General features: G+C 36.8%; 10 protein-coding genes and 1 long non-coding RNA gene across 15 annotated transcripts; 8 read left to right on the forward strand and 3 right to left on the reverse strand.

Annotated features, from left to right (window-relative positions):
* Window positions 1–44,901: 44,901 nt before the first annotated feature.
* LOC140169422 (uncharacterized) lies at window positions 44,902–49,394 on the reverse strand. The gene is made up of 2 exons (XM_072192682.1): window positions 49,236–49,394; window positions 44,902–46,857 (listed from the first exon to the last, which is right to left on the reverse strand). The coding sequence occupies exons 1-2, from the start codon at window positions 49,392–49,394 to the stop codon at window positions 44,902–44,904; spliced, it is 2,115 nt and encodes a 704-aa protein (XP_072048783.1).
* A 14,995-nt stretch (window positions 49,395–64,389) lies between these two features.
* Window positions 64,390–80,152, forward strand: LOC140170106 (uncharacterized). 2 transcript variants are annotated; one of them, XM_072193430.1, is made up of 14 exons: window positions 64,390–64,724; window positions 65,262–65,520; window positions 66,182–66,270; window positions 67,513–67,560; window positions 68,337–68,363; window positions 70,298–70,569; window positions 70,884–71,124; window positions 71,280–71,384; window positions 71,538–71,698; window positions 72,514–72,636; window positions 74,467–74,578; window positions 75,267–75,363; window positions 77,674–77,773; window positions 78,179–80,152. In XM_072193430.1, exons 1-14 carry the CDS (start codon window positions 64,469–64,471, stop codon window positions 78,344–78,346), a joined length of 2,058 nt encoding a protein of 685 aa, XP_072049531.1. In that variant the 5' UTR covers window positions 64,390–64,468; the 3' UTR covers window positions 78,347–80,152. The 2 variants fall into 2 exon arrangements, with proteins under 2 accessions (XP_072049531.1, XP_072049532.1); XM_072193431.1 differs by lacking the exon at window positions 67,513–67,560.
* A 6,566-nt stretch (window positions 80,153–86,718) lies between these two features.
* LOC140169424 (gamma-aminobutyric acid type B receptor subunit 2-like) lies at window positions 86,719–125,944 on the reverse strand. The gene is made up of 19 exons (XM_072192683.1): window positions 125,615–125,944; window positions 114,719–114,856; window positions 113,416–113,586; window positions 112,689–112,793; window positions 112,437–112,502; window positions 110,226–110,423; window positions 108,871–109,116; window positions 107,897–107,957; window positions 106,977–107,175; window positions 105,407–105,600; window positions 104,413–104,496; window positions 103,980–104,145; window positions 102,906–103,038; window positions 101,915–102,022; window positions 91,491–91,613; window positions 90,350–90,496; window positions 89,688–89,876; window positions 88,009–88,164; window positions 86,719–86,934 (listed from the first exon to the last, which is right to left on the reverse strand). The coding sequence occupies exons 1-19, from the start codon at window positions 125,942–125,944 to the stop codon at window positions 86,719–86,721; spliced, it is 3,030 nt and encodes a 1,009-aa protein (XP_072048784.1).
* A 3,148-nt stretch (window positions 125,945–129,092) lies between these two features.
* LOC140169031 (uncharacterized) lies at window positions 129,093–133,868 on the forward strand. The gene is made up of 6 exons (XM_072192318.1): window positions 129,093–129,290; window positions 130,648–130,770; window positions 132,024–132,130; window positions 132,374–132,445; window positions 133,358–133,402; window positions 133,614–133,868. Exons 1-6 carry the CDS (start codon window positions 129,203–129,205, stop codon window positions 133,689–133,691), a joined length of 513 nt encoding a protein of 170 aa, XP_072048419.1. The 5' UTR covers window positions 129,093–129,202; the 3' UTR covers window positions 133,692–133,868.
* Window positions 133,869–139,086: 5,218 nt separating this feature from the next.
* LOC140170107 (uncharacterized) lies at window positions 139,087–173,655 on the forward strand. 2 transcript variants are annotated; one of them, XM_072193434.1, is made up of 7 exons: window positions 139,087–139,323; window positions 165,868–165,990; window positions 169,794–169,942; window positions 170,383–170,422; window positions 171,279–171,562; window positions 172,351–172,386; window positions 172,969–173,655. In XM_072193434.1, exons 1-7 carry the CDS (start codon window positions 139,239–139,241, stop codon window positions 173,230–173,232), a joined length of 981 nt encoding a protein of 326 aa, XP_072049535.1. In that variant the 5' UTR covers window positions 139,087–139,238; the 3' UTR covers window positions 173,233–173,655. The 2 variants fall into 2 exon arrangements, with proteins under 2 accessions (XP_072049535.1, XP_072049533.1); XM_072193432.1 differs by lacking the exon at window positions 139,087–139,323 and adding an exon at window positions 162,048–162,235.
* On the forward strand, window positions 140,977–148,708 carry LOC140170486 (uncharacterized). Its single transcript, XM_072193846.1, has 7 exons — window positions 140,977–141,064; window positions 142,801–142,916; window positions 143,317–143,368; window positions 143,917–144,209; window positions 146,497–146,559; window positions 146,885–146,920; window positions 148,282–148,708. The coding sequence occupies exons 1-7, from the start codon at window positions 140,977–140,979 to the stop codon at window positions 148,423–148,425; spliced, it is 792 nt and encodes a 263-aa protein (XP_072049947.1). The 3' UTR covers window positions 148,426–148,708.
* A 643-nt stretch (window positions 173,656–174,298) lies between the features above and the next one.
* LOC140169425 (tyrosine kinase receptor Cad96Ca-like) lies at window positions 174,299–182,363 on the reverse strand. Its single transcript, XM_072192684.1, has 9 exons — window positions 182,331–182,363; window positions 181,138–181,351; window positions 180,296–180,406; window positions 179,738–179,922; window positions 178,812–178,934; window positions 177,907–178,018; window positions 176,323–176,419; window positions 175,590–175,689; window positions 174,299–174,670 (listed from the first exon to the last, which is right to left on the reverse strand). The coding sequence occupies exons 1-9, from the start codon at window positions 182,361–182,363 to the stop codon at window positions 174,299–174,301; spliced, it is 1,347 nt and encodes a 448-aa protein (XP_072048785.1).
* A 20,619-nt stretch (window positions 182,364–202,982) lies between these two features.
* LOC140169426 (trehalase-like) lies at window positions 202,983–208,523 on the forward strand. Its single transcript, XM_072192685.1, has 4 exons — window positions 202,983–203,126; window positions 207,226–207,326; window positions 207,566–207,722; window positions 208,478–208,523. The coding sequence occupies exons 1-4, from the start codon at window positions 203,089–203,091 to the stop codon at window positions 208,521–208,523; spliced, it is 342 nt and encodes a 113-aa protein (XP_072048786.1). The 5' UTR covers window positions 202,983–203,088.
* Window positions 208,524–211,223: 2,700 nt separating this feature from the next.
* On the forward strand, window positions 211,224–227,375 carry LOC140169427 (trehalase-like). Its single transcript, XM_072192687.1, has 9 exons — window positions 211,224–211,274; window positions 215,370–215,470; window positions 215,710–215,866; window positions 219,520–219,612; window positions 220,106–220,345; window positions 222,197–222,246; window positions 222,864–223,049; window positions 226,699–226,940; window positions 227,177–227,375. Exons 1-9 carry the CDS (start codon window positions 211,237–211,239, stop codon window positions 227,333–227,335), a joined length of 1,266 nt encoding a protein of 421 aa, XP_072048788.1. The 5' UTR covers window positions 211,224–211,236; the 3' UTR covers window positions 227,336–227,375.
* A 21,915-nt stretch (window positions 227,376–249,290) lies between these two features.
* On the forward strand, window positions 249,291–255,667 carry LOC140169032 (uncharacterized). The gene is made up of 3 exons (XR_011861327.1): window positions 249,291–249,647; window positions 252,795–252,963; window positions 255,569–255,667. It is a non-coding gene; the product is annotated as an uncharacterized lncRNA (long non-coding RNA).
* Window positions 255,668–256,529: 862 nt separating this feature from the next.
* LOC140170108 (trehalase-like) lies at window positions 256,530–270,331 on the forward strand. 3 transcript variants are annotated; one of them, XM_072193437.1, is made up of 14 exons: window positions 256,530–256,996; window positions 257,342–257,405; window positions 259,796–259,896; window positions 261,169–261,319; window positions 261,894–261,981; window positions 262,420–262,520; window positions 263,983–264,075; window positions 264,918–265,163; window positions 265,364–265,410; window positions 266,401–266,589; window positions 267,172–267,413; window positions 268,737–268,961; window positions 269,113–269,169; window positions 269,603–270,331. In XM_072193437.1, exons 1-14 carry the CDS (start codon window positions 256,630–256,632, stop codon window positions 269,678–269,680), a joined length of 2,049 nt encoding a protein of 682 aa, XP_072049538.1. In that variant the 5' UTR covers window positions 256,530–256,629; the 3' UTR covers window positions 269,681–270,331. The 3 variants fall into 3 exon arrangements, with proteins under 3 accessions (XP_072049538.1, XP_072049536.1, XP_072049537.1); XM_072193435.1 differs by lacking the exon at window positions 262,420–262,520 and adding an exon at window positions 262,804–262,904 and having other exon boundaries at window positions 256,531–256,996; XM_072193436.1 differs by lacking the exon at window positions 262,420–262,520 and adding an exon at window positions 263,194–263,294 and having other exon boundaries at window positions 256,531–256,996.
* Window positions 270,332–288,358: the final 18,027 nt, after the last annotated feature.

The following is a 288,358-nucleotide window of genomic DNA, read 5'->3' on the forward strand; positions in this document are numbered from 1 at the left end:
TTTAAATTAAGAAAATTTGTGTTAAATTTGGCCAAACTTGGAGTATCCCCCCCCCCCCCATTAGTGCCAATCCGGCTTAAAACTTGAAAAATGGGTCATTTGGCCGAAAGGTGGGGGAGACATTCAGAGGGCAAAATGGAAGAGTTCAGTGCATAAAATCCCGGGGCCGGTAAAACGGCATTAATTTGCCGCGCGCCTAGGAAAAAAATCGGCATTAGGCCGAATGCAAAGCTATAAAGAAATGTTAAAATGAAGAAGTTGACCAACATTTTAAACGGTACTTATATAGCAGAGATGATGAAGGAAAGAAAATAATAAACAAAACAAAAAAGAAAAAGCAAAAACAAAACAAAACAAAAAACAATGATGATTCATTCAGTACGCAAAAAATTACTTTTTATCTACAGAAGATAGCAAGGAAAGCAAAAAACATTGAAAATAATAATGTTCCAAAATAACATTGCCTAACACGCGTTCTAGATGATGATAATTCAGAGGGCAAAATGGAAGGATTCAGTGCGTAAAATCCCGGGGCCGGTAAAACGGCATTAATTTACCGCGCGATTAGGAAAAAAAATCGGCATTAGGCCGAATGCAAAGCTATAAAGAAATGTTAAAATGAAGAAGTTGACCAAAATTTAAAACTGTACTTAGGCCTATATAGCAGAGATGATGAAGGAAAAAAAATAATAAATAAAAAACAAAAAAAAAAAACAAAAACAAAACAAAACAAAAAACAATGATGATTCATTCAGTACGCAAAAAATTACTTTTTGTCTCATATAAACCCAGCATGATTGCTATCTTCGGTAGACAGTCATATCATTAAAAAATCATTAAACATAAAAAAAAAATAGAGGTATGAATCAAGGCCCTAAATGCTATCTACAGAAGATAGCAAGGAAAGCAAAAAAACATTCAAAATAATAATGTTCCACAATAACAAACACAAAACAAAACAAAAAACAATGATGATTCATTCAGTACGCAAAAAAAATACTTTTTGTCTCATATAAACCCGGCATGATTGCTATCTTCGGTAGACAGTCATATCATTAAAAAAAATCATTAAACATAAAGAAAAAAACGGCATTAATTTACGGCGCGCCTAGGAAACAAATCGGCATTAGGCCGAATGCAAAGCTATAAAGAAATGTTAAAATGAAGAAGTTGACCAAAATTTAAAACTCTACTTATATAGCAAAGATGATGAAGGAAAGAAAATAATAAATAAAACAAAAAAGAAAAAACAAAAACAAAACAAAAAACAATGACGACTACTCAAGAGACTCCAGTGTGACATCCATGATCTCTTCCCTTCAATGGACGGATCTGGAGACTAGACGGATCATCGTAAGACTCGCCATGATGTACAAAATCAACTGTGGCTTAGTGGACGTCGACTGGGAACCATACCTGACCCGACCAACACGACAACTGAAACGCACTCATCCATTTTCTTTTCTACAACCACGAACCAGAACGACCATCTACTCAGACAGCTTCTTCCCCTGGACTGTTAAGCATTGGAATAATTTACCCCATCACACATTAGACGCTCCGAACTCAAAAATATTTAGATCAAGGCTCCGCGACCTTTTTGACGACACCGACACTACAAGTTAACTGCAGGTCATCCACCTCTGACGTGATGCGGGAACCCGTTTTGTTGGAGTATTGTACCAGAACCAGAACCAGAGAACCAGATGATTCATTCAGTACGCAAAAAATTACTTTTTTCTCATATAAACCCGGCATGATTGCTATCTTCCGTAGACAGTCATGTCATTAAAAAAAATCATTAAACATAAAGAAAAAAATTAGAGGTCTGAATCAAGGCCCTAAATGCTATTTACAGAAGATAGCAAGTAAAGCAAAAAACATTCAAAATAATAATGTTCCAAAATAACATTGCCTAACACGCGTTCTAGATGATGATAATTCAGAGGGCAAAATGGAAGGATTCAGTGCGTAAAATCCCGGGGCCGGTAAAACCCCAGACAATGTATGTCTATGGGTAAAACGGCATTAATTTGCCGCGCGCCTAGGAAAAAAAAAAATCGGCATTAGGCCGAATGCAACGCTATAAAGAAATGTTAAAATGAAGAAGTTGACTTATATACAGGGTGTATCAAAATGATTGGTACCGGGCTATGTGACATTTTTAAAAATTAATCATAAATATAAAATTGCTAATTAATATGGTTTTTGTACTATAAATAGAAAGGGGGCATATGTTAACTTATTGATCTAATAATCTGAAGTTGATAGGTTGATGCAACTGGGACCTATTGTCATTTAAACGAAGATCGACGTAATCATGGTTTTACTTTCACAACACAAGATAAATAGGTTCACTGCTTGAACCATTTATTGCATACATGCTCTTCAATATCTCACCTCAGTCTACATAGCATAGAATTGCTTTACACATGCTTTTAGAACGATAGTTCCTGAAATCCCTTTCTTACGACTCTGGCAGTGTGAGGTGAAGCCCTATCTTGAAAGAACTTAACACCTGGGATGGATCCATTCTGTAACTGCAAGCCCATATCAAATTTTAAAACATTGCAAGTTATAGCATGTTTGCATGGGATACTCCTTGCGCTTGGGTATTGTCTTCTAAATCTTCTCTGCACTTCTCCATATCTTCGTGTCAACCAGTCATTCTCAACTATGAATGCTCACTGAAGGGTTACTGTGGGCCATTCCAATAACCTAAACTAAAATACAGTCTATAGCCATTCTGCCACACCATCTACTTAGTACTCTCAATACTACAATTTAAATTAACGCCCTGGAAGGTGTTGATACACAAACTTCTTTCACCCTACCTAAATTATTCAAGTCAATAATATTACTCTCAACCAATAAATATTGATTATAACATTTATATATATTATGAATGAAGAAATAGGCGAGGAAAATAGGCCTATTAAACATTTCCATGATTTTCAACATATGATTCTCACAAGGTATTTGCAGTAAAATAGAGCTTTGAAATAGTGCGCTACTGATCCAGCGTTACGATGAAAAGTGTAAAAACACCTACTTTCCTTTAGAATCATGTAACTTCTGAACAGAATGCGCTATCGTTATGATATAAAATTCTTAGAGAAGATAAAACAACTATAATTACAAATATTTAAACAATTAATCCTAAACGGACACAAAAACTAGTAAAACAATTAGGCAAAAAATGAGAAGTCTTCGGTACCAATCATTTTGATACACCCTGTAGCAGAGATGATGAAGGAAATAAAACAAAAAACAAAAAACAAAAACAAAACAAAATAAAAAACAATGATGATTCATTCAGTACGCAAATAATTACTTTTTGTCTCATATAAACCCGGCATGATTGCTATCTTCGGTAGACAGTCATATCATTAAAAAAAATCATTAAACATAAAGAAACATTTAGAGGTATGAATCAAGGCCCTAAATGCTATCTACAGAAGATAGCAAGGAAAGCAAAAAACATTCAAAATAATAATGTTCCAAAATAATATTGCCTAACACGCGTTCTAGATGATGATAATTCAGAGGGCAAAATGGAAGGATTCAGTGCGTAAAATCCCGGGGCCCGTAAAACGGCATTAATTTGCCGCGCGCCTAGGAAAAAAAAGATCGGCATTAGGCCGAATGCAAAGCTATAAAGAAATGTTAAAATGAAGAAGTTGACCAAAATTTAAAACGGTACTTATATAGCAGAGATGATGAAGGAAAGAAAATAATAAACAAAACAAAAAAGAAAAAACAAAAACAAAAACAAAACAAAATAAAAAACAATGATGATTCATTCAGTACGCAAAAAATTACTTTTTGTCTCATATAAACCCGGCATGATTGCTATCTTTGGTAGACAGTCATATCATTAAAAAAAATCATTAAACATAAAGAAAAAAAATAGAGGTATGAATCAAGGCCCTAAATGCTATCTACAGAAGATAGCAAGGAAAGCAAAAAACATTCAAAATAATAATGTTCCAAAATAACATTGCCTAACACGCGTTCTAGATGATGATAATTCAGAGGGCAAAATGGAAGGATTCAGTGCGTAAAATCCCGGGGCCGGTAAAACGGCATTAATTTGTCGCGCGCCTAGAAAAAAAAATCGGCATTAGGCCGAATGCAAAGCTATAAAGAAATGTTAAAATGAAGAAGTTTACCTAAATCTAAAACGTTACTTATATAGCAGAGATGATGAAGGAAAGAAAATAATAAACAAAACAAAAAGAAAAAACAAGAACAAAAACAAAACAAAACAAAAAACAATGATGATTCATTCAGTACGCAAAAAAATACTTTTTGTCTCATATAAACCCGGCATGATTGCTATCTTCGGTAGACAGTCATATCATTAAAAAAAAAATTAAACATAAAGAAAAAAAATAGAGGTATGAATCAAGGCCCTAAATGCAACCTACAATAAATAGCAAGGAAAGAAAAAAACATTCAAAATTCTAATGTTCCAAATTAACATTGCCTAACACGCGATCTATATGATGATAATTCAGACGGCAAAATGGAAGGATTCAGTGCGTAAAATCCCGGGGCCGGTAAAACGGCATTAATTGGCATTAGGCCGAATGCAAAGCTATAAAGAAACGTTAAAATGAAGAAGTTGACCAAAATTTAAAACTGTACTTATATAGCAGAGATGATGAAGGAAAGAAAATAATAAACATTAAACAAAACAAAAAAGAAAAAACAAAACAAAAACAAAACAAAAACAATGATGATTCATTCAGTACGCAAAATATTACTTTTTGTCTCATATAAACCCGGCATGATTGCTATCTTCGGTAGACAGTCATATCATTAAAAAAAAATCATTAAACATAAAGAAAAAAATTAGAGGTATGAATCAAGGCCCTAAATGCTATCTACAGAAGATAGCAAGGAAAGTAAAAAAGCATTCAAAATAATAATGTTCCAAAATAACATTGCCTAACACGCGTTCTAGATGATGATAATTCAGAGGGCAAAATGGAAGGATTCAGTGCGTAAAATCCCGGGGCCAGTAAAACGGCATTAATTTGCCGAGAATAAAAAAAAAAATCGGCATTAGGCCGAATGCAAAGCTATAAAGAAATGTTAAAATGAAGAAGTTGACCAAAATTTAAAACGGTACTTATATAGCAGAGATGATGAAGGAAAGAAAATAATAAACAAAGCAAAAAACAAAAAACAAAAACAATAAACAAAGCAAAAAACAAAAAACAAAAAACAAAAACAAAACAAAACAAAAAACAATGATGATTCATTCAGTACGCAAAAAAAATACTTTTTGTCTCATATAAACCCGGCATGATTGCTATCTTCGGTAGACAGTCATATCATTAAAAAAAAAATCAGTAAACATAAAGAAACAAGAGCACCAATGGCGCTGTGGCTCTACGCTTTTTTGTGGGAAAGCAATTGTTCTTGGAGTCGAATGCGCAACAGGTTGGTAGGTCGGTCAATTTTTTAAACCTTCAGTTTGAAAAAATTCCCCACAAATATTCAATACGGTCCTTGAAACTCGATGCGGTGGTCAATCTTCCTCCTCCGCATTATTATTTTTTGCCGCATTACTATTAGTTGCAAAATCTGAAAATAATTCATTATTGTGCAAATTACTACTGAACCAGCAAGAATAATTTGTTCTGCAAAATTTTAAAATCCCTTTTTTTAGTATTTGAAGCTTTCAACAACTATAGAAAGCCTTGGCAACTATTAGAATTCATCTAAATTGACCTCAGACGACCCCGAAATGACCTCCCAAAAATTTTGCTCTAAATGGTGACCTCAGATGACCCCAAAATGACCTTCTAAAAATTTGACTTCAAATGTTGACTGTACCCACCAAGTTTCATGCCCATACGACAGTTTTAGTAATTTGACCTCAGGTGACCCCTGGCTGACTCCGAAATGAGCTTCCAAAAATTTGGTTCTAAATGTTGACTGTACCCACCAAGTTTCATGCCCATACGACAGTTTTTGCTAATTTGACTTCAGATGACCCCTGGATGACCTCTGGTGACCGTGACCCACTATCCAATACAAACTTGTTCTGTGCGACCCTACAAAATTAGGCTCCAAATGTTGGCCGTGCCCACCAATGCCCATACAACATTTTTAGCAATTTTACCTCAGATGACCCCTGGGTGACACCGGTTGACCCTGATATGACCTTCCAAAAATTTGACTCCAAATGTTGACTGTACCCACCAAGTTTCATGCCCATATGACAGTTTTTGCTAATTTGACCTCAGATGACCCTGGATGACCTCAGGTGACCTTGACCCACTAACCAATACAAACTTGTTCTGCCTGGGGTCAAGATGCACCCACCAAGTTCGAGGAACATGCGACCCCACAAAATTTGGCTCCAAATGTTGACTGTATCCAGTTTCATGTTCATACAACAGTTTTTTAGTAATATGACCTCAGATGACCCCTGGGTGACCCCAAAATGACCTTCCCAAAATGTTGATTCCAAATGTTGACTGTACCCACCAAGTTTCATGTCCATACGACAGTTTTAGTAATTTGACCTCAGGTGACCCCTGGATGACCTCAAAATGACCTTCCCAAAATTTGACTCCAAATGTTGACTGTACCCACCTAGTTTCATGCCCATACGACAATTTTTAGTATCTTCCCAAAATTTGACTTTAAATGTTGACTGTACCCACCAAGTTTCATGCCCATACGAGTTTTTAGTAATTTGACCTCAGATGACCCCTGGGTGACCCCGGATGACCTTCCCGAAATTTGACTCCAAATGTTGACTGTACCCACGGTTTCATGCCCCTACAACAGTTTTTGCAAATTTGACCTCAGATGACCCCTGGATGACCTCAGGTGACCTTGACCCACTAACCAATACAAACTTATGCTGGGGTCAAGATGCACCTAGTACCAGGGATCTATACGATGATTTTGTTTTTTTGGGTGGATCACCGCGCCGCATAGGCATTTTACACATAAAATACACATAACCCACACACAACGCAATTGAATAACAGACCGGTACTGCACAGTGCCGCTGGTTACCAGTTGTTCTCATTTATGTAATCAGCAATTGGAGCCTACAAAATGTGGTGCATTTATAGTGTACGGTACTATTATGTGATATCGGGAATTGACACAAATTTTACGGTAACAAAATCAGTCATACCCAGAAAGGATAAAATTCGAATTGAGAAAATATTGTATGTGTGACTTGTTGTACTAAAGATGCATCCACCCACCAAGTTTGAGGAACATGCTTCCCCTACTATGCTAGTGCTCTGACGATAACACTCCGATCGCCATGCAATCTAAGTTTTGTAGGCCAGTGGGACAACGGAATCACTACGTGAACGAGCTACTACTACACTAGTCTCTGAGAGAAGAGGCAGACACAGACAAACAAACAGATTCTAGTGAATTAAATAGTGATGATCAGTTGTAGCAGCTACAAATTTCGAACGTTTGTCAGGGGTCAAACCCCTCCATTTATATTTCCCCACACTTTTTAGACAGACACCCTTTTTATCAAAAATTGAACCCCCACCCTTATGCAGTGTTTGTGACCAAAGCTTACAGCATTTACTTTATTCGGAAGACTGAACATCGGCGCTATCGCCGTTTTATACAGTCACTTCCGGGTCCATTTTATCACTATCTGCGCCATCAATCCATTTCAGAATCCAAATTGATGCAGAATTTATCCTCATCTATCAAACACTCATGATTTTCTTATTCATCTGAAACATTTGCGACATAATATTGGCAAAACTGCAATCATCTTTCGAAAAGATACGACTTTAGATTGTTTACAGCATTACTTTATCAAATTCGGAAGACTGAACATCGGCGTTTCATACAGTCACTTCCGGGTCCATTTTATCATTATCTGCGCCATCAATCCATTTCAGAATCCGAATTGATGCAGAGTTTATCCTCATCTATCAAACACTCATGATTTTCTTATTCATCTGAAACATTTGCGACATATTAAATGTTGGCAAAACTGCATCACTGCAACCGAATCGAAAAGATACGACTTTAGATTGTGTTACGAGTCGTACTTGACTCAAGGCCAAAATCACCTTTTTCCCGAACTTCACACGAATGCACAACACAAATACACTGTTTGTTTAAGCTAACAAAATCTAAGTCTTTAATTGAAAACGGAGTATGATTGGTACATATAATAACAATATCGCATATACAATAAAATCACACACTGACAGTTTTACTATATCAGTACTTAACCAGCTGTCTTGTTGTTGGTGATCCTAGAGTTCTTGCGATGTTGTGGACGACTGATGTAATATATCCTTATTCGCTTGTCCCGAAGTCCAGTGTACACTTGCGCTTATAAATCCTTGCGTATAAAATCCTCATACGAAAATGATGATGCTTTCTCCAATCTCCTTTGCGCTGTTATCTCCACAAATATATTTCCTTGCGCTGCTTTCTCCTCAAATATATCTCCTTGCGCTGCTTTCTCCAAAAATGGTGTTTCTTTCACCAATCACTCTTTTTCCAGGGAACCGGTTTCTTTAACACAGCTCCACTGTTTCTTGACAGATGCGTGGCCTTCACAAACCCAGCAATTTGACAGAAGAACTTTTAATCCTTGATGAGGAAGAGCACTTTTGTGTGCTCGCTGTCTTCTTCGTTGCTGTATTAAAATTAGCTCAATTATTGGCTATATAAACTGGTTAAAATGCACCTCTTTTTGAAGCACGAAGACCATCACACACATGTGGAGTTTCTCAATCTCCCACAGCATTCTGTCAAGTCCCAACAAAAGCCTCCAGCTTTTTATAGCAGTACTCATGCAAAAACCCATCATCTATTAATAAACCATTACTTCAATCACATTTTCACAACATTGCTGCAATCTTGGGATTTCCCAAGATTAATTATACACATTCACATTACATCACTTCCTGGGGGGTTTTCCTGATGGTGCAACAATGAACTGGGACTTTCCAAGTTCCAAACATAGATCTGACTTTGTTTACAATAATTTGGGGGAATTCCAAAACGACTTTCCACATCATTATCTTGCACGTACAAGGGGTTTTCCCATCTCATGACATACTTTTAGCTTGTAAACAAAGTTAAATAATTAAATTAAATTAAATTACTCAGGGCACATCACACCCTCCCCCTTAAAAGAAGAAAGTTCGAATGTAATGAAAACTTTCTTAAATATTTTCTTCCTTTACATCAACTTTAACCTATTATCAACTTTGAGTGTTTAACTCATCATACACAGTGACTACTTGTCACACACAACTTCCCTTTTAAAGGAAATCTTTGTTTGTCAGTTTTTTTATGCAATTCTGGACAGGGCATCAGCCATTACATTGTCTTTTCCCTTAATATGTTTGATGTCCAGATTGTACTCTTGCAAGGTCAAACTCCACCTCACCAGTCTTTGGTTTTTGTTCTTCATCCTGTTGATGAAGGTGAGGCGATTGTGATCTGTGAAAACAAGCACAGGGTATACTGTGGTACCCAAATACACATCAAAATGTAGCAATGCTAATAGCAATGCTAGACACTCCTTCTCAATTGTGGAGTAATTTCTCTGGTGCTTGTTGAATTTCCTTGAAAAGTAACAAATGGGGTGATCTATTTGATCTTCACCCTCTTGCATCACAACACCTCCACAGCCTATGTCACTGGCATCAACAGTCAACTTGAACTGCTTCTGAAAATCAGGTGCAGTAAGCACTGGTGAACTCATGAGTATAGATTTGACTTTGTGAAAAGCATTTTCACACTGTTCTGACCAAATGAATTTTGCATCTTTCTTTAACAAATCAGTCAAAGGACTTGCTATCTCTGAAAAGATTGGACAGAACTTTCTATAATAGCCAACCATTCCTAGAAATCTCATGAGTGCCTTCTTGTTTACAGGTGTGGGTATTGCTCAATTGCTTCAACTTTGGCTTTGATAGGTTTCACCTGACCTTGACCTACAACATATCCTAAGTATGTGACTGTGGCATGGCAAAACTCACTTTTACCATTAGGTTGACTGTCAATTGTACTTCTGACAGCTTCTCAAACAATTGATGGAGTTGTTCCATGTGTTGTTCCCAAGTTTGACTGTAAACAATCAAATCATCTACATACGCTTCACATCCCTCTATGTCTGACACAATTTGGTTCACCATTCTCTGAAATGTTGCTGGGGCGTTTTTCAAACCGAATGGCATAACTTTGTACTGGTAAAGACCAAATGGTGTACAAAAAGCAGAAATCTCTTTGGCACGGTCTGTGAGTGGAACCTGCCAGTACCCTTTTCAAAAGATCAAATTTGCTAACAAATTTTGCATTCCCAATTTTGTCTATGCAATCATCAATTCTTGGAATTGGGTACGAGTCTGTCTTTGAATGAACATTTGCAGCTCTCATGTCTGCGACCAATCGGTATGAACCATCAGGCTTGGGAACAAGAATACATGGTGAACTCCATTCACTACTACTTGGTTCTATGATATCATTGTCTAGCATATAATTGATCTCATTTTTGAGATGTTCCATTTTCAATGGATTGACTCTGTAAGGATGCTGCTTGATTGGTTTTGTATCACCAACATCTACATCATGAAATGCAGCATTTGTTCTACTTGGCGTATCAGGAAATATATTGTCAAATTTGTGAATCAAATTTGCAATTTGACTTTGTTGATCTTGAGAAAGATGACCTAACTTTGAGTCCAAATTAGTGAGCACATCAGAATTGTTCAATTTTACATTATACTCTTTGTGCTCCAGCTCTTTATCCTGGTCAAATGTGACATCAGAATTGTCATCTTTACTCTTGTCTACATTGGCGATTTTGTCTACATCGGCATGTTTGTCTACATTATCAGCATGTTTTACTGTACACACAGGTTTTGGAATGCCCCTGTCACTTCTTTCAACATACTCTTTGAGCATATTTATGTGGCATAACTGCCTGCTCTTGCGTCTACCAGGAGTCTTGATAATATAATCTACTTCACCCACTTTTGACTCTACCTCACATGGGCCATGATATCTGGCTTGTAATGGGTGTCCTGGAATTGGAAACAGTACTAGAACTTTGTCACCTGGTTTGAACACTCTCTCTTTGGCATGTTTATCATACCATTGCTTCATTTTGGCCTGACCCTGTTTCAAGTTTTCCTTGGCGATATCAGTTGCTCTGTTAAGCCTATGCTTAAAATTGGAGACATAATCCAATAAATTGATATCTGATTTCTCATTGAGCCACTTTTCTTTCAACAACTTTAAGGGCCCGCGCACTGTGTGTCCAAACACTAACTCAAAAGGACTAAATCCTAAAGTTTCCTGAACAGCTTCCCTAGCAGCAAACAACAACAAGTGTACTCCCTCATCCCAGTCCCTCTGAAATTCCAAACAGTATGTCCTGATCATGTTTTTCAATGTTTGGTGGAACCTTTCTAGTGCACCTTGTGATTCTGGATGGTAAGCACTTGAGGTATACTGTTCTATACCTAATTGATACATGACCTGCTGAAATACTCCAGAAGTAAAGTTTGATCCTTGGTCTGACTGTATGGACTTGGGGAGCCCCACAAATGTGAAGAACTTGGTTAAAGCTTTCACTATAGTCACTGCTTTAATATTTCTCAAGGGTATGGCTTCAGGAAAGCGTGTTGACGCGCACATAATTGTCAGAAGGTATTGATTACCTGACTTAGTCTTTGGTAGGGGGCCTACACAATCAATAATAACCCTACTAAATGGTTCATCAAAGGCTGGAATTGGCTTCAATGGAGCAGGAGGTATTTTCTGATTTGGCTTCCCTACTACTTGGCATATGTGACATGTTTTGCAATATTCAGAAACATCTTTTCTGAGAGTGGGCCACCAGAAATGTCTCAGAATTCTTTCATGAGTTTTCTTAACACCCAAATGCCCTGCCATGGGACTATCATGTGCTATGTTAATTACTTCAGTGTGGTAGACTTTTGGTACCACAATTTGGTGCACTACCTTCCACTCTTCATCGGCAGGTACATCAGGGGGCGCCATTTTCTCATTAGCACACCATCTTGTTTGTAAAACAGACAGAATTTTGTTCTGCTTCTTCTAGGGTCAATGCCCTTTGATTGATCTCTTTGAGTTCTGGGTCATTTTGTTGCTCCAGAATCAGCTTGTCATGACTTAATGGGTCTTTCATGGTTTCCCCAATTTGTTCATGCTCAGAGGCTGTGTCATTTTTAGGGGTATTTTTATCCCCAGGAGAAGGAAGTTTATCTTCTTTCTCATTCCACTTTGACACAAATGTGTCTTCCAAATTGTAGCCTAAGTCATCAATTTGGTTGTCCTCAATTGTTTCTAATGAGGCTCTCTTACTCATTGCCCGTGTCACTGCACATGCAGGAAATATCTCCTTTTCCTCACTATTGTCATCCTGTAAACAGGGCTTATCTGTGACTATTGGGTCAGGAAAGACCTTCCCCCCTGCCAGATCATTTCCTAGCAACATGGACACTCCCTTGACTGGCAATTCATGTCTAACTCCTATGGTTACAGGACCAGAAACTAAGTCAGATTTCAAGTTAATTTTGTGGAGAGGTACACTAATTATTTCCATCCCAATACCCTGGATCAAAGCATTACCTGCTGAACTATCCTCATTAAAGGGCAAAGTTCCTTCCAGAATCATAGACCGTGCACAACACGTATCTCGCACAATCTTAATGGGCTTTGGACTACCATTATCACCAAGTGATACTACTCCCTCTAACACAAATGGTTCAAATTCTTCACACACCTTGTCTGTCTCACCTCCCTTTTGTGGGAATTCTTGTTTCTTGATTTGACTGACTTGTTTCTTTGACTCAAGTGACACTGCACATCCCACAGTATTACTAGCAGTTTGCTGCTGTTTTGTGCATCTTGTCTGCCTTTTAAGAAATAACACTGGGTCATCGTATGCCCTGGTCTCTTACAATGAGTACAAGTTACTTTGGCTTTAAATTCAGTTCCAAATTTTGCTCTGTTACCTGAACTCCTGGGGTCCCTCTACCACCAGCACTATGCTGTGAATTAGACTGAGGTTTCACTTCTTGTGTACCACCCTGATTTGCTCTAGGTTGATTATGGCTGAACCTGTTTGAATAACTTCTGTTATGACTAAATTTACTCCCATTCAATTTGTGAGTTAAGCCATAGTCGTCCGCCATTGTCGCCGCTTCGTTTAGCGTCTTAATTTTGCTAGCGCTTTCATCCAAATGGGTTTTAATGTCAACGTGGACACATTTCTTGAACTCTTCTATAAGAACTAATTGCTTAAGTTGGCCGAAATCATCTTTGACTTCTTTTGACCCAAGCCATCTGTCAAACATTTGTTCTTTTACTCTAGCAAATTCTACATGGGTTTGATCTGCTTGCTTTCTTGAATCTCTGAACTTTTGTCTGTATGCTTCAGGCACCAGCTCATAGGCCTTAAGAACTGCCTGTTTGACTTCTTCATAATTATTACACTTCTCTATTGGTAGAGCTGAGTAAGTCTCCCTGGCCTTCCCCACAAAACTACTTTGTAAAAGTAGGGTCCAATGCTCTGGAGGCCATTTCAAATTTGTAGCTACCTTTTCAAAATGTTGAAAGTACTCGTCAACTTCTTTCTCTTTGAATTTAGGCACAAGCTTTACATACTTTGTAACATCAAACCCTGACTTTGAGGAGAAACTTGATGAGTATTTGTCACCTAGCTTTGCCAACTTCTCTTGTTCAAACTTGTACTTTTCTTCAATTTCTTTTTGTTTCAAATTTTCTTCCATTTCCAACTTTTGTTTTTCAAGTTCCAATTTTGCTACCTTTTCCTTTTCTTCTGTTTCTAATTTGTGGTGCTCAAGCGCCATCTTTTCTTGGCGTGCTTTTTCTTCCATTTCTAATTCTTTATTTTGCATATCTAGCTTTTGCATATCCAACTGCAATTGCATTTTCATTTTTTCCATTTCCACCTGAACTTCTAGTTCTTTCAACTTAACTGCATCCCCAATTTCAGTTTTGACCTCTTTTCTCTTCTCCAAAATGGATTCCTCAAAATACTCTTCATCAACCAAAACTTCAATCAAGGCATTTTTGATTATTTGTTTTCTGTTGGCTTGCTTTACATCCAATTCATAGTATTTTGCAAATGCTAATAAATCAGGTTTCTTCAACTTATCAAACTTCTCCCAATCTATAGTTTCAAGAAACTCTTCTGCTTTGAACTCTGTCATACTGTACTTTCACTTTCAAGACTCAGTATAATAATGTCAACTTTTTTACAGTGTATTTCCCCGGACGCGAGCCCCCAATTTTTGTTACGAGTCGTACTTGACTCAAGGCCAAAATCACCTTTTTCCCGAACTTCACACGAATGCACAACACAAATACACTGTTTGTTTAAGCTAACAAAATCTAAGTCTTTAATTGAAAACGGAGTATGATTGGTACATATAATAACAATATCGCATATACAATAAAATCACACACTGACAGTTTTACTATATCAGTACTTAACCAGCTGTCTTGTTGTTGGTGATCCTAGAGTTCTTGCAATGTTCTGGACGACTGATGTAATATATCCTTATTCGCTTGTCCTGCGAAGTCCAGTGTACACTTGCGCTTATAAATCCTTGCGTATAAAATCCTCATACGAAAATGATGATGCTTTCTCCAATCTCCTTTGCGCTGTTATCTCCACAAATATATCTCCTTGCGCTGCTTTCTCCTCAAATATATCTCCTTGCGCTGCTTTCTCCAAAAATGGTGTTTCTTTCACCAATCACTCTTTTTCCAGGGAACCGGTTTCTTTAACACAGCTCCACTGTTTCTTGACAGATGCGTGGCCTTCACAAACCCAGCAATTTGACAGAAGAACTTTTAATCCTTGATGAGGAAGAGCACTTTTGTGTGCTCGCTGTCTTCTTCGTTGCTGTATTAAAATTAGCTCAATTATTGGCTATATAAACTGGTTAAAATGCACCTCTTTTTTGAAGCACGAAGACCATCACACACATGTGGAGTTTCTCAATCTCCCACAGCATTCTGTCAAGTCCCAACAAAAGCCTCCAGCTTTTTATAGCAGTACTCATGCAAAAAACCATCATCTATTAATAAACCATTACTTCAATCACATTTTCACAACATTGCTGCAATCTTGGGATTTCCCAAGATTAATTATACACATTCACATTACATCACTTCCTGGGGGGTTTTCCTGATGGTGCAACAATGAACTGGGGCTTTCAAGTTCCAAACATAGATCTGACTTTGTTTACAATAATTTGGGGAATTCCAAAACGACTTTCCACATCATTATCTTGCCCGTACAAGGGGATTTCCCATCTCATGACATACTTTTAGCTTGTAAACAAAGTTAAATAATTAAATTAAATTAAATTACTCAGGGCACATCACACCTCCCCTTAAAAGAAGAAAGTTCGAATGTAATGAAAACTTTCTTAAATATTTTCTTCCTTTACATCAACTTTAACCTATTATCAACTTTGAGTGTTTAACTCATCATACACAGTGACTACTTGTCACACACAACTTCCCTTTTAAAGGAAATCTTTGTTTGTCAGTTTTTTTATGCAATTCTGGACAGGGCATCAGCCATTACATTGTCTTTTCCTTAATATGTTTGATGTCCAGATTGTACTCTTGCAAGGTCAAACTCCACCTCACCAGTCTTTGGTTTTTGTTCTTCATCCTGTTGATGAAGGTGAGGGGATTGTGATCTGTGAAAACAAGCACAGGGTATACTGTGGTACCCAAATACACATCAAAATGTAGCAATGCTAATAGCAATGCTAGACACTCCTTCTCAATTGTGGAGTAATTTCTCTGGTGCTTGTTGAATTTCCTTGAAAAGTAACAAATGGGGTGATCTATTTGATCTTCACCCTCTTGCATCACAACACCTCCACAGCCTATGTCACTGGCATCAACAGTCAACTTGAACTGCTTCTGAAAATCAGGTGCAGTAAGCACTGGTGAACTCATGAGTATAGATTTGACTTTGTGAAAAGCATTTTCACACTGTTCTGACCAAATGAATTTTGCATCTTTCTTTAACAAATCAGTCAAAGGACTTGCTATCTCTGAAAAGTTTGGACAGAACTTTCTATAATAGCCAACCATTCCTAGAAATCTCATGAGTGCCTTCTTGTTTACAGGTGTGGGGTATTGCTCAATTGCTTCAACTTTGGCTTTGATAGGTTTCACCTGACCTTGACCTACAACATATCCTAAGTATGTGACTGTGGCATGGCAAAACTCACTTTTTACCAGGTTGACTGTCAATTGTACTTCTGACAGCTTCTCAAACAATTGATGGAGTTGTTCCATGTGTTGTTCCCAAGTTTGACTGTAAACAATCAAATCATCTACATACGCTTCACATCCCTCTATGTCTGACACAATTTGGTTCACCATTCTCTGAAATGTTGCTGGGGCGTTTTTCAAACCGAATGGCATAACTTTGTACTGGTAAAGACCAAATGGTGTACAAAAAGCAGAAATCTCTTTGGCACGGTCTGTGAGTGGAACCTGCCAGTACCCTTTCAAAAGATCAAATTTGCTAACAAATTTTGCATTCCCAATTTTGTCTATGCAATCATCAATTCTTGGAATTGGGTACGAGTCTGTCTTTGAATGAACATTTGCAGCTCTCATGTCTGCGACCAATCGGTATGAACCATCAGGCTTGGGAACAAGAATACATGGTGAACTCCATTCACTACTACTTGGTTCTATGATATCATTGTCTAGCATATAATTGATCTCATTTTTGAGATGTTCCATTTTCAATGGATTGACTCTGTAAGGATGCTGCTTGATTGGTTTTGTATCACCAACATCTACATCATGAAATGCAGCATTTGTTCTACTTGGCGTATCAGGAAATATATTGTCAATTTGTGAATCAAATTTGCAATTTGACTTTGTTGATCTTGAGAAAGATGACCTAACTTTGAGTCCAAATTAGTGAGCACATCAGAATTGTTCAATTTTACATTATACTCTTTGTGCTCCAGCTCTTTATCCTGGTCAAATGTGACATCAGAATTGTCATCTTTACTCTTGTCTACATTGGCGATTTTGTCTACATCGGCATGTTTGTCTACATTATCAGCATGTTTTACTGTACACACAGGTTTTGGAATGCCCCTGTCACTTCTTTTTCAACATACTCTTTGAGCATATTTATGTGGCATAACTGCCTGCTCTTGCGTCTACCAGGAGTCTTGATAATATAATCTACTTCACCCACTTTTGACTCTACCTCACATGGGCCATGATATCTGGCTTGTAATGGGTGTCCTGGAATTGGAAACAGTACTAGAACTTTGTCACCTGGTTTGAACACTCTCTCTTTGGCATGTTTATCATACCATTGCTTCATTTTGGCCTGACCCTGTTTCAAGTTTTCCTTGGCGATATCAGTTGCTCTGTTAAGCCTATGCTTAAAATTGGAGACATAATCCAATAAATTGATATCTGATTTCTCATTGAGCCACTTTTCTTTCAACAACTTTAAGGGCCCGCGCACTGTGTGTCCAAACACTAACTCAAAAGGACTAAATCCTAAAGTTTCCTGAACAGCTTCCCTAGCAGCAAACAACAACAAGTGTACTCCCTCATCCCAGTCCCTCTGAAATTCCAAACAGTATGTCCTGATCATGTTTTTCAATGTTTGGTGGAACCTTTCTAGTGCACCTTGTGATTCTGGATGGTAAGCACTTGAGGTATACTGTTCTATACCTAATTGATACATGACCTGCTGAAATACTCCAGAAGTAAAGTTTGATCCTTGGTCTGACTGTATGGACTTGGGGAGCCCCACAAATGTGAAGAACTTGGTTAAAGCTTTCACTATAGTCACTGCTTTAATATTTCTCAAGGGTATGGCTTCAGGAAAGCGTGTTGACGCGCACATAATTGTCAGAAGGTATTGATTACCTGACTTAGTCTTTGGTAGGGGGCCTACACAATCAATAATAACCCTACTAAATGGTTCATCAAAGGCTGGAATTGGCTTCAATGGAGCAGGAGGTATTTTCTGATTTGGCTTCCCTACTACTTGGCATATGTGACATGTTTTGCAATATTCAGAAACATCTTTTCTGAGAGTGGGCCACCAGAAATGTCTCAGAATTCTTTCATGAGTTTTCTTAACACCCAAATGCCCTGCCATGGGACTATCATGTGCTATGTTAATTACTTCAGTGTGGTAGACTTTTGGTACCACAATTTGGTGCACTACCTTCCACTCTTCATCGGCAGGTACATCAGGGGGCGCCATTTTCTCATTAGCACACCATCTTGTTTGTAAAAACAGACAGAATTTTGTTCTGCTTCTTCTAGGGTCAATGCCCTTTGATTGATCTCTTTGAGTTCTGGGTCATTTTGTTGCTCCAGAATCAGCTTGTCATGACTTAATGGGTCTTTCATGGTTTCCCCAATTTGTTCATGCTCAGAGGCTGTGTCATTTTTAGGGTATTTTTATCCCCAGGAGAAGGAAGTTTATCTTCTTTCTCATTCCACTTTGACACAAATGTGTCTTCCAAATTGTAGCCTAAGTCATCAATTTGGTTGTCCTCAATTGTTTCTAATGAGGCTCTCTTACTCATTGCCCGTGTCACTGCACATGCAGGAAATATCTCCTTTTCCTCACTATTGTCATCCTGTAAACAGGGCTTATCTGTGACTATTGGGTCAGGAAAGACCTTCCCCTGCCAGATCATTTCCTAGCAACATGGACACTCCCTTGACTGGCAATTCATGTCTAACTCCTATGGTTACAGGACCAGAAACTAAGTCAGATTTCAAGTTAATTTTGTGGAGAGGTACACTAATTATTTCCATCCCAATACCCTGGATCAAAGCATTACCTGCTGAACTATCCTCATTAAAGGGCAAAGTTCCTTCCAGAATCATAGACCGTGCACAACACGTATCTCGCACAATCTTAATGGGCTTTGGACTACCATTATCACCAAGTGATACTACTCCCTCTAACACAAAATGGTTCAAATTCTTCACACACCTTGTCTGTCTCACCTCCCTTTTGTGGGAATTCTTGTTTCTTGATTTGACTGACTTGTTTCTTTGACTCAAGTGACACTGCACATCCCACAGTATTACTAGCAGTTTGCTGCTGTTTTTGTGCATCTTGTCTGCCTTTTAAGAAATAACACTGGGTCATCGTATGCCCTGGTCTCTTACAATGAGTACAAGTTACTTTGGCTTTAAATTCAGTTCCAAATTTTGCTCTGTTACCTGAACTCCCTGGGGTCCCTCTACCACCAGCACTATGCTGTGAATTAGACTGAGGTTTCACTTCTTGTGTACCACCCTGATTTGCTCTAGGTTGATTATGGCTGAACCTGTTTGAATAACTTCTGTTATGACTAAATTTACTCCCATTCAATTTGTGAGTTAAGCCATAGTCGTCCGCCATTGTCGCCGCTTCGTTTAGCGTCTTAATTTTGCTAGCGCTTTCATCCAAATGGGTTTTAATGTCAACGTGGACACATTTCTTGAACTCTTCTATAAGAACTAATTGCTTAAGTTGGCCGAAATCATCTTTGACTTCTTTTGACCCAAGCCATCTGTCAAACATTTGTTCTTTTACTCTAGCAAATTCTACATGGGTTTGATCTGCTTGCTTTCTTGAATCTCTGAACTTTTGTCTGTATGCTTCAGGCACCAGCTCATAGGCCTTAAGAACTGCCTGTTTGACTTCTTCATAATTATTACACTTCTCTATTGGTAGAGCTGAGTAAGTCTCCTGGCCTTCCCCACAAAACTACTTTGTAAAAGTAGGGTCCAATGCTCTGGAGGCCATTTCAAATTTGTAGCTACCTTTTCAAAATGTTGAAAGTACTCGTCAACTTCTTTCTCTTTGAATTTAGGCACAAGCTTTACATACTTTGTAACATCAAACCCTGACTTTGAGGAGAAACTTGATGAGTATTTGTCACCTAGCTTTGCCAACTTCTCTTGTTCAAACTTGTACTTTTCTTCAATTTCTTTTTGTTTCAAATTTTCTTCCATTTCCAACTTTTGTTTTTCAAGTTCCAATTTTGCTACCTTTTCCTTTTCTTCTGTTTCTAATTTGTGGTGCTCAAGCGCCATCTTTTCTTGGCGTGCTTTTTCTTCCATTTCTAATTCTTTATTTTGCATATCTAGCTTTTGCATATCCAACTGCAATTGCATTTTCATTTTTTCCATTTCCACCTGAACTTCTAGTTCTTTCAACTTAACTGCATCCCCGATTTCAGTTTTGACCTCTTTTCTCTTCTCCAAAATGGATTCCTCAAAATACTCTTCATCAACCAAAACTTCAATCAAGGCATTTTTGATTATTTGTTTTCTGTTGGCTTGCTTTACATCCAATTCATAGTATTTTGCAAATGCTAATAAATCAGGTTTCTTCAACTTATCAAACTTCTCCCAATCTATAGTTTCAAGAAACTCTTCTGCTTTGAACTCTGTCATACTGTACTTTCACTTTCAAGACTCAGTATAATAATGTCAACTTTTTTACAGTGTATTTCCCCGGACGCGAGCCCCCAATTTTTGTTACGAGTCGTACTTGACTCAAGGCCAAAATCACCTTTTTCCCGAACTTCACACGAATGCACAACACAAATACACTGTTTGTTTAAGCTAACAAAATCTAAGTCTTTAATTGAAAACGGAGTATGATTGGTACATATAATAACAATATCGCATATACAATAAAATCACACACTGACAGTTTTACTATATCAGTACTTAACCAGCTGTCTTGTTGTTGGTGATCCTAGAGTTCTTGCAATGTTCTGGACGACTGATGTAATATATCCTTATTCGCTTGTCCTGCGAAGTCCAGTGTACACTTGCGCTTATAAATCCTTGCGTATAAAATCCTCATACGAAAATGATGATGCTTTCTCCAATCTCCTTTGCGCTGTTATCTCCACAAATATATCTCCTTGCGCTGCTTTCTCCTCAAATATATCTCCTTGCGCTGCTTTCTCCAAAAATGGTGTTTCTTTCACCAATCACTCTTTTTCCAGGGAACCGGTTTCTTTAACACAGCTCCACTGTTTCTTGACAGATGCGTGGCCTTCACAAACCCAGCAATTTGACAGAAGAACTTTTAATCCTTGATGAGGAAGAGCACTTTTGTGTGCTCGCTGTCTTCTTCGTTGCTGTATTAAAATTAGCTCAATTATTGGCTATATAAACTGGTTAAAATGCACCTCTTTTTTGAAGCACGAAGACCATCACACACATGTGGAGTTTCTCAATCTCCCACAGCATTCTGTCAAGTCCCAACAAAAGCCTCCAGCTTTTTATAGCAGTACTCATGCAAAAACCCATCATCTATTAATAAACCATTACTTCAATCACATTTTCACAACATTGCTGCAATCTTGGGATTTCCCAAGATTAATTATACACATTCACATTACATCACTTCCTGGGGGTTTTCCTGATGGTGCAACAATGAACTGGGGCTTTCCACGTTCCAAACATAGATCTGACTTTGTTTACAATAATTTCGGGGACTCCCAAAACGACTTTCCACATCATTATCTTGCACGTACAAGGGGTTTTCCCATCTCATGACATACTTTTAGCTTGTAAACAAAGTTAAATAATTAAATTAAATTAAATTACTCAGGGCACATCACAATTGTTTATCATAAAGTAACACATGGGCAAATGGGCAAAAGGCTGAGATACCTGTGAGATCCTGAATACATGAATACGTCAGTCTATACTCTCTACACGGCCGCTGTGGTTCGGATCGCTCCACTTCTAGTGTGAGCGAGCGGGCCAAAGCGGCTGATGTAGAGACTGAAAATTATATTCATTCATAAAACTCACGGCGCGTCGATTCTACTACAGGTGACGTCGTATGAATTGAAAACATCAGCAAATTAATTTTTGACATTTTCTTTCCAGATTTATGAAGAAAATATGAATGTTTTTCAACAGATCATCAAATTACTTTATTATATATTTTTTTCAATTGGTAGCGTTACCCCTCCGCTTTATAATTATATATTGCTCACACGCTTTTTAGAAACCCACCCTATATTCCGCAAAATTGTAATTTTTACAAATTTTCAGAATTCCCAACCCACGCTGTAGAAAGCGTGCCAGACAAACAATGATAATGAATAGCCAGATGTGACCTTCGCTGTCGAGACGTTGTTTTCAGGGTTGTCAAACCCGCGATTTGGTAACCCAATTAGGCGACTTTTGAAGATTTTCCCGGGACAATTTCCTGCCCCATAGAATACAAAGGGTAAAGAAAAAATTGGGCGACTTTTCGATTATTTGACCTGCGATTCGGGCTGAATTTTTTGGCAACCCTGGTTATTTAGCGTTCATTTAATTAAATTACTACGCCGCTGGTCTCTAAATATTTTGAAGTGTTGTCCCATGGTAACAAAACTCCCAAGAACTCAATAAACAATCTGGACAAAGGAATCATCCAATCACGTTTCTATCCATGTGAGATCACCGCAAAAATTCATGATAAAAGGTCACTTTCCCAAAGAAAAATAGTGCAATCCGTCAATTCCCGCCATGATCTCACAACTTAAATTACTCAGACCAAAATAATCTCTAGCGCATACAGGGAACCAAGCAAAACGATAGAAATGACTTGTTTCTCATGACGACTTTTGACTTTTCTCACTTCAAAATAAGTACTTTCCCCACCCCAAATTCACTTCTAAAGGAGTGCAATCGATTGCTAAATAACTAAGCAAACCTTGGAATGTAATTTCAAAGCCAAATATCATTAACAAAAGAAACCTTAGCATAAAAAGCAAGAACGCAAGTGGCCAAAATTTGTAGCAAAAATACAGTCCTCACTGACTACAATGACTAAGGCTCACTAGCTCCGCTAAGAGCCAAAAAATTAGAGGTCTGAATCAAGGCCCTAAATGCTATCTACAGAAGATAGCGAGGAAAGTAAAAAACATTCAAAATAATAATGTTCCAAAATAACATTGCCCAACACGCGTTCTAGATGATGATAATTCAGAGGGCAAAATGGAAGGATTCAGTGCGTAAAATCCCGGGGCCGGTAAAACGGCATTAATTTGCCGCGCGTCTAGGAAAAAAAATCGGCATTAGGCCGAATGCAAAGCTATAAATGTTAAAATGAAGAAGTTTACCTAAATCTAAAACGGTACTTATATAGCAGAGATGATGAAGGAAAGAAAATAATAAACAAAACAAAAAGAAAAAACAAGAACAAAAACAAAACAAAACAAAAAACAATGATGATTCATTCAGTACGCAAAAAAATACTTTTTGTCTCATATAAACCCGGCATGATTGCTATCTTCGGTAGACAGTCATATCATTAAAAAAAAATTAAACATAAAAAAAAAAAAATAGAGGTATGAATCAAGGCCCTAAATGCAACCTACAATAAATAGCAAGGAAAGAAAAAAACATTCAAAATTCTAATGTTCCAAATTAACATTGCCTAACACGTGATCTATATGATGATAATTCAGACGGCAAAATGGAAGGATTCAGTGCGTAAAATCCCGGGGCCGGTAAAACGGCATTAATTGGCATTAGGCCGAATGCAAAGCTATAAAGAAATGTTAAAATGAAGAAGTTGACCAAAATTTAAAACTGTACTTATATAGCAGAGATGATGAAGGAAAGAAAATAATAAACATTAAACAAAACAAAAAAGAAAAAACAAAACAAAAACAAAACAAAAAACAATGATGATTCATTCAGTACGCAAAATATTACTTTTTGTCTCATATAAACCCGGCATGATTGCTATCTTCGGTAGACAGTCATATCATTAAAAAAAAATCATTAAACATAAAGAAAAAAATTAGAGGTATGAATCAAGGACCTAAATGCTATCTACAGAAGATAGCAAGGAAAGTAAAAAGCATTCAAAATAATAATGTTCCAAAATAACATTGCCTAACACGCGTTCTAGATGATGATAATTCAGAGGGCAAAATGGAAGGATTCAGTGCGTAAAATCCGGGGCCGGTAAAACGGCATTAATTTGCCGCGCGCCTAGGAAAAAAAAAAATCGGCATTAGGCCGAATGCAAAGCTATAAAGAAATGTTAAAATGAAGAAGTTGACCAAAATTTAAAACGGTACTTATATAGCAGAGATGATGAAGGAAAGAAAATAATAAACAAAGCAAAAAAACAAAAACAAAAACAATAAACAAAGCAAAAAAACAAAAAACAAAAAACAAAAACAAAACAAAACAAAAAACAATGATGATTCATTCAGTACGCAAAAAAATACTTTTTGTCTCATATAAACCCGGCATGATTGCTATCTTCGGTAGACAGTCATATCATTAAAAAAAATCAGTAAACATAAAGAAAAAAATTAGAGGTCTGAATCAAGGCCCTAAATGCTATCTACAGAAGATAGCGAGGAAAGTAAAAAAACATTCAAAATAATAATGTTCCAAAATAACATTGCCTAACACGCGTTCTAGATGATGATAATTCAGAGGGCAAAATGGAAGGATTCAGTGCGTAAAATCCCGGGGCCGGTAAAACGGCATTAATTTGCCGCGCGTCTAGGAAAAAAAATCGGCATTAGGCCGAATGCAAAGCTATAAAGAAATGTTAAAATGAAGAAGTTGACCAAAATTTAAAACTGTACTTATATAGCAGAGATGATGAAGGAAAGAAAATAATAAATAAAACAAAAAAGAAAAAACAAAAACAAAACAAAACAAAAAAACAATGATGATTCATTCAGTACGCAAAAATTACTTTTGTCTCATATAAACCCGGCATGATTGCTATCTTCGGTAGACAGTCATATCATTAAACATATAGAAAAAAAAATTAGAGGTATGAATCATATTCTAAATGCTATCTACAGAAGATAGCAAGGAAAGCAAAAACATTCAAAATAATAATGTTCCAAAATAACATTGCCTAACACGCGTTCTAGATGATGATAATTTAGAGGGCAAAATGGAAGGATTCAGTGCGTAAAATCCCGGGGCCGGTAAAACGGCATTAATTTGCCGCGCGCCTAGAAAAAAAAATCGGCATTAGGCTGAATGCAAAGCTATAAAGAAATGTTAAATGAATATTTTTATCGTAGTGGATACCGCCTGCGCCGGCATCCACTACTCAAAATATTGGACCTGCCTGTCGTCTATCACACGGTAGAGGATAGGCAAAATGAAAATTCCTATCGTTTATTCTCTAATTAATTTGCGGCGCGCCTAGGGAAAAAAATCGGCATTAGGCCGAATGCAAAGCTATAAAGAAATGTTAAAATGAAGAAGTTGACCAAAATTTAAAACTGTACTTATATAGCAGAGATGATGAAGGAAAGAAAATAATAAATAAAACAAAAAACAAAAAACAAAACAAAAACAAAACAAAAACAAAAACAAAAACAAAAACAAAAACAAAACAAAACAAAAAACAATGATGATTCATTCAGTACACAAAAAATTACTTTTTGTCTCATATAAACCCGGCATGATTGCTATCTTCGGTAGACAGTCATATCACTAAAAAAAATCAGTAAACATAAAGAAAAAAAATTAGAGGTCTGAATCAAGGCCCTAAGTGCTATCTACAGAAGATAGCAAGGAAAGCAAAAAACATTCAAAATAATAATGTTCCAAAATAACATTGCCTAACACGCGTTCTATATGATGATAATTCAGAGGGCAAAATGGAAGGATTCAGTGCTTCCCGGGGCCGGTAAAACGGCATTAATTTGCCGCGCGCCTAGGAAAAAAATCGGCATTAGGCCGAATGCAAAGCTATAAAGAAATGGTAAAATGAAGAAGTTGACCAAAGAGATGATGAAGGAAAGAAAATAATAAATAAAACAAAAAAGAAAAAACAAAAACAAAACAAAACAAAAAAAAAACAATGATTCATTCAGTACGCAAAAAATAACTTTTTGTCTCATATAAACCCGGCATGATTGCTATCTTCGGTAGACAGTCATATCATTAAAAAAATCATTAAACATAAAGAAAAAAATTAGAGGTCTGAATCAAGGCCCTAAATGCTATCTACAGAAGATAGACAGGAAAGCAAAAAACATTCAAAATAATAATGTTCCAAAATAACATTGCCTAACACGCGTTCTAGATGATGATAATTCAGAGGGCAAAATGGAAGGATTCAGTGCATAAAATCTACTGAAGATAGCATTTAGAATCTCATCCCGATTCATTGCATCTTTCAACTCTAGAAGTAACGTTTTACATTTATATCTCTAAATTTTTACTTCATCATGTAGCGGCGAATTTTTTCTTTCTAATACATCAGTCCCGATCAAAAAGTTTAAAGCGACAGTACATTTTCATCACTTTCCGCATCTGCCTGTTTCTCTATTTTTATCTCTTTTTCCTCCCTTTTTTAAAAAGCGCGCCAGATGACGATTTTTTTTAAAAATCACGCAGAGTACCGTAGCCGTGCGCGTTTTAGGATTTTTTGCTAAATGAAGATAGCATTTAGAGTCTCACCCTGATTCATTGCATCTTTCTACTCTGGAAGCAACGTTTTACATAATTTCCTCTAAATTTAAAGCGATATAAGAAAAATGTACACTCTAAATTTCAATGGTTTAAAATAAATCCTAAAGGATTGTGTTCAGGAACCAATTAAGTATTAGATTTAAAATTAAATCATAGGGCTACAGATTTAAAATTATTCTTTTAAAGCTATTTTACCTCTTCCTCTCCCCCCTCCTCTTTTTTCTTTTTTAATAGCGTGGCATTATGCCGAATGCCGATTTCTTTTTAAATCGCGCAGAGTAGCCGTGCGTTGATTATGCCTATCTACTGAAGATAGCATTTAGAATCTCATCCCGATTCATTGCATCTTTCTACTCTAGAAGTAACGTTTTACATTTATTTCTCTAAATTTTTACTTCATCATGTAGCGGCGAATATTTTCTTTCTAATACATCAGTACCGATCAAAAAGTTTAAAGCGACAGTATATATTCATCACTTTCCGCATCTGCCTGTTTCTCTATTTTTATCTCTTTTCCTCCCTTTTTAAATAGCGCGCCAGATGACGATTTTTTTTAAATCACGCAGAGTACCGTAGCCGTGCGCGTTTTAGGATTTTTTTTCACTATAGGCCTATCTGCTGAAAATAGCATTTAGAATCTCACCCTGACTGTTAAAAAACAAAAAACAAAAACAAAACAAAACAAAAAACAATGATGATTCATTCAGTACGCAAAAAATACTTTTTGTCTCATAAAACCGGCATGATTGCTATCTTCGGTAGACAGTCATATCATTAAAAAAAATCATTAAATATAAAGAAAAATGAAAAAAAAGAGGTATGAATCAAGGCCCTAAATGCTATCTACAGAAGATAGCAAGGAAAGCAAAAAACATTCAAAATACTAATGTTCAAAAATAACATTGCCTAACACGCGTTCTAGATGATGATAATTCAGAAGGCAAAATGGAAGGATTCAGTGCGTAAAATCCCGGGGCCGGTAAAACGGCATTAATCGGCATTAGGCCGAATGCAAAGCTATAAAGAAATGTTAAAATGAAGAAGTTGACCAAAATTTAAAACGGTATTTATATAGCAGAGATGATGAAGGAAAGAAAATAATAAGCAAAACAAAAAGAAAAAACAAAAACAAAGCAAAAAAACAAAACAAAACAAAAAACAATGATGATTCATTCAGTACGCAAAAAATTACTTTTTGTCTCATATAAACCCGGCATGATTACTATCTTCGGTAGACAGTCATATCATTAAAAGAGGTCTGAATCAAGGCCCTAAATGCTATCTACAGAAGATAGCAAGGAAAGCAAAAAACATTCAAAATAATAATGTTCCAAAATAACATTGCCTAACACGCGTTCTAGATGATGATAATTCAGAGGGCAAAATGGAAGGATTCAGTGCGTAAAATCCCGGGGCCGGTAAAACGGCATTAATTTGCCGCGCGCCTAGGAAAAAAAATCGGCATTAGGCCGAATGCAAAGCTATAAAGAAATGTTAAAATGAAGAAGTTGACCAAAATTTAAAACGGTACTAATATAGCAGAGATGATGAAGGAAAGAAAATAATAAATAAAACAAAAAGAAAAAACAAAAACAAAACAAAACAAAAAACAAAACAAAAAACAATGATGATTTATTCAGTACGCAAAAAATTACATTTTGTCTCATATAAACCCGGCATGATTTCTATCTTCGGTAGACAGTCATATCATTAAACATAAAGAAAAAAAATTAGAGGTATGAATCATAGGCCCTAAATGCTATCTACAGAAGATAGCAAGGAAAGCAAAAAACATTCAAAATAATTATGTTCCAAAATAACATTGCCTAACACGCGTTCTAGATGATGATAATTCAGAGGGCAAAATGGAAGGATTCAGTGCGTAAAATCCCGGGGCCGGTAAAACCCCAGACAAACGAGAACCTAGACCAATAACTTTGACTCGCGTAGTGAAGCTGACACTTCTTAGCAACGACTTAGACAAGGACGCATACCCGGACGCAAACAAGCAGACATGTTCGCGTCTAAGGAACATGTTGCATTTGACGCGGGCGATAACAGCGCAGTAATCACGCAAACGAGCGCGTCAACCATGTATGCGACATTTCTCCGCGCCTAGTAACCCCGTCAATCTGTCAATATCACCTTGGATACGGGGCTTCACCTCCCGCTGTGGTAAGGGATGGGCAGTCATAGGTCTAGGTGGTATGTCTATGGGTAAAACGGCATTAATTTGCCGCGCGCCTAGGAAAAAAAATCGGCATTAGGCCGAATGCAAAGCTATAAAGAAATGTTAAAATGAAGAAGTTGACCAAAATTTAAAACTGTACTTATATAGCAGAGATGATGAAGGAAAGAAAATAATAAACAAAACAAAAAACAAAAACAAAACGAAAACAAAAGAAAATAAAAAAACAATGATGATTCATTCAGTACGCAAAAAATTACTTTTTGTCTCATATAAACCCGTCATGATTGCTATCTTCGATAGACAGTCATATCATTAAAAAAAATCATTAAACATAAAGAAAAAAATTAGAGGTCTGAATCAAGGCCCTAAATGCTATCTACAGAAGATAGCAAGGAAAGCAAAAAACATTCAAAATAATAATGTTCCAAAATACCATTGCCTAACACGCGTTCTAGATGATGATAATTCAGAGGGCAAAATGGAAGGATTCAGTGCGTAAAATCCCGGGGCCGGTAAAACGGCATTAATTTGCCGCGCGCCTAGGAAAAAAAATCGGCATTAGGCCGAATGCAAAGCTATAAAGAAATGTTAAAATGAAGAAGTTGACCAAAATTTAAAACGGTACTTATATAGCAGAGATGATGAAGGAAAGAAAATAATAAGCAAAACAAAAACAAAAAACAAAAACAAAGCAAAAACAAAACAAAACAAAAAACAATGATGATTCATTCAGTATACGCAAAAAATTACTTTTTGTCTCATATAAACCCGGCATGATTACTATCTTCGGTAGACAGTCATATCATTAAAAGAGGTCTGAATTAAGGCCCTAAATGCTATCTACAGAAGATAGAAAGGAAAGCAAAAAACATTCAAAATAATTATGTTCCAAAATAACATTGCCTAACACGCGTTCTAGATGATGATAATTCAGAAGGCAGAATGGAAGGATTCAGTGCGTAAATTCCGGGGCCGGTAAAACGGCATTAATTTGCCGCGCGCCTAGGAAAAAAAATCGGCATTAGGCCGAATGCAAAGCTATAAAGAAATGTTAAAATGAAGAAGTTTACCAAAAAAAACAAACAAAAAAAAAAACAAAAAAAAAAAACAAAAAAAAAAACAATGATGATTCATTCAGTACGAAAAAAAATTACTTTTTGTCTCATATAAACCCGGCATGATTGCTATCTTCGGTAGACAGTTTATTTTATTTATTTTATTTATTTATTTTTATTTATTTTATTTAATGACATCTTTAACGAGGGTAAACCCTGATCAGTGCAAGCACTGCTTTTCACAGTCATATCATTAAAAAAAATCATTAAACATAAATAAAAAAAATAGAGAGGTATGAATCAAGGCCGTAAATGCTATCTACAGAAGATAGCAAGGAAAGCAAAAAAACATTCAAAATAATAATGTTCCAAAGTAACATTGCCTAACACGCGTTCTAGTTGATGATAATTCAGAGGGCAAAATGGAAGGATTCAGTGCGTAAAAAGTGATGAGGAATTTAGAGGAAATTATGTAAAACGTTGCTTCCAGAGTAGAAAGATGCAATGAATCAGGGTGAGATTCTAAATGCTATCTTCAGCAGATAGGCCTATAGTGAAAAATAATCCTAAAACGCGCACGGCTACGGTACTCTGCGTGATTTTAAAAAAAAATCGTCATCTGGCGCGCTATTTAAAAAAGGGAGGAAAAAGAGATAAAAATAGAGAAACAGGCAGATGCGGAAAGTGATGAATATGTACTGTCGCTTTAAACTTTTTGATCGGGACTGATGTAAAAAAAAAAAAAAATTCGCCGCTACATGATGAAGTAAAAATTTAGAGAAATAAATGTAAAACGTTACTTCTAGAGTAGAAAGATGCAATGAATCGGGATGAGATTCTAAATGCTATCTTCAGTAGATAGGCATAATCAACGCACGGCTACTCTGCGCGATTTAAAAAGAAATCGGCATTCGGCATTTAATGCCACGCTATTAAAAAAAAGAAAAAGAGGAGGGGGAGAGGAAGAGGTAAAAATAGCTTTAAAAGAATAATTTTAAATCTGTAGCCCTAAGATTTAATTTTAAATCTAACACTTAATTGGTTCCTGAACACAATCCTTTAGGATTTATTTTAAACCCTTGAAATTTAGAGTGTACATTTTTCTTATATCGCTTTAAATTTAGAGGAAATTATGTAAAGCGTTGCTTCCAGAGTAGAAAGATGCAATGAATCAGGGTGAGATTCTAAATGCTATCTTCAGCAGATAGGCCTATAGTGAAAAAAAAATCCTAAAACGCGCACGGCTACGGTACTCTGCGTGATTTTTAAAAAAAATCGTCATCTGGCGCGCTATTTAAAAAGGGGAGGAAAAAGAGATAAAAATAGAGAAACAGGCAGATGCGGAAAGTGATGAATATGTACTGTCGCTTTAAACTTTTTGATCGGGACTGATGTATTAGAAAGAAAAAATTCGCCGCTACATGATGAAGTAAAAATTTAGAGAAACAAATGTAAAACGTTACTTCTAGAGTAGAAAGATGCAATGAATCGGGATGAGATTCTAAATGCTATCTTCAGTAGATAGGCATAATCAACGCACGGCTACTCTGCGCGATTTAAAAAGAAATCGGCATTCGGCATAATGCCACGCTATTAAAAAAAAAAAAGAAAAAAGAGGAGGGGGGAGAAGAAGAGGTAAAAATAGCTTTAAAAGAATAATTTTAAATCTGTAGCCCTAAGATTTAATTTTAAATCTAATACTTAATTGGTTCCTGAACACAATCCTTTAGGATTTATTTTAAACCCTTGAAATTTAGAGTGTACATTTTTCTTATATCGCTTTAAATTTAGAGGAAATTATGTAAAACGTTGCTTCCAGAGTAGAAAGATGCAATGAATCAGGGTGAGATTCTAAATGCTATCTTCAGCAGATAGGCCTATAGTGAAAAAAATCCTAAAACGCGCACGGCTACGGTACTCTGCGTGATTTTAAAAAATCGTCATCTGGCGCGCTATTTAAAAAAGGGAGGAAAAGAGATAAAAATAGAGAAACAGGCAGATGCGGAAAGTGATGAATATGTACTGTCGCTTTAAACTTTTGATCGGGACTGATGTATTAGAAAGAAAAAATTCGCCGCTACATGATGAAGTAAAAATTTAGAGAAATAAATGTAAAACGTTACTTCTAGAGTAGAAAGATGCAATGAATCGGGATGAGATTCTAAATGCTATCTTCAGTAGATAGGCATAATCAACGCACGGCTACTCTGCGCGATTTAAAAAGAAATCGGCATTCGGCATTTAATGCCACGCTATTAAAAAAGAAAAAAGAGGAGGGGGGAGAGGAAGAGGTAAAAATAGCTTTAAAAGAATAATTTTAAATCTGTAGCCCTAAGATTTAATTTTAAATCTAACACTTAATTGGTTCCTGAACACAATCCTTTAGGATTTATTTTAAACCCTTGAAATTTAGAGTGTACATTTTTCTTATATCGCTTTAAATTTAGAGGAAATTATGTAAAGCGTTGCTTCCAGAGTAGAAAGATGCAATGAATCAGGGTGAGATTCTAAATGCTATCTTCAGCAGATAGGCCTATAGTGAAAAAAAATCCTAAAACGCGCACGGCTACGGTACTCTGCGTGATTTTAAAAAAATCGTCATCTGGCGCGCTACTTAAAAAAGGGAGGAAAAAGAGATAAAAATAGAGAAACAGGCAGATGCGGAAAGTGATGAATATGTACTGTCGCTTTAAACTTTTTGATCGGGACTGATGTATTAGAGAGAAAAAATTCGCCGCTACATGATGAAGTAAAAATTTAGAGAAACAAATGTAAAACGTTACTTCTAGAGTAGAAAGATGCAATGAATCGGGATGAGATTCTAAATGCTATCTTCAGTAGATAGGCATAATCAACGCACGGCTACTCTGCGCGATTTAAAAAGAAATCGGCATTCGGCATAATGCCACGCTATTAAAAAAAGAAAAAAAAAGAGGAGGGGGAGAGGAAGAGGTAAAATAGCTTTAAAAGAATAATTTTAAATCTGTAGCCCTAAGATTTAATTTTAAATCTAATACTTAATTGGTTCCTGAACACAATCCTTTAGGATTTATTTTAAACCCTTGAAATTTAGAGTGTACATTTTTCTTATATCGCTTTAAATTTAGAGGAAATTATGTAAAACGTTGCTTCCAGAGTAGAAAGATGCAATGAATCAGGGTGAGATTCTAAATGCTATCTTCAGCAGATAGGCCTATAGTGAAAAAAATCCTAAAACGCGCACGGCTACGGTACTCTGCGTGATTTTAAAAAAATCGTCATCTGGCGCGCTATTTAAAAAAGGGAGGAAAAGAGATAAAATAGAGAAACAGGCAGATGCGGAAAGTGATGAATATGTACTGTCGCTTTAAACTTTTGATCGGGACTGATGTATTAGAAAGAAAAAATTCGCCGCTACATGATGAAGTAAAAATTTAGAGAAATAAATGTAAAACGTTACTTCTAGAGTAGAAAGATGCAATGAATCGGGATGAGATTCTAAATGCTATCTTCAGTAGATAGGCATAATCAACGCACGGCTACTCTGCGCGATTTAAAAATAAATCGGCATGCGGCATAATGCCACGCTATTAAAAGAGAAAAAAGAGGAGGGGGAGAAGAAGAGGTAAAAATAGCTTTAAAAGAATAATTTTAAATCTGTAGCCCTAAGATTTAATTTTAAATCTAATACTTAATTGGTTCCTGAACACAATCCTTTAGGATTTATTTTAAACCCTTGAAATTTTGTGTACATTTTTCTTATATCGCTTTAAATTTAGAGGAAATTATGTAAAACGTTGCTTCCAGAGTAGAAAGATGCAATGAATCAGGGTGAGATTCTAAATGCTATCTTCAGCAGATAGGCCTATAGTAAAAAAAATCCTAAAACGCGCACGGCTACGGTACTCTGCGTGATTTTTAAAAAAATCGTCATCTGGCGCGCTATTTAAAAAAGGGAGGAAAAAGAGATAAAATAGAGAAACAGGCAGATGCGGAAAGTGATGAATATGTACTGTCGCTTTAAACTTTTTGATCGGGACTGATGTATTAGAAAGAAAAAATTCGCCGCTACATGATGAAGTAAAAATTGAGAGAAATCAATGTAAAACGTTACTTCTAGAGTAGAAAGATGCAATGAATCGGGATGAGATTCTAAATGCTATCTTCAGTAGATAGGCATAATCAACGCACGGCTACTCTGCTCGATTTAAAAAGAAATCGGCATTCGGCATAATGCCACGCTATTAAAAAAGAAAACAGAGGAGGGGGGAGAGGAAGAGGTAGAAATAGCTTTAAAAGAATAATTTTAAATCTGTAGCCCTAAGATTTAATTTTAAATCTAATACTTAGATTTAATACTTAAATTTAGATGAAATTACTACTTAAATTTAGAGGAAATTATGTAAAACGTTGCTTCCAGAGTAGAAAGATGCAATGAATCAGGGTGAGATTCTAAATGCTATCTTCAGCAGATAGGCCTATAGTAAAAAAAAAAAATCCTAAAAAGCGCACGGCTACGGTACTCTGCGTGATTTTTAAAAAAAATCGTCATCTGGCGCGCTATTTAAAAAAGGGAGGAAAAAGAGATAAAAATAGAGAAACAGGCTGACGCGGAAAGTAATGAATATGTACTGTCGCTTTAAACTTTTTGATCGGGACTGATGTATTAGAAAGAAACAATTCGCCGCTACATGTTGAAGTAAAAATTTAGAGAAATAAATGTAAAACGTTACTTCTAGAGTAGAAAGATGCAATGAATCGGGATGAGATTCTAAATGCTATCTTCAGTAGATAGGCATAATCAACGCATGGCTACTCTGCGCGATTTAAAAAAGAAATCGGCATTCGGCATAATGCCACGCTATTAAAAAAAAAAAAGAGGAGGGGAGAGGAAGAGGTAAAAATAGCTTTAAAAGAATAATTTTAAATCTGTAGCCCTAAGATTTAATTTTAAATCTAATACTTAATTGGTTCCTGAACACAATCCTTTAGGATTTATTTTAAACCCTTGAAATTTAGAGTGTACATTTTTCTTATATTGCTTTAAATTTAGAGGAAATTATGTAAAACGTTGCTTCCAGAGTAGAAAGATGCAATGAATCAGGGTGAGATTCTAAATGCTATCTTCAGCAGATAGGCCTATATAGTAAAAAAATCCTAAAACGCGCACGGCTACGGTACTCTGCGTGATTTTTAAAAAAATCGTCATCTGGCGCGCTATTTAAAAAAGGGAGGAAAAAGAGATAAAAATAGAGAAACAGGCTGATGCGGAAAGTGATGAATATGTACTGTCGCTTTAAACTTTTTGATCGGGACTGATGTATTAGAAAGAAAAAATTCGCCGCTACATGATGAAGTAAAAATTTAGAGAAATAAATGTAAAACGTTACTTCTAGAGTAGAAAGATGCAATGAATCGGGATGAGATTCTAAATGCTATCTTCAGTAGATAGGCATAATCAACGCACGGCTACTCTGCGCGATTTAAAAAGAAATCGGCATTCGGCATAATGCCACGCTATTAAAAAAGAAAAAACAGGAGGGGGGAGAGGAAGAGGTAGAAATAGCTTTAAAAGAATAATTTTAAATCTGTAGCCCTAAGATTTAATTTTAAATCTAATACTTAGATTTAATACTTAAATTTAGATGAAATTACTACTTAAATTTAGAGGAAATTATGTAAAACGTTGCTTCCAGAGTAGAAAGATGCAATGAATCAGGGTGCGATTCTAAATGCTATCTTCAGCAGATAGGCCTATAGTAAAAAAAATCCTAAAACGCGAACGGCTACGGTAGGCCTACTCTGCGTGATTAAAAAAAAAATCGTCATCTGGCGCGCTATTTAAAAAAGGGAGGAAAAAGAGATAAAAATAGAGAAACAGGCTGATGCGGAAAGTGATGAATATGTACTGTCGCTTTAAACTTTTTGATCGGGACTGATGTATTAGAAAGAAAAAATTCGCCGCTGCATGTTGAAGTAAAAATTTAGAGAAATAAATGTAAAACGTTACTTCTAGAGTAGAAAGATGCAATGAATCGGGATGAGATTCTAAATGCTATCTTCAGTAGATAGGCATAATCAACGCATGGCTACTCTGCGCGATTTAAAAAGAAATCGGCATTCGGCCTAATGCCACGCTATTAAAAAAGAAAAAAGAGGAGGGGGGAGAGGAAGAGGTAAAAATAGCTTTAAAAGAATAATTTTAAATCTGTAGCCCTAAGATTTAATTTTAAATGTAATACTTAATTGGTTCCTGAACACAATCCTTCAGGATTTATTTTAAACCCTTGAAATTTAGAGTGTAAATTTTTCTTATATCGCTTTAAATTTAGAGGAAATTATGTAAAACGTTGCTTCCAGAGTAGAAAGATGCAATGAATCAGGGTGAGATTCTAAATGCCATCTTCAGCAGATAGGCCTATAGTGAAAAAAAATCCTAAAAAGCGCACGGCTACGGTACTCTGCGTGATTAAAAAAAAAATCGTCGTCTGGCGCGCTATTTAAAAAAGGGAGGAAAAGAGATAAAAATAGAGAAACAGGCAGATGCGGAAAGTGATGAATATGTACTGTCGCTTTAAACTTTTGATCGGGACTGATGTATTAGAAAGAAAAATTCGCCGCTACATGATGAAGTAAAATTTAGAGAAACAAATGTAAAACGTTACTTCTAGAGTAGAAAGATGCAATGAATCGGGATGAGATTCTAAATGCTATCTTCAGTAGATAGGCATAATCAACGCACGGCTACTCTGCGCGATTTAAAAGAAATCGGCATTCGGCATAATGCCACGCTATTAAAAAAGAAAAAGAGGAGGGGTAGAGGAAGAGGTAAAATAGCTTTAAAAGAATAATTTTAAATCTGTAGCCCTAAGATTTAATTTTAAATCTAATACTTAATTGGTTCCTGAACACAATCCTTTAGGATTTATTTTAAACCCTTGAAATTTAGAGTGTAAATTGTTCTTATATCGCTTTAAATTTAGAGGAAATTATGTAAAACGTTGCTTCCAGAGTAGAAAGATGCAATGAATCAGGGTGAGATTCTAAATGCTATCTTCAGCAGATAGGCCTATAGTGAAAAAAAATCCTAAAAGGCGCACGGCTACGGCACTCTGCGTGATTTTTAAAAAAAATCGTCATCTGGCCCGCTATTTAAAAAAGGGAGGAAAAAGAGATAAAAATAGAGAAACAGGCAGATGCGGAAAGTGATGAATATGTACTGTCGCTTTAAACTTTTTGATCGGGACAGATGTATTAGAAAGAAAAAATTCGCCGCTACATGATGAAGTAAAAATGTAGAGAAATAAATGTAAAACGTTACTTCTAGAGTAGAAAGATGCAATGAATCGGGATGAGATTCTAAATGCTATCTTCAGTAGATAGGCATAATCAACGCACGGCTACTCTGCGCGATTTAAAAAGAAATCGGCATTCGGCATAATGCCACGCTATTAAAAAAAGAAAAAGAGGAGGGGGAGAGGAAGAGGTAAAAATAGCTTTAAAAGAATAATTTTAAATCTGTAGCCCTAAGATTTAATTTTAAATCTAATACTTAATTGGTTCCTGAACACAATCCTTTAGGATTTATTTTAAACCCTTGAAATTTAGAGTGTACATTTTTCTTATATTGCTTTAAATTTAGAGGAAATTATGTAAAACGTTGCTTCCAGAGTAGAAAGATGCAATGAATCAGGGTGAGATTCTAAATGCTATCTTCAGCAGATAGGTCTATAGTGAAAAAAATCCTAAAACGCGCACGGCTACGGTACTCTGCGTGATTTTAAAAAAAATCGTCATCTGGCGCGCTATTTAAAAAAGGGAGGAAAAAGAGATAAAACAAGAGAAACAGGCAGATGCGGAAAGTGATGAATATGTACTGTCGCTTTAAACTTTTTGATCGGGACTGATGTATTAGAAAGAAAAAATTCGCCGCTACATGATGAAGTAAAAATTTAGAGAAATAAATGTAAAACGTTACTTCTAGAGTAGAAAGATGCAATGAATCGGGATGAGATTCTAAATGCTATCTTTAGTAGATAGGCATAATCAACGCACGGCTACTCTGCGCGATTTAAAAAGAAATCGGCATTCGGCATAATGCCACGCTATTAAAAAAGAAAAAAGAGGAGGGGGGAGAGGAAGAGGTAAAAATAGCTTTAAAAGAATAATTTTAAATCTAATACTTAATTGGTTCCTGAACACAATCCTTTAGGATTTATTTTAAACCCTTGAAATTTAGAGTGTACATTTTTCTTATATCGCTTTAAATTTAGAGGAAATTATGTAAAACGTTGCTTCCAGAGTAGAAAGATGCAATGAATCAGGGTGAGATTCTAAATGCTATCTTCAGCAGATAGGCCTATAGTGAAAAAAAAATCCTAAAACGCGCACGGCTACGGTACTCTGCGTGATTTTAAAAAAAATCGTCATCTGGCGCGCTATTTAAAAAAGGGAGGAAAAAGAAATAAAAATAGAGAAACAGGCAGATGCGGAAAGTGATGAATATGTACTGTCGCTTTAAACTTTTTGATCGGGACTGATGTATTAGAAAGAAAAAATTCGCCGCTACATGATGAAGTAAAAATTATTTAATAATATTTAATAATTTTAAATCTGTAGCCCTAAGATTTAATTTTAAATCTAATACTTAATTGATCCTGAACAGTGCAAAATAAACTCCTCAACAAAAGTTTGGAAAGTTTTTTCAAGCATCTGTATCTGAAATTATTTGTACCATATTCATATCGTGTTGCATATCAATGAATAGCTACAATACCATACTGCAGTTACTGTCCGTTTTCCTATACACAATACACAGTGCTCTCACCATTGACGCGTGACCCCTACAAATGATGTATGTTGGGAGAATGGACACTTGCCTAGTTAACATCACTGTGTGAAAAATAACCAGCCAATATTTTATTTATTCTCCAAAACTTCTAGCAAATATATTTCTCTAACATGACCTAAAATTACAGCTAGGTTAGATGTTCAGAAATGGTCGCACTTTTGTAAAATATGAGTGAGGGCAAGGCATAGCTAGCCAACTCCCCGTGTTATTTAAATGGAGATTCGACCGAAAATATTGGTATCGGACCGCTCACTTCTGAAGGATGCCACAAAAAAACCGGTAAAAGCTACATTTAAATTATTCTAAATAGGTTCTAGAAAATAAAGTTTTGTAACATGTCCTAAATTTTTAGCTAATTTAGGTGTTTGGAGAGGGTCGTACTTTTGTGTTTTAGGAAGGACATGTAAACGACAGATAACACCAAAAATATGAAGAAATTATTTCTAAACCGTGTTAAGTCAAAAATCATTATGTTGCTCATTTTCAAGAATGCTGGTTTACAAAAAGCACGACATTGCCTCATTTCAAATATATAGTTTTAGTTTTGGTTTTGGTTTTGGTCATGTGGTTTCCTATTGTCCTGCCTAACCACTTGAATCACTAGATATCGAACTCTTTGTTTCTACCTTTTGTTTAAAACTAAACATTTGTGACAGGTAGTTTCGGTTTTGGTTTCAGTTTCTTATAAGTGGTGTGACGAATAAAATTACAGGATTTTCGAGTTACCTGATCTAAGTATACAAAAGAAATGTTTAAATTTCGCAGTGCAATATTCACGAGCAGAGAAGTCGAACAAAACAGTCTACATTTGAAAGCATTGATTTAGTTTGAAAGCATTGGCTTGAGACTACGAAATAGCCTAAGCTGATTTCACTGTGAAAATATATAGACCATCGAAATATTTGCATTCGACATTACAAAAGGGTCCACTACTGTAATTGTATAGGTGCTATAAACAAAATCGATTCATGTCCTTAATCCCATGTACCAGAATCGATGGAAGGCCATTATATGACCTCTAATAACCTAATGACTTTTACTGAAGCAATTTTTACTGCAAAAAGTAGCAGATAGAGGGGAGAAGATTGGGGGTGTGTGTGTGTGTGGGGGGGGGGTTGGAGGGCAAGGGGATATGGGCCGGGAGAGAGAGAAACATATGAGAGAGAGCATTGGAAGTGAAAGAGAAGGGGAGGAGAGCTCGAGATGAAGATATCGAATGTAGGGGAGGAGGAGGGGAAAGGGGTAATTTAGGAAATAGGTGGTTATATAGGAGGGAGCCCCCTCTTAAAGAGGTATGGGTTGTGCTTCCTGGGATAATAAACTAATTCATAATCAAATCATCTCCATGCATCGTTTATGTTTCATACAAACAAACAAATTCCCCACCCCACCCCATCCTTCAGTATACGCGCATGTATATGATTTCTAGGCCTAGAACTCGTGAGTGTAATATGCCACCTACCTTCGACAGAGAGCATCAACTGTCGTCCGCGGGATAGATTTCCGATATCAATCATGATAATAATTATGTTAGCACAATAGGCTATTGTATACTTCTGGTTATATACCCTATACTATGTCCTCCCAGCATAATAGTGTTATGATTGCAGATCAGATCAGCTCTACTTTTTAATCCCTTGATTTTTGGTTTCTGAACAAAAGAGAAACCAAAACTATATATTTGAAATGAGGGATTGTCTGATTTCGTGAACAAAGCCACACATAACATTGTTTCCTTTCGTTTCCTTTATAATCGGTTACCCAACTGAAGCTATGAATACCAGCTTTATTGCGATATCGCACATGAAAACAGTCACTTGTGCACAACCAGAGAAGATCCAATTTAATCAGTTGAGCTGTTTCAATGAGTGTTATCTTGGTTTAATAGCTTTTAATGGGGTTAAGTCCTGCAAAGGTCGAGATGAATTCTACTGTAGACATGACTGCATCATGCTCCCCTTTACAATGACGCCCATTTGAAACAATAACATGTTTTGCGGCTGAGTACACGCCTTGTGAATGTAGTGAGGTCTCAAACAGAATTTACCAAATTGACCATTATTCTGTGTTCAAACAACGCTAGCCACTAACCTCAATAGCGGGGGAAAACCACAGGCAGCAACAATAGTCAGGCACCTTCTCCTCATGCTGCTCACCGACCTGGTTACACGTTACTGTGGCATGGCAGTCCATTCTTCAACAAGGATTCGTCACAGATCATTCAATGTGGTTGCATATGGGCTTCTCTGCCGGGCTTCTCTGGCACGCACAGCACGATCAAGCTGGTCCCACAAGTGTTTAATCGGGTCGAGGTCTGGCCCCCTGGTCTGACCTGATGGCAGGCCATTTTGGCTCTACTCCCATATTCTGTAGGTAGTCGTTGACTACAGTGGATCTGTGGGGCGAGCGGTGTCATCTTGGAGGATTGCATTAGGTCCCATATTGTGAAGATATGGGATTGCAGCTTGCTGCACAGAATAATGGTCAATTTGGCAAATTCGGTTTGTGACCACACTACATTCACAAGGCGTGTACTCAGCCGTGAAAAACGTGATTGATTCAAACGTGGTGTCATTGTAAAGGGGAGTATTGTAGCTATCCATTGATATGCAATACGATATGAAAATGTTACAAATAATTTGAGATACACATGTTTGAAAAAACTTTCCAAACTTTTGTTGAGGAGTTTATTTTGCACTGCACAGAATTAGAAATACATATTTGTGAAGCGTTTTATGGAAAACAGCTCAAATGCAAGGATTCAGCAGAACTGAAATAACTCTTAATATTTGAGAACTTTCAAAAGAATTTGTGAACTTTCAAAAGTTTTGCTGAACTTTATCTTTTCCGTCAAAAGGGGGAAGATGTGTTGATATGCGATTTCAGCTATGTTAGCCATGTTAGCGCTAGCGTCATCATAATGTATGTTAGGCCGGCAACACCATGTTTACATTGCTGTGATAATAATACGTGACGAGAGTCAATACCGATAGTTTGGTTCGGTTATTTAAAGCCTTAATGTACGATCTTTTTAAATTTTTAGATTTTTCTTTTTTTCTTCTAAAATAATAATAAGTTTTCAATACATTTGGACGCGAAACACATTGGGAATTTGCAAAGAAAAAACACCATAAACTTCACCTCTATCACTCGAAACATCTCGCACTATTTGGATTAGGACAGCGAGTGCGGCTAGACTGCTGCCCTCAGTCGTCAACCGTCTGGATTGACGACTGAGAAAACTACGTGGAAAAAAAGTGACGGATTTTGCAACAGGATTCCTGTGGCATAGAGCGTGCGCAGTTGTGTCCAAATTGACCTTTTGACCGAGTTTGTTGTTTTTAGAAGTTCAGAGCGCGATCTTGTCACAGCGGCGCGGTACAGCGACGCGGTACGCGGGCGCCGCTAGTCAGTCGCGCTACGGCGCACAACTGAAGTCGCATTGAATAGTTTTCAGAAGTCCGTCATGATATTGGCTGTAAGATACACTGCAAAATTCCTGGCGACATAGTGACTACATCGCACTGGAACTCTGAAGTCACTACCGCCGTCACTCCAGAATAACCTACCCTATGGTGGCCGACAGAGTCACCACAGGAGAGTGACTACATCAGAAACAAGGCAGTAGGGCACTATGCAGCAGTGTCATCACGTAGTGACTACAACTGCTAGCCTCCGATGTGTTACCTGCTCGATGCCGCATCGGCGACTCATGATGTACACCACCGACTAGATTCCGACAGTGGTCCACATCTTGTGGTCACATCAAAGTGACTTCCGTATCCAGTGCCCCATGCGTCGCCTGCTCGGTGCCCAGTCGGCGAACTTCAAGGTGACTACGCTGCCGAAAGGTCGTTGACCGAACCCTGTTATGAGTTCGAACACTCCGGGGACGCGCGCGTATATCTACCAAATACGCGCTGATGATGACAAATACGCGTATCATGCTTGTTTTAATGCTTGTATACGCTCATGAATGGAATGAGTTGGTTTTATAATTAATTGATTGATGCATGCTGTACAGTGCAGTGGGTCTGTGGTTCTACTGCCGTCTTTGTTTTGTTTTTATCGTGCTTTTGCATTCTTTATCATTTATATTTCAACTGTGAGACTTCCGATTCATTTTGTTTCATTTATTTATTGTTCTCTTTTATAATATTTTAATTCTTTTCGTGCTGCCTGTTTAATAATCTCATCAACTGTGTGTGTTTTATTTGCAGTTCTTGTTCTTGGTTTATTTGTTTGTTTCATTTCAAACATTTTTATTTTGTTTATTTGTTTGCTTGTTTTCCCACAAAACTTATATCATTGCTTTGTTTACTTCAGTGGTTAGATGACATGTTTTGCTTTTTTCATATTTTGCATGATAACGTTATATAGGCCTATTGAAATGCTATTTTTTTAATATTTAAAACGAATTGTGTTTTTAAATGTTTTAAAAGAGATATTAATTTTCAGCCGAAGTTCGCAAAGTATGCCTATTATAGGCCTAGCATTTTCAATTTATACATTTTGATTTGCCAAAACTTTACTTATTTTGAAGCACGAATTTTTCTGTTATATTTAAAATTGATTTATAGGCCTAGCATGCATTTTGTTTTACTTTTTGTCACTTTCCTGAAAGGTCTACTGCAAATTTATACTTTTACTGCCGTAAGTTTATGCAAAACTTTGGCTTGTGCTATTTTCTTTTTCCGTTTTTCAAAATGGTGTTTTTATAGGCCTATAGGCCTATTAGTTTGATTTGTTTTTCATGTTGGTTTTTTTACGTTATCAAATCATGCCTATAAATCGGTGTCACATCAATATAGGCCTGTTGCAATGTTTGTTTGAAATTGTCTTATTTTTTATCGCGCAAATATTAATGCTTGTTATGAATTATTATTGTTATAATTATTTATTTATTTTACACATTTAATATTTTAATTCATCAATAGGCCGACATGCTTCTTATAATATTCCTACTTTTAACTTCTTTATTTGCAATTTTTCTCAAGTTGTTTTCTTTCGAAGTGTTTCTTTGTTTCTTCCATTCTTCGTTTATTGGTTTCTTCCTGTTTATTTATTTCTTAACTTTTTATTTATTTAGTTATTCAATTAACCACCAATTAACAAAAATGTATTTTATTCATCATATTAGTTTATTGAATTATACTTTGTTTACTGATCATGTTTATTTCTTTTATTAACAAATTTATTTTATTCATCTAATATTTCCCTTATTTTTAAAGTCCAGTTTGCAATTACCCCCCCCCTAATCACCTAAAAAAAAGCAAGAAATAAAGAATATTATTTGAATAAATCAAGAGAATATAAAAAATATGGCAATAAAAGCAAAACCGGCAACCCAAAACGCCGGTACTGAGCACCCAGGCCCAGTCGCGTAGTCACACCGGTGTGACTCTCCTGCGAAGTCACCGCGCCGCGAAGTCACTCTGTAGAAACCTAGGAGGCTGGCTACCCGGCTATTTCGGACCGGCGATATGGAAAACCGAGGTGTAGTTTCCGATGGAGTGACATTCTGGTGACATCGGCGTCACACAGATGAGAATCTTGCAGTGTATGTTGATATAAAATGTTGGTGTATCTATAACCTGATATGAACTTTTAGAGGCTTCTAGTTAATTTTTACTGCTTACATAATTATATATAGATAGAAATAGTTTATCTTTCTTGGATCCAAACTACCTGTCACTACGAAGCATACACAGTACATGCGAAGTGTAGACGGCTGATTGGAATTAGTCTAGAGTGCGGCTTCAGAGTTAGTCTCCTACGCGGCCAGTTTGGTTACGCTCCCTCCACATGTGGAGGGAACGTAACCAAACTAGTTTTGTAGGAGACTACGGTTTGCGATCGTGGCCGACATAAAGTCATAATCTAAAAAATTATGACTTTATGTCGGACCAACAGAAAATCGTCCTGTTTTACTACAAATAGGACGAATTTGACAGCTTGCTCATAGATTTAAGTTAGAACATGTGTAAGTATTACAAATATGCCAAAAAATCGGTTTTGAAAAAATAAAGGTAAATTCTGAAAAATATCTTACATTATTACTTTAAGAAGCCGGTCGAGTGCAGATCCGTCGGAACAAGCCATTTTTGCCAAAGTGACATACAGACTGCATGGTGATAGCAATGAATTGCCATATTTAGAAGTCAAATCAAGCTATTGGACTCAGAATAAGATGCCTATATAGAATGACAAACGCACTCACTACACGTCCTGATAGGACCAGATTGGAGCAATTGTTGCGTAAGTGGTAAAAATGTACATACACCTTAAGGAATATCAACTGGTCTCCATTTTGCCAGGTAATCTCCATGGTGATCTTTAGACGTGCTTCTCTTATCCCTTGAAGCATCTCGTTTACTCTTGCTACCGCTTTCCTTAGATTTGCTTTTACTCTTTTTGCTTTTGCTTCCGCTCTTCTTTGATTTACTCCCTTTACTTTTACTCCCTTTACTTTTACTCTCTTTACTCTTGCTCTTACTCTCTTTACTACCACTCTCCTTACTTTTGCTACTCTTTGTATCTTTACCACTACTTCCCTTACTCTCTTTACTTTCTTCGCTACTTTTAGTGTCTTTGCTGTTATTTTCTGAAGACTTTTTCGTACTTCCTCCGCTTTCCTTGCTTGAAGACTTGCTGCCACTTTTACGGCCACTTTCGCTGCCACTTTTACTGCCACTTTTACTGCCACTTTTGCTGCCACTTTTACTGCCACCTTTACTGCCACTTTTGCTGCCACTTTTGCTGCTACTTTTACTGCCACTTTTACTGCCACTTTTACTGCCACTTTTACTGCCACTTTTGCTGCCACTTTTACTGCCACTTTTACTGCTACTTTTGCTGCCACTTTTACTGCCACTTTTGCTGCCACTTTTACTGCCACTTTTGCTGCCACTTTTACTGCCACTTTTGCTGCCACTTTTACTACCACTTTTACTGCCAATTTTGCTGCCACTTTCTTTACTGGAAGATTCGTCACTGCCACTGTCTTTTGGGGTAGTCGTTATCGCCTTCGTGGTAGTCTCAGATTGTTCAGCTGATGTTGATGGAACTCTTGGTGGAGTTGTTGCCCTGGACATCGAGGTTGATGGTAAGGTTGCAGTGGTAATCAAGGGCTTCGTTGTAGTTGCTAACTTTGTTGTTGTACCGGATGTGATAATCGGTGGATATGTTGTTCTGGATAATAAAGTGGCGACTGGTGAGGTCTTTGCAGTGGTAATCTTGGGTCTCGTGGTCGTAACAGATTGTGCAGTTGTCGGTTTTGATGTCGTCGTAGTAACGGTGGATGTCGAAACTGATGTTGTTGGTTTTACTGACGAAGTTGTGGCAGAAGTGGTGAACTTTCCAGTGGTACTCTGTGGTTTCGTGGTTGATTCAGATTTAGTAGAATACTGTGTAGTCGGTTTGGATGTTGTTGTCGTAGATGATAGAGTAGTAGTTGCGGTGGTAGTTTTAATTGATGTTGTTGGTTTCACTGTTAAAGTTATGGTAGAAGGGGTCAGCGATTGTGACGTCACTGGTGTCGTTGGCACCTTTGTTGTTGGACACTGACCAGGATAACAATCAGGTTTAGTTTTAGGAGCAAGTGTTGTTGTCGGTGCCGACGTGACTTTCGTCGTAGTTTCAAGTTGAAATGTTGGAGCGGGTGAAGTATTATCAGAGTCTTGTGTAATTTCCAGTACGTCTGTGATTGGTTTAGGGTATGTCGACATCTTTGGAGATGTCGGGCATTGTCCTGGAGCACAGTCAGAATTAGATGTCATTTTGGAGGTCAGAGGAGGATTCGTGGACGGTTCGGGTGCTTTTGGAGAACCTGATGATATGGGTGGAGTAGACTTCACTGAATTCGATTCTGATGGTTCTGCTTGTGGCAGCGTGATCACAACATGCCATGGGATAGTTGGTTTTGGAGGATGGTTGATAGGAGGACATGCTCCGGTATCACATGGTTCAGCTTCCTCAGCATACTGGTAGTCATTTGCATCGATAGTGTCCAAGATATCCATGACATCATCTGGGTTGCTGGCATGTTGTTGAAGGATTGTGTTGAGAGGATGACAGGGTTGCCCATCGTCACAAGGAAGAAGATTTTCAGCTTGCAGAAAACGTAGAATTCTGAATCGATTATAAAGATCCTCGTTGTGCTGATTTGGTGCGTGATGTGATGCAGCGTTACCATGGTTACCATTGTGCTCGTGACTTGTCTCTTCTCCAAATGGTTGAAGCTGAAAAGAGAAAAAGAGGTATTTAATATCAACGAATTACCGTTAATGGGCTATTCCAGAAATACATGCACACCCCATTTAGAAGAGTTTTGATTTTCGGACTTTTTGTCCATCAGTCATGATTGTTGGAAGACTTTTAAAGTGTCAAAGGCGAAAAAATCCAGTACAATAATAATATAGTTTAAAATCAGAAATCCTCAATTTGAGAGCTCATTTTGGACATTTACGTGATTTTTTATTCATTTAATTGCACTTCCAAGCTTTTTCAAATAACATTGGCAACTGGAATTCCTGTCGTGTTCAGAAAGTAAACTTGGAAATTCATTGAAAATTATCTCCTCTATATGGTGTATGCACTCATTTTCTGGAATAGCCCAATATACATTCTTTAATGTAAGTGATCATTTGATTATATATTTAAAAAAACCAGATTTTCTTTCGTGCAGTCAAATCACAATATTATTTAATTTTACTCCATCTACTGGAATATGACACCTAGCCTTAAAAAGCGCGCAATTTCTTCACAGAATATGCTTTTATACTCATGCTTATTTAATTTGCATGTGTTCATGCGTGTTTTCTGATTGCCTTTTCACTTATGTAATTTATCTGTTTATGGTGACTGTTCATCATGTTATTTGTCCATGCTTTTAATGATGTTGGCCTACTTTTAAGGTAGTGTAAGTTTAGCGAACTTTTGAGGGTCAATTTTTAATTTTGTTCTGTAAAGCGCCTTGATGCCTTGGATTTAGCACCATTTAAAAGGGCATTTCGTGATCCACAGCATCATGCCCCCACTTTTCTCAAAAAAGTTGAGATTTTTATATCACCGGAAACCTCTGGCTACATAATGTTTATGTACACAAACTTTCTTGCAGATTAATTCGTTTAGCAAAGATACCGTGAAATTTGAATTTCGTTCTGGTATAGGCTACCAGAAAGAAATTACAACACATTGTCTATGGAGCAGTGCAGGGTAATACACAAAATCATGCATAACTCGCAAACGCAAAATCGGAATCAACTGAAATTTTAGGAATAAGCTTTTTTCGTGGATATTTACTGGGAAATGTCATAAAAAGAGGATGCTAGGATCACGAAATACTTCTTTAAGTCTGGTCATCAATATTATTTTTGTCAAATAAGTAAAAAATTCTTATAAAACCCAGAACAAGCATTTTCATATAGCATGTAACTGCCTGTGTCATTGTGGTATGTGTGAGATAGAAACAATAGGCCTACATGAAAAATCGGACACGCCCCTTCAACAACCGCATTGTCTCATTAGCACAGAATTCCACCCATGCAATTCAAACCCTACCGATATATATCCAAACATAATACGCCAACACCAAACGAAAGTAGAGAATTTGATGAGTTGTACACTGCAAAACAAGTGTTAGTAGATTAACACTATTTGAGTAACACTTTATAAACATGTTAAACCGTTAATGTATTAACATATATGTTAAAATACAATTGAATACATGAATACAAAAGCCACCTAAGTCCATGCGAAGTTATTTTGAAAGAAAAACCTGTGTATCATTTTAATTCCTTCAGTTAGATTTACCTGGTCAATATGGTAAGTTTTACGTGCAAATGAGTGGATTAACCTGTATTAGGTATGACGATTAGCATTTCAGGGACTTCGTGGGGTTCATTTTAAATTTTGGACAAAGACAACAATGTTAGAATGAGATTACCACTATAGATAATACAAAATAAAGCACACAGGTATGTATAATGTTGATAAGCATTCTGCCATGTAATATAAACCACACACTTTCCTTTATTAAACCCATTTTTTGTTCAAAAGTCATTCTCCAGCAATGAATGGGTTACAAGTGGACTTTTATACATACTGGATTTCAATCAATGTGTTACAAGACTCAAATCATGGAATTGGGTGATTCTTTCATACATGCTATTTTTCACATGCCCAATAGACACAGAGGATGAATTTGAGTTGTTCTTTCATGCATATAACAGGCCTATATATAGCAACAATTTCCCATGCTTAACTCAATTTGGCCAAAGTATGGACTTAGGTGGCTTTTGTATTCATATATTCAATTGTGTGTTAAAATATAAACACAAATGTTAATATTTGAACACATTAATGGTTTAACCTGTTTAAAAGGTTACTTAAATAGTGTTAATCTATTAACACTTGTTTTTGGAGAGTGTTGTTAACGTGTTAAAGCGTTTTAAAATTAACATCCTCGTTTAATGTGTTAATGTTAATAAAAGTGTGAAAGTGTTAATAATGCACAATTGTTAATATTTTAACACAAATGTTAATATTTTAACACATTAACAGTTTAACGTGTTTAAAAAGTGTTACTCAAATAGTATTAATCTATTAAGCTACTTACAGGTTCTCTCATTTCACTCCCCATATCTTCTGATGATTCATCGTGCACATAAGGCGATTTTCGAGATCTTCCAGCCGTTGCTGGTGCTGCAGACACCATGGCAATATGCAAGAGCATACACGCTACCAGAATAAACGACAGGAGATGCTTGGATGCCATCTCTATGCGAGTCGGCTGGAATTAGAGAGAACTTGATATCAAGTTAGAAAACATCTTGGATGAATGATAAACTGAAGTTAACATAAGCATATGCAATATATGCCTGCTTATAACTTAAGTTGGAATGGATTTACTTATGAGTACGTAATACAATAATTAGAATAAGCATGATACGTCATTGTTGTTATGGTTCGCATTGCAACCTCCGCAAAGTTATCTTTGGTTTTAGTTTGATGACAAAACAATTAGGCCATAAATTGTCGTTTTAAAGATAAGCTCTATGTCCATTCTTAGCGATGTTTTCTTAGGCAATAGTGATAACGGCACAGACACAAATATTGTAAAATTGAAGTTTGTTCGCATTCTTGATTGATGGCGCTAAAGATTTGGAGCGTTAAATCATAAAACTGGAGCATAGCAACATTGTGGGGAGACAAGAATGTATTATGGCTACGATGTCTTATCTGGTTACCATGCAGGGTGAGGTTTTATATAAGTACAAATGTACTTACATAATTATATGTATATGCTTATAATTATTATGAGTAGCCCATGACAACTGTGCCAATTCACTTTACAGTGTGAGAACTTGCTGAATTTGAAATTGGATGTCCAAACTCCACATCTATGCAAAGAAAGTTGATAAGTTGATTTGTTTCATATAACAATAAATAATATCTGAATCTTGAAGCCATCCCAGCAAACACAAAAACGTTTTAAAAACGTTTTAAATAAGTGATATTTGGCTTTTGGTTTAGGTGAAAACGTTTTAATAACATTAAAATGTCGGGTTATATAAAGTCATGATAACGTTTTAAAACGTTTTGTATGAAAATACACTACAACAATATTTTTAAATGTTTCCAACAAATGTTATTGTAAACAATTTTTTGCAAACATTTTTGCCAAATATTGTGTCAATACTTAAATAACATTATGTTAAAATATTTGAACCCAGCAAACACAGAACTGTTCTCAAAATGTTTTTTTCAAAACCTTTTAATAACATTTAAATGTCGGGTTATATAAAGGTCATGAAAACGTTTTTAAAACGTTATTGAAAATATTTTGGCCAAACATTTTTCGCAAAATATTTTTTCAACCCCAAAATAACATTTTGTTTAGAATGTTTTGTATCAAGTTTTAAAGAATGTTTTTGGAATGTTATTAAAACGTTTTATACCCTTTATATAATATAACCCGACATTTAAACGTTTTCTGTAAAACATTTTTGTTTGCTGAGCAGTAGATTACCAAAAAATGTTTTTAAGGTGATGAAAACGTTTTATACTCTTAATACAGGGTGTCCCAGAAAAAATTACCGGGCCAACGAATTTGATCGTAAGTCGAGAAATAGACATCAGAATCCAAAAATCTAAACATCAGCATGTAGCCCATCTAATTCTGCATCTCATACGCTAATTTCGCTGGAATCGGTTGACTGATCGCGAAGAAATGAGCGATTACATAACGCATGTGTCAATTCACTTCATTCCAAGTTTGAAAGAAAGATCATTCAACATAATGCACACTAGTTGTTAACTGTCAATGGGCTTCATATTTTCTTCTGTGAAATCATCGTTCTTTTTAAACAATCTGTTTCTTGCAAAACATTTAATTAGGTTTTGTTCAAATTTGAAAACCTGCACGATATTGAAAATGAAAGCTTGCATGTAAGATGATGCTCGATTCTTGTAAATATATATTTTTCGTTAATGTTGCATAAAGAATTATTGCATACAAAATTTCTCACACACATAAATGTTTTTATTATATTTCCAAGAAATTGTAATGCAAAATTTAAATCTTTTAAAACTTTGACAGTAATGATGTTGGTTTCAAAAATCACACGTAAAGTTGTAAGCACTTGATCATTGTTATTCTTGTCTGAAATGTTCTTTGGAAAGTTAAAATATAACACATTTGCACAACATGAAGAATTGAAGTTGAAAAGCTTTCAATTGCAGAAATCAAAGTTTTACGGACAAACTGTTATTCATCTTCAGTGAAAGCATGGATGACATAACACCGTCCGATTATAAAATAGATTATATGGACTAAATTTAATGAGATACACACACTTTAGGCAGCGGTGAGCGAGTATGAAAAAACCGTCTGTTGATCAAACTTGGAATGAACGGAATTGATGCACACATTATGTAATCGTTCATTTCTTCGCAACCGGTCAACCGAATAAAATAAAATTTTCGTATGTGATGCACAACAAAATAAGCTATGCGATACATTTTTAATTTTTTTATTCTGATGTCTATTTCTCGACTTACGTTCAGTTTTATTTGCTCGGTAATTTTTTCTGGGACACCCTGTATACCTTTTATATAACCCGACATTTAAACGTTTTCTGACAACCTTTTATAACCTTTTGCGAATGATGTCGAAAACGTTTTGTGTTTGCTGGGATTATGTACGATTTCCGTCTTATTTTTGCCAAAAATTATGAAATACTATAATTAGTAAACAACAGACAGAAAGGTTTAGTGGTCATATTTTGCCCTCAACTAGTTGCTCTGACATCTTTCCTGAATTGAACTCATCTTCAAAAGAACAATTCAAAGCCATAATATAGGCCTACGATATTTGAAACTGAATACGCTCGTATGTAGATCAAAGTACTAAGTAAATAATGGTTTAATGGGCTAACTAAATAACTCCCCCCATAAAATTACAAGACATTTCTTTGCATAACTTGACATACATTTCGTTGATTTGACAAATCTAAAAACCTGTGAATAGAGGAATCATTTACCTACCCTCTCAAAGTTCTTTCTTTAAAAAATCTTTTTGTTTTGAACAAAAATAATCACATTTTCCAAAAATGCTTTCAGAAAAAGTTGCACTTTTCCACATGCTATACATTTAATGTACAAAAACATTCTCGATATCAATGTTTTGATTTATTTAATAGTGTTTTTGTTTTCATTAATTTTTATGTATATGATTACCCAGTCATCCATGCAATCATCTTGCAGTATAAAACAATGATTCATTGACATGTGTGGGTTTTTCTAAAAGATTTTATTGAGCCGGTGTTTCAAAAATGGAAAAATCAATTTAGGGGTTACAAAACATTTCTTTGCATAACTTAACATTCATTTTGTTGATTTGAAAAATTTAAAAACCTGTGAATAGAGGCATCTTTTTGCTACCCTACCAAAGTTATCCCTTCTTAAAATCTGTTTGTTTTGGTCAAAAATAATCACATTTTTCAAAATTGATGCTTTAACAAAATGTGCACTTTTCAACATCCCATACATGTAATGTACAAAACTTTCTCGATAGCAATGTTATGATTGATTTAATTGCTTTGCTTTCCTTCACCTTTTTGTCTCTGAGCTCTTAGTCACCCATGCAACCATTACGTAGTGCAAAGAAATGATTTGTTGAAGCTAATTTGGACATAAATAAGGATGTTGAAAAGTGCAACTTTTTCTGAAAGCATCATTTTTGGAAAATGTGATTATTTTTGGCCAAAACAAAAAGATTTTTAGACGAAACAACGTTGGGAAGGTAGAAAAACGATTCCTTTCTTCACAGGTTTTTATTTTTTTCAAATCAACGAAATGAATGTCAAGTTAGGCAAAAAATGTTTTGTAATTTTAGGGGGAGTTATTTTTTGTGAACCCTTTATTATAGGCCTAGTAGCAATGTAGTACTTTAAACAATAAGTCCAATACGCCATCTACGCTGCATATATAGCAAGAAATGCTTTATAGTCTAATTAGAGAATAAATGATAGGATTTTGTCTTTTGCCTATCCAATATCGTGTCATAATGGATGGGCTGGCCAATATTTTGAGTAGTGGATGCCGGCGCAGCCGGTATCCACTATCTTTTATTCTCATTCTTTTTCAGTTTTAATGTAATTTTTGCGATAAAAAATGCCTTTTTTCAGACAAAAATACAGTTACATTTGTGCAGGGGGGGCCGGCCAAGATTGGCTGAATTTTGACGTTGTCATTGGTTTTACACGTAAACACAAAAATGTCTCAAATTATTCCAAAACTGTACGTATGTTATTAAGCACTATTTTATCAGTCTAAATCCGTTGACGTTCGCCAGTGAACCTCATTGTAAGTACTCTTTTTTGAATGTTTTGTATGAATAACGCACGGTATGTTTATGATATATACCTAAAATTTCCCCCATTGTGTATCACGGTTCGCTTGGTCTAATGGTAACGGGTCACGCCTGCGGTGCATAGGGTCCCGAGATCGAGTCCCGCTCACTCCCGGCTATAATTTTTTTTTTCTTCACATTTATATTGAATCCAAAAATATTTATTTTTATGTGAAAATTTATACATTCACTGAGAAATATATTTTGTGCATTTTTTTTCTGTAACGGGGCCAATAGAGCTAAAAACACAACTCAGCACGGGGCGTCCAATGTCCAGGCAGTGTTGCCGTCATATTGTCTGTTTTGTTTACGATATTGGCTGTTGCCACAGTGAATAATGTAGTCCACCATCGTCTGCATTTGTGAGGACATCCCCGTTGTTTTAAATGAACGAAACCATTACGAACATCTAAGCCACCGAATCGCGTTCTTAGTTCTCGCACGTGTATTACGCGAACGCATTATTGCGCGATCATTGAGGAGCAACAAGCGTGCCGCCGTTGCGTGTCGGCGCGCGCCCTGACTAATATCACTATCAACTATTGTGAGATATTAATACACCAGAAAACCAATCAAATTACGTGAATTCTTTACAAGACGCCCCCATTGAATAAGAATATGCTATCTAGGCCTACAACACATTTAAAAATTAGAGAATAAATGATAGGATTTTGTCTTTTGCCTATCCAATATCGTGTCATATACGTCTAGCCCTCTTCTTTTGTTCCATTATCTATTGTATTTCTTTTGTTCAAAGTCTGGTCAACTGTCGATTATATCAAGTAATGTGGACAGGTCAAGATAATCTGGACAGGTCAAGATAATCTGGACAGGTCAAGATAATCTGGACAGGTCAAGATAATCTTGGTCAGGTCAAGATAATCTTGGTCAGGTCAATAAATTTTGAACAAGAGAAGTACATGTTCATATTTAGAAACACTGGCCACATTATTTGAGTTTTTGGACATTTCAACAAACTTAAAATGCATCAAAGTTTAATATATTTTACACGATCAGCATAAATTATTATGCAAGTTTATGCATATTAGATTTAAATGAAGATGGTAAACATTACTTGTGTGTATTGAATGACACCAAGAACACCTATATTGAATAATGCAAATTAGTTTGTATTATGTCTTAAAGCCTGTATAATTAGGACGAGGATGTCAATCTACCTTTGTCCCCCCTCTCCCAACTAACGCAGATTCCGACAAAGTAGGTAACAAAACAAGAACCATGAGGTCTTACAAATTAAGTTCAACCAAGGATATTTTGCACCTAAAATGCAGTACATTACAGGCCACAAGACTAGATGTAGAAAAACTACAACAATCTGCGGCCTAACCCCAACCAAAAAAGGTCGAGGAAGGTACCCAGGAATATGCGTTGATTTGGTTCAGGACATTTGTTCTATAAGTATATTAAAGATAAATATAAATTCTATGGTGTTAAATGAGTTACCGCCATATCTAGGTAAAACACACCCACTTTGACCTTTGAACTATTTACATATTCATTATTAATATTACGAATATGTATAATCGAGTGGGACATGACCACAAGTGAATTGAATAGAATCTCCGGTTAAAATCAATGCTGTATTGATTTGATTAAATCACTTTCAATTGACACTAGATAAGACTCGTAGACTCAAACGCAGGACACACGGGAAGAATATTACACTGTCTCGGTGTGTTTTTATTTTTGGAAAACCCTAAACTTACACAAGATAATCATATCAGCTTTTCCAGTTTGTCTTTTGGAAAATGAATAAACCATAACAACAAATTCGTTTATTTTGGCTCACCGTATATGTAAGATAAACGGTTCAAAACAGACCATTACCATAGATAATCGGTGTCTTGTTGAGGTATGGTTCGCATGTTAGTCGCTCGGAAGGCTCGACCCTTCGGGGTCTCGCCTTCCGAGCGACTAACATGCTCACCATACCTCAACAAGACACCGATTATCTATGGTAATGGTCTGTTTCACCCTTTATCTACTACATAATGGATGGGCTGGCCAATATTTTGAGTAGTGGATGCCGGCGCAGCCGGTATCCACTACGATAAAATATTGGCCAGCCTATCCATTATGACACGATATTGGATAGGCAAAAGACAAAATCCTATCTTTTATTCTCATTCTTATTCAGTTTTAATGTAATTTTGCGAGAAAAAATGCCTTTTTCAGAAAAAAATAAAGTTACTTTTGTGAGGACATCCCCGTTGTTTTAAATGAACGAAGCCATCACGAACATCTAAGCCACCGAATCGCGTTTTAGTTCTCACACGTGTATTACGCGAACGCATTATCGCGCGATCATTGAGGAGCAACAAGCGTGCCGCCGTTGCGTGGCGGCGCGAGCCCTGACTAATATCACTATCAACTATTTAGAGAATAAACGATAGAATTTTTATTTTGCCTATCCTCTACCGTGTGATAGACGACAGGCAGGTCAATATTTTGAGTAGTGGATGCCGGCGCAGCCGGTATCCACTACGATAAAAATATTGGACCTGCCTGTCGTCTATCATAGGTAGAGGATAGGCAAAAAAAATTCCTATCGTTTATTCTCATTCTTAGTCAGTTAAATATTATTTTAATAACTGTAAACAATTTTTCAAAGCAAACAATAAGTTACCGTCACAAAAACGCCCTCATTATAAAATGAACGAAACTTGTTTACAACTTTACGTATTCTGTTGCGCGTACTGCTAGCGCGTTCGCGTATTCCGCACTAGTCTACGCATCCAGCGCGATACATATGCGCACCTCTACACGCGTGTTACGGATTATCAAGACGCATGATGACGTGGGGTCGTCTACGGCCTGATAGACGGCACCCAAAATCATGCGATTGTCCAATCAGAAATGTGTCTACGAACTAGACCACTCCCACTGACTAAGAATGTGAGATATTATACACCAGAAAACCAATCAAATTACGTGAATTCTTTACAAGACGCACCCATTGAATAAGAATGTCTGATACATCTTACAGCCAATGCGTTTACTACGGTAGAATAGTCCTGATGTGCTATCTATACGGTATTATAGCACTGACACTTTATAGTCCAATGTGCTATTTACGGTAGATAGCCCTTACGATTTATAGTCATGATAGTATTTTCTACGGTAGATAACAGATACTTTTAAGTATAGGATACCGTATTGGACTATTAAAATAGTCCCATACGGTATGCTATCTACGGTAGATAGCACTTGTAACGCTTTATAGTCCAATGTGCTGACGCTTTATAGTCTAATATGATATCTACGGTAGATAGTACTGACACTTTATAGTCTAGTATGCTATCTACAGTAGATAGCACTGAGACATTATAATTAAATGTGCTATCTACGGTAGATAGCGCTTACGCTTTATATTTAGAGAATAAATGATAGGATTTTGTCTTTTGCCTATCAATATCGTGTCATAATGGATGGGCTGGCCAATATTTTGAGTAGTGGATGCCGGCGCAGCCGGTATCCACTACGATAAAATATTGGCCAGCCTATCCATTATGACACGATATTGATAGGCAAAAGACAAAATCTATCATTTATTCTCATTCTTATTCAGTTTTCAGAAAAAAAATAAGTTCCTTTTGTGAGGACACCCCCGTTGTTTTAAATGAACGAAACCATCACGAACATCTAAGCCGCCGAATCGCGTTCTTAGTTCTCGCACGCACGGTATTACGCGAACGCATTATCGCGCGATCATTGAGGAGCAACAAGCGTGCGCCCTGACTAATATCACTATCAACTATTGTGAGATATTATACACCCGAAAACCAATCAAATTACGTGAATTCTTTACAAGACGCACCCATTGAATAAGAATGTCCAATGTATTCTCTGCGGCAGATAGCACAGATACTTTATAGTCCAATATGCTATCTACGGTAGATAGCATTGACACTTTATAGTTCAATGTGCTATCTACGGTAGATAGCACTTACGTTTTATAGTCCCATGTGTATTCTGTGCGGTAGATAGCACAGATATCAGTGTGTCGTAAGTCCATTCCGCCTATATTCCGACTTCCACTGGAGCGTAGTATCAATATGGAAGTAGGCCTGCCCCCTCTGTTTATTTGTCTTTGGGCTATAATATAGCTACAATGAACCCTAAGGCTCATTGCAGCGAAAACATATGTCGGCCGTTGTTCTAGATTTTTAGAGCTAATTTTGTATGTTTTGACAGATTTAAAGGTCTGCAGACCTCGGACATGTAATGAAAAAATAATAACTGAGGTGTGCAGACCTTCGGAAGTAATTAGTCTGCGTTACAGACCGTGTGCCTATATTATCCATAGGGAGAGAAACTACTGGGAACCACACACTATCGGAAACCATTCGAGCCGCTTCGCGGCTCGTACTCGCCGCTTCGCGGCTCATCGCGGCTTCGCCGCTCACCCCCTTTGATCGCGAGTCTAAAGAATAGTTAGTTAAAACAATGTCAAGTACGACTGAGCTATACATAGTACGGCTGGACTGACTAAACTATATATTAGTACATCGGGATACACTAGCGACGCAACTATCAAATATACTAGTTCAACCTTGACCAACTAATAAATAAATAAGTTCAACTGAGACCTACTAGGGGCTCAACTAATATATTGGGGTGTTCTACTACTACTATTTTTTTTTAATAGGGCAATATGTACTAATGATGTTTGACTAGTTTAGCTGACTGAACTAGCCTGTGGAACTAGCCCAATTCTAGGCCGGTAGAAGTGGTCGAAGATATGGAAAGATACGTTTTATTGACCTTTTTCCCAACCTTGTGTTTTTTATTAACTCACAAACCGTTGGTTAGAATTTGAAAAACAGATTTGGCCCCGTTTTTCGAGCCCTGTTTTTTACTAAACTCGGCATGATGAAGGTTCCCACGAATTCGGCAGCCATGGCAGCCTCAACCATGCATGCATAAACCCACGGTCCATGATCATGACATTTGTGATCCGATTTACAATCTCATTTCAAATTCTAACGGTTTGTAAGTTATTCAAAAACAAGCTTGGGAAAAATGTCAATAAAACATACCTTTCCATTTCTTCGACCATTTCTAATAGGTTAGAATCGGGGCTAAATTGTCCATCTCAAGACGCTAGATGTGCTATCGTCTTAACTTAACTTAACTTAACTTAACTAACATAATTTATAATGCGCCTTTTCCTGTGGCTACAAAGTGCAACAAGCATATTAAAAAGAACAACAAACATGATCAAATACAGAAAACAACATTATGGAAAAAGATATGTCTTGAGCATAGTTTTGAATGATTCAAGAGTAGCAGCATTTCTGATATGAACCGGTAAGGTGTTCCACAAACGTGGAGCTGCCACTGAAAAAGCTTTATCCCCAGCACCCTTCTTAGAACGAGCATGTGTGAAATGTTGTCTATAAGCTAGTAGAGACTAGCTCTACTAGCTTTATTTGTCATAAGAGTCATGTCATGTGATCAAAAGGGCGGTAAATTCGACGTTAGTACAACCCTTGGTACGAACCACAACCATGATTCGTTCTACCAATTCGTAAAGCCAGAAAAGTTAGTTGGACCGACTTTTGCGGTGCAACTAATTTTCACTTATTAGTAAAGTACCACAATTTGGCATAGTTCGGCATGTCCGTACTAACAATTTCCCTCATTGCATGCTGTACTAGCCAAGCATACTAGATGGACGTTTAGTCCGACATTAAAAACTAGTTTACCAGGGGAAACTAGTGGTCCTACTAAACATAAAAATTCCCTTTAAAAGGGAAGGCCAGCCTCAATGCAGAAGAGGTCTTGTAAATAGTTTGGGTCACCGTGAAAGGCATTTTTAGGATCACGCTTACATCCATGTTACATGACAGTTCACCAAACCATCAATGGTGAGAACATGCACACTGAAACAGCAAAAACATTAACTCCTATAACTCCTGTCAACTCTTTAATTCATTACTCCAAATTGTTCTGTATTTTTGTCTTTACTGCTTTTTACCCATGCTTATTATTAAAATCAAGAAATACACTGCAGTTGTTAGTTAATTCGCTATGTTAACTCAACTTACATGCACATTTTATTTTAAAATAATTTTATATTATTTCGCAATGTATAGTTTACTATAAAGTAGATAGTGGTAAGCACATGATAAAGGACTGATCATTCACTACAATCTTCACTTTTAAACTGTATTTTTTGAATGTGTTGATTGTTAGTCCGAAACTCCTGCAAAGCTATGGACATGGCATCTAACCTACTCCATTCTGTAATAGTCTGCATTGTGTGTTTTCTCAGTCTTCAATCATTTTGTTGAATGTAATTTTATGAATCAAATAAAAAAGATAGAAATTGGCCTCACTTTAGTTATGTGTCATTTTACAGTATTTATAATTTATAAAGTAAGACAATAATTTATTTATTTTCTATAAGTGCATGTCAAAATATGGGATATATTGTTCAATATTATAGCTAGCCCCTAAAAACTTTATTTTCAATCGGATTTTTCCCGTTGAAAAGACCAAACTGATGTTAAAGATAGCAATAATATCATCAATAACATTTTGAGTCAATTTTATCCATAAAACGATACAGGATAGGATAGATAATTACTTTGACTTCAATGTGGTCCATATAATGAAGATTTTGATTCTACAACATTATTAGATCTGTTATCGACATATCAATTATGCACTCACAGGCAACCAAACATCATGCTATGCTCAGTAGTCCACTGATATGACCTCGTGATCATTCCCCCGCTTTGACCATGTCATTTTTTTGATATGCTGATTGCTGAACAAGTTTATGTTTATATGTGTAGGTCTAACCTATGATAACTTTTTAAGTCATAATTAATTCAAACATAACTTTGGCAATACTCAATCGTTTTCGTTCGTTGAAACGACAAAACATACTTTCTTTTCCTTGCAAATCGAATTAGCAGACACCAAAAACATTTCCACCACGAGAAGTAAAAAAAAAAATTCATACCAATAGAAAAAGGCTATAATCTTAGCTAATCTTTAGTGTACACAAACCCCATCTCAGAATTAGGTACCAGCCCTATGGGCTGGCGAAAAGCTTAGTTCAGCTTATATAATACGAGTTTTAGATAGCACTTACGCTTTATAGTCCAATGTGCTATCTACGGTAGATAACACTGACACTTTATATATAGTATAATGTGATATCTACGGTAGATAACACTGACACTGTATAATCAAATGTGCTATCTGCGGTAGCACTGACACTTTGTAGTTCAATGTGCTATCTACGGTACGAGGGCTGGTCAATAAGTTCCCGCAACTATGGTGTATCTCCGCTCATGCATGACTTGGATGGCTGTTACTTACGCTAAATTCAAGTTTGTACTTTTGTCTTTCAAAACGAATATGTATTAGCGATGCTGAATGCTTGATTATGTAATGACATTAGCATAAACACAATAGCGTATGGGCACTGCCTGATTTATGGTGAAAAGTAGTCAAGAAAATCTCGCGCCAAATTGAGGTATTGTTACATAATTCCAAATATCTCGAGAATAAAAGTATAGAATCTGGCACGGTTTTTGCAGCTTTATAAACCGATAACATAGGCATGATGCTGGACTCTTTTTAGACATATACCATTTTTATTAAAGAAAAGAAATCGTGTTGAATATCTCCAATTTTGAGTAGGCTTTATCACCCATTGTTCTTTACATAATAAGAGATAGAAAGAGTAATCGATGACAAAATTTAACCAATGGTACCTGGTTTGATTGGGTATCTACTGATTATAAAAAAGGGAGGTCCCAGTGGTAATACCATATACATTTCTTTCTTAATGAACCCTTAATTTCAAAAGGTCTTGTTTTTGTAATTAAAGTAGCACACCATAGAGAGGCTCTGGATTGAATAAGAAATTTGAATTTCGAAAGGTGTGTCTAATTTTAGCATTAGACTTGGTATAGCAATTCACTCACACAGCTACTGTTCCGCAAACCTTGTATTAGTCATATTTTTAGCGCGTTTGTGATGAATTTTTACTTTTTTCATACATTTTTGGTACTTTCAATCATGCATACAATCAACGCATGCGCATATTTCTATTTTTGTTGCAACAAATTCTATTGTCCTGACTATGATCTCTAATACCATACCAATAACCATATTTGGTTTTGTTTTATTTTGGAGATAATTTGGATTCTTTCTTCTGCCGTGTGGGCTCTTTTTCGCGATTTTCACACCATTTTTGCTTGTTGTTATAGGCCTATTTTTGGTGAAGTTCAAAGTTGGTCCCTTTCCTCATCTGTTGACGGATACATTTCTTCTTTCACAATTATCAATCGAATATACTCAGATTACCTCATACCAAAAATAAGGCTTGTAAACTGCTTTGGTCCTTACTTCTGCTTCTTTTTATTACACGTTCCTCAAAGCCAATTCAAATTTCTCGCCAATGTTGACAATTGTCAGTGTACATATAGCAATGACTTTATGCAAATGAGATTACGTAATTAAAGGTACTCTGATACTAATTGTTGTGCATTTTGAAAGACAAAAGTACAAACTTTATTGATCGTAAGTAACAGTCATCTAAGTCATGCATGAGCGGAGATAAATAATGGTTGCGGGATATTATTGACCAACCCTCGTAGCACTGACACTTTATAATCCAATGTGCTATCTGCGGTAGCACTGACACTTTATAGTTCAATGTGCTATCTACGGTAGATAGCACTTACACTTTATAGTCCAATGTATTCTCTGCTCTAGATAGCACAGATATTTTATAGTTCAATGTGCTATCTACGGTAGATAGCACTTACGCTTTATAGTCCAATTCGCATAATACACTGGAATACCCAAATGAGGGTAAAAATGGTATTGTGTGATACACGACATCCAGGAAGCCAAAGATATTCAGCGATTGCAAGATAAACCACAACCACAGACTAAGAATACTCATTTCACGACATTGCCCTGTAAAAATAACTACATATTTCCTTCGTGTAGCCTACTTTACTTTTTTATTAGTCATACAAATCAACCCAGTTGTACTTTTGCACGGTAGCCACATTTATATGAAGCAAATTCCCTCAAAAGGCACAATTTGTTTATGTGGTTGTGGTAGCCTATATCATAATGTAGTTGAGTTCATGTTCAACAAACAATGACCTGGTAGTTTCAACAAACTAAGTCAACGTGTAATTTACGTGTGATTGGGCTATTCCATTTAAAACCCACACTACCCCTGTGGAAGATTTAGCGAAAGTTTTCCACAGAGGGAGTATGAGTTTTGAATAAAATAGACAATTAGGTAACTTCCATTTGAAATACCCACTCCAGTTGTGGAAGATAATAGTAAAGACATAATACATGGGGAGTGTGGGTTTCAAAATAATTAACCCTGACCAAATACATTTGTAAAACATACTCCCTCTGTGGAAGATATTTCCAAAATCTTCCACAGGGGGAATGTGGATTTTAAATGGAATAGCCCCTTGCAAGGAAGTCGTATATTTGCAATAGCTGCCCTTTGACATTTAAAATTTGTATCACTGTTTTGGTGCAAAGTCTATAAGGGACTTGAGTTCTTTTCAGGAGCAACTTTGTGCACAACCCAATACCTCATGAGAAATATATCTCAAGTTTTTGGATTACTCTGTATACACAATTTCAATATCCGGGTTCAAAATCTAACACAGGGCCGCTATTGTATCACTACCTGTGACTGACACGGTGAAGTGTAACAAAGTTCATTGGAAGAAACAATTAAAAAATATCAGCGAAGCGTAACAATACTACAGCCCAAATCATCTGTAACAAATTAGCCAACCAAACCAAAATCTGACCAATTAGTGTTCATGAACGGGCTTGCACTATAGAATACATCCTGCAATATTTGATTATGATTATGTTTAAAGGAATATATACAGTCAGTTATTTTGCCAGCAAAACAGATTAAAAATTTTGGCATCCTTCAATATAATTGGGTAAAAAATACCCAATCCATAAGGGTTGTTCATATAATAGGCACCCAGTGAATGGGTAAAATTTACCCCAACAGGTTTCTTACCCAGTGTTCTCTAACATTATAGGCCCATACATCACCGTACCATGCAAATCAGTGATTTGCTCATCCGGATGATCGTAAAAAATCATCAAAAGTCAGATTTTGGTATCTTTGTCATTATCATACTAGTGGTTCAGCCGAAAGCCGTGTATTTAAGACAAAATAAGGCATTTACGCGAATTTTTATTTATATGCCAGTTTACAATGGGGCTCCAACTTCGTCAATACCGCGTTTTCTTCGTTTTTGACCAAATTGTTCATTTCAAAAAATACCAAATGACAATTTGAATGACTTATTCTTCATTCACTTTTAAGCAATTTATAAACAATTTTAATGTTTTTACACTTGCGCTGATGGGATCACTGAATGGGACTTAAAGGCGTGAAGTTCAGAAAAATAATAGAAAGTATTACCTCGTAAAATGTTCAGTTGAATGATTTCTTTGAACAAAAGTTCGCCAGGTCATGGTAAAAGGCTTCGTTGAGCCACAAGCAATTAACTCTGTCTGTATCAATGTAACTTTAATTTTGCGAACAATTTTATTTCGTGAGAAAGGAATAATTACCTGTCGATGGTATGGCTGCAATGAATTCCGCTTGTATTAAACATAGGCTCGAGTTTGCAACTTTTGTATTTTGAGATATTTGTTTTGCGCTGAAATAAAAACAATAGACTTCTTTTTAACATCTGTGGAAAAATAAGGTGGAATAAAAAAAAGTACCTATTTAAACAAGGAAATAAGAAATTGGTACAATTGGTAGTCTTTTCATTATGTATGACATGGCAATGACGTCCTTAATAATAACGGAAAATTAACTTAAGCGGATATCTAGCTTGGTCTAAAACTTGTACTTGCGATGACGACTTCCCACCAATATGGCGAAAGGACTGCTTTTGATCTTCTTTATTTTGCTACTTAAAGGCCATATGGTCGGTGGACAAACAGATTCCCGTATCGAGAATATTTCAAATTCAGTTTGTTACTATAATGACTGGGATGCATTAGGAGAGTACGTTCGTAGCCAGAATAGTACTGAACAACCTAAATACATTGAAGATGTGTCGACAACAAAACACGGAGTCCATTTTGAACTTACGACCTCGAAAAACGAAGACAACGATTTAATTACGGGTTTGTGTACTATTTTTATATTATTTTTTGTTTTAAAAGAACTAATTCAACAAAATTGCATGATTTGGCCTTCGAGATTGCCTGTTGAATAGTTTGCTCTATAAAAATTTTGCTCTATAAACTACAAATCAAGACAGTTAGATTAGTGTTAACTTAACTGTTAACCATGGTAACAATACTACTGCTAGTGTATACATGTATATTATAGCAGAAATGTTCTGAAACTAGATGATATCAAGTGCTCAATTCAGCATTTTTATATCGCCAGACATTTTAAATTTGTTTGTAAAGGTGTTGCTTCTATTTTACATTAAAGATGGCTCGACCCTGATGTAACGACTATCCAACTGTAGGCCTACATTACGATACAGTCTCATAAATTATTAATGGGCGAGACACTTTGGCAAAAAAATGGTCAGAAATAGTCGAGGTCTGCCATGTTTACTATGAGTTTTTGCCTAGAAATATTTCTCACAGGTACAATTTATGGTGCATATTTAACTCAACTTGTATGTTTCTTTCTTTGTCCATATCCAGTAACTCTCATACCAGTGGACATTGGTACTAATTCCATCATAGGTTTAGGGGTTCAGGCGTTTGAATTCAACAGTGGCTTGTCTTCAGGCAACCCTCTAGGAGTATGGCACCAAATGGGCGATGTTAAAGCGAAAACATGCGATAATACCCGCCCAAACAGTACCGCATATGAAAATCGCTTCGAAGAATCTGAAAAGAAGACGGAGTACAATTTTACATGGTCACCAGTCGATGGTGATGTAGGGAAAGTTGTTTTCAGGTACTCATTAGAGAATGAATTTGGAGAAAACCTTCTGATAATTACAAACACTCGCTGAGCAGCAATACCTTCCCTCTATGCTTTTCATCCGATAAGCTGATTATCTATTTGTTTTCATGAATTGGAAGACATTCTTTGATGAATTGGAAGACATTCTTTGATGTATTACTGAGCTCAATCATCTGAAATTACTGGAGCGTGAACCACCCAGGTTGGTGGCTCAGCATAGTATTTTATTAACAGAAGGTTTTCTCCAAATTCGTTTCCTAATGTGCTAAACGTATTTACACTAATGGTCTCAAATTTACATTAGTTAATTCATGAAAAACAATGTGTATATCTTAATAAAATGGCTAATTTGCAAAAAAAAAAAAAAAAAAAAAAAAAATGGCCGCTGGGCTCAAATTTCAAACCATGCTAAGGAGCCTTACCAATTCTTCTCATCATAATGATTCAGAAAAGGAATATTTCTGAGTTATAGTATATTCAAAACGCTCAAATGTCAAATTTCAGCTCTACATTGGACAAACCTCAAAAGTGCTTTTTAAATGGTCTTATTTTGTTCTGCTTAAACATTTTAAGAAAGACGATTTTGCCATATTTCAGATATTTCGTTGACTTGAAAACGAATGATAAGAGAATTGTATTTGCTTTAACACAGTGCAACAACTCTGGTTTTAATGCAACAAAACGGCGCCTTGATACCAGTTTATTTCTTCGGAATACTCAGCAAGCCTTTATCAATCACAGGTAGGACCCTTTAAGTTATACTTTTTGAACTTAGGGGATTTTATGTGATTCTGCGAGAACATGAACAAATATTGAAAGTTTTAGAAAGGTTTCCAGTTCCACTCCCGAAAATTGAGATTTCTTTACAGTGCCCCCTCCAATTGACAAGGAAAACTTTTTCTTACCTGTGGTCAGTGTAATTATTAAAAGCAGAAATGTGATTTTCGACTTTCAAAATGGACATTTAATGCAAAGACGAAGAAGAATAGGAAGAATGGGCTATTCCAGATGAAATCCACACACCCCATATGGAGGACATGATCTTAATCTTCCACACAAGGAGTGTTAATTTCAAATGGTATTACCTATATAATATGGGTGACACTTTTTGAAATCTATGCTCCTGTGTAGGAGATTAAGGTCATGTCTTCCATAGGGGGTGTATGAATTAAAATGGAATAGCCCAAAAAGGCTACGTTATATCTGCCTTAAACAAAGTTTACATTTCCAGTTACCAAGATGGGTCAATCGCAGAACTTTGAATTATGGGAAGGGCTACTGGAATTACGTCACGATTCAAGAACATGTATCTTAGGTCTAGACAATGGCGTCATATTGCAGGCAGGTTAGAGTTCATAGGACATACGTCAAAGGTTTAGTAGATACGGTCACCCAGACACTCTTAAAATGTTCCCGATTCCCAAGCTAAATATAAGTATGGTATACTTTTCAAACTATTCTGTGGTAAATCTATACAATATGACGGTGACTTTTGAGATATCTACGAAAACAATTTTAAACATCTTCCTGATTTTAACTGTCAACTATTATTTGCGCATAGTCAAAGGTGCTCTTAGACTAGCCACAGACTATCAGGTGAAAACCTTAACAAGCAAGGCGTTAATAATTTCAAAATGGCGGAATATGTAGGCCAATCTTATGTCGAACAATGGCGTGACCTAGGGTCCCGATATTTCCCTTATGAACTCTCACCCTCCTGGGCAAGGTGGACATTTCCAATAGAACATTCACACAAACCACAAGGACGTGACTTCCTTTGGATGTTCGCATGCAAATCCACAGAGAGGCATGTGTTCCTCTACGTTTTGCTGGCGCTTTCTCCAGAGTTTCCTTTGATTTCCTTGATGAAATCGATAGGCTTTATAATCTGATAATCTGTCAACGAGGCCCTTTATAAATGCATAGGAATAGTACTTGTTGATCAAAATTTGTATTTCATTTTATTACAAATAACCATTGAAGCCACAGACGCACCAGAAATTCAAATGACGACATCCGGAATTTCTGAAGGTATTTATACCATTTTTAGTAAGACCTAAATAACTCAGGGTCCGGTGACGTATTTGTCTTCCCTCGATTAAATATTTAGGAGCACTTGTACAGTGCCCCCTCCTCCCCCTTCGGGGTCTTGGGGTCGTTTATTTGTACGATGTCTGTCTACTTTTTGCTGTTTTTGCAAGAAAAAACTATGCAAAAACCATCCAAATTGGGCGCCTTTAAGGGCACATTTGCCCAAATGCACCCAATTAGGCACATTAGCCTTACTTTTAACCCATTGATTATACCGAAATAGTTGAAAACGTTCCCCAAAACCGTGGCACATCCCCGTACACATCCAACCAGAGAGAACCACCCCACCCTCACCGGGTACAATTATGCAATATTCTACACCTGTCACACTCACATACGCAATAAAGCACAACGTGTGGGTGGCATACCTTATATAGTAAAACGTAGCCATTTCGCAAGTTTATCTGGTTGTTGTGGACTAATCTATTTGTCACACAGTAATAATTACCATTTGAAATACCAAACCAAATGGAATTTCTTCATAAATCATTTTGAAGAATCGTCAGGAGAAGCATCTCTTATGGCTAGTATATAGAGTTCAGCGTCTTCCTGTTTTTAATCTTGGTCCGAAAACGCAATTTCAAGGCACTATAACCCTAATGCTTTTTATGTAATATAATTTTTTTAAATATGCTCACTGTATCTAATATTATGTATGAAACATATTTCTACTATGTAATAATATTATTTTTAATTCTTTTAATTGTTTCAAATAGCCACAGAAGCTCCAGGACCACCTGAAGGTAATATTCTTTATTAATAATGTTATTATCAATGTGTTTGACCCCCTTACTGAACTTCATTTCGTGGATAACAAAAATTGAATAGAAATCGTTGTAAGCACAATTTCGTTCTTCAAAATTGAAACAAATATATCTTTTCAGTAAGACAACATTGTTGGAACCATTACATGTAAAAAACAATAGCGCTTTAAAACAATACTGTTCAAAGTTGCCCCGCAGGGCTACCACAGCCAACACACTACGTTTTCACGATTTTCACTGACGTTGTACTTAGGTTGTCATCTACTTTGAAATTTGTGAACTTATATTCGCGTTGTGACAACGTTATTTTCGACGTTGATTTTCGGATATAGATATAACTGTTTCAAGGTCAAGTTGTGAACGTATTATTCAAACGTCCCTATTAAGTCCAGTTGTAACAACGCATGAATAATACGTTCACAACTTGAAGTTGATATATGACGTTATATCAACGTCCGAGAATCAACGGCGAAAATAACATTGTCACAACACGAGTATGAGTTCACAATGAATTTACATATTTACAACGTAGATGATAACCTAAGTAAACGTATATCACTTTTGTACGACGTTGTAACGACGTAAAATTGTTTACTGGAAGAAAGAAACAATTGCAAAAAAAATTAACAAAAACAACAAAAACAATAGCGATCAAGCTTAAACTATAAAGTAGCACCCGATCGAGGTGATGGAAATTTGGGGTAAAAAAACCAAAAACATACTTTAATGTTACGCCTTGCTTTCTTGCCATGCGGGGCCATTATATATTGGGACTCTAATAGTTGCAATTCCTCACCATGTGAGTTTCCGGCCTCAGCCCTGCCGGGTTTGCGACCTTGTTGGTTTTGTTTATACTGGGCCCCAGCCCACCAGGGCTTAAAACATCAAGGCCACGAGCCCGACAGGGCCGAGGCCGGAAACTTCCATAGTGAGGACTTGCAAGAATATATATAACTAGATTTCGCGGTTCTCGGGTTGGGTGGTTCTTGTGACTATCTCTAATTACCCAACACCCGTTACCCATTATAGGCCTACTTGCCCTGACCATTTAAACTACTATGATATACGTCTCTAGTTTTGTAGCTGTGATGCTTACTTGGCTGTAATCTGGAAACCCATCGTTCGCCTCTTCTCCTGCTACCACATATGAGGGCCCCCCAAATACCCCGAAATTAGTATCTGGATGTAGGCTGTTACAAAACATGATAAAGTAATAAAATCAATCGGGATAAATGTGAACGCAATTAGGCTGATATAACGGGTTACAGGTTAGGGTTTAACTACGGAAAAAATATTGCATCCCGGAAATAGTCATGTTCTGCTACTAATAGGCCTCTGCATGTGTGCCGCTTTGAAATATGTGTTGAAAATAGGCCTATTGATCCGATGAGATGCACCTGCATGATTAACCACACTGTAATGCTTTCCGATGCTCGCACTGCGCCCGTCGGTACTCCGCGCACTACGCGATATCGCACCGCGCGCACGCGATATCGCACCGCGCGCACGCGATATGCACCGCGAGCACGCGTTAGCGAGCCACGCACACGCGATAGCGCGCGGACAGAGGGATGGACGGACACGCCATAATTAGTATTAAGATGGCCCACAGGGTATGTTAAAACCACGCGTAACCTTAATGTAAAGTATAACTGCAGACGTGGCGTAACTGTATGTTGCATTTTTTGGCCATCTTTTGGAAATCAATTGTGGTATACGGATGGGTATTTCTACCAAATTTTATCAAATTTACTGGACAAATAGCTCACTTTTGCCTCATTGTAGCCATGTTAAATATTTTGATTTAGGTGTATGCCAATGGGCATGATAGGTCAAAATGAGTTTAAAAACAAAATTATATTTAGTACCTATTTTTGGTTTATAATGTTGTTTGTTTTTGTTTATATTGCAAGATGATGCACCACTCCGCGATGTACCTATATTTGCAATAATCATTGCTGCCTCGGTGTTTCTATTCGTGCTACTGATTGTGTCCCTGAGTTTGTATTGCGCATATGTGTTGAAAAAAGGGAAACGGAAACAAGCAGATCTTACTTTGGAAGAAACACCTAACCATAGTCCTAACCAAGAAGACCAACTCGGAGGAACGACGAATCCAGCACAAAGCAAGACGATCGTAGCTGAAGCTGAAGTTAAAATGACACCCACGGAAGAAATACCTAAGGTTGGACATATTCTCTATAACCCGCTCCACACAGGTGTCGGCTGCAGACGCTAAGTTCCAAATTTTTCTTTAAAAGTTCAAAAAGGTCAAAACTATGCATTTTCATGACCATATTTGGAATCAGCATGAACAATTAATTAAAATGAGTACATACAAGCCTAGCAACGTTGATTGTTGGCTACTTTTATCACAGTATTTCGTATTTTATGACAATTATTTATTGCATCAAAATCGTGTATATCAGTTTATATTTGTTTAAGGCGGTTATACCGTAATGTTTCGTATGTTTGCAACCAATGTATTCTTACTTACAGATCAATGAAACAATTCCGCAACAAAAGAAAAAAGCATCTACCCTTTCTACCCAAATCGAGGCGGAAATTGCAGCGGCAGGAGGAAGTTTAGGACATTTACAAGGCACTACTGAGATTGCGCGATCACATGTTCGTATGGGAGGTTTGATCGGTGAGGGCGCTTTTGCTGAGGTGTACAAAGCTGAAGCATATGGAATTACTAAAGCAGCTATCACCACTGTGGCGGTAAAAGTATTCAAAGGTATTTATTTCTGTAAAGATTTGGGGGGTTTTAATGTTGATTTTTGGTGCTGGTTGTTTTAGATATTGTGTTGGGTTGGTGGGATGCGATGCCGGTATTGGGTAAAATAAAGTTTTGCTGAATACAGAATTTCATGCGGTGTATTCTTTTTTCAGATCCAACAGTTGCAGATGCTGATTTCAAGAGGGAGCTTAAAGTTCTCATGACCTTTCAGCCTCACCCCAATATTATTCAGCTGATGGGAGCATGTACTGAAAAAGGTACAGTAATAGTATAATGTAAAAGTTAATTCAGCTGACATCTGATTGTGAATTTCCTTTGTCGTGCAATTGTCGAGAAGGGGTTCATAAAATTTAGCCTCGCTATAAATGTATAAATCTACTACTTTTAGTCCTATACTCTTGTTATTTCAGTGCCGTACTTCCTCGTCTTAGAATACGCTGAGATGGGTGATTTGAGAGCGTATCTACACAAACAGAGGAAGAGTTTAGGAAAGAAGATACTTGACCCCACGCAACTCATGACCTTTGCTGTACAAATAGCCACGGCAATGGAATACATTGAAACGAAACAAGTATGTTGTATAAAATGTTTATTTACTATTGTAATAAGGCCATTAATTTTATTCCATTTTGAGGTTTATTATTATTATTATTATTATTATTATTATTATTATTATTATTATTATTATTATTATTATTATTATTATTAATTGTTAGTCATTTTTGACGTGTGTCATTGTCATTCTTGCAAGTTATGTTGTAATTGCTGTGGCATGTTAAACTGTAATGCTTTACTAATTATCGTGTAAAATTTTCTCATTTAAAACAATGTGGCATGTTGTATACACGATCCAATTGGATGATAAAGCATGCCCTAATCAGTTCCACAGGGTTTAAAGTTTCATTATTCTCATTATAAATTTTATTATAAATTTCTACTAATGATTGTACATACTGTTGGTTCATGAATGAGCCCAAAGAGATGCAGAAAATCCAATTATTGGAGTAGAGAAACACAATAGAGGCGACTTTATTTTTGTAACTTGTCGGTACTATTAATTTGGTTTGTTGTAAAGCAACAAGCACAGAAACAGAGTTATGATATACGAAGTGGAAATAAAGATGATGTACTTCATCCACGCCGCGGGTGTCGAGTGCAGACGATATGTCAAAAATTTCAAACTTTCAAAAATTATCAAAATTCAATTTTTCATTACCATATTTGGATTCAGCATGGAAAATGTATTCAAAAGAGTACAAACAAGCCTAGTATTGGTTCAGCAGTTCTTTAGACGACCTATGTGATATTTGAACATCTCGTCAGTTTGACAACATTTAGCGTGTAAAGCATTAATATACGATAAATTACTTACATTTCGTTATATAGTGCATACACCGTGACTTAGCTTCCCGCAATGTGCTGCTCAGTAAGGATTTGGTGTGTAAGCTGGGTGATTTTGGACTTGCCAGAAATGTTGACCACAAGAGCCAGTACAAAATGTCATCAGACGTAAGTGAAAAAAATCCGAACAAATCAATGAGCCAAGCATTTAATAACATTCGAATCTTATTATCAAGAAATCATCCACATAATGCCCACGCTCTTTGAAGAATGTGAAAGGAATGCTTCAACAGGGCTATAATTGGAGTATAAGTCTGATCCAAATGTTGCATTTCAAAAATACCAAATGACAATATGAATGACTTATCCTTCACTTTTAAGCAATTTATAAACAATTTTAATTGTTTACACTGGGATCACTGAATGGGACTTTAAGTAAAGTCTGCTCACATCATATGATTGTTTACGGAGGCCAGTGTTAAATCGCGCAATAATAATCAGCATTGTTAGGCCCTATATGGTAACAAGAGATGCACTATTCCAGAGGTCTTTCAGAATACCCATCACCCATGTTTAATATCACGTGATTAATGCCAATATTCGGTGAATAAGCTTACGTCAAGCAATAACTAGACTGACCCTTGCCAACGATGGGCCTATTCAATGAGAGTTACGTATGTGCAAAGGTAAACCACCTCTATCACTAGTGGAAGTTTTGGATGAGAAAACGGACATTTTAATGAGAAACGGCCAAAATGGTGAGAATTTAATTTTCTCATTCCTTTGGAAGAAAGAATTTTCTCATCCAAAAGAATGAGAAAATTAAATTCTCACCATTTTGGCCGATTCTCATCAAAATGTCCGTTTTCTCATCCAAAACTTCCACTTAATTCCACTAATTATGGCCAAAATTCATTTCTATTAAGACCAAATTAGTAATAAAAAAGCAAATTTTTCTCGTGGAGCGCGAAATTTCTTTGAAAAAGTAATAACCGATTTTACCATTTTTTCTCTTGGGCCACTGTATTGCCAAATTTAAACTTATTTCCTTTGTTTTTTTCTTTTTCTTTGATATATTTGAAAGTACACTTTCTTTTCGATGGGGGTGCGTCGCACCTACCCCCATTTTTGTTTGGTGGATTTGGCCCCCGCCCCATACAGGCTTGCCCCCCCCTGGAAAAAATACCAGCTACGCCAACTGTATAGACCACTTGACATGTGAAGTCATTGCCCGGCAGTATGCGCGCGAATTATGGCAATTTCCATTGTTCTTTGCCCTGTAGTGTGCGTACACGTCGTAGTTTGCTCTGGGCACGTGTTTTTTAAATCGCTCACCACATTTCATATAGTACAATAACGCCATTGAACAGTGTAGAGGTTCGTTCAAGCATATTGATAGACCAGTTTCTCGCCTTTGTTGATAAACAATTCAACAACTCTTCCTATACCTTTGTACAGGAGCCAACCGTTGTTAATCCATGATGAATCCACACTTTTACTGTAGCGTATACGCGAACGCGAGCGAGACTACGCGTTACGCGAGAGCGCGTAAAATTCGTCATGCCTGGAATCTTTGTGCGTATGCAAACTTTCAATTTGAATTCAGAATTTTTCAGGTAGCGGCTAAACATTGCCGTTTTATTCTGTAGTTTTATTGCTGATATCAACAGAGATATCATGGAAGTTTTTGAAGCCTGAGTGGCAATGTTTGACTGACATTCCTCGTAAAATAATCGTGAATTATACGATCTTTAGCTTCTTTTCGTTGTTGAAAGGATTCAATCATGTTTCACCGTTGTTCATCACCGATTAACAACTCGCGTCCGGCGCGTCTGCGTGGTTTACTTCGCTCGGGCAGCTAAAGCTGCCCTCGCGAAGTAAACCACTCAGACGACGCGGACGCATCGTTGTTAATCGGTGATGAACAACGGTGAAACATGATTGAATCCCTAAAACAATGATGTCAATTGGTCTATACACATTAATAATTTCATATAGGCACCCGTTCCAGTGAGATGGATGGCCCCAGAGAACATTCGAGACAATGTCTACAGCACTAAATCAGATGTGTGGTCCTTCGGGGTGGTGTGTTGGGAGCTTGTCACTATGGGTAAGCGAGAGGACATTTATTTTTATCATGACACTTTCTTTAAATCTATGCTACAGACCACCGTCCATTCTCTTGGTCGGGGCTGTTCCACTACTGCTCTTACCCACTTCTCACGTCTGTTAAAAGGGACACCCTCGCGAAATTCCTATTGGTTTGTACAGAGCATTTCAGTTGAAGTCAATTTTCTCAGCACAGAAAATACCAATTTGTCTTAATTGTCTTTGGTAATTATCTAAAGTTGATTTCCCTAATAAGAAATCAAACTATTTGAATAGTTTCATCAAGAGGTTATTTATTTTATAGCATTTTTTGCGATTTCCCCCATTGGGTGCAACGCCAACGGTAAGTGTCCCCTTCGTGTCCGAGGGGGGTGATGGAACAGCCAAATATCGGCGAAAGCAACCAATGGCAAGGAACGATCTATCGCAAGTGACGTCATGCCGATAGACAGAATAGAAGACCACATACTTACAAAGCACTCAATTGCGCACAAGGCGCTCGATTATGTATGACAGTGGTCTTTCTCAAAATACTATGAACCGTTCACACATGCTATCCTTTGAAGTGCCCTTTATATGCGCGATTCGACGAGCGCAAGCAGCGACAATGGTAAAGACGGTTTTGCTGGGATCGTCAGTATAATGCGGAAATTATTACGATATTTACCTATAATTATTGATATCTGTAGGTTCATATCCATACGGAGGATACAAATCAAAGCAAGTTATCAAGATGGTCGTACAAGGATCGCGACTTGAAAGACCTGAACATTGCAGCACAGAGTTGTGAGTACTGTATGGATATATTAAAATGATGGTACCCAGTAGTCTTATGTTTATGTAAATAAACGCTTCTTCCAAATGAGCTATTCCAGAAATCCATATACACTACTATGCATGGAAGACACGATCTTAATAATCTTCCATACTAGGAGTGTGTGTTTCAAATGGGTCGGGTGACTCCATTTGAAAACTACATCCCCTGTGTTTCAGATGCAGGTCCTGTCTTTCATAGGAGGTGTATGGACTTAAACTGGAATAGCCCAATACATCATCGGATCCTCTTTAAATAACCACAATAATTAAATTAATCTACAAAATTAGGTTGATATGATTCTAAGCTCAATCGTCAAAGTAGCCTTGCCTCTAGCCGAGCTTTATCGAAACTGGCCCTAGGTGGCAAAAGGTGATCTTATTTCATCAGACGTAAGTAAATAAAACACGAACAACCTAGTGAGCCAAACAACTTATAACATTCGGATCTTATTATTAAGAAATCATACACATAATGCACAAGCTCTTTGAAGAATGTTAAAAGAATGGCTTCAACGGGGCCGTAATTGGAGTCTGATCCAGCCTATTTAAGTAGAACCTGCTAAGATCGTGTAAATTTTTTTTTTTATAGAGGGCCAATGTTGGTGATGTTCTCTCTGTAATAATCAGTATTGGTAATATCCATGAGATGCTTTACTACTCCCGAGGACAGTGTTACGAGTCGTACTTGACTCAAGGCCAAAATCACCTTTTACCCGAACTCACACGAATGCACAACACAAATACACTGTTCGTTTAAGCTAACAAAATCTAAGTCTTTAATTGAAAGCAAGTTTCGTTTGGTACAATATAATGACTACAAATGCACATATACATTAATCAAATATAATCACTCTTTATCTATTTTGTACTTAGCCAGCATTCTTCTTCTTGGTGATCATAAAGTTCTTGTAATGTTCTGGACGACTGATGTAATATATCCCTATTCACTTGTCCTGCGACAATCAGCGAAGTCCTTTGTACACTTGCGTTGATAACTCCTTGCGTATAAAATCCTTACACGAAAATGGTGTTCTCCAAACACGTTTACAACTCCTTGCGCAATTATCCTATACTAAACTCCTTGCGCCGTCCTCCTATGCTAAACTCCTTGCGCCGTTCTCCTATGCTAAACTCCTTGCGCAGTTCTCCAAATTTAACTCCTTGCGCTGCTTTCTCCAAATTTGGTGCTATTTCCTCCTTTCACACAATATCTTCAGGAAGCAGGACTGCGATGCAGCTGTCCCCACTTATTTTGACAGTTGCGTTGAATCAAAATACCAGACTTCAGCAAGTCGACAGAAGAATATATTTCCTTTCTTGGGAATAATAACGTTCTTTGACGTATTCTAGATCTTCTCCGACAACACTGGTAAATAGTAGTACTTTGACTACATAAAATATTTCTGGTTTGTAATTTCCTTTCTTTCAAGGAATTGGACTGTAAGCATAGCCCAGATCAACACTATCAACTGTGACAATAATAAAGGCTATTGCAGCCTGTCAGATCTGTATCCAGATGATAATAATTGTAACAAAATTTCATAAAGTCGCCTCTACAATCCGCAGTAGACCCTGATGTCTTACTTTGGTCCATTTTCGTAGCTTTGAAATAACCATATTTCAGGCAAGGCTGAACTTGTAGCACTGTAGGAATCCTCCATGGCTACACTTTGAAATACTCCCTGAGTATCCAGAATAACTGGTTAACATTAAATACTCTCTTTTTGAGAGCTGTAGCTACATCCATTCACATTACAATCAAATCGATACAGGTCTGCCTAGAATTATTATTAACATTGTGTTTTATCCCCATCTGGGATTTTCCCAATGTTCTAATCATAGACATTAACATTTCACCTTACATCACTTCCTGTGGGTTTTTCCCATGATGTCATCATCTTTCTTTACAGTCTCAGGGATTTCCCCTTTACATAAATAGTCTTGATAAATGATGTTGTTATTGCATTCATCTGGGTTTTCCCCTAGATGTAGTAATAAACAAACTATTGCATGATTATAAAGGTAACTTCCCCTATTTCATGATACACAATTATACAGGGTACATCACAACAGTCATAATACCCAGCACCCATGTTTGATATCACGTGAAAGATACCTATATTGGGTGAATGAAGTTTAGTCAAGAAATAGCTAGATTGCCCTTGTTAACTATGACCCTATTTAATGAGAGTTTTATCGAGTTTTATCGAACTGGCCCTCAGTGGCAAATATAGGTATTTTTTTCATTATACACAAAAGTTTCTTTACACATGTATACAGGTATGTGGTAATGACTGCATGCTGGCAAGCAAAACCAGCCAAGCGTCCAGGATTCACCAACCTCAGAGAGCAACTGCAAGTTATGCTGACAAATGCAGAGGTTTGTATGACAGAATAGACCAATAAGATAAAGACGACTTTATAGCGTCATCTTAAATCATCACTTAAGCAACACATTTATCTGGAAGAACGATAGCGCTTGTCATTCGGAAAAATACATTTAAGAATATTTGATAATACTTGATAACACTATACTAAACATTGGGACACTGATCTAGAGAGCCAGAAGTCCTAAATTAGGGTCAAGGATTTTTGGTTTTCATTCACTTATTAAGGGCCACCTCCAGGTTAAATAAGTTTTGGTCAAAATACTTCCCTCAAAACTTTCATCCGTCGTCCGCGAGAGTGGTGATGAGAAGGATACGTTATCATATAGCATTTGGGAAACATGTCTTATATTGTTACAAGCTTATCGATGAATTAATAATGGCATTTTCTATTACAGAGCAATATCGTTGCCAAGGCATTTAACACAAAAGGATATGTGTACCTCAAACCAGAAAATTGGGATAACACCGATGAAGATGAACCACGACCACAGAGATCCAGACAAAGGCAGGGACAAAACTTTCCTGCTAGGCTAGACTTCCAGAAGTCAGTGCAGCAACACTGAGGTCGCTGTAGCGAAATGAAAGCACGTGGAGCATCTTTCGATGTTTTTTGCTCGCCTTAAAGGAATGTTCTTCTTCACAATTGTTTTGGGTAGACGAAGAACAAATGGTTCAAATGGAACCAAGTCGAAACAATTAACCTGTTTTGTCCAATAACGCGTCAACCGTAGACAGGTCGTTTGTACAAAATGTACATTTTGACGTCCCTAAATAATTTTGTATACATGTCTTGTGACGTGAGTGTCGGGCATGTTGGCATTTAAAAAATGTAGACCCCTGTATTACTGTATGAGGTCATTTTAAGGGTCACAGTCTGGGAACTGACAAATGTGAATCGGCACACCCAACATGTAAAATGGCGTCATCATATTGGAGTGGTTTACAACACCAAACCAATACCTCAAGGACGTTTGAAATTTACACAATTTAAACTGATTGTTTACCATGTACAGTCTATTACATACCTAATCAAGAACCCATCGTTCTCACGAAAGACATGATCGTAAAAAACACATCGGGTTAATGGCACAATACTTTAACAGTAGAGTTAAAAAATATTTTGCCGCATGCAAAATTTGTTACAATTCGCCGTAGAAGTAGTTTGATCAATGCCCCAGCAATATAGGTGTAACACAAATCACAGGGCCCACGATATATGTAGCAAAGTAGCACTATTTTTTTTCTGACACTTTAAGATAATATGACATTATGTTCAACAGGACGGTGACTTATTGTCATGAGCCCTGTAATTTGTGTACACATATGGCTTGGGCACTGTTTGAGCTCTTCACCCCTGCCAATGGACTATTCCATCTGAAATCTATGCACCACCTATATAAGACACGTTCTTAATCTTCCACACAGGAGGTGTGATTTCACACGCACTCATTCAGGTGACCCTTATTTGAAATTCACACTCCATTTGTAGTATCTTAAGGGCATGTCTTCCATAAAGGGTGTATGGATTTCAAATGGAAAAGCCCAATGGAGCACTAGTTACATAATACGTTACGCCATGCAAAATGAAAGATTTGAACCGAGCCATCAATGTAATATTGTATACAGATCCCATGTACATCTACTACCATCGTGATTTTACTGCGTACTGACGAGTACCACACTATTATAAACCATCTATAAAGCTGAATTTATACTCCATCGCTGAGCGACGAACGACTGGTATTTGACTAGTGAGGTAGCGCGATTCTACCAACGCAACAAAAATGCCTTCTTCCTCAATAGCTAGAAACCAATCGCTCTTCACTCAACAATGCAGTATAAATAATTCAGCTGAACGCATGAAGTACCTTGTGCCGCAAACAATGGATATCGTTGCTCTGTATATTCATTTTAGAGGTGACATGTGACGTCATACCAAACATTTGTGAAGTGATCTTATGCTGTTCTTGAATCATAATCGATAGTCCAGTCCATTGCCTTTGTTACTAAACATTGCAGTCACATGATATATAGCAATCTGGGTTCGCCAGTATACAAAATCGCGATATTTGATACGAATACTCTCATCGATATATACGTATATATATTCAGATTTCAGGTGCATTCCTGGACACCGTCGGTATAGGCCTTATTTTCCACCTCATTTGCTTGCTAATAAGCCTATCCATTTTATTGTTATGTTAATTTTTACTTTGGTTCACATTCAGAGGGAGATCTGTTCTAGGGGCGCAGGATAACGTTTGGCGAGAAATCTTGAAACTTTGTTTTTACTACATACTGTGGAACTTTTAAAATTAACGAAGACAAATATATGAAAGATTAAAAGTATACATATTTGAAAAGGAAAAGGAATTCAACTGTATCTTCGAAATTGGAAAAATATTAAACCATTTTTTGAAAAAGGTACTCAAAACACCATTTTCCCCGCCAACATAATGTTCTTTAAAAAGTAAGTTCTCCTTTACATTTGACCTTATTTCTTCACAAAATACGCATGCGATTGGAATGGATTTTGGTACACTTTACCAGGCCCATCATACCAAGACTGAGTGAGAATTTGAACCCAAGACGTACTTTCAATTTTTAAAGCTGCCAAATAATCATGATAATGCAATACAGTATTATTTTGCTTATTAGCGTGTATTTCCCTCCAAGTTGCCGTGTGGTACATATGACTGCATTTGGAGGTGGTGGGAATGTAATGTTATACACGGACGGGAATGTTTATTCAAAACGTTTTAATAACATTTAAATGTCTGGTTATATAAAGGTCATTAGAATGTTTTTAAAACGTTATTGTAAAACATTTTGGGCAAACATTGTTGAAAAATATTTTGTCAACACTTAAATAACATTTTCTTTAGAATGTTTTGCAGAAAGTTTTCAAAAATATTTTTTGAATGTTATTATAACGTTTTTATACCCTTTATATAACCCGACACTTAAACGTTTTCTGTAAAATGTTTTGTGTTTGCTGGGGGCATGAGAAAAAAAATAAACAGATTTTGCAAAGAATTGTAGCAAAAGGGGTTTCCTACTCGGTAGGTATCGAGGGCAAGAGTTCTTACTGAGGGGCATTTGCGGCGCAGGGAAAGTGGATATCGTTCCCACCAATGGCAACGCCATTGCGAATCGCTATGTTAATAAAGTACTGCAACCCCATGTGATACGCTACACTGGGGCTGTGATTATACCTAATGGCTTTGTTTACATGGACGGAAAAGCGTACCCACGCAGGTAAAGGATTATCAATCAGTTTTTGGAGGATGTAATAATTGAGCGTATGATTTGGCTGAAATTCTCCAGATCTGAATCTTATCGAGAATCTATTGTATCTACGGGCTAAGCTTGAATATGCACCGCATCAAGCCAGAGTGTGGCTTCGCTACGGGGATAACACGTTCGTAGTTATTAAACCTCAATTTTAACAGCCAACGCCCGCTGGAGCATAAGTTGAGCGTAATCAGGCGGATTTCGCAGTTACGGACCCATTAGACAGAGAGAAAGAAATCTCTCATGTTCAGTCCGCACTCCAGAATTGTGGATAAGAGTGTTGGACATTTTACAAAGCTTGCAAACCGAAATAGCAAACAGATAACTCTTCTGCAGCGAATGCTAACACCAAGTGTAAAGCTAATATCAATTTGTCATATGTCAAGGGAACTAGTGAGAAACTTCGTCGCGTGTTTCAGCAGTATGGGGTTTTTACGACCTTTAGACCCCTCACCACGCTGCGTAAAGAATCTGTAGCACCTAAGGATCGTACTGAAAAGAAGATCAAACAGGAGTTATATATACTACATTCCATGCACGGATTGTAGCTCTGTTTACATTGGTGAAACCGGAAGGAAACTCAAGTTCAGACTTAACTGAGTAGCATAAGTCAGTTGCTCCAAGTGCCAATTCCCCTGTATCCGCTCATACCTAGTCCGGTCACAATATTGACTGGAGGTGAGATACCATTTTGGAAAAGGACAGCAGGAATGACACAAGGAAAATCCGTGAAGCGATCCACATCAGGAGGGTGAAAGTGCATAGGAACAATGCCGGAAACAACGTCACGCTATTGTTCGACCCAGGCTACATCATTTTTAACCCCTTCCGTTTCCGTTAATACAGCTCCTCCACCTTCGCAACACGGTACGTGGAATGTCTGGAATCACACTGACGGCGGAGGAGAATACTAGCTGGTCAGATAGTTTAATTTTATCAAGCATATAATACCTGAACAATCACCGTCATTTGATCGATTTACTACAGAATATAACTGATTATTCAAAATATAATTTTAATATTGTAAACCTGTTAACTTGTATATTTGTGTACTAAAGTATAAGGACACGTGAATAAAATCATGTCGAAGACAAAATGGCCGCTAATCCGCCTATTGTCTAGACCTAGGATACATATTTTAACAGAGGGCAGCAGTCTAGGATGCCTATCCCTTTGTCTATTATTCCTGTCCACATTAGGAAAGACCCGCAGCCCAAAACAAACACCTCCCATGGGTACGAACTATCTCCAGTGTGCAACAGTTGGCTGAAATCACTGAAACCAACTGGCAACTTTAGTAGAAGATCTTCTAGAAACACTGATCTCAGCAGCATCTCACACGTACCATTACCCACTGAGGAAGGAACCAGTTGGTTCTGAAATAGTTGATAAAATATAAACCTGGTGAGTGCAGTTGAATGTTTTAATCTTTCTACTTCTTGTTACTACCTGCACGTATGAACTATACAACTGGATGACTAAATAGCTGTACGACATATAAAACTATAATATACTATAATATAGCCTACAGACTAGAAGTGAAAAACAAAAACAAATCTACAGTCTTGCTTCGGTGAAATAACTCTTGATGGTTGATCATCAGTTGCAGTTGATGCATCTCGGCAACAAATTTTTAAACATTTTAATGTTTTAAAAACCAACAATGTGAGATTTCCATAAATAATAGATTTTTTAAATTTATTTATTACATCATATTTACCCAGGGTAGCCCGGTCAACAAAAATGCTGTTCTTACACGGGGCCCTGCATCATATAACAATTGCACAACAGAAATGTATAATTATGCATATAAAAGTACAATACATTTAATGACACATATCAAATCAAACCAACATAACCAATCTATAATATCGAAAGGATTAAGGGGGTACTACACCCCTGGCCAATTTTGTGCCTATTTTTGCATATTTCTCAAAAATTATAGCGCATTGGTGACAAGTAAGACATGTATATTATAGGGTGAAGGACTACAACTACTGCACTGAAAATTCAGCAACTTAAGGGAAGTAGTTGATCAAATATTGGTTTTCCCTCATTTTTGACCGTAACTCCACAGCTGTTTACTGTGTTGTAATAAAATTTCCAGTGCAGTAGTTGTAGAAAAATGCAAAAATAGGCAACAAATTGGGCAGGGGTGTAGTAACTCCTAATTCGAATTAACAATTCATCGAGTGGCCATGGGCAGCGCCATTAGACATTTTACAAGACTACCAAGTGACAGGTGATGGACCATACACACACAAAAGAATAGGTACTTCTTTTGATAATTTTCATGAAAGTTACTTAGCTATTTACCCAGCTAGTTTATTATACAGCAGGGGTCTCTGCCCTTTTAATATGTTATAAAAGACTTAATTAAAAATATTTACCGACGGCAAAAATAATCGGAAAGTCTGCTTATATAATTATGCTCTTACAAACTTGGAAAAATCAAACATTTTGGTGCAAAAATTGACGCTTACTTCTGTTCCATTCAAAAGTACAGGTTTAAAACGAATTAATAAATTCGGTATTAAAGACTGATAACAAAATATAGCACCAATCATTATATAAGTACACTGTTAAATACATATGAAACCACTAATAACATCACATTATAACTTATACATATTCTTAAAACATTGTAAATTTGAGGCGTTTCTTACATCATAATTTATTTTGTTCCATACCTCAACACCACTGTCGGAGAAAGAAAATTTAAATTATTCGGTATCATTACCATTAAAGCAAGGTGGCAGTGCTAATGCTAACAGACCAGCCACAGCTTGTCTTGTATAATATATCAGATTATCATGGCATATACAATGTATATGCCATGATAATCTGATACAAATTTACATTTGGAAGAAAGATATGATGGCGACAGGCAAGATTTAAATATCAGCAGTGCTTTAAAATAATTGCAACGATTATAAAGTGAGTTCCATCCTAATACTGGAAACATAACATTAGACGAGGTTTGGGAATTTACGCTCAAAATAATTCTAGCACATCGTTTTTGTAAACATTTTCTGAATAACACAATTTACTTGGTTATGCCACAAATATTCATCATCAATTACAATACATAAACATTTAGCCTTGTTAACTCTCTCTAGTTTACAACCGATAACAATGACTGAAAAAGAATCTTCATCAACTTGACGTAATTTTGCACTACTGCCCGATAACATCACTTTAGTCTTATTTGTGTTAAGGAAAACCAATTGAATACCTGAGCGCAAGAAGACCGTAAGTCCACTTGGCCCCTCAACATGTATACACTATACGTATAGTTTCTTAGGGTTTTATAATGTTTGACACACGTTCCAGGGTGAAAACCTCATGATCGGTTGTGAAAGATTTGTTTTGGCCCCATGTTCCGATACATAAGAATACACATGATTGTGAACGGCTCTCTCAATAATTTTACCGACAAATAAATTCTTATTTGTTTTTAGCATTTTGTTTACTTTCACTGATCGCAGTATTTGCCTTTTTAATTTCGAGCCAAACAAATGAGGTAAAACAAAAAGACACTATTTCATTCCAGCGCCTATAAGTTATCGTGAATGCGTGTATTAGCTCGCCGATCGTTATTTAGCGGAGCTTCACGCAACTGGGACGTATTAATCAGACGTATAACTAACGACGAATATCAACATACGAGACGATTCAGCCATCACTCGGTCAGTGAACACGGTGAATAAACCGGGATTCCGGGTTTATTATAAAATCTAACATTTTACTGTAATTTAAATTACAGTAGTTTTAATTTTACAGTAAAATGTAAAAAGCACTTCCGGTTTAGTCTTTAATAATAATAATACTGATTATAATAAATAGTAATATTTATTTCTTTTATAGCCCATTACATACAAAATCTCAATGCGTTTTACAATATTTTTAAAACACCAAACTATATAGATTAATTTCACGAATAAATTTTAGCAATCAATTATACAAACGATACCCAGATAAAACTCAGAACCAGCTGAGATGGGTATAGATTAAAAAGGTCAACATGGTATCTTAATAGTACTTCATTGGGTGTATTGGTATAATCATGCAAAAAGTAGTTAGGGGGTTGCTTTGGGCTTTAAATTCTTTCACAGTGACATTCCGTTAAAAATCGCAATTAAAGCCATATAACATTTCTTTAAAAATAGATTAGTATTTATTTTCCATAAAAGTTAGCTTTTACTGTCAGATATGTCCCCTTGAGCCGAACAAGTGAGGTAAAGCAAAAAAAAATGGAATTTACTACTAGCGCCAATGCATGTTACTTTGGTGGTTGTAATACGGTACGATCTTCTGGTGTGCGTGTCCCGCACATCGTGTACGTAGTTCTGTGTTATGAACATCGCATACGCGTTCGAATTATACTTCTATCGTAATAATAAACCGACGGTTCCTGCCGGTTTATTCAAAATCTCGGATTTTGACAAAACTACAGCACCTAAAGTCTTGATTTTCTCCTCAGCAAATGTTATAATATGGCTTTATTGTCATCAGTGGAGGAGTTTTGCACAATACTGAGCATTTTTGAAAAAAAAAATGCATTTTCTCGTTGGGGTTATAACAAAACACCCTGAAAATTAGGACTTCTGTGGGGCGGTGTTCTTTCGGCTCAAATACATAATTATAACATTATCATCTGACAAATTATCCTTTCTCATATAATTTTATACAGTAACGTACATGGGAACGTAGACCCCTTTTGTGGTGTGGATCTCTGTGTGGTTCCCGGATCATTCAAAAAAAAGATGTTAACACCTCCGTTACAATATTGCTAATTCCGTCTTCCTCTGGTCGATACGCGTCTTTATGATCGCCTGCACAGCAGCCACACATAACCCCTGCACACCAAAGCCAAAGTTCTTGAAGCTATTCAGCCCTACATTGATAACAGACAATATTAATTTTTTTTGAGGGGGTTCCCCTCAGCAAATGTTATAATATGGATTTAAGGTCACCAAGTATTTAATAGTCATCTGTGGAGGCGTTTTGCACAATACAGAGCATTTTGGGGAAATGCATTTTCTCGTTGGGGTTATAACAAAACACCCGGAAAATTAAGACTTCTGTGGGGCGGTGTTCTTTCGGCTCAAATACATATAACATTATACAAATATTAACTGTCTATGAGTGTGATGGTCGAAATATAATCACGGCGAGTGGAATGGAACAATACATCTTTCACCGAGTGATTATATTTCGACCATTACACGAATTTAAGACAGTTAATATTTGTTTTATATCACTCATGCATAAATTATATTACTAAAATAATATTTTAGGTAGGAAATACATTTTTTCACTACAACATAACACCATGTTTTGCCATGATATACTTCACATTTTGGGGTCCACCCCATAATTAAATCGGCGAGTCCAAGAGTCAGCGCACGGCTTGGCGCAGGCGCACTACGGCAGAGCACATGATGGTAAAGACTATCACACGGAGAAGGTGATAGTAAAAATGATAAATGGTAATCAACCAATGAACTGTCTAGAATTTATGTATGAGTGATATAATATCCTCTGACAAATCATCCTTTCTCATATAATTTTATACAGTGACGTACATGGGAATGTAGACCCCCTTCTGTGGTGTGGATCTCTGTGTGGTTCCCGGAGCTCAAACGCCAGATGTTGACGCCTCCGTTGCAATATTGCTAATTCCGTCTTCCTCTGGTCGATAGGCATCTTTATGATCGCCTGCACAGCAACCACACATAACCCCTGCACACCACAGACCACAACCACTCTTGAACCGGGCATCATTTGCTGAAACATCGATGACGCTTTCCGATAGAGGGCGTAATGCTTTCAGACGTTTGTTTTCAATTTCCACCTGTAACCACAAGATAGAAGACGTGGGTTATCTTTAACATGAAATATATTTTGACGCAATCGGCTTAATTGTACCGTCTACGTCCGAAGGTGGGGGTGCACCTATATGCCACTATGCGCTCCACTCCACCACCAATTATTTGAATATAATATCGATACATTTAAGATTCTGAAGGTGAAACTACAAAAGTAGAGTCCATACAATGTATCTCTGATACTATACTGATTCAGAATCTGTGTTGTAATGCCATTGTGGTACCATTGGGTATTTTGAAATAAATGACCTCAAAATGACCCCACAGGGTTATACAGGTATCAAAGTATAGCAATATTTTTTTCTCAATGTGACCCATGGTGCAAAAGTTACAAGCCGCAACAGGCCAAGGGTCAAATTCCAAGTTGTGAAAAAAGTTAGTTACTCTGATTTTCGTGAAAGTTGAGTCAAAAATTTTCTACCTAAAGGGTTGCAGAAAAGTATTCTGGGTTAAGACCAAATCATTATGAGGTTTCAGAACCAGACTAAGATACCCAGTACAGCAGTTAACAGTTAAATCATTCGGTATAGTGCTAGACACTGGATCTATCACGGTTTGACTGCGCATGTATAGATCGGAAAGGCGTCCCTGGATGATGATCAATTGTTTATAAGATGTGTCTTGCCTCTGGGCCATTTAATGGTCAGCAACCTCATGTAAAGTATAGGGAGAGCGTGACGCAATGGTTAGGGTACTTGCCGGCGGTGGCGATTTGCTGGGAATTTGACTTGGAAAAAAGTCTGAAATTGGCAACTTCTGTAGATTAAATTTAGACTTCCGCTCTCCCCATGGTTCATTTAGAATTGGGTAAATGAATCATAAAAGTACACCGTCCTTCGGAGGGGACGTTAAGCCGTCGGTCCCGTGTGCAGAGAGCCAGTTTCGAAAAGAGTAGGGTGTTATCCCCGGACTGTTCCCAACCCGTCCTGATGTTCAAATGGACCCCAATGGATATCCAGGGTTGTCAAAACCCGAACAAATCAAATCGAAAAGATATGTTGCTTTATTTTAGCTGCATTGAAAGAAGTGAATATACTCACTTCGGCCAATTTCTGCTTAATCGACATGTTTTCTTCCTGAAGAGTTTCCATTTGACTCTGGCTGCACACTGTACTGCGCGCTTCGGGCTTATTTTTATTAGTCCTTCCCGAGTTTATCGTCGGTGGGCCGTCTGGGTATTTGTAGACTGAAATGATCTGAAATGATTTGAAACAACCCAAATTAAAAGATGTTGTAAAGATAAACAAAGCATTCAAGTGAAAACAATTAAAAGAAATCCAGGTTTTGGCAATAATTGAAAAGGTGTGGTGTTTTTTTTCGAGCAGCTAAGGTAAGGCGTTAGACACCGCTGTCAGGGTGTGTATCGATGCGAGTTCGAACCCCAGCGCAGTCTGTATTTTGTTCTCGTTAAATGATTTGTCTGACTTGGAATTCTGTTGGGCAAGGAACTCTTCACTACTTATTTTCATGATTAATGGTACGAGAACTCGGGCGGCTGATCTTTGCTGTGGTGGTTAATTGTGATATGTAGGGCTTGTATATTAATTATTAAATTATATTAAGATCATGAATATTTATAAATGGTTTGTACGGTGTGTCTTGGCCGGGCCGGGTACGGTTGTTTGATGGCATGTAAAACCATAGTCATTTTTAAGTAAAGATGAACAATGATGGCGCTATTTATCTGAAACCTTGTTTGTATCTTTACAAGGGGTAGACACTTGTGTAAAAATCAGAAAAAGAGTAATAAAGAGCAAGGACATTTTCAAAAAACTTTTTATCATCGAATGTAAGGAATATAACTCATATTTTTAAAAATATATGTAAATAGTGTCCTCATACAATATACAGCTTATGATATAAAAGTTACCACAAAAACAGAAAAAGATGAATAATTCGATAAAGAAACGAAGTAAAAAAATAGATTAAAAAGTATTATGTGTATTTATTCAATAAATGATCACATCAAACAACCTAGGGCTACAGTGGTCAGCAAATTCTTGTAAAGATGCCGAGCCTTGTGGGTTTTATGCTTGTGAGTAGCGCACTACTTATAAATCACTGCATAGTTTTGGGGTAGTTCCAGTAACTGTAACTCGTCATACCTAGAGTTACAGTGCACTCTATTGCTATCTTTTCCACAAATAAGAAACATCACAATATGTGGGCTCATTTTGGGCTCTAAGGATGTAGCTGAGGAACTCTCTCAAGGACAGTTTGGGCATGCACTGATGATTTTAATCCCATTGTACCAGGGTTTGGGCGTGCCTGGATGATTTTAATCCGACTGTACTAGTCTATACTCACAAAGTTGAGGTAATTGATCTACATTGATCTCATCTTTTGGGTGGGTTCAAAATTCCCTGAGTTGGAAAAACCTGCAATCTTCATGGGAGTAATTTACTTAGTGCAAAAGTGGTCAAAATATTGCTCTGCAAAATGTCTTGATTTTCATGATTTGGATTTATAATATTGAGCAGCATTCTACTGGTGATGTTTCTACACAGTGTAGAAAGGGTCTACAGCATCTCTGAGGTAAAGCTGACAAATACAAGGTATATTTCTTGATGCTTGAAGTTTGGATTTCTTAAACGTACAGTGCATCTCTATGTACCGCTGCAAGACTTCAGGTCCGTAGATGTCATTATGTTTATGATAAAGACTGAAGTCTTGCTGGCAGTTTTTGGGAGTTTTTTGAGGAGGCATCATATGAACCTACCTTCGGTACAAATACAATTATCAATGTAATCGTCGTACAAAATAGCAGGACACAGCTAGTGAAGATATAGAGTATCGATGGATTGTTATTAATGACGAAACTGACTGATACCCCAATCGTGCATAGAACTATCACATTATACACACTAATGCCGATAAGCTTGCTGTCATTCAGTGCAGATATTGTCACCTGGTAGGCAAATAATAATAATAATAATAATAATAATAACACTAATAATACTAAATAATAATAATAATAATAATAATAATAATAATAATAATAATAATAATAATAATAATAATAATTTAATAACACTAATACTACTACTACTACTTCTACTAATAATAATATAGAGCTTGCGATTTCCAAACGTGCGTATTATACGCCCGTGCACAATAGATGCACGGACCTTTGATACGCACGTTTGGAAATCTCAAACTCACTAATACCTTTAAACTACAGCCACAACCGATACCCTTAAAATCCCTAACAGGTACCCTTAAAACATATGCATACCCTCAGAGACAATAATGGACATATAGTAATTGCAAGATTCGGCATTAACTTCATTTCAGCTTCATTTGGGTCCATGCCTGTGAAACTTTAAACGAGATACGTACTTCCTTGGAAATGACTGCCCGCCACGCCATTGACATACCTACCTTCCGAGTTTCCCAAGCCAGAAACGCCCCGAATATCAGCAACAAAGCTTTATAGCTGTATAATGCTGTCAACCAGTAGATTTGGTGCTTACAGGAACAGTATTCGTAGTATGGTATCAGTCGTTGATTTGGTACTTGTGGATCGTCCTGTATGAGAGGTGCATAAAAATAAAATTAAATGGGATGCATCCAAGAGGCTCGTTGTTCCCCTATATATTTCGTAATTCGCTACTGAATATTTTTATACGTCTTGGTGGAAGACATAAAGGTAAATGAGAACAGTTCAACAGCACTTATTTTCTGAGAAACCTTTCTCCGTAATCAGCGATAGTATAGTGTCTGATCCTCTACCGACTTTATCCTCGAGGTTGAAAGTTCACGGTCCCGTCCCTATGGCGTGAATTTATTTGAATTTGTGTGTCAATGTCCAGATCATGCGCAGTGTCTTTGTATGCTCAGCCTTCAGCTACGGCAGAGGTATTACTTACCATGTGGGCAGTGTGTTTGTTATAGCTTCTACTACAGTCCTTTTCCTTTTATTCACATATTAATCTTGCTGTAATAACCACATGGTATTCGGTAAACAACGTCCGATTGATCTTCAATTCTGAGCGTGTCTTTTGGCGCAACGACCGTTATGCCGAATCGTTTGATGTGGTTTGAAGCCTGGTGAGACGGGCCCTGAACTTTCAAAGATATACGATTCTCTACTAGAAACACAATCTTCCTACAAGACACCATCAACATCGAGGATTGTCAAAGAGTCAGACAATCAGTATCTCATCGGTTTTCCAAAAACTCTGAGAAAAACGTAATTCTTGTTGAACAGAAATCATCCTTACTCTACTGAGGCTGGCCCACTCTGGCACACCAAAATATGTTAGATATTTACCAGAAAAATTGTGGGTATTTTCAAAACAAATTATACAATACTTGGAATGGATACCTCTGTCCCAACACCAATTGGTACCACTCTGGCCGCAACATTTGCCAGTTTGGCTTCACTCTGAGCGGTACAAATGTATTGAAATACTGCGGCCAGAGTGTGGCGGCCGCATTATAGTGAGGCCGGGATGTGTTCTCAGTCCTAAGTCTTTGATTATTGAACCACACTTTAGAGGTAAAAAATGGTCGAACTTACAATTTCATAGAGTTCAAGTGTGTCAATTTCCATCGGGTCGATTATATGCCACGCGGCAAGAACACAGACATCGATAAGTAATAACACGAAAACCATGAGGAAAAGTTGCCGGTCTTTAATGATCTGTAATGTCAATATGAAAAGTTGTGTTTTTATCTCGTGGGATTTGTGCAAGAGAAATTTCGTATCTGCATAATTTGTCATTTGGCAGAAAAATATTTGCGTATTTCAATTTCTTTACTTATTTATTGTTTTTAAGCGTGTTGATAAATCCATTATAATTATATTATTTGCTTTTAAGACTTGTAAAATAGCTAAAATGTGAGGATTTACCTACATTGGTATTATCAATTAATAACTCAATTTTTCCCCAAAAAATGTAAGTTACGACGCTCTTGCATTTGTCATGCTTATCCGTCGATCTTTCCCCGATGAGCCATTTTTTGCAACACAGCCCAATTTGTTAGTGTACATTAAACGTCATTTTACTGTTATTATTTGGTAAGAATGTATTGCTATGATACCAAAATATATGCAAAAGTGAATTTTGGCTAAAATACCACTACAATGTCATTTTCACCAACGAAGTTTCTGCTAAATGTGAAAGGAAATAACTCTTTAACTATAACTAATAGCATTAATCCATGATCATTTTTTTTTTTTATTTCTTTTTTTCCAGTGTACATTTTACAATCATAGTTTACTCAGATAAATACAGAAATTTTGATTTCTATACACCAGGTATTTTTTATTTATTATACAATACATAAACAGTACCAACACACACACACCTTCACATTCATATTTATATAGCATTTGATTTCTATATCTTTTACTATAAGAACAAAATGTTTAGTTGAAAAGTCCTTCCAAACCTGCCATTTATTTTGATAAACTCGGTATTTTGAATCTTTTAAAAGAATGAATCTTTCCAATTTATGATAATATTCTATTTCCTTCTGAAGAGGGATAAAAGAAAGGGTTGAATTTTGGCATCTTTTTTCTGTATATATAAAACTTAGTTAGAATGAGAATTAAATTGATAGCACTATTTAGTTTTCCTAAATCTGTCCCGAAAAGAATATGATTTCGGTTGAATGTGATAGGTATACCGAGTTTTTGTAAACACCAGGTTTCGAGCTGAGACCAAATGGGTTTAACCTTTTTACAATCTGATAAAAGATGAATTATCGTTTCGGGTTAAAAAAAAAAAAAAGTACATATATTATCATTTCTTTTGCCAATTTTAAACATAAATGTATTTGTGGTAAGAATTCCATTTAAAATTCTGTACTGAAACCACCGTAATTTTGTATCCATTGTACATTTAAATGGCAACAAAGAATATACCTTCCATTCATCATCTGAAAAGCTACTATTTAATTTTACTTCCCATTTTCGTTTTGCTCTTGGTATCTTTGAGGACATAAGTTGTTTACAGATTGATCTGCAACCTTTTTTATCTTTTAAAATAAAACTGAAATGAAATGGGATAAACGGCTTAGGAATTGCAATAAATGTAGCGTTTTCCTGAAATAGATGCTTGAAATTACTCTTAATTGCGCAAATTACACTGTTGTATTCCAAAAAATTTAGCCGTAATCCATAATTTGTTTCAATTTCATGAAGAAAGAGAAAACGGTTTTGGTTAACATGGACAAGGTCAGAGACAAAATCAATACCTGCTGTCCGCCATTTTTTATAATTTATTTCTTTACCACCAATCTTAAACCATTCGTTTTCCCATAAACATGATCTTAACACATCATCAATTGTATTAGGATTGTGTTTTTCTTTACCTTAGACCAAGATAAAGAACTTCTTTCCAAAAACATTTTGGGAATTTTGTGCTACTTTTAGTGTATAATTTGCGCCCTTTTCAAGATCATTAATATGTATACCAGTTGAAATAGAAAAAAACATCAATCCTTTAGCATCAATACATCCATTTACAATTCGTCTAATCCATGTACATTTCAGTGCTTCAAAGAATAAATCTACTTTAACCAATCTTAATCCACCTTCAGAATAATCATTTGACAATTGATCTCTACTTATTTTATCTCTTGTACCTTTCCAAATAAAATTATAGATTTTCTTTTGTAAATCTTTTATAAAGTCTTTTGACGGGTTAGGAATTGAAAGAACAAGGTGGTTAAACTTTGGTATCAGTAGGGATTTGACTATAGTTATTCTTCCAAAAACTGTCAAGTTTCTTTTAGACCAATGATGCATTACCTTTGTCACCGACTCCATAACCTTATCATAGTTCAAATTAACCATTTCAACCAAATTGGTTGAAAATTGTACTCCCAATGCAGAGAATTTTCCGTCTTCAACCCACTTTAGATTTTTATTTGTAATGCCAGGGTTTGGTTTTCTACCTCTAAGTGACCCAATATACACAACATTTGTTTTATCCTCGTTTATTTTCAACCCTGACAAACGCTCAAACAAATCCAGTGTTTTTAACGTTTGTAGTAAACTTTCATTACTTCCATTTAAGATCACAGTCGAGTCATCAGCGTATTGGGTGATTTTACAATTAATATTTTCAACTGTAATACCACATATATCAGTATTTTTTCGTATGAGACAGCCCAACATTTCAGCACAAATTAGAAAGATATAAGGGGACAGAGGGTCCCCCTGTCTGCAACCTCTACCTAAATCGAATTGTTTTGAGGAATTTCCATTTACCAAAACTGAGGATTGACTTTTATTATAAAAAAGTTTGATCCATTTTGTAAAAGATGGACCGATATTTAGAAAATCTAATGTTTTAAAAATGAATTTATGAGAAACGGAATCAAACGCTTTTTCAAAATCTATAAGCAATAGCATACCTGGTTGGTCATGTAATTTTGTGTATAAAATTAAATCATAAAGTAATCTTATATTTTCTCCAATATACCTTCCTTTCATAAAACCTTTTTGATCATCATTTATTAGGCTTGGTAAAATCTGTTTCATTCTTTCAGCAATACACGATGAAGCTAGTTTATAGGTTATATTTAACAAAGTAATAGGACGCCAATTCTTTAGGAATTGTTTTGGTTTGTTTCCTTTAGGAAGGAGGGTAATAATCCCTAATCTCTGCGTAACTGATAATTCCCCTGATTCATATGAGTAGTTCAGAGAACGTAAGAGAAAACCTCCCAAGTCTTGAAAAAAACTTTCCAAAATTCAGTGGTAAACCCATCAGACCCAGGACTTTTATTGTTTGACATTTTCTTCAAGGCAGTTAAAAGTTCGTTATAAGTCAAATGCCCTTCGAGCTTTTTTTAATTGATCTTGAGTTAATTGAGGTAAATCTGATCTTGAAAGATTTTGGTCGAATTCCTCCAAATATAAATTGTTGTCTTTACATTCATACAGTTTCGAGTAAAACTTAAAAGTTTCTTCCATTATTTGGTATTGATCTTTTATATCATCCCCGTTTGCATTTTGTAAATGAACGATTGCTTTATTTACACAGTTTTTTTTCCAAGTTCACAAAATATTTAGATGGTTTTCTCCGTGTTCTATCCATCTTGCTTTGGATCGTAACATTACGCCTTCCATTTTTTCCTTCCTCATCTCCTCTAATTCGGACTTTTTAATTTCAACATTTTCTAAAACGTCTGTATTGTTTGAATCACCTAGCTCTTTTTCTAAAGTTTCTATATCTCTTTCAAGTATTTTTTCTTTATTTTTATTTTTTTTGTTTTTTTCTGATGCATATTTGATCGTTTCCCCCCTTATCTCCATGAGCAATACTTCAAGAAACAGTTGTTCATTTATCGTAAACTCGAGCTCACTTGCAGGGATTTGATTTATATTATTTAAGTTATATGGTGATACTGCATATTGTTTCTTAACTTCACTAATTTTGTTCTTAATCCTATCTATGTAATCAATATCTTTTAATAGCGTATTATTGAATTTCCAAAAACCTTTCCCACGTTTAATAGGAGACACGTCGAGCGAAAGACTAATAAGAGAGTGATCTGTTCGATATCCAGGGTTTATTTTAGATTTCACTAAATATGTTGTAAGCTCTTCCGATATCAGAAAAAAATCTAATCTGGACTGTTTTAAAGGAGTTGGTTGACGCCAGGTATATCTGCGAGAGTTTGGGTTTTGAAGTCGCCACGGGTCTATCAATCCAAGTTCTTCTTTCATTTCTAAAACAGTTTTTCTCGCTTTTGGATTATTTATGCGAATATAATTCGAGGTATCTAATTTTGGATCTTGAACCAAATTCCAGTCACCACATAACACACAATGGGCATTATCAAATGTTTCTATTACCCTTTTAATGTCGTGATAAAAGTTTGGCTTGTCATCATTTGGACCATATATTGATATAAGTGTTATACGAACATTGTTAATAGATACATCTAAAGCTACCCAATTTCCTTCTTCATCATTTTGTGTTGTATGGACTTTAAAATCTAAATTGTTATTGAGAAAAATGGCAACTCCTCTTGAATTTGAGGCAAAAGAGCTAAAAAAGCTTCACCTCCCCATTCAGCTTTTTACCATTATTTCCATATTCTTATCAAAATGAACATCTTGCAAACATAATATTGAAACACTTTTGTTACGCAAATAATGTAAAACATCTCTTCTTTTTTGTTTAGCATTTAAACCCCGGCAATTCATTGATAGAATTTTAACATCATTAGCCATACTTAATCATTTTCAATGTCTATAATGGTATCATGGAACACGTTTCATGAGGTAATTGTACATAGAAAACTCTAGACATACATATAAATTATGCTTTGATAAATATGGCCACTCACCCGCACACACAAACAGAACCATGCAAAAAAGAACATGTAAAAAAAACAAAGAAAATTGGAACAAAATCTTGGTAGATACCCAAAAAACAAACATAAAGAAACTAAAAAAGTATCTACACACCGCACTCATCTCCGAGCCGACATGGAAACAGCATTTAAGAAAGGCAAACTTTTTTTTGACTTTTTTCAGAATAGTAATTTGTAGCATGTTTTGTTTTTATCAATCAAGCTCCAAATATTACTCATTTTGTTCAAATTATTGTTTTTGTTCAAAATCATACATAATTTAAAGTTGCATTTTTGGAATTTGTAAACAGTAGTATGTACATAGGTTTCCTATTTAAACAAAATTTACCAGCAAATGTTACCTTTCTGCAGTATCCATGTAAACTATAAATGCATTTAAACCACTAACGTGGTATAAAGCTATAGTATGAAACGGCCAATACATATAATAAAGTAGATAACATTGTAAACTAATTATATTACATAAGTATTTTCCTTTCACCAAAGGCATTCAGACAAGAATGTCCTATGATTTCACAGTTTATTTTGTTTACATAACAATCATAGATTGTTATAACATAAACAATACATAATTATCATAAAGTGGATCCATTGGAAGCTATGTGACATAAGTATTTTCCTTTCACCATTGGCATTCAAACAGAAAATGATTTCACATTTTATTTTGTTTACATATATAGATTGTTATAACATAAACAATACATATCACAAATTGGATAACATTGAAAACTATGTGACATAAGTATTTTCCTTTTACCATAGGCATTCGAACACAAAAAAAGGCCTATGATTTCACATTTTGTTTTGTTTACATATTTTAGATTGTTATAACCTAAACAATACATAGAGTAGATAACATTGGAAACTATGTGACATTAGGTATTTTCCTTTCACCATAGGCTTTCGAACACAAAAAGGCCTATGATTTCACATTTTGTTTTGTTTACATATTTATATATAGATTGTTATAACATAAACAATCCATATCATAAAGTGTGTGATGATTATTTGCCTTTCACCATAGGTATTCAATCAAACACAAAAGGCCTATGATTTCACATTTTATTTTGTTTATATATTTATATATAGATTGTTATAACATAAACAATCCATATCATAAAATGTGTGATGAGTATTTGCCTTTCACCATAGGTATTCAATCAAACACAAAAAGGCCTATGATTTCACATTTTATTTTGTTTATATATTTATATAGATTGTTGTAACATAAACAATCCATATCATAAAGTATGTGATGAGTATTTTCCTTTCACCATAGGTATTCAATCAAACACAAAAGGCATATGATTTCACATTTCATTTTGTTTACATATTTATATATAGATTGTTATAACATAAACAATCCATATCATAAAGTATAAGATGAGTATTTGCCTTTCACCATAGGTATTCAATCAAACACAAAAAGGCCTATGATTTCACATTTCATTTTGTTTATATATTTATATATAGATTGTTATAACATAAACAATCCATATCATAAAGTATACGATGAGTATTTGCCTTTCACCATAGGTATTCAATCAAACACAAAAAGGCCTATGATTTCACATTTTATTTTGTTTACATATTTATATATAGATTGTTATAACATAAACAATCCATATCATAAAATGTGTGATGAGTATTTGCCTTTTACCATAGGTATTCAATCAAACACAAAAAGGCCTATGATTTCACATTTTATTTTGTTTATATATTTATATATAGATTGTTGTAACATAAACAATCCATATCATAAAGTATGTGATGAGTATTTTCCTTTCACCATAGGTATTCGATCAAACACAAAAAAGGCCTATGATTTCACATTTCATTTTGTTTACATATTTATATATAGATTGTTATAACATAAACAATCCATATCATAAAGTATAAGATGAGTATTTGCCTTTCACCATAGGTATTCAATCAAACACAAAAGGCCTATGATTTTACATTTTATTTTGTTTTGTTTATATATTTATATATAGATTGTTGTAACATAAACAATCCATATCATAAAGTGTGTGATGAGTATTTGCTTTTCACCATAGGCATCCAAACACAAAAAGGCATATGATTTCACATTTTATTTTGTTTACATATTTATATATAGATTGTTTTAACCTAAACATTACATAGAGTAGATAACATTGGAAAGTATTTTCCTTTCACCATAGGCTTTCAAAACAAAGAAAAAGCCCATGATTTCACGTTTTATTTTGTTTATATATAGATTGTTATAACATGAACACATATTTTACAATATATATCATAAAGTGGATAACATTGAAAACAAGTATTTTCCTTTCACCATAGGAATAAGCATCATAAATGGTTTTGTTTGTTTTGGGTGTTTTTTTTTTATATCGTCGTACACATTTTCTGACTTTTCTGGCTTTTATTTTTAAAGTTTATATTTTACAATTTTATGATACGATCCGAACACAGAAAGTGATTTTTTTTTCAACACCCAATGTCATTTTTTCACTAATGTCATTACCTGTACTACCATAACTTTTGAGACTTTCTTTTCCAAACCCAAAGTTGTACATAAAATTTATATGGTGTGCACATTTGATTTGAAACCGATTAAGGACTGGTTCATGATCAGCAATTTTTTTTCTTTCCAGCAAAATTAATATTGTTCGATATAAAGGATGCCGTTGATAATCTATCAATAACTTGTTTGCAGTGTCAAAGAAAAAGACTTGCTATAGCATAGCTTGTTCAATTATTTGGTGTACATCTTCCAGGCACTGCCTTTTGCTTCCTTGGCACGATATTCTAAATACACTTTCACCCCATTTACTCTGATCCTTGTTGAATTTCCTTCATTCCGTAGTCTTCTTGCTTGAGTAGCCAACTCACCCCTCGTACGTTTCATCTCTGCAGGGAGATCCGTGTAGCACATGACTGGCTTCCTGTCCTTGATATAACCGCGAATTTGGCTTGCTTCTAAAACACAATCTCTGTCGGACATGCAACCAAAACGCACAATGATGGGATCCGGTCGTTCCTCTCCTTCCTGTTGCTCGCGCCCCTGTAAGTCTCTCTTTCGACGTGGTAGTCGATGCGCGTTCACTATGATCACTGAATCAGCGTGTTCTCTTCTAAACATGAAATCCGTAATAAGGAACTCTCGCACTACATCGTAAATGTCCTCATCTTTGGTCTGTTTCACTCCATAGAAAAGCAAATTTTGTTTCCTATCATGAATTTCAGCTAGGATCTGATTAGTTCTCATTTCATTCTTCGCCTGGAAAATTTTGGCGTTAATCTCGGGGATCTGCTCCTTTAGGATTTGGTTGACAAATGTATCATTGTGGTCCACTGACTTGACCAAGTCCTTGATTTGGTTTTCATTTTCCGTTACTCTGTTCACTGTACCTTTTAACTGTGCCTCTATTGCATCCATTCTAGCATTTAATCTTTTATCCATATTCAATAACAAGTCCTTCAGTTCAGCGTTAGTCACGTCGCTCGTTGCATTGTTCGTATTTTCCGCCATTTTCTCACTGTTGTTGTTTTGTTGTCTGGTAAACATATCTTCCAGCGTAGTTTGCTCTTTTGCTGGCTGTTTTTTCCCCTTCTTTTCGGGCATAGTATGTTCAGCAGTGCTCCTCAAATTATATGAAACCAATGACATTCTCCAAAATAAATTAATCCATGCCAAAAAAACTGAAAAACTGGCTCGGAAACGAGAGCGATTTATTCAACACATCCACCCATGATGGTGTCAGGGTTGCTCCTTTAATCCATGATCATGGTTTTACTTTCACCTTTCTACCAAATGGTTAACTTTGATGATTGAACTTACCCCAGCTAACCCAGCAAACACAAAAACGTTTTTAAAACGTTTTAAATAAGTTATATTTTGGGGTTTGGTTGAGGTAAAAACGTTTTAATAACATTAAAATGTCGGGTTATATAAAGGTCATGACATCGTTTTAAACGTTTTGTATGAAAACACACTACAACAATATTTTTTAAATGTTTTGAAATGTCATTGTAAACTACATGTATTTTTGCAAACAGTTTTGGCCAAATATTTTGTCAACACTTAAATAACATTATGTTAAAATATTTGCACCCAGCAAACACAGAAATGTTCTTAAAATGTTTTTTACAAAACGTTTTAATAACATTTAAATGTCGGGTTATATAAAAAAACGTTATTGTAAATATTTTGGGCAAATATTTTTTGCAAAATATTTTTCAACCCCAAAATAACATTCTGTTTAGAATGATTTGTACCAAGTTTTCAAAAATGTTTTTGGAATGTTATTAAAACGTTTTTATACCCTTTATATAACCCGACATTTAAACGTTTTCTGACAACCTTTTATAACCTTTGCAAATGATGTCGAAAACGTTTTGTGTTTGCTGGGAAGTTGGTGGGTTCATATTTTTACAAGCAAAATAAGCACAAATTAGGGTTTCATATTTTCATGTTTAAACGGTTGTTTATAAACAACCGTTTAGTCATGAAAATATATGAATGAACCCCGTTCATACATACCAGAACATTTTGTGATTCTTATTTCATCAAAATAATAACAAAAAATTACAAGCAACATTATTTAAAAAAAAAACATGATTTCCTTCACTTTCCTTTCCCGGCGACAGTCACATTCGGGACACCGGGAATACACGCTGTTTATGCCCGGCTCTCGACCAATCACGCGCACTGTTATATAGCGTGTATGTATGAAGGATCAACGATTAGCGTAAGTCCTTTGGGTGTAATGAAACGCGTTTTAGAATGAACATTTAAATGCCGTATGGATTGATACACCCCCGCCTCCCCCTTGTAGTACGTGAGGGTAAATGCAAAAGTTGTTTCTATCGTAATCTTAAATGTAGAAAATCAGGTTTTTTCTCTTAATTTAACAAAATGGATTTTTAAAAACATCATGGTGCACGCACGCAAATCTTCGGTTGGTTGTAAACAAAATCGTACATTGATAATATCTTGAAATATGCTACTTTAAAATCAATGAAAGAGCGGTATTAGGCACTCCTGCATAATTTCGCCTTTGAATTTTGTGGCCATAAGAAAGCCTTCTATGCTTGGCCGCTAGAAATTTTCAATACCGTGGACTCATAACATCGTGTATTGCTATGGGCGCAGCACTTACGCTATTTGCGAGTTGTTTAATGCGTAACTAGCTCGTGCTGATGTGAAATTTTACGCGAACGCAAGATGGGACTTTATTGACCGAAAAACCGATTAAAAAAAAAATTGAGCTATTATCAACTGTTTGAGGTAAAAATATGGAATATCTCGAGTGCTATCAGCAACCACAATGGAAACTCCTTGGCCCAATTAGAATGCTTACTCGTGACAGACCGCTACAATATAAAATGGCCAAACCTATTGTGAGAAAAACATGCAGTGTTGCCTAACCGTGCGGTTTGATTATGTAGCCTCTTCCCGTATATAATACTCCGGTTTGACACGAAATAAAGAGCATGCGTTAGAAATTTGAAATGGATCGGTTCTATAGTGAATTCACTTGAGCAAAGATTGGAATTGTTTCTCTGTCTACTTGCTTTAGTCAGAAACATTTATTAGCAATATACCCATATCAATATACGTACCACTCTTTTTGGAGCTTTAAATGCCGCTATCTTGTGCACTCGCCATGTTTTAGAGAACATTGATCCGAAAGCTAACACAAATCCTAGTGACAAGAGCCACGCTCGGAGCTGGAAACATTACATAACAATATTACGAGTACAATAGCGATACATTAGTACTGCAGATTTTTAGTGACAATTGTCCTAAGGTGACACAAGCAACAGAAATGGCATATATCGTGGGTCAGTGGGTCACTATTAGGAAAAACTGTAAGCCAATTGACACCCATTGTGCGATTAAATAGGTCAAAGTTTATAAACGGGTAATAGTTGCTCAAAGTCTGTTAAAACCAATTCCAAGATACCCAAGGGACTCAAGAAAATATATAGTTTGGGCTATCTACGAACGATCAGTCTGTATTACAATTATTGTTGGAAAAGTTGAAGGGCAAAATTATGGTTTTTACAAGGGTAAAAATAGTCACTGACCTGAATGAAAATGTTCTGTATTTTGTCTAAGTCTAATAGCAATGAAAAAAGAATAGTTTGTACTATCTAGGGCATTTTGTCACGAAGGAACACAGTAACGTATGTCACAACCAATAATACAGAATTGATATGGACACATTTCATTGTGTCAAACTACCGAATTCTTTTTATCAGAGGAATATTTGGAATTTTTTTTTAAAAAGAGCAATTTTGAATTTTGATCCCTGTATAAACTTTGAAATTGAAATTCCGCTTTTTAGCCGCCTAAAATTTTTATTCCTATAATTTACCACACAGATGTACACGAAATTATTGCACCACCCCAAGACCTACAATGATTTAGACGACCCCTTTACTAAGGACGATAATAATTATATGGACAAATCATTATTAACGCCAGCTTACAGTCGATAGCGATATAACGGGGTTTTTATGTGCCACTGTGTTTGCTTTCAGAAATATTTTTCTATCAGACTATATATTTGACTGAGTACGACACAGTTACCAAACCGTAATATTTTACCTGGCAAAATTGAGTTTGCACTGCCACTGAAACCAGATTAGCATCAAGTCCACCGATAAATATAGTCGCATACACCAAAACACTCCCTAGTATGATCAGGTTGTTCAGATAAGGACTGGACATTTTAACAAATCTGGATAAAATGGGGAAATTAATGCAGTTAATAAATTTGTAATACTAAATGAGTGAATGTGCATAACAGTGAAAGAAGGGCGCAACTCCACCATTTTACAACAATGAATTAGACTCAGCATTTTATTAGGAGTGGGGACAAGGGACACGTGCCCTTTGCGCCACCTAGGGGCGGGGGATGCTGAATTGACTAATATTCAGTATAGATCCTGCACCCCATCCAATCGATGAATTCGTGCGCATTTCAGTACAAATAGTAATTTGAAGGATCAATTTTAGACCGAAATTCAACTTCATTATAACCAAAATTCATAATTGTTATTTGTGCATTTCAGCCCAAAGAGTCATTTGAAGGATCAGTTGTTTTTTAAACAAACACTTAAAGCCATATTATAACATTTGCTGAGGAAGACGCCCTCACTGAATTTTTAAAATTCCTTTTTTACACGATTAAATTGTACTTTATTAAACCAATATACCCTACAAAATCAAGACTCTAAGTGCTGTAGTTTTGTTAAAATCCGTGATTTTGAATTAAAGGCTGATTCAGCGCTTTATTATTACGATGGAATTGTTAGTCGAACGCATACACGATGTTCATAACACACAGTACGTCACGGCGTGCGGGACGGTGATATACACAACAAAGGGTCGTACCACAACATGACCGAAGGAGTGGTACGTATTAGCGACATGTGCGCTGGTAGTAAATTCCAATTTTCTTTGCTTTGCCGTAGTTGTTCGGCTCAAAAATAAAAGGGATATATCTGACAGTAAAAGCTAACATTTTATGGCAAAGAAATGCTAATCTATTTTGTTTGAAAATGTTATAATATGGCTTTAACAAAAAGCACGACTTTTCTTTGTCTATTTGTTACAAACTGTACCTGAAAGACTCTTATCAAGATTATGGAATATCTATAATGTCAGACGACGACCTACCTTTTTTCCCTGTATCTCAAATTGAAAGCTAAAAAGAAGAGCGCCATCAGGATTCCAATAACAGCTAAGGTACTCATGGCTGCATATAGTTCAATACTGATCCCTTTATGAACACTTAAAACCTTTATGATAATCTTAGGAGTATGATCCAATGGTATATGTCCTCCTGGTGTAATAAAATAAAACACGTTCTACCATGTTATTTACATTTCAAAGTTAATTTGATATTGGACCGCAACACCATGAAATGACTACAAAACTGGGCTACCAAATCACCATGGCACCATGGCAAAGCAATTTGCGAAATATTCACAAGGCAGATATTAGAATTTTAACATCAGTACAGGCTTTTAACAGATGGCTGCTTTGTGGTATTACTAGCTAGCGATAAGAAAATAGAATAATTATTAGCATTAACTTTACTGAAACATACCTGGCCAAATAAAGTTTCCTACCATCTCAAAAACACCACCTTCGTCGTCATCTGTAAACAATGCCACCGGCCTTTCAAGAAATTCTGAAAGTATGATTAATGTTACCATCAGAGAAGAAGGCACTTATGGGCCAAGACAATGGGGCTATGTCACGTGAATACAAGAGGCCGCCTGTGGAATATTTAGCTTAAGTCTTCCACAGAGAGAGAGAGTAAGTAACTTCTATTTGAAATACTCACTTCAGATGAAGGAGAGTAAGGGTTTCAAAATACTTTTCCTTAGCCAATTCCATTTTAAAAACATTCTCGCTCTGCGGAAGAAGTTTCTCAAATCTTCGACAGGTTTATGGTAGATTTCCAATGCAAATAGGTCTGAATCCTAACTTGGACATGGATGTACATGCATTTATAGATGTCAAACCTTTTCTTTTTATTCAAGAAAATGGAACGCATTTTACATGCTAGACTATCACCTAACTTCATGAATAACCAAATACTTGACAACTGTACTAGTCTACTATAGAGAGTGTATCATAGCATCCAAACTGCACGCAAGGCTAGTGTGATATTTTATCTTCTCGACTTCTTAGCTGCTTTTGATGCGATTGATCACCGTGTATTGTTGCAACGTCTGAAAGCAGCTGATATTTGGGGAACCACCTTGCAGTGGTTTGAATCTTATTTAACTGATCGGATGCATGCTATTTGTATTCAGAACGCCAACTCACCATCAGCATCTCTTTTATATGATTTTCCACAGGGTTCGTTTCTCAGCCCAATTTTTATTTTCAATTTACACTGGTCAGGTAGATGATATCATACGCTAGCACAAGATTAATTACAATGTTATTTTGACGGCAGCTGACATATCTGATTGGATGTCAACTAATTTCCTCACACTTAATGGTGATGGCACTGAGTAATTGTTCTTGAATCACAAAGGGACAAAATGTCAAACTAGAATTTAAAACGAAAGAAAACATTTTCACTGTACCTCCTTCCATCCTGCATATAAATGGCAAAGGAGTATCGCATGATATTGTTTTCCAACCGTTGGCGGCGTCAGCAGTAATGAAAACACATTCATCTTGACCATTCAGTTCACTTCCGGATGGTATCCACATTCTGTCACCAAATCGCGGGTCTTCCCATTCGTAGATTTGATCATTCTTTTTCATACCAATAAACCTGCAATAGATTAACAGGTTCTTTGTTCAGCCTGGTCTTAAACATGAGATTAGTTGTGGAATCCAGTAGCTTTCATAAGGGACTACAGCCGATCATATTTTCGCGGGGATGTTGAATTGCCAAAATGTGGACCCTTTCCCCAGAAAATTCGCTACACGCACAAAGTGGACTTCCCTCTAAAAGTGACTTTAAAAAAATGTTTTACCCTGAAAAGTAGACTTTGTTGTTGATAGGGGGTGATCTCATCTAAAAAATATGGATCAAATTCTGGACTCACCAACGATTTTTAGTAACAATGCTACCCGTTCACCCGGTGATGGTAATCGGTGAGAAAGTAGTTTCACAGTGGAAAATAACTACTTCCTCGCCGATTACCATCACGTGACCAATTAACCATCAGTGAAATATCTGCGCAGTTATTAATTGCTGCATTAATTGAATTTGCAATATTTTGAACTTTTTAATTAACAGAATCTCGATTGGATTTTGGATTTATTTGGGTTCATTAAGGGGTGGGGTATGAACGTTTGGACAGTATTTATTGTGGGACATTAGAGCACATTAGACATTATCGAATTGCATTCTGAATACGAAGAATGTCTTTCTGATATCAAATAATTTTTTGAAATTCGCAATGTAATACACATTTTATGGCAAATGAATACTTAAAGTGTATGTAGGTGGGATGAAAAGCCGATGATCAATTGAAAATGTTGACCTTTCGTATTGATGATATGGATTTTTTCCCAAAACACCAAAATAAATTAGGTCTTTTGGGAAAAAATCCATATCTTCAATATGAAAGGTCAAAATTTTCAATTGATCGTCGGCTTTTCCTCCCATCTACATAGACTTTAAGAATATATCATTAGATTTATAAAATTTACTTTGAGAACTGTTATATATCAAAAATGTGAAAAATATCCAATTTTAATAATTTGTCATAAAATTTATATTATATCGTTAATTTCAAAAAATGAAAATTATTTGATATCAGAAAGACATTCTTCGTATTCAGAATGCAATTCGATATTTCTGTTTTTTTCTCATGTCCCACAAAAAATACTGTCGAAACGCTCATTCCAGATCCCTTAAACAGAAAACTAAATGGAAATAATAGCTAAAAAGAACACAACTTGTTATTTATATTCCCATTCAGAAAAAATACCACAACCCAGACTTTGAAACCACAGAAAGTATACTCATAATTCTTACTTTTTGAATATATATAACTAACAATAGAAGGGGGTGTTTCTAGAATTTCTAGATAAGTCTATTGTTTAGCGTGTGTACATATTCTATTGTTTAACTGAAAATTCCATAAAGAGCAAATGACACGACGTTTGATTCATGAAATAAACACCACGGCCCCTTACCATCTGAGGTTGTCAGTGTTAACGCTGTTTCTTTGTAAATTGTCTGCTATAAAGTCATACTCCGTTTCATTTACAATAGCGGCTATGACCGACCCAGCATTATTACAATGCTCAACCGCTTGCGAATATGTGAGAGATTGGTTTACAAATAAGAAACACTCTTCTTCATGCAATATCCAGGACGAATTAGCACAACCAGCTACAGTATAAAAACACACACAAAAAGAAAAACAAAGGTTGATTTTATTTGTACGCAACCTATTCCCCAAAACAAATCGACACGTTCTATTACAGCCCGTAGGTACAATATTTAGTTTTCACTTGATTTTGTCTCTTTTGGGGAAATAATGAAAAAAAAAGCAAACAAACATGTGTCCATTTTTCCGATCGGAGTACGTGGTAAACTGCCTGGCGAATGTAATAACAAAATTCTCCAAGCGTTCATATCAACTCATTGTGCTCAAAATTATGGCAGCCCCAAATTATTGGTGACTTTCCTTTTTTGATGTGTTTTAATATATAATATAAAAAAATCGCAGTGATTTATATTGCGCTACGCACAAGCACAACGACTAGACGTTGATCCACAAGCCTCAGCACACTTTACAGGTTGCCGCTGTCCACTATGGTCCCACATCATTCCATAAACCATTTAACAACAAATCAGGGACTTTGCTGCTTCAAGAGCGCACACCTTACAGACAATCCACAAATAACCTTCACAACCAGGATCAGCTCCCCGAGTTTCGAACGGGTTACAACGAGACAATTAGCAGTAAGTTCCTTGTGCAAGTGAATTTCAAGCTAACTCAATTTTTCGCACCATAGTCGAACGCCTTATCGATTGAGCTAACTTGACTGTAAATGTCATGAAGAGCATTGTGATACATTCATTACAGTGACCTTGTGTGAAATGATACCTTGTAGTTGTCGGATTTGTATAATTCCTACACGGTCACCATCGCGAAAACTCACAGGGCCCTGCGGAAAAAATACACGATAAACTGCGTTATTTATTGTGTTGTTCATCTGGTTAATTTAGGCATCACGTACACTTTGGCCATGTAGTGCTATCGGTGCCCCGATGGGTAACGACGACTCTCTCTGTCACACCATAGAGATGCGATCAACTGTATCGAGCATAATAATGAACATGTACATTGTGCTATTATAATTGAAGACCGAATTAAAAAGACTAGTTTGCGTATGACGTCCTGTCAATCAGACCAGAATGCCACACTGCGCCGGTCAGCAACCAATCACGGTGCGCCATTGCCCTGACATCCGACGCAAACCAGTCGTTTTAATTCGGTCATCAATTATACTGCTATCAGTTTTTTTATTTGAATAAATAACATAACGATAGCACCAAATCTGTAGCCTCTTCTTATAAAAAACGTCAATCTTGGAAAACCGATCCTACCCGGAGTAACGCACTCATTAACGCCCCTCATCACCTGTCGGTGTTACTGCCTAAATATGAAATATTCATTTGAATTGAATTATGTTTCACTGTCTGACACCCAATGACCCCAAAGTTTTAGCAGGCCAAACAAAATTACCCCTCTTTTAGCCTTTTTAAAGGCTCTATACTGAATGACACCCTATTTTTGGAAAAATAGGAATCGAGTCATAACATCATCGTTCAGAACTCCGGTGTAGACATCGAATGGATTGGAGATGTTGGCATCTACCATTACCGCACTTTTGTTGGGGTCTTAGGGGGCCCGTAAAAGTAAAGAAAATATACCTTGATGGACCCCTTAAAAACAAAAACATGCATGTAAGCTTTTGAAAAAGGCGGTCACTATGTGCAGGTATGCCGAAAAAAGAGTTGCACAGGCACACTATGCGTGCCAATATATGCAAGTCCCCCACACCATTAATGTCTTACCGATACTCCAGTAAATCTAGTTTCATTCAGCAATTCAAAGAAGATTCTCCCCATTTCTATGTTATCATAGGTGAAATCTTCCAATCGCAGTCCTTTTGGCTTAAGAACTGACACAGCTTTATCCAGCATCAGTGCAATAGCCCAGGCAGCGTCGTAACCTAGCGGATTATAGGCGTTCCATGCATAATTGGACCATTTTGGAGCCTTCAGGTAGTCATTGAACATCTCTACGTATTGTGCAGCAGTCTGTTGAGAAAGTGGGATTGCAGACAGGAAAATAAATAAAGGAAATCAAAGAAAAATTAAAGAAAGCAAGTCAAGGAAAAAAGACGCCACCCGCAAATAATTGTAATTTATTTATCCGCGTAAAGTGGTGGATTAAGATTTTTATCACTCATTAGGTTTTACTGCCTGAACAGAATTGATCATGTCTCACCACCTTTTTCAACCAAATCGACGGTAAGAACTCTTGTAGTGAGGGATTAAACATTTAACCCCAAATTGCCTCAGACAAAACTCACTTCATGGGAACTATAAAATACCACACAAGGTAATTTTTATGCAACTCGTTGACTCATTTGTGTTCTATACTGCCTCTAATGACAGCCTGGTGATCTGGTCAACTCATTGACAGATACCAACCTCAGGAGGGAATTCAATTTTTGATCAATTCTCTTCAGGTAGTGAAACCTAATGTAAAATGAGAGCAAAGGATGGATCTACGACTAGCTGAAGTCATTTAGGTGTAAACTCAAGCGAGTCACCCAGTAGTTGTAAACGGAACGTTGAAGAACAAATGAAATACTAGAAAAACTTACATATTTTGCAACTTTGTGACGTTGGCCTGGAACCGCCAGACTTCATGAGACAACTGACGTCTATCACGTTACCCGTCCAACAGGTCAGTTGCCTGATGAGGTCTGGTGGATGCAGCGTCACATAGTTGCAAAAAGTAAGTTCCAGTGTCAAATTAATTGCAAAAAGTCTGTAAACACATGCGTTCTAAGTGTTCTTTAATGATATGCAACCATAAAAAATATTGACTCTTCCATTTGTGTGTTCTGCTCCGATTTGTGTAGGTAGGTAGGAAGGTTTTTTTAAAAAACATTTAATGCTGTAAATTACGTTTGATAAAGGCCTTGGTCGGGCCTACTTTTAGTCAATCAAACAATTGGCCTAAATGATATAAAGTGTATTAAAAATTGTTTTAAACACTGGAGGAAAGTAGAAGGAGGATGACGACGATGAGGAGAACGACGAGGAGGAGGATGGGAGGAGGAAGAATGTGACAATGGTGATACCGCCATTGACGTATCTTGATGTTTAAAATTTAGTATACCGGTAGAGTTACTTACGATATTTGCAACAGTCCGTTCAGAACTGGTACTTAGTTGCAAACTCTCTGTAGCGATATAGTATGAACTTTGAACAATTTTACGCATTTCTTCCAATGTGCACTGCACGAATTCATCTTGTACTTCCCACCATTTTGGTACGTACCAGCCGACAAACATCCACACGTAGCCATCGCCAACCATGTTGTTCTTGTAAGCCTATTAAAGTTGGTCAACAACAACAAAATATGAATTTATTGACTCGTGGCCGTCAATTCGGGGGAACAGGGGTCATGTCGCTTTTCATTTGGGATGGGGGAGGGACAATATGAAATGTCCCCCATATACTTCCCTGGTCTACATTTCGCGCTATTTTGTAAAATTTTACAACGACTCAGGGACCACATTCCCCTCAGGCACCCCCCCGCGTTGCGCAAGCGCACAGAGATGTCCGCTGCTCGCTCATATTTCACACACCTTGTTTTATTTCGTGCCACGAATAAAAATGGTTCAACTTATACCTTCTTCAAAATGTAAAAAAAATAATTGCCTGTTTAAGTTGATGACAATCAGTACGTAGGCTGTTAAATTTGATGATACTTAAGGCATTTTTAATATCGCCCCTGGGCAGGAAAAACCTCAAATGTACTTTTTGCCCTTGAACATGGATGAAGCAAACTATTCAATATAAAGTCTACACCTATAAGACTTTATCCATTTTCAAGGGCCAAAAGTAAATATGAGATGTTTCCTGCATGTATTTTGGCCCTTGGATGAAGCAACCTCTCCAATATAAAGTCTACACCTAAAATGCTGTATCCATGTCCAAGTACATTATGAGGTTTTTCCCGCCCATTGACGATATGTTTTTATTTTAGGAGCTTCCTTGTGTGGAGATAAAGTATTTGATATGAAATGTGTATGTCTTGATGTTAGTTAAAGTAATGTTCATATTTATCGTATATAATCTGATCTGATGTTTGATACTCTCCACGCGGGTGTCGACTGCAGACGACAAGTATCAATATTTCAACATTTTTTCAAAAAGTTTCGGAATTGTAAATTTTCATGACCATATTTGAAATCAGCATGAAAAATGCATTAAAATGAGTACAAACAAGCCCAGTATTGGTTCAGTGATTCTATATAGACAGCTTGTCATATTTTGAGAAATAATCTCAAAACTTGGGACTTTTTATGTTGAAACCTATGGCTAGCATGCAGAGCATTAATAATTGCGTCACATACTATTTCAAGTTTCATGTTTTCTTTCACACTCTTCGATTCCGTACACTTTTTCTGTTCATTATCATTAATGCTTTATTCATCTGATGTATATCGTCGGCGTGCTACGTTGTTTTACCTTAGTCATTTTTTGTAATTTTGAGAACAAAATTAAAGTACAAAATATGGTTCAAGCATCCGGATCCATCTAAACATAAGTATTCACCAATCTTTACACAAGAACAATATATGATCCAAATGAAAGGGAATAATCCGAAATAATTATGGTGATTGCGTAACTAATGCATGCTTGAACCACATTTTGTTCTTTGTTCTCAAAATTACAAAAAATGACTTAGGCAATTAGCGTAGCAGGCTGACGATATGGTGACGTTTTGCCATGTTTTTGCTTTCGATTGTTATTGAATTGTTTGTGCATTTAGTGCGTGGAATATACATTGTGAATGTTCATTATTAATAATATTTGTTTTATATACCACAGTGCTGTTAGTTTGCGCTTTTGCAAACGTATCATTTTCCCTGTATTTTAAATTGTTAGTTATTATTTTCCATTTTATTTAAATTAATATCATGTCCATGTGTTTTATGCTTTTTGTACAGTACTGTAGAGTGTATCTTTGATGTAATTCGCTTTTATATAACAAAATAAAATATCATATAAATATTGATTTATATGAGGGACATGGTTCAAATTATAGCCCACAAGATGATCTCAAAACCATGGTCATAGCATGGTTTTGAGATCACCGCGGCCTATAATTTTAACCATGTCCCGAATATAAAGCAGTCAATATTTGTTTTATATACCGAATGGATGTACGTGGATGTTGTGATTGCGCAGTTTGATCGGGACGCACGTGACTGGTCAATAGTTCATTTCCATGACCGGGCAATAGTTCGTTTGTAGGGAATAGCTAATTCATTGACCGTACTTTCAACCAATCAGATACCAGGAATCTATAATTAAATCAGGTATATATTATTTACCTCGCATAGAACACGTCTTGCTTTTGTAGCATACATATTTACGGATATAATCTTGGCATCCACAGTCTGGAAAGGAAATAAAAAAGGAATAACGTATAAGCGTTAGTTTGGACTCTATTTACTCGCGCTGTAACAAAAACCGAATAATTCCCGCCTACTACGAGCTGATCATAGTATAGTTTACCCCATACTGTTATTGTCCGTGTCCTAATTGTAAAATGCTCTAGCGACAGCAAATAACTTTGAGCTCACCTTTAAATTTTGAATTTGATGTGACGGATCATCTGAAGCGAAGGTTTCTGATGTAAGGATGGTGATATTGGCATCATGCAGTCCTTCGATAAGATGGTCAACCACCTAAGAAATAAATAGTGAGAAGAAGAGAAATTATTATTATTATTATTAGTGTTATTATTATTATTATTATTATTAGTGTTATTTATTATTATTATTATTATTATTATTATTATTATTATTATTATTATTGTTATTATTATTATTGTTATTATTATTATTATTATTATTATTATTATTATACAAACGACCTTGCAATTATTACAGAAAGCGCTTTACAAACCACAAATTAAGATGTGATCATATTCCCAACGTATAAGAGCGAAAAACATACCTTGAAGAACCATACCCTCTAATCTCCCTCCTAACACCCCTCCCCAGCTGGCTACGCCACTGGATCTACGGGTCTAGGTGGAACTGCACCGTGGATGTACGGATTTCCTCTCTCCTCTCCCCTCTTTTGCCTGTGGGGAAAATGCACCAACCGATATCTGTGGCCCCATGCATGACCCTCATATCCAACAATTTCATAATTTTCAAATTGATTTTTATAAGTTAAACGTCTGTGTGTATAACAGATTCATCAAACATAAGCTAAGTTTAAGCTAAATGTTAGGTAAATTAATTTGACTATTTTAACTATTTTCTTTTCAATCTTTATCAACACGGTAAGCAGCATACATACCAATGAGAAGATTTCATGTTTTCCATGTATCGTACCAACTTTGTTCCATCCAAATTCCTTCATAAGACGGATCCTAGCGGCGTTAAACATAGTATCTGGCATAACGGATCGGTAGAAGTACGGGTAGTCTATTCGGTTTGAAAGAGTTGGAGCTATTGCTGCGTACGACACCTGTTATGTCAACATTCAAATGTTTAGATATAAGTTTAGATGATGAAAATTATTACACAGGTATTAATTTTAACAGCTCGTTTCATGTCATTCAATTGGGATATTATTGAACACATCAGACGCACTAAGTTGCATTTTGAATACGAGGAATGTTCTTCTGATATCAAATAATTTTGATTTTTTTGGGGGGAGGGGGGAATAACATTTAACAGTCCTCGAAGACCTTCTTCCCAGCTACATACATTTTAAGTACATAAAGTTTACTTCGAGCACTGTTAAATGTCAAAAATGTTAATTTTTAATAATTTGCCACAAATTGTATTGTATTATATCGCGAATTTCCAAAAATCAAATTTATTTGGTATTAGCAGGATATTCCTCGTATTCAGAAAGCAATTTGGTATTCCCGATGGGCTCTCAGGTCCCAAAATAAATACTGTGCAAATGTGGGTGACCGAGCCCTTAAAACACGTATCCTTTAACACATGTGACGTGTCAAAAGGAGACACTTTTGGGCAGGTTATCAATTTTGAGGTTTTTACATATCTTAAATATAGAGATATTTTGCTCCACAATGCGGTTTCCCCCAATGAAATCGGACATTCCAAAGCGAAGATATTGAGTTCGTAAGTTATGGTATTATAAAATTGGAAATTGAGATATCGGCCTTCATTTGAAAATATTATTGACAATGTTGAGAATAGGAATTACCTTCAAAAATGTCTCAAAAAATACAAGATGCCAGTTATATTCCGGTTTGAAACTATCAGACAATATTTTTAACATTAATAACATCACAAATTTGCAACAAACTCAAATTGTGAAAAAGTCACCCCGGACAGATTTTTGGCTATTTCTCCATTTACGATGCTGCCCAAAAGTGTCTCCTTTTGACATGACACGTCACATATATAATAAATGATACTGCAACATTTTGGAATCGCACCATATCCATTAAATCATTAATTTTTCAATTATTCCGATATTGTTTTACACACGTTTGGTATCATACCATAGCTAACAAAATTCTACATACGTCCATATTAATTTATTGAGTTAAGTTAATTGTGATCAAAGTTATGGACCCTAAAAGAGGTCGAGACTTTCTTTTTTCTTGGATGTGTTTTCTTACCACATTCAGATTCCAGTGGTACGAAGTACCGGCAATAGCTTGTGTTGAGGTTGAGCAACCATCTCCAATTAGAATCAGTTTTTGAGGCTCATGAAATAGCTGGTCAAACAATACCCGCGTTCCAGTTGCAGCTGTACACTGTTGAAATTTAGGAAAAGAGAAATAGTAGTGGTGAATTTACAAATGGGGTCGTTCTATGTCAAAATATCGTGAATACAATTAAAGGAAGGTGATCTGATATATTTGGAAAATCAAATTCTTTAAAACTCACGTATAACATAAAATGTCATCCCTTTCAAGCACTCATGCAAAAAGAACATGTAAATGTTTTTTTTGTTGTAAATGTGACTAATTCCTAATGGAATTACCGACATTTATACATGAGGATATTGGTAGTCTACAGTGTTTTTATTAATGATAATTATCATGATCATGTAATGTATTGATTTCAAGTGAAAGGCCCTATTTTTCTCATAAACATATCGAAATTAGAAGTTCCAACTCAGTGTATTTCCGAAGATATCATCAAAAACTGCCTAATTAGTCTCAAATGTGGTATACCATATTTGAGACTAATTCGGCAGTTTTTTGATGATTTGTTCGGAAATATACCGATTTGGAACGCCAAAATGTTTATGAGAAAAATATGAGCTTTCATCTGGTACCAAGATCAGCATTTTGATGAGGTAAAGTGGGGGGATGAGATTGTCAATCAGGTTACAAAGAAAATAAAGTCATACACCTAATCAAACGGTACTTCAAAGGGATGTCTAATACTTGTGAACAAAAGGACTATGTATGAATAGATGCGACGGGATTACCTGACCCAGTAATGGCCGACCAAATTCTGACCATGACTTGGCTCGTGAGATTCGTCTTTCGGACCAAAAAGAGGTTATCCACTTTACTCATGTGTGACTTCTAAGAAAAGGAGCTGGTTCCCGTAGTATTCCTCATTCAAACCAATTCAACGCATGACCTCGGATTTACCTGCATGGTATTAGCGGGCTATTTTGAAACATTCATAGTTGCAGATGCAGGTACTTCTTTTGAAAGTCCTAAACAAGGTATAGCAGTCGCTGATATGCAGCTTATAGACGAATCTCACGAGCCAAGTCATGGTTAGGATTTGGTCGGCCATTACTGGGTCCCCGCTGCACCAAACTGGTGTTTTGACCGCCCAATTGTGCAAATAAACGCCGCCTAACGCCTACAGAAGATGCAAGGACAAGGAGGATTAATAGAATAATAATACAATAGAGATAATGGAATGCGTAAATGAGATTCGTCTATAGAACATGGATAACCTCTATGTGAGTTAAATCAGACACTTACAATGCGAGTTGTAAATAGGTTTAGTTCGCAAAAGTATTAAAAGTTGTTTATCTCTAAATGACTTTCTGGTTCTCAACCCTCGATGTATCGGTACCCTTACCTTAAGCTACACTGACAAGTGCCTCAGTCGTTGTAAAAACGTACGGTCAACCCGTGGTGATAAGACTACACCAGGCACAAAAAGAAACTCATCAGTTATAGTTATCTTTCCTGTTCAACAACCTGATAATTTTAGATTATTCTGAAACATACATTTTGTTAAATGGACTTTGCTTTCTTAGTTGACACCCTGTTCGTGAAAATCAAACAAGAATTGATCAAGATATGCGCCTCCAAACCCTCAAACCCCAAAATTAAAAGTTGCAATTTCAACGATTTTCAATGGGAACGCATGGTTGTATTGCACACAAGCACCACGAGCCAATCAATAACGCACATAGCAGACTTGTACCCGAGTCCAGCTTGTCCGAGTCCGAGCCGAGCCGAGTCCAGTTGTATCCGAGTCCGAGCCAAGTCCGAGTCCTTTTGTGTCCGAGTCCGGACTCGAGTCCAAGTCCGGGGTTGCCGAGTCCGAGCCAAGTCCGAGTCCAACAAAAATAAGACACGAGTCCGGACTCGTTCAGAGTCCATTCCCAGTGGGGGGTCATTCAACTTTAATGTGACATGTATCTGCCTACTGGCATTGCTTAGTAGGAGCCTATTTGTATAAAAATGGGTCATTAGGTATAACAAATTGAAAAAGGGGTAATTGGGTATTAAAATTTTGAAAGGGGGTCATTTGGTGTAACATTTTGAAAAAATGGATCATAAGAAATGGAGCAAAATTTTATATTTTGTTTCTAATTTAAAAATTTACAATAACAAATTTGCAGATTCCACATAATTTTATGGCATTTTGATGATAAAATTGTAGAAAAACAAGGTCATTGTCAAAGGTCACTACACCACACCACACACTACTCTCCCTATTCACTCCCACCCTACCAAACCCCACCCCAGTGCACCTCACACAATTGACATTTCAAGGACTCGACCAGTGTTTACTCAGAGGCCGTATGTCTCAATTTTGGCCCAGTGAAAATTATTTTTGTCTCACAAAAATTTGTAATGCTGTATTACAATTAGTGAATTTAGGGAATTACTGGGCCAAAATTGGGCCAATTTGGGAAGAAAATGTTTCATTTGGCGCACCCAATTTCCAGAGAGAGTAAACACTGGACTCGACCCAAGTCAACCAACCAGCCATACACACAATGGTACATGTAACTCCTGAAGGTAAAATCTACATGTATCAGATCATCAGATCACCTGTATCAGACAGCAGTCATGTGGGGATATTTGTGTGTGTGTGGCACACTACATGTAAACTCTTGCACCCAGGGAATAGAGCAGCATACAAGTCATGTTAATGAATTGCAATGAATTCAAATACATTACATAAAAATAACATCATCATTATCGACATCATCATCGTCATCATCATCACCTTCGTCATCATCGTTATCATCATCGTCATAATAATAATACTAGCAGAAATTCACCATTAATTCTAAACATCTTTTCAAAATTGTCCCACACAAATGTGCAGTGCCAGTGAGTAGTGAGCACACACAAAGTACAGCACCCTAGTATATTAAGCCCCATGTTTGAGTACCAATTTACTGAGTGGGAGCTGAGATGTAGGGTCCAGTGTGCATGTTTTTCTCTTTCAGAGGAAAGTTCCATGAAAGAACTCTTTGATAATTTTTTGTGCAAATATTTAATAAAATTATGCATTTACATGTAATTAATTATCAATTATTTCATTTTAAATGATAACAATACATGTAATATGATTCTGCTTATTAGTGACAGATAAATCTAAATAATTTGGTGGATATGTACTATATTGGAAAATGGCCAAATAAGTAAAGTCAACAAATTTGAGATCTATTGAGACATTTTTAGATAATCATTTCACATTTTACATGGATTTAATTGGACTGGACTCGGACCGGACTCGGCTTCGAGTCCGAGTCCTTTTGTGTCCGAGTCCGAGCCGAGCCAAGTCTTTTAGTGTCCGAGTCCGAGCCAAGTCCGAGTCCAACAAAAAGTGGACTCGAGACCGGACTCGAGTCCGAGTCCGGACTCGAACGATACATCACTGGCACATAGTGTAACAGGCACAATTGAATCGTTAAAATGGCAACTTTTGATTTTGGGGTTTGTGGGTTTGGAGGCGCATATCTTGATCAATTCTTGCTCAATTTTCACAAACAGGGTGTCAATTGAGAAAGCAAAGTCCAATTAACAAAATGTATATTTCAGAATAATCCAAAATTATCAGGTTTTTTAACAGCAAGGATGACTACAACTGACGAGTCTCTTTTTGTGCCTGGTGTTGTTAAAGCTACACATACTGCCTTTGAGGAATACATTGGTAGAACATTGCATTTTTGAGCCATTTAGTTAAGACTCGGTGCATTTTCAGCCATTTTGGTTTATTGCTGACCCTCAATTTCATGAAAATTTGGTTTAAGAAAAAGTGCCAATTTTCATCGTTTTTTAGCAAAATTTTCCAAAAATGGAATTAATTTTGGGTCAGTTTTTCGTCTAATTTTGTTTAAAGTCGGGAGGTATTTTGAAGTCTCAGTCGCACATCTCCACCCAAACCAAAGGTGAGACACCCCCGGATCTGCTGGTACTGCGTCATAACATTTGTTTTTAACTTCTTTCATTAACTTTTTAATCAATTTTTTAATCAATTTTTGACAATCTCATTTTCCATTATTATCTAAATCCAGTGACACCTCATAATTATTGTTCTTGGTATAGGAATAAGCCTATTACTCGGGGCGTGAAAACTTCCACTTACAGCCCTGTTATATTGATTTTTCAAAGTAAAATGTTAATACCTATTTCTAAACATCGAACAGAAATTAACGAGATGTCATTGGAGCTGCAATACATAATAAACATGATGTTGTTGTTATAGAATGTGTTATTTTGACCACGATGAAAGAACTTGCCCTCTTTCAAGTTGGCTTTCAGAAAATATCGTGGTGTTAAATTGTGATTTACCGCACCTTTTTAAGACCATTTTATTTTATGAAATAATAACAAAATTGGTGGACTATTCCAGCTAAAATCCACACTACCTCTGTGAAAGATTTTTGCAATATCTTCCACAGAGGGAGCATGTTTTTTTAAAACGTAAATGGGTTAATCATTTTGAAACCCATATTCACCTTGTATTACCCAATTGTCTACTGTATTCAAAACTCATACTCCATCTATGGAGGACTTTTACTGGATTTTAAATGGAATATCCCTGCAGAGTGTCACCGGAATATGCGACCAAAATACAAAAATATCGGTTAGCAACGAAGGCATTAATATTGTTCTTCCGATAAATAGACAATTTCTCAGCACCAACTTCATGAGTCCAGAAACGCAATAAGAAGAGATATATTAATCACCTCGGATGATATCCTTAAAATCAGTAATATTTTGAACCATTATTTATAGAATTATGAGCTGGATATTGTTTTTCCATTAATGGTACTTGGGGGACAGTTCAATATGAAATGGGCTATTCCATTTAAAATCCACACTACCCCTGTGGAAAATTTTGGAAATATCTGCCACAGGGGGAGTATGAATTTCAGATGGAATGAGCACATTAGGTAGCTCCATTTGAATTCCATACACCCTCTGAGAAAGATGCAACCTGAATCTTCCCCCTGAAGGAGAGTGAGTTTCAAATGGAGCTGCTAATGTGTTAATTCCATCTGAAATTCATACTCCCCTGTGGCAGATATTTCCAAAATCTTCCACAGGGGTAGTGTGGATTTTAAATGGAATAGCCCAATGGATATCGAGGGTTGAGAACCAGAAAGCCTTAACTTAAGAAATGCCATTTAGAGAAAGGTTACTCAGACCATTTGTGCCATGTTCAAATACGATAAGGGTTCGGTTATCCACCTTTGCACAGTTATTTTGTGGGACCTAAGAACACATCAGACATATCGAACTGCATTCTGAATACGAGGAATGTACTTCTGATATGAAACAATTTAGATTTTTTGAAATTTGAGATATAAAACAATTTTATGTCAAATTATTAAAAATTGACATTTTTAATATTTTAACAGTCCTCGAAGTAAACTAGGTAGACTCTATAAATCTAATGCTACGTAGTTGTAGTGTATATCCAGGAGAAAAAAGCCGACTATCATATGAAAATATTGTGACCTTTTGTATTGAAGACATATACACGAAGTTTTACAAAATACCTGAACATTTTTGTCTCTTGCAAATAAACAGTTTTTTTCTTGGCTCTTTTCGGGATCTCAGTGATGCAAAACAAAGACAGATCATAGAACCCCTGTATATACGCTAACCCGTTCACCAAACCATTAATTTATTGAAAAGCAACCATTTCAATCGAATTAAGCAAACACTTAATCAAAGTAACCCATTTTTCAGCAAATGAATGTAGCAAATTTAATCTTAATTGAATGAAGGAATGAGCTTATACATTATGTTTTTAAAATCTAAAAGTGCATCGCAAATTAAATCTTACGCAAATGACGCCATTTGCCTTTGTGTGTACAGGGTCATAGATTTAATTTTTTTCACGTTCTGAGGCATCTCAAAAATAAAATGAATAAGATAAAATGGTCTTATTAACAAAGCAGAGAAAAGAAATGAACGTTAATACTAATACCAGGGGAATGGGCCTGTCAGCAAAAAAAATATTATATCTGTACGTTTGCGAACTATTAGAGAATAAATAAATTGAATATATTTCTTATATCTCTTGTGTAAGAAAATATCGTAAAAACAAAAAAAATATACATAGATATAATATGTTATTATCTTTCTCGTGTACCCACGGACAAACAAAGTATTTAAATTAATTTAAAAATATGAACAATATTGTACTAGGGCTATTAGGTTTTAAGAGATGCTATTGTATTTGTGTTGTGTATGTTGCTCTTATTCTTTTATTTTCTTTCTCCTTAAAGGAGTATTTCGTGATCCTAGCATCCTCTTTTTATGATATTTTTCAGTACATATCTACGAAATAAGCCTATTCCCAAAATTTCAGTTCATTCCGATTTTGCGTTTGCGAGTTATGCATGATTATGTGTATTACACTGCTCCAATGCGTTGAAATTCAAATTTCACGATATCTTTGCAAAACGAATTAATCTGCAAGAAATATTTTGTATATAAACATTATGTAGCCAAAGGTTTCCAGTGATATAAAAATCTCAACTTTTTTTGAGAAAAGTGGGGGGATGAGGCTGGGGATCACGAAATGCCCTTTTTAAAACTTAAAAGTTTTTTTGTGTGTTTTGTACTGTTTAAACACAAAATGAATAAGAATTATAAGAAACAAAAAACAAAAAAAACAAAAAAACCCCGAGTGCTTCCACAGTGCCAAGCAAAATGGTAATTTCTGCACTTTGAGGTCGTAATTTTGTCTTATTTTTTTAAACAACATATTGAATTCTATTACCTCCACGACCCATTATTCTAAAGCGCGCACTGTGATTTGTTGAAACGCGTCGCCTTTAATTTAAGAAATAAAGGGTAATCCATGATCCTTTACACCCAAATAATGTGTCCGAGGCAGTAAAAACGTAAATAATGGGTGAGGCGCAGCCTAACCCATTATTTGTTTAAAAACGTTTTTACTGCCGAGGACACATTATTTAGCTGTAAAGGATAATGCGGCACTCTATATTTCTATTCTTACCACAAAATGTTTGACGTTGTTTACCTCATGGTGGAGCGCTTATACGTAGCCAAAGCATAAGTGACAGCGGGTATTGCGGAAACATTGCGTAATGCTTTGCGTAGAATGTGTACGGGTGCAAATATGCTCCATCGCGCTTCGCTGTGCGCTGTTGTACGAGAAGAACATAAATTTCATTGCCCTGACCATAGACATACTTGTTTGTCTGGGGCCCTGACCACTCTGTCTTTCACGTGATGCGTTGCAACAAATCACACTGCACGATATTGAATATTCTTAGTCAGTGGGGTGGTCTAGTTCGTAGACACATAATCTGATTGGACAATCGCATGATTTCGGGTGTCGTAGAGGTGCGCGTATGTATCGCGTTGTATGCGTAGACTATTGCGGAATATTCGCACGCGCTAGCAGTACTCGCAACAGAATACGTGATAATAAAGGGAGTTTTTATGACGGTAATTAAAGCCTCCAGCATACTTTGCTGCCGCTTGCCGCTGCGGCACGCTGCAGGGCGTTTCAACCAATGACAAGCCCTTATTGTGTCCGTTTGTCTGCAATGCGCGTGCGCCACGCCGCTCAGCGGCAAGCGGCAGGGTAGTATGAAACCAGCATAAGAATGAGAATGCGCCGGCATCCACTACTCAAAATATTGGACCTGCCTATCGTCTATCATAGGTAGAGGTTAGTAAAAACAACAATTCCTATCGTATATTCTCTAAATGGGTTGTGGAGGTAATATTAACAATCATGTGGTCAGGGCAACGAACTTTGTGTTCTTCTCGCAAAAATGCGCATGGTTAAGCGTTCAACTTTTCCGCAATGTACGCTGTCACGTACGCTTTGGCGTACCTTGAGGTAAACAACTTCAAATATTTGAGCAAAAAGTGATATTTTCTCTTTAAATCGCACTATTTTGTGGTAATAGAATAGAATTAGAGGATGCAGCATCGGCAGATAATGTGTACTCGGCAGCAAAAACGTTTAAATAACGGCTGCGCCTCATCAATTATTTACGGACACATTACTCATGTTACTTCGGTGTAAAGGATAATGCATTACCGTTTATTTCTTATCTACACCAGGCACAAAAAGAAACTCGTCAGTTATATTCATCCTTGCTGTTCAATAACTTGATAATTTTGGATTATTCTGAAATATACATTTTGTTAATTGGACTTTGCTTTCTCATTTGACACCCTGTTCGTGAAAAACGAACAAGAATTGACCAAGATATGCACCTCCAAAGCCTCAAACCCCAAAATCAAAAGTTGCATTTTCAACGATTTTCAATGGGAACGCATCGTTGTATTTGTATTGCAAACAAGCACCACGGGCCAATCAATAAAGCACACAGTGTAACAGGCACAATTGAATTGTTAAAATTGCAACTTTTCATTTTGGGGTTTGAAAGTTTGGAGGCGCATATCTTGGTCAATACTTGCTCAATGTTCACGAACAGGGTGTCAAATGAGAAAGAAAAGTCCAATTAACAAAATGTATATTTCAGAATAATCCAAAATTATCAAGCTATTGAACAGTCAGCAAGGATGAATATAACTGACGAGTTTCTTTTTGTGCCTGGTGTATAATGATAGAGTTGCAAACATGTTTAAAACACACACTTATTGATTTTTGATCATTTAATTAAAAAATGTGCACACATTTTCCTATCAAATCACCTCATTATCATTACTACCGGGGATACGTCACCAAAGCAATTCTGTGATAAAATTGGCAAAATAATGCCTTCCTTGAAAAGCGCCCAACGTCTTCACAAAATGTGTTATTTTCATAAGCTAAAATTCTTATTAAGGTCTGGCATTCGCAGCAATTTGAATATACAAAACAAACAACACATTTATGATTTACACAATGAATACAAATTAAAAAGAGTCAAAGAACAACCATTCTCATACATGCTGCAGTCAAATTTATACACTCTAATTTCGTGCTATTCATTTTTTGAACGGAATCCCTACTCATTTATTTTTGTAACTATTCGTTTTGATAAGATATACTGTTCATTTTGATCAGGTATATTATTACTTTGAACCGACAATCTGATCAAAATGAGTAGTTTCCGTTTATTTTAACAAATTGACAAAATCTCCAACTCATTATTTGACAAGTTATCCATTTCATTTTGACAAGACAAACTATTCAAATCAAATAAGTTGGGTTATTTTTGACAAGACAATCTGATCAAATTTGATGAGTTTCTTTGTCATTTTGATGAGATTATCCGATTCTTTAGAGATATTCAATTCATTTTGAAGAGAAATCTGTGTTTATTCAAAAATGAGTAGATCATTTTAAGAGTGTATGTCTGGAAAATGTTTTGTTATGCTTAAATGGCTAAATATAAGCTTTTTTATTTGGGTCAGAAAAATTAATCACATGCATTTGCATAACGTTGGGGACTAGGGAGACAATTGCACGTACCATATCCCCTTGTCGAATATTGGAAATTTACGCAAATTTACTTTGACGCTGCCAGGGTGTTTAGGCCTTTATACATGCGTGCCCTGTTTAATTTATATGGTAATACGAGAAAAGATTGTAAATCATATATATAATTAGTCATAATTATAGTTTATAATATCATCTCAAATGGAAAACACATTAATTAATTACAAAACCAGCACACGAGTGTGATATTCATCATGCTTATGAAATAAACAGCGTTATCTTTACATACACACTGAGTAATCCCGCCAGTAGCATGTGCTAATCTCGCGGCCATTCAATGCCTTACCGTAATCGGACTACATATTATTTTAACGCAAATTAATGGCATTGAATCGAATTCACCGATTATTAATTTATCAGTAATTTGCAAATTTAACAGTTGCGGTAGCATATAAGTTAATGTAATCATAAAGCAAGGTCAACTTGTTGCCAATAACAAGAATCGACCGGATATAATGTCGGAAATGGAGTGTAAATTCATAGAAAGAATTCTTCATAATATTACTTAAGCAAATTACAAACAATGAAAAAACAAGATAAAAACCAATAACAAGGTTTGGTTCACTCAAGTTAATAATATTTGGAAAATATGAGCCATAAACATATGTAGGCAGATATAAAAGTATAGGTTACTTAGCAGATAACTGGGACATTCAAAATTATCCAAAAAAAATCCAATATGTGACCGTCCACCACAAACCAACCGTAAAGTCGGCAAATTGTATTCCGAATTATAGTGTAAAATGTGCATAAAGGTCGTATTCATCTAGTGCCTCAAGTTGGTGCTACATTTGGCTAGTTCCAGTCAAACACTATTTAAACCAATCAATAATCCTATTGTTATATTGTTATTATTGCTACATAGCAGCAATAATCCTATTGTTGAAGAGAATAGTAAGATTCTACCTATGTCTATAGAATTCTTAAATAGCTCTAGTCTTTGTTTGCTTTGGCTAAATCCTGTTCAAGTGGTGGGTTACAAATCATTGTATTTTGTCTAGGTATGTATAGGCCTAACCAGCAATTAACAATGAGAGGAGATTCCTTATCCTCGTTGACTTGGGGATGATTTGAAATTAACGCCAATTACGACTGTTTGATATTTATTACCAGCAATGTGGGAAAAGACACACATGTAGAACCGAAATAAGGTACCATTTTGTTGAAGGAACAAAGTTCAACAAACCATAACCCCGCTTCTGGATATCGTTTGAAGTCAAATGATATACCAATTTAACGCTTATGATATATATTTTTTCTAAACACAAAATTAAACAAAATTAAAAGGGGCCGACTTTACGGCTGGTTTGTGGTACTCTTCTACTTTTTCCCCTTCTTCCACTTACCTTTGTGTCATTCCACACCATTTTGAGATCGTATTCAGGTAAGATGTCTGATCTGGCATTTATATGATCCAATGCCATCTCCACTGCTGGTAAAATCCCACTGGCATCCCATACACCGCTATGTGAAAAGAACCCGCCAAGATAAATGGGAATTTTGCCATCACTTCTGATTTCATCTTCTACACCTGTATAATAGGTGTCAGTGTTTGTTTCTGGTTGAGAAGCATTGAATGATATCACCTGGGTTGTCACTTCAATACCATCGTGAACTTTGAATGCAGAGCTGACCGTCAAAAAGAGAATGCATCCCAACAGTGTTTGGATACTCATTGTCAATATTGTCTGGTTAAGCAACCATGAGAAAACAAAATGCTATGTGTACAAAATGTGAAAACAGCTTAATTTGCTTCTTCAGAATAATTTCTGCTTATCATATCATCAAAATGTACGCAAACGTGAATTGAAGAACAAGGCGTTTCAAGTCGCGGCGAGGATGATAATGACTAAACACCTCCGAATGAACCTATTATCTCACAGCAATATACGCCAAAATGAAATTGTTTCTAAAAGTGTTTTTAGAATAATTTGTTTTTAATGTTAATTTAGTGCACAGGTTAGGAAACTGATTACCTTTGGGAAACAGCCGAGTGGGATGGTTTTCAATGATTTTTGTGTGGGGGTGGGTGTGTGTGTGTGTGTGTGTAAAATCTGAATTTTCCCAATTTATAAAAGAATATATGAATATTAACTGTACATCATTACGATTCGTGTAAGGAAGCTGATTCCCTTTGGGAAATAGCCGAGTGGGCGGGTTTTCAATGAAATTTTTTTTTTATTTGTGTAAAAACTGAATTTTCCTATGTATAAAAGAATATATGAATATTAACCATGTTAACTGACCAATTCGTGATACCCAATCGCGTTACAATTGACCTGGTTTGGAAGGCACAGTATTCACCGAGACTGCAGCTGACCAAAATGTAAGAACAAAATAGAGGGGGGGAAGGGGGAACACAAACACAACAAGGGTTGTGGTATAAAAATCTCAACTTTTTTGGAGAAAAGTGGGGATGAGGCTGTGGATCACGAAATGCCTTTTAAAACGTTTTTGTGTTTGCTGGGATCCTATGTATAAAAGAATATATTAATATTAACTGCACATCATATAAAACGATTCGTGATACCCATTTGTGGTACAGTGGATGTCGTTTAGCAGACAGAGAATTGTATTTCAATTTCTTTTAAATTTAGCAAATATAAAGACTAAAAAAGATCGTGGAAATTTGGTGTAAGAGTTACATTAGACCCCGGCAAAGATTACCGTTTCATTTTTATAGCAATCTAATCTTTTCATTAGAAAAGGTAGAGGACATCTCCGTTCACCCGTGTGTGGTGAAAGACGTAATAATCACACACTCCTTTTGAAAACCATATCTTGCTAAACAAAATATATTTAGGCCAAAATATTACAATTAATATTGATTTGAATATGTTATTTTCATATTACATGCAAAAAAAAATGAAAAACTTAAAAACCGGCACAGGTACCTGATATAATTTCAACCATGTATTTCACTCTAATCACTGTTTCGTAGTGAATGTGGATGTGGATGACGGCGTACTGTCATTCGTCATTCATACTACAGGTCATTCATAAAAATATCAAACAAACTCGATAGTATCGACGGTATATTCTAGCCAAATTTGACCACCATCCGGCTATTTTCCCTATACGTAGGCCTACCATGCAATATTTATGAATATTAGTCATAAATGCCCATATTTGGCATTTAGCAATATACATATAATATACGCAAACGCGCTAGACATGCTAGAAATTCCCACACATGGGAAACAGCTAGCTCCTCTTTTGATGTTTACTGAAGTATGAAGAATGTAGCCTTCAGCACGTAAAATTGGGAAAACTATTTATTATAACAACGGTTTAGTTCCCGATACACTGTGGAGCGAGGAAAGTGGTTATTTGCATAGTAAGTACACCATTAAATCACGGCGAGATATAAATTGGGTGATGACGTCACAGCTCATTAAAGTTTGTCACTCTGTGTATTGCAACTTGTTGTAATGCATTTGAGAAAAACATCATGGAACGCGTTTTTGATCTTGTGAACATGGTGCGTAAAAAATATATTGGCGACGAAAAAAACCTGTTCTACGGGCCCGACCGACCCAGATTTTGAACAAATTGGGAAAAAAATTAGAACAGGGCTTCTATTTTCGTCGCATAAACGAAGGATTTTCAAACGGATTCTAAATATTTGTATAAACATACAAAAATAATGTAAAGCTACATCCAACACACCAACATTTCTCTCACTGCAATATTTGATTGCTGAGTAAACTTGGTTTTAGAGAATAACTTTATACGTTTTTTATACGTTTTTATACGTTTCTTTGTCTAATCTTAATATACACACTTCACTTATCCTTTTCATTTGAGCCGGCCTTTCATTTTTGAAAAGTGACGTGAGTTGAGATATTTGGAAATATTTTTGCCAATAATAGTTATAACTTTTAAGTGAATTGGTATGAACTTCGTAATTGCTACTGAGAATATTATGTAACATGACACGGATGCACTACACTAAATCCTTCCGCATTTGGTGTAACCATTCATAGTTCCGGTAAAAAATAGCACCTATGCGAAATATATCGGCGTCCCGAGGGAACCAAATTTGAGTGACTCTTGGTTGTTTTGATAAAAACGATAGAATAGGAGCTAAACATTACAAATCTGTTCAGAAAATGTTCCGAATCGAATGTGCATGGGCAATAGGCCCTCGGAACAATATCATGGCCGGAACTGGTAAGGAGGCGAGAGTGTCGGCTGAAATTCGGGATGGCGCTGTTCAGGAGTTCGTATCTCTCAAGTTTGTCTTAACTTGTCCCAAAAAATTAAATTTAAATAAAAGTTTAATCTTTATTTAAGACGTTGATTCGATCAAAATATTAAAAATGTTGTTACATGGGGTAGAAAAAAAACTTACTTTCTTGTATTTTCCCGTGTATTTCAATGGGACGATGATTTAGTGGTGTGTCCCCACACATAGGCATATGACTATATAATATCCATGAACGAAAAGGTCGCATATCATACTAGCTTGATGCAATATTTGGTGAAGAATCTTCATCATAAAATAGGTTTTACTATAGGCCTACCAAAGGTTTTATTGCATTGTGAATTATTTATATGAACTGGCAGGTTAATTTGAGAGTATCTGTAAAAGCGCCTTCTCAGCATACAAAACGTGGGGACTTTGCCTGTATATTTTTTCCGTCTATGGTTATCACAAAATTATTATAAATTTGATATGAATCACTTACATCATCGCCACATATTGAACTTCGGCTGCATGGGGGAATCCCCTAAAACAGGAAGCACCTGCGCAACCGCAATCAATCACTATTACACTACTGTATTAATGCATACAAAATTGTTACATCAACGCAATAATAGTACGGCTGTGCGCAATCTTTTCACAACAAACAGGTTGACAACCGTCTTGTTACGTGTATTAAAGTTTGTGTCATTTGATTTGATTAAACTGTCAAGAAAAATAGTTCAAAATGGTCAGATCTTCCATTAGACGCAATTCAACTTCCAGTGAACAATGTTGTTTTCAATTGCTGGGACTATCGCCGGGTGCATCAAAAGGTAATGTAATCGTCATGGGTAGACATGTACAGGGTAGGCCTTTGTGGCCTGTATATAGATAAAGCAAAAATCCAAATAATTAATTGCTAGGGCAGCCGGTCTGACTGTAACAGAGATACCACTTTAAAAAAAAAATCCCCATTTTGGTCATACTAGCAGCCTTTCATAAACCCTAACCCATCTTCCAAACCTTACCGTATAACTTAACCTTAGCCCAAGTAGCCTTTACCCTGACCCAGAATCTTGCTGTAACCTAGAGATATTGCAATAATACACATTTTTTCACGAAAAATGGTTTAAACAATTTTTGGAATTTTTCATTTTTTTTTTCAATGTATGTAGACAATCCAATGACCTATTTCTATGTTCTAGAATCTTCAGATCAATAATTATTTTATTTTAAAAACAATTCTGAAATATTTACAATTTGTTATCTAAATTTGTGTTTACCTCATTCCTCTATCATATAAGTAAAAATACACTGTGTTTTCTATGTATTTCTACTATATGATATTGGAATTATGTAAACACAAATTATAGTTTAGCACACTAAAGATAACAAATTGTAAATTTTTCATACTTTTTGTAACTTTTTTTAAATCAAATTAACTATGAAGAATCTCGAACTTCATAGAAGGTCCACATGTTTCCCAAAATCCTCCGACAAAATGGAAAAAAAAATGTGCAAAAAGAATTGATTGAACATTTTAATTTTTTTATTTTCTAATAATCCTTGCACGGAAGTCATCCAATATCCAAGTAACTGGATCAGCGATCAACTAAAGACATCGCCGATAAAACCCCTCACACCATGATACAGAGCTCCTGCCTGCAGAAAAAAAGAAGACAAGGATGATCACCGTGTCTGAATTTGCTAATACACATTTTAACAGCACACATAACATAATTAATATATTTTGAACAAGCACTGTTTATGTCATTATGAAAATTTTCAATAATAACCCTGCAGCAAATTTCCAAATAGAAATCGTCTTTATATAATGAAAAAAGAAGCGCTCTGGATGATCAGCAGTATTACAAGAACAGCACAAAGTTGTATCTTTTTCCAACTATACTTTAACTCCCTTCACGCGGGTGTCGACTGCAGACGACATGTTTCAAATTTTTTTTAAAAATTCAAAAATTTCATAAATGTAAATTTTCATGACCATACTTGGAATCAGTATGAAAGATGCATTAAAATGAGTACAAACAAGCCTAGTATTGGTTCAGTAGTTCTTAAGATAGCTCTTGATATTTTGAGAAAATATTTCAAAACTTGAAATTTTTCCGTTGAAGCGTATGGCTAGCACGCAGAGCATTAATATATTCTTATTATTTTGGTTTTTATTTTCAGAAGCGATCAACCAAGCTTATCGACGTCTGGCCCGCACACATCACCCTGATAAAAACAACAACGATCCTCAGGCTACTCGACAATTCCAGGAAATCAACAACGCCTACAAGATACTTATAAAGTGTAAGAAATGTGTCATGATTTTTCTTCCTCTCCTTCTTTTTTTAGCCTTCTTTTACTTCTTCTTCCTATTCATATTCTTCCTTTTTCATTTAACCAAACAGCGCTGTATCAGTATGTAATCTGAAGGGTCATAAGTCCGACAACCCAATAACTTTATTTATTATAAACCCTTATCCTTACCCTAACCCTTAACTTTGCCCTAACCCATAACGTAAGCCCTCCTAAGCACAACCCTAACCATATAAATAACCTGACTCTGTCCCTAACCTAACTTATCCTAACCTAATGCCATAAACACTAACTTTAACCCTTTTGGGACTAACGACCCTTCCGGATGTGAAGTAAACATTGGCAGAAGTAATGGCTCTACACTTGAAATTCATACACCCCCTATGGAAGATATGACCTTAATCTCCTGTACATGGGGTGCGGATTAAAAATAGAGTCACACTTTCAGGTAACCTCATGTGAAATTACCTGTGTGGCACATTAAGGATATGTCTCCATGGGAGCTGTATAACGGAATAGCCCAATGTTCTTTTCGATATTGTCCATGGGCAGGAAAAACATCCTATGATGTGTTTTTGGCCCCTGAACATATTTTAAAAGCAAAACCTCTATTGCCCTGATTCCAGATTTTTTGGGATTAAAAAAATATTATCCTGTTTTGACAAATGAAACCTATCTACATCTTGTTTCTCTTTATTTAGTTCCAACTGCCAATTAAATTCAAATTTTATATTCGAGGGAAAATTGGCCCAAAACGCATAATATTGTATGTTTCCTTACATTATTGCAGTCACATAAACAAAAAAAGTCAAAGACTTGGCACAAATCTAAGCATTGAACATTTTTAGTACGGGCAATGACTTCGCTCATTTATTTAATATTTTATCTTCATTTTGATAATTGTTATAAAAGATATTTGAATATGTGTTTTACACGGATTAGAATGCAAAGTTAGTCTTTGATTATCATTCCAAAAACGCACGTATTTGGCCCTTATTTCCAAAAATTGGCCAAAGTTTTGAATTGGACTTTTATTGCCAATTGGAAGTAAATGAATATGATTTAGTTGTGTTTCATTTGACAAAACAAGATAAGAATTTTTTTAATACCATAAAGTTAACACTAATTATCTGGAATCGTTATTCAGCTCTTCTTCCGCCCCTGCACCGGTGCTACCTTTTCATTTTCATAATTCGTCATTTTCTTTCAACTCGTGTATAAAACATTGCAACATCTATTTTCAGCTGAAGTCCAAGATGAACAGAAAACCGAAGAAAAGGGACACCAACGAAGATGGTGGAATCGCAGGGATCGAGAGTCGGAGAGCACATATCACTCACGTAATTCTCAGGTATTTTTGAGTAATTATATTATTATCTAAAAAAAAAAAAAGTAATAATATAATAATAAAAGGTATAATGGCATTTGTCAAGGATGATAATCTCTATAATAATCAAGACAACGGTGGCGGAGGGGACGTTCCAGTATGGAAGGTATAAAGTGAAACGTTTTTGTGAAAACTCTCACCTAGTATTAACATTTCGAAATGTTTATTTGCCTATAAAATAATGCCCGCGTTTCTCTATCTTAACAGGGTGCCTATTCCAGCGTTGAAACAAACACACAATATTGCAATATACCAATGAACCGTAGGAGGCGCTCTCGGGTAAGATAAGATACATCAGTAAAACAAAAAGCCACAAGCCTCAGCACACTTTACAGGAATTTGCTGAACACTGTGGCCAAGACAAATCATGTAAACCATTTAGCAACAATCTGAGACTTATAGTTATAGAAAGTGCATACCACAATTAACCATTATAGCCGGATCGCGTACGGCATTCAGTAGATCCATTATTTCACAAGAACGAATTAAAAAGGACTGTGCCGGGTTTCGAACTCACATCACCAAACATCAATGTACCGGGAGTCTAATGCCTTTTTGAGGTGTAACATGTGTCAGTGTTTTATTGCTTAATAGAAAAAGTTCGGCAGCGAAAACGACCATTGAGTTAATTAGTAGAGCGGAAAATCACATGTACAAAATAGGTTAGACCAGGTCTAACTTTAGACCTGCATGGTCTAACCATGGAGTTTAGTCCTACGGAGAAAGAACTCTTTGAGTATTAAATGTTATATTATTGTAGATGCTGTTAAGGGCAAATACATGTGACTCAATACTACAGTCAAAATAGTTGGCACATATTGACGATATGTTGGAGAGTGTGCCAACATGAGTTTCCTGGATTGGCTGAAATTTAACTTTTAGACTGTTCAAGGAGTAAGTAGAAAAAGAAAATAATAAAAGGTTCCCACTCCCCAAGTTTAACCTATAGTTATAGAGCAGGTCTAACGTTAGACCTGGTCTAACTTGTTTTGTGCACACGGACTTCAATGTAGATTCGAATATTGCTGCGGAGAATAGGAAACACCAAATCTGTCGGAATCGATTTTGGAAAAACACATGAAAAAACAAAACAAAAAAACAAGAAAAAAAACCCGTTGGCCTTTGGTATACTAAACCATGTTAGTGAATTGATTGTGTCCATTTTCAATTGTTGTTTTTGTCTCATTGCAGAAAGGAAAACGGTATCGGAAAGTTGCAAATACACAGATAACATGGGTAAGACAAAGAAATAAATTGGCCCAATATATTGAAATAAAATGTTATTAAATTGCGTGTTCAATCTGCTTGTATATTATGAACAAGATGAATTGCTTTTATATGAAACAAGAATAAATTGCAGTCACCATCGGAACGACAACATACTTATATAGTTAATGTATCGTCTATATAATGTAACGTTATGTCTTCTGCCAAATCTATGTTACAGTGGTGGCAGCCTCTGATAATCATCTGTGTCGTGATCTTCGGACCAATTGGGATTTTAAATTATTTAAAAGGACATTAAATTGATTAAATATTTAATTACTTTCACTTTGATTAAATATTTGTTTATGACTTTCATGAATGTGGTTTACGACTACATGTATATGGGGTCTTTTGGGTGAGAGATGGACCGTTTGGACCTGAATTTAGTAGACAATGTGCGATGTTTTTAAACACATTAATTTTTATCGTTATAAGATACGCATTATTATTTTTGTAACATTGTAAATAAAATATTTATATACTCGTATATGTAATTATTATTATTATTATTATTATTATTATTATTATTATTATTATTATTATTATTATTATTATTATTATTATTATTATATTATTATTATTATTATTATTATTGCTGTCATATTGCTTTATTATATCCTTATTACACATTTAACAATAACTATTATTATGAAATTTTTGTATAAAGTAATTTTCAGATATATTTCAATAAACATTAATTTAATTTAATTTAATTTAATTTAATTTAATTTAATTTAATTTAATTTAATTTAATTTAATTTAATTTAGGTTAACTTAATCTAATTTAATTGATTTGATTGAGTAAGTAACTGGCAAAATGTTAATACAACATATTGGAGTGTTTCTTCCAAAGTTCTGATTTGTTTTCCACCAACATTTCGGCAACACACTAGAATCGGATGAAGTACAATGTGGCACTTCTTTTATTGACTTTTGCAGAAGAAATAAATTGTTCCTGATCAGACATTCAACATAAACTAGAGCATTGTGTATTTGTTCTCTTTTCCTGTGATCTGACATGAGAAATTTAATTTGATTACTTATCTTTTGTTTACCATTTAAAGCTACTTCATAAAAAAATGGGAATGCCCTTGCCATGTAATCACAGTAAACAAGGAGTAGACTGTCCCACAGTCTCGGTTCCATCTCTGGGTAATTAGAGCTAAAACCACCTTCTCCTTCACTCCAAAGATTAATACCAACACACCACTAAACCCTAACTACCAGCAACAAAGTTATAGTGGTCCTGTAGCACTCTGTGTCGACGAAAACTCAATTAATCTGACTTGTTTATTCTTCTATCCCCTAATCCGAGACTGTTACATTTTGATAGTTAACTCCCTTCACTCCAAACGACAAGTGTTTCTGGAATGCTGCTAAAATAAGAAAACTTTTAATGCTACTTTATTGCACATTCTAGGGAAGTGTGGTTACCTTTTTTAAATAGCCGAGTGAGAGGGTTTTCAATGAAATATTTTTGTGTAAAATTGAAGCATCCTATGTATAAAAGAATATATGAATATTTACTGCATATCATATATAACAATTCGTGATACCCAATTGTGGCACATTTGATGTCGTGTAAGAAGCAGAGAATTTTATTTCAATTTTATATACGCCAAAATATTTTTTAATTGAGCAAGAATAAGGATAGAAAAACGTTGAAAATTCTATGTAAAAATTACATTAGACCCCGCCAAAGATTACTGTTTCGTTTTTATGGTAATCTAATCTTTTATTTCCTGAAAAAAAAATTGGGGTCTAATTTGGAATTATTATATAAATGATAAAAACATCGAACGTGTATACAAGAAATATGGTAGGTTCCACTATAGTATTATACTGATACACATGTATATACGATGTACTAGCGCACGTGTTCGGCGAAGTCAAAATCTGTATAATGTATTGTCCATGTAGAGGCCCGTTTATTGTCGGATTTATGTATGTAGAACACGCAGTTAACAACAATTGAGCGCTATTAATACACATTATTGTTTTTAGGCAAATAAAATTCCAAAATATGGTACGTTTTCTGCCTTTGCTTGTCACCTGGTAGGCCTATGTTGAAGTTGCGATTATATGTTCAAATAAGTTTCAAATGGATACCAACAAGACAAGTGGCCGAGCGGTCTATAGAGTATCCAAAGCGGTGCGCCGTGAGTTCGAACCCCGCCTCTGCCAAACTTACTTTTCCTTTTTTTAAATTTCATATTGGGGAAATGTGACTGGGAGAATTTATGTATGGCGTGGAGTGGTGTGACTCCCTTCCAAATAATTATCAAGCTTTGTAACGTTACTGTTGCGTCAATTATGATAGCCCTGCCTCATTGTCAATTCAAATATGGTAGGCACATAACATGCATGACCCAGTTCTATTGTCATTTTGCGCGAGCATTGGTTATGATCAATAGACTATCAATGAAAACCCATTTCAAATATCGCCTTGCTTGCTGAGATCTACATTGATTGGTCTTGCTAAGTAGCTGCTTACACAAACGGCAAGGCAGTGAGACCACGGACGTGATATATAGAAAACTCGTCTGACCCAAGATCGGTAAAAGTGAATTCTCACAAAATGCTGGGAAGTGGAAGGCAACTTGCCTACAGATTGGGAGGGTCCATGTATCGGGTTTATTTAATGTTATATAATCTACATTACCAGTCGTTCTCCATGGACCCGAGGGAGGTTCTAGGTCAGGAGTATATATGGATGGGAATTCCCCGAGAAAATATGACATCATTTTGGTAAATACCCAAGGAAATGTTGTAACGTGAAAGATTAATGTTTAATATTTATTTCTAGACTAACTCCAAAGGCTGCTTTATGTAAAATTCATTTGAAGATATTCCTAAGAGAATCAGCAACCTTGCCAATCTAATAAAATTGATCCACTAGAAGAGTTATAACAATTTTTTGATTATCTTTAAAAAAAATTTAAAAAAATCTCTTTAACATCCCACGTGCAAAGAAGATAATAATAAATATCAAAGATTTTTTTGTGTTAAAAATGAGCTAAATCCAATGCTAGCCATTTTTAAACTTTGCATTGGAGACTTTTAGGGGACAAAATGATGTTGAAAATAGTTAGAAAATAAGTTAGAGTTACAAACATATCCATTCCAATCGTTAAATGCCATTTAAACTTAAAATTGATTTAAAATATACCAGACAATTGTGACACAAGGCAGCTATTGGAATTTGGAAACGGCCATTTGGAAACGAACTCTTCAATGGTATTGTCTTCGAAGCTGTATTTCTGTAAAATTATGACGCACAAACATACAATTATCCACAAATCATCTTGCGCTATACATGTCATTGTTATTGTTAATTCTATTCAATTAAGCAAGTTTCCTCCTTCAACTACCTTGGCAGTCTAATCACAGAAGATGCAAGATGTATTAAGGGAACTGGAATGAGCGTTTTGAGCGTTTCGATAGCCTTTTTGGTGGGACATGAGAGCACATCAGACCTATCGAATTGCATTCTGAATACGAAGAATGTCTTTCTGATATCAAATAATTTTCATTTTATGAAATTCACGATATAATACAAATTTTATGACAAATTATTAAAATTTGATATTTTTCACATTTGGAGATATAACAGTCCTCGAAGTAAATTTTATAAATTTAATGATATAGTCTTAAAGTGTATGTAGCTGGGAGGAAAAGCCGACGATCAATTGAAAATTTTGACCTTTCATATTGAAGATATGTATTTTTTTCCCAAAAGACATAATTTTTTTTGTGTACACGTGTGTTTTGGGGAAAAATCCATATCTTCAATACGAAAGGTCAAAATTTTCAATTGATCGTCGGCTTTTCATCCCACTACATACACTTTAGGTAGAAATCATCAGATTTATAAAGTTTACTTCGAGTACTGTTAAATATCAACAATAAAAATTTTTAATGATTTGCCATAAAATGTGTATTACATTGCGAATTTCAAAAAATCAAAATTATTTGACATCAGAAGGCCATTCTTCGTATTCAGAATGCAATTCGATATGTCTGATGTGCTCTAATGTCCCACAATAAATACTGTCCAAACGTCCATACCCCTTCCCTTAAGGAGGTAAAGAGAAGAATTGCACTGCCTAAGTCTGCGTTCTCAAAATTAGACAATATCTTAAAAAACAGTGCCCTCAGTGTAGAGACCAGAATTCGGATACTCAACTGCTATGTCGTTCCTGTACTAATGTTTGGAAGTGAAGCATGGTCAATAACAACAGACATTAAAAGAAGATTGGAGAGCTGTGAGATGTGGTTCCTTAGAAGAATGATGAAGATCCCGTGGACTGATAAAGTGTCTAATGACGATGTCCTAAGTAGAGCAAATGTGAACAGAAAGCTGCTACGTGAAATCAGAGTTAAGCAGCTCAAATTCCTTGGTCATATCCTCCGAAAGGATGGTTTCGAGAACCTAGTATTGACAGGAAGGATAGACGGCACAGGGAGCAGAGGCAGGGAGAGAGTGATGTGGTTATCAAATCTGAAAGACTGGCTAAAAGAAAGGGGAGCTGAACATAAAGCGACAGAGCTTCTGGAGATGGCATATAACAGAGAATTGTGGCATGACATGATCGCCAACGTCCTATGATACCTAGAGAGAGAGAGTGAATTCTATACCCGGTATCTGTGCGTTTAGCTTCGAATTTCAATATGCACGGCGTCATCCCCAGGTAAATAATTATATTTGTACAGACGGAAACTACACCGCCAGCCACTGTTAGCTCCACTTACAAAATAAGCTGAATTTATAATCCGTCGCTGAGCGACGAACGATTGGTATTTGACCAATAAGGTAGCTCGCTTTTCACAATGCAACAAAATATGTCCTACTTTATTGGCTAAAAACTATCGCTATCACTCAGTGATGTAGTTGAAATTCAGCTATATAGTGATGGCTTTCCAATTTTATTTAACAGAGTCAAAATACTATTGTTGACGGGGATTCTTGAAGCTTGTACCATCTCTATTCCTATTACATTACATAGTTACATACAACATACAAGAGCTTATAAATGAGTTTAAAAGAATGTTGTAAGCTTCAGTCTGCGTATTAAAAACACAGTCTGCGTATTGAAATCAAAAACTGACAAAAAATTGGATTTTATATACGAGACATTGGTTTTTAACAAGATTTCTAAATTCCACCTCGCATAAGCGGCCATTTGGGACTTATGAAAATTAGGCACTGCTTCACTACTTGGATTTTCGAGGATTGTTATTGAATATGATTTTCTAAAATAAATGATTATATGGATTCTGTTGCAATTAGTATGGTGGCTTATTTAATTAACCACTAAATTTTCGTAATTTGACTGGCCATAAACTCTTATTATTTTTTTTAATTACCCGGTTTTTGCGCATGGGCAGACGTAAGTAACAGGTGTATGTGACATAGTCTCGGGCCAGACTGTATACTGCTATCACGAACATGCATGTTAGAAATGACGAGCGTTAGGACCGACACAAACTGGCTGTGTAGGAGACTATTGTGACAGTATCACAATCGACCACTTGCGTCACGTTGAACTTCAACCACATGGGGAATCCCCTAAAATGAGAAATACCTATCTATGTGTTGCGCAATAGGAAGCATCAATAGTACACTGTCGCTGCATGCAAAATGTTCTATATGGCAACATTTTTAACGTATTAGATAAGAGTGCATGCAGGGATGTACTGTGTCACTACATAGCGGAAACCTTCTTGCCTGTTTGTTTGTATTCCCGGGTGCCATGTTTTGATTTGACTCACTTTCATATTTTCTGTCAAGAAAAGATTTTTTAAAATGGCCAGCTTTTCAAGTAGAAACAGAACAAGTGAACGAAATCGCTGTTTTCAAGTGCTAGGACTATCACCGGGTGCATCGGAAGGTATTGTTTTGGTACTATTATATGACAGTGTTTAATATATATATAATTTTTACGTGATTTTAAAATGGCTGCCAATAATGTAAACCATATTTTTTAAATAATTTTATTATGTACTAGGTGGAAAAATATGGTGTGCAAGAATGTCGAAATTTTCCACTGAACTACATAACCATGACATAAAAGTATGTACTATTATGTAGACCTACTCTTTGCATTATGAAGTGTCATAATAAAGTCTGCACAAAAAGTAACTCAGCTGTTATAAATACGCCTATAGATTCAGAACTAATAATTGTTTTCACAATATTTCATCATAAAAAGAAGGATGACTTATTTACGCGCATTGTGATACCCCATTTGTCCAATTTTGTTCAATATTGACAATACAGCAGTGTTTTGAAATAAAAATACCCCAATTTAAAAGTTGCAGTTATTGTATTGATTTGAAGTAAGCACGAAAATAATGGCGGGCTTTACGTGTTTACAGTGCTGGCATTATAACCATTGATGGCTGTAAACATGGTAAACTGCAACTTTTAAATTCGGGTCTTTTTCTGTAAAAGCACTACTGTGTTAATATTGAACGACATTTGAACAATGGGGTATCAAAATGCGTGTAAATAAATCATCCTTCTCGCTATGTTGAAATATTGTGAAAACAATTATTAGTTCTGAATCTATGGGCGTATTTATAACAGCTGAGTTACTTTTTGTGCAGACTTATAATAATGCAAGTCCCTACTCGATACGCTAGACTATTAACCCTAGAACTACTGAGCCATATTTTGTAACACGGACTACGAAGGGGATGCGGGTGTAACCGTCCCTACTTTTCAATCATAAACATCATGATTATAGGCCTACCATTATGGTTGGTACCAGCTATAGCTATGGGTCTCTTCTATCCAGTGATACTAAAATAAGTACAAACATGCACCACGTAATGTCACTATGACGGCATAATGTGAGCGCGCCCATCCAAATTTGGGAAAATTCTGGCTAGGTACAACAGTATAGGCAAAATTGATTTCCGGCTAAATATTTTATAAACATGCGATTTTCACCAAATTTTCTCCTAAATATAAAAGGAAATTTCAACCTAACTAAAAAGTAAAAAGTCAGTAGCTCTTGGAATAATTTTACAAAAGCGAAATGAAAATCAAGAATTTTACTAGAAACCAATGGTTGGCCTCACCCCATACTCATCTATGGTAATTTTGATGGCCGGTCCTACCCCCGGGTAAAGTGCTGGGGTAAAAATGTTATCACTAAAATGAGCGCAAAGAACGGGTCTACGATTAGCTTAGGTCGTTTGGGCGTAAAAACTTGTTTTTTATGATGGATAAATATCTTAGGGGGTTGGTTTAAAGTAAATATGTATGAAGTTAAAATGTTAACTCATTAGCATTTTATTTAGGGCAATTATTACTAGTTTAGTCAATATTAAAAGTTGATTCCTTCAATTGAAAAAAAAATGAAAAAAATCAAAACTTGTAAACTTGAAATATCATCAACGCAATAACGTATGTGACAGCATCACATGCATCTCGATGCGTGTTATTATTATTAGTAGTAGTATTAGTATTAGTATTAGTATTAGTATTATTATCATTATCATTATCATTATTATTATTATTATTATTAATTATCATGATGCCCAGAGGCCATGGTAGAGTCAGCCAGGCGCTACCTCGATCGGAACTGGCTGTGAGGTCATTTCTGTCAGGCATGAATGGAGAAAGTGGGTACTTGATTAGTGTTATTATTATTATTATTTTATTCTTATTCTTCTTCTTATTGTTATTGTTATTCTTATTTTTATTTTTATTTTTATTTTTATTTTTATTTTTATTTTTATTTTTATTTTTTTTTTTATTATTATAATTATTATTATTATTATTATTATTATTATTATTTCTATTATTATTCAGAAGAGATCTAGCAAGCCTATCGACATCTGGCACTCACACATCATCCTGATAAAAACAACAACGATCCAGAGGCTACACGAAAATTCCAAGAAATCAGCAACGCCTACAATATACTTACAAATGGTAAAAACGTGTGATGATTTATTCTGCTCTTCCTCCTCCGTCTTCTGCTTGCTCCCCCTTTCCTTAGTTTTTTCTTCATTTTACTTCTTACCATCCTTATAGTCGTCTGCTTCAGAATGGTAAAAGTGCCGCCTTTTATAAGGTCACATCAGTAAAAAAAAATCCAGAGGAACTCAAGTTATGAAATGAACATAACCTTCGCCAGTATACAAATATTAACTGTCTATGAGTGTGATGGTCGAAATATAATAACGAGGTGAAAGATGGATTGTTCCATTCCACGAGCCGGAACGGCGAGTGGATTGGAACTAATCCATCTTTCACCAGTGATTATATTTCGACCATTACACGAATTTAAGACAGTTAATATTTGTTTTATATCACTCATGCATAAATTCTATTACTAAAATACTATTTAAGGTAGGAAAAACATTTTTTCATCAACATAACACCATGTTTTGCCGTGATATACTTCACACTTTGGGGTTCACCCCATAACTAAATCGGCGAGTCCAAGAGTCAGCGCACGGCTTGGCGCAGGCGCACTACGGCAGAGCACATGATGGTAAAGACTATCACACGGAGAGGGTGATGGTAAAAATGATAAATGGTAATCAACCAATGAACTGTCTAGAATTTATGTATGAGTGATATAAAGGTAATCATCATCATCATCATCATCATCATCATCATCATCATCATCATCATCATCATCATCAACATCATCTTCATCTTCATCATTATCATCTTCATCATCATCATCATCTAATTCTTCTTCTTATCTTCTCCTCCTCTTCTTTCTTATCTTTCCCTCCGTTTTCTCCTTCTTTTTCTTCTTTTTTCTTCCTCTTCCTCCCCTCTTCCCCTTTTTCTTTTTCTTCATCTTCTTCTTCATCTTCTTCTTCATCATCTTCTTCTTTTTCTTCTGCATCGTCTTCTTTCCTTTTCCTTCTCCTCCTCATCCTTCTTTTCCTTCTTCTCTTCTTCTTCTCCTTCTTCTCTTCTTCTTCTTCTTCTTCCTCTTCTTCTCCTTCTTCTTCTTCTTGCTCCTCCATCGCCTCCTTCTTCTTTTCTTCTTCTTCTTCCTGCATCTCATCCTGCTCTTCTTCTTCTTCTTCCTCCTCAATCTCCTCCTTCTTTTTCCGCTTATGCTCTTGTTCCTTGCCTGTTTCGTCATTTTCAATTCACGTATAAAACGTCTATTTTCAGCTGAAACCAGGGATGCCTCAAAAGACGGTGAGGATAAATTCCCGTTTGGAATAAATCCATTCTTCAATTCTACTGGTGCAACTTCTTCTTCTTCTTCCCCCACCTCCTCCTTCTTTTCTTCGTCTTTTTTTCCCGCTTATGCTCCCGTTCCTCCTATTTAAGTTGCCTATATCGTCATGTTCAACTCACGGGCGCATAAAACGTCTATTTTCAGCTGAAACCAAGGATGTCTCAGAAAACGGTGATGATAAATTCCCGTTTGGAATGCACCCATTCTTCTATTCTACTGGTACAACTGCTGCTGAGGGTGATGTGGATGATGAAGAAAACGTGAGTACATATTTATATAAGGTTCGTGCGCGGCGCAGCTTGTGGAAGAAATGAGACCGTACAAGAGTGCTGTTACTGAAAGGTCACTATCTTACTGTTGGTATTAACCCATGGGATTATGGAAAATTTGGGCATCATACGGCTTAATTGTTGGTCTAAAGTATATAATAAAGTTTGTTCGGCTTATAATTCGCGAACATTATTCAGGTTTTGTTACTGCGCGTCGAGTCAATAAAGTCCTAACTTACGCACGCCTAAATTCACAAAAGTGCGGGCCAGTCACGCATCAAGCAACGCACAACTACCGTAAGGGACGAAATCAAAACTCGACCGGCGGTTGACCGCCGGAATGGATGCCAATTATTTTGAAAAAGTGTATTTTTTTTTTTTCAATTTACAGATCATGTTACAACGGATGCGGGAACGGATGCTTTTTGAAATATACATGCGTAGTGAGTCGCTTCAATTTGTTCTTAAAATTATGTTTAAGTCTATAACCTTTATTGCCTAAGTTCAAACAGTTTTTAGGCACTAAAAGTGATCCGATTTCAACAAGAATGCACCCAATTGGCGAATTGGTCTTCATTAAATACCCTCCCATGTCGCCCTCTATAATAAGCAATGTGGACATGTCTACCATTGATATACCAAAATTGCTGAAAAGGTACCCCAAAACCGTGGCACATCCCCATACACCTGCAATCGGGGAGAACCGCCTCCGGGATAGTGTTTAAAATACTATGGATGATTTTCATTATTCCGGTATTTTTTTTCTTTTATGTAAACTTTTTCAATTTATATCTGCCTTTTACATTAATGCATTCACCATGATCCTGAAATTTTCATTGTGTATCTTTTCCATACCTTAGAATAGTAAGTTGCCTTCGTTCTTTCCTTCTCCTCCGCCAACAAGCAGAAATGAGTTTGAAATGTATAAAAAATCCTATTTTTTTTTTTTTTTTGTTTTTCAAATTTACTCCAATCTCAATTGGGAATGGAGATTTATTTAGTTGTTTGCGCCCAGAACAAGAAACCGAAGGACAAGGACATCAGCAAAAATGGCGGAATCGCAGTGATCATGATCTTCCTCCAAGCAACTCTAGATTTCCACACGCAGCTGATGATGAGTCAGAGGATACCCAGCACCCACGTCATTTTTATTATAATCCTTCGTCTCCTCATGGAAGTAGGCATCGACATTCCGAGCGAGTTGACGAAGCTTCCGATTGGCAGCGTAATCGAGGTCATTCAGGTCGCCAGTATCAAGACAGACAAAATAACAGCTCAGGAAAGGTATTTTGAATGAGATGATGAATGTAAACATCAAATGGGTGCCTATTACAAAGCTATGATACAAGCTGCGGTCAATAAGTTCGTAGAACAACCTTTGTTTTGCTTTGTCGCAGGGTAATGCATTTGACCTCATTTGAAAGCTTGTTCCTCCTTCACAACATCACTGCAAAAATAGTAGATTTGTGCATTACCGTATATGGACAGGACACCATGTAGAGTAAGCTTACCTCCTTGAATTTACAGGAACTACCAGAAGTGAGCAAATCGTCACCGGCGGCTGTTTGACAAGTATGGGCATTATATTCAATATTTATGAATATTGCATGGTACATGAAGGGATGGTACATGAAGGGAATACCCGGATGGTGTCCAAATTTGGCTCGAATATGCATTATGGTCGATACTATCGAATGAGTTGATATTTTTGTGAATGAACTGTAGTATGAATGGTAGCACCCCGCCATCCATAGCATTATGTACATGTCACACCTTTGTTTCCAATGGACATTTTATTGCGAAATGTCATTGTACAAGGAATACATAAAAAAAATTCCACATAGCCCCCGAATGAAAAGTATTTAATTATCTTTGTAATCACTCAAAAAGCATTTGGTGTGAATTTTACATCCGAACTAGAGGCTATTAAATTTGTACGAGCCTTTTCATTTTACATGTAAAGCCTATGGGGGTGACGATTAGAAATGGACGGCAATATTGAAAAACCCTCATTTTGGGCCATTTTAGACACTAAAATGCCCATAAAAAAAGAATAGCCTCTAGTTCGGATGTAAAAAATGTCCTATACACTAATGGTTATGGAACAAAGGTGGTCAGCGCTGTTTGATTCACTACGAAACAGTGAAATGCTTGGTTGAAATTACATCGGTACCTGAGTCAGTTTTTTAAGTTTTTTATTTTTTTGCATGAAATATGAAGATATATTCAAATCAATATTAATTGTGACATTTTGGCCTAAATACATTTGTTTAGCAAGATACGGCCTTCAAAAGGAGTGGATACGTGCATTGGCCTGTACCCTTGAGTATATGATTATTACGTAGTCAATTTACCACACACGGGACACATGTCCCCAACTTTTCTAATGCTGCTGACTTCATTATTATTATTATTATTATTATTATTATTATTATTATTATTATTATTATTATTATTATTATTATTATTATTATTATTATTATTATTATTATTATTATTACTCAAGATGAGATAGCTAGCCACAAAATATGATACCTCTGACAAAAGTGTTTTCAACATAAATCCATTAACATTTATGTCCTCTAATCGAGGTCCCAGAATCTTCATGCACAGAATTTATACAGTTGACAGAATTAGGCCCACCCCTCCTATGTACTTAGAATGAGGACCGAGATAAGTATATAATTGGCTAAATAAGACATACATTATCACTAGAATGATGAGTCCATTCAGGGGAAGCAACTTGATCTTTCACCACTAAGAAGATCATCACTTGGTCATTGTTGTGCAAGGTCGTAATCGATTTTTTTTCTGATTAGAGCAAAGTCTTGATGGCTGATCGTTTGCCAAATGAAAATACAATCATAGACATATATCATACAATTTGATGGCAAAATTAAGGCTTGCCATAGTGAAGAAGGTTGGTGGCAGTGGGACATATAGCCACTGTCAGACAACTCATCAAGCAACCATATGTTGGTCTAGGCATGGCATCCAGTTAGTGAACACTATTCAGAGGATCAGCTTTGCTGGTGATCAATGCTAGCTCATTTTGTTGACACAGAAAATTTCAAGAAAAATTGAGACAGGTGCATTAAGGTATGCAGTGACAATATTCAAAAGTTTTTCAAGAGTTTGGCTGGCACTCTTTCGTATATCCTGCTCTACAAACTTATTGACTGCCCTCGTAGTTGCTAGTAATTGTAACGTTGAAAATTAATGGGGTCGATAACGATGATGATGTTGGTGATGATGATGATGATGATGATGATGATGATGATGATGATGATGATGATGATGATGATGATGATGATGATGATGATGATGATGATGATGATGATGATGATGATGATGATGATGATGATGATGACGACGACGACGACGACGACGACAATGACAATGATGAAGATGAATATCATGATGAAGACGACGATGATGATGATGTCGATGTTGATGAAGAAGATTACGACAACAACAACGACGATGATGATGGTGCCGATGATGTTGAAGACGAAGTTGATTCGTTTTCAGTAGAACTTTAATTAGTGTCGTTTACATGTCTTACATGCAGAATGCCTCTTCCAGAAAAACGCACTATGATGCAGCACCAATGAATCAAAGGAGGCGCTCTCGGGTAAGTCATTTCAGGACGAACGAAATGACGTGGTTGTCGTTTGTAATAGGAAACCATGAATTCAGTGTCACCCTGGTTCTGTCTTGATTTTACCGGGCTCGAGTCCCACTCTGGACGTTCCTGCGTATTTAGATCCCTTTGATTTGACCAAATGTAGTGAACGAACAAAAACACAGCGTATTTCGCAACGGGAAAACTCACGCAAACGCGTACCTTAACCCGACGCTCAAATTGTCAGAATAATGGCCCTTTGAAATAACGTCCATCTTTCTCAATTCGGAATAACGAGCCGATATGTGATGCTTTTTTGTGTGTGTCATTGCAGAAAGGAAAACGGTTTCGGAAAGCTGCAAATGCACAGGTAATACCAAAATAATGATGCTCTCATTTATACATATGTTAGAAGCAGGGTTGTTTGGTTTAAATCACGCCGATTTAAATCATTGATTTAGATCGTGATTTAAATCACTTAATTTTTTTTTTTAATCACTGATTTAAATCAACTTTTTCCATTTTTTGGCATTTTTGATAAATGTAAGTTAATTTCATGCTTACATTGACTGTTTTACTTCATTCTTAATGCTTCTTCAACTTTTGGATACAATTAATGATGTCACTTTATCTATTGCTAAAAATTAATCTTCAAGGTGCAGAATTCAACAGGGTTGTTCCCCATCATGATTTTACCAAATTTTTTCTTTGAAATTTTCACATGTAAAAACATATTTTGATTGTTTGTAAATACCTGGTAGGATTGTGCACATGATTAGCATTCCACTGGTACTCTTTTTACTTTATCATGGGGTATAGCAGTTCTTGGAATTAAAAAAAATCCATTTAAAAAAAGGTGGGGTTCTCATGGGCTTTTAGGCAGTTTTATACCATGAGCTGAAGCCTCCTTGCATACATTTGTAGTGTATATAAGTAGCCTTTCTGAAAGGCCCGTTGGTTATTTTCCCACATAAATATTGTATCAGTAAAAATACCCAGTAATAAAATAGCGCCGCCGCGACACGGAGCCAGTTCGCCGGTCGCCGCTCCGGCTCGTTTCTCGTCGCTTATAGACTCCCTGTCGCGGCTTCGCCGCTCCCTTCCCACTTGACAAGGATCGTCGGGAGGGATAGCGAGTCGTCTTTGACAAAGACTAGTATATAAGTGAAGATTTGACCATGTAAAACAAACCAAAGGTCCTAACATATTTTGATCCTAGAATTATCTGAAAGTGAAACAAAAAGGCATTTACAATGTAGGAACAATATAGTAAAGAAAATTATATTATTCCTGAATTTTAATTAAGAAATAAAATAAGCCATTTTCAATATCAATATCTGCATGGTTTCATATCATCGTATATGGCCATCACATCACATCAATAATACAACGCATACAACCACGAGCGCAGTGTAATGTCATATGCATCTCCATCAGAAATTATTAGAAATATCTTTCGCGTTTCAGCGAAAAACGGCATTTTTGAAGGGCAAAAAATAAAAAATAAAAAGATTTCTATCATGACAATGCCGCGAAATGAGATGCAAAGAGAGTGTTTTCAAAGTTCGCCGACGAGCATGAGTAGTAACCCAAAACCGGACTACACCCACCAGATACCTCACGCGCTACGCCACTGCCGGTTCGCCAACCATAGGAGGAACAAAAACACGAGTAGTATCGTTTATATTCTCTGTAACCTCCATTGTCTTCTGAAACTTCTTTCTTTTGCAGTGTTTTCCACGGAGTGGATGGAACGTGGGAGCCGATGACTATGATGACCAGCACACTTTTCATTATTGTTTGATATTTATCTTCGTAATCCTGTGTTCTTTTGGCGTCCTTTATTTATGCATTTATTTATCCCTTTCGAAATGAATATTAATTAAGTGCATAGTTGAATATTGAGAGATACGGATCTTGCCCAAAGACGACCTGGTGTGTGTGGACATTTGTGTTAGATGACTTAAAACATCCGAGTCGACATGACCAAATTACGGTCGATATTTATATTTGTCGGCGCCATACATGCCTGTATTCAAATACATTATGCAAACACTGTACTTTTATGCAGCGATGCATTGTGGCGCTCAAGACATGACCCTCGTTGGAGAGAGTACCCTTACATCAAAATAATAAACATCTCAAAAAAAAAAGTAACTAACCCCTTAAATAATCTTTTTTTTCTAAATTTTAAAGTCATTTTTAATGTCCTTGAATTATACAAAATACCTGTATGTACAAGATGCACGCCCTCACGTTTGCAAATTGAATTATGTATCAATGTCACAGATACCGTTTTAATTATACTCCCAATGTTCATCCTTCGGGTGTGACAATCAAGAACAAAATCATGGATGACTGTAAATAAATTGAAATAAAATGATGACAAAACTTAACTTCTTATTATCACTTCCAAATATAGTCAATCAAAACTTCACTCAAACTCTCTTCAAATTGATTCTGCCAACATTCAAGCTTCTACTAATACTCGCAATCTAAGAATTATATTTGAAAACATTCTCTCAATGGAAGAGCACGTCATACAGGGTGTCCCAGAAAAAATTACCGAGTGAATGAAATTGATTTCTGTAATTGGAAGCTTTCCAACTTTAACTTTAACTCTTTAGGTTGTGCAAATATGTTATATTTTAACTTTCCAAAGAACATTTGAGCCACGAATGACAATGATCAAGTGCTTACAGTTTACGTGTGATTTGTGATAGCATGCACATTAATGTTGAAGTTTTAAAAGATTTAAACTTTGCATTACAATTTCTACAAAATATTCCAAAAACTTGTGTGTGAGAAGCCAGCTGGAATTCTTTTATGCAATAATTCTTTATGCAACATTTATATCAACATTAACGAAAAAATATATTTACAAGTACCAAGCATCATCTTACATGCAAGCTTTCATTTTCAATATCGTGCAGGTTTTGATTAAAATTTGATCAAAACCTAATTTGCAAGAAACAGATTGTTTAAAAAGGACGAAAAGGATTTCACAGAACAAAACATGAAGCCCATTGAGTTAACTACTATAGTGCGCGTTGTGTTGAATGGTCTTTCTTTCAAACTTGGAATGAAGTGAATTGATGCATTTCTTCGCTATCAGTCAACCGATTCCAGTAAAATTGACTTATATGCTGCAGAATAAGATGGGCTACATGCTGATGTTTATATTTTTGGATTCTGATGGCTATTTCTTGACTTACGACCCACTTTTTATTCGCCCGGTAATTTTTTATGGGACACCCTGTATGTCTGCAAATCAACTTATTTTCAGATTGGAAATATTAATTTAATCCCAACATACTCGATGATACGATACTGCTGCTACACTTGTCCACACCTTAGTCACATCACGTCTTGACAGTGGAAATGATTTACTCTATGGAATCACTGAATTAACTCAATAAACTTCAACAGGCTCAAAATGCTACTGCACTAGAAATTTGACCACATTTCACGCGTTTTATAACGTCTGCATTGGTTACCAGTTCAGTATCGCATTCATTTTAAACTCTTCTTCTCATCTGGAAAGCGTTCCATGACATCATCTTCTTATATCAGTGAACTTATGAATTTATGTACCGTAAAATTTCGTCTACAAGCATATAGAGTTCTTTTGATGAAAGCTAAATAATCCAGGCGCCATCCATCGACAAAAGTTGAATATTATGGAGTTTTAGCAAATAAATTACGGATACAAGCATAATACAACTATTGTAAGACCAATCTTTTGCATTGGGATATTTATTGCTGCTTCGTTTTAATATAGCCTTCATCAAAATCACTCTATATGCTTGTAGACGAGGTTTTACGGTATTCCATCACATGGCCTTAGATCATCAGATAAGCGTCTTCTTTGTGTTCCACTGACTTTATTTGGCGACCAAGCCTTCTATGCTTATGCACCTACTGCATTTGAATCTGCGTTTTTGTGCTTCACTTGATATTTTCAAAAAGATTTTTTTTAAACTCATCTGTTTTAGATTGCTTATGATATGACAATTGACTGCTTCAAATATATAATTTATATGTGATTGTTTTTATGTGTTAATATTTAATTGTTCAATGTTTGCGTCTCGGAATAGATTGTCAAGCAGTGTACTTCGGTTATATTTATAAATGCGCTTTTATAAATACGCACGTGACCCATGGGCACGACATACCAAGACCAGCAAGCGTGACCAAATCCTCATGCATTGACCACTATACAGAAAAGGACAGGTCGGGAACTCTGCAGGTAAATATCATCAAATTTACGTATTAATTGAATTGCAAATTTTATTACACATGTTGCAATTCCTAATTTGTAATTATGTTATCAAAAACAACATTTCAACGACGGAAACGTTTACAATATAATCACAAAGTTGAACAAAATAGACAAGTTTGCTGCACATCAGTCTCATGTTGTTCCGCCTTTGCATTCAAATGTATAGGAAGAACACTCGCTATGTAGAAGGTCACTTCGAGACTTACTGTCTATAAGCTGTTATGACAGCGTGGAGGTGGTCACGTGCGTATTTATAAAAGCGCATTTATAAATGTAACCAAAGTTAACTGTCAAGAGAAAGAAAGAGAGGAAAAGAGCAGAAGAGGGGACCACCAGCTGATTGGGGAAGAGGCAACTTTTCAGAATTTTTTGGAAGACGTCATGGTGATAATGCCTCTGGTTAGCGACTGTTCCAGGAGAGGAGCAGAGGTTGAAAAAGCCCTATCGACAGTACGAGTGCGGGTCTTCGGAACATGAAGACGAATGCCAGTGGAGGACTGGAGGGAGTATTAAACAGACGGCTTACAAGTGGGAAGAAGGCACTTACATATCAAAAAAAGTGTTGTGACGATAATTTATTTGCATAATTGAATATTGATCATTGTGCCTTGTGATCATTGTGCCTTAAGTCCGTTCATCAAGTGAACGTGGTTTTGTCCCCGCCGCGCATCAATTGAACGCCGTGGAGTGAGATATTGTCCGTGCTTTGATAAATCCTTGTTAACCCTGCAACCGGCACGGACGAACCAGGCTCATCTCCAATGTTTAGTCATCATGTCTTGCACGTGAATTATATACAATTATACTTACTATGCTCTGGTAAGACTTTATAATAACACATACATTATGTTATTTTGATCAGTTTGTCTGATGGTGTAAATTCACAATAAATCTCTAAAACATATCCCTGTTTCATTGGGTTCATTTCGTGTTAGTCATTCCCTTTCCCGTTCATTATCCCTCATTCCTTGGGACTCCAATCCTCGCTCTGCTTTTCTCTTGGACTAATTCCCCAAATTAGCATCATAATAAAAGTGAGGAATTGCTTGATCACTCACAAACCTTTAAACAATTCATTGGTTTATCATAAAGCTTTTAATCAATTATTAGTTAACCATTTGAAAGTCGAATGCTTAGTTATCAATTTATAAATACTATTATGATAATTTCCGTTTGCACGTGCAAGCATTACAGTGAAATAAAACTTCCTAAGCTTTTATTATTTTACGGTTACTTAAATTGTAATCAATTGCTTTTAAAAACATATGAAAAAAATTAACGTTTCGTTTATCACATCATAATTTCATAATATATGAGAATATAACTTTTGAATTTACGATTGCAGTTACAATGAAATTAATACTTATATTTTATATTTCTATGGTTATATTGACCACTAGTGGTGTAGCCCTGCTTCGTGCCTTTTTTGTCTTGTATAACGCTTGAAATTGAAAGGTTCCAGTAATGCCGAGCATTAACATCTCTATAAGGATACAGTTACTTAGATCATAATAACAAGGTTATGTACGTAGATAATAATGCAAAAACACAATGAGCACTTATCCCCTACACTGAAAATGGGCTCACAACATTTTGCCTCTTGTCATCACGGTTGTTTGATAGCATATAAACTACGTCATTTTAAAGAAAAGATGAACACTGATGGCGCTATTTATCTTACAACGTGTTTACATCTTTATAAGGGGTAGACACTGGTATAATGGCGTAAGAACATCAGAAAAAAATTTCAAAAATCCTTTTTATCATGAAATTTTAGGAATAGCTTATATTATTTGCCTAAATTAAATTAAAAACATATGTAAATAGCGCCCTCAATTTGGACACAAATATACAGTTTATAGAATAAAAATACCACAAAAAAGCAGAAAATGATAAATAAGTTGAAAAATAAATGAAAATCTATGTTAAAAAAGAGCAGGAAATATATGTACATATTAGTGTGATAGTTAATTGTTAGTATTGTCCAGGTCTTAACTTGAACATTATATAATCTTTTGTTTGAAATTTTAATAAATGATCACATCAAACAACCGTGTCATGCATACAAAAGGATGATATAATTTATTCAAGCATTGTATTTGACAAATTCTTTGGAATCAGCCAATTACTAATGATATATGGACAACTTTTTTCGCTGGAAGTGAAACCCGACCGGACTTTACAAAAAATTACCTGGAAGCCCATGCAGTTGCGTACATAAGCGAAGAGTTCCCCTTATTTCGCCAGGAACGCTACCAAGGCGAGGTCCCCATAGTAGAGAGGAGAGAATTCTCCACATACCAGTGGAAAACACTCCCCATATCCGAGGAGGGAAAATTATCCCTATACCGATGGAGAAAAAGGTCTACTAGATAGCACACTTTTGTCATGACTTCCTTGAGGAACCTAAAGAGAAGTCAAAACTCTTTGGTAGGTATACAGCTGCTGATAGAATCACAATCCTCGAGGCAGCCAAAATCACTTTAAACATGAAATTATGTGTATGTGAAGCCTTTAATATTAAGAGGACACCCGCGATTATAATCAACGCCATCAACGGCAGAGCCCTAGGATTAGTCTTGGAAGCCGTGTTGGGGTCAACTCCTGGATAAAGTGGATCAAGACAAACTTCATCTACGACGCATTGATATATCTTTCCTGCCTCACGTTTCCCACTAAGCTGAGCACCAAGAATATACCCATTAAACATCTCGTCAGTGTGTTCACCAGCGAAAAATAGTCGGTCAACTCTGGCTTGAATCTTTTTGAAGCAATCCTGCGAAACTTCCACTGGCCAATTCGAGAATGCACCGCGATGAAGAGACTTGCGATTCCATCCGGTGATCAGCATTTCATCAGCTTCGGGAACTGTTTTTGCGCCATACAAGTCGCGAAGAACCTGTTCTACTTCGGCTTTAGTTTTCCAATCTGGTTGACTCTCGATACGTCGAGATTCGTCACCGACAACAAATGCGACCAACGTATTAGTGCCACTCGGGAAGAGATGTGCTTTAGTGCCATTCGGAAACAGACCTTGTGCTTCAAGGTTTAAGAAAATTGGATAATATCCGCGTCGGTCATTAACATGTACGATCCATTCTTTATCATCCCAAAACTTAGTTGACCATTTAAGGAAGATCTTCGTGAAAGAACCGATCCTAAACTGAAATAGTGCTTTAGTTTTCCAATATGGAAGAGCTGGAAGAAATTTCACCGATCCTGCTTGCAATACACCAAGCCCAAAGGTTACCAACACATAATCTCCAGTAAACTCAGTCCCGTCGTCACAAGTTACAATGACAATATCTTTGGAAGACTGATCAACAGATACTACAATTTTATTGAGCCGAATGGGACTCAGGTATGGATCTTTGCGGATAGATTCGATAATGTCATTAAATATGTATTCGTATCCTCTTGGATCTTTCACAAACCATTCGTCACTTTCATCGACAGGTAGCAGTGTGGTAGATTGAAGTGATGTTACGGACGGAGGATCAGTCCATTGGAAATCATATTCAAACCATTCGACTACGGAATCAATCGGTGTTTTTGGCACCCAACCACCAAGTCGCAATGCGGCTCTCTGAGACATGTCTGGTTTGTGGTTATCTAAAATATCTTTACCAATTGTTCTCGTTACATTTATAGCATCTTCAAGTCTGTCCCAGTTAGAATCAAACTCGTCTGTAACATCATGTCCAGTGATGTTTCTCACGATCCTGTTATTCCAATTAGTGTGATAAGTGTCCAATTTAATATCATGTACTTGCTTCACGATATCAGTTCCTCCTGGATGTGCCCAGTTAGCACCCAGTTCTACCGTAACTCCTCCAAAAGGAACGCTATGTACTCGTCCACCAACGTAATCGGCACCCTCGATGACGATAAAATCACGCATTCCTTTGTCAAGCAAATATTTAGCTGCTTCTAGTCCTGATGCACCTGCGCCTAATATCAAAACTTTTGCGTAGTTGTCATGATAATTACTTGCTGAAATTGGGTGTAAAAGAATCAAAATGGACGTGCAAAGGAGCATCAGAGATGCCATTGGGTCACTCCATGTCGAAACAGATTGAGTGTACACCCACCCTCTTGGATTTTGCTCTCCTTTGGCTCAGGGGTACCTTTCATGGATCCCTAGGTGAGGTCACAAGAAAAAATTCAAATTCCATTTCGTTTGCGAATGGCGGGCAATCAAAGTTTGGCGACCTCGACCAAAATTGTGAATTTAAGGGGTCCAAATGACAAAGTGCTCTCTTTGAGGGGCACTTTCTTCTTAATTTAATCAGTTGTGATCCTCTTTTTGAATGTGGTCACTCACTGGCTGTGTCTGAAATACCTAATGCCAAAAAAGATAGATTTCGGAATTTCGTTGGGATTTCAGAGGGGTCAAAATCAGCACTTCGTACTGTTCAATCAAATTATCTTGATTTTGAAGGACCCATGATAATGTCACAGTGCACTTATAGGTCCTAATTATGTTCAGAATGGATTAACCATATGCCAATGTCTATGAGCAATTAAAAAAAGAGAAATTTCTAGACCCCTACAGAATTTTAGGCCACCCCTAAAGTGGTTCAGCCACAAATGGCACTTAAAGTCGGCAAATTTTGACCCCTAATAACTTTAGGTGTACACCAGATATGAATTTCTAGTCTTTTGCATCTGAAAGAATGTAGTTTAATGTTACTAGGAACATAAGATTTGTTTTGTATTTTTGTGTTTTAGTATTAAGTTGACGCTTTCAAAAATAGTAATTTTTGCCTAACATACCATGCATACAGGATACGGTACAAAATGCCAATTTTGTATGATATTTTTTTATATTTTTGATCACTTTATAGCCATTTGTATTATTTATCCTGATATTTCAAGTTGCTCTTGAGTCAAGTAATAAGAAAAAACTACTTTCTAATCCTCTGTATGGATTTTTAAGGGGTCAAAATGCACTTCCTGGCAACGATGCACATGCAAAGTACAGGTTATGGGGTCAAATTTTCAGAATGCTCCCAATTATGTCAAGTAATATATCAAATTACTCGTATGGTCATGAGGATTCCAAAATGTATAGTTTGTTATGTGTCAGACCTTTCAGGAGGGCGCTATGACGAAAAATGTTCATAGGTCAACGACCTTTTTGAAAGTATCAAAACACAAAAAATACAAAACAAATCTTATGTTCCTAGTAACATAAGACTACATTCTTTCAGATGCAAAAGACTAGAAATTCATATCTGGTGTACACCTAAAGTTATTAGGTGTCAAAATTTGCCGATTTTAAGCGCCATTTGTGGCTGAACCACTTTAGGGGGGCCTAAAATTCTGTAGGGGTCTAGAAATTTCTCTTTTTTGAATTGCTCATAGACATTGGCACATGGTTAATCCATTCTGAACATAATTAGGACCTATAAGTGCACTGTGGCATTATCATGGGTCCTTCAAAATCAAAGATAATTTGATTGAACAGTATGAAGTGGTGATTTTGACCCCCTCTGAAATCCCAACGAAATTCCGAAATCGATCTTTTTGGCATTAGGCATTTCAGACACAGCCAGTGAGTGACCACATTCAAAAAGAGGGTCACAACTGATTTAATTAAGAAGAAAATGCCTCTCAAAGAGAGCGCTTTGTCATTTGGACACCTTAAATTCCCAATTTTGGTCAAGGTCGCCAAACTTTGATGGCCCGCCATTCGGAAACGAAATTGAATTTGAATTTTTTTCTTGTGACCTCACCTAGGGGCCCATGAAAGGTACCCCTGAGCCAAAGGAGAGCATAATCCAAGAGGGTGGGTGTACACTCAGTCTGTTTTGACATGGACTGACCCCATTGAGTTAGTCAGAGCCATGTTAAGATGCAAAATACAAAGAAGCATTGAAAAGCATATGAAACAAATTACAGCATGCCACGTATACATGTTTACTGGTTGCTATAAAACATCGCGGATACTTTGGTATACTCTTTCTCTTGCAATAGTAGCCTGTATTTTGATATTGTTGGTCACAAAATGATGAATAATCATAGTGTTTGTGATATTTACTCTTATTATCGCTGTTGGAATGCATCATTGCCTAAATTGACAGGGCAGCTGTTCATTGCATCGACAATGGATCATTAACACATAAAAAATGGAAGTACGACCACTTTGATGGTAAAATGGAATAATTTGGTTACATACCACTAATGGGCCTGGGCGATACATGGAAATACGACGAGTAGTATTTGTTTGCATGAAAAGACTGCATTAAAATCGCTGAAATTGATCCAGTTATATAGCCAAAAAAGTACTTTTTAGGGTTTGATGCTTCAAAATGGTCAATTTTCATAATTATATGACATTTTTGTTGTAATAGTACCAAAATTTATACGCACGGCTTCGGTTTTTAGTAAATATTCGCCCTACCATATTGTAACTTTCAGCTTCGAGGGCGCACTGCCATTTTAAGGTGTTTGCGGTTCAGTGCGTTAAAACAAGAAAAGTCTCAGGTCAACCTATGTTGAGTTTTTGATCATTTGGCATATAAATCATAATTTCACCTGATATTAGTGGCATTTAACTGTGAGAGTTCTGAATATCAGAAAATTCCACCCGAAATTAGCCATTTTCCCATTGAAACCCGTGTGTAATACATAATTAGTGGTACATGTATTTAACCATTTACGTTGATCGATGTTCATATCCATGTATTGTCTTGACGCAACGTTCCCGGAACCACCGCTAGGTGGCAGTACACGACGAAAGCTTTGATGGAACACCTTAATTACATTCATATGGAAAAACCAGGTAATGCTCTGAGATGCCCGAGATATCTATGATGTAGCCACAATTTTGACATTGTAGCGCATGGAATGCATTAGAATGGTTTCAAAAGGGTTGGAAACGTTGATAAATATGCGAAACAACATAGATATGGGCCAAAAAATTGCATTTAATCGACAGATCTAATAGACCCGTGACGTCTGCGTGACGTCACGGGTCTATATCATCTACAGGTAGCCGGGTATAGCCCCCTTCATCTGGCCAGACGCCACCAACGGCATCTTTCTCTAGTTCCGAAAAACTCTGGATTTGAGCGGTCTCTACTGATAGAATGAATTCAAGCTTCGAAACTCAAATAGCAAAAAATTCAAGTTAGTATACATCACCGGCTATCGTGGCTAAATCGTAACATTTGCTGAGGAGTAAAATCATGTTTATTCAGTAATGTAAACATCTACCAAAAAGTAATTAACCCCTTTAAATAATGGTTATTATTCCTAAACTGTTGATTGTATAAGCCAAATTTGGAATATGCAGTCGAAGCAGAATTTATTTCTGCGCATTATGACACATCATTTGTTGCAATGGTCCCAATATTGATGTCGCAGCGTACATTTAAATGAAAGTAACTCAGCAAGATTTGACAGTTGCAGCAAAGTCCTATTGATTTGTATTCAGCGTCCATGGAAGAAAATGTTTTCAGTGCTCACTGGATTAAGGGATGGGGTATGAACGTTTGGACAGTATTTATTGTGGGACATTAGAGCACATTAGACATATCGAATTGCATTTTGAATACGGAGAATGTCCTGATGACATCAAAGAATTTAGATTTTTTGAAATTCACAATGTACATGTAATACACATTTTATGGCAAATGATTAAAAATTGATCTTTTTGATATAACAGTACTCGAAGTAAACTTTATAAATCTGATGATTTATACTTAAAGTGTATGTAGGTGGGATGAAAAGCCGACGATCAATTGAAAATTTTGACCTTTCGTATTGAAGATATGGATTTTTTTCCCAAAACACCAAAAATCTTCAATATGAAAGGTCAAAATTTTCATTTGATCGTCGGCTTTTCCTCCCAGCTACATACACTTTAAGAATATATCATTAGATTTATAAAATTTACTTCGATGACTGTTATATATCAAAAACGTGAAAAATATCAAATGTTAATAATTTGTCATAAAATTTGTATTATATCGTTAATTTTTGGAGCTAATTTGGTGGTCTTAATATGTTATAATCAAAAAAAAAAAAACTTCATGTCATTATTCACATCAGTTGTTATTTTTTACTTAATCCCATATTAAAACATTAAAAGCGCAATGTTTTCTGTGACCAAGAAGGTCACAAGAAGTGGAAGACCAAGGGTTACATCTGTTGTGCACACCTCCCAATCAGTAAATTTGACTTGATTTGACTTGACTTGACTTGACTTGACTTGACTTGACTTAACTTGACTTAACGGATGGTTCCTGTAAACTAATTCCAGTCGAACACGAGGGGCGTAGCCAGCTTTCTTGTTCAGGGGGGCAAAATAAAATTTTTGGGGCACAGACGAAAAAAAATGCAGTTGCATCATACAATACATAGAGACTGTATTTCTTCGGGCTTCCCGAAAAGGGCCTTATTGGGATGATGTGCGCGCGTAGCGCGAAAAAAAATGGTATTTTACACTATTTTCGCCCATTATCCGGCTAAAAAGGGCTTTATTGTTACAATGTGCGCGCGTAGCGAGGAAAAATTTGGTATTTTACACTATTTTGGCCCTGAATTTTGCTAGAAAAGGGTTCCTTGCCCTTTTCTTTTCCTTTGCCCTCCTGATTTTCTCTTTCATTTTTTTGTCAGAGGGCACTTTTCTTTCATTTTTTTGTCAGGGGGCCCCTGCCCCCCCACCCCCGTTGGCTACGCTACTGGTCTGTGGCTAGTAAGGAATCGTCTTTGACCATGCGCGGACAAAACTGCACACATATCATATTCTGGGTCGTCAGAAAAAAAAATATCCGGAATTATACTATACCTACCAGTTCCTTGGTATAGCCATTTGATATAGAATAGTTGTTATACCATGTTTACTATATTCGTATTTATCGCATAATAAAATGTGACCAAATGTATAATTATGTGACCGTACACGACGAATGCGCCGTAAATTCCTCCCCGGCCAATTTTGTTTTATTTCGTGTTTAGAAAATATATATCATAAGCTTTAAAAATGGTATATCATTTGACTTCAAATGATATCCAGAAACGGGTTATGCCTGGTTTGTTGAACTTTGCTCCTTCAACAAAATGGTACTTTTTTTCGTTTCAACATGTGTCTCTTTTTCCACATTGCTGGTAATAAATATCAAACAATCATAATTGGCGGTCATTTCAAATCATCCCCAAGTCAACGAGGTTCAGGAATGTCCTCTCATGGTTAATTATTGGTTATACATACCGAGACAAAATGCAATGCTTTGTAACCCACCACTTGAACAGGATTTAACCAGAGCAAACAAAGACCAGAGCTATTAAGAATTCTGTAGATATCTAAGTTAGAAGCTTATACTCCTCTTCAACAATAGGTTTATTGATTGGTTTAAAAATGAGATACATGTCGCATCAACTTAAGGTACCTATGAATACGACCTTCATACACATTTTGAAAAGATATGGTTTTATGAGGAGTGTGACCCCCGGTGGGGAAATTATTTTTTTATTTTATTCTTTACTTTGTTCTCTTTTATTTGACAGCACTCGGGGGTAATACCATCTTGGCATTTTGAGATATGAAAAGGATCCATATGAATATTGACCCAGGGTTTATTATGAGTGCCACCCCTGGGTGAAAAAAATATTTTTATTATATTCTTTACTTCTTCCTCTTTCATTTGACACCCTAGGGGTTCATACATTAGTGGCATTTAAAGATATGTCCATTTCAGACCAAAGGTTGGTAAGTAAGCAAGTTAGTAAGCAAGTAGGTAAGTAAGAGGCTCTGCAATAATTATGAGACCTGGGGAGGATACAATTTTTTTTTTTTTTTGGGGGGCAAGAAATTTTTGGCGAGCCGAAGGGGGGGCAAGCAATTTTTGGCAAGCGGGGGGCACACATTATTGGGGCGCCTTTTAAATAAAACGTTCTAAAAGGCTTAGGAAAACTGTACGAAAACGCTTAAATATGCTGTTTGGCCGTTTGGAAGTTTTACCCCCGGGCTCATAATTATTGCACAGCCCCTAAGTAAGTATAAAGTAACATACACAAATACAGGCTGATACCATTTCATGGTTCAGCAAAAATATAAATTTCAACCATATGGGGAATCCCCGCGGGAAATACTTATGTAGGCTTACTACGCAACTGCAATCAATCAACATTACAATATGCATACAAATTGTTCCACCCTGTGATACCATTATAACGCAATAAATATGCGCAATATTTTCACAACAACAACAACCGCCTCTGTCTATTTGTAGGCTATTCATGTCATACATTTTTAAAGATTATCAAGAAAATAGTTGAAGAAAAGTTCTACTTTTCCAGTAGACACAGTTCAAGTGAACAAAATCGTTGTTTTCAAGTGCTAGAAGTAGGACTATCACCGGGTGTATCAGAAGGTAGGCCTGTAGCCTAACTTGTTTTAACTATCATAAAATGAAGGGCGTCGCCCCAGGGGGGTCACTCCCATTGTGGCCTGTACACCATCCGCGATAATGAAAACACGTAAAAAGGGTAGTTTTTCGTGGGTAAGCACGATACGCGCGTAACGCGTTTAGGGTGTCAAAAACATGAAATATTGGGAAAAAGGGTAGCAAAATTGCAATTGCTAATACGCGGAAATGAAATTTATGGTATGAAATTTGATGCAAGGAATAAAATCCCTGTTTAGGGTATTGTTTTAGCCAAGGGTTAAATCCTTGTTTAGGGTGCTTTTCAAAAGTTGATTATCGCGGATGGTGTACAGGCCACAATGGGAGTGACCCCGGGCGTCACTTATTATGTCTTTAAACAAAGAAAGAAAACGGGGATAATTACGGATACGGACATAAACAAATTAATTTACTCTGGTCACATCGCGTCAGAAATATTCATGACCCTCTCCCCCGCGTACCTTTCAAAAGAAAATAACAGCAACTCCGTCAGTTTGCCACTATCGAGATTCTTCTAAAGAGCTTTTAAAGCTATGGAATTACACCCATTTAGCCTGTGTTTAAAGCTCAAACCTCTGGGTTTGTAATTAATTTAAATTCCCCGGTTCTTTAATTGCGCATGCGCATAATTATAGTAGGTATTATGTTTAATCTGCTATTGCAATTATCCACCATCTACGTCATATGAACTTCGACCACATGGGGAATCCCTAAATACGGGAAATACTAATCTATGTACTGCGCAAGCGCAATCAATCAACATTACACTATGCATACAAATTGTTCCATCCGGTGATACCATTATAACGCAATAAGTATGCGCAATATTTTCACAATAACAACAACCACCTCTGTCTACGTGTAGGCTATTCATGTCATTCACTACCAAGACAAGAGTTCATAATGGCCAGCTTTTCCAGTAGACACAGTTCAAGTGAACAAAATCGTTGTTTTCAAGTGCTAGGACTATCACCGGGTGCATCAGAAGGTAGACCTGTAACTTACTAAAAAGTATTTCAACTATCATAATATTAGTACATGTTTGTTTGCGCTCACAAATCGTACATGCCGGTATACAAAGTCAATATTTACCTGCAGTCGCTTCAAAATACAGAATTATGTTTCAACCTAAAATATATAATTATGTTAATTCATCAATATTAGTAAACCTAATATTAGGGATAACCATCAAAATTTCATGTTGTCCCAATTGCTACAAAAGATTGTTTTCTGGATAGAACTCATCAACAGAAGTATTTTGGTGGTTAAATGGTCAAAATCGGTCAACAACTTTTCGAATTATGAATTTTCAAAGTTTCCCATTCTGACCGGTCATTGGAACGAAATAAAATGACATGGTCCAAAAATAGCAATTGGGAGCAAAATTGGCATAAACATATATTTACCTTTATATATTTCTTTATTTTAACATATATGTAAACATGAAACAAGCATATTGTGAAAGTATCAAAGGGGTTTCTTATGAAATGGCACTTTACTAGTCAATGGCATAAAGTATTTTTTCAAACCGAGGCATTGAAATCATGCATTTAGAGAACATTTGCCAAAAATCATCCAAGATGGCTGATATGGCACAAAATCAAAATTGCACTTAGTCTAGGTGAACTTTTTGTTCACAACCAAACATTTCAATGTTATTGGGTTTAATATGACCAATTAGTAGGTGTATGCAAACAAAATCTTAAAGTGTCATTGAAGGTCATTGACTCGTTCACAACAATATAGGTATGCACTTCACTCATCATGCTCATGTGTGACCTCTAACAAAAGGTGCTGGTTCCCGTAGTATTCTTCATTCAAACCAATTCAATGCATGACCTCAGAGTCACCTGCATGACTTTCGCGGGCTATTTTGAAACAGTTATGGTTGCACATTCAGGTATTTCTTTTGAAAGTTCTAAACAAGGTATAGCCAGCAGCAAGTTGTAGATGGTATAGGCCTAAATATAAGAAAACGTTTAGGGTTGAAATCAGGTGAAAAATACATCGAATGAGCACGAAACTTCACATTTATGTTCAGAAAGGTGTCTTCTTAGCATGATTCGAAAGGAGTATGGAAATTCCAAAGGGAAGCTGGTGATTTAATTTGTAACTCGAGATCTACTTCTTCATATTTTTTCCTTTTTACAGAGGGTATGATAGAGGTATTACTGTCAACTCTGCCAAATTACAGCTCAGTAGGCCACATTTTTCACCTGATATTATTAATCTGAATATTTTGTGCCATTCTTGAGCAGTGCTGAACTCAGCCACTGGCAATTAAACGCACTGTGGCGATGGACCAATTTTGACTCGCACTTATAGGAAAATGAAATAAGTTGTGTTGCTGTAATTTGCAAGATAGTTACAAAATATAATTGGCATTCACTTTCCCAATTTTTACAGAAAAATATTGATAAATAAAAGAATGAGATCAATTTAGAAATGTCTGTGCAAGCAGTGCACAGTTGAGCTCCTTGCATGTCTATGGGAGCGTTCTAATCAAGTTGATGGTTCATTGGTCATCCCTACTAATATTAAACCAGAGAAGATGTAATAATTATTACATCTTCTCTGATTAAAACTGGGTATGAACGTTTGGACAGTATTTATTTTGGGACATCAGAGCACATCAGACATATCGAATTGCATTCTGAATACGAAGAATGTCATTCTGATATCAAATAATTTTGATTTTTGAAATTCGCAATTTAATACACATTTTATGGCAAATCATTAAAAATTGATATTTTTGATATTTAACAGTACTTGAAGTAAACTTTATAAATCTGATGATTTATACTTAAAGTGTATGTAGGTGGGATGAAAAGCCGACGATCAATTGAAAATTTTGACCTTTCGTATTGAAGATATCGATTTTTTTTCCAAAACACCAAAAAAATTAGGTCTTTTTGGGAAAAAATCCATATCTTCAATATGAAAGGTCAAAATTTTCAATTGACGTCAACTTTTCCTCCTGCTACATACACTTTAAGAATATATCATTAGATTTATATAATTTACTTCGAGGACTGTTATATATCAACAATTTGAAAAATATCAAATTTTTATAATTTGTCATAAAATTTGTATCATATTGTGATTTTCAAAAATGAAAATTATTTGATATCAGAAAGACATGCTTCGTATTCAGAATGCAATTCGATAGGTCCGAGGTGCTCTCATGTCCCACAAAAAATACTGTCGAAACGCAATAAACGCTCATTTTAGATCCCTTAAACTAACAAGGTTTTTTTTTTACATAATCGTTCATTTAAAGCACGAACATGTCATAAACACATTTTAACAACTTTAAATTTTGGATTAACGCTTCGGGCCTATTCAGCGATTTTCTCGTTTAGAAAATCTTCCAAACTTTCTTTTTTTCCCCTTTGTTCGTAGCATAGATGTACATAGCCAAAAACCATGTATAGGGCGGTTGCACGGAAGGTCGTTAGATCAAATCGTCCTCCAGAAGACATGCAAATCCATGGAGTACAATACCAATCACCTGTTAAAGTGGTATTGATTCCATGCATTTGCATGTCTTCTGGAGGACGATTTGAAGTAATGACCTTTCGCGCAATCGCTATAATATTAAAGACAGAATAGGACGTTTTACTTGAAATCGTAATATCACTACTTCTCAATTTTTTTAGATGTTTCAAAATCTTTTAGACTTAGGAATATTTTAGGAAAACTTTACAGCTCAACTTATCATACTTTTTCTACATTCGACCTTGAATGATTTTTGAGTTGACACAGTCATGAAAATAACTATAGATACTTGACAAGACCATTAGTAGCCCAGTTCTGAACCTTTTCATTGATCATTCATAACAAATAGGTAGCTGATGGATCAGTGACGATAAGAAGGGATTATAATATCCGTAACCTTGATATTATAGTACATCTCGAGGAAAAAGTGCAATGGACATGTTTTCATTTTATGAAAATTGAGTATTTAACCCAAAATGGAAAATGGAACAATTTATTGGAAATCTGTTTTAACAGATTTTTTTGACATCTTTTTCTGCACTGTATTATACCTAAATTAAGAAATTTGATAAATATTCAAAGAAAATATAGGTCTTCCAAAAAATTGTGATTTTTACACATTTTGGGGCAAAAAAGGAAACATAAGCAAAATATCAAAATCTGTCTAACAGTTTTATTCATCAAGTCATAACAAACGGCCTACATGCTTACTTTCTAATAAAATATTGAAATTGTGAAAAATATAGGTATTTATTGATTTTCATGTTTTTTCTTGCAAATATGCTAATAATATGCAAATTATGAAATTGCAAAATAAAGTTTCTACATAGCATACATCTTTCAATTTTAATTTGCGATATAATACAAATTTTATGACAAATTATTTAATTCTTTATTAATTTTTTTAATTTCTGATATTTAACAGTCCTCGAAGTAAACTTTATAAATCTAATGATATGTACTTAAAGTGTATGTAGCTAGGATGAAAAGCAGACGATCAATTGAAAATGCTGACCTTTTTGTCAAATTATTATTATTATTATTATTATTATTATTATTATTATTATTATTATTATTATTATTATTATTATTATTATTGTTATTATTATTATTATTATTCAGAAGAGATCCAGCAAGCTTATCGCCGTTTGGCTCTGACACATCACCCAGATAAAAACAACAACGATCCAGAGGCTACTCGAAAATTCCAAGAGATAAACAACGCCTACAAGATACTTGCAAACTGTAAGATCAACGTTATATTTACCTTATACGGCTAGGTCTTAAAATCAAACTACTTGTTACTTTCTTCATCTGGCAACATGTCCAGTGCTTCTTCATGCAAAAGGCCGATTTTGTCCATTATTATGTTTTGATGAATCCAAGTGTGTGAAAATATTGGATCCACAACATAATAATCCAAATCGGCATTGGAAGTTTGCAATGCATTATAGGACAGTTTTTGCAGTTTTGGGACACTTTGTCCTTTGACCTTAAAAATTCAGAAATATTGGGTTTTTGTACGTACAAAATATAATCTAAAATGTTTTACAATAATTAAAATTTAAAAAAATATTAGTATTTTATAAATCAATTATTTAGTATTTTTGATGATCAACATTATGACAATAATAAGACAATTAATAATAATTACGTCAATTTTCCGATGTCAGAGGTCAAAGTGTCCCAAAACTGCTCTCAAAAACCGGAAGTTAGAATGGCGATTGGGCTTATTATACTATGAGTTTTAAAATATTGCACTCTGCTACGCCTCGTCCAATATTTTTAAAACTCATAGCTCGACCAATAAATATGATCTCAATCGATCTAATTTTATATCAAACTTCGTCTCAAGCATCATTGTCCATGATACGTTATAATAAATGTATTATACGCGTTTTGAATTTAGTTCAAACGTGTTAATAACATTCAAATGTCGGGTTATATAAATGTCATGAAAACATAACATAGAACAGAGTTTTGGAATTAAATCTAATACTGGAACTTACTTTTTGCAACTATTGCGACGTTGCGTCTGGAACCACCAGACTTCATCAGGCAACTGACCCGTTGGACTGGTCACGTGATAGACGGCTAGGTATCGACCCGATGGCCCGGTCCCATGCATGAGATAAATTGAAGCGGAGTACCCCTTTCTTGTTCAGTGACGGTTGCTCAATGCGTTCCCAAATGGCTTCTTTTATGCCTCTCCTATGCCATTGTTCCTCCTTGTCAAGAATAACGACTTCCTCGTTCTTAATTGAGTGTCCAGTGTCCTTTAAATGGAGGTAAACAGCAGAGTTTTGTGCTTCGTTGGTACTTGGTCTCCTATGTTGACCAATGCGGGTTTTTAACGCCTGTTTGGTTTCTCCAACGTAAGCCGCAGAGCAATCGGTATCACCGCACACAACCCCGTACACTAAGTTTGAGCGTTTGTCCTTCGGTTGCTTGTCCTTCACATTCACAAGTTTCCCGCGAAGCGTGTTAACTGGTTTGAAGGATGTTGAAATTCCAAAGGATTTGAAGTGGTTCTTCACGCGTTCCGAGATTCCCGAAATATATGGTATAGTTACGCGGGCTCTGTTGGTTTGACCACTCGCGCCTCCGGTTTTTGGCTCTTTACTCTTGGTGGCTTTGAGAAAGGCCCAGTCCGGATAACCACAGTTATTAAGGGCTGTTTTGATGTGGTCCTTTTCCTCGGGAACTTGTTCAGAGTCACTTATGATGGTATCAGCTCTATATTGGAGAGTTCGAATTACTCCTAACTTGTGTACGAGTGGATGGTGGGAACCAAACTGAAGATAATGGTCAGTATGTGTGGGTTTCCTATACACCTTAGATGTCAGGGTACCATCGCTTTGAACAGATATCAAGCAGTCGAGAAATGCAAGGGTATTGTCTTTGCACAGTTCTTGGGTGAATTTTATGTTGTCATCCACGCTATTGATGTGTTCGAAGAACCCGTCGAGCTCGCTACGGTTGAGTATAACGAAAGTGTCGTCGACAAAACGCAACCAAACCCTTGGTTTTGTACCCGGGTACGACTTCAAGGCCTGGTGTTCGAAGCTTTCCATACACAAATTCACCACTATTGGTGAAACGGGGGAGCCCATAGCACATCCATGTTGTTGTTTGAAGTATTTCCCCTTGTATGAGAAGTAGGTTGTGTTCAAACAAATTTCAACCAGTTCTACGATTTGTTCAACCTTCAAGTTTGTCCTTTCACTTAGTGTATTACCACTCTCCAAACACTCTTTCACAACTTTGAGGGCAAAGTCAGGTGGTATGCATGTGAAAAGAGCAGTTACATCGTAGGATGTTATAATTTCACTTTCGCTTAACTTGAGATCTTTTATTTGGTTGACAAAGTCTTGCGTGTTCTTGATATGATGAGGTGACCGACCAACTAAAGGGCCAAGTATTTTGGCAGCGTGTTTGGCGAGGTTGTAAGTTACGGATCCAATGCTACTCACTATGGGCCTGACAGGAATTGGGTCAGGTTTGTGGATTTTGGAAGTCCGTAAAACGCCGGTACCACAGGCTCAGAGGGGGGTCTAACTGTCTCTTGAGCACAATGTCTATGGACCCATCAGTAGTGATTTTATTCGTGAAATCAGTCACTCGTTTTCTGTAGCCACTGGTCGGATTGTAGCCTACCGGTTTGTATGTTTTCTTGTCCTTGAGCAAGTCATTACACTTGTCATCGTAATCACTTTCATTCAAAACAACAACGCATTTACCTTTATCAGCTGGGACTACGACGATGTTATCATCCTTTGTTAAATCTGATAAAGCTTTCCGCTCGTCCTTGGTGATATTCGACTGAGGCAATTTGGTATTACAAAGCGTTTGGCAGATTTTATGTCGTAATGAATCCGCGTCCGATGGTTTTAGATGTGCAAGCGAAACAGCTGATTCCGCAACGGTGACGAATTCTGCTACTGGAACTTTCTCCGGTACCACAGCGTAGTTCAATCCTTTCGCGAGAACACTAACTTCGTGATTTGACAACTGGCGGTCGGATAGATTCTTCACCCACTTTTCCGCGCTGGAATTATCACCAATATTCCCACTATTTCGCCAATCCTTGTCCAAATCAGCTCGAGATGTTTGTAGCTTACGGAACTTTTCAAGATGGCGGCGTTTACCCTGCTCGTGTTGGCTCAACTGCGCATGGGTGGTGAATTCGGCAACTCTGTTGTAAGCGTCACTTGACAACGAGCCCGATAATTTCTCAGAAAGTTGGTCTTTTTTTCCGATTTAGCACATCAATCGTAAAATTCACTTGCCTCACTCTCTCATTAAGGAGTTTCCTTTCCGCGTTTTCCAAGATCGTATCCGCTTTATGTCCACTTACATTGCTTTTTAGCTTGATACTGCGGGGTGTTATGTGTTCATGAAGACACCGCAAATTAAATCTCAGATGGTTGCGATAGTTCGCGATTTTCCTAGCCGTCTTTTCATAACTTCTTACATCTTGTAGGCACTCACGCCCGAAATTGATACCTAGCCGTCTATCACGTGACCAGTCCAACGGGTCAGTTGCCTGATGAAGTCTGGTGGTTCCAGACGCAACGTCGCAATAGTTGCAAAAAGTAAGTTCCAGTATTAGATTTAATTCCAAAACTCTGTTTGAAACTACTGGATGACTAAGAACATTCACTCATTTTTCATAACATAGAACGTTTTATCTGAAAAAACCCAACAATGAAGTTGCGAAACTAAAATGTAAACTTTGCCTAAGACAGAAGGTACCGGGCTATTCCAGTTGAAATATACACCCCCTATGTAAGAATTTACCCTTAATCCCACACACAGTTAGTGTGAAATTCAAATGGGGTTACCTGAATGGGTGACCCCATTTGAAATCTACACCCCCTGTGTGGGAGATTTAAGGTCATGTTTTACATAGGGGGTGTATGGATTTCAACTTGAATAGCCCAAATGTATTAGTCTCTTCTACCGCTCCTGTTTATCTCGCTCCTTCTTCATTGTCATATTTCGTAATTTTCAACTCGCGCCTAAACCACTGTAACGTCTATTTTCAGCCGAAACCAGGGATGCATCAGAAGACGGGGAGGACCATTTTCCGTTTGGAATGCATCCGTTCTTCTTCACAACTGATGATGATGATGAAGATGATGATGAGCCGTTTTTGTTCTTTGGTCATCCATTATTTGCTATGTTTGCTCAGGAGGTAAATTATATATTATATAACACTTAAGATCATACCTAGTTGAGGCCATGGCGCAGTGGTTGGGGTTCTTGATTTTGGTGTAACAGGGCGTGGTTCAATCCCTGGTGGGAGGACACATCTAACTGCAGGCAGGCAAATAATGTTGCATGCTTCTATCGGTATCAATTCAATTAAGAACCGAGAAAATGAGTCATGAGAGTGTCCAGGCCTTTGGAGGGTTCTTGACACCACCGCCGGTCCTGTGTACACGGAGTCGCATACACCTGTAAATATTACTGTAGCTCGCTGTTTAAATCATGTATATAGAGGGTGCCCCCTCTCCCCCAAATAAAAAACCAACAACAAAACAACCCATAATATGCCTATTTTAAAACTATTATTATATCCCTTTTATCATGGTTTATTGAGGTACTAACGTGTCATTTTTGTTGCAATTACAGATGATGTTTCAACGAATGCTTCGTGAAATACACATGCGTAGTAAGTCTCTTCAATTCTTTCTTAAACCGTTCGTGGATTGTGTTATTGTGGACTACTCCCTTTCTCTGAGTATATTGTAATCAATCTAGAGATGTAAATGGGCCAAAGAATAGAAAAAGTTGAACGTATATCAAGTGATCTAAAGAAATACAAATATTGGTTACAAGTGCCTTAAAATTACTCTATATTTAACCGCCATTTTCAGCCAAATATTATGGCAATAACTGATTTAATAAACAGTGCCTGTAGCATTAGCATGCCTCATGTTTCTGGTAACTTGTGGTAAGGCACCGCGTCGAATTTGGGCCTGTCAGTGCCCGGTTAGGTACTGAAGACTCTTTCTATCATACCCGGTGATGTAATAAATTGTATCAATCAATTTTGTTTTTTGCACAGTGATAACATTTTTCATTTAATAAAAAACGAAGGCACAGTGCAAATGTTCAGGGTGCGATAGAAAGAGCCTTTGGTATCTATCGGAGGACCGATAGCGCTATAGAACCAAATTAGACGTTGTGCCTAAGTGAGGCTATCCAAATTATCAAATGCAGCAGCTAAAGATCGCTCCCTATGAACTACAGTGCACACAGTTATTTTAGTAACAAATTGACCCATTATGAGTCTTGTACTGTCTCCGGCAGTATAACAACTTTTTATGTGGTCAGCGGCAGAGAGAAAGCCTCAAGGGAAATCAAGTTGTGAAGAGAAAATGCAAACATTATCTAAGGAAGAGGTAGCGTAATTAGTTCTTTGAAAGTAAGATATTTCTTGGATGGAAGAAAATTATTGTTGGATAAAATTGTTGGAAATGGTGCTTTGTTACACAGTTCTATGTCTGTATTTATTTCAAATTCAGGATTCATGTCTAGTAGATATCAGGAAGAACAAGAAACTGAAAGAAACAGACGTCAACAAAGATGGCGGAATCGCAGTGATCGTGATCTTCCTCCATGGGCAAGAAGCGGTAGATTTCGCGCAGATGATGATGAGGATACTCAACACACACGTCATTTTCAGTCGAATTCTGCGTCTTCTCATGAAAGTTGGCATCGACATTCTGAGGGATGTGGCGGTTGGCAACGTAATTGCGGTCATTCAGGACGGCAGGATGAAGTCAGGCAAAATAACAGCTCTGGAAAGGTATTTTTGATAATAATATTACAATATATAAATAAACAAATCAAACATGGTGATGGTGGTGGTGATGGTGGAGGTGATGGTAGTGGTGGTAGTGGCTGCGGCGGGGGCGCACAGTGGGCCAGAATCGCCACAAAGCTGGACAAAAATCAAAATTGGCGAATTTGACTTTTTATGTTTTTTTAGGTCGTTAGAGAAAGAAAACATCCCAATGAACATGATTATATAAAATAATACTAAGTATTTTAAAAGGAATTTAAAGGTGTCAAACTTGACTTAGGTGTGGCCCTTATGCTTCCTCCAAGCCTTCATGTCATCGTCCTCCACTCTAGCCTATATTGTCTAGCAGCATCCTGTAGCGATATCCATACGTTGTATTGTCCTTGGTCTTTCCATCTGGTAGACGGGCGACGCCTATGGACAGTGAATGTCTTGCAGGCTTGGGAAAGGACAAGTTGGTAGGGCATACGGACCACATGACCAAACCATTTGATCTATCATTGGAGTACTTCCAGAATGGTCTACCACACTTACCAACACTTATCACACTTATACAAATATTGGGTTATTGGTTGAAATCTATACACCTCCTATGGGAGATATTCCAAATGTGAATTTCAAATGGGGTTACCTGGATGGGACACTCAATTGGAAGTCTATACCCCCTGTGTGGAAGATTAAGGTCTTGTCTTTCATATGGGGGTGTATAGATTTTAACTTAAATAGCTCATTGTCGGGCAAAATCGGGATCACCGGTATTTATCATATGTGTTTGTTCTGTCTCATTGCAGAAAGGAAAACAGTATGGCAAAGCTGCAAAGGAACAGGTATGTAGAGATATAGATATAAATAGAAGAGCTATAAATAGAAGTAAACCTGAATAAATTGAATTAAATATTTCAAGCACTTTTAAAAGTGCATTTGTTTTTCATTTAAGATCAAATTTCTCGTAACAGCAAAGGTACTTTCAAAGGACGCACAGTTTGGTAGTCCAATTGTGATTAGAGAAACCTTATTGTGTGGCTCAAAACTTCTTTGTGAGTCCGTCCAAGATTATGTTTATCGTCAAGCCATATAATGTGCCATACCTATACCTTTTAATTACGGTATTGCTTGTGGGTCTTCCTCAGATAGGTGAAATACGGCAATATCATGATTAATCGCTTTCACCTTTTCTCTTTTCTCCTTTTCTTTCCTTTCCTTTTCTTTTCTTCTTCCTTTACCTTCCCTTCTCCGCCCGTCCCTCCCCAGCCATTTCCCTTTCCTTTGTTTTCCTTCCCTTTCCCTTTGTATCTTTCTTTCTTTCTTTCATCTTTCTTTCTTCCTTTCCCTCTTTCGTTGGGAGACATTTCAAATTATTCCTAAAAGGATGTTTACAAAATTATACAATTGATTTTTTTTAATTCCAGAAAGCCAGAGAAGGAGAACAAAAGCGTCGCCAGCGAGAAGACCAAAAACGTCTCCAGCGAGAAGAACAAAATCGTCGCCAGCGACAACGTCGCCAACGAGAATCAGAACAAAAACGTCGTCACCGAGAAGAAGAACAAAAGCGTCGCCAGCGAGAAGCAGAACAAAGGCGTCGCCAGCGAGAACAAGAACGATCTGAACAAAAATGTCGCCATCAGCGAGAGATGGAAGACGTTGACCGCAAACTAGGGGATATGCAACTATAATCTGATACAAGTATTGGAGGACATGGGTGTCAAATCTTTCTAAATTTTATCAAAATTTGAGATTTCGGGCAATTTTTATGAACAATCATACATGAGCTAATTCATTTAAATTGAAAGCGTGCCAAACACAATCTTATAAAACAACTACTCTGACATTGAAAGGCCGCATGTCATTACAAGGGGAAGATGTCGCCGCTTAAAAGCAAACAAGCAATGTGTGTGAAAAATATGTTGTCACCTATGCAATCTGACGCAAACGTGGATTTTGTGCAACTTTGAGTAACATTTAGGCAACTTTCATCATCAACTTTTAACCATTTTTTTGGTTAACTTCAGACATTTTGCCCATTGACATGTGGTCTATATAATAAGCTGTAGGAAAAAAGTATACGCATTTTGTGCTCAAGAAGGCCTATAATATAAAATATTTTTTATGTTCCTATATACTCAGGTGAGGCTATAATTCTGGGACAAAGGTTCAATTTTTTTGTTACTTAACTTTTCATATTATTTTATAGACATGAGGTGAAATACTCACGACGGGACACGAAGTGATATACTGTCGGCGTCCGATTCATTGGATGTTGTTGTTGTTGTTGTTTTTCTTTGTTTTTTTAGAAAAGTAAGTCAATATACAAGTTTACTACTGTAAGAGTTAAAAAAAGCTGATATATGTACATTGCATCCAAGTTTTATACATGTAAACCTTTTTGATTTACTTTGTATATATACATTACATATATGTAAGATAAGTGTAAATGTGTAAAAAGTGAACATAAACGAAGCTATCAATTAATATACACGAGTTTGCTAAATTATATTTCCAACATGATTTCAGAAATCACGCACTATATTGACGCACTATAATATTTCGAAGACTAAGATTTAGCGCTATACTTATTTTAATATAAATCCAGAAATATTGTTAATGGATGATAATATTGACAAAGTTCCTCAACATCGATGGCGCTATTGCAAAGGTCCGGTCTAATACGACATTATCCGTGATGGCGATGACGGAACCATTAATACTATAACAGATGCTGTTTGTAACAGCGTTTGATGCTCAAAACCAAGCTGAAGGTTGTCGAGGAAGCGGTGGCTTTTTCTGCGTTTGACTTCCGTCCACAAGTTTTGGGTCGCCTCTACCAGGTATGATACCCAATGGTGATATGTCATCCTCTTCCAACCCCGTATCAACGCTGTTGTTTTTCGACATCGTAGTGGTTGTACTCTTACTTTCGCCGGTATTTCTAGAATCTCGCATGTCAGTGTTTCTAGTAACTAATTGTGTTGTTTGCTCTGGTTCATTTTCATATCCAGCGTTATCTTGTGCTGAGCCTCGCGCAGATTGAGATGCGCTATGGCTCTGGCTGCTTTGGTTTGGCTCAAGATAAACGTAAGCTTCCTCATTAAAATCAGTCATCATAAGGTATCCCTGGAGACAAAACAAAGAAAAACGTTGTGATTTTTGATCCGCTCGACAGAAATCGTTTATTTCTTGGTGCAAGGATTTGCAGTAAATATATTCGTCTATATTTTAAATAGGCATGTTCAGAATATTGTGTTTTGTACTATACATTCAGACCTGTACCAAAATGATTCCTAAGTTTTGAGTTAAATTGTACTAGAGGTCTTGATATTAGAAGCAAAAAAAACCGCATTTTTACTTTTTTATTCACAACACATATACACGGACTTATTTCGGGCCTAAAATTTCACCGGGTTTATGCGAGAAAAAATGAGATTTCTTCTCATACCCAAATCTCCATTATGATACGATAAACTTAGGTACGAGGCTGTTGATTTGGTAAACAACCTTTATATCAACCAATAGGGTACTTGAACGAAAGATTAAAAGGTTGATAAAAATGACCTGCATTGAGAGTCAGTCAAGTGTGGTGGAGGGCAAACAAACTATTATCATCCTCTATGAATCTTTTGCGCGTTATTCAAACCCATGCTTTGTAAGGAATATTAGCACTCTGTAGGTGATATTTCATTTTCACGTGCTCCAATACCGTTGTTGTGCGTCCGGGGCTAGTGACCCGTGGCGTACATGAAACCTCCATATACTGAAGTGACAAGCAAATGGATCAACCTTGGGTATAGTTGTGATTTCAACTTACTGACAAATACCACATGACTGTAAACCGCCGCTGTATAACCAGTTAAATGCCATATAAGCGATTCCCCGGGCGCGAGTAGTGATCATGTCAAAACGGATCTGCACTACCAAAGTAGTCAACAAAACCGCCCTCTGTAGTCATTATAATGCAACGGGACGGTTCACAGTTTATCTCGGATTCGTTTGTATACAGAAATGAAGACAATTTAATGTTTTTTAATATGCTTACCGTGGCGTTTCCAAGCATGTTTTCCAGCTCATCACGTAAGGTTTTAAAGATTGGCCTGTCATTTGGGTTTGTCCTCCAGCAGCTTTGCATCATTTCATACCTTCAAAATATCGAATTGAACAACATTTTCGGATCGTTCTTAATACTACAAGTAACTATACTATTTTTCACCCTGATGTGGCAGTGACGTCAGTGCGCATTTCATTGGACGCAGCTGAAAGAGGCCGCATAGATGCGCGAGCGAAATAGCTGCTTCAACGCGTAAGTGCCCAAACCAAACATAACAAAATAACTGATATGGTTGAGGAATAAATCGGCTATCACATACTTTTTTGAATTATAATTGCCTTCATTTCCTTGGATTCAAATTATCAATCATTGATTGATATTTGACTCCGTGGAGCGGATTAAAAATTAGGTAGTTTCGTAAAATTCTTATATATCAAGAACTGTCAATTGTCAAAATTCAAAAAGTATAAATTATGATAGCTAATGTATTTATCATTAATTTTACCTCATGAATCGCTGAACCAATACTAGGTTTGTTTGTACTCATTTTAATGAATTTTGCATGCCGATTCCAAATATGGTAATGAAAGTGTACAATTCTGAAATGTTCAGAAACGTGAAGAGAGTTAAGATCGAGGTAAACGCTGAAGCAGCGGTTAAGCTTGGTGAAATTTGACACAACGGTAACAAACTAAGCACTATTAAGGCAGAATGTTATACTTACATTTCGTCACTACAATGTTTGGGTTTGGGAAGTCGGTATCCCTTTTGAATTTGGACAATAACTTCTCTTGACGAGAACCCCGGATATGGATGAGAACCTACAGAAAAAACATAAGATATTATAATATTAACTACAATTAAATCATTCATCATGACATTATAACACGCTACATTATATTTTTAATTTCAAAGCTAATTAGGCATTAACAGCAATTATCTATTTACGTAACGCCGACGGGTTTACGCCAAATTAACAATTTACACACTTGAATCTCTGCAAATTACTTTGAAGCTATATGAGCTGGTAAGGCATTTCATTATGCTTAAAGAGTACGGGGAGAAATGATCTTATGTTGGCGATCTAGTTGGATCTTGGGATTTTACAGCGGGTTGTTTGTGTAGGCTAATAAATTTATCTAGAACGTGTTGGTTAACTGTATAAAACTCTGGGAGTATCTGGTGTACGATATCCGGTGCTTACTAAACTTACAGGACAAAAGAGAGCGGAAACTAATATTGCGATGACACCAAGGTAAGGTGGTAGGAGTTGAGTTCAATCTCAAGGATGCCTATGATGCGATGCGAGTGTCCCGCGCGCCTCTGGATTGCATTATGTTGGGATGTTAAGATGGACTTCCCAGCAAACACAAAAACGTTTTAAAAACGTTATAAATAAGTTATATTTTGGCTTTTGGTTTAGGTAAAAACGTTTTAATAACATTAAATTGTCGGGTTATATAAAGGTCATGAAAACGTTTTAAAACGTTTTATATGAAAACACACTACAACAATATTTTTTAATGTTTTTAAAAATGTTATTGTAAACTATTTTCGCAAACGTTTTTTGCCAAATATTTTGTCAACACTTAAATAACATTATGTTAAAATATTTGCACTCAGCAAACACAGAAATGTTTCTGTAAAACATTTTGTGTTTGTTGGGCAGTAGATTATCAAAAAATGTTTTTAAATGTTATAAAAACGTTTTATACCCTTAATATACCCTTTATATAACCCGACATTTAAACGTTTTCTGACAACCTTTTATAACCTTTTGCGAATGATGTCGAAAACGTTTTGTGTTTGCTGGGTTGTTTCAATACATGCAGAGCTTGCACAGTATGCATATTCAATGTTGGATCAACCGGGAGAATAAACCACGATTTTGTAAATTACATCCCTTTATGGGCTATCTCGGTTGTATCGAGAGCGACCACGGGTGCTTACGGACAGATCCTTGCTGATGGAGATGCCAAGTAGATCAACACTGTCCGTCTCTTCTAGTGTTGTTGTCCCAAGTGGAGACTTGGATGGAAACTTTAAGGCAACTTACTTATCTTAGAAGTAGCTAGCAATGTGATACTTAACAGCATCAAATCCCGGGATCAAATCGTAAATTCTACGGTGGTCCAGTACTCTATACCATACATGTCCATATTGAGAGAAGCTTCTCTATCTTCTTTGGACTTAACTTAGTTATCTATAGTTATACTATATAATATTATATTATACTTGATCTTGAAAAGGCCATTAGAGGTCGAAGTATCATTTGCGGCGTATTGGATAAGCTTATATTGGTACTTACCAAAGGTTACCAGTTCCCAAAGCACCACACCAAACGACCAGACGTCACTCTTAGATGTATAGACATTCTGTAATAAAGACTCAATCGCCATCCAACGGACAGGAACTCGCCCCTAAGTATCGAAGAAATGGACGAATGTCAAAATTAAATACAAGGTGAAGTTCCTTGACACGAATTAAGGGGACTGTGCAATCTCATATGCATTACTTAGAACTTATTAATTATTCATGCAATGTATATAAAAGTATACATCCTACATTTGGATTTCCATAAAATCTTTCCTTCAAATTACCACCGAACAAACAGAAGATAGCAGGTATTCAAGTATCTATTTTGGAGTGGTGATCTGCACCGGGCACGTGGCCCGTTTGGAACAAAAGCTTAAAACGTGGCAATGTTTATCAAGAAGTAGGCTTTTTGGTTATTTTGGTAGAATTCTTATCTATTATTTGGGCGATTATGGATGTATGTAGATACTAAATGCCTCATTGGAAGCAGTGGCGCCAATAGCAATGTAAAAACGTAACAACACGACCTATAGATGAGTTGACTTCTAACGTCATTGCCTGGCAGTATGCGCATGCATCACCACAATTTCCATTGTTTTTTGCCTGGCAGTTTGCGCGCGCATCATATTTTGTTCAGGGCCCATGCTTTTAAAACTCCCGACACATCACAATAAGACTATTGAACAGTGGTGGTTGTATGCAGTTCGCTCAAGCATATCGATTTACCAGTCCCTTGCTTTTTTTGATAAACATTGAGGTCAGCTCATCTATTGCCTGTCAGTTTAAGTCCAGACAAGAACATTGGCTCTTTGGAGATACCTTTTATTATGGACAAAACTATTAGCTTTCTGGATATACATGATATAAGGCTGTTCCTATTCTATCCATTAAATTTACCTTTGATTTCATTTCATATTGGTTCTCATTTTCCATGTCTCTTGCCAATCCAAAATCACTGAGTTTGCAAACCATTCCATCACCAAGAAGCACATTCCGACACGCTAAATCTCTGTGAACGCACTAAATGAAAGTGAGTTAATAATATGAAACCGCGGTATCGTCATAATCTAAGCCCGTCCTCGCAAAATTATGAAATCTCAGAGGATGTACGTATACATCTAAAAAGTAACTTTGAGATGTACGCCAAAATGTCGAAAATTGGAGTTTTAAATGAAAGAAATGTTTCAAAAAAGAAAAGTGAATAATACATTCAAACTTAATGCATAAGAACTTTATATGAATTGAAATAAAAGAGATATCCAAGTAACTCTTCAAAGTGGCAGATAAACAAGATCAGTAACATGAGGGCAAAGAGTGGACCGAATGTTGATCCTAGTCATTTAGGTCCGATTTCTTAGGTCCGAAGCTTGGCTAGTTGTCAGGCTTACTAAGCCAGCAGGCTAGCCCTACCAATGTGGGTCCATTTTATTTTGATTTATCTTTCTAGGTGATGTACGATGTAAAATTGTAAGAACTAGTATAATATGACTAATTGGACATAACCCTGCTGGCTTAGGAAGCCTGGCCACTAGCCATGATTCGAGAAACCGACCCTTAACATGGCTCGTACATTGGAGGATACGAGAGGTTGATGCCACTACGGCACTATCCATCCCAGCCGCTCGTTGGTTAGTTGGTGAGGACCCTAACGAGTAAACAAGTTTTATAACATCCGGCTGAGGACGCAGTTGGTACTGTGAAAGCGCTCCCGGTAGGCTAAGCGATCAAATTTTAAGTAGTGTTGAAGTCAAAAATTCATCCAATTTAAGTTTTATTAGGTTTGGTTGTTTTTAGTGATTTGTTTTGTTATGTAGATAACTTACGTGTTTCGACGCCAGATACTCCATCCCGTTTGCGATCTGTGATCCAAACGCAAGGATGTCATTGGGTGACAAGCTCTCCGCAGCAGGCTGCAAATAACCATCCTCTCCCGTAGGCCTACGGATTCTGCTTAAATGATTCTGTAAACTTCCATTGGGTGCATATTCCAGGATTAAATACATTGGCTCTAATGGTGATTGGAATAAAAGAAAATCCTATGTAATAATAAGGAACTAAAATATAAGTTTTTTGTTTATATTTTGTTTCTTTAATTTTTTTTTTACTTGTTTATTTATTTGCTTCTTTGTTTTGGTAAGCTCTGATTTCAAAAAATGAACAAAGTTACAGTTTAAATCCTAATTGTGAATTGTGATGTAGTTTGAATATATTGTTATTGCAAACTATAAAGTAAAACGAATGGTTGTCACATGTTGCATTACAAATTGCTCACGACGCAAATTAAACGATAAATTAAAGTTAATTGAAAAGAGGCAAAAAATGGTAAAATTTTAATAAATAAAATTAATCTTTGAAAAGACTTAGAAGCAAAGATATCTTACCGCCCTCAGTACAACAGCCGAAAAACGATATGATATTTGGATGTTTATCAAGTGATTTGTAGAGCTCCAATTCTTTGATAAAGTCTCTACGATCTGTGTCAGACGCGCCTTCTGTAAATAAAATAAAATAATGAACTACAGATACTCCGATGCTATTATTAACATAATTATTGATTGCAGTGCAACCTTTACACCTACTGTGGTACCGCCGCTATAGACGAATCCCATTTCACGCATTCCTACACCTCAATGGCAGCCATAGCTGGGTCCCCGTATAGTGTATATCCCACCTAAAAAATAAAATGATGCGTCCTTGGCGGGGATTTAAAACTGCATCACCCGTGTTACACGTAGACAATAGAATGATGAAAGTTTACAACACAATACAACATAACATAGATTTTTAAGTGGTTTTAATCCACCCAATTGGGCAGTCACAACACCAGTTTGGTGTGCCGGGGACCCAGTCATGGCCGACTAAATTCTGACCATAACTTGGCTCGTGGGATTCGTCTATGGGCAAAATGCAGGAAATTCTCGTCGGACACCTGTATACATGTAGGTGAAGCTATAGTAATTAGGTGTTGGGTTTCATTGACAACACTATCGATGCGGAATGTGTTGATATTTTCTCCAAATCAATAGGTTTGTAAATAAGTATTGACAACAAATAAAGCTATTAACGTTTACTCGAAATTTTCACTTTAGTCCAGCTAGACTTAAATCAATATTATACGATTTCTGTCAACCTTCAATTTCAGGTTTTAAAAACAAATAGATGGTATACAGTATACATTATGGCTCTAATGAGTATTTGTGTCAATGTCAGAAAATATACAAACCTTTCAACATTTTCACAGCTACTTTCGTCGCAAGCGACTTCTTAACGATCCCTACAGCTTCCCCACTGTGGACTGAGGCAAACGCACCATGACCGATCTCCTCGCGAACTACCAAGCGACTTCGTGGAAATTCAAATTTACCGCCGAGTCTCGCTTCTGTTCCTGGTAATGGCGCTGATAAATAGGAGTTGGTCTTTCGAAGATTAGTTTTAGTCTGAAGTAAAAATAAGTATTAACGAATAAGCAAACCAGGGACTTGATTTTATTCAGATGCTATTGGTATATTTTAAGGTGGTACTATATCCCTAATCAATTTGTGACTAATTTTGCATTTTTCTCAAAAATAACTACACACTGGTAACAAAAGTTATGTATATTATAGGGCAAGGAATCCATTATTACTTCACAGAAATTTCAGTGATTCAAGACAAGTGGTTCATTATATATGTTAAGAAATGAGATACATTCTAGCGGTACCTGTTTTCTTATCATAAATAACGTACCGCTTGTCTTGAGTTATTGAAATTCCAGTGTAGTAACTAGATTCCTTGCCCTATAATATACAAAACATTTGTTACCAGTGTGTTATTAGTTTTTGAGAAAAATGCAAAAATAGTCACAAATTTATCAAGGGGTGTAGTACCACCCTATTGGGACACATTGCATAGTTTTCCAGTTTCGTAGTTTAGAGAAAGTATCCAAATAGTTATTCACACTCATTACACTCAGCAAATTGTTGCTTACTATGCAGCCTTTCCGCCCAAGATCAGAACTATTTTTAAAAGAGGGTGGTCTTATGCCTTGTCTTTAAGATGCAATGGAATGGGTTGAAATCAATCTAATGAAGAGCCTTTCTTTTAATATGCATAAGTATTTCAAACATTCGAAAGTTATTGACACAACAAACTATCTACTAAATTGATTTAGACCAAAAAGCTTTTTGGCATTTATCAAAGAGGAAAACCATTTTTATACCGTGGAAATGAGACATACCAACGTGGTATTATATTGTCACGGTTTGGCAGTTGATTTGTTTCTTGCATAATTAGAAAGACTAGGCACACTTAATCATAAAGTACAAAAAACTTAAGTTATATTTGTCACAGTTAAACTGTAGTGCGCCCAAACAGTATTCTTAGTATTCAGAATGCAATTCGATATGTCTGATGTGCTCTCATGTCTCACAAAAATACTGTGCAAACGTTGCTATTTGAGCCCTCAACCATTTAAAAAAATTGAGTTTCTAGTATGCAATTCCGATTTGTTGATCTACTAGTCTCACCTAAAAAAAACCCGCACTGTTTGAAACTTGTTTAAATTTGAAAAATTTAAAACGGTCCTTCAGCATTTCGCCTTATTTACAACGTTGATCTTCTTAGAATTTAAAATAAAATATAGGAACGCTCGAGCAACGCAATGAAGTTAAATACATTTTAAAATAGTGGAAATCTAAGGCACACTATAAAATAAGGACACAATTTTTTTAATGTAATTTTATTTTGTTACGATGTTTTCTTTAATTCATTTTGGATATTCCCCATGTACGTATTCTTTGTCATGAGATTATATAAAAATATTTTCTCAAATACCCATGAATTATTTGCATACTGTACCTCGTCACTTTCCAAATTCTTGTCTTTAGAAGCCATCTCAACGTCACCGCGTTCAAGTGAAGTTGTTTCTCCATTTCCGTGTTTCTTACAAAGGCAGCAACAACAACAGCAGATGACACAAATCAGTATGATGATTAGACCAACACAGCCAACAATGATGTACACAATCAATGGCTCAAGTAATGGTGCAACTATAAGAAACAACAAGAAAAAGTAATAATGAAATGGAAATCAAAGTATTTGAGAAAATGCGAGGCTTACGTAGGAGTGCACACCAGTTAACAGCCCCCATTGACTTTCTTTACAAATAGGGTCCGGGAAAACGTCATTTTCTTGACTCCAGAGCAACGCAGTTCTTCAAAACTTACACTTTCTGCAAGTCGAAGGTCAGATGAAGACATCCATTTTAGAAATTATATATGGAGTCCGGAATCTAATTCCCAGGCCTAAATGAGGATTAAATATAATTCAGGGCCTAATAGTTGGGGTTTAAGCCTTTTCTAATGTATTACATTAAGTCATATCACACTTTTCCTCGTTTGAAACACTGATATTTTCCTCCCAGGGTGTAGGAGACTTGTATGTACTGGTGTCTTTGCGTGGCTTATTTAGGTCATTTTATGCCAGTTTTATAAAATGACAAAAACCAGAATCGTGATTAGGTTTCTTTGTTTGATAGTAATCAAAGTTTGTCATCCTGCTACGATAATTGCCTATATTTTTGAGATTTTTAAGAACAGGTACAAAATATGGTTCAAGCATGCATCAGTTACGCAATCACCCTAATTATTTCTGATTATTCCCTTTAATTGGTCTCATTATCATTTGTTCTTGTGCAAAGATTGGTGAATAAATATGTTTAAATGCCTGTTCGTCATGATATTCTCAAAATTTTCAAAACATGTGACATTCAGAGATCGCCAATTCCAAACTACAATGTTCCTCACATGTCATGCTAGTAAGAATAAGCTATACTAGACATTACACTGTCCAGTCATAAGAGACAAATCTTATGCCTGGGCATGAGAAATTCTGTGCGAATCCAATAGAGGACGTGATGTTAAGGGATGGGGTATGAACGTTTGGACAGTATTTTTTGTGGGACATTAGAGCACATCAGACATATCGAATTGCATTCTGAATACGAAGAATGTCCTTCTGATATCAAATAATTTTGATTTTTTGAAATTCGCAATGTAATACACATTTTATGGCAAATTATTAAAATTGATATTTTTGATATTTAACAGTACTCGAAATAAACTTTATAAATCTGATGATTTATACTTAAAGTGTATGTAGGTGGGAAGAAAAGCCGACGATCAATTGAAAATTTTGACGTTTCGTATTGAAGATATGGGATTTTTTCCCAAAACACCAAAAAAAATGAGGTCTTTTTGGGAAAAAAATACATATCTTCAATATGAAAGGTCAAAATTTTCAATTGATCGTCGGCTTTTCCTTCCAGCTACATTCACTTTAAGAATATATCATTAGGTTTATAAAATTTACTTCGATGACTCACCTCACCTCACCTCACCAGGCTGTGTTCGACCATTGTTGGACGTAGCCCTCTTCATGATTCTTCCACTGTTCTCTGTCTCTTGCATTTCTTGTCCATGTAGGTCCCATGTAGGCAGTAATGTCATCACGCCACCTCCTCTTCTGTCTTCCTCTTGATCTTTTCCCTGTTCTTGGTTGCCATTCTGTAAGCCGTTTAGTCCATCTGTTATCTTCCCTTCGTGCAAGGTGACCTGCCCATCTCCATTTCGCTTCTTTGAGTTTCACCATAATGTCTTTGACTTGAGTTTGACGTCTTATTTCAGTGTTCTTAATTTTATCCCTTAAGGTAATGTGAAGCATCTTCCTTTCCATTGCTCTTTGGGCTGTTTGTAATTTCTGTTCCAGGTACTTGGTTGTTGTCCATGTTTCTGCCCCATATGTCATTGTTGGCAATACACACTGGTTGAACATTCTACTTCTCAGATACATTGGTAACTTTTTGTCACATAGAATGTCCTTGAATCTTCCAAAGCAACTCCAACCTGCCTTTATTCTGATCAAAGCTTCTTCCCTGGTGTTGTCCGACATCTTCACTGTTTGGCCGAGATATTTGTAACCATCCACCTTTTTGATAACATCGCCTTCAACTTCAATGACATCCTCTGACTGGTAGTTTGTCATATATTTTGTTTTGCCCTTGTGTATGTTCAGTCCAATCTTTTTACTTCCTTTATTCAGATCATTTAACTGGACCTCCATATCCTTTACTGATCTTGTCACCAAAGCTACATCATCTGCGAATCTCAGATCTGTTAGCTTCTCGCCATCTATGTTGATCCCTCTCTCCTGTAGGTTCAGCTTTCTGAATATATCTTCCATTGCTGTAGTGAATATTTTGGGGGATATTGTGTCTCCCTGTCTCACACCACGCTGAATTTGGATTGTTTTTGAAACATCGTTTTCAATGTGGATTTTGGCTGTGACTATTATATATCAAAAAGTGAAAAATATCAAATTTTAGTAATTTGTCATAAAATTTGTATTATATCGTGAATTTCAAAAATGAAAATTATTTGATATCAGAAAGACATTCTTCGTATTCAGAATGCAATTCGATATGTCTGATGTGCTCTCATGTCCCACAAAAATACGGTCGAAGCGCTCAAAACGCTCATTCCAGATCCTTTAAGGTTAGCCACTGTTTTAAACTGTTTCGACTTGGTAGTTCACAGCATCTTGCGAATGGTAGTGAGCTTTGGCAAAAGTTGCATTGATCATTTCATAGCGAGGGTGTAGAAGAATTCAAATATCACAGATATACTCTTGTGGGTCCTGTGGTTCCTGAATTATGTTGTAAAGAGGGCTGAAACAACAGCACTTTTGTAAAACGCACATAACTCATTAACAACAACAATAAGTCAAGCAAGTTTTCAAAGTATATGAGTTGTAGAATGAACTTTTGCAAAACACCAAAGTGTGATTTTTCAATAAAATATATTGATTTATATAGGCCTAATGAAAATAGATTACTTCGATCAACAATACCTCGTCCGCCCTTAAGACTGACCTAACCTTTCAATTTTCTATACATTTTGTCGATATTTCTGAAGAAAAAAAAAGGTTTATGGGTATTTGTCTATGTATCAACCCTTTTTAGGTGAGTTCGGAAAATTTTCGAAGTTCGTAGATTTTTTGGTTCTTGACGGATCGCTGAAACTCCCGTAACTTACTTTGGCAGAAATCACCCTGATACCACTGCCCACAATCACACCAGAATTCCGTTGGACTTGTTACGTAACATGGTGCTTCATATTCGCAGACTGGATATCCGTCCATATCAAAACACGGACTAGGATCTATGGTGATAAAGGTATAATTGTGAAATAAATGTGAAACTTATCAGATTACGTCATTATTCAACCCTTACTATATCCCGAAGAATGTCTCCCAACAATGGTCCATAAGACCATAAATTAAACTAAGCCTCGTTGTCATAAGTTACTTTCAAACAAGATAATCAAGCATACATGTATAAAGTGAACAATACAATGTTTTACAGAAAATATTTAAAGGCCGGGTTATATAAAATGTTATAAAAACTTTTTAATATTAAACATTCATAAAATATTTTTGAAAACATGATGCAAACCATTCTAACAGAATGTTATATAAATGTTAACAAAATACTTTGCCAAAACGTTTGTCCAAAACATTTTATAACAATGTTTTACAAACGTGATCTTTATATAACCCGACATTTAAACCGTTTTGAATAAACGTTTTAAGAATAAACGTTTTAATAATAAACGTTTTAATAATATTTGTGTGTTTGCGGGGCTAGTACTTTCTTCAAATGGTCTTGCGAGACCGCTTGCCTGTTTCGGAGATTCTTGTTGAATCATGTTTCTTCGATTCTATGAGCTCAGAATGTGATTTTGAAAAACATACCTTCACATGTATTACCAGTCCAATAATCTGTGCATTCGCATACGAAGTCTGTCTCATCATGTCCATAGCATGTGCCATGATAATTACAAAGCTCTGGGTCACATATGGGAGCAGGTGTTGGCCCTGTAAATGAACCATTTATTCCATGTAACCAATTTGTAGTTCAGTAGTTCTCCCTGCTCGTGTAGTCCGTCAAGACGGTCCAAACACCGGAGTACGAGTTTAGCGAGATCATCATGAGTGTGCCAAACAACGCCTTCAGACGTTTACGGGGTGCTTGGATTGCTAAACCCCCGGTCGTTTATGACGTGCGATCGCTGCCATAAATAGGCAAATTGACATATGTCAATTTCGATGAAAGAAATTGACATATGTTGATTTTGTCCAATAGGAGAACTTGTAATTGCCATAAGTAAGCTAATTTACATAAAATCGACATATGTCATTTCCGAGGGTGGAAATTGACATATGTCCATTATTTAAAACCACTTGTGCTGTTTGCATCAATTTTATGTTGTGTAATTGGCTGCGTGACTGATTCTCCATACCTGATTGGTTGAAATGGTTCTCAACCATTTTGAGGTATAAATCGACATAATGTCAATTTCAAGACATGTGATTGATTCAGAAAAGAATACTCCCAAAAATACATCCAATGCGCCCAACAAAAGTTGATGCATGATGCTAAATTGACCTACCCAAACATCTTTGCCACCCCTATAAATCCCCCCTCCAAGTACACATCATTATTGCACCACCCCAAGACCTGCACATGCAGGAAATAAGTCATCATCCATGTAGACTCTTACACCATGTATATACATGTTATGTCGTACATTGTATTTTTAAAAACAAGCCTTCTTATTTAAGCCATTTACTTTCTAACAATACCAGAATAGGAAACGATATTTACTCATAGTTGTAGAATAATATAAGAAAATGTAACAAGCGACCGGTTGTATTAAACATGCAATGATTGATGAGGGTCATAAACAGTGATAGAGTTCGTACTCCGTGGTGTATTTTTTGGTGCATTCATATCGTAGTGATTTGGAAATTGACATATGTCAATTTCTAAATTGGCATATGTCGATTACATTTTGAATTTTTCTGACGGTAATTTCAGCCAATGAGACGTAAGGTCGGTTGCAGCAACCAATAAACAGTAATAAATTCGACACTAGTTTTCAAATAATGAGCATATGTCGATTTCACTGAAAGAAATTGACATATGTCAATTTGTCCATTTATGGCAGCGATCGCACGTCATAGTCGTTGGACCTTATGGACGGACAAGTGAACAGCGCAGTGGAAAGGTATTACATGTCCTAACAAAATAGTCAGATATAGTATTAGTTATCCTCATATGTTTTCCATCGCATGGCTCTACAAGCAAACTCAATGATACCAGCTGATAACCTACACTCAGAATTTGCTGGGTAGTCGAATTTTGTTTCCAGAAAGTTTCCAGAAAGCGTATCTATTTTTTGCAACTATAGTGGTCCGCAATACGCTAAACCTAACCCTAATTCACACCCTAAGGTCCGTATGCACAAAAGAGACCGGGTCTAAAGTTAGACCTGGTCTTAGTGGAATTAAGTTATATCAGGAATGGTCCTTTACTCTATTTCCTTCCTAGATTAGCTAGCATATTCTAAAGATTTAAATGCAAAGTTCAAAAATAATACAAAATATTAAGTTAAGCAAATGTGAAGGAAAATGTACTTTCTCCTGGGATTAAATTCAACTTAGACCAGGTCTAACTTTAGACCCGGTCTAACTCTTGTGTGCATACGGACCTAAGGGTTTAGTGGTTTAGTAGCCCATTATGTTTGCAAAATGAAATTAAGTTTTCCTGAATATCGACCGGCTATTCTAAAGCTGTAGCCAGGGGGTGCCCCATGTCAATCCGAAAAAAATATTGAAAATCAGCTCATTTTTAAAGGAAAAATTCACACAAGGTTAGCTTTTGTCGGAAACAAACATTGAAATTATGCCTTTTGGAGAGAGGTCCACTTTTTAGCTCTCCTTGTCCTGCCCCCTTACCCGTGAACCCTACAGGCTACGGGTCTGTGCTACTTTTTACATTATTCCCTTACCTATATCATCATCATCCATTATCTGTACTATCATCATACTTGGTTCCTCAATAACAACATCCGGGTCTGTTTGTGATTTGTACAAAACCACTTTAAACTGTTCAGTATTTTCAGGTGTTTTGTCATTTGTTATTGACACTACAGTCTCCATGTAATCTACATCTTGGACGAAGAAAAGTTCCACTGATGTGTGGGTGAAATCATATGGTGATTTGGCCGAACCTTCTTCTGTAGTAAGAACTGAATGAAAAAACAATTTCTGCTGTAAAAACATAAGCTGATTTTGAAAAGTGTCTTAAATTTTGACACAGTCCCCTTTTTTCTTTTAATATTTCGTACTTCAACAATGTGATAATTTTATGTTCCCTAGTACTAAGCCCGGTACCATATAATTTGACCGCTTAATTGTGTTTAGGCCTTTTTACTATGATTACTCATATCATTTTTTAACTTCTTGTAAATCTCACCAAAAGAGCATGTCGTTTGCAGGTCGTCTTCACGCCATATTCCAACCACTAAGTAGCCGTTCCATTCTCCGACGTTTTCAAATTCTGAAGCCAGATATATTGTAGACGTGCTACTCCTGACACGTGTATCTGAAAGGCATATGTGTATACAAACTTCATTAACACTTAAGGGAAGTGGTATGAAAATTTGGACAGTATTTATTGTGGGACATTAGAGCACACCAGACATATCGAATTGCATTCTGAATACGAAGAATGTCCTTCTGATATCAAATAATTTTGATTTTTTGAAATTCGCAATGTAATACACATTTTATGGCAAATCATTAAAATTTGATATTTTTGATATTTAACAGTACTCGAAGTAAACTTTATAAATCTAATGATTTATACTTGACGTGTATGTAGGTGGGATGAAAAGCCGACGATCAATTGAAAATTTTGACCTTTCGTATTGAAGATATGGATTTTTTTTCCCAAAACACCAAAAAAAATTAGGTCTTTATATCATTAGATTTATAAAATTTACTTCGAGGACTGTTATATATCAAACATTTGAAAGATATCAAATTTTTGTCATAAAATTTGTATTATATCGTGATTTTCAAAAAATGAAAATTATTTGATATCAGAAAGACATGCTTCGTATTCAGAATGCAATTCGATACGTCTGAGGTGCTCTCATGTTCCATATTAAAAAAATACTGTCGAAACGCTCAAAACGCTCATTCCAGATCCCTAAAGTAAGATTTAATCTTTCCTAAGGGTAGTCCTTTTCAGAGCGCCGAGGTTTTGGAACTCTAGCGAGTGCCATCTTCAGAGCTCTGAAGATGGCACTCGCGAAAGTTCCGAAAGCTCATCCCTCTGAAAAGCACTTTGTTCCATATTAAAAAAATACTGTCGAAACGCTCAAAACGCTCATTCCAGATCCCTAAAGTAAGATTTAATCTTTCCTAATGGTAGTCCTTTTCAGAGCGCCGAGGTTTTGGAACTCTAGCGAGTGCCATCTTCAGAGCTCTGAAGATGGCACTCGCGAGAGTTCCGAAAGCTCATCCCTCTGAAAAGGACTTTGCTAGGGAAAGATTAAATCTTACTCATGTTTACCGACTTAGAGTACCATGAAATTTCAAATCGTACCTTCATTAACACATACAGCGCCCAACAAATATGGCCGCCAATACTTGGTGCTGAATTCTGCACCTTGTACAAATGTCGGTATTTTCTTCTTCTTCATCTTTTTGTTGAGGGGGGTGTTTTCAATGGTATGAAACTGACACACATTTAGGAAAATACAAATCACTGTAAGGCCTGATGCATATCATATACCTACTTTTTAACATTCGACATCGAATAATCGATGCAACAAGTATTCGTTATTTAATTTTTTCCAGTTATATTTAAATTCTAACAAACGTTTGCAGACGTAAAATCGATATTATACCAGTCCGGTCCGACCGCCTGATCAGGAAGTACTGCCGAATCAGGCAGTATGTTGCCGAGTCAGGCAGTATGGTATCCCACACTGCAATGCTCTATTTCAAGTAGATAGAGCATCTTTTAATATACCGTTATTTCTTGGTTTACAGTAAAGAATTAGGTAAAATATATAAAATTATCAATGAATGTACAATTAGTAGTAATTTTTCATCAATTTTAGTTAAAATAAAGTTAATTTGCATACTTAAATCAAATTTTTTAAAAACCGTTAGAAATTGTTTTTTTATTTAAATTATTTTTCTCCCGGTGGAATTTTTTTCCGCCCGGTGAAAAATTGTCAACTTACATGTAGCTCATGTGTGTCAAAGTAAAATTTCCCCCGATCTCTTATAAAATCACCATGAACAATTTAGTCCTTAGTCTGTCGAATTCGGAAGGGTTACCAAAGCCTGTGTTGCAACTCGGCAACATGCTGCCTGATTCGGCAATACTTCCTGATCAGGCAGTCGGACCGGACTGTACCAGACAGTCGACATCAAATATAACTGTTCATTGAATTTACAACCGTGTGTCAAAACAGGCGAAATCCGTAACTTTTTGCACAAGATTTGCAATTTAAAGAAAAATGGCCGTTAATAATTCTAATGTAGCTAGTATTATGGCCAATATAACTTAAAAGTGTGCGCTTTCATTTTATGACATAAAATTTGAACACTTGAGGTTTTGAGTTTTAAAATCTACATTTTGGTCAAAAATTTGCTTGGAAAGGTAGTTTTCAACTTATTTATCACATTCGCCTTGCTTGAATTGAATTGCGTTATCTGTTGCCCAAATGTAAAAAAATTGTTTTTAGGGGGAAGTGTTAGCTTTTGTTCGGTACAAATAAAATCTGATTGGATGAAGGAAACACTTGAGGTTTTGGCAAACACCAATCAAAAATGTCTATTTTTCACCAGATCTCACACAGCTCTTATGATGCCATGCACTCAACCGTGTAGTATAACACCGACTTCGTGGAGATTGCTGGAAATTTCTGTGTACTCGGGTGTATCGTGGTCGAAACCGTGCGTAGATGCATTTGTAAGAGAATCGTTTTTGTAGTCAAACCTTTTCATATGGAAATCATGCACATTGGGCGGGATTTACACCACCGTATACCAAGCCTTATGATATCCTTTACCATGTTTACAGAACCCATATCATTCATCTTGTGTGTCAGCTTTATTTGTCTGAATATAATTGAGTGCAAAGACTGTTAAGTCATGATCCCTTTATACCTTCGTAAGTGTTAATTTTATAATAATTCTGTATTATAGGTTACGTGTAATACTGTGATATATAATTGTATCCATTGAGCCATCACGTCCAAGTTCACATTGGGCGCCACATTCCTTTTTTAAAGGAATTTTTATTTAAAATACATCTCGGTATTTTAAAACTCATAATAAAACCAATACATATTGGGCGTCATTATTATGCTTTGAATCCTATATTTTCGCACACTTGGATTCATCAAAACATAATAATAAAATACGTTCAGTCTTAAACTTACCTGATGTTGCGACATGCAGTAGTAGAACAAATTTGAAAAACAGAATAGCCTCCCATTTGAAGGCGTCGCTCCGCCAAAAGATAAAAACCATGATTTTCGATCAACTATATTATAACTATGTTTCCAAAGCAGATTCTCATAGATTGTTTACAGCATTTAGTAACACAAAAGCAGTAGAAATCAGCATCATAAACGTGAGGAAACCGAATCATCAAATGGCTAATGGTATTCTTTAATTAAGGCTTTGGTGTTGCCATATTTTATCATGATGATAAAATGATAACACGATTATGTACTTAAAAGGTGTTTTGCTTGTGTTGTCAATATCGTGTATATCTCGCAGTGTACACATAGATGATATTAAAATTACTGGTATATCTGATATTACATCGGGGCCCAAAACGAGTCTCCCTTATCACGAAGGCGCGCTAAATAGTTTCTCATGCATACCGCGGAAATATGGCATGTTGCCTTTGGGGGTCGACGCTAAGTCAGGTTTGCATGTGCGAACTCAAAAGTAGCACAAATAGCGAGAGCGTACACAAAAGGAACTTCGCGCGTGAGATGAGCGTTGTTACCATAGACATACCACCTAGACCTATTACTGCCCATCCCTTACCACAGCGGGAGGTGAAGCCCCGTATCCAAGGTGATATTGACGGATTGACGGGGTTACTAGGCGAGGAAAATATCGCATACATGTCTGACGCGCTCGTTTGCGTAATTGCTGCGCCGTTATCGCCCGCGTCAAATGCGACATGTTCCGTAGACGCGAATATATCTGCTTGCTTGCGTCCGGGTATGCGTCCTTGTCAAAGTTGTTGCTAAGCAGTGTTGACTTCACTACGCGAACCAAAGTCATAGGTCTAGGTTCTTGTTTGTCTGGGGTTGTTACAAGGTCTGAACGCTGTACCGGCGTTAGCTGAATTCAAGTACGCACAGACATGGAATATTCCAATCTGTGTGTTATTAATCTAAGCTCCGGTGTATCAAACCTGCCATATATATCATGGGCGTCAATCCTGCGGGATAGGGTGGTGCGTCAAATCTTTGGAACTGTCGGAATTCTAGAAGCACGCAGTTGTTGTATTCAGTCCATACGATAACTATACACTACAATATGACACACAAGTAGGCCTATGTGTCCACTCCTCATCCATTCTAAAATGCCGTATGTCCAGAAGTGGTGGGAGATACGTGGTGAGGCAAAGCCCGGAGGCAAAGATGGATGTCGAAAATAAGGTTCGCCATGTCGAACCTTAACCCTAACCATGCTAACCGTTACTAATATCATAACCCTAACCCTAGTCATAACCCTAAACCAAGCCCTAACAATCCCCAGGCAGTAAGTCTCTCATCAGGCGTGGTTTGAATATCATGTTGTGGAGAGCTGATATCTACATGCAGAGGAATGATGGCCATGCCCTGGTAGCCGTGTGCAATTATTGTGGTTAAACATGTGATTTTCATGTTGCTTTGACTTCGCGCAACTGCATTTTTACTCTTCTCGCAAAAAGAGCCACTGATGGGTCCTTATTGATGGTCACACGCCAGTAATTGTACAGTTATGGGTGGACAAGATATTGACTCCGCTGTCAACTATAGCATTTTGGCCAAATACCTCATATTAAATCTAGTGGCATTTTTTAAACCGTGTACTTTATTTTGATACACCCTGTATAATCCTGGATAAACCACTGTTCCACATAAAGCAAAGGAGACATGGCGGCTTAATAGATATTGTCACCCAATTGGGCGTCTTATATTATGCTTCTAAAGCTTACAGAGATAAGTTTATTGGAACAGATTAAAGTTCAAGTAGGCAGTTACTTTAATACGTGTGTTGTTTTAGATGATGATTAGATTCAAATGTGATGAATGATACGGTCTTATATATATTATTTTACTTTTATTTTTATTTTCCACGAGCTTTTTAACTTGGTTTTTAAGAACTGTGTTGTTTATATTGCTGTCACGGTTAAATGATGGGATCATTTATTAGTTTTTCAAACAAAGCATTATGTGCAACCAAAATTTAGGCTTAAACAGCTAAAAGTGATATCATGTAAATTATTCACTTTTATATCTATTACAAAGTATATATATTTATGACAAAATTGGTGGCGCTATTTAGTTACTAGAAATTACTCTTTCAAGCTTGTAACTTCCTTTTATTGTTTGATAAAATATGTTTAAAAAATTTCATTGTTTCACCTATTCCAGGTGTTTTAATGGCAGTATTAATCACCTACCCCTTGCAAATAGAGAAATAGGATTTAGGATAAATAGCGCCATCTATAGTTTGCATTTAGTTAATAACGAAGCCAATTCTGTATACATCAAACAACCGTGCTGTATAACTTTGTTCCAATAAGTCAATAGAAATGGAATAATGACTTTGACAAGTCAATTATTTGACTTTGACAAGTCACTTAATATCATCATCATCATCATTATTATTATCATTATTATTATAGTTATTATTATTATTATTATTAGTAGTAGTAGTAGTAGTAGTAGTAGTAGTAGTAGTAGTAGTAGTAGTAGTAGTAGTAGTAGTAGTAGTAGTAGTAGTAGTAGTAGTAGTAGTAGTAGTAGTAGTAGTGTGAGTGTTATTGTTAATCCATCATTAGTCGTGCTGGTAGTCGATCGATACACATTGAAATCAACACAATTCTTAGATGCACCTTCTTGCTTTGAAATTAATTTTCTTAGTCAAATAAAAAACAATTTTTTTTTTCAGTAATGTCAGATAAAACCATCGTGCTTGGATATGCATATAAAAAATCCTGGTGTTAAAATTAGGCATGAAATTGTTTCTTTTATTGTAAGATTTTTGATTTTTACAGACCTGAACTTCCACCGTTAACTTTGTGTGTGTGTGTGTTGATTTTTTAGCGTTTCAAACTAGTATATTTCGCTAAAGAAAGATTTTTCCAACCATAAGGCATATCGTGTGGGTCTATAATAGGTTTGTCAAAATATCCGTTTTGATATCATCATTTTTCACCTGCGACTGCCAAAATGTTTTGAATATCCAGCAGAAATAACCGATATTTCTATTGCGACTTGCAAAGTCATCCATCCATAGGTATATTCACGGGTAGGTTTCAAAAAATTGGCAGTCGGAATTGCAATCAAAACCGAAGTTCTGACAAAAGTATAATATACAGCCTGTCTCAAAAAAAATTGTGCAAGTGAAAAGTGCCCTCTTTGGCGATTAGAAAATACCGTTGTGACATGATGCTTACATCAACGTCAAGGGCACAGTCTTAGCTCTCAAATACCGTTTGTTCTATTCAATTTGCTCTTTTTAATCTCGAGATATGCTTAGTTAAGAACGAAAGGGTAAAATCACAATTGTGCCACTTTTTACTAGGGAATAGGGCTGTACATGTAAATCAACGATAGCTGATGTTGATGCGTCTAATGCACGATCCCCGTGCATTTCATTTCATTTCATTTTAGAAAAAGCATCGTGGCCCTAAGGCCAAATTGAGCAATTTTTACAATCATTAAAAGACATCAAAATATTACAAAATTACAAATACAAAATATATAAACAACAAATTTAAATTCAAATAATGCAAGATAAGAGATGAAAAATATTGCACATATAAATGGTGCATTAGACGCATCAACACCAGCGCGCGTGCATTATTTTGTCTAATTTCATTAATTTGTCAATTTTTCATTAATTTCATTAATTTGTCAAATTTCATGAACTTGTTAAAGTTCATTAAGGGCTGGTGTATGAACGTTTGGACAGTATTTATTTTGGGACATTAGAGCACATCAGACATATCGAATTGCATTCTGAATACGAAGAATGTCATTCTGATATCAAATAATTTTGATTTTTGAAATTCGCAATTTAATACACATTTTATGGCAAATCATTAAAAATTGATATTTTTGATATTTAACAGTAATTGAAGTAAACTTTATAAATCTGATGATTTATACTTAAAGTGTATGTAGGTGGGATAAAAAGCCGACGATCAATTCAAAATTTTGACCTTTCGTATTGAAGATATGGATTTTTTTCCCAAAACACCAAACAAAAATAAGGTCTTTTTGGGAAAAAAATCCATATCTTCAATATGAAAGGTCAAAATTTTCAATTGACCGTCGGCTTTGCCTCCCTGCTAAATACACTTTAAGAATATATCATTAGATTTATATAATTGACTTCGAGGACTGTTATATATCAAAATTGTGAAAAATATCAAATTTTTATAATTTGTCATAAAATTTGTATTATATCGTGATTTTGAAAAATGAAAATTATTTGATATCAGAAAGACATGCTTCGTATTCAGAATGCAATTCGATAGGTCTGAGGTGCTCTCATGTTCCACAAAAAATACTGTCGAAACGCAATAAACGCTCATTTTGGATCCCTTGACCTATAAGTATGTAATATATATTTGTTTTTTTAACATTGTCTTGAATGACAAAAAAACAAAAAAAAAAAAAAAACACAGTATTTACCATGGTAAAGTCATTGACATGCATATGTATTTAATTTTTCAGCAGAATGTGAATTATTTATATATCGTTTATCGTTTATATATCATTAAAAACAATTTTGTATTGTTGTGTAATTGATGCGTTCTTTTGATTTGACGAAGGAACTCTTGATGAACTTGATGCTATCATTGATTTACATGTACTGTACAGCCCTCTTCCCTAGTAAAAGTGGCACAATTGTGATTTTACCCTTTTGTTGTTACGTAAGCATATCTCGAGATTAAAACAAGCAAATTGAACAGACTAAACGGCATTTGAGAGCTAAGAATATGCCCTTGACGTTCATGTAAACATTATGTCACAACGATATTTTCTAATTGCCACAGAGGGCGCTTTTCACTTGCACAATTTTTTTTGAGACAGGCTGTATAGCCCCGTATGATGTGGTTTTGAAAGTTGTAAAATATCTTTCATTAGCTTTCATAACTTTGAAAAGCTGAAATGTTGACCCACAAAAAGTTTAACACCAGGATTTACAATAAAAATATAGTTTTAAGCATTATAGTTTCCTTCTGATACCGTAAACGTTCGCCTAATGGCGCTATGGACTTTATAGAAATGAGAGAGCGCCATTCTTGCAAACATCAGCATTAAAGATACGTGTTGTTAGAGTCTGCAACCTCGACATAATGATTCAGAAACGAACTTTCGTGACGTTATCAAACAGTTAGGTCACTTGGAGCGTGATTATACGCTGGCGAAGTTACGTAATTAATCACCTGGTACCTATCAATGCGCGGATAAGATAAATCCTTTGCAAAAATATACGTCCTCAATGGATGTCCGACAAGGCCCGTAGAGCTGGCAAAGTATTTGCTCGCGGGCAACTCAACCCAAACCTCCACGTGGTGTCGGATGGATAACGCTAACTTGGGCTCTGGGGACCAGGCTTGGATGCGAGGAAGTCAAGCTAGCGTAGGTTCATGCAAAGTAATTTGACCACGTTTTAGCCTTTCCTCGTCTGACTAAGCATGGAGTGGCTCTGAAGAGACACCGTTTGGTTTTTACCACGTCGACAAGGAAACAAATTCGGATTCATCGTACGAGCATACAGCAAGAGATTTACAACGAGCTAGGCATGAAGAAGATAGAAATAACAAAGGTGCAGTGAAGCAGATAATTATGTATTGTGACTGAATGGAGTTATACAGGTGCAACTTGACAAAGGAGTGAGTACTGGCGCAAATAACCGCAGTAGTTGAAAGCGCCATACAAATCAACCAAAAAAAAAAAAAAAACGTCCTCAATGTTTCAAATTGTGTAATTGTATACAAAGTGTATTATTTACTTTATAAATTTATTCATTATAATAGCTCAACTGTTTTGGTTTTTTTCATTCTATTAAAAGGATCGAACCCTAGTAGACTAGACAACAGAGCATATCCATCAGACCACGAAGTGGTTGCGTTACTCCGTGGTATCGGATCCGGAGTCAAGCAATTTTGGTATAGCGATCATTATAATCCAGGTTCAGAACTTAAGGGGTACTACACCCATCACATTTTTGCGGGTTTTTGCATTTTGTGAAGAAATGAGAAAAAATTGGTCAAAGTGGTATGCAAAATGAAGGGGCAAATCTTCTCGTTCTATTGGTGGCATCGGTATCGATGTAGCTTACATGCTTTTAAAGGACATGCCCAAAAGCGGTACATGGGGCACTTTTACAAATTGGAGTATATCTAAAATTTCAGAATTGCTACCGTGAAACCAGTCAGAAGCACAAATTAAGCATTAATGTCAGACCCTAAAAGTACCAAAATATATATTTTTTGGAAATGCACTAATTATGCACAGCTTTGAAAACACATGCTTGGCATCACTTATCATTATTAAAGAAAATAAACTTCTTTTTTCCCCTTCCAGTTGTGGGGCACTTCAATATGAAATGGATTATAGGTGTAGGGCTGGCACTTTCGCACTAAGGGGCATTCGGTGAGAGCAAAATGTAAAAAATATGGGGTCATTGGGTGAGAACATGACCTTATTTTTAAATGGAATATTTGGGTGAGAGCCGAAACAGCGCACCTATAATCTCTTTTTTTCTCTCTCTCTCTCTCTCTCTCTTCACTTTCTCAAACCACCGGGAAAAAATTGGGTCAACCTTTTCGGGCTGTTGAGGAAGGGGCGGCTAAATTTTTGTTTGGTGGATTTGGATTTGAAATCCCAGCTACGCCACTGGTTGAAGCCCCATTCAAATACACAGTAGCTAATTTAGATACTATCAGTATCTAAATTACAGATTCGTGTAAAATGTCTTTCGGCTGAACCACTCGCATAGGCTATGTTTAGCACATCTATGACAATGACAAAGGTACCGAAATCTGAATTTTGATGATTTTTACGATCGTCTGGATGAGCAAATCACTGAATGGGCCTTTTAACTATTTTATCATTTTGGAAGAAAAAAAGAAAAATCTAAAAATTTAAAACGATCGTACATGAAGGCTTTAATTAAAAAGAAAGTTGTAAACTTGTTGCATCTAGTTGATGTTTGCTATACTGGTTTTATTATCACCTGTGTTGTTTGTGTTTACGATTCGTAATCCCACGAAGAGTAAGTTTAGTTCGTTAATGTGGTAGGCCTACAGCCACACGTACCCCGCATCCCCTGAACAAGCACATCCCGCCGACTCATTTCAGGCGCGGATTCAGGGGGAGCGCCGACTGGCCCGAAGAGAAGAGAAAGGGGGCTTTCGCCGATTTATGTTTAAAACAATTGCTAAAATTTTCCACCAAATCGCTTCAATTAGATCTTCATTTTGCACAAGTTTCTTACTTCTGAGGGGGGACACTCAGACAACCCCCTGCGTCGCGCAAGCGCGCTCCGCGGCCATTCTTTTTTTCATTTTATTTTATTTTTTCTAAAAATTCGGCCCCACTCCCTGACTGCTCTGGATCGACAATTGGTAACAAAAGCTGGTATCGCCCATCCCTATGGAGATTGACATAGACGTATTATAGGACTGGGAGCGAGTCTAATACGTGTAAGTATTCCGGCAGAAACCGGTTGTGAAAAGACTACGTGGATCGCTACAAAAATTAGCGTCCTTAACAACCTGTCAACTTTAAGACAAATAGGTGAAAAATTACACTTTCACGATGTGTTTTCATAATCTTTTTTTATTTCACATGATCCGTGCATATATCGCCTAGCTATAAATGGAAAAATATTTTTTCAGACCAATCAAACCAATACATGGGTGTAGTACGCCCTTAATGCGTGATATTATCCATATAATGATAATCGCTTTACACGTAACCGAAGACTGAACTTTAATGAAACATCCTCCGTGGAGCAGTTTCAGACAAAAGCTTGGGATTATTAATTAGGGCAGAGGTTATCTTTTGAATCCTTTTATAACCACTGAAGCATAGTAAAAGAAAAGCGAGCGAATTGAAAGACTTGTCGCTCGCGACAAAAGAATCTGGGTGCAAACATGTATAGAGAAGTCGGTACGAATTTGATATGTGAGGGTTTTATGGGTTTTATACTATTTAATAAAAACCGACGAACTTAACAATAATAATAATAATAATTAATATTGCTTTTATATAATTTCAGGGAAGAACCCATTATACCATAGTAGTTACTCTCCATATACTATTAATTGTTAAATGCAAATGCAAAAGCAAAATGAAATGAAAAGAGATAAAACCAACAGAGAAACAAAGAATCGTGAAAAAGACACAAGCAATTAAAATAAAGAAATAATAAAAAACGATAAAGATAAAATCAACAGAATAGAGAAAAAAAGTACCTAAACAAATAAAAATTAACAGATTTTAAACAAAAAAGAGATACTATTTCCCCAAAGCAGAAAAAAACAAACACTGACAGACATTCTAAAGCAAATTTGTCAGAAATTTCTGCATGGGAGACCATCTAAAGTTCCCTCTATCCTCGTCTGATGCTCTGCTAACTGGGCCACTACGTAATAGCTGAATGATTACCACATTATCATGAATATCGTTGTTTGACCTTGGTAATAATTTAATGTGTCGATAGGTTTCACGCTTTAACTACACGCGCCCTTAATTTTTAGTGATGATACTGGGCTTTTACAGGGCGGGCGCTCTCTCATTTCTATAAACTCCATAGCGCCATTAGGCGAACGTTTACGGTATTTATTGAAAGAATGAAAATTATTGCTTTTGATTTGGCCGAGAAAATATATTTTGAAGTGAAAAGGTGTAGCGCACAATTTCGCTCATTTCAACACCGAATTAGATCGATCGGTACAGTGCTATAATCATGCTAATTAAATAACTGAATGAGCCTTGCCAACAATAACCAACGACGGACTAGCGTTCTGAGTGTTAAGGTTAGCAACTATTTTAAACTGTTTGGTAGTTCACAGCATCTTGCGAATGGTAGTTATAGCTTTGGCAAAAATTGCATTGATCAATTCATAGCGAATGTGTAGAAGAATATATTTTTGTAGCTCCTGAGGTTCTAGTTATGTTGTAAAGAGGGCTGAAACAACAACACTTTTGTAAACTTACATAACTCATTAACAGCAATAAAATTTTCAAAGTATATGATTTGTAGAATGAACTTTTGCAAAACATGAAAGTGTTTTTTTTCAATAATATATTGATTTAGATAATGAAAATCGATTTTTTCCCCTGCTTCGACCAACAATACTTAAGGCTCCACTTAAACTGATTTATTCATGTATCGCAGACAGGTAAAACAAATTATTCCACACTCAAATACTTCGACAAAATGAACAGGGACGTCATAATATCAATAACGATTCACTTGATCAACAGCGTGCAAAGTGTGCTTATTAGCTTAACGATTGTTTTGACAATAAAAATAACAAATGTCATTATGGTTCATTTATCATTTATATGTACAGGGTGTCACAAGAAACTATTTAAAGTATTTAAAACCAGAAAAATATAAATATTCTTTCCAATCTTCCATTCCAAACACTAAACTATACTTTGAACATTTTAGAAAATCAAAAAAGGAAAACGCATGGAAGAAAATCAAAGCGGAACAAATGAATGGATTTTGATTATACCGTTATAGCGCTTGAGAGAAGTGAAGATGACACTTAAGGAGAAAGGTACGGTGTCTATAAAAGATATCCCAAGGGTTATCATTTCCTAATCATGTCCATGATTTATTTAACTCGGGACAATAGAAACTTTTGTTTTGGTATATTTTTAATTGGTTTCCTTTACTTAGATCAATTTTGGCTTGCACACCCTAGAGGGTGTATCAAACTGATTGGTACCGTACCCATCAATATTCAGTGAGTATGGACAGGAATGTCACGTCAAAATATAGTATAGCGTCTAAATTTGTGTCATACAATGTCATTAAACAATAAACTCTAGTCGTTTCAAAAGGATCTAATTTCGAATTTGGACAATAAGCAAATCTGATGGGTAGCAATCATTTTGATACACCCTGTATTTGGTATATTTGAACCGCGAATGAATGGCCACGACTGACTGACCATGTCATGTTAGTTCCAATCCTTGCTTCCACCAAAGATATGACAGACCCTTCTACACCACTTATGAACAAAACCTGTGAGATGTCCCAACGATATATATCAAGTGGTGTAACTAGAATATGATATTTTTGGTGTCGCTGGTGTGATCAGATTTGGCGTATCATGTTATTAATGACTTTTTTTTCGCCGCATGCCAATAATAGAACTCTTTGAGTTTTGGTCGGTTAAATTAAAACCGAATTTACTTAAATTTTGCTTATTTTAGCATTAAAATAGGCACTCGCAATGCTAATCTACTACAAAAAGAAACTTCAAACTGGTGTCATGTCAATTAATAGATTTGTCATATTGTCCGTTTCCCTTTAGCCTTAAAGGATTCTGCAATATTTATGAATTTCCAATGACGAATGCGGGACGAATGACATGCCAAAGGTTACATGCCCCCTACACCTCGTAACCAGCCAAATCTTGCTTATTATACGTCATCCCTGGTCATATCGGGCTGGGTAGTAATGGAAATACTTGGAAACGCAAAATTTAAAAACACTGAAAGCATTAATTTACATGTTTCGTCACTGGTGGTGCTGCTTGCAGCTGAACTTGATCTAGATGTGATATAAATATTCGCAAATAAAATGTTCATGCTTATTTTGTACTTCATAAACTATAGATAATCCAATTTGAAAGTTCCTCACGGTTGGGATTTACGTAAGGCATTTTTCACCAGTTTTGTAATTCTCCAATTTTAAGGGTTCTTCTAATCTTCTCCCGTTTTGAGGTTCATGGAATTCGTTGATCAAATTCAAGAAGTAAGTTGATTGACGCATCATGGCGAACGAAACTAACGAAGCATTTGAGGCAGCAAGGTAAGTTAACCAATGCCCGTTTGGTGGTGTCTATACGTACATAGGCCTCTATGACATAAGTCACATGAGTGAAGAGAGCCATACGAGTGACCCCGGGGGGGGGGGGGAACTCTAACTTTGGAGGTGACGCGTATGTAAGGCTGTTAAGACCCCCCTTTTCAGCATCGCTGTCACCCAAAGACCCCATATTGTTTTACGAACACATGCTCGCTCCGCGCTCTGTCACCCGAAGACCCCCTATTTTTCTATTTGATCTGTCACCCAACATGCCCAAAGACCCTTACAAGTTCAATTTGAACAGCAACTTTCATTTACCACTGATTTTGTTACTTATTTTGAAAAAATAAAGAAATTTGAAGCCATTTAGAACTAGAAATTCGATTTTCGAGGTATTTGTGGCGCTGTTTTGGTTCTCACCCAGAGATTCCAAAAAAAAAAAGGTCATGTTCTCACCCAATGACCCCATATTTTTTACATTTGCTCTCACCGAATGCCAAAAATCATGCTCTCACCCAATGACCCCATATTTTTACATGTTGCTCCCACCGAATGCCCCTTAGTGCGAAAGCGCCAGCCCTACACCTATATCCATTTCAAATTGAAGTGCCCCCCCCCCCGGGCGAGTGACCAATCCTTATTGTTTTAGAGTGAATATTCACTGCAAAAAAAAAGAAGAAGTAGAAATTGACTCTTCTTGGAGCGCAAATCCGCTTCCATTGAAGTAAAGTTTTCACTCTAAAAGGATTAGTTACTCAATGCTCTTTAGTTTAGAGCGTGTTTCACTCATTTATAATAGGGTGTGTGTTGGGTGGGTTGAAGGTTTTGGTGATATTGTGTTTTGACCTCGCCAAACAACGGTTTGAAGTGTTGAACCTTTCATAATGTGCTGTTTCGTGAAATGTATTGCCCGCGGGATTTGCGCGCAGGAGCGCGCAAGAAATTTGCACAAATACAAATAATTTGGTAATCAAGTTAGGGGTGTGGTATGAACGTTTGGACAGTATTTATTTTGGGACATTAGAGCACATCAGACATATCAAATTGCATTCTGAATACGAAGAATGTCCTTCTGATATCAAATAATTTTGATTTTTTGAAATTCGCAATATTTATGGCAAATCATTAAAAATTGATATTTTTGATATTTAACAGTACTCGATCGAAGTAAACTTTATAAATCTAATAATTTATACTTAAAGTGTATGTAGGTGGGATGAAAAGCCGACGATCAATTGAAAATTTTGACCTTTCGTATTGAAGATATGGATTTTTTTCCAAAACACCAAAAAAAAATTAGGTCTTTTGGGGAAAAAATGTATATCTTCAATATGAAAGGTCAAAATTTTCAATTGATCGTCGGCTTTTCCTCCCAGCTTATTAGATTTATAAAATTTACTTCGAGGACTGTTATTTATGAAAAATGTGAAAAATATCAAATTTTAATAATTTGTCATAACATTTGTATTATATCGTGAATTTCTAAAAATGTAAATTATTTGATATCAGAAAGACATTCTTCGTATTCAGAATGCAATTCGATATGTCTGATGTGCTCTCATGTCCCACAAAAAATACTGTCGAAACGCTCATTCCAGATCCCCTAATTTTGGTCTTAAAAATTAAATGGTCTTTTCAATGCTGTTTATCGTATTATGTGAGTCAGGGCAGTGCTTGTAGGAAGCGTGTTGTCAAAAATCTGCGGAATGCATGCATGCTGATGTAATTTTCACTGAATACATGTATATTGAGGTTTACCAGTTTGTTAATATTCTGTTGAGGTAATTTCATGGGGAATTCCCTTCTGAATATGTTGGTAGCCAACCGAACCGGCATTGAATGTTTCCGCTTAAATGCTTTTGTTTTGTGTGATCATTTATTGAATAAACCGTCTTATTTTGTTTAAATGTCACATATTTCAGAATATTTCATATTTTAACTAAAAAAATTTATATTCTTAGATGCGGTAATTTTAGTATTTTACCATTTTACAAAACGGCAAAGATTAATTTTTTGTATTTTTTATCAAATTATCTCTTTTTTTAAATCAAATATTTTATCAATTCTGGCTATTCTATATAGAACACAAGTCATATTAAGAAATACTGTCATCTTTCAGATTAATGGCAGCCACTTGCATATTTTCTATACTTGTAATCCATTGAACATTTGGCTATTTCTAAAAGGTAAACATGCTTCCTTAGCCTGTGCAATAAATTAGCATTATATAAATTTTATTCTAAAAACACTTTTAGAAACATTTCATTATGGCGTATATGTGACCAGCTCCATCAAAACCCGGAACAAGTCGCCAGGAATGTTTTCGCCAGCCCATAGGGCTGGTATCTAATTCTGAGATGGGATTTGTGTACACTAAAGATTAGCTAAGATTATAGCCTTCTTCTAGTGGTATGAATTTTTTTTTTACTTCTTGTGGTGGAAATGTTTTTGATGTCTGCTAATTCGATTTACAAGGAAAAGAAAGTATGTTTTGCCGTTTCAACGAAAGAAAACGATTGAGTAATGCCAAAGTTATGTTTGAATTAATTATGACTTAAAAAGTTATCATAGGTTAGGCCTACACATATAAACATAAACTTGTTCAGCAATCAGCATATCAAAAAAAATGACATGGTCAACAATTAGTATTTAGTGGGGAATGATCACTGGAACAAGGTCATATCAGTGGACTACTGAGCATAGCATGATGTTTGGTTGCCTGTGAGTGCATAATTGATATAATGATAACAGATCTAATAATGTTGTAGAATCAAAATCTTCATTATATGGACCACATTGAAGTCAAAGTAATTATCTATCCTATCCTGTATCGTTTTATGGATAAAATTGACTCAAAATGTTATTATTGCTATCTTTAACATCAGTTTTGTCTTTTCAACGGGAAAAATCCGATGGAAAATAAAGTTTTTAGGGGCTAGCTATAATATTGAACAATATATCCCATATTTTGTCATGCACTTATAGAAAATAAATAAATTATTGTCTTACTTTATAAATTATAAATACTGTAAAATGACACATAACTAAAGTGAGGCCACTTTCTATCTTTTTTATTTGATTCATAAAATTACATTCAACAAAATGATTGAAGACTGAGAAAACACATAGTGCAGATTATTACAGAATGAAGTAGGCAAGATGCCATGTCCATAGCTTTGCAGGAGTTTCGGACTAACAATCAACACATTCAAAAAATACAGTTTAAAAGTGAAGATTGTAGTGAATGATCAGTCCTTTATCATGTGCTTGCCACTATCTACTTTATAGTAAACTATGCATTGCGAAATAATATAAAATCATTTTAAAATAAAATGTGCATGTAAGTTGAGTTTACATAGCGAATTAACTAACAACTGCAGTGTATTTTTTGATTTTAATAATAAGCATGGGTAAAAAGCAGTAAAGACAAAAATACAGAACAATTTGGAGTAATGAATTAAAGAGTTGACAGGAGTTTTTTGCTGTTTCAGTGTGCATGTTCTCACCATTGATGGTTTGGTGAACTGTCATGTAACATGGATGTTAGCGTGATCCTAAAAATGCCTTTCACGGTGACCCAAACTATTTACAAGACCTCTTCTGCATTGAGGCTGGCCTTCCTTTTAAAGGGAATTTTATTAAGTTACAGGCCTTTAGAGATGACATTCCCATAAAAAAAACTCCAATTTTGGAATTCTTAATTTCATGGTATTTGACCTTGGGACTGAGTGGACTTTCAAATCCTTGAAAGTACTTATTAAAACGGGTTATTTAATCAATAATTGACAGTTGAACTATGATAATCCCTATTCAATCCTTTAAAGCAGGGAACTAATTAGCCTATTACTCAGAATAACAGTTCGACAAAACTATCAAGGTATCATTTACAAAATTATCCATATCTTGAAAAGTATTGATGCTATGTATGTAATTATTGTTCTATTTTGAAGCTTATTGTCCCGTGCTTACATTTGTATTCAAGTCATGAAATATCAGAAATGCGACTTCTACCAATACCCCTTCGTAAGACGAGGTGTGTTTTTTTTCTTATCAATTGAACTTGTTGTACATGTAATCGTACATTTTTCTTTTCCTTTTTCAGGAAAGTATTTTGTGACGGGCAGTTACTTGAGGCCGTCCAGCGGGCCAAACTATATGATGATTGTAAGACCTTTGTCGACATGCACCTCAAAAGGTCACCAGGTAAGGTTAAAGGTTGTGTCACCGATATTTTCCCTTTATGTGATTACAACATTCCATGTACGTAGCTCCATGAACGATTAATATTACGTATAATATCACCCTAAAAGCCTCAAAACTAGACTGTGACCAATCATACGCTCTTCTAAATTGATACCATTCTCCTCAATTTTCACAAAAACTAAATTTATATTAGATCTAAAGTACGGTGATTAATTTCAAATCTCTTTCTTTTCTTATAGAGGAAACACTTACTGCGTTTAAAGCATTAGAAGACCAAAGTAACCCACAAGTTTTGGATGCTTTTCTTTCCAAATATTTCGAGAAACCAGGGGATTTTGAGCGGGGAATTTTGAGCAGGGAATTTGAGCAGTGGATACCTGAGGATTGGGAAGAAAGGTACGCAATATTCAATTAAGATTTCATTGCAGTTTCAAACAAAACGTGTTGGAGGAGTGTTTCTATTCTGCGAAACAGTGACACCACACAGGCACAACATAGGGGGAACTTGTTATCTCAAAAGACCAAAAACGCAATACCCATGCGCACCATTGTTGTCTCCACTGCTTGTTTGGTTCAGTAATGTTTATAGCTCTGGATGCCTATTGTGCGTGCGATTGAAGTATTTTTTTTATTAAGGGGTAAAATCAAAACTCGACCGCCGGTTGAACCACGTTCCATTGTTTATAACAATAGAAACCGGCTCCAACCGGACGGAACCGCCCGGAACCGCCCGGAACCGGCGGTCGACCGTCGGTTGAGTTTTGATTTCATCCCTAATAAATTGAGAAATTTATAAATATTTATTTATTTATTTATTTATTTATTTATTTATTTATTTATTTATTTGTTTGTTTGTTTGTTTGTTTGTTTGTTTGTTTGTTTGTTTATTTATTAATTTAGCTAGTTAGTTAGTTAGTTAGTTAGTTAGTTAGTTAGTTAGTTAGTTAGTTAGTTAGTTAGTTAGTTAGTTATTCAGTTAGTTAGTTAGTTAGTTAGTTAGTTAGTTAGTTAGTTAGTTAGTTAGTTAGTTAGTTAGTTAGTTAGTTAAAGGTAATCACAGATGCTCAACAACTTGAGGAATAGTAGTTTGCATGAATTAGGTGTCTGCATTGCTTTCACTCAAATTGTATATTATTTAAACATTATCTTAGACCTGCATTTCTACCCAATATCAAAGACGGCACTTTACGAGACTAATTAAATGACTGCATGAGCCTTGTATAACAATAACTAGCGAGGGGCTAGCGTTCTGAGTGTTAACTATTTTAACGTTTTAACTGTTGCGCTTTGGTATAGGTAGTTCACAATATTTTGCGAACGGCAGTTAGCTTTGGCAAAAATTGTATTGATCAATTCATAACGAGTGTGTAGAAGAATTCAAATATCACAGATATACCAATGAGCGTGTTTATAGTGAGACAATCTTTCCGTTATTTAGCTAAACTACCGCGTAGTCTAGATTTGCAATGGTTAGTAAAACATAAACAAATATAGACTGCGTGGCAGTCCAGCTAAATACCGCATAATCTGGCTCACTATAAACACGCTCTTTGTAGCTCCTGTGGCTCTTGAGTTATGTTGTAAAGAGGGCTGAAACAACACTTTTCATTAACAGTTCAAAGTATATGGTTTGTAGAATAAAAGTTTGCAAAACATCAAAGTGTTATTTTTCAATAATATATTGATTTAGATAATGAAAATCGATTTTTTTTCCCTGCTTCTACCAACAATACCACAGACTCAGAGTATTGTACGTACAATATTGTATGCAACATATCTACGTTATTTAATCTATTGCCATTCTATTTCCAGTAATGTTTAAGTTCTAACGAATGTTTGATGACGAAAAATCGATAATATGTTACATGTAATATCTAGTAGAAATATATTATCGATTTTACGTCATCAAACATTCGTTAGAACTTTAAAACATTACTGGAAATAGAATGGCAATAGATTAAACAACGTAGATATGTTGCATACAATATTGTACGTACAATAAAAAGTCTGAATACTGCTTTAACTGATTTATTCGTTTATCGTAGACAGGTAAAACGTATTATTCCACACTCAAATACTTCGACAAGTATGACAATGAACAGGAACGTCATAATATTAACTCTCTTCACGCGGGTGTCGACTGCAGACGACATGTTTCACAATTTTTTTTAAAATTCAAAAATTTCAGAATTGTCAATTTTTATGACCATATTTGGATTCAGCTTGAAAAATGCATGAAAATGAGTACAAACACGCCTAGTATTGGTGCAGTGGTTCCGAAGATAGCTCTTGATATTTTGAGAAAATATCTCACAGTTTCAACTTTTCCTGTTGAAGCGCATGGATAGCACGCAGAGCATTAACAACGATTCACTTGATCAACAGCGTGCAAAGTGTGCTTATTAGCTTAACGATTGTTTTGACAATAAAAATAACAAGTGTCATCATGGTTCATTTATCATTTATATGTACAGGGTGTCACAAGAAACTATTTAAAGTATTTAAAACCAGTTAAATATGAATATTCTTTCCAATTCCATTCTTCCATTCCAAACACTAAACTATACTTTGAACATTTTAGAAAATCAAAAAAGGAAAACGCATGGAAGAAAATCAAAGCGGAACAAATGAATGGATTTTGATTATACCGTTATAGCGCTTGAGAGAAGTGAAGATGACACTTAAGGAGAAAGGTACGGTGTCTATAAAAGATATCCCAAGGGTTATCATTTCCTAATCATGTCCATGATTTATTTAACTCGGGACAATAGAAACTTTTGTTTTGGTATATTTTTAATTGGTTTCCTTTACTTAGATCAATTTTGGCTTGCACACCCTACAGGGTGTATCAAACTGATTGGTACCGTACCCATCGATATTCAGTGAGTATGGACAGGAATGTCACGTCAAAATATAGTATAGCGTCTAAATTTGTGTCATACAATGTCATTAAACAATAAACTCTAGTCGTTTCAAAAGGATCTAATTTCGAATTTGGACAATAAGCAAATCTGATGGGTAGCAATCATTTTGATACACCCTGTATTTGGTATATTTGAACCGCGAATGAATGGCCACGACTGACTGACCATGTCATGTTAGTTCCAATCCTTGCTTCCACCAAAGATTTGACAGACCCTTCTACACCACTTATGAACAAAACCTGTGAGATGTCCCAACGATATATATCAAGTGGTGTGACTAGAATATGATGTTTTTGGTGTCGCTGGTGTGACCAGATTTGGCGTATCATGACTTTTTTTTCGCCGCATGCCAATAATAGAACTCTTTGAGTTTTGGTCGGTTAAATTAAAACCGAATTTACTTAAATTTTGCTTATTTTAGCATTAAAATAGGCACTAGCAATGCTAATCTACTACAGAAAGAAACTTCAAACTGGTGTCATGTCAATTAATAGATTTGTCATATTGTCCGTTTCCCTTTAGCCTTAAAGGATTCTGCAATATTTATGAATTTCCAATGACGAATGCGGGACGAATGACATGCCAAAGGTTACATGCCCCCTACACCTCGTAACCAGCCAAATCTTGCTTATTATACGTCATCCCTGGTCATATCGGGCTGGGTAGTAATGGAAATACTTGGAAACGCAAAATTTAAAAACACTGAAAGCATTAATTTACATGTTTCGTCACTGGTGGTGCTGCTTGCAGCTGAACTTGATCTAGATGTGATATAAATATTCGCAAATAAAATGTTCATGCTTATTCTGTACTTCATAAACTATAGATAATCCAATTTGAAAGCAGTCCTCACGGTTGGGATTTACGTAAGGCATTTTTCACCAGTTTTGTAATTCTCCAATTTTAAGGGTTCTTCTAATCTTCTCCCGTTTTGAGGTTCATGGAATTCGTTGATCAAATTCAAGAAGTAAGATGATTGACGCATCATGGCGAACGAAACTAACGAAGCATTTGAGGCAGCAAGGTAAGTTAACCAATGCCCGTTTGGTGGTGTCTATACGTACATAGGCCTCTATGACATAAGTCACATGAGTGAAGAGAGCCATACGAGTGACCCCCGGGGGGGGGGGAACTCTAACTTTGGAGGTGACGCGTATGTAAGGCTGTTAAGACCCCCCTTTTCAGCATCGCTGTCACCCAAAGACCCCATATTTTTACGAACACATGCTCGCTCCGCGCTCTGTCACCCGAAGACCCCCTATTTTTCTATTTGATCTGTCACCCAACATGCCCAAAGACCCTTACAAGTTCAATTTGAACAGCAACTTTCATTTACCACTGATTTTGTTACTTATTTTGAAAAAATAAAGAAATTTGAAGCCATTTAGAACTAGAAATTGATTTTCGAGGTATTTGTGGCGCTGTTTTGGTTCTCACCCAAAGATTCCATTTAAAAAAAAGGCCATGTTCTCACCCAATGACCCCATATTTTTTACATTTTGCTCTCACCGAATGCCAAAAATCATGCTCTCACCCAATGACCCCATATTTTTTACATGTTGCTCCCACCGAATGCCCCTTAGTGCGAAAGCGCCAGCCCTACACCTATATCCATTTCAAATTGAAGTGCCCCCCGGGCGAGTGACCAATCCTTATTGTTTTAGAGTGAATATTCACTGCAAAAAAAAAGAAGAAGTAGAAATTGACTCTTCTTGGAGCGCAAATCCGCTTCCATTGAAGTAAAGTTTTCACTCTAAAAGGATTAGTTACTCAATGCTCTTTAGTTTAGAGCGTGTTTCACTCATTTATAATAGGGTGTGTGTTGGGTGGGTTGGAGGTTTTGGTGATATTGTGTTTTGACCTCGCCAAACAACGGTTTGAAGTGTTGAACCTTTCATAATGTGCTGTTTCGTGAAATGTATTGCCCGCGGGATTTGCGCGCAGGAGCGCGCAAGAAATTTGCACAAATACAAATAATTTGGTAATCAAGTTAAGGGGTGTGGTATGAACGTTTGGACAGTATTTATTGTGGGACATTAGAGCACATCAGACATATCAAATTGCATTCTGAATACGAAGAATGTCCTTCTGATATCAAATAATTTTGATTTTTGAAATTCGCAATATTTATGGCAAATCATTTAAAATTTATATTTTTTATATTTAACAGTACTCGATCGAAGTAAACTTTATAAATCTAATAATTTATACTTAAAGTGTATATAAGTGGAAAGAAAAGACGACTATCAATAGAAACATTATGACCATTCATAGTGAATATATGGAATTTTTTTAAAAAAAAACAAAAAAAAAAATTAGGTCTTTTGGGGAAAAAATGTATATCTTCAATATGAAAGGTCAAAATTTTCAATTGATCGTCGGCTTTTCCTCCCAGCTTATTAGATTTATAAAATTTACTTCGAGGACTGTTATTTATGAAAAATGTGAAAAATATCAAATTTTAATAATTTGTCATAACATTTGTATTATATCGTGAATTTCTAAAATGTAAATTATTTGATATCAGAAAGACATTCTTCGTATTCAGAATGCAATTCGATATGTCTGATGTGCTCTCATGTCCCACAAAAATACTGTCGAAACGCTCATTCCAGATCCCCTAATTTTGGTCTTAAAAATTAAATGGTCTTTTCAATGCTGTTTATCGTATTATGTGAGTCAGGGCAGTGCTTGTAGGAAGCGTGTTGTCAAAAATCTGCGGAATGCATGCATGCTGATGTAATTTTCACTGAATACGTGTATATTGAGGTTTACCAGTTTGTTAATATTCTGTTGAGGTAATTTCATGGGGAATTCCCTTCTGAATATGTTGGTAGCCAACCGAACCGGCATTGAATCTTTCCGCTTAAATGCTTTTGTTTTGTGTGATCATTTATTGAATAAACCGTCTTATTTTGTTTAAATGTCACATATTTCAGAATATTTCATATTTTAACTAAAAAAATTTATATTCTTAGATGCGGTAATTTTAGTATTTTACCATTTTACAAAACGGCAAAGATTAATTTTTTGTATTTTTTATCAAATTATCTCTTTTTTTAAATCAAATATTTTATCAATTCTGGCTATTCTATATAGAACACAAGTCATATTAAGAAATACTGTCATCTTTCAGATTAATGGCAGCCACTTGCATATTTTCTATACTTGTAATCCATTGAACATTTGGCTATTTCTAAAAGGTAAACATGCTTCCTTAGCCTGTGCAATAAATTAGCATTATATAAATTTTATTCTAAAACACTTTTAGAAACATTTCATTATGGCGTATATGTGACCAGCTCCATCAAAACCCGGAACAAGTCGCCAGGAATGTTTTCGCCAGCCCATAGGGCTGGTATCTAATTCTGAGATGGGATTTGTGTACACTAAAGATTAGCTAAGATTATAGCCTTCTTCTAGTGGTATGAATTATTTTTTTTACTTCTTGTGGTGGAAATGTTTTTGATGTCTGCTAATTCGATTTACAAGGAAAAGAAAGTATGTTTTGCCGTTTCAACGAAAGAAAACGATTGAGTAATGCCAAAGTTATGTTTGAATTAATTATGACTTAAAAAGTTATCATAGGTTAGGCCTACACATATAAACATAAACTTGTTCAGCAATCAGCATATCAAAAAAATGACATGGTCAACAATTAGTATTTAGTGGGGAATGATCACTGGAACAAGGTCATATCAGTGGACTACTGAGCATAGCATGATGTTTGGTTGCCTGTGAGTGCATAATTGATATAATGATAACAGATCTAATAATGTTGTAGAATCAAAATCTTCATTATATGGACCACATTGAAGTCAAAGTAATTATCTATCCTATCCTGTATCGTTTTATGGATAAAATTGACTCAAAATGTTATTATTGCTATCTTTAACATCAGTTTTGTCTTTTCAACGGGAAAAATCCGATGGAAAATAAAGTTTTTAGGGGCTAGCTATAATATTGAACAATATATCCCATATTTTGTCATGCACTTATAGAAAATAAATAAATTATTGTCTTACTTTATAAATTATAAATACTGTAAAATGACACATAACTAAAGTGAGGCCACTTTCTATCTTTTTTATTTGATTCATAAAATTACATTCAACAAAATGATTGAAGACTGAGAAAACACATAGTGCAGATTATTACAGAATGAAGTAGGCAAGATGCCATGTCCATAGCTTTGCAGGAGTTTCGGACTAACAATCAACACATTCAAAAATACAGTTTAAAAGTGAAGATTGTAGTGAATGATCAGTCCTTTATCATGTGCTTGCCACTATCTACTTTATAGTAAACTATGCATTGCGAAATAATATAAAATCATTTTAAAATAAAATGTGCATGTAAGTTGAGTTTACATAGCGAATTAACTAACAACTGCAGTTAATTTTTTGATTTTAATAATAAGCATGGGTAAAAAGCAGTAAAGACAAAAATACAGAACAATTTGGAGTAATGAATTAAAGAGTTGACAGGAGTTTTTGCTGTTTCAGTGTGCATGTTCTCACCATTGATGGTTTGGTGAACTGTCATGTAACATGGATGTAAGCGTGATCCTAAAAATGCCTTTCACGGTGACCCAAACTATTTACAAGACCTCTTCTGCATTGAGGCTGGCCTTCCCTTTTAAAGGGAATTTTTATTAAGTTACAGGCCTTTAGAGATGACATTCCCATAAAAAAAAATCCAATTTTGGAATTCTTAATTTCATGGTATTTGACCTTGGGACTGAGTGGACTTTCAAATCCTTGAAAGTACTTATTAAAAAAACGGGTTATTTAATCAATAATTGACAGTTGAACTATGATAATCCCTATTCAATCCTTTAAAGCAGGGAACTAATTAGCCTATTACTCAGAATAACAGTTCGACAAAACTATCAAGGTATCATTTACAAAATTATCCATATCTTGAAAAGTATTGATGCTATGTATGTAATTATTGTTCTATTTTGAAGCTTATTGTCCCGTGCTTACATTTGTATTCAAGTCATGAAATATCAGAAATGCGACTTCTACCAATACCCCTTCGTAAGACGAGGTGTGTTTTTTTTCTTATCAATTGAACTTGTTGTACATGTAATCGTACATTTTCTTTTCCTTTTCAGGAAAGTATTTTGTGACGGGCAGTTACTTGAGGCCGTCCAGCGGGCCAAACTATATGATGATTGTAAGACCTTTGTCGACATGCACCTCAAAAGGTCACCAGGTAAGGTTAAAGGTTGTGTCACCGATATTTTCCCTTTATGTGATTACAACATTCCATGTACGTAGCTCCATGAACGATTAATATTACGTATAATATCACCCTAAAAGCCTCAAAACTAGACTGTGACCAATCATACGCTCTTCTAAATTGATACCATTCTCCTCAATTTTCACAAAAACTAAATTTATATTAGATCTAAAGTACGGTGATTAATTTCAAATCTCTTTCTTTTCTTATAGAGGAAACACTTACTGCGTTTAAAGCATTAGAAGACCAAAGTAACCCACAAGTTTTGGATGCTTTTCTTTCCAAATATTTCGAGAAACCAGGGGATTTTGAGCGGGGAATTTTGAGCAGGGAATTTGAGCAGTGGATACCTGAGGATTGGGAAGAAAGGTACGCAATATTCAATTAAGATTTCATTGCAGTTTCAAACAAAACGTGTTGGAGGAGTGTTTCTATTCTGCGAAACAGTGACACCACACAGGCACAACATAGGGGGAACTTGTTATCTCAAAAGACCAAAAACGCAATACCCATGCGCACCATTGTTGTCTCCACTGCTTGTTTGGTTCAGTAATGTTTATAGCTCTGGATACTAGCCTATTGTGCGTGCGATTGAAGTATTTTTTTATTAAGGGGTAAAATCAAAACTCGACCGCCGGTTGAACCACGTTCCATTGTTTATAACAATAGAAACCGGCTCCAACCGGACGGAACCGCCGGAACCGCCCGGAACCGGCGGTCGACCGTCGGTTGAGTTTTGATTTCATCCCTAATAAATTGAGAAATTTATAAATATTTATTTATTTATTTATTTATTTATTTATTTATTTATTTATTTGTTTGTTTGTTTGTTTGTTTGTTTGTTTGTTTGTTTGTTTATTTATTAATTTAGCTAGTTAGTTAGTTAGTTAGTTAGTTAGTTAGTTAGTTAGTTAGTTAGTTAGTTAGTTAGTTAGTTAGTTAGTTAGTTATTCAGTTAGTTAGTTGGGCAGGGCTAATGCATTCTTTATGGAAGAAACTTGGGCGAAAAGTGAGTATTGTATTTTTAATTAAACATTATTTTCTGTTGGATTTACGGTATATTTTCTAACAATTTTCAAAATGCGCCCAAAATGGAAAATTATTAAATGGTTTTTTCCACCCTAGCCTACAACTAGGACAAGTAGGTTTACGCCAATATTTTTTTCTTGGCCTTATTGGCTCCCGGATGATATTAAACAACTCACAATAAGTGAACAATTTTGATTGGAATGTCCCGATGTTTAATGTAAATATAGTTTGTTCTATGTATTGATTACTATAAGTTGTCGTTTTTATGTTATCTGGACGTGGAAAAGTTGTGAGAGAAAATACTGTGTGCGATAGATAAATGACTATTGCAACTTCAATGCACTAATGGGTTAATAAAGCATATGAGGAAGTTAATGCCATATATACATCCATTTAGGTATAGAATACTATATAGTTACACGAGCGATTGAATTTAAGGAATTTCACTGGAATAAAACCACAATACCAAATGGTTATAGACTTTAGCTGATGTATATAGCAACCGTCCGAAACTCCAAGTAGCCATATTCGGATCTTTTCGTTTCACAATTTGTCAAGTTATATTGTTCCCAGAAATGTGAGTCATAAAATTGATGTGAAATTTTTTTGTTGTTATCAACATTATCAAAAGTGTTTGTAAATGAAGGGCGTAGACCCCGGGGGGGGGGGGCACTACAACTTTGGAGGTGACGCGTATGTAGGGCTGTTAAGACCCCCTTTTCAGCGTCGCTGTCACCCAAAGACCCCATTTTTTTTACAAGCACATGCTCTGTCACCCAAAGACCCCTTATTTTTGAATTTGATCTGTCACCCAAAGACCCTAACAAGTTCAATTTGAACAGCAACTTTCATTTATCACTGATTTTGTTACTTATTTTGAAAAAACAAAGAAATTTGAAGCCATTAGAACTAGAAATTCGATTTTCGAGGTTTCTGTGGCGCTGTTTCGGCTCTCACCCAAAGATTCCATTTAAAAAAATGGTCATGCTCTCACCCAATGACCCCATATTTTTTTACATTTTGCTCTCACCGACTGCCAAAAATCATGCTCTCATCCAATGACCCCATATTTTTAGATTTTGCTCTCACCGAATGCCCCTTGGTGCGGAAGTGCCAGCCCTACACCTATATTCATTTCATATTGAAGTGCCCCCCCCCCCGGGGCGTAGACCACCATCAGAAACCAAAAATTTTACCATTGAAAAACACGTAATAATGAACTTTTATAGATGACCCTTTCTACCCCGCCTGACAATATTTTTCACTTACCTTTACTATCAATGTATAAATTAGAAATCAAATTGTCATTTGAGCTTCAATTCTGATATCGTCATAGATTCAATTTGTACTACAAATTTCTTAACGCGAGAACACCATTTTGCATGAGCAGCATGCTGTTTCAACCACTCGTATCCCCGCGGGCCCTACTTTTCTCGTAATGTCGATTTTCAAGTCGATTTCAGTGATCAAGGTGCTATCAGCCATTTTTATAATCACAACACACAGTGTCATCGCCCCGATATCTTCATGGCAGAAATTGCCATGGTAGGTTGAATCCACCGCCACGCATGGCCATTTTGTTCCGACCTGTTTAATAGTTTAAATGGGACGCATAATGAGCCGAAGGACATCTGACTAAGGCTACTGACAATAGCCCGGTGACTGACCTCGCTGTGTGTAAGTGAGCATGGTATACGCCATAGTTCATCTGCTTTTAGACTACCTCCACGATTGGCCTACACTGCACTATAGTTCGGCACATATAAAATCAGAATTTTTGTCAAGTTTTTGAGTTCAAGACGCAAGCTTCTTTCTCAAGACGCTAGCTAACGACTATCATATCCGTTGAACATATATATTCAAGTGCAAGAAACCAAATCTGGGTTCTTTAGACGAAATCATTTACGGGAGATTCATTATTTTCTACCCCGGTATCCAAAGATTTTCGTCTAAATATCAAATCGTGCATAGCACATTCACGTGTATCGATCCCGGGTATTGATTTTAGTATCTCTGCAGTCCCAAGTAATTATTAGCCAGGCGATGTCGGTGTGCAACATTCCAATCGCATCAAAAACTAGGTCCCAAAGGTCGCCAATTGCCTCCCATAGGCTATACTTTTTATCGGAACTCATTACCACTGTACCTTCGCGTAGTGATTTAGTGTAATGCGCCCTGAACATTCATTAATATGTATTGTTTATTCATTACATAGTGCAAACTTAATATCAAGAATGACGTCGTATTACATACCCTATGTAAAATGTTAACTAATGTGATTAAAATTGTAGATAAATATGACATAAATTAGTTCTGAGGTAAATTTTACTTAATTATTTTGAGGCTCTATACTTATAACGTTATGTAAAAAATTCTCTGTGTCCAGAGAGAGTGTAGATCAATGGAGTCACCCGTTCAAATAGTCTCATTTGAATGTCACATTCCCCGTGCCCATATGACGGTACGCCACTGATGTTTTCCATTAGAAGGTGTATCGATTTCAACTGTAATTTCAACCCCTGCAGGTTAGAGCAGACGTTTCTCGGAATCAAGAACGATACAGTCTGGTGTATGTAAAGGAGCCATTTATCATTCCTGGAGAGAGGTTCAGAGAGCAATACTACTGGTAGGTCAGTGTGATTCGTCACGAGGGCTACATACTGACGAATACCTTAACTAATAAACGTACCTTGGTATTATACTAACTATAGAGGGCAACATTATCAATTTTGTTTGTAGTGTAGAGCTTGCTTTTCCATGATCGCTACTAGCGATTAACTTGGCGAGTCGCCCAACGTACTTCACTTGTAATTCTGTATTTATCTACCAAAAGATACATTACGAACGTAATAGAAGCGCCTAAGTTTAAAAAAAAAATATATTATATTCTTCTTTGTGACTTGAAAAATATTCACCAACAACTATTAGTATCACAACATTCTTATTTGTTATGTGTAATTTATTATTAATATTTTACTATGTTTATTTTCTAGGGATACTTACTGGATTATAAAGGGCTTACTTGTGTCTGGCATGACTCAAACCGTACGAGGGATGTTATCAAACTTCGTAGACCTGGTCAAACGGTAAGTATTCTATCAGTTTGTCACGTTGGCACAGCGCGCTGCAGCGGCGGTACGGTACGGGCTTTGATATTTCACCTGGATCGTATTCTGTGTTCATAGCTGCATATATTTAAAATAAGTCGGTTAGTAGCAAAAACATTTTGATTGAAACAACGTGAGAGATTTATTTTTTGGAGAAGAAGAAACAAACCGACCCAACTTGAAAGGTGTGTCCGCCCGAAGAACAGAGTTTTGTCGTTACCTAATGGTGTACATGAATAAAAGGTGAATTTATTGGTATAACCATAATTGATCGCCATCAAACGATAAGTCTTTATCATTGCTACCATAGCCCGACTTACCTATACCTACAAATAGCTGAGATTTTGTATAATGTTATAGCAATGGTAATTGTCATCACCGTCCACCACATATATTCCGGTTCAAATCCCGCTTCAGTCAGCTTCAATCAGGTTGCTACATGCATTTCGTAACATATTTTTACATATTATAGATTTGGATTTGTACCAAACGGCAATCGCATCTACTACACAAATCGTAGTCAACCTCCGCTGCTCATACCCTCGGTGTATGAATACTACAAAGCAACAAATGACTCCCACTTCGTCAAAGAAATTCTTCCAACACTAGAAGAAGAATACAAGTTTTGGGTGACCAAAAGAAGCGTGGATGTAGTGAAAGATGACAGGGCATACAAGATGTGTCGTTATAAAGTTGAGACAGACAAACCAAGGTTTGTTTCTATTTTGTATTTTACAAGTTACGTGTAACATACATGCACGGGGAGTGTGACACTAAATTTACCATATTCTATCGCAAACAAATTTATGACAAAATCCGCTGGTTTGCGAGCGAGAAAAGAGTTACAAAGTCAACTTCATTATAACCAAAATTAATTAGTGTTAGGCCCTATTTGTCCAAATTATCGAGCACTCCGTTTTGAGAATTGGGAAGGGTTATGTATCCTTAGCGCTAGGCGCCACAACCCCTAGCTACGCCACTGTTCGTTATCATGACAATCGAATACTTTCTTGAACTGGCAATAAACAGCCGGCAAAAGTTTAGCGAACTTTGCTTGTTAATTGAGCTTGTCGAGCGCCCTACGAGATCAGCGCAGACCAGAAAGCGGCGATCTACCACGCCCCATAATAATCTGACGTTCATACACTTAAGGGATCTAAAATGAACGTTTATTGCGTTTCGACAGTATTTTTTGTGGGACATGAGAGCATCTCAGACCTATCGAATTGCATTCTGAATACGAAGCATGTCTTTCTGATATCAAATAATTTTCATTTTTGAAAATCACAATATAATACAAATTTTATGACAAATTATAAAAATTAATAAAAAAAGATATTTTTCAAATTTTTGATATATAACAGTCCTCGAAGTAAATTATTTAAATCTAATGATATATTCTTAAAGTGTATGTGGCAGGAGGAAAAGCCGACGGTCAATTGAAAATTTTGACCTTTCATATTGAAGATATGGATTTTTTTCCAAAAAGACCTAAAAAAAAAGACCTGGAAAAAAATCCATATCTTCAATACGAAAGGACAAAATTTTCAATTGATCGTCGGCTTTTCATCCCAGCTACATACACTTTAAGTATAAATCATCAGATTTATAAAGTTTACTTCAAGTACTGTTAAATATCAAAAATATCAATTTTTAATGATTTGCCATAAATGTGTATTAAATTGCGAATTTCAAAAATCAAAATTATTTGATATCAGAATGAGATTCTTCGTATTCAGAATGCACTTCGATATGTCTGATGTGCTCTAATGTCCCAAAATAAATACTGTCCAAACGTTCATACCCCACCCCTTAAGAACGATCTACTTATTTTTGAATAGACACTTGTCAAATTTGATTTGTCTTCAAAGTGACTCGTCAAATGACATGTCGAAGTCATTCACCGAGGTCATTCACCAAACTCAATTGAATGCAACATGAGTGTGGATATGTTACAAACACTATTGTTGTCAGTCTCGTTTGAGTACACGGATACTCTATTACTATAGATTCCTGTCCGAAAAATGGCCCAACTTATGAGTAGTTTATTTTCTCAGAGGGAGACATAATAGAAATGGGTAATCTTGTCAAATAAGAAGTTGGAGATCTTGTCAAATTTAAACGTTACTTGTTAAAATAAAACGGAAACTATTCATTTTGATAAGATTGTCGGTCCAAAGTGATATTATACCTGATGAAAATGAACAGACTATCTCATCAAAACGAATAGTTAAGGGTCAAAAATAAATGAGTAGGAATGAATTCTATTTAAAAAAATGAATAGTACGAAAGTAGAGTGCAGCATACAAATAAACTCTCCGCGTTCACATAGTAGTATTACGGTTCTTCGGCATTATGCGTAGATCATGACGAATGATGCTCATATACCGTAAAAATCCGTTAATAAGCATATTAACGAGTTGCCCGGACAAGAACCAATTTTTAGGGTAGTTTGTTAAACTTTTTCGTTTTTTCTTTAATTTACAAATATCTCTAGCACAGATATTTGTATATTGAAATAGAAAATACGGTATTCAATCCTGTATCTTTTTCTATTTTTCAGACCAGAATCTTTCCGTGAAGATGTAGAAACAGCGGCAAAATGTAAAGAAGGTAATATTTTCCCACAAGAGAATTATGTCAAGAAACAAGCGGGTAAAATCACATCGTAAAAACATTTCTATCATATAGAGACCAATAAATAATACTGTATTTTCAAGGTCCACCTTTTTCCGAAGGGTCATAAGTAAAAAATAATGAAGTAATTATTAGGAAATACGAAGCTTTCTATAATAAACCTGATATAATTGTAGTTTTTGATATAACGAAAAAGTGGAATACTGAACGTTCGATATAACTGAATCTGAGAGTTTGTGCACCATTTGCAATCTAATGGATGGAATATACATTTAAAAAATAAAATTAAAATCATTAACTCCCAATTTCAGCATTCAGAATATCGCAATCAAAGTTTTCGTGTCTTTTTTTTTCAGGATCAGCTGCTATCAGAATAAGCCTGATATTATTGTAGTTTTAGATATAACCATGATAACGAAAAGGTAGAATACTGAACGTTCGATATAACTGAATTTAGAGTTTATCCATTGCAATCTAATGGATGGGAATATACATTTAAAAATAAAATAAAATTGGCATTAAAATCATTAACTCCAACATCGGTTACGCATTCAGAATATCGCAATCAAATTTTTCATGTCTTTTTTTTTCAGGATCAGCTGCTATTTACTCGAACATTTCATCAGGTGCGGAGAGTGGTTGGGATTTCTCGAGTAGATGGTGTCCACAAGGCAACACTGATCTCGCATTTCTTCGTACAACTGATAAAGTACCTGTCGATCTCAACAGCTTTCTATGTTTGAATGAGAAACTACTGGCTAAACTCTTTAACATCTGCGGTGAGTGGCTTAAAGAAGATACAGTTCATTTGTAAAGAAGATCCACTCTTAGTTGTTAATGATAATGTTGAATTCGATTCATTGAATTAAATAAAGCTATATTTTTAAAATGAAAGGTACTAGTTTGGAACCTTGAAGTATCACGTTATTACACTATAAAAGCTAGTTATTATGTTCGCTGATGCACAGCATCCCAATTAAAAACAATATACAAGATGGTATATTGCACAAAAGACCATGTTTCCTGTTCTACGAATGGACGTCTATCCCATTTAAAATCCACACTACCCCTATGGAAGATTTAGCTAAAGTCTCCTAGGCATCATGATAGTCTATGTACTGCTAGGTATCTTTTTTCTCGTGTTTTGTCTTAATTTGATTTGTCTGATCGATAATCGATTATCGATTTTCATCCACCACCTTCAACTACACACATATTACCCCCCCACACACACACACACACCTAATCATCCTTAGCGACTGCGATTGATCATGACAGTCTGTGATCATCATTTGCGTGTTAGGTTTTAGAATTTAATTGAATATTGACAATTAATTGATCATTGATTGTCGGTTATCGACTGTCTCCCAGCAAACACAAAAACGTTTTAAAAACGTTTTAAATAAGTTATATTTTGGCTTTTGGTTTAGGTAAAAACGTTTTGATAACATTAAAATGTCGGGTTATATAAAGGTCATGATAACGTTTTAAAACGTTTTGTATGAAAACACACTTGATTTGATTTGATTTTTGATTTGATTTTATTCGGTATCTCCATATTGCACATACAACAATACAAGGTAAATAGATATAAAATGCATTAAGAAAAATAACATATAATACACAAAAAAACAAAGCAAGGAGATATCACAGGATAGCCCTTTAAGCCCAAAGGCTTATTTCCGAAGGGGTCCTTTATACATAGAAGGGCAAAAGGCATACATACATATAAAAACAAAGAAATATATATATACAAGTGAATATTAAGAGTCAAATAAAATCTTTAAACATGATTAAAATCATTAGAAACTAAATTTGGTTAAAAAGATGAAATTTTCTTGATAATTTGATCAAGAAAATTTGCCTGTCTGTAAAGAACTTTGAGTCTAGAATTTACTTTTTTTATGACACCAAGACCCATTTCGTCACCATTCAAGCACTGGTCAATAGTAAGGCCTAAGTATTTGACTGAGGGAGTAGCATGAATTGTTTGCCCTTCACACTCAATGGTATAATTTTGCCAATTCTTCAATTTACGTTTTGTTCCAAAAAGAATGAGTTCTGTTTTACCCATGTGGAGAGAAAGTTTATTATCTATGAGCCATTTGTTACAGCTTTCGAGATTTTTGCTAAGCTGCTGCCCAATTTTCAACGGATCTTTATCAGAAACCAAAAGAGCGCTATCGTCTGCATACTGAAGGAGCATGTATACAATCAACACAGTTGGGCGTGTCGTTCACGTAACAAAGGAACAAAATGGGACCCAAGATACTCCCCTGTGGAACTCCACATGTTAAAGCCATAGAGTTGGAGTCTGAGCCATTAACATTAACAATCTGAGATCTGCAATTCAGATATGACTCAAACCATTTAGTAGAGTTCATTCCCAGAGAAGTAAGCTTTTGACATAAAATAGAGTGATTAACACTGTCGAATGCTTTCTGGATGTCAAGAAGCACCATTCCAGTAAACAGACCAGCACTGATTTGGTTTCTGATATGATCTTGAAGATAGATAAGACATGAGTCTGTGGAATATTTACCTCTAAAACCTGACTGAAATTTAAATAAGATGTTATTTTCCGTGAGATACCTGTTAAATTGTACAAACACTGCCTTCTCCAAAATTTTGGAGGCCACAGACAAAATACTAACAGGTCTGTAGTTGCCTACTTCTAACCTGCTCTTCTTTTTATATAATGGTTTGACCTTGGCAATTTTCATTTCACTTGGAAACACTTCAGTCCTGATAGAGAGATTAATAATAGATGTGATTGGAGTTTTAATGACTTCTGCAGCATCTTTCAGAAAACGAGCCGGCAAGTCATCTAAGCCAGTGCTTTTATCGATGTTAAGATTGGTTAGCTCATCATAGACAAAGGTCTCCCTGACTTCATGGAGATCAAAGGAACCATTCCTGATATGACTGTAATAGCTTTGGAACCTGTTGGAGTTAACATCATAAAGACCACTTGGCTCAGGTAGCTCACCAACACGTTTGGCAGCAACTCCAGTAAAGAATTTGTTGAAATGATTAGCAACTTCTTTGTTCTCAAAACACTTTTTACCATCAATATCTAAAACCATATTGGTAGAGTCTTTTGTTTTGTTTTGGTACCCAAGCTCTTTGAGATTTTTCCAGAGCTTTTTAGAATCATTTTATTTGCCTCAATCTTATGCAACATGTACTGTAGTTTAGCAGATCGTATCTCTCTTTGGACTTTATTACGTAACTTACAGTACTCTTTATAACACTCAGACATATGCTTGTTTTTATTAAATTGTGCAAGCAAACAGTCTCTTTCTCTGATGTTATGAATAATCTCACTTGTCATCCATGGTTCAGAGCGTTGTTTAATCCGAACTTCCCTTAGAGGAGCAACAGAGTCAAGAGTGTTCAAGAATATGTTACAAAACATGGACCAAGCTCTATCAACATCGTTACATAACAATATTTCAGACCAGTCAGTTTCAGACAACTTATCAATAAAAGATTCCTTTTAAAAAATATTGTTGTAGACACTACAACAATATTTTTAAATGTTTTAAAAAAATGTTATTGTAAACTATTTTTACAAACATTTTTGCCAAATATTGTGTCAATACTTAAATAACATTATGTTAAAATGGTTTTTCAAAACCTTTTAATAACATTTAAATGTCGGGTTATATAAAGGTCATGAAAACGTTTTTAAAACGTTATTGAAAATATTTTGGGCAAACATTTTACGCAAAATATTTTGTCAACCCCAAAATAACATTCTGTTTAGAATGTTTTGTATCAAGTTTTCAAGAATGTTTTTGGAATGTTATTAAAACATTTTTATACCCTTTATATAACCGGACATTTAAACGATTTCTGTAAAACATTTTTGTTTGCTGAGCAGTAGATTATCAAAAAATGTTTTTTAAGGTTATGAAAACATTTTATACTCTTAATATACCCTTTATATAACCCGACATTTAAACGTTTTCTGACAACCTTTTATAACGTTTTGCGAATGATGTCGAAAACGTTTTGTGTTTGCTGGGCTATTACTCCCCTCCCCCCACCTCCCACCACCACCAACAACTCAAACACTGCTTAACAACGACATCTACCGGTGTGGCGTGTTAAATAAAGACTGTGATCACGAACTCCTAGAGGGAGTATGAGTTTCAAATAGAATCAACATTTTGGTATTGGTAACTTCCATTTGAAATACTCACTCCACATGCTCCAGTTGTGAAAGAAGCCATAATACAGGGGGAGTATGGGTTTCAAAATGATTAACCCTGACCAATTACATTTGAAAAACATACTCCCGCTGTGGAAGATATCTCCAAAATCTTCCACAAGGGTAGTGTGGATTTCAACTGGAATAGGCCAATGCTCAACTACTATACTCATTTTACCAGACGTTGTCCTTATCAAACTTTGTCGCCATAGGCAATGAAACCAAAAGAGATCACTACCACCATGCATATCTCACACGTCGTCAAGCTATTCAGGATATCTTCTGGGTGGAAGAAGCTGGTGCTTGGTTTGATTTTGATCTGCAGACTCAATCCAACAGAGATCAATTTTATCTGTCAAATATCACTCCTCTCTGGATCGATTCATTTGATGACATTGTTAAGCATGATGAAGGCAACAATGAAGTAGTGGAGAAGGTCGTTGCATATTTGGAGGTTAGTGACAAAATGGCGTGAAGTTCGTGAACTGTAGTAGGCCTATATATATCTTTGTTGCCCGAGCAGATATCATAATTATATGTGTATACCGTACAACCTCGTCTACAAGCATATAGAATGCTTCTGATGAAAGCTAATGTTATCCAGGCGCCATTATGTTGTTTGACAGGTTACAGATCCAAGCATATACAAACAAATATTTCTATTTTGCCGTATTTCTTTTGATGTTTCAGAAATCAGAGGCCTTCAATTTTCCGGGCGGTGTTCCAACATCTCAGCAAAATACGGGCCAGCAATGGGATTTCCCTAATGCTTGGCCCCCATTGCTGGACATGCTGATAACTGCGCTAGATTCAACCAGTTTACCCAAAGCAAAGGAGCTTGCGTTTTGATTGCTCAAAAATGGATAACGACGAATTGGCGAGTTTATCAAAACGGGTGGATAAAGTGGATTATAATAAATACAGTTCGTTCGACTGCTCAGTTCCAGATGTGGGTAAATGTAATAGCTGCCATGTGTAGATGAATACAATATACTGTGTGTAAATTGTCAAATGTTCACAGGCAAGCTATTGCACATACCCACTTCTGGCACTGATCAGACGATTTCCTCTCTTTTGTTTGGATGTGCGCAGGCATCTTGAAAATCTTAAGATATGCTAATTACATATTTACGGTATTAAGGTATAGCATGTCGCCTTGAACCCATTTCCCCACACACTGACCTAAATTGCACAAAAAATGTAATACTTTATAGTGAACAGCAGTATCAAAAAGGTTACTCGTACATATAAAATATTGGATGGCTTTGACTGTGATACGAGAATATACCGCATAATTCATGAAACTATTCGGCTCGGTCAATCAATCAATAAAATTATATTTTCGTATCACACGAATATAACCATCCAATATTATTATTATATAATAAAATGGAAGCTTTTCTGATACTTTTTGGTGCCCCTTGGAAATCAATCGTTAATCGTAATAATTTTCAGCATGTTCGGCGGTACATAGCAACAAACTGCGTAACTCGATCAATTATGCCTGCTATGGTCTCTACGCGAGCACGATTGTGCCAAATAACGCAGTACGAGTTGCTCTCGTCAACGCAAAATGTGCGCGCCTGTCCTAAATACCGGTATTACTATTAAAGCCTCATATTATAAGTTTACATCGAGTTTACATTAAGTCACTAAGCTCTACATTCAACCTAGAAGAGCCCCACATGAATAGAAATATAAAATATAATTACTTTAACACAGGTGTACAGTGCTTAATGTTTGTTAGCACTTTAGTACATGATCTGGGTTGTTCGTGATAAATATTTGACTTTTATGGCTCCAAATAAATATCACAAACATTATATTGTTTTCTTTTGATTTAATTTTCTTTATGAATAGTACGACGTTGAAAAACTAGCGTGTGGACGTGGAGGTGAATACAAAGTCCAGGTAAGACGCCGTCCAGTATAAAATAGTTCAACGTATATGAAAAGTCTGCAAGTCAAACACTCTTACTTTAAGATTTTAAAATGTTATGTTCCCTCTTTCGATAAATGAAAACAAAATATCTTAACGATTGAAAAGTTAGACTAAGTCGATAAATGACTATGCTCACCAGACTCTACGACCGACATTCGTGTTTCTGTTTCCCTGCATCATTTGCATGACCAGGATGACAACACTACCCAAAGATTCGCTATCACATTTTTTTGTATTAATTGTATTAATTTTATTTATTTATTTATTTATTTATTTATTTATTTATTTATTTATTTATTTATTTATTTATTTATTTATTTATTTATTTATTTATTTTTTATTGACTTATTTATTTGTTTATATATTTATTTATTTATTTATTTATTTATTTATTTATTTATTTATTTATTTATTTATTTATTTATTTATTTATTTATTTATTTATTTATTTATTTTGTGGGCTATTTTGACAGGTTGGGTTTGGATGGACGAATGGCGTCGTTCTCTCTCTACTGGATAAATATGGTGATCGATTGAAGGCTGAAAGCAAAGCAGTTGTCATCCCGCATCGACAATGCAATATGGAAATCATTCTGAATGAAAATACAATTCGACAGTACTAACAGATGAGTAAAAAGTCGTTGTCACACGGTCGGACTTAAGTCACTTATTACCGGTAATAAGTCAATATTACCGGTTGTAAGTCGCTTGTTACCGGTTGTCACTTATGGAGCGTGTTTATAGTGGCTGTATATGGAAAGATTATACTGCAATAACAATAGAATTCGCAGTACTTACACGTTAATATACACTAAATACCGGATAATCTGGCTCACTATAAACATGCTCTAAAGTCGTATTCACATGGTCGGAAATAAGTCACTTATTACCGGTAATAAGTCACTGATTACCGGTAATAAGTCACTGATTACCGGTAATAAGTCACTGATTACCGGTAATAAGTCACTTATTACCGGTAAAAAGTCACTTATGTCCGACCATGTGAACACGACTTAAGCTGCGAGGGAATGCCAACAAACATCCTTTCACTTTGTCGGCTCAATAAAGGTCCGTTCATACTTACACCACATTTGCGATGCGTTGCTTTGCGATGCCGATATATCGATTACTTTTTCCGCAACTCAACGCCACTCGTTGCATTTCCAAGTTAAAATGTATTTAACTTTATTGCAATATCGCAATGCAGTACTTGCAGTACGATGCAGTGCGACAACGCACCGCATCGCAAAGCAACGCATCGCAATTGCGGTGGTAGTATGAACGGACCTTAATGCCCATTCATTCACTGCTAAAAAGAACATGTTAGTCATACCTAACTTTACACTCATAAGCAAGTTCTAACCGACTAAAATGCTTGGTGGGGATGTCCGGATGTCCTGGATGAACATGGATTGGGTATCAGCCTGTAATTTCTAGTTATGTGTGAGTTTTGCTCGTTTGGAGATGGCAGAGCTTCGAATATGGTGCTGTGTAATTGTGTCAGGTTTTTTTCGTTGTTTCGCCATGTATTAGAGCGGCATCGGTATCTGTGCTCATGGCACATTAATTTTTGTACGGGTTTTAAAGCCTTAATGTACGATGTTTTTAATTTTTTAGAATTGTCTTTTTTCTTCCAAAATGATAAAATAGTTAATATGCAATCATTATGAAAGTTCCCAATACATTTGGACGCGAAAAACATTGGACATTTGCAAAGAAACAACATCATAAACATCACTCAAAATATCTCGCACTTTTTGGATTAGGACGGCGAGTGCGGCCTCACTTTGGTTAGCGTAACCAAACTGGCTTCGTAGGAGACCACGATTTGCGATCGTTCTGACATATTCATAATCTGAAAAATTATGATAATATGTCGGACCAACAGAAAATCATCCCGTTTTACTACAAATAGGGCGTATTTGACAGTTTTCTCATAGATTTAAATTGGAACATGTGTAAGTATTACAAATATGAAAAAAAAATCGGTTTTGAAAAAAATAAAGGTATATTATGAAAAAAGATCGTACATTAAGGCTTTAATGTAATTTGCTACTTAATTTTTTGTACCATTGTTAAATTCCTTCAACAACTTTGTATAATCTATATGTTAAACTTTTGCTGTATATGTGTAGATCTCGGGGGATGGGGTGTTATTTCACCTTAAAATATGGGAGGGGATGATTCATACAATCATCCCCCAATGTTGACGCATGTTGTGGACAGTTCAGCTTCAATACGGCAAAAATGTTCGCGCACACTTGTACCATATACTTATTCTGTAGCTAAAAGGTGCTGGATTCACTATACTTTAAGAAAGAATGTCCAACAGCACCCACCCCCCCCACCACCACTGTTTTCTGGTACTTAACTGGATTATAATCTTGCGGTTTTCTTTTACATATTGTCACATCTTGTAGTCAAGTATCGCGTTCTATTTAAGTGCATAACGACCGTTAAATCGGCCCGGTCAATTTGCTTTTATTTCGTGTTTAGAAAATATCTATCATAAGCTTTAAAATACTATATCATTTGACTTCAAACGATATCCAGATGCGGAGATATGGTTTTTTGAACACTGCTCCTTGAGCAAAATGGTACCTTATTTCGGTTCTACATAAATTATGTCTTTTTTTTCACATTGCTGGTAATAAATTTCAAACATGCAGTCACAATTGGCGGTCCTTTCAAATCATCCCCAAGTCAACGAGGTTCAGGAAAGTTCTCTCATTGTTACTTGTTGGTCTTTCATACCTAGACAAAATATAATGCTTTGTAACCTATCACTTGAACAGGATTTAGCCAAAGCAAACAAAGACTAGAGCTATTTAAGAATTCTATAGACATAATGTAGAAGCTTATTATCCTCTTCAACAATAGGATTATTGATTGGTTTAAAAGGTATTTGACTGTCACTAGCAAAATGAGATACATGTAACACCTATGAAAACGACCTTCATGCACATTTTACACTGTAACTTAGAATATAATTTCCTGACTTTACGGTTGGTTTGTGGTGGATGGTCACATTTTGTACTTATTTTCAAAATTACAAAAAATGAAGTATCTTAGCAGGGTGGCGATTCTCGAGATGGATGACCAAAATTCCCTTTCAATAAAACCGTTACCACATGACAGTCGGGTAGGCCTATATCATGTATATGGTAACTTTATAAATTTCGTTTTGATTAACAAAGTAGACAATAAGACAATAATGTCATTCAAACTTACAAGATCAAGTTTCGTTTCATGTTTCTGTATTATAAAATTTGGTTTCCTTTGATTGAGGAATTAAAGAATAAAGTGAACAAACATGATAGAAAACGTGACTTTTTCAAAACTAGCATTAATTGCAGTGAGTATCAGGCTTCATATTCGTATTACAAAATCGGCCTACCCTCAATTACATTCTGTTAATACTGGTGCCAACCAGGGTTCGCAGGTTTTTGCCGCAGGTGGAAAAAACCGTGGTTTTAACCGCTTGGCAAAAACAGTTTTTGCCGACAAAAATGACAAAAACTAAAAAAATTATTTATAGTTCAAATTAAGTAACAAAAATCATTTCCTGAGTGTAACAAGGCCAGATTTTGTAATTATAAGTAACGTATTAAGTAATTAAAGACATGCGTTTTCATTGCTCAAGTGCATTTAACCGAAATGTGACATATATCAGATTCAAAACTTTTTCATTTTAAAGACTTGATGAGACAAAAATTATGTTGAATGATTCATTAAAAGTTGTGTGCTGCTGTTTATGACCTTTCTGTGTTATTTTTTAACATTTGAGTGACTATATTTGAGTTTTTGCCAGTTTTTGCCACCGGCAACGGCAAAAACAGGTTTTTGCCGGCAAAAACCGAACCCTGGTGCCAACTTTGTAAAAATGGTCCAACTGTCTTTAAAATGGACTCATAGTTTTACCTTTAAAAGAATAGTTTGCCATAATCATTAAAGGAGAGATCAAATTTAAATCCCATTGAACTCTATGGACCGTGACTTATTTTGCGATGTTACATAACGCCATTCCCTGAACGATGCAAAATATTCTGTATTTGAATTGTTTCTACAATCTGAGACAAGTTTTGTCAAAATCATGGCATTTATAGGATTGACACCCTGTAGAATGCACAAAATTGACATTTGACTTTTATTCCGGCAACTCAAGAAACATACATCACAGGTAAATGGGTCAAAGTATACTTTTTTTCTGAATTCTTATGGCTTGAATTTGGAGATTGACCCTGTGTAAAGTTCGATAAACCTTGTCCCATTATTATTTCGCATGGGTTGATTTTCTTGTCTATAGTATGTTTGTACAATGAAGCAATAGAAAAATTCATAACATGCATGCATCCCAGGGTCTGCGATGACGCAATCACCCGAAGTGTGATATGCTCACGGAATTGCTGGCCGGGCAGCAATAACCCGAGCAGCTACCGGTCCGCGATCGTTCGCTTGGCATGCGAGGGGTCAAAGGTTCGAATCGGGGGTGCCAAGTCAAAATTCTTCTTCTTCTTGAAAAATTCGGATCTTCTCTGACTTCCGATACCAAAAAGCATGGGTCAGTGTTAGGGTTAAGGAACTTTGTAAGATTTCATTTATATTGTATTTGTAAGAATCCAAATCTTTGCCACTTTGACGTTTGTAAAATCGCGCAATTTGAAGAAAAGAAATGCGGATTTTTTTTTATTTAAAAAAAAAAAAATTCGGCGAAAATATTTTTTTCTCACAATACCATAAAAATACCAAGTCGGGAATTAAAAAAAAAAATCGCATTTCGCATTTGGCATTTGTTTTCAAACCGCTCGTGAGCTTTGAGACAACCCCTTTTTTGGCCTTATAGAGCTTGAATTTTTGTATTTTTAACATTTTTTGTGAGGAATTGGTTTGCTTATGTTAGGTTAGGTTAATATTTGTTTGTTTTTTGTTAACATCTAACGTCTAGTATCTGGTGTCTGGCCAGTGGTGTTCCATGACCTGCTGGAGGACATGGTTCATCACTGCTACTGTGGCGTGACACTTTGCCGGGTTAAGTGAATCAGTACAGCCAGCATATAACGCCAACACCGAACCCGAGCGGTGGGAAATAACTCGGTCAACTCAGGAAGCCTGAGGAGGGTAGTGGATCCCCTTGATGGAGGAAATGCCATCAAAAGCTTCTGAAGAAGGCATTGTCAGCAGCATCCACAAACTCGCCAACCTGCAATCGTGGCCGGCATGGCGAGTATTTTAGGCCACAAAGTGATGCAAAAAAAATGACAGTACAACCTAAACAGCAGTCACCAGTCCTACAGCTGACAACACAAGATTACTGCCTAAAGAGCATACAAGGTGTAACAGTTCTTGCCAAGGGATCATCATCTTGCAAGGGAAAAGTCAAGGTCAACATGAGATTAAAAATAGCTAATTGTGATGCGATCAAGCAAAATCAGTCGGAACATGGAAATATTAAATTTTCAGTTTCTTATAGGATAATAATAAGCACTTGCAAAGGTGCATTTAGGAGAAACCCCCATTGAAATTGAACAACCAGATCCGAAGATAATAGCAAATAATGAGTTTCCAAAACAAGAGGAAACAAAAGGAAATATTGCCTTTGTTTGGCTATATCTCAAAATCAATATTTCCGAGTTCCGACTGATTTTGCTTGATCGCATCACAATTTAGTCAGGAAGAGAAAGCAGCAGGTAGCTCTACATTATTTTCACCAAAGAGCCGATGAATACCGGACAGAAATGTATCAAATTCCATGTTCTCATGGTTCTAGGAGATGAACTGTAAAGCCATGATGTATAGACCCATTTTGCGAGAAAATGGTGAATATCATGAACTAAAGTTAAGATAGAGTTGAAGAAGATATATATGCCAAGGAAAACCCGACTGTCGCAAGAACCACTAAAACTAATAAGAAAGAGAGGAGAGATAACGCACGAAGGTGGTATACAGAAGGTTGAACAAACTGTTCAGTAAACGAAATTCCCAACATGCTCAAGGGAACAAGAAGACACTCCTTATGAAATAATAACAGCACAACTTAAAAGCGGCCACCAGTCCTACTCCTTCAACCATGACAATACAGGATTACTGCAAGCAGAGAATACAAGCTGTATCATGTAACAGAGTTTTGGAACTTACTTTTTGCAACTTTTGCTACGTTGCGTCTGGAACCACCAGACTTCATCAAGCAACTGACCCGCTGGGCTGGTCACGTGAAAGACGGCTAGGTATCGACCCGATGGTCCGGTCCCATGCATGAGATAAGTTAAAGCGGAGTCCCCATTTCTTGTTCAGTGATGGCTTCTCAATGCGTTCCCAAATGGCTTCTTTTATGCCTCTCCTATGCCATTGTTCCTCCTGTTTGAACTATACTGGATGAATAAGAACATTCACTCATGTATCATGTAACATGGAAGTGTTCATCGTCTTGTAAGGAAAAAGGCAAGATGAACATGAGATTAGAAAGAGCTGTAAACATTATCTTCAACAAATAGCCGATGAATACCGGACCAAAATATATAACAAATTCCAAGTTCTACAAGATGAATTGTAAGTCCACGATGTAAAGCCATATTTATCGAAAATAATGAATATCATGAACTGAAATTAAGATAGAGGGGAAGAAGATTTATGCCAAGGAAAACCAACTGTCGCAAGAACCACTGAAACTAATGAGAAAGAGGGGAGAGATAACGCAACTAGGTGGTATACAGATGTTGAAATATGCAAAACACAAAGATCATCAGGAACAGATTGAAATATGAAATCAGACTAACACATCATGAAATATATTGAACAAACTGTTCAGTAAACGGAAGTCCCAACATGCTGAAGGGAACAAAAAAATTTCTAATCCTAGGGAATGGGAAATTTATTTTTTAAAGACATTAGCCTTAATCTTCCACACAGGAAGTGTGAATTTCAAATTGGGGTTACCTGAAAAGCAGGGTTCAAGAGTAGTTTCTCAACAACTGACCACTACAAATATTACTGTATCCAAATGCTTGTTAAATTACTCGCGCATGCTCCAGCCGCTGGACCAATCACAGTCGACTCAGCAAGATCCTGCCGATGTTTGCCGAATGACCAGCCGAACTTTTAATCTTCGTGTGTTCGGCACGGGGATTTTAGAAATGTCTTTGAGGGTGGAATGGTGTTTTGAATCTGACAACTGAATATATGAATACAAAAGCCACCTAAGTCCATACTTTGGCCAAATTGAGTTCAGCATGGGAAATTGTTGCTATACATAGGCCTGTCATATGCATGAAAGAACAACTCAAATTCATTCTCTGTGTCTATTGGGCATGTGAAAAATATCATGTATGAAAGAATCACCCAATTCCATGATTTGAGTCTTGTAACACATTGATTGAAATCCAGTATGTATAAAAGTCCACTTGTAACACATTCATTGCTAGAGAATGACTTTTGAACAAAAATGGGTTTAATAAAGGAAAGTGTGTGGTTTATATTACATGGCAGAATGCTTATCAACATTATACATACCTGTGTGCTTTATTTTGTATTATCTTACTAGTGGTAATCTCATTCTAACATTGTTGTCTTTGTATATGATTCAAAAAACCACCTAAGTCCAAAATTTAAAATGAACCCCACGAAGTCCCTGAAATGCTAATCGTCATACCTAATACAGGTTAATCCACTCATTTGCACGTAAAACTTACCATATTGACCAGGTAAATCTAACTGAAGGAATTAAAATGATACACGGGTTTTTCTCTCAAAATAACTTCGCATGGACTTAGGTGGCTTTTGTATTCATGTTTTCAACTATCTACTCGCATTTAGACAAAATGGCAATCTACACGAAGTTTGTTAAACCTTGAAAATCGGTGAAGAGATAAAGAAAATAATGAAATTTTTCAGCGCACATGTTTTTGATCATCGGAATTTTAGGCAAGTTGACAATTCTGAAACATTTTGAAGTATAAATTTCATCGCAAGATTCACAATTTCTTCGAAGAATACTTTGATTTTTTCCATCATCGGAAAACTACTCAGTATAACACTGTGCAAGTTTTAACGTGTTACATTTTCGAGTTTTGTGTTACATTTATGCCAAAGTTGGACCAAATTTTAGTAATATTTCGGATTTTCCCGTTTCTACTGCACGGAAGATCATAAGGCCGAATAAAAATAAAACATGTTTCTCGTCCCTCCGCTTCCTTTTTTGAGGCCGCTTCAAATTTATTTTCAGATTTTTAAAATTCAGTCAAAACTTTTGAAGAAAGATGTCTTGGAAGTTGAGATGTTTTCTATAGCCTTGCTAATATGCAAGAAACAATTCTGGATGGTTCTGTGATCACTAGCGGGTGCGTACCTACCAGAACAATAAAATAAAAATGGGCTTCAAGCCCCTCTTCCTCCTTTTTTAAACCCGGACGAGAAACATGTTTTTATTTTTACTCGGCTAAATCATCCTCCAGACACGCTCTAGAAGACATGCAAATGCATGGAGTACAATACCAATCACTTTTTAACTGGTATTGATCAAAGTAATTCTTTGTACTCCATGCATTAGCATATCTTATGGAGCGTGTCTGGAGGATGATTTGATTCACGGCGGGAAGTGCAAGGCAGTGTGAGTGAACACGGGTCACTGAATTAGCATAAAGGTCACACAAAACAGCTTCCGCGCAAGCGTGGTACAGTGAAAAGTTTGACCAAGGGGATGACACTCTTATTCACATTTTAATTTTACAACGCAAACCTATATCGAATCCCGGTGGTTTGCGAATAATGAAATGTCCGCATCCCAGATCAATTAAACCTTGGTATGAATTATTTATTAGCTTTCGCCACGATCCGTTTTGCAATAATGAAAGCACTTCAAATAACAGCCCGTTGAGTTCAATGAACTACGCCCTGAACCGATGGAGAAGTGCCCCGTAAAGAAGCTCTCCCATTGACCTCTATACAGATCAGTGAGCTCTCCATACACAAATGAACAAGTACAATAGGATAAGGCCAGCACCTATGACCTGCTTAGTGACATGTTATTTTGAAGTCTTAATATCTTGAAGATTAGTATTCGTTTGTACATATGGACTGCGCATTTATGATGAAAAATATTAGTTCTTATATAAAATTACAAAATATTGGTATTATGACACACGGTATAGGTGATATAAAACGACTAATAAAATCATGTCATCATGGCGTCATGTCAAAGGTTCATTATATCCCGTATGTTTGTCTAAATTAATTAATATTTTCAGAACAATTTCTACACCCATTTAATATGTACTCAGGTGGAACCCGACTTTCTTTAATTTTCATTTCTTTTTATGTAACAAATTCAGGTTTTTCCATTGCGCGCGCTGCCGGGCAATACAAATTTAATGCTGACATTGAATAAACGCGGAATTAAGAATAATGCGTTTCTAGTATATACAGCGTCTGACTCTACCTGAGGACCTAGCCTGAGTCCCATGGGCTCCAAGAATGGCTCTCCATACACAAATGAACAAATACAATGAAGGGTCGCCATTGCTCTCCATACACAAATGAACAAATACAATGGAGAGTCCGACTGCCATGCAAATGAGCCAAGTGTCCTCTCAAGGTATGCTCTGTCATGGCTCTGTGATAGTGTGCATAGATGAACTCCTGGATGGGGCAGCTTTAATTAGCATGAGGCCGCATTGATATGTAAATAGCGTATTGTTATTTAAATTTGCGCCCAGACGTATTGAGGGCGACAGTCATGTTATCCAGACGGAGAATGGCTGCATATGCCGGGCATGTCAATTTGCTGAGTGAAGGCTGATAATCACCTTCCTGTATAGGTAATAAGCTAGTATATTTCGTGTACCAGTTGGTTATAACCAAAAATTAGTATCATATTAAATATATTAAATGTATAAACTTTGAAATTTACATGAATTTGAAGAGCAGAGCTTCGAAATGTAGCTAAGTCAGGTGATGTGAAATTCTGCTGCGTGACCCCCCTCTGCGTGGTAGAATTATATTCATAAAACATTGAATTTAACAGATATCATGGGTAGCCAACCACGATTTATCAGCATTTAAAATATATGTTAATTAACAAAGATAAATAATAAAGAGTACAAGTGGCAATTAACTAGTAAACAAGCCTGAAATCTTAAAATGTTGCCACGTGATTTCCCGAGCACATGATATGTTAACATGTGACCACTATTCAGATTTACCACCTTGCCTCTGTCACATATTTCCTTCATATTATTGATAGCAAGTCCTAATTTTGACTTTGCTATTGCAAAATGTCATTTCATATCAAATTAGTAGACTTTCTTTGAAAAAACATATCACTGGTGCCTGATGGGAATACCCGTCCGCCATTTCATTAAACTGGATCGTTTTCGCCTGTTTTGTGCCCAGATGTATTGGGGGCGCGCTATACTCTCATTGAACAGGCAAAGTTCGCAAAACTAACAACGTTGTTATTTGCCAAACTTAATTAACATGATCCAAGGGGTCGAACATGAATTATTCATAACGAGCTATAACGGATCGATAACTGGCCTCGCTTTCTAGCTAGTAAACCAGCTGAATTTTTCATAGATTCCCCTCTCAGAAGTGAGAGGGACATACACAAGCGCACGATACTTACCTCCCACGACCTGATCTATGCACAAAACGAAGTTTGGGACCACAAGAAACCCCTGTACCACAGAAAAGGTTTTGGCACCCCGGAAGAACGGGGATGACAACGCCCAGGTGTTGGTGTCGCCCAACACTAACGAGATATCGCCCTCACCAACACACGTTTCTTGCGACCCTCTACGTGTGAGAACGTATGACTTTCTTGAGGGGTGGAACGCATAAAACGCGGGAAGGGCTCAGGTCGTGGGAGGTAAGTATCGTGCGCTTGTGTATGTCCCTCTCACTTCTGAGAGGGGAATACACTGCGCACCCTCTACTTACCTCCCACGACCTGATCTATGCACAGAATACCACTGAGAGCAAGGAGGTGGAAGAAAGTCGTGAGAGGAAAGGAGGGCACACAGTGCAAACTCCGCTCAACCACAACAAAAACCACCCAACCCAAGACTCACCTAACGTCCTCGATCCGATCCCTGGCGGCCTGCAAGCAGTGCTGAAGTACCTACAGCTGAATGACTTGCAAGGACGTCCTTGAGGTAGGTCGACTGGAAGGTGGTGGGGCTCTTCCAGCCTGCTGCGTCGAGCACCTCCCTCAGGGACACCCCAGAGTGGAAAGCCCAAGATGCTGCTTGGGATCGAATGTCGTGACACCTGACCTGTGACTGTGACTGTGTCTGAGGACCCGTCATCCGTTCGTGATGTTTTTGGTGGGCGCAACGGATGACGGAGGCAACCCAGTGGCTGATAGTGCTCCTAGCGGCCGGCCTAAATGGCCTGGCCGATGTAATGAAAAGCTGCCTGCTGTCCCCCCTGATCTTCTCGGTACGGTTTAAGTACGATCTAAGGGCCCTAACGGGACATGACGGTTTCTCCGCCTGTCCTGCGACCAGGACCAGATCAGGGAGGAACACCGGGGCAGGAGTAAATGACATGGTCTGGTTCTTGGCCAAGAAACCGGTCCTAGGCAGGATGGAGACACCCCGGTTGGTAAAGCGTAAATGGTGCTCGTCGATCGACAGAGCATGAATATCAGAACAACGCCGACCGCAGGCCACTGCCACTAAGAACACTGTCTTTAGTGTCAGGTCCTGCAGCGAGAGGTCCTCCATGGGCTCGAAGGATTCGGCTAGATATCGCAACACCAACGGGAGGTCCCACTCCGGAACCAGGGAACGGACTGGGGGCCTCTCCGAGAACATGCCCTTAATGAGGGCGGAGAGGGCTGGACTAGAGGAGACAGTCATGCCTCCCCCAAAGCCATGATGGACCGCTGCTATGGCCATCCTGTACGCTTGGGCAGTCCGAGGCATACAGCCGCCGTGGAAAACTTCTGTAAGGAAGTCCGCGACTTCGCCTACAGGGGCAAAATGGGGGTCGATTTCTCGACCGGCACACCACCTGTAGAACCGGCGAAGTCGCGAATCGTAAGTCTGTCGAGTCGACTGTCGCCTTGCCTTTGCAGCGAGCGCGGCAGCCGACTCAGAAAGTCCCGCCGCCTGGTAGGACTGGCGGAAATACGCCAAACAGTCAGATGGAGGTTGTTGATCACTCCCATCTGAACCTGCTGGCGTGACGGAACGGACAGAAGATTCCCACGGCGAGGAAGGCTGACTGGCTCCCCCCCTAGGAGGTCCAGGAGGCGGGGGAACCACCACTGCTTGGGCCAGAGAGGAGCGACTAGAAGGAGAATACAGCCTGGAGAGCGGGCTACCTTCTCCAGCACCCGAGGGATCAGAGCAATGGGAGGGAAGGCGTAACCGAATACGCCCTCCCAGCTCTCCCGCATGGCGTCTCTGCCTATCGCCTGGGGGTCTTGGCCCCAGGAGAAGTAGGTCGGAAGTTGGTGGTTCCGATGAGACGCGAACAGGTCGACATGCGGGCGATCTAACCTCTGGAAGATGGAACGGCAGACTGCTGGATGAAGATGCCACTCTACTGACGCTCCCCTCTGGGCCAGGCGCGTGGATGACTGAAGCCCCCTCGGGACAGTGAATCGGCCAGGGTGTTGTCTACCCCGGCCAGATGCTCCGCACGGAGGGAAATATCCCGCCGTAGACACCACAGGAGGAGGGACACCGTCTCCTTGCAAAGGCTGGGACTTCTGGTGCCCCCCTCCCTGTTGATGTAGGACACAACTGTCATGCTGTCGCATCTGACCAGGATGAACAGGCCGTGAATCCGTAGACCCAACTGGCGGAGGGCGAGGAAAATGGCCCACAGCTCGAGGAGATTGATGTGTCTCCGAGCTTGAGTCCTCGACCAACGCCCGGAGAGCCTGACGCCCTGAAAGTGGGCTCCCCACCCTGACTTGGATGCATCCGTGGTAAGGACGTGGGAAGGGCGGGGTTTCGGGAATGGAACGCCTATCTGAACACTCGGCTGACCTATCCACCAGGAAAGGCAGGGGAGGAGATGCCGAGGGACCGGAATCCTGAGGCTCAAAGGATGGCGCCACGCTCGATACCGTCCGAGGAAGTACAACTGTATCTTCCTCGTGCGTAGCCGGCAGCCTGGAACCAGATCTATGAGGCTGGCCATCAGCCCTAGAAGGCGAAGCCACGACCGAGCCTGGACCGATGCTGCCTGCCTGATCTGCAGAGCGCAGAGCCGAACGTCGGCGATCCTCGAGTCTATAGGAGAAACCCGGCCCCTGGCGAAGTCTATAGTCGCCCCTAGGAACTGAGGCGACTGAGATGGGGAGAGAAAAGACTTCTGGTGGTTTATGATAAACCCCAGGGACTCTACCAGCCTGCACACCCCCTGAACATCCTGGCGCAGACACTGCGGAGAGGGGGCTACCAACAACCAGTCGTCTAGGTAGACGAAGATCGTGATCCCCTTCCTCCGGAGAAACTCTGCCACCGACTTGACCAGTCGAGTGAATGTCCGGGGGCCGTGGAGAGGCCAAACGGGAGGACCCGGAACTGAAAGGCGGTACCGTCGAACACGAAGCGAAGCCATTTCTGGTCTGACTCGCAGATTGGTACGTGGAGGTATGCATCTTTCAGATCTAGGGTGACTCCCCACCAGCCTGGCTGAAGGACAGATAACACCGCCCGCAGCGTCTCCATCCGGAAACGTGGGGCCTTGATGTAGGCATTCAGGGGCTTCAAGTTGAGGATTGGGCGCCACTCCCCGGATTTCTTTGTGGTAAGGAAGAACGTGGAGTAATGGCCTGTACGGAAGGCCCTGGGTAGAGGTGTGATGGCTCTCTTTGTTAGGAGAGCTTCGATCTCCCCCACCAAGGCCTCCCTCTGTAAGGGATCCAGCGGTGACGGGGTGACTCGAACCCCCGGAACCGAGGAGGACGGGAGGTGAACTCGATCTGGTAGCCTAGAGACACTGTCTCTAGGACCCATCGGTCTGAGGTCACCCCCCGCCAAGCCCTGGCAAATGCCAGGAGACGACCGCCCACTGGGAGCGGGCGGTCGGGTCCCGGAAGGGAGTCAGAACCGGCGTCCCCGACCGCGTCCGCCATAGGCGGACGGGTCGTTACGACCGGCACCGTCACTCTTGCCTCGCCCTCCCTTGCGACTGCGATTGCGGTTGTGATTCCGCCTGCCGCCTCTTGCACCTCGCACGGGGCCAGAGGGGGCATGGGTGGCTGGCGGAAATAACGGTTGCAAGAGGGAAGGATACTGCTGCTGCTGCTGCTGAAATTGCTGAGCAACCAGCTGCTGCTGCTGGGGCACCTGGATATAGGTCGGGTTGGCTGTCTGACCTTTGGACCGAAACCGCTTGGGCGCTGATGTGGCCGGTGCCTTTGGTTGGCTGGCCTCCTTAGCCGCCTTCCGTCTGGTACGTTCATCTTCGGTCAGCCTAGGAAAGGCCCCGCCGAAGAGATCAGTACCAAACGGAGCAGACCTCAACTCTCTTTTGTCCGAGAAGTTGAGCGCCTGGGCGACCAAGGCTCGGCGCGCCAGGACAGACCGAGTTGAAATCCGAGCGAAATGCTCCGCTGAGAGATGATTGAGGTCAGCCAGCACATGTACCGCCCTCAGTGTCGCCTCAGGAGACAAGGACCTTTCCTTGTCCAGCAAGCTCCGTGCTAGATGAGCGCTGACGAGCTGTTGGACATTGGAAATGCAGAGCCCGTCTCTGGCGAGAGACTCCAGGGACCGTAGCTCCTCATCCCGGGCTTTATCCCAGGGACACGGTTGTTTGATGGCATGTAAAACTGAGTCATTTTAAAGAAAAGTTGAACAATGATGGCGCTATTTATCTGAAATCTTGTTTGCATCTTTACAAGGGGTGGACACTTGTAAAATGGTATTAGAACATCAGCAAACAGACTAACAAATGACAATGGAATTTTCAAAAACTTTATATCGTGAAATGTAAGGTATAACTCATATCATTTGGCTAATCTAAATTTAAAATATGTGTAAATAGCGCCCTCAATTTGCACACAAATTTACAGGATGATAGAATTAGAATAACCACAAAAAAACCCAGAAAAAGATGAATAATTTGATATAGAAACGAAAATCTATTTTAAAAATTGCTGCAAAATATATGTGTTCATACAGTTTTTCAGTGTGATAGCTGTTGGTATTATTAAGGTCTAGATTTGAACATTATAATAATGTTTTGTTAGAAAAATTAATAAATGATCACATCAAACAACCGTGGGGAGGCACCTTGTGGGGCGCCTTCGGTCCAGCCTGCCTGGGGGCTCCCTCAACTCCTGAGGGAGGGAGCTCTCCGGGCGACACTTGCAATCCCCTTATCCCGCTCCATCTGGCGATAGGCCGCCCCCGGACAGAGGGGGGTTTCTAAGAACGCCACATCCTCTGTAACGTGGGGGAACGCCCGTGCCAGCCACGGGAGGCGGTCTACCTCACCCTTATCCTGTACGGCCGTGGTGAGTGCCTTGATGTCACGCGATAAGGGGATGAAGGGCATTGACTTGGGGGGCTTAGCTGGCTTTGCCGCATATCCTAAGTCGGAAGCCAGTTGCGGAGGTGTCTCGAACTCCAGTCTCATCTTAGCGTCCGACAGGACGGCTGCGAAAAAGGGAGCCGAGACCTTAGGAGTAAGGAGCCTCTCCCGCAACTGGTCCTCCTCGGAGCCTTGAGTCGGTGCTGGGAATGAATAAGGGTCCCCCCAGCCTCGACACTGATCATAACTCCACTGGTACCGTCCAGGTGGAGCCGGGTCGGGCTGAGGAGCCCCTCCCCACCGAGATCGCTCCTGATTGGGGCCACGCTCTGGACCGAGGCGGCCCGACCGCTCTGCGGTCGAATGTAAGGAGAAACCTTGAGTTTCTGCAGCGAACGTCGAGCCAGCTAAGCTCGGGGGAAGGTGTGGAATCTGAGCCTGTGAGCCTGACGGAAGGAAGGACTGGGTCATACTCACTGGCGGAGGAAACGACGAGGGGCCTGGGACTAAACGCGAGAGAGAGTAGGATCGACCCTGTTGGTCGGCCACGGTGAACGTGTCTGGCCAAAGTGCTTGGCTCTGCAAGGGAATACCGACCGAAGAGGGTTGTTGGGAAGCTCCGAGGGAGACCGAGAAAGGCGCTGAATGACTGATGGGGTCGCGATGAACCCCAACGGGGATATCAGAGCCCTCTCTGTCAGCCCTGGGGGGAGTCGAAAAATCCCGAAAAGACTCTACCTCCGTCTGACTCTGAGAGCCATCTGAAAGCTCATCATAGCTAGCCTCTATGCTAATCGCATCGGACTGCGGATCCGGACCTGTTGAAGGCAAACCTGGACCCACTGGTCGGGTTACCGCCGAGGGCACCTGACCGGGATCTTTGCCTAACAAACCAATGAGTTGGTTCATGCGGTCTAACGCCGACGGGTCCGAAAGTGATGAGATGAGCGTTGACAGTGCCTCAGCCTGAGATGCCGAGCATTGACTGCTCTGGGATCTCGGATGCTCAACCATCGAGGGAGCAGCTAGGGCAGAGGAGGGATCCCGAAACACGCTCTGGCCAGGGGCCGAGCGTAAGGGATCCGAGCGGTTGACCGGTGGACCATGGCTGCCGTCGGGGTCGCTCTACCGTCCTGGACGGACGGGAGGCCTTCCGACGGTCGAGCCGTGGAACCATTGAGGTCGACCGCACACGGGGAGGACGCCTGAGCAGCGCCTACGCCCGGGGCACTCAACCCGACCGCAACTGGTGCCGTCGAGGAGTGGCCGCTCGGGCGCGAGCCAGCCCATTGCTCAGAGGATGCCGGGGCCGCATACCCACCTACGGCACTCGACCCGGACGCCGTAGCGCTCAGGGAGCCGCCGTGAGGGTACGAGCCTCCTAGCATAAGGGCGGGCGGAGCCAAAAAGGCTTGGGAGCTGCCCGACCGAGGGACAGATAGAGAGATTGACTCTCTCATACCTGGTCTCCTGGAGCTAGAGGACCCAGGGGACGGAGGACAAACTCCCTGGCTGGCGGGGGGCTAGGGACACTTTCTTCGCCGAGCCAGACGACTCCTGCGAAGAAGAACGGCGTTTGCGGTTCCTGTCCCTAAGCCCCTCCACCTTACGTTGGTGAGACTTCTGTAGTTTCACCTTATGGGCCAGGGACCTAGCCCAGGCCTCCTTGGACCAGTCACGGTCAATGGTGCACGGTTGGTCCGGTGAGCACGACCTACAAAGCAGGCATGCCTCATGCGCATCGTCTTTCCCAAGGAATGCCTTGCACGCAACACACTGCCGAGGTTTGCTTCTGGTCCCCAACGCCTTGGAGGGAGTACTCTCTTTAGACATTATGATAACTACCTGTAATGGAGAAAGGGTAAAAAAACATGTAAACTCCCTCTCGTCTCCGAAGGGACTGGAGGGAGGGACCCCCGGCGTAAGAGGAGGGGGATAAGCAAGAGTGTCAACCTGTAAGGGGTCACAGACTCCCCAAGGGAGAACCCCTCCTCTACCGCCAGAGAACCCAAAACATGAAAAGGCGCACGGGATCCAAAAAAGTGAACACGAGATCCCCTACTACTGAGAGGTGCGCATGGGAACAGTTTTGACATAGGCCCCGCACTATTAAGCGAAAAAACCGCGAATTTTAAGCTTACCACATGTGCGAGGAAAAAATGAATCAAAACACCGACTACGAAAGCCAAAGTAGCCGGGACAGAAGGGAGATCGCCAAGAAAAAATCCCGGCGACCTCCCAGTGGAATTACCAGGGGGGAGCCGAGTGAAAACCTATGAATATTTTACTTGGGCGGTCTCACTTCGGCCACAGAGACTACGAGAAACTAGCAAGAAAAAACATCACAAATGGAAAAAAATCTTGCTAAAGTTACAGAAAATATCACCGAAGTGATTACTGATACTTGCGTAACCGTTACTCGGAAATAAGCCTCACGCTGCTACGATATTTCTCAACAGAAATTGGAGCTCTTCGTAAACACGTCCTTGTTGGTCGCAAGAAACGAATTGGTGAGGGCGATATCTCGTTAGTGTTGGGCGACACCAACACCTGGGCGTTGTCATCCCTGTTCTTCCGGGGTGCCAAAACCTTTTCTGTGGTACAGGGGTTTCTTGTGGTCCCAAACTTCGTTTTGTGCATAGATCAGGTCGTGGGAGGTAAGTAGAGGGTGCGCAGTGTATTTTGCGTTGCTAATAGAACAACCGTGAATTTAGTGTCACCCCCTTGTAGTGTGTAAGTTCGCAGTGCTGACCACCCACATGTTATGAACAATTCTTCAAAAAACATACATTACACGTAGCCACCGTGTTTAGACTTTATCTACTGTGAGAAAGCAAGCATTCGATAGCATCGAAATCGCAGCTATACTTGAAGCTCTTATATCAACCATGGAATGCATCCAGCCTACATAATTATAGATCATCAAATAAAATCTCTACACCACAAAATATCTGTAGCCAGAGAAAATCATCCATCAGGAAAGCGACAGAATAGGTATGTAGAATGAGTAGTGAGACAGGGTAATACAATTTCTCAAAACCTCTTCAATGTTGCTTTCAAGGAAACTGATCTGGAATGTAATGGGAATCACTAATTCACCTGCGTTGCGCTGATGATATTATCCTTTTTACAGGCAGTGCTCAAGAACTGCAACACATTTTTAATGAACTGAGCAGTGAAAGCAATAAAATAGGGCTGATGATTAAAAGAAAATACATTGAGAAAACACTTGTCATGTTCAACAGCTATGCTTCAGCCATGACAAATACATACACCAAGGGGGTGTATCGAAAATAGATTACAGCCATCTGGAAGAAGGAATATGAAGAAGACCTCATGCAAGATGGTGTGCATTTGGAAAATTAAGGGCATCATGAAGAGCAAGATGCCAACGTTCTTGAAGCGTAGGGTATTTGAACTTTATGCATCAGATAGTGTGCATTTGGAAACTTAAGGACATCAAGATGCCAACGTTCTTGAAGCGTAGGGTATTTGAACTTTGTGCATCAGATAGTGTGCATTTGGAAACTTAAGGACATGAAGAGCAAGATGTCAACGTTCTTGACGCGTAGGGTATTTGAACTTTATGCATCATATTATATCGGTAAAGACCTCTATGGAGCAAAGACATGGATCATGAAAGGAACATGGAGCAGAAGTTACAAACAACACATAAAAGTATGGAAAGATGCGTGCTAGGAATTACTATAAGGGACAGGAAAACATGCGAATGGATACAGGAATAAACGGACACATTCAAGATTTAACATGTCGAAAATGCGAAATGGAGATTGCACGCCACATACCTGGGAAACAACTCGGCCACCTCAGGAAGCCTGAGGAGGGCAGTGGATCCCCTTGGTGGATGAAATGCCATCAAAAGCCGCTGAAGAACACTTTGTAAGCAGCATCCCCCTACTCGCCAACCTGTAACCGTTAGCATGGTTAGGGGAATGGAAAGGATGACTCCTGGTGCCAAAAAAATAAAACTCTCACTTTGTTCCTAGTTTCACAATTCAGCATCGAAGTGGTTACGTAATTCTCTTGGTTACCGGATCACGCTACTTTGGTATGCCTTCGAGTGCCATATACTTTATGTGGTGATCATTTCGATCGTGGTTCATTACTCTAGCGCGTGATCCCGTTGACATAGTAACATTACGTAACTTCGATACTGAATTTGCTACAAATATTTTGTGAATCGTGATGGCGTACTTCCATTCCTCTTCACAATGCATCTAGCACCGTCGTCTGAGGTACGATCTTCATCTGGAATGAATGAATGAATGAATGAATGAATGAATGAATGAATGAATGAATGAATGAATGAATGAATGAATGAATGAATGAATGAATGAATGAATGAATGAATGAATGGATGGATGAATGAATGAATGGATGATCGAATGAATTTATACACATACATTTATTTGTTTATCTATTTATTTATTTAAGTATTGTATTGTAATTATGTATTACTATTGCTGGTATTATTGTTATTATTATCATCATCATCATCATCATTATCATCATCATCATCATCATCATCATAAGCATCGTCGTCGTCGTCATCATCATCATGATCATCAATATTAGTAGTAGTAGTAGTAGTAGTAGTAGTAGTAGTAGTAGTAGTAGTAGTAGTAGTAGTAGTAGTAGTAGTTGTGTTTATTATTATTATTATTATTATTATTATTATTACTATTACTATTACTATTACTATTACTATTACTATTACTATTACTATTACTATTACTATTACTATTACTATTATTATTATTATTATTAACTTTATTAGTATAAGTATTATTAACATTATAAAAGCCTATTGGATCTTTTTTATTTTATTTTTAGAGTCAGAATATAATGGTAACATAATAATTCAAATCCCAAATATGTATTTTCAAATCAGTTGTAGTTGGCTGTGAAAAATAGAACGTTTGAGCAGTTTAATAAACATACCAAACATTTCATTACTGTACGGTCAAAGTGCATAAGTATTATCTTTCATGGCGCAGCTTCTATCGAGCACAGTGTATCTTACCCACACACGGTTTTTCCGAAGTTTAAAGCAGAAAAACAGCTCACTATTTTTCTGCCGAATGTGGATGCCTCATTGGCACACTTCCGGTTACTTCCCGGTTATTCACGATAGCTATTAATTACAGGGATCATCTCAGAACTACCTTACCGGTTTAGCCAATGTTTCCACGTAAGGTAACCTTAAAACACCTTAAAATAAATAATGAATGGTGAATTTATTTCATGATTTTTAATTTTATTGATAATTGTGATTTTTTTTATTCATTTTGTATTTGGATCTAATAATCATTATACTAGACAAAAAAGAAGTAATGCATTTTAATGATTAATATCAAAGCACGTTTATGTAATCTACGCGCATTACTGGCAATTGCTGAAACGGTGATGCAATTCTGAGACGACCCCTTAATTAATAGCTGCCGTGAATAACTGCGAAGTAACCGGAAGTGTAGTATCGAGGTATGAAATCGGATGAACACGGAGTCAATCAATTCTTTTGATTTTTTAAACACCATGTAGATTGATGAGAAAAAGGACCAGGATGCAAGTTTTTGTGAGAACTCCGTTGTCAACCACACTCAACCTCATACTTCAGCGTTCGACATCAGTCGCCACTGTGAAAGGTATTATCTACGATAAGCTGGGTATTGCAGATGTGAAACAGCAGCTGTGGTTTGGACGTTTAAAGGTAGGGAATTTCCCGTTGAAATAAAAATATATATATAAAATCAACTTTCAACAAATCATGCAAAGTGTGCGTCCATCTAAAAAATAATAGCAAACCCCATATAACCATGGATGTTTTTGCGTATGGTGCGGAATTGACCTTTTCATAAAAGTCGCTCACGTGCAAAAATTTGATTGGTATTTTCACAAGAAATGCATGGCATGTATGGTCCCGTAAACTACTTTATGGGGGAAAAGCTATTAGGGGCTGGCATTTTCTTCGAGGTGGGGGGAGTGGGGTCCCAAATGTACTGGGTGGGTTATACATTTTTGGAAAGAAATATAGGGGGGTTATAACATTTTTCATGACTAAAATGTAGGGAAGTCACAGGATGACCACAGATAGTTACCATGGTTACTCAAAAAGACTGATTTCAATACAATTTTTAGCCTGTTTAAGTGGTAAGGTGTATCGGGGGGTGATAATTTTTTTTTTTGCCGAAATAGGGGGCGCACTTTTATTGACGCTGACTTTTTGTAAATTTGGGACCCCCCTTCCGAAGAAAATGCCACCCCTTAATGTTGTGACAGTGGCTCCCATTGAACAGAGGCCACTGTTCCTACTGTATTTTATAGGTTTGACCCGACCGTGTGTTTTTTAGCCACGTAGGCCTACGATCAGTGGCGGCGCTATGGGGGGCATCCCACCGACACGTTTTTTTCGTGGATATCTAATGAAATGTGTCATAAAATGAGGATATCACGAAATACTCCTTTTTTAATGTTTCAATTAAGACATGTAATTCCCCCAGAGAGAGTACTGGGCTGTTTTTCATTTTACCTCATTATTTCGGGATTATTTTACCTCATTATTACCGACATTATTTCATAATGTTTGGTAAAAAATAACAACATTTATTTTGACCGATATCGTAGAGTATAGCTTTAATGACCTGAACTCGTAAATGAATGTATACACAATACTGGCAGACTGAACTATGTCTATTTGTTAAGGTTTACTATCTTGCCATCTTATTAAAGGTAAGTGGTCGGATTGTTTTTCACATTGTGTTTTGTACCTAACATTGAGGTAAATTGCACTAGTTGTTTTGATACTACAGGGTGTATCAAAATGATTGGTACCGGGCTATGTGACATTTTCAAAAATATATCAAAAATATAAAATTGCTAATTGATATAGTTTTTGTACTATAAATAGAAAGGGGCATATGTTAACCTATTGATCTAATAATCTGAAGATGATTTGTTGATGCATCTGGGAGTTATTGTCATTTAAACGAAGATCGACGTAATCATGGTTTTACTTACACAACACAAGGTGATAGGTTCACTGCTTGAACTATTTATTGCATACATGCTCTTCAATATCTCACCTCAGTCTACATAACAAAAAATTGCTTTACACATGCTTTCAGAAAGATAGATCCTGAAGTCCCTGCCTTACGACTCTGGCAGTATGAGGTGAAGCCCTATCTGTGAGGTGAAGCCCTATCTTGAATGAACTTAACACCTGGGGTGAATCCGTTCTGTAACTGCCCATATCAAATTGTGAAACATTGCAAGTTATAGCATGTTTGCATGAGATACTCCCTGCGCTTGAAAACTGTCTTCAAAATCTTCTCTGCACTTCTCCATAGCTTCGTGTCAACCTGCAATTCTTTACTATGAATGCACGCTGAAGTGTGGAATACTGTGGAATACTTTTACCAGGTGTAACCTAACCTACACTGTCCACAGTCTATAGCCATTCTGCCACACCATCTACTTAATAGTAATCTCAAAACTACAATTTAAATTACCGCCCTGGAAGGTGTTGATTCACAAACTTATTTCACCCACCTAAATTATTCAAGTCAATGATATTACTCTCAACCAATAAATATTGATTAGAACATTTATATATATTATGAATAAACATTTCCATGATTTTCAACATATCATCCTCACAAGGTATTTGTAGTAAATAGAGCTTTGAAAATGGTGCGCTACTGATCCAGCGTTACGATGAAAAGTGTAAAAACACCTACTTTCCTTTAGAATCATGTAACTTCTGAACAGAATGCGCTATCTTTATGATCTAAAATTCTTAGAGAAGATAAAACTACTATAATTACAAATATGTAAACAATTTACCCCAAACTGGTACAAAAAATAGTAAAAAAAATCGGTAAAAAATGAAAAGTCGTCGGTACCAATCATTTTGATACACCCTGTATATACAAGTAAAAACGTATTTCACATTGCCCATAGAATGGTACACTGCAGAAACAGTGTTTAGCATTTAAACACTTTTCTTAATACATTATTGCCTTCACTTTGTAAACGTGTTTAAATACTAAACATGTCTAGAGTATTGATGTATAATGTTTAGCCATTGAACATTGATATCAGTTTAGGAATTTGACACGTAATTTTTAGTTTCTAAAGTCCAAGTCCCCCGCCCCAAAAGCCCCCAAGTAGTCGAAGTTGGGTTTTGTGTTTAAATGCGTGTACATTGCTTATAACTTTCTAATCTGTTCGTCTTGTTTGTAAACTCCTTCCATCGGGCCTCCTAAGCTTTTCCTGAAACGTTCACTTCTTGTCATACACATGACATGCATGCATTCTTTCAATCCCTTATGATTTCACACCACCAAATGAATCCCCATAGAGATATGTACTAAATTTGCCTTCAGAAAACGGAATTTTTTCTTTGCAGGAGCGACTCAGTTCTTTATGACAGCTATGGTAGTTGAAATTAGCCCTAGCCTGACCCCTCTGGGTGGGTAAAAATATAGGTTGAACGTCAATATTTTTTACGACTGGACCTCGAAGTATATGATGTCTGGGAATTACCTAATTTACAGACAAAATCGTGCCAGTGTTTCTGTATAGAAAAGGCTGCTTAAAATCATTAAAAAAATACTTGATCTCTCCCATCTATGGTATACTTGCAGGAAGTAATATTACTAATCATGATCAATCCAAATTTGGCTAAAATTATGCACATTTCTGCTCATTTTAATGCTTAAATTTGGAATGCATGGGTTTTTCTGATAATTGAAATTCAAGGGCGCTCAACCATATAATACTATTTGGTGGCGTGAAATCTTATCTCCTCAACCGGCCACTGACGTTCTGCCTCAATGTTTTCTTGTATATTATTCAGATGTGCGATATGCGTACTCTAGAAGATCATGGAGTTAAGAATGAGTCCAATATATCGCTGACAATTTGTCCAGGTTTACTTGGTGGTGCAGATAAGCCTCCAGATTCAAAGAAATCACAACATAATCGGGGAACGTCGTTGTCGCCAGGAAACACTACTTCATCGTCAAGTTGAGTTTTGTATATTTGTGTCTGCTATAACAATAATAACACTACTACTACTACTACTACTTCTACTACTACTACTACTACTACTACTACTACTACTACTACTACTACTACTACTACTACTACTACTACTACTACTACTACTACTACTTCATCGTCAAGTTTAGTTTTGTATCTTTGTGTCTGCTATAACAATAATAACACCACCACCACTACTACTACTACTACTACTACTACTACTACTACTACTACTACTACTATTACTATTACTATTACTATTACTATTACTACTACTACTACTACTACTACTACTACTACTACTACTACTACTACTACTACTACTAATAATAATAATAATAATAATAATAATAATAATAATAATAATAATAATAATAATAATGATAATAATAATAATAATAATAATAATAATATTAATATTAAAGGGCACTTCGTGATCCACAGCCTCATCCCCCACTTTTCTCAAAAAAGTTGAGATTTTTATATCACTGGAAACCTCTGGCTACATAATGTTTATGTACAAAATATTTCTTGCAGATTAATTCGTTTAGCAAAGATATCGTGAAATTTGAATTTCGTTCTGGTGCACCAGAACGAAATTACAACGTATTGTCTATGGAGCAGTGTAATACACATAATCATGCATAACTCGCAAACGCAAAATCGGAATCAACTGAAATTTTGGGAATATGCTTTTTTCGTGGATATGTACTGAAAAATGTCACGAAATACTCCTTTAATATTAATATTAATAATAATAATAATAATAATAATAATAATAATAATAATAATAATAACAATTTTTATTCCTTTATCTTACAATAACTGATAATTAATTATTAATTATTTATTAGACTTCATCACTGGTACATGTAAAATTATTGCACATCAAATTTTGAAAAATATAAATATAAAAGCTTTTTATATTCACCTCTATAACCGTCCCACCTAGGAAAGACCTAAATAATTTGGAAAAAAAAGAATGGAATGCCAGGGGCAAGACCTTAAGGGCTGGGGTATGAACGTTTGGACAGCATTTATTTTGGGACATTAGAGCACATCAGACATATCGAATTGCATTCTGAATACGAAGAATGTCATTCTGATATCAAATAATTTTCATTTTTGAAATTCGCAATTTAATACACATTTTATGGCAAATCATTAAAAATTGATATTTTTGATATTACAGTACTTGAAGTAAACTTTATAAATCTGATGATTTATACTTAAAGTGTATGTAGGTGGGATGAAAAGCCGACGATCAATTGAAACTTTTGACCTTTCGTATTGAAGATATGGATTTTTTCCCAAAACACCAAAACAAATTAGGTCTTTTTGGGAAAAAAATCCATATCTTCAATATGAAAGGTCAAAATTTTCAATTGACCGTCGGCATTTCCTCCCTGCTACATACACTTTAAGAATATATCATTAGATTTATATAATTTACTACGAGGACTGTTATATATCAAAAATTTGAAAAATGTCAAATTTTATAATTTGTCATAAAATTTGTATTATATTGTGATTTTAAAAAATGAAAATTATTTGATATCAGAAAGACATGCTTCGTATTCAGAATGCAATTCGATAGGTCTGAGGTACTCTCATGTCCCACAAAAAATACTGTCGAAACGCAATAAACGCTCATTTTGGATCCCTTAAATGAGCCTACAATTTGGGCATCGGCAAGTAGAAAACCAAATACAGGTATCAGAAGGAACAAATTTGGAATCAAATTGAGACTTCAAAAAATCCAGAGCTTGATAGTTGAAAGAAGAAACGGAAATGGATAATCTGGTTTCCAGAGGCAGCTGGTTCCACAAGGGAACAATGCGGTTGAAGTATGATTGTTTGTGGGATTCAGTCTTACACCTCTGAAAAGATAACATAAGAGGATCTCCAGAGAGCCTAGTGGTGGGATGGTTCTGTTGGTTTTTACTTTTAAAAACAACAAACTTATTTACATCTAATTCATATCGCCTCAACTTGCATCTATGAAAAAAGCCAAGAGTTCCCTTCTGGATGATAGTGGAAGAAGATCAAGACTGGTTAATCGCTCTTTATAGTCCACGGTTGTTTGATGGGATCATTTATCAATTTTTTTCAAACAAAACATCATGTAAAACCAAATTTTAGGCTTAAACAGCTAAAAGTGATATCATACTAATGTTTTAAAGCTTTTTCGGATATAAAATGTATCTTTTAATGACATAATTGGTGGCGCTATTTAGTTATTGGAAATTACTCTTTCAAGCTTTGAATGCAAATAATCCCTTTTATTGTTTGATAAAATATGTTTATAAAATTCCCTTGTTGCTTGTTTCACCCATTCCAGCTGTTTTAATGGCAGTATTAATTACCCACCCCTTGAAAATAAAGAAATATGATTTAGGATAAATAGCGCCATCTATAGTTTGCATTTAGTTAATAATGAAGCCAATTCTATACATCAAACAACCGTGAGTCCATGCCAGGGTAGTGCATAATGAATTTGGTAGCCCGTCTTCAATAAGCTGTAATAAATATAATGGGTCCCGAGTATGGTTTGTTTTTACAGTGTACTTCATATCCTCTTCCTTTTAGAATTTGCGACACAAACGGTAACAGGTACTGGCAATATAGTAGTGCAAGCTAAAGATAATGCAACAGTGAACATTTTCGCTCCAGATTCTCAGAGGCAAGAGTATTATGGTGAGTATAGAAGTTGACTCCAATTGTGAAGTGCTCTCGCAAAATGAGCATAAAGTTGACAAGATGACTGACAGGCGATATTCCATTATTTGAAATCCCAACATTTTGTAAGGGACTGTGCAATTTTTATGAGCCCCCGTGGGTTATAATTTCCAAATGGCATGCCAACATATTGCTTGTTTCCCTCTCGACCTTCTTGCCAAAATGTGCATGCCTTCCGGCTTTCCATATATTTTAGTCCAACCCTTTTTGACATTTGGCATATTTGAACATTTTCCTACGTTTTTGGGGGGGGGGGGCGTGTGGTGACGACTTCATATTTTGCATATATTTTTTTATACTCTTAAAGGGGAATCCCACCGCGCTCTTTCCAAAATGGCCAATACAATCATATGAATGAATGAATGAATGAATGAATGAATGAATGAATGAATGAATGAATGAATGAATGATCGAACGAATGATAGAACTGCTGAATGAATGAATGAATGGACGGTTGAATGAATGAACGATTGACTGAATGAATTAACGATATATATAAACGGACGAACAAAAGAATGGCATTTTAATTAACAAATGTTGGTTTCATACTTTCCTGCCGTTTTGCCGCTCTGACGATGATTTTGCTTCACTGCGCAGTCGCACCAGAAACGCTAGCGGTGACCAGCGGCAAGTCGATATATCGATCACTCCACCGCTTTGCCCAAGCGGCAACACCGTCATGAGTTGCAGTCAAGTCAACTCGGAGCGGTGCCGCTCTGACGTATTAAAACAAAATACGATTTTGGAGCGGTGCTAAGCGGCTACAGCGGCTTTCAGATTCATAACGCTTGCCGCTCAGCGGTGTGCCGCTCCGCTTGCAGACAAGTGCAAGCGGCATGATGAAGCGGCAAGCGGCAGAAAATGTGAAACCAGCATAATTGTTTTCCCCAACAATTTCTGTGTTTTAGAAAATGAAGATGACATTGGAAGCAACATTAAATAAACAACAACGTTTGGAACAACAAATGTCAGTTTTAATAGATCAGAACGCGAAACTGATCCAGGCTTTTAACGAGCAAAAGTCAATCGTGGAAAGATTTTTCGCTACAAATTGCATTGGAAGGATTGATAGAGTTGCGTATGGCTCGATCCACATTTTCATACGTTTTTCCAAGAGAGAACAGCTTGACAATTTCTGGCAAATGTACAAAACTGGCCTGCTAAAGAATGAACTTACCAGGATTATTCTTGCTCGTGACGAAGATAGGGCCATATTGAATCTGAAAGTGTCAGCAGACGAAGCTGAATATGAGCGAGGAATACATCACTTCAGTCTAGGTAAGCATAAAAGGTAGCAGATAAAGTCATGCCGTGGCTATTATTGGTCCAGACTCCCGCGGATGTTGTGGGAGTTAGCCACTCCTCCCTCCCAACAACTCTATTTTACATTCCCCGCGCTATATGCTCGTAGAAACATCCCATCGTCGCGCCCTTTATCATATGGGTGTCTATCTCGCTACGGTGCGAACTTATTGTGTACATTTCCCCGATAGCAAGTGCCGGCCACACAAAATCAATGGACTGCGAGCTAGGTAAAAACCTATTTTCCAGATCAGGCACCCTGCAAATGACTCGTATTTATCAATATTAACGATAATTATGTTTTTAAAACTCTCATTTCAGAACGCTTTCCAACAGATCCAACACCCCAGACCCCTGAACATAGTGGTCAGGATTCTTTTGAGAGGTGAGTTCTCTTTTCAAGTCACATGACCTCATGTCGAGTTTCTCTACTGAAGTTGTTACTCTAGCTGTGTTCTCGTGTGAATGGTAACGGTCCATAGCAGTGACAACAAAGATCAATTGATATTAAGAATAAATGGGAACAATTTCACAATAAATGTCGTATTTGGCTTTTGCACGAAATCAACCGTGTGTATTGTATTAGTCCGACACGCCGCTTGTCCGACACTCCGCTAGTCCGACACATCGCTAGTCCGAATCTGAAGTGCACCGCACCAGTCCGACACGTCGCTAGTCCGAATCTAAAATACACTCTGCCAGTCCGATACGCCGCTAGTCCGAAAATAAAAACCACTGCGCTAGTCCGAAATTGAAAACCACTGCGCTAGTCCGAATCTGGAAAACACTCCTTCAGTCCGACACTGCGCTGAAATCAATCTGAAAAACACTGCGCTAGTCCGATTTTAAAAAACACTGCGCTAGTCCGAATCTGAAAACCATTGCGCTATTCCGAATTTGAAAAACACTGCGCTAGTCCGAATTTGAATTGGGGGAAACACTGCGCTAGTCTGATTTTTCGGACTAGCGCAGTGTTTTTCAGATTCGGACATACCATACTGCAGTTACTGTCCGTTTTCCTATACACAATACACAGTGCTCTTTCCCATTGACGCGTGACCTCTACAAATAGCCCTACGTTAAAAGTATGGGGATATGACTAGTTAACGTCGCTGTGTGAAAAATAACCGGCCAATATTAAAAGTACTCTTCTAAAGTTCTAGAAAATATAGTTTTTAACATGTCCTAAATTTTTAGCTAATTTAGATGTTTGGAAATATTCGTACTTTGGTGTTTTAGTTAATGTTATAGGTAATAGTACATTGCCTAGTTAACGTCGCTGTGTGAAAAATAACCGGCCAATATTAAAAGTACTCTTCTAAAATTCTAGACAATATAGTTTTGTAACATGTCCTAAATTTTTAGCTAATTTAGGTGTTTGGAGAGGGTCGTACTTTTGTGTTTTAGGAAGGATATGTAAACGACAGATAACACCAAAAATATGAAGAAATTATTTCCAAACCGTGTTAAGTCAACAATCATTATGTTGCTCATTTTCAAGAATGCTGGTTTACAAAAAGCACGCCATTGTCTCATTTCGTGAACAAAAGTACACATACCATTGTTTCCTTTCGTTTCCTTTATAATCGGTTACCCAACTGAAGCTATAATACGCAAACTTTATTGCGATATCGCACATGAAAACAGTCACATGTGCACAGCCAGAGAAGATCCGATTTAATCAGTTGAGCTGTTTCAATGAGTGTTATCTTGGTTTAATAGCTTTTAATGGGGTTAAGTCCTGCAAAGGTCGAGATGAATTCTACTGTAGACATGACTGCATCATGCGCATTTTTTTTCAGATTCGGACTAGCGCTGTAGTTTTCAGTTACGGACTAGCGCCATGGATTTCAGTTTCGGACTAGCGCAGTGTCGGACTAAAGAAGTGTTTTCCAAATTCGGACTAGCGCATTGTATTTCGGATTCGGACTAGCGGCGTGTCGGACTGAAAACGCTGGACTGGCGGAGTGTCGGACTGTTGCAGTGGTTTTCATTTTCGGACTAGCGCATGATTTTTTCCGACTAGCGCCGTGCTTTTCATTTTCGGACTGAGGCACCTCTAAGTATAGGGAATTTGTGTTGTCGGACTAGCGGCGTGTCAGACTAGTGGCGTGTCGGACTAGCGGCGTGTCGGACTGAGCGGTGCACCCATTTCACTCATTGTTTTTTTGTGACCAGCCAAACGAGATAATGAATCAAGTGTTCACAAAGATGTTTGGTGTAGTTCAAATTTCCTAACCATGATGTCCAATATCCCCAAAGTTTATGATCGAATTCTTAACCTAAAACCTCTCCCAACTCTAAACCTAAATAATAAGCAATAATTTTTATACAGATATAATTTATGTTAAACTGAGTATTATTGTTCCCACCTGTTCTTATACTGATTACTGGTCGTAATCGGCGGGTCTTATAGCATCGCGGATTCATATCTATATATTTTATTTCGAGAAATGTCTTGCGGCATCAAATTATTCATTCAAGTCCAATACGTTGTTTTTTGTTTCTATTAGAGACCATGCTGGTCAACTATGACACTTTTAATGAGGGTCTACTTTTCGGCGTAGTAATAAAAGCCTAACAATTCCCACCGATTACGAGCTAATCAAACTGTATACTGATTGTAATTTACGGGACTACTTTTCATTGAATATTAGTCCTGGTTAATAATCTTATAGGTATGTATGGATCAACGTTTGAATTGCATAGGTTGTTGAGTTAAATTCCGAGTTCATATTGTGATCGTGTATTTTATGGTCTCTTTTCTTTTTTTAGGAACATATTTTGTGACGGGAAATTACTTGATGCCGTCCAGGGAACCAAATTATTTGATGACAGCAAGACCTTTGTCGACATGCACCTCAAAAGATCACCAGGTAAGGTTATTTTAATGCTCTGTGTGCTAGCCATAGGCTTCAGCATAAAAAGTTAAGTTTTACGATATTTTCTAAAAATATCAAGATCTATCCTAAGAACCACTGAACCAATACTAGGCTTGTTTGTTCTCATTTTAATGAATTTTTCATGCTGATTCCAAATATGGTCCTGAGATTGTAGAAGTCTTAATTTTTTTAATTAAAAAATAATTGAAATTTGTCGTCTGCAGTCGACGCCCGCGTGGTGAGAATTAACTGCCGTGTCTTGTATACACCAGGAAGGTTAGCACTTAAAGGCCCTTTCAGTGATTTCACAGGAACATAAAAAAAAATGGAAATTTGTCAGAATTGCTTAGAAATAAAGCATAAGTCTACAGCATTTCATTAAACCACTTTTCCCCTGAATACCTCGACAAATTAGTCAAAAAACAGAAGTTTTAGAAAGGTTTTCTACTTCAACTCAGATCGACTCGAGAAAATCGAGATTTTCGTACAGTGCGCCACCACTCGACTGGAAAAACTTCCTAGTCCAGTGTTTCTAACACGGGGAAGTAGAGTCTAAATTGATTTAAAACAGACGCTTAATTTTGTAGTAGAAAACAAAATAAGCAATTAAAGGTCACTGAGGCAAACTAACGGTCAATTCAAATATGAAAAACAGTTAAAATTGTGTATTTTGTTTAAAATAGTAGCTACTGATGTAATAAGTAGTAGAAACAATACGCAACGCGTGTTGGTACGTGGAGAGTGAGCTTCTTTCGATCTCGAGTCGGACTTTTTGTACTGTCAGTATCAAAAGTCCAGAATCATGCAAATGCTTTATTTTGTCTAAAATACACGGCTTTCGACCGAACCACTAGCAGGCTATGTTAGCACATCTATGCCAATTACAAAGGTACCAAAATCTCTTAAATCTGAATTTTGATGATTTTTACGATCGTCCGGATGAGCAAATCACTGAATGGGCCTTTAATAGTAGATGGTCCGATTGTACCACATGGTGTTTTCTATATATATATATCAGGCCCATCACCCAATTAAACATTTATACTCCAAACCTCCAGCGGCATGGACTCTGTGGTGTAACCTAAGTAAATTAATTTGATTGTATATCTTTGTTTACAATTTAAAGCGAGATATGAGAGATGGGAAAACCCCTTGCAAGAGTTGGTGAGTAATGATATTTTGGGAATCCACTCTCATGCAATTAAATTGATCAGGAAAACAAATTCAATCATATTAAATCGGTTGTATTTAACATTCTTACGATAGAGGAAACACTCGCTGCGTTTGACGCAATAGACGACCCTTGGATTAGGGACGACCAGGGTATCCCGCGTGTATTGCATGATTTTGTTTCCGAATATTTTGAGGAACCAGGGACGGAATTTGAGCAGTGGATACCAGATGATTGGAAGGAAAGGTAAGAAGTACGCTCTGTGTTGACTGAAAATATTTTTAACTACATGGCAACAAAACATGTTTGGGGAATTTAAAGTGCCAAGAAAAGAAAACACACTGCCAAACAAAGCAGGCATAATTTATGGACACATACCTGACATGATATGAGCAGGAGCGTAGGAAGAGCCTCGGGGCCTATGGACAAGGGTCAGGGCGGGCCACTTTCATCTCCTTTGTCAGCCCAATCCCTATTCCACTTCATTTCGAATTTGCCCCTGAACCACTTACATCTCCTTTATCAGCCCAATCCGTAATCCACTTCATTTCGAATTTGCCCCTGAACCATCAGGGCCCCCGGACTTCGTCCACCTTTCCACCCACTTGCTACGCCCCTGGACATGAGTTATGCCTGAATAATGTATTATATGGTCGAAAACATTTCTTTACGCTTTTACCTCACTTGATATTTGAGATTATATTTCAACGGAGTAGCGGCATGCGTGACCAAATTTTGCAACAAAATGTGTCGTTTTTTGTTTAGCCAAATAATATGAAAAGTTTACCATTCAGTTTTTCTCTTTACACCTATATCTTAGACCTGCATTTCTATCCATTATCAAGGACGGGACATTACGAGACTGGGCAGGAATAGTACATTCTTTATGGAAGAAACTAGGACGGAAAGTGAGTATTGGATTGGGCTATAAAACATTGTGATGAGCATAACCGATCGACAAAAATACGATCGGTTATAGAGAGCAGTGGCGTTTCTGGCAACATTTCTAAGGAAGGGAAATTGCAAAATCGTCCCACTGACAACGGTGACTCGTTACCAAACTGATTTTATGCTAACAAATACGCGCGAAACGCGCAAAAATCTAAATTTAAATTTTAAAGTGAGGATAATTATTGTGACCTAATAAAGCCGGTAAGGAAGATATATCACCTATTTTGGCACATTTTTGGTTCAAATTGCTGGAAATATAAAAAGAAGTCAGCAGAGGAATAGTTTACACTGTCTAGGATATTTCTTTTCTGAGGAAATACGGCAAAAAAGGTAAATTCCTGTTTCCTATAGATAATGCATTATTTTCAACAAAATGTTAAATGTCACTCCTGCAGGTTAGAGCAGAAGTTTCTCTGAATCCAGAACGATACAGTCTGGTCTATGTTAACAAGCCATTTATCATACCTGGAGAGAGGTTCAGAGAACAATACTACTGGTAGGTCAATGTGATTCGTCATGAAGGCTGCATACCGACGAATACTGGATTACTAATAAACGTTCCTTGGTGGTATGCCAACTATAGAGGGCGACGTGATCATTTTATGCATGTTCAGAGCAATTTTTCCTTTCTTCGAATTTTCACTTAACCAGTCGCCCAGAACAATGATCATTGCCTCATCATCCTTGTAGCAAACAGCTCTGTACATGTACAGGATTCTGAGGTTTAAAAACCACAGCGTCCATTCATTTAAATTAATTGTTAAATGTCACTCCTGCAGGTTATATCAGAAATATCTCTGAATCCAGAACAATACAGTCTGATCTATGTTGACAAGCCATTTATCATACCTGGTGAGAGGTTCAGAGAACAGTACTACTGGTAGGTCAATGTGATTCGTCATGAAGGCTGCATACCGACGAATACTGGATTACTAATAAACGTTCCTTGGTGGTATGCCAACTATAGAGGGCGACGTGATCATTTTATGCAGGTTCAGATCAACCATTTTTTCCTTTCTTCGAATTTTCACTTAACCAGTCGCCTCGAGAACAATGATCATTGCCTCATCATCCTTGTAGCAAACAGCTCTGTACATGTACAGGATTCTGAGGTTTAAAAACCACAGCGTCCATTCATTTAAATTAATTGTTAAATGTCACTCCTGCAGGTTATATCAGAAATATCTCTGAATCCAGAACGATACAGTATGATCTATCTTGACAAGCCATTTATCATACCTGGAGAGCGATTTAGGGAGCAATATTACTGGTAGGTTACTGTGATTCGTCATGAGGGCTGCATATTATCTGGGTAGCTTAAATTTTAAAAAGTATAGAGTCACTGTACCTTTACATTCTCTACATGACTGGTCAAGGATGACCCGCGGTGACCAGTGAAGACCAGGCACTCTGGCAAGAAAAGCAACATTTTCAATTGGTTTAAGTGTAATTTACGAATCTGCATCTCTTTTATTTAAATGGTTACCATGGCAACAAAAGATGTCAGAACAAAACTGGGCCTCTGTTTACTATTTCAGTTTTTAAAACTTTATATACATATATTTTGAGTTATCTCGCAAGGGGGTAATTACTTTATGTAATGTGTTTATACGGGTTATATAGGTACGGTTTATAGTGATATGGTATTTGTCGGTATGTGGCTATGACGACATTATGGAATGCAAACAAATGTGTCGATGTTACTTTAAGTTACGTTATTTTTTTTATCTTCCGAAGGCATGGTTTATATTTTTACAGAAGGGCTTATTTTTGTCCGTAATTTTAAGAGATGGTTACTGTTCCGTCACTTTACATGTTTTGAATGGTTAAAAGCGCTTCCATAAATACATAAAAATGCTTCCATAAATAACATTTATAAACTTCTTTTTATCTTTTTGAAAATATTTATTGAGAAGTATTGCTATCCCAACTATTTTACTATATTTAATTTCTATTAGGGATACTTACTGGATTATAAAGGGCTTACTTGTGTCTGGCATGACTCAAACCGTGCGAGGAATGTTATCCAACTTCGTAGACCTGGTCAAACGGTAAGTATTCTATCAGTTTGTCACGGTGGCACAGCGGCGGTACGTTACAGCCTTCCATGATCAGAATGCTACGGGTTCGATCCCCAGCGACGTGGCGGTCCCAGCGTGTTATGCATTTATGCAAAACCCTTTACTTTTATTGCCGTATGTTTCACCGGTATTGAATGTAAAACTGACTGGTCAGTCAGTGGCGAACCTTCACGCAAGTTATTAAGCCTCCCTACAAGCTCCCAATACAGGGAATCTGGTCCATACGCAAGGAAAAAGCAATCTGTTCCTTTTCCCCGTCACAACCTTTTACCTATATAGTGAATGTTCTGCACAGTTAAAAAAGCTTTAAGCCACTGGCGACTGAGGAAAAAAGGTAAGTTGCGAGCCTTTCCCCTTTCCCTAATTTGATCTTCCACACCAATAAAAAGACCGTCCTCCAAAAATAAGTTTCCTATCACGATTTCTGTTCGGTGCATTAGTTGTTTGCGTTTTTTAATCACTGTTAATCACTTTTCATATATTGTCATTGAAAAATTGAATAAACAGGTTAGACTATCTGAAATTCAGGTATCTGCTGTAGGACCCGTCCATAGTCCGTAAACTGTTTTATATAATATTTTTGACGATGCAATAACATTTTTGCAATTTAATAATTATATAAACTCTTCTGAGATTATGATTATGATTTGAATCGTCGATGGCACCTGTTAAGTAACTGTCATTTACAAAATTGGACGCATGCTCATGATTATAATAGAGCAGTAAACAGCTCACAGTTTCTGGTTCAAATCCCGCTTTGGATAGCTACACCCTGTTTGCTCCATGCATTTCTTAACTGATTTTTTTTATAGATTTGGATTTGTACCAAACGGCAATCGTATCTACTACACAAATCGTAGTCAACCTCCGCTGCTCATCCCCTCGGTATATGAATACTACAAGGCAACAAATGACTTGGACTTCGTCAAAGACATTCTTCCAGCACTAGAAGAAGAATACAAATTTTGGGTGACCAAGCGAAGCGTGGATGTAGTGAAGCCAGGATGTGACAGGACATACAAAATGTGTCGTTATAAAGTTGAGACAGACAAACCAAGGTTTGTTTCTAAAATTGTATTTTCCACGTCAATAACGGGCAACGTGTAACATAATTATTTATGCGGAAATCATTACAAATGATGTTATATGCGAGTAATCGTTCCCCATTGTGTTTATTTGTTCTTGTGCAGGATGCGTAACCCCATTAACTACTTTATATGCTAACATAGGTAAACTTGTATCTTTCTCTATTATGCAGACCAGAATCTTACCGTGAAGACATGGAAACAGCTTCATGCAATAAAGGTAATATTTTCCCACAAGATATTCAAGTTCAAGAACAAGCGGGAATCGATGTGAATCGTTTCGAGATATCCAGGATCAAAGTTTATACAGGGGTCAAAAAACAAAATTGTTACGATTTGGTTGAAAAGTCAAACCTATTCGTAATATTCCTCTGGACATAAGCATGATAAGTAATAAAATATATACTTTGACCTACGTACGAGTTATAGTGAAAAGGTTAAAGGACAACATTGGATTCCACTTGGCTCAAACATAAAATATCCTCCGCTTATGATGAAAATGGTCTCAAATTGTTTGTTTTGTTACACTAATCACAAAAAGAATATAGGACATTTTTAACCTGCGTAACACAGCGAAATGGTTCAGTACCCATTCAGTCCTATTGATTATTACCTATTTTGACAAGTTTCCGTGGTAACAAAATGTCCTACATAATGCAAACTATGCTTTTCTGGATTTTTATCAAGATAAACATATTTTTAAACATTTAATCAAATCTTAAATTGGACAAGTCGTGAATCAGTATCTAAGTTAATCCATGCTAAGATATAGAAAATTGATACATGTATTATGGATTTAATTTGCAATCCATCAGATTCTAAAAGTTTTAATTTCAGCTTAGTTCTAAATTTTAATCGATTGGGTAAGGACTTTAATCTTGGATTCATCTCGTGATTTTTTTTTAATCTGATGAATTTAATAGTGATACCGTAAAGAAGACCGACCTATGTCTCACTGACTATCTCCAAGATGATCCGTAGCGTAAAAGAATGCAGATGTAACCTGCGATTGTGGAACAGAGCCACAATTAATGGAACACCTACGTGTTACCCTCAACTGCAGTAAACATACACAACTGCTGACTTAGCAATTTCCAATGAGAATGCCGAAAAATGTGTGCAACACGTTTAATCTTGTGCTGTGGACACGCTAAGAAGAAGTAACGTATTCAAAATATCACAATCAAATTTCCCGCGCTTTTTTTTTCAGGAACAGCTGCAATTTACGCACACATTACATCAACTGCAGAGAGTGGTTGGAATTTCTCAAGTAGATGGTGTCAAGAAGGCTGCAAAACTCTTCTTACCTTTGTTTGTACAACTGACATATTACCTGTCGATCTCAACAGCTTTCTATGTTTGAATGAGAAACTACTGGCGAAATTCTTTGACATCTGCGGTGAGTGACTTAAAGAAGATAAAGTTCATTTGTTAATGATAATGTTCAAATCGATTCATTGAATTAAATACAGATATATTTTTAAAATGAAAGGTACCAGTGTGTAACCTTGAAGTATCACTTGGTTATATTATAAAAGCTAGTTATTATGTTCGCTGAAGCACAGCGTCCCAATAAAAAAAAATAATACAAGATGGTATATTACACAAAATACCATGTTTCCTGTTCTACGAATGGACGTCTATCGCCATTTAAAATCCACACTACCCCTATGGAAGATTTAGCTAAAGAATATTTTCAAATAGAATCAACATTTAGGTATTGGTAACTTCCATTTGAAATACTCACCCCAGTTGTGGAAGATATATGTAAAGCCATAATACAGGGGGAGTATGGGTTTCCAAATGATTAACCCTAACCAATTACATTTGAAAAACATACTCCCGCTGTGGAAGATATCTCCAAAATCTTCCACAAGGGTAGTGTGGATTTCAACTGGAATAGGCCAATGCCCCGGGGCCAATGCTCCACAACTATACTCATTTTAACAGGCGTTTCCTGTATCAAACTTTGATTTCATAGGTGAGACTACCAAAAGAGTTCACTACCACCATGCGTACTTGGCACGTCGTCAAGCTATTCAGGATATCTTCTGGGTGGAAGAAGCGGGTGCTTGGTTTGATTTTGATCTTCAGACTCAATCCAACAGATATCAATTTTATCTGTCAAATATCACGCCGCTCTGGATCGATTCATTTGATGACACTGTTAAGCATGATGAAGGCAGCAATGAAGTAGCGGAGAAGGTCATTGCATATTTAGAGGTTAGTGAGTTACCGATTGTTGAAAGTTGGTACAACCATGGACGAAAAATATAACATACCGCGTACAAGCAGTCAAAGTCTCCCTCCGCATTACCCGATAATGAGGGCCGATTGTTTCTTCAAATGCGATAGGCAAAACTGCTACGCACTTACCGCGTATTTTTACGGTCTATCGCGGTCTAATCGCGATTTTACGGTCTAGTCGCGAAGGCACGCAACGCTCAACCGCGTATAATATGCGAAGGCACGCAACGCTGGCGTGATTGTTAGACAAGGCACAAAGACAATCGGCCCTCATGAATATGCGAGAATCCTAAAACATACAATGCACGGGGCTTTGACCGTTGAAACATGGTCTGAAGTAGTCGGTGTGTACAACAGGTGTCATTCTAGAAAGTACATGCCTATTTGGGCCAGAGTATGCTTCAATGAATTATTTCAATTTTCAGGAAAACTTGGAGTGATTCTTAAAGAGGTTTGTTACTGTGACTGTGACTGAAATAACCAGTTCACCCATTTTGTCATACAGCCAAGTGGAATATATAACACATGCAAAGGGTAATCAGCTACATATCACTGACCTTGTTCAGTCCAGCTTTCCCGGATGTGACCTTCACATGAGGCAATTACGGGGTGTCAAATGTTGACAGTTAGTAACAGGTGTCATTCCAGACATATAGGCCTATTTTCCCCATATAGTATGATTGAATTGAGTTACTTACCCCATTTTTCACCAAAACGTTGGCAAAATAAGACTGATTGGTTAAGGCTGATTGGTTAAGGGTATGCAACGTAATGAATTAGAAACATTCTTTGTGCTATTACAAGATCAGTACACAACATTTATGGAAACTTTTTTTTCAAGCAAAAATTGTTATTCCAAACATTCTTTACAAAACCAACTGGAACCTTATCCCCATTGTTGGAAATTCAACATTGTACGGAAAAATCATGTAATTTCAAGTTTGTAACGACCAATTGACTTACTTTGTTTGACATTTCCTTTTCTTTTTATATTATACCTAGAATCCATGTGATAGTTAAACCGCATGATTTCGGAGCTCTGCTGTAGCTGAAGTCCGACCATTTTTTGCAATAGCCCAGTCAGGTCAAAATGAGAGTACACCAAAAGTTTGGGCTTTTGAAACTGAACAATATTTGAAAATCGAAGTGCCTTGGCTTAATTATAGTTGCAAGGTTCAAATTCTTTCAGAAAATTGACATTAGGTCTAAGCATGATGTAAAAACTGAATTTTCAAATTAAAATTTAACCGAAAGTCATCTTACCATTTCTATTTTGCTCTATTTCTATTGCTGTTTTAGAAATCAGATGCTTTCATTTTTCCGGGCGGTGTTCCAACATCTCAGCAAAACACAGGCGAGCAATGGGATTTCCCTAATGCTTGGCCCCCTTTGCAAGACATGCTGATAACTGCACTAGATTCAACCAGTTTACCCAAAGCAAAGGAACTTGCATTTCAGATCGCTCAGAAATGGATAACGACGAATTGGCGAGTTTATCAAACCGAGGATTTCATGTTTGAAAAGGTATTTTTGAAAATCTTTTATATTATGGATACAACATGATGTTATATGTGGCGCCTTTTCTGATGCTTTTCGTGCTCAATAGTAATTTACCTTTAATGTAAACTTACATAATTTACAAACATTGAATATTTTTTATTTTCTTTATTAATAGTACGACGTTGAAAAACAAGCAAGTGGCCATGGAGGTGAATTCACTAGCAGTAACCAGGTAAGACACATAAACACTTTAAATAAATACGTTACAACGAGATGGTTGTATATAATATAATGCGGTGTCTGACATAAGTCCTGGAACAGAACGAAAGCATCCAGGCCTAACTCCAGTTATCCTAAAGTTTTAATCGGTGCTTAGGCCCGGGTTAAAGTAGAAATATTCGGAAAAAGCACGTATATGCATTCTTTTAACCCCATTAGAACTACCTGCCTATTGATCAAAAAGATGTTTTCATTATCAATTGGACCAATCAGCAACATTGTTAGAATAATTTCTCCACACAAAAAAATGTGGGTGAATTATTTGCAAAGCTCCATTTTGATTGGTGACTAAAATGAAGATATCATGTAATTGACCAATCAGAGGCAATGTTAGATCGGCAGGTAATGCTCAGGGGGTTAATTTTATTTTAACTTTTTTATGACAGGTTGGGTTTGGATGGACGAATGGCGTCGTTCTGTCTCTACTGGACAAGTATGGTGACCGATTGAAGGCCGAAACATAGAAGTCAGCAACACAATTTGAAAAGTATTCTGAAATAACTGTTCAACAGTACTAGAGAGTAAATGACTCTGCACACTGTCAAAAAGATTTAGATCGTAGCAGATCGTGGTAAAACCATGGAATTAATTGATGAAAGGAATGCCAAGCAACATTTGTAAAGCGCCATAGAATTATCACATCTAAAAGTACTGTACAGTCTTTACAGCCGGCCATGAGGAAGCAACACATCATACATACATACATATTGAGCATTTATAAACGCTGCTACATAAAGAGCGTAGCGCTACAAACAATATTGAAGGTGGCAAAAGGCCAAAATATATACGTACACAAGCAAAATATATACAGAGCAAAAATATAATTAATTATACAAATATGTCTTAAGAGACTTCTTAAAAACAGAAAGTGATGCAGATTCACGGATATTAACAGGTAAACAATTCCACATTCTGGGAGCATTATAGTAGAAGGCCCCGCGCTCAGCAGACTTCAGCAGTTTGGATGTATTGTGCTCTGTCAGTCGTGTGGTGTCAGATGCTGAGCGCAGTCCAGCTCTACCAGGTTGATTGAGAGTGATACAAGAGGAGATGTTAATTGGGAGCCATATGATTCAGGCATTTGTAGATCAATAAAAGTACTTTAAACACAATTTTTTTTTTTTTTTCCACAGGCAACCAATGCAGTTCTTTCAAACATGAAGTTGCATCATAGTGCATGATCTTGTTTACGGACTTGACATATCATCTTCGCAGCCCAGTTCTGGATGCATTGAATACGTTGAATGTCAGTTTTATTTGACTCTAGGAGCAGTCCATCGCCATAGTCGATTTTAGACATGATGAGGGCACGATGATGACAAGATGGCAAGTATCACGATCAAGATACCTACGAATCCTAGAAAGGTTTCGAAGATGATATGTCACATCAGTAACAATAGAACTCGAAGAACTAACCTCATTCCATACCTGTGTCAACTCTTGTATATTATGATAGATATTTTGTGGTGTTCCTCAATGGACAATTTTAGGCCCTTTATTATTTATACAGTATATCGGTTATATTGTAAATGTTTCCACTATACTGAAGTTGGTTTTGTTTGCTGATGATACAACAATCACTTATTGGAATGAAGATGTGGATACACTATTCGATGTTATCAAAAAGAGCTATAAATTGTAAAGATTAGTTTAAAGCCAATGAATTGTCCGTGGATACTAACAAGACCAACTTTATGTTCCTGGATACATAGCGAACGAAAAAATGGCAATACTGTTAATATTGAGGGTAGAGATATAAGTCTAGATAATACCCCAGCAAACACAAAACGTTTTCGACATCATTCGCAAAAGGTTATAAAAGGTTGTCAGAAAGCGTTTAAATGTCGGGTTATATAAAGGGTATATTAAGAGTATAAAACGTTTTCATAACCTTAAGGGAGGTGAAATGAGCGTGACCCTGGTTTGGATGCAGAGGGAGTGTGCCTGTTACAGACACAGCCACCAGAAAAGGACCAGCTCAGATCGCGCGCCAAATAAGTTTGCAGTCCAGAAATTTCATTTTTTTTCTCAGCCTTGCAAAAAATAGGCACAGGTGGGAATCGAACCCGGGACCTGTGTGTTGTAAAACCTACCGCGTTACCACTGAGCCAACTGACAATTAGCTATGAGAAGTTTGATAGTAATCCTTGATATTGCTGAATAGAATAAATCAATACTGATAGGTCCATTTATCTAATATACGATGCTATTCAAATTGGCCTATAAACTAGGAATATAATGTGAAATGACAATCAATCGATCAATCAATCAAGTTGTCAAGTTATCAACAATCAATAATAAACCGACGTAGGCCTATCATGGAATATTACTAACTAGGCCTACTAACTAATATACCAAATAAATAAGTCAGTAAATAAATAAATAGGCATAGGCCTAAATAAATAAATAAATACATAATGCAGAATGCAGTTAGTATTTTAGTTGCAAAATTCCAAACATTCTATTCACACATTCAATTATAATTTTCTGCTATACACGCAAAGGACCTGTACCTTTAATATGTCCGCGCCTAATCATCAAAATGAGTCTTTCACCATGCTCACACACCATGTTAAACTATTGAATCCCTGTATAGTATTATCTACTGACCAAGTCCTAGGTCCTCAATGAAATGGATGCTATAACGTACCCAATCAAGCGAACATATCAAGGTCATATCAGGGCGTTATACAAAGAATGGTCAAAGGTCAACGTTTCCAAAGAAGTATAGTAATAGATGTAGACACAAGCTTTCGTGCGAGAAACATAAACACATAGTCGTCAGTCGTGTGGTTTTTATGAGATTTGATACGGCGCTGAAGTCTATGGCTGTCCCAAAATCAGTACCAGGCCCGGTTACCAGACGGCAATGTGTGTGTTGTTACAAGGAATATAAACTCATTTTATCAATAAGTGAACCACATAGAGGAATACGACATCTATCGTGAGCCAATCTGCATTCTGTTGCCTGCAAAAGCCGACGATCAGGTAACAATTCTAAAAGCAGCGTGACTAGATATTTGCGTTAATTTCAAGATACGTGTAAAACGCATTGAAAACGCCAAATTGCAGTCATAAAATATATAATATTAGTAAATCACCCAATCGAATGTTAACATAGGTATGCGGAAAAGAACTGCAATAACAATAACAAACTATGTGCCCAAAGAGTTGTCTTTGGCATGTCGCTTTTTTGAAATATCACCAAAAATATCAAATTTTGGAAAAACGCCCCAAAATTTAAAACAAACAAGAACCTTCCAAAATAAATATATATTAGCACTCGGTGGCCCAGTCACTACCTGCCGCTGTGATTTGGGGTAACTCATTGCTTCCCCTCTCCAGATACCCGTACTTCAAGGTCGCTCATACCCCAGCCCTTAAAAAACATTTTTTGATAATCTAGTGCTCAGCAAACAAAAATGTTTTACAGAAAACGTTTAAATGTCGGGTTATATAAACGGTATAAAACGTTTTAATAACATTCCAAAAACATTCTTGAAAACTTGATACAAAACATTCTAAACAGAATGTTATTTTGGGGTTGAAACAATATTTTGCGAAAAATGTTTGTCCAAAATATTTTCAATAACGTTTCAAAAACGTTTTCATGACCTTTATATAACCCGACATTTAAATGTTATTAAAAGGTTTTGTAAAAAACATTTTAAGAACATTTATGTGATTGCTGGGTTTAAACATTTTAACATAATGTTATTTAAGTATTGACACAATATTTGGCAAAAATGTTTTTCAAAAATAGTTTACAATAACATTTTTTGAAAACATTTAAAAATATTGTTGTAGTGTATTTTCATACAAAACGTTTTAAAACGTTATCATGACCTTTAAATAACCCGACATTTTAATGTTATTAAAACGTTTTTACCTAAACCAAAAGCCAAATTATAACTTATTTAAAACGTTTTTAAAACGTTTTTGTGTTTGCTGGGACCAAACTCGAAATTGTCACAAAAACAAAATTTATGGCAATTAATTGACGAAGAGCTCAAAAGGAAATAATCAAATAGACAATGTATCGAAGAATATGTCATGAAATATAGGAGTACTTTGTAATCTTAACCCTTGTCTACTGGAGAGGAGGCATTGGTGTATAAAACATGTCTACCAAAGGGGTGGTGTTTCTTATTGTATAATTCCAATTATTAAACTTTTGTATACTTGTTTGGGGTAGTGCTGCTAAAAATATCTATAAAAATAGAATTACAATAGAAATCCATACGAATAATCTCTTATAGAGAATAGTGAGTATACAGACGCCATTCGGTTGATATTCACAAACAAAACAGGAACTCAGTACAATAATGTATTAACATTTTAATTTTAACTGCCTGTAGCATTTGACACACTATTTGCCAACATAATAATAACTAGACTAAGCTGTGGTCTAACCCACGAACACAGCCGTGTTGTTACCCCTAATGACCTTTGACCCCCAAATATATGAAAACGGCCATAGACATTGGCTAATGTCAATGCATGGGTGCATGTGGCACCACTTTGCTATGTTACTTGTGGCAGAAGGGGCATTTTGAAGGTTTTTCGTCTCAGACCGGAAGTGACCCCTTAATGACATTTGACCCCAAATAAAAAAAATACCACATATGAATTGGGTAACCACAATTCATGTGTGAACGTACCGTTACTGTCCTATGTTTTTCTTAGCAAATAAAAAAAAAATTGAAGGTTTTTCGTTTTATACCGGAAGTGACCCCTTAATGACCTTTGACCCCAAATCTGTGAGGACCCCATAGACACTGGGTAATAACAATGCATGTGTGCAAGTGGTGTCACTGTCCTACGTAAATTGTGGGAGAAGAAGCATTTTAAAGGTATTTCGTTTTATACCGGAAGTGGCCCTTAATGACCTTTGACCCTAAAAAAATACCACATATACACAGGGTACCTGCAATTTATGTGTGAACATACCGTTACTGCCCTATGTTTTTCTTAGCAAATAAAAATTTTTGAAGGTTTTTCGTTTTATACCGGAAGTGACCCCTTAATGACCTTTGACCCCAAATATGTGAGGACCCCATAGACACTGGGTAATACCAATGCATGTGTGCCAGTGGTGTCACTGTCCTACGTAATTTGTGGGAGAAGAAGCATTTTAAAGGTATTTCGTTTTATACCAGAAGTGGCCCCTTAATGACCTTTGACCCCAAATAAAAAAATACCACATATGAATTGGGTAACCACAATTCATGTGTGAACATACCGTTACTGTCCTATGTTTTTCTTAGCAAATAAAAATTTTCGAAGGTTTTTCGTTTTATACCGGAAGTGACCCCTTAATGACCTTTGACCCCAAATCTGTGAGGACCCCATAGACACTGGGTAATAACAATGCATGTGTGCAAGTGGTGTCACTGTCCTACGTAATTTGTGGGAGAAGAAGCATTTTAAATGTATTTCGTTTTATACCGGAAGTGGCCCTTAATGACCTTTGACCCTAAATAAAAAAATACCACATATACACAGGGTAATTACAATTTATGTGTGAACATACCGTTACTGTCCTATGTTTTTCTTAGCAAATAAAAAAAAATTGAAGGTTTTTTCGTTTTATACCGGAAGTGACCCTTAATGACCTTTGACCCCAAATCTGTGAGGACCCCATAGATACGGGATAATAACAATGCATGTGTGCAAGTGGTGTCACCGTCCTACGTAATCTGTGAGAGAAGAAGCATTTTGAGTTGAAATCACGTTTTTGACCCCTATGACCCCTGCGTGACCTTTGACCCCACGAGTTTCATATGACATGTAGGGGCATGGTCAATGATGGTTGTGACCAAGTTAGGTCAAAATCGGTGTAAGCATGTAAGTGCTAGAGCAAATGAAGTGGTCGGCAGAAAGAAGAACTAGACTAAGCTGTGGTCTAACCCACGAACACAGCCGTGTTGTTACCCCTAATGACCTTTGACCCCAAAATATATGAAAACGGCCATAGACATTGGCTAATGTCAATGCATGGGTGCATGTGGCACCACTTTGCTATGTTACTTGTGGCAGAAGGGGCATTTTGAAGGTTTTTCGTCTCAGACCGGAAGTGACCCCTTAATGACATTTGACCCTAAATAAAAAAAATACCACATATGAATTGGGTACCCACAATTCATGTGTGAACATACCGTTACTGTCCTATGTTTTTCTTAGCAAATAAAAAAATTTGACGGTTTTTCGTTTTATACCGGAAGTGACCCCTTAATGACATTTGACCCCAAATAAAAAAATACCATATATGAATTGGGTACCCACAATTCATGTGTGAACATACCGTTACTGTCCTATGTTTTTCTTAGCAAATAAAAAAATTTGAAGGTTTTTCGTTTTATACCGGAAGTGACCCCTTAATGACCTTTGATCCCAAATCTGTGAGGACCCCATAGACACTGGGTAATAACAATGCATGTGTGCAAGTGGTGTCACTGTCCTACGTAATTTGTGGGAGAAGAAGCATTTTAAACGTATTTCGTATTATACCGGAAGTGGCCCTTAATGACCTTTGACCCTAAATATAAAAATACCACATATACACAGGATAACTACAATTTATGTGTGAACATACCGTTACTGTCCTATGTTTGTCTTAGCAAATAAAAAAATTTGAAAGTTTTTCGTTTTATACCGGAAGTGACCCCTTAATGACCTTTGACCCAAAATCTGTGAGGACCCTATAGACACTGGATAATAACAATGCATGTGTGCAAGTGGTGTCACTGTCCTACGTAATCTGTGAGAGAAGAAGCCTTTTTAGTTGAAATCACGTTTTGACCCCTATGACCTCTGCGTGACCTTTGACCCCACGAGTTTCATATGACATGTAGGGGCATGGTCAATGATGGTTGTGACCAAGTAAGGTCAAAATCGGTGTAAGCATGTAAGTGCTAGAGCAAATGAAGTGGTCGGCAGAAAGAAAGAAGAAAGAAGAAAGAACCTGTAAGAAAAAAGACACAGCCGTGACTAACGTCACGGCTGTGTAAAGAAAGAACTAGATATATTGCATCCTTAGTAAGGCTGCGAAGTCTAGCCGTGACCTTGAAATGACATCTGATGACCTTGAAATGACCTTCACCACATTTTGCATCATATCCACATAACATATACTAATTTTCATTCAAATTGAATAAACTTTGTAATTTGACCCCTTTTGACCTTTAGTTGACCTCTGATGACCTTGAAATGACCTCCAATATATTTTGAATCATATCAAGATCACATATACTAATTTTCATCTAAATTGGACAAATATTAGAATTTGACCCCTTTTGACCTTTCGTTGACCTCTGGTGACCTTGAAATGACCTCCAATATATTTTGAATCATATCAAGATCACATATACTAATTTTCATTTAAATTGGACAAACTTTAGAATTTTATCCCTTTTGACCCCAAAACAGACCCCTCCTCCATGTTTAAGCCAAATCTGATTACAATCGTATATGAACATAATGCTAGAGCCCTTTTGGCATTATTCTGATGATCACAGCACGTAATATGCAGAAAATATTGAATTTTAAAGTGATTTTCAGTAATCAACCATTTTTGTCCCCTGTTTGACCTTGAACTCAAAATCTGTGAGGACCCCATAGACACCAGCTAATGCCAATGAATATGTGTCAGTCGCATCTCCGTACCATATAATCTGTAGGAAAAGAAGCATTTTGAAGGTATTTGGTTATGTACCGGAAATACCCCCTTATTGACCTTGACCCCAAATCTGTGAGGACCCCATAGGCCCCGGCTATAGCCAAGGTCAATGTATAAATCTCATTACTGTACCACGTAATCTGTAGGAGAAGAAGCATTTTGGTAAAAATCACATTTTAGCCAAAATTACTCATGCATGACGTTTGACCCCAAATGGGTCATGTCAAATGTAAATGCTGGGGTAGTGGAGCTTGTGCCCAAGTTTGGTCATAATCGGTCAAATAATAAAGGAGCTAGAGCAAATTATGTTAAATGTTGACAGAAAGAAGAAGAACTAGACTAAGCTGTGGTCTAACCCACGAACACAGCCGTGTTGTTACCCCTAATGACCTTTGACCCCAAAATATATGAAAACGGCCATAGACATTGGCTAATGTCAATGCATGGGTGCATGTGGCACCACTTTGCTATGTTACTTGTGGCAGAAGGGGCATTTTGAAGGTTTTTCGTCTCAGACCGGAAGTGACCCCTTAATGACATTTGACCCTAAATAAAAAAATACCACATATGAATTGGGTACCCACAATTCATGTGTGAACATACCGTTACTGTCCTATGTTTTTCTTAGCAAATAAAAAAAAAATTGACGGTTTTTCGTTTTATACCGGAAGTGACCCCTTAATGACATTTGACCCCAAATAAAAAATACCACATATGAATTGGGTACCCACAATTCATGTGTGAACATACCGTTACTGTCCTATGTTTTTCTTAGCAAATAAAAAAAAATTGAAGGTTTTTCGTTTTATACCGGAAGTGACCCCTTAATGACCTTTGATCCCAAATCTGTGAGGACCCCATAGACACTGGGTAATAACAATGCATGTGTGCAAGTGGTGTCACTGTCCTACGTAATTTGTGGGAGAAGAAGCATTTTAAACGTATTTCGTATTATACCGGAAGTGGCCCTTAATGACCTTTGACCCTAAATATAAAAATACCACATATACACAGGATAACTACAATTTATGTGTGAACATACCGTTACTGTCCTATGTTTGTCTTAGCAAATAAAAAAATTTGAAAGTTTTTCGTTTTATACCGGAAGTGACCCCTTAATGACCTTTGACCCCAAATCTGTGAGGACCCTATAGACACTGGATAATAACAATGCATGTGTGCAAGTGGTGTCACTGTCCTACGTAATCTGTGAGAGAAGAAGCATTTTTAGTTGAAATCACGTTTTTGACCCCTATGACCTCTGCGTGACCTTTGACCCCACGAGTTTCATATGACATGTAGGGGCATGGTCAATGATGGTTGTGACCAAGTAAGGTCAAAATCGGTGTAAGCATGTAAGTGCTAGAGCAAATGAAGTGGTCGGCAGAAAGAAGAAAGAAAGAAAGAAGAAAGAACCTGTAAGAAAAAAGACACAGCCGTGACTAACGTCACGGCTGTGTAACTAGATATATTGCATCCTTAGTAAGGCTGCGAAGTCTAGCCGTGACCTTGAAATGACATCTGATGACCTTGAAATGACCTTCACCACATTTTGCATCATATCCACATAACATATACTAATTTTCATTCAAATTGAATAAATTTTGTAATTTGACCCCTTTTGACCTTTAGTTGACCTCTGGTGACCTTGAAATGACCTCCAATATATTTTGAATCATATCAAGATCACATATACTAATTTTATCTAAATTGGACAAATATTAGAATTTGACCCCTTTTGACCTTTCGTTGACCTCTGGTGACCTTGAAATGACCTCCAATATATTTTGAATCATATCAAGATCACATATACTAATTTTCATTTAAATTGGACAAACTTTAGAATTTTACCCCTTTTGACCCCAAAACAGACCCCTCCTCCATGTTTAAGCCAAATCTGATTACAATCGTATATGAACATAATGCTAGAGCCCTTTTGGCATTATTCTGATGATCACAGCACGTAATATGCAGAAAATATTGAATTTTAAAGTGATTTTCAGTAATCAACCATTTTTGTCCCCTGTTTGACCTTGAACTCAAAATCTGTGAGGACCCCATAGACACCAACTAATGTCAATGCATATGTGTCAGTCGCATCTCTGTACCATAGAATCTGTAGGAAAAGAAGCATTTTGAAGGTATTTGGTTATGTGCCGGAAATACCCCCTTAATGACCTTTGACCCCAAATCTGTGAGGACCCCATAGGCCCCGGCTATAGCCAAGGTAAATGTCCAAATCTCGATACTCTACCATGTAATCTGTATGAGAAGAAGCATTTTTGGTAAAAATCACATTTTTAGCCAAAATTACTCATGCGTGACGTTTGACCCCAAATGGGTCATGTCATATGTAAAGGCTGGGGTAGTTGAGCTTGTGCGCAAGTTTGGTCATAATCGGTCAAATAATGAAGGAGCTATAGCAAATTATATCAAATGTTGACAGAAAGAAGAAGAACGAGATCTGATTGCGTTCGCCTGCGACCGCGAGGATGCACAGCCAGCAGTGACAAATGAGTTATGACTCCGAATCTGTGAGAACCGGAAGTGATCCCTTAATTACCTTTGACCCCGCAAAAATATTACATAGTGCTTAGGATGTCATAAGGAATATTCCTGGTGAATTTTCAGCTTTATCGGAACTTATACATGGATTATGATTTTTTAAATTTATGATTGACCTTTTGACCCCTTTAATGACCTTTGACCTCAATGAAAATAAAACCTTATATACAACGACAAAATGCATTGTTCCACTTTTAATTAAAAAATTCTACTATGTTTAATTGTTGAGATAAAAATTCTTGAAGTTATTTAGCTAAAACAGGAAGTTACCCTTAATGACCTTTGACCCCCAAAATAAAAAATACCATGCATACACCATGTAACACTAATTCATGTATCAAGGGTATATTACTCTGGTTTGTTTACATTTTGAGATAAAAAAATGTAAACTTTTTTGATAATTTTGGTTTTTGACCGGAAGTAACCCCTTAATGACCTTTGACCCCAAAACTGTAGGCATCCTAAAGACCCTAGATAATACCGATGCATGTGTGCTAATGGCGACTCTCTGCTATGTAATTTGTAAAGACAGTGATTTTTTGAATATTTTTTACAAATTTTTCAGACTTTTACCGGAAGTGACCCTTAATGACCTTTGATTCCAATTTTGTGGTATAACTTTTAGACACTGGCTATAGATGATGCATGTGTGTAAGTGACGTCACGGTGCTATGTAATATGTGGGAGGAGTAGCATTTTAGTGAAAATCCAAGTTTTGGCCATTGACCGGAAGTGGATGACATTTGACCGGAAGTTGATCATGTGACATCTGTGGCACCACCAAACGGTTATACTGACCAAGTATGGTCAACATGCCTGAAAGCATGTGGCTACGATGGCTGATCATAGTGTTGACAGAAGAAAGAAAGAAAGAAGAAGAAGAAGAAGAAGAACGCGGTAAAAAGAATGCACATCGCCGATGGCGGATGTGCAACGAGATCTGATTGCGTTCGCCTGCGACCGCGAGCATGCACAGCCAGCAGTGACAAATGAGTTATGACCACGAATCTGTGAGAACCGGAAGTGATCCCTTAATTACCTTTGACCCCGCAAAAATATTACATAGTGCTTAGGATGTCATAAGGAATATTCCTGGTGAATTTCAGCTTAATCGGAACTTATACATGGATTTTGATTTTTTTAAATTTATGATTGACCTTTTGACCCCCTTATTGACCTTTGATTTCAATGAAAAAAAAACCTTATGTACAACGACAAAATGCATTGTTTCAATTTTAATTTAAAACGTCTACTATGTTTACTTGTTGAGATAAAAATTCTTAAAGTTATTTAGCTAAACACAGGAAGTGACCCCTTAATGACCTTTGACCCCCAAAATAAAAATACCATGCATACATCAGCTAACACTAATTCATGTATGATGATTATATTACTCTGGTCTGTTTACATTTTGAGATAAAAATTTTTAAACTTTATTGATAATTTTGGTTTTTGACCGGAAGTAACCCCTTAAAGACCTTTGACCCCAAAACTGTAAGCATCCTAAAGACCTTAGCTAGTAGCAATGCATATGTGCTAATGGCGACTCTCTGCTATGTAATTTGTAAAGACAGTGATTTTTTGAATATTTTTACAAATTTGTCAGACTTTTTACCGGAAGTGACCCCTTAATGACCTTTGATCCCAATTCTGTGAGGAACTTTTAGACACTGGCTATATATGATGCATGTGTGTAAGTGACGTCACGGTGCTATGTAATATGTGGGAGGAGTAGCATTTTTAGTGAAAATCCAAGTTTTGGCCATTGACCGGAAGTGGATGACATTTGAACGGAAGTTGATCATGTGACATCTGTGGCACCACCAAACGGTTCAACTGACCAAGTATGGTCAACATGGCTGAAAGCATGTGGCTACGATGGCCGATTATGATAATGTTGACAGAAGAAGAAAGAAAGAAAGAAGAACGCGGTAAAAACAATGCACAGCGCCGATGCAAGAAGAAGAAGAAGAAGAAACTAGATATATTGCATCCTTAGTAAGGCTGCGAAGTCTAGCCGTGACCTTGAAATGACATCTGATGACCTTGAAATGACCTTCACCACATTTTGCATCATATCCACATAACATATACTAATTTTCATTCAAATTGAATAAACTTTGTAATTTGACCCCTTTTGACCTTTAGTTGACCTCTGGTGACCTTGAAATGACCTCCAATATATTTTGAATCATATCAAGATCACATATACTAATTTTCATCTAAATTGGACAAATATTAGAATTTGACCCCTTTTGACCTTTCGTTGACCTCTGGTGACCTTGAAATGACCTCCAATATATTTTGAATCATATCAAGATCACATATACTAATTTTCATTTAAATTGGACAAACTTTAGAATTTTACCCTTTTGACCCCAAAACAGACCCCTCCTCCATGTTTAAGCCAAATCTGATTACAATCGTATATGAACATAATGCTAGAGCCCTTTTGGCATTATTCTGATGATCACAGCACGTAATATGCAGAAAATATTGAATTTTAAAGTGATTTTCAGTAATCAACCATTTTTGTCCCCTGTTTGACCTTGAACTCAAAATCTGTGAGGACCCCATAGACACCAACTAATGTCAATGCATATGTGTCAGTCGCATCTCTGTACCATAGAATCTGTAGGAAAAGAAGCATTTTGAAGGTATTTGGTTATGTGCCGGAAATACCCCCTTAATGACCTTTGACCCCAAATTTGTGAGGACCCCATAGGCCCCGGCTATAGCCAAGGTCAATGTGCAAATCTCAATACTGTACCATGTAATCTGTAGGAGAAGAAGCATTTTGGTAAAAATCACATTTTTAGCCAAAATTACTCATGCGTGACGCTTGACCCCAAATGGGTCATGTCAAATGTAAAAGCTGGGGTAGTAGAGCTTGTGCGCAAGTTTGGTCATAATCGGTCAAATAATGAAGGAGCTAGAGCAAATTATATCAAATGTTGACAGAAAGAAGAAGAACGAGATCTGATTGCGTTCGCCTGCGACCGCGAGCATGCACAGCCAGCAGTGACAAATGAGTTATGACCCCGAATCTGTGAGAACCGGAAGTGATCCCTTAATTACCTTTGACCCCGCAAAAATATTACATAGTGCTTAGGATGTCATAAGGAATATTCCTGGTGAATTTCAGCTTAATCGGAACTTATACATGGATTTTGATTTTTTTTTAAATTTATGATTGACCTTTTGACCCCCTTAATGACCTTTGAACTCAATGAAAAAAAACCTCATGTACACCGACAAAATGCATTGTTTTAATTTTTTTTTTAAATTCTACTTTGTTTAGTTGTCGAGATAAAATTTCTTAAAGGTATTTAGCTAAAAACAGGAAGTGACCCCTTAATGACCTTTGACCCCCAAAATAAAAATACCATGGATACATCAGGTAACACTGATTCATGTATGATGATTATATTACTCTGGTCTGTTTACATTTTGAGATAAAAATTTTTTAAACTTTTTTGATAATTTTAATTTTTGACCGGAAGTAACCCCTTAATGACCTTTGACCCCAAAACTGTAGGCATCCTAAAGACCCTAGCTAGTAGCAATGCATGTGTGCTAATGGCGACTCTCTGCTATATAATATGTAAAGACAGTGATTTTTTGAATATTTTTTACAAATTTTTCAGACTTTTACCGGAAGTGACCCCTTAATGACCTTTGATCCCAATTCTGTGAAGGACTTTTAGAAACTGGCTATAGGTGATGTATGTGTGCAAGTGACGTCACGATGCTATGTTATATGTGGGAGGAGTAGCATTTTTAGTGAAAATCGCGTTTTTGGCCACTGACCGGAAGTGGATGACATTTGATCGGAAGTTGATCATGTGACATATGTTGCACCACCCAATAGTCCTAGTGACCAACTATGATCAACATGGCTGAAAGCATGTGGCTACGATGGTTGATTTAATGATGTTGACAGAAAGAAGAAGAAGAAAGAAGAAGAACGCGGTAAAAAGAATGCACAGCGCCGATGGCGGCTGTGCAAGAAGAAGAAGAAGAACTAGATATATTGCATCCCTGTAAGGCTGCGAAGTCTAGCCGTGACCTTGAAATGACCTTGAAATGACCATCACCACGTTTTGCATCATATCCACATAACATATACTAATTTTCATTCAAATTGAACAAACTTTGTAATTTGACCCCTTTTGACCTTTGGTTGACCTCTGGTGACCTTGAAATGACCTCCACAATATTTTGAATCATATCAAGATCACATATACTAATTTTCATTTAAATTGGACAAACTTTAGAATTTTACCCCTTTTGACCCCAAAACAGACCCCTCCTCCATGTTTAAGCCAAATCTGATTACAACCGTATATGAACATAATGTTAGAGCCCTTTTGGCATTATTCGGATGATCACAGCACGTAATATGCAGAAAATATTGAATTTTAAAGTGATTTTCAGTAATCAACCATTTTTGTCCCCTGTTTGACCTTGAACTCAAAATCTGTGAGGACCCCATAGACACCAACTAATGTCAATGCATATGTGTCAGTCGCATCTCTGTACCATAGAATCTGTAGGAAAAGAAGCATTTTGAAGGTATTTGGTTATGTGCCGGAAATACCACCTTAATGACCTTTGACCCCAAATCTGTGAGGACCCCATAGGCCCCGGCTATAGCCAAGGTCAATGTATAAATCTCATTACTGTACCATGTAATCTGTAGGAGAAGAAGCATTTTTGGTAAAAATCACATTTTTAGCCAAAATTACTCATGCATGACGTTTGACCCCAAATGGGTTACGTCAAATGTAAAGGCTGGGGTAGTGGAGCTTGTGCCCAAGTTTGGTCATAATCGGTCAAATAATAAAGGAGCTAGAGCAAATTATGTTAAATGTTGACAGAAAGAAGAAGAAGAACTAGATATATTGCATCCTTAGTAAGGCTGCGAAGTCTAGCCGTGACCTTGAAATGACATCTGATGACCTTGAAATGACCTTCACCACATTTTGCATCATATCCACATAACATATACTAATTTTCATTCAAATTGAATAAACTTTGTAATTTGACCCCTTTTGACCTTTAGTTGACTTCTGGTGACCTTGAAATGACCTCCAATATATTTTGAATCATATCAAGATTACATATACTAATTTTCATCTAAATTGGACAAATATTAGAATTTGACCCCTTTTGACCTTTCGTTGACCTCTGGTGACCTTGAAATGACCTCCAATATATTTTGAATCATATCAAGATCACATATACTAATTTTCATTTAAATTGGACAAACTTTAGAATTTTACCCTTTTGACCCCAAAACAGACCCTCCTCCATGTTTAAGCCAAATCTGATTACAATCGTATATGAACATAATGCTAGAGCCCTTTTGGCATTATTCTGATGATCACAGCACGTAATATGCAGAAAATATTGAATTTTAAAGTGATTTTCAGTAATCAACCATTTTTGTCTCCTGTTTGACCTTGAACTCAAAATCTGTGAGGACCCCATAGACACCAACTAATGTCAATGCATATGTGTCAGTCGCATCTCTGTACCATAGAATCTGTAGGAAAAGAAGCATTTTGAAGGTATTTGGTTATGTGCCGGAAATACCCCCTTAATGACATTTGACCCCAAATCTGTGAGGACTCATTACTGTACCATGTAATCTGTAGGAGAAGAAGCATTTTTGGTAAAAATCACATTTTTAGCCAAAATTACTCATGCATGACGTTTGACCCCAAATGGGTCATGTCAAATGTAAAGGCTGGGGTAGTGGAGCTTGCGCCCAAGTTTGGTCATAATCGGTCAAATAATAAAGGAGCTAGAGCAAATTATGAAAAAGAAGAAGAAGAAGAAGAAGAAGAAGAAGAAGAAGAAGAAGAAGAAGAAGAAGAAGAAGAAGAAGAAGAAGAAGAAGAAGAAGAAGAAGAAGAAGAAGAAGAAGAAGAAGAAGAAAGAAACTACTGGGAAACAGGAGTCTAGCCGCCGCTCGGCTAGACTAAGAAGAAGAACTAGATATATTGCATCCTTAGTAAGGCTGCGAAGTCTAGCCGTGACCTTGAAATGACATCTGATGACCTTGAAATGACCTTCACCACATTTTGCATCATATCCACATAACATATACTAATTTTCATTCAAATTGAATAAACTTTGTAATTTGACCCCCTTTGACCTTTAGTTGACTTCTGGTGACCTTGAAATGACCTCCAATATATTTTGAATCATATCAAGATCACATATACTAATTTTCATCTAAATTGGACAAATATTAGAATTTGACCCCTTTTGACCTTTCGTTGACCTCTGGTGACCTTGAAATGACCTCCAATATATTTTGAATCATATCAAGATCACATATACTAATTTTCATTTAAATTGGACAAACTTTAGAATTTTACCCCTTTTGACCCCACAACAGACCCCTCCTCATGTTTAAGCCAAATCTGATTACAATCGTATATGAACATAATGCTAGAGCCCTTTTGGCAATATTCTGATGATCACAGCACGTAATATGCAGAAAATATTGAATTTTAAAGTGATTTTCAGTAATCAACCATTTTTGTCCCCTGTTTGACCTTGAACTCAAAATCTGTGAGGACCCCATAGACACCAACTAATGTCAATGCATATGTGTCAGTCGCATCTCTGTACCATAGAATCTGTAGGAAAAGAAGCATTATGAAGGTATTTGGTTATGTGCCGGAAATACCCCTTAATGACCTTTGACCCCAAATCTGTGAGGACCCCATAGGCCCCGGCTATAGCCAAGGTCAATGTATAAATCTCATTACTGTACCATGTAATCTGTAGGAGAAGAAGCATTTTTGGTAAAAATCACATTTTTAGCCAAAATTACTCATGCATGACGTTTGACCCCAAATGGGTCATGTCAAATGTAAAGGCTGGGGTAGTGGAGCTTGTGCCCAAGTTTGGTCATAATCGGTCAAATAATAAAGGAGCTAGAGCAAATTATGTTAAATGTTGACAGAAGAAGAAGAAGAAGAAGAAGAAGAAGAAGAAGAACTAGATATATTGCATCCTTAGTAAGGCTGCGAAGTCTAGCCGTGACCTTGAAATGACATCTGATGACCTTGAAATGACCTTCACCACATTTTGCATCATATCCACATAACATATACTAATTTTCATTCAAATTGAATAAACTTTGTAATTTGACCCCTTTTGACCTTTAGTTGACCTCTGGTGACCTTGAAATGACCTCCAATATATTTTGAATCATATCAAGATCACATATACTAATTTTCATCTAAATTGGACAAATATTAGAATTTGACCCCTTTTGACCTTTCGTTGACCTCTGGTGACCTTGAAATGACCTCCAATATATTTTGAATCATATCAAGATCACATATACTAATTTTCATTTAAATTGGACAAACTTTAGAATTTTACCCTTTTGACCCCAAAACAGACCCCTCCTCCATGTTTAAGCCAAATCTGATTACAATCGTACATGAACATAATGCTAGAGCCCTTTTGGCATTATTCTGATGATCACAGCACGTAATATGCAGAAAATATTGAATTTTAAAGTGATTTTCAGTAATCAACCATTTTTGTCCCCTGTTTGACCTTGAACTCAAAATCTGTGAGGACCCCATAGACACCAACTAATGTCAATGCATATGTGTCAGTCGCATCTCTGTACCATAGAATCTGTAGGAAAAGAAGCATTTTGAAGGTATTTGGTTATGTGCTGGAAATACCACCTTAATGACCTTTGACCCCAAATCTGTGAGGACCCCCTAGACCCCGGCTATAGCCAAGGTCAATGTATAAATCTCATTACTGTACCATGTAATCTGTAGGAGAAGAAGCATTTTTGGTAAAAATCACATTTTTACCCAAAATTACTCATGCATGACGTTTGACCCCAAATGGGTCATGTCAAATGTAAAGGCTGGGGTAGTGGAGCTTGTGCCCAAGTTTGGTCATAATCGGTCAAATAATAAAGGAGCTAGAGCAAATTATGTTAAATGTTGACAGAAGAAGAAGAAGAAGAAGAAGAAGAAAGAAATCGCCCAGAAACAGGAGTCTAGCCGCCGCTCGGCTAGACTAAGAAGAAGAAGAAAGAAATCGCCCAGAAACAGGAGTCTAGCCGCCGCTCGGCTAGACTAAGAAGAAGAAGAAGAAGAAGAAGAAGAAGAAGAAGAAGAAGAAGAAGAAGAAAGAAACTACTGGGAAACAGGAGTCTAGCCGCCGCTCGGCTAGACTAAGAAAGAAAGAAGAAAGAACCTGTAAGAAAAAAGACACAGCCGTGACTAACGTCACGGCTGTGTAAAAAGTAAGATAAATGTTTGTAATTATTATAATAACCAAAATTTGAACCACATATATGTCCAAAATATGTATAAATTCCGTCGATATCAATGGAATATTAAGGAGAAAATTATTGCTACACCATGCACACTGTCAAGATATTCGAGCGATTCAAAGCAGAAAGAGTACTAAGCTATGAGTAATCTTTTTAAATCCGACGTTATCTTGTAATGGATTATCTTGCTCATGTAATTCCTGATTTTGTGTGTGATATAAGTTTTGTTTTATCTTTTATATATCTCTTTATTTTCTGTTATGTTTGAAAGCTTTTGTTCCCAATGTAAGACGATGCCCCTTGGGCCTTTTGGGCATCTCCTACATTCTTTTGTTTTTGATGTTATAGAATATGAATAAAGTATTATCTATTCACTAACAACAGAGGACAAAGAGTGCGATATATAGCGCCGCTATACTATGAAAGATACAAACAGAGATCGTTCAGTATATAGAGAGGTCCATCATGCTAGGAAAAATTTTCGACTTTTTATTATCATGTTTTTCAAAGGTAGTCATATATGGTTGGGACATGTTGGGCCACGGGTTTTAGATTTTTTTTGATATACCA

The sequence above is a fragment of the Amphiura filiformis genome, chromosome 14, assembly GCF_039555335.1.
Source record: "Amphiura filiformis chromosome 14, Afil_fr2py, whole genome shotgun sequence".
Lineage (NCBI taxonomy): Eukaryota > Metazoa > Echinodermata > Ophiuroidea > Amphilepidida > Amphiuridae > Amphiura > Amphiura filiformis.

Bases quoted from the DNA above. Each gene is read 5' to 3' on its own strand.
- LOC140170108 (XM_072193437.1), top strand. From the start codon at position 256,630: ATGAAGATGACATTGGAAGCAACATTAAATAAACAACAACGTTTGGAA. The intron at 256,997-257,341 runs GTAAGCATAAAA...CTCTCATTTCAG, and splicing joins AATACATCACTTCAGTCTAG to AACGCTTTCCAACAGATCCA. The intron at 262,521-263,982 runs GTAGGTCAATGT...AATTTCTATTAG, and splicing joins TTCAGAGAACAATACTACTG to GGATACTTACTGGATTATAA.
- LOC140169424 (XM_072192683.1), bottom strand. From the start codon at position 125,944: ATGAGTATCCAAACACTGTTGGGATGCATTCTCTTTTTGACGGTCAGC. The intron at 109,117-110,225 runs GTAAGTAACTCT...CTTTCTCAACAG, and splicing joins AACGGACTGTTGCAAATATC to ACTGCTGCACAATACGTAGA. The intron at 104,146-104,412 runs GTATGTTTCAGT...TTATTACACCAG, and splicing joins AGGAAACTTTATTTGGCCAG to GAGGACATATACCATTGGAT.
- LOC140169427 (XM_072192687.1), top strand. From the start codon at position 211,237: ATGGCGAACGAAACTAACGAAGCATTTGAGGCAGCAAG. The intron at 211,275-215,369 runs GTAAGTTAACCA...TTTCCTTTTCAG, and splicing joins GAAGCATTTGAGGCAGCAAG to GAAAGTATTTTGTGACGGGC. The intron at 223,050-226,698 runs GTGAGTGGCTTA...TTGTCGCCATAG, and splicing joins TAAACTCTTTAACATCTGCG to GCAATGAAACCAAAAGAGAT.
- LOC140170106 (XM_072193430.1), top strand. From the start codon at position 64,469: ATGGCGAAAGGACTGCTTTTGATCTTCTTTATTTTGCTACTTAAAGGC. The intron at 72,637-74,466 runs GTAAGTGAAAAA...AATTTCATATAG, and splicing joins AGTACAAAATGTCATCAGAC to GCACCCGTTCCAGTGAGATG. The intron at 75,364-77,673 runs GTGAGTACTGTA...ACATGTATACAG, and splicing joins GAACATTGCAGCACAGAGTT to GTATGTGGTAATGACTGCAT.
- LOC140169031 (XM_072192318.1), top strand. From the start codon at position 129,203: ATGGTCAGATCTTCCATTAGACGCAATTCAACTTCCAGTGAACAATGT. The intron at 132,131-132,373 runs GTATTTTTGAGT...CTATCTTAACAG, and splicing joins ATCACTCACGTAATTCTCAG to GGTGCCTATTCCAGCGTTGA. The intron at 133,403-133,613 runs GTAAGACAAAGA...TCTATGTTACAG, and splicing joins CAAATACACAGATAACATGG to TGGTGGCAGCCTCTGATAAT.
- LOC140170486 (XM_072193846.1), top strand. From the start codon at position 140,977: ATGCCCAGAGGCCATGGTAGAGTCAGCCAGGCGCTACCTCGATCGGAA. The intron at 146,560-146,884 runs GTAAGTCATTTC...GTGTCATTGCAG, and splicing joins ATCAAAGGAGGCGCTCTCGG to AAAGGAAAACGGTTTCGGAA. The intron at 146,921-148,281 runs GTAATACCAAAA...TTTCTTTTGCAG, and splicing joins GGAAAGCTGCAAATGCACAG to TGTTTTCCACGGAGTGGATG.
- LOC140169425 (XM_072192684.1), bottom strand. From the start codon at position 182,363: ATGGTTGAGGGCTCAAATAGCAACGTTTGCACA. The intron at 180,407-181,137 runs GTTTGTATATTT...TTTTATTTACAG, and splicing joins AGCTGTGAAAATGTTGAAAG to AAGGCGCGTCTGACACAGAT. The intron at 175,690-176,322 runs GTAAGTATAACA...GATATTTTGAAG, and splicing joins AAACATTGTAGTGACGAAAT to GTATGAAATGATGCAAAGCT.
- LOC140169422 (XM_072192682.1), bottom strand. From the start codon at position 49,394: ATGGCATCCAAGCATCTCCTGTCGTTTATTCTGGTAGCGTGTATGCTC. The intron at 46,858-49,235 runs GTAAGTAGCTTA...TTCTCTTTTCAG, and splicing joins GGAGTGAAATGAGAGAACCT to CTTCAACCATTTGGAGAAGA.
- LOC140170107 (XM_072193434.1), top strand. From the start codon at position 139,239: ATGGCCAGCTTTTCAAGTAGAAACAGAACAAGTGAACGAAATCGCTGT. The intron at 139,324-165,867 runs GTATTGTTTTGG...ATTATTATTCAG, and splicing joins ATCACCGGGTGCATCGGAAG to AAGAGATCCAGCAAGCTTAT. The intron at 170,423-171,278 runs GTAAGTCTCTTC...TTTCAAATTCAG, and splicing joins TCGTGAAATACACATGCGTA to GATTCATGTCTAGTAGATAT.
- LOC140169426 (XM_072192685.1), top strand. From the start codon at position 203,089: ATGGCGAACGAAACTAACGAAGCATTTGAGGCAGCAAG. The intron at 207,327-207,565 runs GTAAGGTTAAAG...CTTTTCTTATAG, and splicing joins GCACCTCAAAAGGTCACCAG to AGGAAACACTTACTGCGTTT. The intron at 207,723-208,477 runs GTACGCAATATT...ACATTATCTTAG, and splicing joins CCTGAGGATTGGGAAGAAAG to ACCTGCATTTCTACCCAATA.